The 219,765-nt window shown below is 44.3% G+C and overlaps 4 protein-coding genes across 4 annotated transcripts; 1 reads left to right on the top strand and 3 right to left on the bottom strand.

Annotated features, from left to right (window-relative positions):
• The first annotated feature begins 9,319 nt into the window (after positions 1 to 9,319).
• BSX (brain specific homeobox) lies at positions 9,320 to 11,123 on the top strand. Its single transcript, XM_074162519.1, has 3 exons — positions 9,320 to 9,587; positions 10,549 to 10,745; positions 10,878 to 11,123. Exons 1-3 carry the CDS (start codon positions 9,320 to 9,322, stop codon positions 11,121 to 11,123), a joined length of 711 nt encoding a protein of 236 aa, XP_074018620.1.
• Positions 11,124 to 19,214: 8,091 nt separating this feature from the next.
• JHY (junctional cadherin complex regulator) lies at positions 19,215 to 37,764 on the bottom strand. Its single transcript, XM_074162499.1, has 8 exons — positions 37,370 to 37,764; positions 34,183 to 34,681; positions 30,147 to 30,257; positions 26,949 to 27,571; positions 25,838 to 26,123; positions 23,846 to 23,926; positions 22,474 to 22,599; positions 19,215 to 20,139 (listed from the first exon to the last, which is right to left on the bottom strand). The coding sequence occupies exons 1-8, from the start codon at positions 37,762 to 37,764 to the stop codon at positions 19,936 to 19,938; spliced, it is 2,325 nt and encodes a 774-aa protein (XP_074018600.1). The 3' UTR covers positions 19,215 to 19,935.
• A 2,285-nt stretch (positions 37,765 to 40,049) lies between these two features.
• CRTAM (cytotoxic and regulatory T cell molecule) lies at positions 40,050 to 55,073 on the bottom strand. The gene is made up of 13 exons (XM_074162495.1): positions 55,025 to 55,073; positions 51,627 to 51,773; positions 48,897 to 49,049; positions 48,552 to 48,683; positions 44,406 to 44,576; positions 43,801 to 43,866; positions 43,556 to 43,621; positions 43,220 to 43,327; positions 42,174 to 42,245; positions 41,810 to 41,917; positions 41,257 to 41,403; positions 40,789 to 40,872; positions 40,050 to 40,180 (listed from the first exon to the last, which is right to left on the bottom strand). The coding sequence occupies exons 1-13, from the start codon at positions 55,071 to 55,073 to the stop codon at positions 40,050 to 40,052; spliced, it is 1,434 nt and encodes a 477-aa protein (XP_074018596.1).
• A 1,946-nt stretch (positions 55,074 to 57,019) lies between these two features.
• On the bottom strand, positions 57,020 to 131,715 carry UBASH3B (ubiquitin associated and SH3 domain containing B). The gene is made up of 14 exons (XM_074162350.1): positions 131,555 to 131,715; positions 83,902 to 83,955; positions 83,132 to 83,318; positions 82,449 to 82,647; positions 80,056 to 80,225; positions 77,648 to 77,856; positions 70,984 to 71,119; positions 70,457 to 70,577; positions 69,821 to 69,943; positions 68,009 to 68,101; positions 67,164 to 67,308; positions 64,123 to 64,229; positions 63,085 to 63,194; positions 57,020 to 62,194 (listed from the first exon to the last, which is right to left on the bottom strand). The coding sequence occupies exons 1-14, from the start codon at positions 131,713 to 131,715 to the stop codon at positions 62,057 to 62,059; spliced, it is 1,953 nt and encodes a 650-aa protein (XP_074018451.1). The 3' UTR covers positions 57,020 to 62,056.
• Positions 131,716 to 219,765: the final 88,050 nt, after the last annotated feature.

Below are 219,765 nucleotides of genomic sequence, written 5' to 3'. Positions count from 1 at the left end.
TGGATAGCAATAACCTTACAACGATGACAGCTAAATTAGAGAAGATGGCTTTCCATAATTTCTCCAAACAATCACTTAATGGGAGCGGTATAATTCCATGAAATAGGTGAATGGAGTACTGATCCATTTTATGGAACCATCAATAAACTAAACCTTGCCTGCTTTTAAGATTAAACTGGGGAAAAAAAAAAAAAAAGAAAAAAAAAAGCCTACTGCCGGGGAAGGGAGAAAAAAAGAGTATTTATCTTTACACATAAAATTTGTGTGCTAGTAAAGTGCAGGCAGTGACAGGAATTTCAATTATTTAATCAAAAAGAAAATGAAAGTGGCTTTAAGTGTTGTGATTTGAGCCAGTGAAATCTAATGTGGGCTCACATTGAATATGAGGAAAATGGGAAGAAAATTAAAGCTGCTCCTACTTAAATCATGTGGTTACAAATGGTAAATTAGTTTCTCGATGTTTTCATTTAAGTGTTTAAGTGGAAGGTTTTATTCTTAATGTAGTGTTGTGACACAGAATAAAAACCTTATCTGTCTCTATAGCTTTTTTTCTTCCCCTCTCCGTGCTGCTGCCTTAGAAGGCAAAAGGGGAAAAAGCTGCAGCAATATTAGACTGCTTTTGTTAAAATTGGGAGGCAATATGCTTTCACCACAAGCTCATTAAGGTAATAGATGAATAATGTCTATTAAAAATGCACTAGGCTAAATGAATTTAATGTGTGTTGGGAGGGAAATTGCATTTGCCAGAGGATACAAACTGGAAAATTCTCCTTTTTGTACTTATTTTGAGGCTCAAGTACTGATCTCAGTTGGACAGAAATGCACAGAGAAGCAGACACACCAGCATGCACACACACATCTCTTATTTGAGACCCTGTTAGAAAGAAGCACAAGCTTATAATATTCTAAAATACCCCCTTAGCTTTGAGGACGTTTTGTATGATATGTTGTTTCCCATAATTGTGCTGCTGTTTTGCTCCATTCAAGCTTATGGCTCTTGACCTGTTGGACGTCTAGGTTTAATTTTCCATGTGTAATAACAAATGGCAAACTAATTTGCAAAGACGGCTGTGGGCTGTTGAATGCCAAGTCTTGATCCACCACCCCACACACCCCCCCCCCGAAGTCAAAAGGAAACAAAAGCAGATTTTGGCAGAGAACAAACACTTTCTTTGCATTGGTGAGCCTGGTGATTGCATTGCATTGATTGTTTCTAACATTAGCTTTGAAGAGAACATATTTATGAAATAGGAAACCCCAAAACTCATTATTAAAAATACTAGCTGAGCAGAAGCTAAATCAAGACCAAAAAAATCAAATTTGAGCATCCCATAAGTAAGAAATCACAGTGTGTTTCTAAGCCTGTGCAGTTTTCCATCACATTTCTCCTGTTCTAAAAAAACATACCAAACACCGTATCTAATGATTTTTCTTCAAAATGGGGAAATCTTGAAAAACTTTTAACGGGTAAACCTTTTTGTTGTCTAGAATGCCCACACACAAAATGCTTTAGCACGGACACAAGATGCAAAACCCATCCCGTAGTCCAGTGGCATTTGTCAGAAAGTTACTGTTCCCCTTGGGAGCACCTATAGACTTTAATGAAAAATTACAGATGATGCCATAGTGCTGTCCTATTGGCGGAATAGCCCTGTCTTCTGGCACTGTCTGGTACCGAAGGTGCTGCCTTCTGCTCAGCCACTTACTTAGGAAACATTCGGGGAAAGTGTATGTTTGAGACTCCTAATTGTCCCACTAATTTGATTGAAATTGGCTGCTCTGTTAAAATCTTACCATAGCAAGGGGAAAGAGGAGAGTTAGAGAGGGATGTACAAGCTTCATTTTATTTTTGCAGGAAATCATATTAAAATAAAATACCAGAAAGAGCGAGGGATAGCTAGACTGAATCAAATATTGCTGAAATAAATAAATTGAGTTTATTTTTGAAGCGTGGAAAAACCATGAGAAATATTATCTTACTAATTTATTATGAGGCATCCGCCTGCATCGTTACTTGTTTCAGATGAGCATTTTAATATTTCCATTAAAAAATAATATTGACAAATGTGAGAAAGTGTTTTTTGATGTTAGACAATATTATATTACCCTGCCTGGCCATTTGAATACCTCATCCTTGAAAATGCACAAAATACCATTTCAAAATGTAATTTCCAGTTTTAAAGCATTATTTGAAGATGCATTTGCGAGATGCTGACTAGATTCTATCTTTTTTCCCCCAGACCTGTCATCCACTTCTGGAGTGCTTAAAATAAAGTGCACAGATACAGAGTAAGCTGAAACAGTCAAGAAGCAATATAATACAAAAATGTTTTGAGTAAAGTGTGTTACTCAGATCTTTCTAAAGTACATTTCTTCCTTTATTCTGAAGGCCACAGCACAGACAACTCTGACTAATGCAAGTAATGGAACCAATCTCTTCCTTTGATCATCAAAAAGGTTATCTTTTTTGTAAACTAGGTCCAACTAGTTTTGCAATCTGTTTGGAGCAAACATGAAAGAAAAAAAGGTTTAATTATCTTTCAATAAAGAATGATTCCTTTTCTTTTAACAGAATGATCGGCCAAGACAGCATGGGTTTGTGACCGTCACCGTGCATGTGACACTCTCGGTGCGAAAGAGGTACGTAATATATGACATTTGTTTACCGTTTTTATCTCCGTGTAAGCTGATACAACGATTTGTGTATTTAAAGTGGGAGGAAGAACTAAGCCGGTATGTTGAGGCTTGTCGTGATTTATAAAATCTACTCTCTAGTAGAGATTGACCTTTTAACTGAAGGCTGAATCACATTTACAAAAGCTTGGTGGAGAGTTTGTAAATAATCACAGATTTTCAACGGATCCAGTCAAAATATAAATACAGAGGAATGGAGAGGCTTGCTAGAGAGCTGGAGATAAGAGAAAGCTGCTCCTTCACCCTGTTTATAAACAGGTATTGCCTATGTATACATTGTGGTGGATCAAACATAATTTAAAGAGTTAGAAAACTGGTATTCTTATTCCACAGGATGTTTTTTCTGAGTTTGATACAGGAGTTACTGGATGAAACTCTGGCTTGTGTGATTCAGAAGGTCAGGCTGGGTGGTCATAAAAGCTTCCTCTGACCTTGGAGTGCATCATTTGTGTGCTTTTTATTTTTAAGGCTTCAAAATGAGACACTTTAAAGTTGGAAAGTAAAGAGTGGAATTGAAAAAAAAAAAAATCAAAGTATTTGCGTCATTTAGATTTATGTGCTCTATTGGTTTTTATATAAGTTACTCCTGACTTACGCCAGCCTGAAATCAGACTCGGGTACTATATATTCAAAGTATTCCTCTAAGTAGAAAAGGCATATGAGGTTTTCATGAGGAACCTGGAGCTACAGAAAGAGCATGACAAATGATTAGAGGAAAAACACAAAGAACAGTAGGAAAACAATGGGAATAAACTAAAGGTTGGGTGGATGAGAAAGGGAAAAGGAGGATTATCCTGCCCCAAAGGTTAAAAGCAAGGACGTACAATGTTCATACGTCCCATGAAATTAGGGAAAGGTGGGAGGTTCTGAGTCATTAGTGCAAAGAAAGCGAATCAAAATGTTGAGTTGTGCAGATGATTGTTACACAGCTGGAATGAAAGAAAACGAATAAGCATTAATGTGCTAAAGGCGACAGCAAAGCAGTGGCTACGGCAGCAAGAATGGCTTTTTTGAGAGCAAAGGATTAGCCGAGATCCCAAAGTACAGATGGTCTTGGGTGAAATAATCACCTTCCCCTCGAGGGAGTAAGCAATGCCCATGGGTTGGTCACACGAGGAGGAGGAATTGATATGTAACCAAATGAAGAGAAGACTAATCGAAAGCAGGTCCCAGGGAAACTTCTAAGCCTCCCTCCCAATTTCTGATTCATTCCAAAAACAAAAGCAAAAACAAAAACAAAAAAGGAAAGAAAGAAGGAATAATCTTGCTGTGTTTCAGAGCAGTACAGAAAACCCTGCTGTTGTTGAAAACAAATATGAGATAATTAAAAAGCTCCTAGGTCTTAGTTACTAAAAGTCACTATTTTAGGGGAAGTATTTAGACAAAACCTGTCAATGTTAATACTTTCATTCTCTTTTTGTAAACACCCTACCTTCAGAAAATGCTCAGGATTATCAGCTAATGAGGCAAATTTTCAGTACAGAGATAAAATTCTGGATTTAGGAATGAGATCCCTGAGCCCATAGTTGGGTTTGGGAGCCGTGTGAGGAAGCTACAGTCTGAGTTATTGCTCTTTAAATATTATTTTGCCTGTCATTGATGCTATATCTCTTTTTATCCCCCAAGCTCTTGCAGTTATCGGTAGCGATACAAGCCTCAGAAGTACCTTCCTGGCTCAATCACTTCTTTATGTGGTCCCCTCACATCAGCAACAGTTCCACCTCCCCTGTGCTTTTTACCTAGAACTGTAGCCTTGAAATTACCGTGATGTTTGTGGGTAGATTCAATGATTCTGTCAGAATAACACAGACCCAGCTTTTAACCTGAGTGTTTATTGTCTGGGAACAAAATCAACGGGCTGATTACTTCTCTGTTTCTCATTCTGCCTTCTTTTCATCTCAGCTACAAATGAAGGAGAGTGCCCATCCGTGGGCTGTGGGATGACGTACTTTTGAGGCAGCAAAAGCCAAGTCGTGGCAGAGCTATGAACCTTGGAAGACCTGGCTGGATCTTCTCCTGGTGCTGCCGTCAACCCTGGTTTAGGAGGTAAACTCTTCTGTGATACCTTTTTTCCCCTCCCACCCTCTACTTCCCCTGTTGTTTGCACTATCCATCCTGAGACAACCTGCTAGGCCCTGTTGGATTAGGCAGAGCTTAACCTCAAAGCCCATCCACTGAGCCCTCCTCAAGCTTGAGCTGGTGTCAAGGCACACTAGAGGGTTGTCAACGTTAAAATATTGTCTCTGGACACATTGAAATGCCACTAAAACTCCCTAGTGTGGACCTAACTTAGTACTGGAGGGGCTTCCCACCACTGCCTTTAGCTGCACCCTTATGTCACATCACTTAAGATGAATTTAAAAAGACCTCTCTTGTCATGAAAATGGTATCGCTGGGCTCCTGGGAGCCAGGATTGTCCCCAGTGAGTTTGCAGGGCGGTAGGAGGCAGGGTTGGGCGCCAGGTGAGCTGGGCTTCGGAGACCTGCAGAGAAACGATGTGGTGGGCAACGGCAGAGAGGGGTGTAGATGGGGAAAGCGGCTGCAGTGATGGACAGGAGTGTTTTTCCCTCGCCAGCAGCACCCAGTGAGCCTCTGGGCAGAGGCACCCCACTCCTTCGGGGTGGGGAGCGGTTTTGCCTGAAGCATCATGCATGGAACATTCTCCATTAAGCCATGCTTTGTGTTCAAAAGACCTCTCTCTATGTTACGTGTGTGGCTACTCAAACTGAGCTCTTCAGACCTCTTTCCTGCAGCCAGGCTCCCATTTTGATCATATCAAGGCTGTCTATTTTTAATTTAACCCTTCCTTTTTGAGTGGATTTGTCTTGAAAGGCATGAAAAGGCTGGGCTCCCAAGCTACCTTACCTCTTCAAGAGCCATGGGAAGGTAAGTGCATGTATTTTCAAACCGCACCAAATTTATCCCTAATGCATCACACTGAAACAAAGCTGCTAACATCAATATAGCTGCACTGACCTTTTAAATGACCCCCCAGGTTTTAAGTCAAATCAATTTCTGTTTTCCTGGGCAAAATTTCCCCATAATAACTTCAAATGATCTTAAGTGTGCAAGTAATGACAACTGGTGTTTATGTAAGCAAAGAACATTGTGTATTATGTGTGTTATTAAATCATTAAAGGAGTGTGTATACAGGGAGGGATACACGTGCATCGCTACCGGCAAAGTTTATAAAGCTCTTTGAGCCTGTAGAAATAATTTTAACTTATTGAAGAAACACTGAACAAACTCCACAACGGCGTGGCTACCCAGGCACAGAGACGCGTGCCTTTGGAGGAAGGTCTGAATCGTTTGGGGTTGCAGGCTGAGACGTTACGCTGTCCCACGAGGTGGGACAAAATGAGGATGCAAGGGACAAGGGGAGGATGCAAGAGCACAGTGTCGAGGGGCAATTCTGGTCCCCCCCATGGGAAGGAAAGCACGCAGTGAGTAACCCAGCCAAACTTGCTGCTTCTCCTTACCTTGCACGGACCCCAATCCCTCTCGTTTCCTCTCCTAGATGTGTCCCTCAGCCCAGCAAGACCTTTGCCTAGGTTTGGGGCAGTTTCTGCCAAAACTGGGCAAAAACTGTGGGACCACTTCAACAGGGGACCCTGCTCCTTTGAGAGGAGGCCACAGAGGGTCTCTTTGGAGACCCAACTCACCCATGAATCTGGCAGCAGATGGAATTGTGTATCTGTGTCAAAATACATAGGCGTATCTGCTTGTGTGCGTCATGTCTGGTCAGCTGGAAAAAAAGGACTAGTCTGTGATCTGGGGGCTGGTCCTTGAGGAGGGCTTGGGAGTGTTTGGGGGTCCTGGGGTGAGATCCATGCTGCTGGGTCCCCATCACCGTGGGGACCTGCAGAAGAGGGCCAAAAGGGGAAAAATCGGTTAAAAGGCTTGTAGGGTGAAGAGGCCACCCTGCCAACGCTGCCTGCCGACGGTGGGAAGCACCTGGCACTCCCTTCCTGTCACAAATAGCCATGAAATGTTAGATTAAAAAAAAATCCCTGGGTGCGAGGACTGCAGCGGAGAGGTCCCCCATTTCCTGGGGGTTACCTTCTTTCCAGGGGGCTTCTCCACAGACCGTATGGGGGGAGGGTATCACCTCTGCTTATTGCCCTTGAATTAGCATCAGGGAGAGGCTGTGGTGTCTGAAGCGCCACTGCCCGGTTTGCAAATGGGTTTTGCTGCTGTAGCTGCAAGGTAACACCAAGAGAGCGGCCCCATTTCCCCCTCTCCCCAGCGGTACCCTAAATAGAGAGGGCCCCCAAAAAGCAGCGCCTCTCAATGTGCCCGTCAGGCAAGCTCTTGCCTGAATCCTAAAGCTGTGATCCAATCTGGCTGAAGTAACACATCTTTAATCTTTCAGATCTGCTTTAAATATATCTATCTATCTCCCCCAGTGCTGAGTAAAGCTCCAGCCCTCCCGGAGAAGCAATCTCAGCTGATGAAATGGCCAGTCAAGCGGCTTACACGCCCCTGGCTGGGCTCCCTCCATTAACAAGTCGGGCATTAGACCCGTTTCATCACTGTTAGTTCATTTGCTTACTCATTTGCTCCTCAGAGAAAGTTGTTAGCCTGTTGTATTTTTAAACCCCCGGCCAAAATCCGGGGCTGATGCCGAAATGGGCGTTTCAGGAGGGGACGCTGCAACAGATTTCTCTATTTTTTTTTTTTTTCCCTTCCCCTGGAGAAAAAGAGGGAGTTTTGCCTGCAGCACCGGGAGAGGTATTTTTCCCCCAGCCCTGCGCCTCCCGAAGCGCTCCTCCCTCGGTGCAGCGCTGCACCCGCATCCGTACTGTGCGGGCATGGATGTATATGGAGAGATATATATATATAATGTAAATATATACATGTCGCTTAAGTGCGTGATGAGCACAGTGGTGCCTGCCCGCGCCTGGGCACTACACGTGTAAAACGAAGTGTGTGCGTGACTGCAACACGCACTGCCTGTACATCCAGAGAAAAATCCTCCCGTGGGTTTTCCCGGTGAGACGGGGAGCTCTCCGGTCTCGTTTCCCCCCCCCCCCCCTCCCCGCCCCGAGTTTTGGCTCCGTGGAACTGACGAAGGAGCCACATCTGTATTTAAAAAGCTACCTCGCGTTATAACCGGATGCTCTTAACACCCCCCACCCAGCGGGCGCGACCCCCTGGGCTGCCCGTGCCCTCGCCCACGCGTGGCTGTGCCCGGCGGCGGCGGGGAAGAGACGGCACCGCTGGAAAACTCGGGCGCTCCGAGTTCCAGGTTCATTAAAACCCGCCGATTGCCGTTTCTATTCTTTTAAAGGTTGTTTGTTTGGTTTTGGTTGTGGGTTTTTGTTTTTGGTGGTTTTTTTTTGGTTTTGTTTTGTTTTTCCCCCTCATCTATTTACCATTTACCAGCTCATCCATATGGAAGGCATGGCTTACACTTCCCTGAGAACTGTACTTTTAGGACTAATTGATTCTGGTAATTAATTTGTTCTACCTGCTGGATCAGATGGAAATGCTGTCCGTGTGCCCAAGGATTAGCACTTGCCTTTCTAACATCTTTCTTAATTATCTAATAGCATGGGTTGCGCGAATTCTGGCTCTATTAGAACACTTTTACTATTAACGGTAGTGATTGGAATTGTGATGACAACTCGATTTCAACAAATTAGAGCTTAAAACCAGGAGATGAAGGAGAAGTGCCTTCTTTTAATTTCCCTGAGTTTAACATCAATAATTAGAGCAATTTTCTGAGATGCGAACCGAAATTATCTCGGCTATGATGTGGTATATCACCCTCATTTTAGCAAATTGACTCCGGGGAAATGAATGGTACAGATTAGGGAGGGGGAGGGGGGGGGGGGGGGGGGGGGGAGAAAAAAAAAAAAAAGACAAACAGAGGAAAGACCAAAAAAAAAAAAGAAAAAGGAAAAAAAAAAAAAAGAAGTGTTAGCACAACATTGAGCGGGGAATGGATGGGAACAAAACCCCCACGGGGTAATAACCTGAGCGGAGCGTGGGACAGGTCGGGAAAGCGCCGCTCGTTTCTTTTTTCCTCCAAGTTTTTGCCTTTTTTTTTTTTTTTTTTTTTAAATTAAAAAAAAAAAAAAAGGAGAAAACACTCGTGTTTGGGAAAACGCCCCAAACCCACCGCTCGGACCGGGGCTGAGGGCTGTCGCGCTGCGTTGCGTTGCGCTGCGCGGGCAAGGCTGCGAGGCAACGGACCGGCTCCGCGTCCGCTCCGCGCCCCCTCCGCGCCGCGGCGGTGGTTTAGGTGGCCCGGCGGGCCCGTCCTCCCCCCGTCCCCCCCGCCCGCCCGATCGCCATTGGCTCGCTGGAGACCCCCCTTCCCACCGCGCCTCAAAGGCGCGCATCTCCCTGCGCAGCCCAAACCCACCCGCCTCGCATCCCCCGGCTCTTTCAGTTTATTTCTGGCTGGGGGAATATATATATAATTTTTAAATTATTATTATTTAGTTTTGCTCCGTTTCTTTTTTTTTTTTTCTTTCTAAATTGTTATTTATTTGTTAGCATTATTTTTATTTATTATCTTCCGCCCCGGGGGGCGCAGCCGGCTGCCCCTTCTCCTCCGGCAGCCAGAGCTCAGCCCGGCTCGCTGCCTTCCCCGCTGCCCGAGGAGGGGACAACCGAAATGAACCTCAACTTCACCTCGCCCGTGCACCCCGTCTCCGCGCCCAGGCCCACCTCCTTCTTCATCGAGGATATTCTGCTGCACAAGCCCAAACCCTTGCGGGAGGTGCCCCCCGAGCACTTCCCCGGCTCCTTGGCCTCCCGCGTCCCCCTCTTGGACTATGGGTACCCCCTGATGCCAACCCCGACCCTCCTGGCGCCTCACCCGCACCCTGCCCTTCACAAGCCGGAGCATCATCACCACCACCCCTACTTTCTCACCACCTCGGGTAAGTGCAGCCCTTGGCAGGAGGAACCCGCCGAGTTTGGTGGCCAGGTCGAGGTGGCGTCGAGGTGGGGACACGGGTGGGGACAAGAGTCGGCAGCCCCGGAGGGGGCACGCTCCAGCAGTGGAAGAGAAGTCGCTCCGGGGCGGCGGGGCACCTTTCAGCATCCTTCACCCAAATCGCGGCTGCATCCCCCCGGGGGCAGGAGCCGCCCGCCGTCCCCGGAGCGCCGGCTTCGTTACGGGGGAAAGGAGCCGCCCGCGCTGCAGCCTGTCATTCCCTCCATTGCCCGAGGTCTTGAGGGTTTCCTTCGCTTTGCCTTCAATTTTAATTTTTTTATTATTATTATTATTGGACCGATAACACTTCTTTTTCCTTGCCTTGTTCCTCCAGACGGTGTCCAGGCTTCGCTTTTTCCCCTCCAGCAGCACTGCCCGGACTGTGCCCACTCCCATCCCCGGGGCTGGCAGAGGCTCCCCCCGCCCGGCCGGAGCCCTTCCCCGGGCCCGTTCCTTGCTCTGGAAGGAAACCCTCCTCCAAAGTTTCTCACCGGGCAACCCAAGTTTTGCACCGGGGCGGCCTCTCTCCTCCCTCCCCCTCTTTTCCCAGCCTTTTCCAGGGCTTCCCTGAATTTTCCGCCTTCATTTCGTTGTGGTTTAATTGCCGGGAGGGTGCGGGTTTCCCTTCCAGCCGGGCTGGTCCCTCCCGCCCGGGCTTTGCTTTGCTGGGGTGGGTTCAGCAGAAGCGAAGCGCTTTGCAAAGCTCCGTGTTTTCAGAGCAACAAGACCCCCCCCGGCAAACCCAAACCAAGGAAACGACCTCGATAAACGAAATAAACGAAAAAAAAAAAAAAAAAAAGAATAAAAATAAAAGAGGTAGGGAGAGAGCCCACCCGGGGGCTGCAGAGGGCAGAGCTCCGTCCCCGGCTCCCTGTCCGAGTCTCTGCCGTGTGTCCCCCCCCCAGGAGTGCCGGTGCCAGCCCTCTTCCAGCACCACGCTCACGCCGAGCTGCCGGGGAAGCACTGTCGCCGCCGCAAAGCCCGCACCGTTTTCTCCGACTCGCAGCTCTCCGGCCTGGAGAAGAGGTTTGAGATCCAGCGCTACCTCTCCACGCCCGAGCGGGTGGAATTGGCCACGGCCCTCAGCCTCTCCGAGACCCAGGTACCTGGACCTTATCCCCTTACCCCATGCAGCATCCTCCACTTCATTTTTTAATTTTTCTTTTTTTTTTTCTCCCTTCTTCTTCTTCTTATTTTTTTCCTTTTTTTTCCTCCCTCCTCCTGCTCTCCTCAGGTGAAAACCTGGTTCCAGAACCGGCGGATGAAGCACAAAAAGCAGCTGCGGAAAACCCAGGACGACCCCAAGCATCCGGGGGGCGAGGAGAGCCGGGAGCAGAGCTCCCCCGAGCCCGAGCTGCCCGAGGCCGCCGGCGCCGAGCCCCGCAAGGGCCCCCCCGGCTCCTTCCTCCTCCAGGACCCCGAGGACGAGGTGGACATCCTGGAGGAGGGGGACCTCTGCGCCGGTCCCCACCGTCTCTAGGACCTGCCTCTGCGGGGCGGCTTTGCTCCAGTCCCGACCCCGCAAGTCGCCCCTGCCTCCAGTAGTGTCGGAGCCCGGAGGGAAGGGGGTGTTGATGCGGGGGGAGCCCGGGGCGAAGCGTTGGGGCCCCGCGGTACCCGCCGGCTTCCCCCCAGCATCACCCCGAGCCTGAGCTTCTGCAAATCCGATGGGGGAAGAGCAAAACAAGGCGAGTTTCCTTTAAGTTTCCCCCCTTTCCCTGCGAAATACCGGACTTTTCTCCGTTCCCCGAACTTTCCTCGATTTTCAAATAAATGTGTCCCCGTGCCAGCATGTTGTCGTTACTGGGGGCGGCAGGCAGGGCATGCCTCGCCCCGACACCCCGAAAATCTGGCCGCTCTTTCCGAGCCGGGCTGGGGCTCGCAGCCTCCTCCCCAGTGCGGTAGGTCGGGTCTGATCCCGGGCAGAGCTCCCAGGACACGCATGTGCTCAAAAGAATTGTAGAAACACCCTCCACAGAAACAGGTAAGACCAAAAGGACCGTTTATTTAAGGCCGGTGTGGGGAAGGGAAGGGGGGAGCATCACGAATGACTCGATCCTGCCAGGGCTGCTCGGAGCAACCGCAATCTCAGCGAGAGAAAGGGATTTTCCACACCTTGGAGAACCACCTGCATCGGCGGCTCGATTCCTTCACGGCTTCCAGGTGTGAATCACCTTCCGGATACTTTCCTTTTCCTCCCAAAGAGCCCCAGAGCTGGTCCCGCGTTTGGCTCTTGTGTCGTCCCCCCCCTCCACTTCGCCTGTATCTGTCCCAACGCCCCTCTGAGCTCCGTGTTGCAATCACATAGCGCAGTCACCGTCCGTGCTCGCTTTGCCTTTATCTTCCTGCCAGGGAAACGGGTTTAATTTGCAGGTAAATTAAGATTTATACATTTTTTTTTATTTTATTTTTTTTTTTCTCTGGGGTGAGCTGCTGGCTGGTAAATGCACTGGGAGGGCGGCAGAGGCTCCGCGTCTCCAGGGAAGGGCTGGGGTTTTCCTCGGTAAAATCCTGGAGGAGAAGCTGTGCTCGCAGCCCGGTGCCATGTTGGTGTCTCATTAAGTTATTTAATTTTTTTTTTTTTTTCTTTAACGAGAAGTTAATTTGATTGTTCGGCATCATTAGCACTTTCAGGGCATTTTGGATTACAGGACATGCGGTTTTGTGAGGGGAAAATGCGTCCCCGTTTAACATATAAAATACAGATGATTGAAATGTGTATGTTTGCTGCTTTTTCGTGGGTTTCTCTTTATGGTTTTTACACATAAAATAATAAAGATCACATGTTGGGCGGGGGAGAATATCCAATACCCAACCATCTGTCCAGAAAATGGTTAGTTGTTTTTTACATAGTGTTTACAAATACTTCTAGGACAATCATTTTCATCAACAAATTTTGCTAAAATGACACCCGCCTCCCTAAAAATGATAATTCAGAAAGCAAAAGAACCCAGCAGGCCATTTCCCGCTGCTGGCTGGAAACGCTTCTCCCAGCTCCGTGGCTCTTCCCAACACCTACCCGGTGGTGGGCAGGGACGTGACGGAAACTCTCGAAAACCTTTTAATTCACCGCCGCCGTTTGTCTGTGTCCGTACTCAGTCGCCCACCAAGTATTTTGTTCATTTTGCTCTGTGCTGATCGTCAGCCTCCCCCCGAGCGCACGTTTCATTAGGAACTGTTACAAGCGCTAGAAAAGAGACGGATGCTCTGCGGTGATATTTACATGAGGATATTTTTCTGACCACGTCCACCGTTGCCGGGGCCGGGCGCTGTGCACCGCAGCTTGCGGTGCGGATGCCCATCTCGGAGCCGGCCTGGCCAGTCGCACTCCCCTGCGATGGTCAGTGGCTTCACACTCAGGTGGACCTGCCTTTGGTGATAGGATTGGGCAGCAAAATATTTAGTGAGAGAGAATATTAGGAGTATAAAGATGTAATAATTTAAAAAAAAAAACACACCCAAACCCTGCACCTGAATGAAAAGGGATATTAAAAATCCTGTTCCTTTACGCTTGTGTGTGATTCCTTTTACTTATGCAAAGAATTGTTTGTTCCCTCCTGTTACTGAGGACAAAGCTGTGTAAAAATACTCTGAGCTGGAAAGAACACAAAGAAAAAAGGCAGGAGAAAGTAAAAGCAGAAGATTAAGACGCACAAGTGATAGAAGCTTTTTGGGCGCAGACGTGCAAAAGCATCATTGTCCCCCTCTGCGCGTTCAGACCTCTCTTTCCCAAGGCATCCAGGGGATGTCCAGAAAAGGGTTGTGTCAGGCAGTGGGCAGTGCCAGGCTCTGCCCTCCCATCGCAGACGGAGGAGTGTGAGCAGATGCTGCGTAACCGAGCACCTTCCCACTGTACCAAACACCCCAGAAGTTAGTGTGTGTCTCTGTTGCGGTAGCGGGGCTGGGGGCGCTTGCACAGCCGTGGGTTGGCGATGTTTATAGTCTGACCCACAGGTATCCTCACCTCAGGGTCATGTTCCTTCAGCAGCCAGAGGCACCATGGTTTCTCTGGGGCACAGAGGTGTGACAAAGAGCCCGTCCCCCTTTCTGCCACCAGCATTATCACGCTGGGGATGTGCCAGGTCTATGAGGAAGGGTCACCAAATAACACTCCAGCCTCTGCTGACTCCTCTCTGCCACAGCAGGAACTTCCTTCTTCCCAAAGTATTTATGCTGATCAATAAAATAAAATCAAATCCACCAGCACCCCCCTATCTTCACCTCTCTGTGATTCTAGGCACCTTGGCTAACATTTAAAATTACAATCAAGTTTAAAACTGAAGCCACTCATCACCAGCAACCTCAGTGACAAATACACGCAGAAGGTGAACACCCAGCCCCAGGGAAGTCCCCATCCCAGTGGTGCACATTGAGCCCTGCGGGTAACAGGAGGTGGCTTTGGGATCAGGCTGCTTGTCCCAGAACATTTGGTGCAAACAAGGTGCAAAACCCCTGAGACTGAGACTGAGGAAGGAAATAATTGCTACCTGAGACATTCCCTCCTTACCCAGCCAGCTTCTTCCAGGCTGGGAAGCCACAGGCTGGTGACAGGAGGCTGCAGTTTCTGGACAGCCTGGGCAAGCTTTTGGGGAGAGGTTATTGTATGTCTGGAGAGTGGAGAGGGCCCTGGGAAGAAGGAAGGGCTCAGAAGGCCTTTTTGTGTGTTTAGTTCTCTTAGAATAAGTGAAATGAGGTTTTCTTCCCGGGTGTTGCCGTGTTCAGTGGCAACTGCTGACTTTTTCCTACTCACCCCAAAAGCTCGAGGAGTAGGGGAGAGATTGTTTAGAGCTGGTGCTCTCTTTCTTTTTTTTTTTTTTTTTAAATATTTATGTGTGTGTTTGGGAAATGCTGGGGTCGAAATGGCTTGCAGGAAATAATTGATGGAAGTAGGAAATCTGGGTGGATTTCCTCTTTTTTAAGGAACCCACTGAAGTCTTGATCTTCATTAAAATTCTTCTGTGAGTTTTTTTTGAAATGAAGTTGTTTCCTGTTGATTTATTTTAACACCTAAGTGGTTAATGCTTGTTGTTGTTTCCATTAAAGAAGATTAAAAAACAGTCTATAAAATCCTTCTGTGAACCTTTGCTTTCTGTTTTGATCGTGAGCATTTTCTTGTTCCTTAACATTTTTAACTTTTACGGGACTGGACAGCAGCTCTAACCCAGGATTTTTCCTTCTATGACCAGAGCTGTGTAGAAGAGGGCCAGATATGCAGACTGTACAGGCAGTAATAGAGTGAATAATTTCTAAAGTCTTGCTTTTAAACACGTGTGTAGTGTCAGCCCTGATAGTACCATGGGCTATGGCTTGGTGAAGGTGTAAATAACCTTCGGCCAGACCCGGGCATTTTGTGCACCATATAAAATTCTCTCTACGGCTTCCTCTCACCGTTTCTCTCTGCTGGCTGATGGACTGAGCGTCTTTCTTCCCTTGGGTTTTCCAAAGTGATGTTTCTTGCAGGCTGAGGAGCAGAGGAGGAGGAGGTGAACGTTGATGGGGTGCTGACTGCAGCGTGTCGTGGTTTGGGCACACAGCGCTGTGAACTCCTGGGTGTTGTTGCCTCTTAACTGGATGACTTAGTTCTTCATTTCTTCTAGTCACAATAACAAACAGCATCACCTTAATTAACTGCAAACTCCTGCTCGGATGGTCTTACTCGGCTTAAAAAGTGGCTTATTTCTGTCTCAGATTTATCATGTTTCTACAACTTAATAAGCTTAGATGAAACACTTGTAGCTCTGCTGCTGGAAGCACCTTGGGGTGGCTACAGCTGCTAACGGAGTCAGTGTTCAGGCAGCAGGAGCAACAGGTTGCACTTGGTGATGAAGGCGGGCGAGTGTAAAGCCTATGCTTCAGAGCAGAAAGGGTGATCCCGCAGTGAACCGCGGTGCCTTTCCTGCCTGTCAGGCTGCAGACAGTCTTTCAAGGAGGAGGCTGGTTTTAACTCACGATAATGAGGTAACTAACCTGTAAACTAACAGGTTGCTGAAATGCTGGGGGCAAAGTCAAGCTGACAGAATTCTGTGACTCTCTTTGCTCAGCTATAGCTGAGACCACTCAACTTGCTTTCCTAAAGTAGAATATTTTCTCTGGCGTTGTGTGTCTTGTTGGCTTTGCTGTGATCACCGGGACAAACCCTTAAGTGCTCCTGTGACACACAGGAAACTAGCCCTGTGGTATTACCTGCAGCTGCCCGCTCTGCGCTCACCATTATGCAAAGCTCTCGCTGAGCTGCTGGATGCTTCTTTAGCATCTGCTCTATCCAGGTTTTTGGCTCAGTATCACTTCTATTCGAAGGGGGCTCTTCTGTCTGGCAGAAGAGCTTTAACTCACCCTTGCCAGCTGTCACCAGTGGGGATCCACTCCCTTTACCTACCACTGTGGTTTTGTGCATCTCACGCCATGGAGGTGGTCACCAGAGTCAGTCCTTTCTTCCCATGCCGGCTTATTCTCACACAGAGAGGTTTGGACAACATGCAAAATACAATTAAAAAAAAAAAGAGGCATATTCTTTGTGCTGTTATAATTTACTGTAGAAGTGATCCCTAACAGGAGATGACAACGATCAAATGCTTGGCTTGTGGGCTGCTTGGACACTGGCTTGTTCATGCCTATTTGAGGTATTCATTGACTGCAGGAGTTAGACATAACGTCATCTGGTCTACAATCCTCATCTCTGACAGCTTGTCTTTAGAGACCTAATGATCACAGAATGATATGGGGTTGGAAGGGACCCCTGGAGATCATCTAGTCTAACCCCCTGCCAAAGCAGGTCCCACACAGGAACGTGTCCAGGCGGGTTTTGAATGTCTCCAGAGACAGAGACTCCATCACCCCTCTGGGCAGCCTGTTCCAGGGCTCTGCCACCCTCAAAGTGAAGAAGTTCCTCCTCATGTTTAGATGGAACTTCTTATGTTCAAGTTTGTGCCCGTTACCTCTTACCCTGCCACTGGGCACCACTGAAAAAAGACTGGCCTCATCCTCTTGACACCCACCCTTTCAGTATTTATAGGTGTTGATCAGATCCCCCCTCAGTCTTCTCTTCTCCAGACTAAAAAGACCCAAGTCCCTCAGCCTTTCCTCAAAGAGAGATGTTCCGGTCCCTCATCATCCTCACAGCCTCCCGCTGTACCCTCTCCAGCAGTTCCCTGTCCTTCTTGAACCGGGGAGCCCAGAACTGATCCCAGTGCTCCAGATGGGGACACAGTACTCCAGATGGAACAGGGCTTTTAGGCTCTGCCTTAACTGATAAAGCAGTATGTTTTTGCCAGAGTCAGCAGCCAGCTTGTTCATACCTTGTGTGAGATGGTGGTGGGGAAGCCCACCTCAGTCATCTTTGAGAGGAATGTGATGGTGATGTTATTGCAGCAGCATTGCTCCCGGGTAGAACTGACCCCGGATATTTTCCCACTGAAGGTGGTCTCAGCTTCTGCACTTCCTGAAAATATTAAGGAATGGTGGGACTAGAAAGGGCCCACCAAGGAAACGTTGAGAAGTTCTGTTGGGTGGTGCACACAGCCACATTCCTGCCCCAGTGAAGGCAGCCTGTGCTCAGGGTGAGTGACACTGCACTCTGTGATAGCTGTGCTGGAGCCACGGCACTGTGGCAGGCAGGTTCCACTCCAGCTCCATCTCTCCCTGAATACTTAATGCAAAACTCAAGGCCCGTTTCGTATTTAAATTTCTTGCCTTCCTATTTGAAAGACATTAAGTTTTGGCCTTTGCTTTTAAGCAGATGGATGCTCATCATTTACTTGTATGGTCCCTTTTTGTGCCACCACATCCGTTACGTGCAGGAAAAATTTGCATTAGTATTGAGGCAGATCAAAAGATTTTCTTTCTACATACATGGCAAATAATGTCTTTTTCTGGGAGAAAAAAAACCCCAACAACCCAGTCCTTTCCAAATGGTTTGTGAGATGATCTTGTTCAGTGTTTTTTTTTTAAAAATCTGTCCACCCCCCCGATGCAGCATCATCTAAGTATCCATGGCTTTCAGTTTAGCGTGGGTTTAATATGTGAATGTTTCCTAAAAGTTGTTTTATTAAAAAAACCAACCAAATGAAACACACCACCCACCCAGAAAGATCACCCTAATTTATGGGAGCTCTAAAAGGTATCCGGATGACAGATAGGGAGGAAGGTGATCAATTAAGACATTAAGCATTTTGCACCACATGGACGCATCTGCATGTCAGCCAAATAATAAGGCCATCAGCTCATTTTCAGGGGGCTGTTGCCTACTTCAACTCAATCCTCAGATCAAAGAGAAAATGTCTGCTTGCATTTTCTAATCAGAAAAGGGATGCTAATTTAGGTTCCTTAATGTGTGGTGGTAAGAGACTTCTTCAATTAACTGAATTCTATAGCTCAGAAAATAAAAAAGGGGGATACAAAGGGAGTCAGGCTGGAAAGGCAGAAGTTCTCATTAAATCAAAGGTCCAATATTCATTACCTCCAGCATCTGGGGCTAAACACTAAACATGGAGATCATCAAAGGGGGTTTAATGGGTTAAATTGAGAATATAATCTAATTAAAATATTAGATACGAGTAAATAGCTCTTTGATATTCATCTGAAGGTTTCATTAAAATAGGTACTTGAGGTTTCTATTAAGGGGGGATTATCACTTTTAAGCAGAAACAACAAGTTGAGGTTCCCTAATCAGAAATGCTTCAAAGTGTTACCATTTGGTTTAAAAATAAAAGTAGAAAAGCAGCAACTGGCAGAGCATGGAAACGTTTACCCAGCCCAGTTTGATGGATCATATCACAGACACATATCTTCTACAAAGAGGGGCCAAACGCAGTGTGGTGGGAAGGAAACGACAGGGTGGAGGGTCTGTCCCTCAGGTGAGTCAGGAGGGCTTTAAAGAAAGGAACGTGTCCTTTTTCCATGATGGAGAGATGCAGTACGGTGGTCAATTCTTTCCATATTAGGTTGGGAATATACACTGCAGGGTATATTTTGGCATCAGTCAACTTTCAGGAGGATTGAGGCATCCTGAGGACTGCAGGATCTAGGTCAAACTCATCCAGGCTTCTATAAAATGGAAGTTATCGGACTTTCCAGCAATGTATCTTGCACCTCCGATGCCTTGACATCACTGTCAAAACATCTTTCCTGTGAGACATCTAGCCAAGAAAATGTTAACCCAGAAAGGTGTTAAGTCTTACACAGTTCTATCTTTACCTTTAACAAAAGGTGCATCTAGAAGAAGAGAAAGCCCTTTCAAAGATAGTCACTCTTTTATTCTCCACCTTTCCTTTCCATTGTTAGCCTCCTTCAAGGAGACTTGAACCCTTTTTTTTGGCCCAAAGACTAATTTTCTCTCTCCTCCCATACAAAAGGGGATGTAATAAATTGGATAAAGCAATTACATGTAATCACAAGGTTGTTGTGGGTTTTTTTTCTTTTAACTAGCCTATTTTCTAAGAGATTTTAGTGTGTTTTTTTCAAAATTCCCTTGCTGTGTGTTTTAATCACATTTCATACGTTGACTTAATTCATAATTTACTAAGTTAAAGAAACAGAACCATTGTAAGAAACCCATCTGTTTGTTGTCATTTTTATATATTTAATCTGTTAAAAGCCGTTTCCTCTCAAATATGTAGCTCTCAATTATCCTTAGTTACCAATATATTTTCCAACTGCTTCTGGCTAATAACAGATTGTCTGCATGATCAGCCAGTACTTGTTTTGAATTTTCTTGTCGCAGATGAAGCTTCAAAATTTAGGTCTTGATCTGACAACTATTCACTAACAGATAACAGAGTAACATCTGAATAATTAGTGTTGTATCATTACCAACTGCTCTGTTTGGTGCACATTTTTGTTCACTTTCTTCCCAGCAATGGATTAATTTTTGGCTTTATTTCTGGATAGTCTGCCAAAGTCTCCTCTGCCCTTCAAAACGAGAAACATTGTTGGTATTGAGATTACAAAATAAAACGGATGTTTTATTTTTATCGTTTTGTGGATATGCCCACATATCTGACATGTCCAAAAACGATCCAGCTGTGACAAACCAAGAGCTGATTAGCCCAAAAGATGCAACTGCTCCATCAGTTGATTTCAAAGAAAAATAGCAGCAGTGGTGACCACATTAAAATGCACTGTTTACATTTTTAAAAACTAGGTAGAGTAGAAGTGATGCTAAAATTTAACAATGATTGAACTTAAGCCATTTTACATTTCAATGGAATGGTGAATCAATATGTGATGGTCATAGCTCATAATTAAACAGTTCAGATCTTTTTGTCTTGAAGATAGCCCTAATAACTTCCAAATACTTATAGGATATGAAGGGTTCTGAAAGCAGCTACAACCTGTTTCTCCTTCTCGTGTCGATTTTGCAAAGTTTCCAAGGATGCAATTTGAGGTAAACTGTCCCCGTTTAAAGTCTGCGGCAGAACCCTTTCCTCTTTCGCCTCGTCATCTGATTGTCTTGCCGTGAAAGTCTTGGGTTTAGGAATCTTCTTAGCATATTCCAGCGCCTAAAAACATGAAAATTGGGGGAACTGATTAAGAGAAAACCTGACCAATATTTCCCCAAAAAATTAGGTGTTTCTGTGTTGAGTCAAATTAATAGTTCTCCTAATTTCTGATCTTGTTTCTGGCAGTGTTGAATACTAGACGCTTCAGTGATGACTGCAAGGAACCTTTGCATTGGGCGAAATAACCCACCTCAAGCAGATTTCCTTTCTGACACTTAACACTCGAGGCCACCTTAAATACTGAGCAGTGTTTTCTCTTTAAAAAAGGAAAAGCAACACAAGTCTATTAAGTTTATAAACATTTGTTTTTTCTTTTCAGCCTCATTAAGATCTTGTCCTCAGTCATACCTTATAGCAGGGAGTTCTGCAGGTTAATATGACAAGGATGGAAACCGAGTGCTCCTATGACAAATTCTAAAAAGCTGATGTATTGAATGGTCTAAAATGTTCTAACAAGTTTGAAATGAAGTCTAGGTAATCGTTTTAAATTCTCCGGGATCTGATTTAATATAATCCCTTGCCAAATTCCTTTTCGGTTAATTTCAAAGCTAACACAGTTCTGAAGAAGAAAAGCTTCCTGCACAAGTGAGGATGGTATTAGACGTACCAACCTTTTACTGTTTCAGAGTAAAACAAAGAACTGCCTCTCCCAGAGATCACAGGGTTCTTTTATAACCATGCATATTCTGTTGTGACTGGAAATTTCTTTACCAGTAACACCCAGTCTGCTCAGCACCCACATGTACTCTACTGAGAATAGCATGAAATAAACCACCACTCCAATTCTTTTCTACTTCAGACACTCCAAATGTGCATATGCTGAATAAGTACACCATTAAGCAGAGGGAAAGGCAGGCAGTAATGGAATACTGTCAGGGACAGCATGTCTTGGAGAACTGTACTTCCCACACCGGCCAAGTGTGTCCTTTTACCACGTGCTTTTCCAAATATGTTTTTCTGTAGCAGTATGTAGGTAAACTTGCGTGTGTGAATGTGAGAAGTAGGCAAGTTCTGATTAACTGGGCTTAGGTTCTACTGCAGGATAGGCTTAACTATCAAAATTAATATGAGTACTCAAGCTGTTGTTCTAGACCTGACATGTCTCACTGAAGCTGAGCAGGGCCATGCTGAAAGAAGAATACAAAGCAGATACCTTAAGAGCGTCAAATATTCTGGAATGATGTATGGAACCTGGAAGGCTGCCTTGCAGAGGGGATGGAAACAGCATTACAGAAACCCTGAAACTGAGAGAGCCCTGGTTTAACCTGGCACATTAGTTGGTGTCTGTGTTTCAGTCACATGTATCTGGAAACACCTGTTAGGGCTCAGGTGGAAGTTGCATTATCTCACGTTCTTGGTGAAAGAGTGTCCAGGAAGTCTTCTGAAGGAATCCAAAACCCTTTTGACATCCAAAGAACGCAGCTTCATCTCTCTGTGGTTTGTGTGAGGTTTGGAAATAAATGCAAGTAACTGAGGGATTCAATTGTATTAAACTCCAAAATTTTTTTTCCTGAAGCATTCAGTTCTCATTCGTCATCTTGGAGAAATATCTGTTAGGGTGCTTTCGGCCCCAGGCAGGTGAGCTCCTGCAGAACTGACGGCATAAAATATATGCTATTTCCAGAGCTTTATTACCTCTTGCGATGGGGAAAAGGTGCTCCCTTTCTTTGTTTATGTATGCCACTGTCATGTAGTCAGTCATTGCTCATTTGGGCTATTTTTGAAGGCCAGTGAAGGCTAAAGTGATGTTGTATGGGCTTGAAAAATAAGACCAATTACTGTAGCTACGCAACTGAAGTGAAAAGAGTTTGTGAGTGAGACTGACAGGCAGGTGGATAATAGACTAACAAGAGGATATCTGTGGTCCATTAGAAGAGTGCACTCTACAGTAGTGTGGCCTCTGTTGCTGATGTGAAGCAGAACATATGCTGCACTGGGTATGTTCCTCGAGGGCTCCTACTCTCCTTTATTCCCACCCTTTCCCCAGGTAAACATCACGAGCTGGTTAAGCCAAGCTGAGTGTTGGTAGCTTGGACGGAGCGCTGCTCCCTTTCCACTTGGTACACTCTTAGGAAGAGCAAGGCAGGTGTGTGGACTGAAGACTGCTGTTGACACAGAAATCAGCAACTCCTGGCACACATCTACAGCCATAACAGAACAGATGCACAGATGAGCACTTGCCCCTGAGAGTAGAAATCCTCAGAGTTATTAAAAGGAAAATCAAAATGTAGAAACTATTTTAGCCTATCGTAAGTTAAATTTATGCTTTCCTTTTTCTTTGTGCAAAGTCCAGAATCTCTCCCTGCACGCCTGTTAAAGGGACTCTGTTCTTACCTTTTGTCTTGACACTAATGATATGACCTGGGGTTTTGTAGGCAACCTCTGAACCGAAGTAATGTTTTTCATATTGTGTTCCTTAATTTGCTTTGCATATTCCTTTTGTTGCTTTAACTTCTCTTTCTGACAAAAGGAAAAAAGGGTATGGTTAATTAAATGACTTGGTGCATCCATCAATGAAACACTTTTTCCACTGGAGTCTTCCATTTACACCTCTGTTGCTGTTTAACCTGGCTATGCTATTGATCATTCCTCAGCAGAACACAACAGGAAATCCTGATAAATGGCACAGTTTTTTTTAGTCACTCTTTGTTTTTAAGAGCTTTCTCTTGGGCCATACTGGGGATAGAGCTCAACAGAAATGCCACAGATGCATCCTTATTCTGAATGTTTCAATGTATCTGTTCAGTTCTAAAATGGCTATGTTAATTTCTGTCAGCTTTTGCAATGACTTTTCAAACCTCTGTATTTACTTTGAAGGCCCCGAATGACTTGCTTCATTTACTTAACTGATACTCTGTGTCTTTATATTTCCAGCAACTCATTATGCCCAAATTCAGCAGTATGCTCTACTTGCCCCTGCTATCAACCAATGTCAATTACTTCCTCTCAATGCAATGATACCCCAGTGGCACGCCAGGTTCCAGAAGCATTATGATGGTGTTAAAAACACAGAGTCCTGGGTTATGCACCACTCTGTCCGTTCCAATTTCAGATCTCTAATCTGTTTCATTTATGGCAAGGAGGAAGAAAATACAGGGGCTTCTCAATGACTCCAAAGGGATGACCACTTCATCACTTTTGCTCCTACCGTGTTTCTATAAAGAATGCCATATAAAGCACCCATTGTCAGATTAACAGGGTCTCAGAGCATGCAGGATGGTGTTTGTAGCACCTCAGATATAGCTGCTACCAGACCCTCACTATTAGCAGAGAACAGGTCAATGAATTGTTCTGAACAATTCATCTCCATTTCAGCAGGGTAATGTGCATCCAGCTATTTTCTTCCTGTGTTTACACGACTTCTTCTTTTACTTCCACTTTGAAGGTTAGGCAAACTACACTGGGAGTGACAATGCAACTCAGTCACATAAGTGTATAATCTACTGATGTGCAATTAGCCCTCTTGAAGTCTGTGAACTACTCGTTTCTGGAACTACAAAATTAGAGGGTTAAAACCACCTACAATACAGTTGCCTTTCCTTCTATTTGAATCTTCCCTTAGATTCTCAAGCTAGACCTAGAGCCAAGAACATAAAGTATCAGACAAACATGAGTTGCTTCTCAGCAGTGATTTCTTTGCCATTCTGCCCTGCCTAAATTCTCTTTGCACAACTGAAAAGCAGATCATGTAGTAGGGACTACCTACTTTCTCTTTGATTGCTTCATAGTCAGGTCCAAGGCCTCCAAGCTTCACATTCAGATTTATGTAGGCTTTTGAGCTACATGGCTGGAAAAGAAACAGCAGTGATAGATTTTCCTTTATATGACTTCACGGAGAGCATAATTAAAGCAGTCTTGTAGTGGACACCAAGATAAGAGCAGGATTCAACTTGCAGTCTCTGTCTTACCTCTGGCACGTCTCATTTCAAGGACTGTAAGTGACCAAAAAGATTGAGTTAATTGCACAAGTCAAATTACACCGTATTTCCTTTGAATCTAGGCAGCTAATTGCCAATCATCCAAATCACAAAGCAGTACTTTCTCAGTCAAAAATTATCTTTTGTGAGCTTTATTTTTAAACAGCTTAAAGTGACCCATTTGACTGTTAATAGAATGAAACTCCAAAGAAACTGTTACAAAAGAAGCAGATAAAAGTACCTGATTTTGGTGGTAAAAAATTAGGCAAATGTTATTAGTAATTGTAACCCTTCTTTGTTCTCAAAACTGCAATGGACAGTTGTTCACAGACAGTTGAAAAAGATATGCCTTGCAGCACAGCAAAAGCTTTACAAGTGCATAGGAAGACAGAAGATGAGTGATGGGTGATGCCATTTCAATATTTCATGACATTACTACAAAGACCCTAATACTTCCAGAATCTTTTAAATCTCTTTCAAGAACACTAGATTAATTTTTACAAGTGGACTACATTTTAAAAACTTGTCAGTGGAAACTCATTATGAGCAGCTCTGCAGTAACTTTAATCTCAGGGTAATGCAGAAACACCAAGAAATTTCTATCTGTAAATAAAACGTGCATTTCTTCACAGAACATGTTCAAGTTAAACTCAACTGCCAAGAAACTAAGTTTTCCACTTGATATTTCTTTGTGTTAGTTATCCCTATTCTTTTGTGAAATATCTGCACCTAACTTTTAATTTAAGGTACTCTGAAGAGTTAATAATGTATGTCTACAATGAAATCAGGGTTTTCTCACTTCATGCAATGAGTATGACTGCATATGTTTACTAGGAAAAGCTGGATTTTTCTGTGAGACATAAGCAGTCTTATTCTCTGTGGCATTCCTCACATATGAAGTGTGAGAAAGCTACTGAAAATACAGGACAGAAACAACAGTTTGAACTCAGAGGAACAGAAAGGGAAAAGGAAATCTGCCCTTCAGTTACTATCATAATCCAGCTAATTCTTCTTAGAGGCATTCAAGCAGCAATACACAAACTGCCTCCTAGATGAAACACATGGGTAATTATTCCAGCTTAGTTTGTCTGCCCTGAGACTTGGAGCTAACTTCTTAAACATTTAATTTGTCAGGGACACACAGGGATATCTCTATGCTGTTCCACCGCATCTGTGTTAACCGGTTACAGTATGAAACTGGACACACAGAAAAGACAAAAAGAACCAAGTTTTAATAAGGACCAAAACGGGATCATCAGGAGACTTGTAATAATGTTTATGCCGTTAGCTTTACAAATCCTCTAAGTTTGTTGTTGTTCAGTTTGATTGCCTTGGAAACCAAGAGATTTGAGTGGGATAGCAAATGAGCATGACTAGGATAATGGTTTGCTCAGATCTGAGGCCTGGCTACCTGCTGCTTTATACAAATAGCTTTATTCTAAATCATTTTATCACTGGGTAACTTAAAAGACAAACACTGCTCTGTGTGTTTTTAGAGCTAATCAAGACCGAAAGTGACACAGGGAGAGGAGGTGGTGATTTGACTTGCTCTTTAGACCAAAATTATTTTAGTGTCTGTTTTCAGCTTTGTTCCTTGGTTTTTAATGTTCTGGGCAAGTCAGTGTGTGTCAGTGTGCTTTCTGTAACAATGAAATATTCCTCAGTCCCCATTCCTTTTTATTTTTTTTTTTGTGTGTGAAGATCTTTGGATTGTTAAGAAAAAAAAAATTAATCGGAGAAACAGAAATGTAAACCCACCCAATTCACATTGATTGGCTTACCTTCTTGCTGACTTTAGGCTGGTTTTGCTTTTCCATTTGCATGAGATATCCTTCGGAGTTGCTTCGGCATATTTTCACTCGATTTCCTTCACCACTCTCTGGATCTACCTCTAAACCACTTTCTACCTGTGGGATTACAGGTGGAAGTAGGCTGAACAAGTGCCTCTCAGCTAAGTGAGCTTCTGTCAAACGAGTGATTTCCTGGTGATGTCGCTCCATTGCTTGTGTAAACTGGGAGGTTGTACAAGGGGCTGCTGGTGAACTGCGAACAGAAGATTGAGAAGGCCTCAAAAAAGAAAGAGGAGGAAAAAGAAAAGAATCTTTATTTATATATAGCACATAGCTCAACAAGCACTCTGACCCTGCTCACAGAATATAGTGGGAACACAAAGATGGAAAGATGGGCATTTAACAATGACTGACTTTGCTCGCACCCAAGTGTATGGAAACTGTTTAAATAAATGGAAAAATATAGACGGGGAAACTTTCAGCCTGACGGAAAGCTAGCTTAAGACAAAAGAAACATGCCTTTAAAGCCTCCTTAAACCAAATGAAAAGGGGTTTTGGATCAGGCCTGCGGACCTTTTTTTCACAAAGTGAAAGAATTAATTGCCTATGTGAAATAAAACCTTGCTTTTTATTGAGGCAGGTGAAATTCTATATAACTAAGGATTTTCATGCCCTTCTCCACGTGTAGTGAGCCAGAATTGGTACTGGTTTGACTCTGGATATTCACCCTGCAAGGCAAGTTTTGATCTAACTCTACGGAGCAGCAGCAGTCTTACACACAGCGCTCTTTGCTATCTATTTTTTAAACTTCACCTTTTAGCCTTTCAGAAGGAAACTTTCAATTGTGGAAAATTCGATGTGCGAGACAGTCTGGAGTACGGAACTGTCCTTTTCCAATACCATATTTAAAAATCAATAGTTATAATGAATCTTAAGTTAGTAGTAATCGATAGTGGCGGGTTTGTAGCAAAAGAATTTTATGCTTTAAACTTTAAAACATTTTCTTGTTCATTTCTATTTTTTCCAGGCATCACAGTGTTATGTAATCCTGTTTCAACACTTACATCCTTATCACAAACTGCTGATAGGATAGTTCTGATACCTTTTATCCGCATAAATGTGTCTTTTGCAATCCTGAAGTGATACTTGATTCTTCACCAATTCTTGAAAATTGGCATTAAAAGTAGATGAAATAGTCCTCTGATTTGGATGTGCTTGACCATCAGTACTGTCATCTCTTGCAAAAGGCTGCACAGTGGCATGGTTGTACAAATGTTGCTGGTCACGTGGAAGTCCATTTGGAGAATCACGCTGGTATTTCTTGTTCTCCTTGATGGTATATGCCGGAGATATATCCTCTGCTGGGTTAAATTTATGTAACATTGGATGAAAAGAATACGTAGATGTGGTAAAATCCTGATTAACAAAATGTCTTGAATTTGGGAAATTATTTAAGCAAGTATCTGAATTTGCTGCTGTATCGGTGTCGGGGTCAACAGAAGGACTTTGACACAGGCGTTCGTGCTGTGCGCTGCTGTTGTGTTGCTCCACTGCCTGCATGGGAGCAGGCTGAAATGTTGGTATTTGGTGGTGCCTGTGGTGCCAAGACATTGCTTCTGCTGGTCTACCTGGTGGCTGTTGGCTATCAGTCTTTGTAAAAGCTCTCCCTTTGATACTCTGGTTGGATTTCATTTTATTTCTCTGGGAGGACTTATTTTGGTGATCCTAAAACAAGTTACCAAAAGTGGGGTGAATTTCAGCGGTTGCTATTTTATATGCTCATTAAGATAACAATATACAAATGTGCCTGTCACAATGCCTTTCATGTCATTCTGTCATTCTGTCACATGCCTATCATGTATTCTCCGAATTAACTGATTAACTGACGTTTTGACTAGATGACACCACGTTCTTTGATTCTAATTCAGGAAAACATTCTTATTTTTAGCCCTGAAATAGCTGTGCAAGTTAAAGTGAAGCTGAGTTCTGAACATGTACTGAACTTTGAACATGTGTTGATGTGGTCCCTTGAACAGGAGCTGAGCAGGTTGGAACCGATAATCATTCGTCTATCTAAAAATCAGGGAAGTACAGAGCCAGACACCCCTGTTTAATGTACATTCACAACCAGAAAAGGGTTACAGCAATGTTTTAGGTGGCTGAATGAGTATTGTGATGGAAATTAGTTTAAAAAGTGAGTTCTTAGCAGACAGTGAAGTGTAAAAGGAAAAGCATCTGTGTCCTGAAGTCTAGTATGTTATGGAGAACAATCTTTGTGGCATTTGTAAGGCTTTGGGTTTGGGGTACTTGAATTAACAAAACATGTCCTGATAGAAGGACCCTTAAAGAGACCTAGGTATGATATTGGTCCTTCATGACTATGATAACAGTTCTTTAACGTACTGATAATGAGTTAGGACAGTTTGCACAAGTTTGATTAGACCCATCAAAATCACTCCGTGCCACTTGTATCTAACCCTGACTCCATAAATTATGCTCGTGGCTAGACCAGGTGATGGTCTGGCCAGACTTAATCCAAAATTAAAATATGTAGGAACCCCCAGTCAAGAACAGAAGCACAGATGCTATTCAGGTGCTGCACAGACAATGCACAATACTGCATCAAAGCTTTGCTTAATGGCCAGAGACAACTTCTGAAGCAGAACACTATAAAAATGGTTCCTTACAGATGCAGACCATATCTAAGAAATGCTGCTGTGGCAAATATGGAATTTTATCTGAATGAGGTGCAAAAATAGGTGCCCTTAAATGCACAGAATGTCTTGTTTTAATCCTGCAGACAAGTGGTAGCTCATTGTCAACCATCTGGGGAAAATGTTTCAAAAATCAAATCAGTTCTTGGTTTTTATCCTCTAATGAAAATAAACTGTACTAAATTTCATGAAAAGATGGCTATGTACATACACACTATTAGACTGGTCTACAGTAGAAACAGACTGATGTCAATGATTTAAATGATTTCATTTCTAAATCAAGCACTCCTCCCTGCCCTGTATCCTGTGAAATGTTATCCAAATGATAAGAAACAATTTAAGAATTTAAGCACACCAGGACTGGTGTCTTGAGCTACACTAACATACTCTAAATCTGGAGCTTATTTAAGATTTATCACTTTCCAATTACAGCATCAGGTGTTGCCTATTTTGAGGAAAAACACGGCTTTCCTTCTAGGGAATATACAAATCCATTCTCAGTTCATTTAATCTTTGTCAGCGCTAAAATCCTCTATTTCATCCTCCTGTCTCTCTAGGGTTCTTTTGTTAGCCACACTTGCAATCACTACATAGCATATGCACTCAGAATAACTACTTAATGGTAGGTATTAAATCCACATATAGAGCAGAATGTTTTGGCAAAAGCTTTAGCACTGGGGAATCCCGACTCCTGGTGCCAAGATGATGATTTGTTAGCTCGACCTCTGCTATAACGATTAATGTTCTGGCATACTGTGCCACTGGTGGAAAGCATGAACTGCTGCCAAACTGGGGCCAGGCCAACGTTTCCCCATTTAAACAGAATGAGCAGCCCTGTAAAATACCTCCTTCATTCTGAAATTCCATATATAAAGCACATCTCTCACAACAAACAGCAGCATAAAATCTTGTTTGTCCTTTACAGAAGTGCAGCTCCCAGTCTGAAGTGGACAGCGGGGAATTTAAACAGTCTGCCTGAATGACTTCAAATACTTGTAATACATTTGCCAATAATAATTCCAGTTGGCCTGAAGTTCTGGTTCTCAAGTTCTTGCTTTTTCATCAGTGATGATAACCTGGTCTCTTTTATTGCTCCAAAGACTCTGCTTCGGTTTGAAAAGCCAGCATAAACCAGATCTATAGACTTACGTGCATGGAGGAGGTCAGTGCAGCTTTTTCTACTTGTAACATTTTCTGTTTTATGGTAACCCCTTGATGTTCATGGGGATTTTATGGCACAAGTAATGCAAAAGTAGTTAAGTTCTAGCTCAGAATCGTCATGAACTATCAAACACGATTATGTACTAGTTTGCACTTTTACATTATTACCAACTGAATAATGTCCTAAATAGGTAAGATTCTTTGAGCTCAGAATTTCTTGGAATTTGGGATCTATTTTGACTTAAAATAATTCAGTATATAACACAGCATATGCATTAAATTTTGGTGATTATCTACTGATATATATCTAGGCACTTATTGTCAGTAATTGGTACTTTAAAAGTAATGAGACTACAGCTTTAAATATTCAAACTTCAATGCTTTTACATATATATTTCAATTATCATGTTCTATTGAAAAGCAACCTTGAGCTGCTGTGATTTCAGGTACCATTTGTCTTCAGGCTCCATTTTCAGAGTCTGGAGTGGTAGGACACTCTGAACTGGTTCCTCATCAACAGTTTTAGGATCTGCAGCCTAAAAAACAAGAATGTTTATGGCCCCAGCTCAACCAGATGAAAGGATCTAAAAGTCTTGGGGAAAGAATGAGAAAAAATTTGCCTCGTAGTAAAGTTAAAATGCTATGGTTAGGCAGTATATAATAGATAACAATAAAATGAATGGCTAAAATAGAAAATGAAAAAGGAAACAAACCCCCAATTAACAGTGCTGTGGTAGTAGGGAATCTTCCTTCTACTTTTAAAAAAAAGAGAGGAAAAGAAAATTGCAGGACATATGCAGCACAGAAACCTACTTATAACTCTCAAATGCCAGGGTTTCTCCATTTATATAAGAGCCAGTAGACGTACCTAATAACAGAAAAGCAACTAGACAACCATCATTGTCCAAGCAATCAGCCAGTGTACCAAGATATTGATGGATGACACACATCATAGCAAAGTCTTGAACAAGAGAGTTGAGGGGAAAAAGAGATGGCAAAACACAGTAGAATTGCTAGAAAAGTAGCTGCAGAAATAAAAGATCTAATCCCCATAGCCTGGCAACAATATCAAACAACTTGTGCGAAATAGCAAGCCCACAAACAAGCACAACATCTTCACATAGCCACAGTCAAGTGGTAGCACGATGGCTGGAAATCACAGTTGAGCAATTTTTTTGAGGGTGGCTGCTGGCATTACAGATTTTGAAGCCAAGAGACACTCTTGTAAATATGGCAATAATGAACTTTTTTCTTGAAAGCGTCAAACTTTTTTCCCCAATCTATAAAACTTCATGAAAAACACTGTTGTTTTTTTATTTATACTTGTATTGTCCCGACTTATCCTGCTAAGTACTATAGCAGATGTGACCTCAATTAAGTGTGCAGTTAGGCAGTCTCACTGTAAAAAGACTACAGCTAACTATGTGTCGGGCTCATGCTTGTGGTAGAAGTACCTACACACACTGCCTAACACAGGAGAACTTGCACTGAGAAGATACTTGTGACCAAGAGAATTATTCACTGAAAATCATAATGGTGAAATCGGTGTGAAGGAAGTGTTAAATCCTACTGGGGAGCTGAGCCTCTCATCTTCGGGGGTGAGAGATTAGAACAACTAGGAAAACGTAGGTAGGGTCTATTGCTGAGTTTTCAGGTGATGTCATTGCTCCAAATGGCGACGCAGATCCTATTAGTTGTGACTAGAAAAGTTCACAAATTAAAAGTTACCACACAGGTTTCCTGAACTGCGGATAGATACAGCTTTGCAGCCAGTAAGATGTTTTTGGTGGAACCAACTGACTCACTGTATTGATAGTTTACTGGGCAGGTAAAGCATACTTCTACATTATCTCTTTGAAAGAGGAACAGGACACAACCTCTGCCAGCATTTTTTGTGAACTATTCTATTAATACCAATCAAATTGAGAAAATGATCAAATGAAATTGCATTTTGAGCATCATAAGCTGTGTAATGCCTATTCTGTTAAATTGAGGCCCATAATTGCTTCTCTACTGAAAAGATACAACAAAGACAGCAATCATGGCATGTCATTATCCCAGACTAGAAAACCGGCCTTTGCAGTGAGGACTTCAAAGGCTTGTGGTTCTCGAATTGCATTTGGCTGCTATTGTTGAAGCGCAGGCAATCTTGATTAGGTGTTTACACTGAGGCAAGGCGCAGTGCACAGAGAGTCTGAGTGCCTTGGTCTAGAGCCATTAAAAAATTGTACATTATGTTCCTTGCTTTGAAGTAAGGGGCTTGTAGGTAGGAAAGCAACTCATATTGAGTACAGCTGAGCTAGATTGGGCCACTACTTCTCTCTCTTTCTCTCGCTCTCTCTCAAAGAAACTCATCATCAGGTTCTTAAAGAATCAGGCAACACTGCAAAGAACTTGATGCTTTATAAAATGCTATATAAATTAGTAAATATACAGATCAACACATTTATGGTATGTTTTGGTACATACAGCCTGCTGGCTGTATGCACAGAGATAACAGCTGTAAATCTTGCAAAAATTAGGCTGCAAATATTTTACCTATTGTTATGTCAGTTGAAAAAAGCTGTAAGTACTTATTTCAATGTAAACACTATTTCACTACCACAGTACCTGACAGCCAACAGTGACTGTATCAATAAAACCAGCTTCAACATCCTGCACAGCTCAAATTAATCCAGTTAATTCAAATTAATCCAGTATTCAGAACATGTTTGATCACTCCAGCAGAAGACATATGGCTTGTTTCTTTGCATACTTGGTGTTTTTGCACTTTCGCTACAGTTTTCCAGGTGAGGTGACCAAAGTTGGCTCATGGGCCGGATCTGGGCAACAAGATGTTTCCGTCAGGCCTTCTTTCACCCCCTCCATCAAGATGGAGCAACGGATGTCTCAATTAAGAACAAGAGAGGTAAGGACTTCTTCCTATGCCAACCCGTATCAAACACAAAGTTAGCTGACAGTAGGTGGTGATGCTGTTGCGGCTGCATCAACTTGCCAAGGAAAAACCCACACCTTTCTACACATGTGCTGTCTGGTTCCTGCTATGTCACAGCTCTGCTGTCCCCACGGCTACTTCAGCAAGGTAATCTTAGAACATCGCCCTGATTTTAACAGGGTTTTTTTTTCTATTCCATATCTTCGAATAGTGTCTACACAATGAAGTCCTGATCCCTGGCTCCGATACTTACATATGAAACATTTTCAGAATTCCCCAAATAGTAAACATAATCATATCAACACAGCTTTAATTAGCATCAATCTACGCTAATTATTTTTATCATCAACCAAATTATAACTGAAAAAACCAAGTGCTCTTAATAGCTCTGCTAGAAAAAAGCTTGTCCACCGTTACACTCATTGTAATGTAGTCAGCAGATGCCCTCTAGTGTTGTGTCAACTGTTCATTAGCCTTGGAAAATGTGTCACTTAAAGCAGAAAGTCTCTGTAGTTTTGCAAGTTAAGAATTTTCTATGCTACAACTCATGGCGTGATCAATGACTCCCACTTCCCACATAATAAGCAGCAAGTAAAAGCAACAAACTCATGTATAATGGTTCATTAGGAACTGTAATTACATTTCCACTTAATCCTTAATACAAGTTGGCTGACATTTCGCAGTCAATCAAAAGAACGCTAGGCCCTTCAAATCCAAATACTGTACATGACTAGTATCTGCTGACTGATTTCAAATATAAGGTTTGGTCTGGCTGAGAAAGCAAGCAGGGGGAAAGGGTTGTCTGACCCCCCAAATCTGCATGTTTCATCTGCATGACCTCCCAACATCTACATGTTTCTCGGATGTTCCGACATGTGTGGCCCTAAATGACAGTGGTAAGCAAAAGTGTGCATGGCTCTTGAAAGCAGCGTGACCACAATGTGTTTTCTGGTTCTCAAAGTCAATTGTAACTTCACATATACCTTTTTTTTTTTTTTTTTATCATCAATGCAGGTGGAAAAACAGCATTTTAAGCTGAAGGTGATATCGAGGTTTCCTACTTCAGTTAAAAAATTGTTAGTGTTCTTGCTATTAGAAGCATTGCTGCATTGAGCAAAACTCACATTGGCCAAGCAGAGAAAAATCAGAGGCAGCAAAAAAAGAACCACTGATTAAGGTGCAATGTAGATCCCATAGGAGAGAAGTTAGTGTTTCTTTACCATCAAGACTAAAAACTAGTGAGATATCACCTCTGTGACCATGCAGACATGCTTCATGGCCAAGAATATATGTAGCTTAACTAGGCTTGGAACAAGGCCATCCCCGGGGTTGTGAGTACCTGAGGACTGGACAATAATTCCATAAAGGGTGAACAAGATTCACCTATTAGAGGAAATAATAATTTATCAGTTGCATGAGGGATTGTAAATCTACTTAGCTCCTCTGCAGACCTCAGGCAGCTATTCCATTTTAATACTAGACAGTTCTCAGTTTATACCATTAGAAAACCTGTGTAAGTTACCTACCTGCTCTTGAAGAATTTCTTGTTTTTTACTGTGTAATTGAAGATAGGAGTTTATCTTCTCTGAACGTAATCCTAAGGTCCGTTTATTTTTTTCCACAAAGTCTTTTTTTGCTCTTTGTGGTCGATCTTTTTGAATCTGAAGGGAAAAAGCACTGCCATATGGACCGGGACTATCTTTGAAATGACAGCCACCTGCAGATTCCTCCCCTTTGGTATTGAGCCTAAAAGGTTCATTGCTGACCACGGCATTTGGCTCATGAAAACTTAGTAATTCTGTACCAAACTCTGAGAATGAATCTTGTGACTTTGCCTCCTGTTGATGCTTTTCTTCCAGGGAGCCATTAGAATGGAGGTAAAATGAATCTTCTGAGAAGTCCACATTGCTTCCTCCAGCAACTTGACATGCTTTTTCTGCCTCAGAAAATTCTGCTACCTCTTTTAAGTTTTTCCAATTAGGATTGTATCTTAGGTTGAAATATTTGTCCACAGGCTGTTGTTTCCTATTTAAAAAAAGAAACACAAAATTATTTATTTATAAATTGTTTAAATTCTGTATTTTTGCAGTGTGCAATTTGAGCCAACAAATGTCCTACAGATATGGTCAACTGAATTATCTGAGTGCATACAACAGCATGTCCATTTGTGGGATCGGGATCAGAACAGTTTTACCAAATATTTTTTAGTAGAAAATTAAGGCAGGGCCTCCTCTTCATTTTTAATTTTCATTTTCAGTGAATGATAAATTGGCCTAACGTTCAGATCACAGTAGAATACAATCTTTATCCTAAATTTAGCATAGAAATCATAAGTACTAGTAAGTACTAGTAAAAGTAAAAGAGGAAAAGAGGAAAATATTATTCAAGTAAAAGAGGAAAATATTATAACATACTGCTGCTGTTGTTTCCTTTAGAGTGATGTAGCCTACAAAGGACAGTATGTGTTGCTCATTCTTCAGAGACTCTGCTGTGCGAAAGAAAAGTGATATTCCTGGTAAAATCCCTCTCTCAGATGTCAGTAGAACTGCCTGTCAAAGCAAGACCAGCCTACAGCTCTGTATTTTTATTCTCTCTTCTCGTTCCTATGAAACATCATGATGTTTCAATAAAAAACTCTCTGTAAAGGACTCTTAATAAAAAAGCAGGCTGTAATTGAGATAAGTGTAGAAAAAATAAAATGTTTATGGGTTTAGCTTTTTTTTTATTAAACAAGTGTCCAGAGCATTGCTCTGAACTACATTTGTCATAACGCAAACAAACATGGTCTGCCTTAACAATACCACAATTGTTTCTGTTTATGATTTACAGCCTGATCCAACAGGAGGAAAACCAACTGCAGGAGCCAAATACATACGAATTGGCTTCCAGGAGACATGCGGGCAGTGGCAGGAGTAGGGAGCATGGGAGAAAAAAGCTTTTAACATTGTTTTTTCTTAGCTGGACCTGCAGTATAGTTCTGGTTTCTTGGACACTGAGGTGAGCCTTTCAAAGTGACATTTATAGGCACTGAAACCTGGTTGACTCTCCTGCCCCAATTAAAAGGAATGTAGTGATCTGCTGATCTCCAAACTGTGGCATAGTTAATTATATTAACATTTCCAGAAATCATTTATTCATCCTTTCTAAATTAGTTACATGCTTACGTCTATATTTGAAGTGGCTCCTAATTATAAAATAACCTGTTTGTCCAGCAATGCTTTTCACTTCAGGTAAGTATTGGCGCTGTGGTATCCTGTATACTAGAGATTAGATGATTTAAATCAGTGAAAACATTATTATTCCTAGTTGTCATACACCACAGGTAAACAAAAATAGGTGATCATATTTTGAAACGAGTACGGAAATATGTGATATAATTGCAATGATTCAAATAACAGAGTATACTGCCAAAGAGTTCTATTGTGCTGAAATGTGTGCACAGCAGCTCAATTGTATTTTGCAGGGCCAGGTCACCGCACGGGAACAAAATGAGTGTGAAGAGCTCCTTCATCTCTAATCATCTGCAGACAAAAAGTGCACCTTTTATTCCTCCCCCCCAACTTGATATAAAGGTTAGATGGACTCTGTACTCATCAACAAAAGTGTTGTATGTAGACAACAGATGCAGCATTTCCTCTTCAAATTCCGAGGTTAGTAATGGATGTAGAGAGGGGGTTTCATATGTATATGCTGTGATATTTGCTCCGGTTAATGGACTGTATTTGAGTACTTACTAGGCTAAGTTCAAACAAAATAAAATCAAATTTCCATTTAATGAAGAGCCTCACATTCAGCATAGTATTCAGTCAAAAAAATTACTAAAAATTAGAGCATGTTTCTAGTACAATTAACATCATTTGCACTCACAATAAAATATTCAATAACTGGCCATTTTGCCTGTTGAGGAGGTGAATAAAAGCATGCTATTAATCATTTAGCCTTCATTTGTTTGCCATTTTATTTTAAGTAGACAATTAAATTGAAACTGCACATTATTATTACTTCAGGTTTAAATTAATCCCTTTAAACTTGAGAATTATTCCCAATTTATACAGTGTTAAACCTTTTATGCATATGACAGCAAATTAAATTTTATTTTATGTACCAAGTTAACGCTTTCTAAAGAATGTTGAAAGGTGACGGTAACCCTGGGAATTTTAATTTTAGATTTATGCAGCTATAAGGACAAAACTGCATTTATTCAACCCAGCAATTTGTGCCTGGAAGTTTTCTTGCATTAAGTGATGTGGTTGGCTCAGCACAGGTCTTTCAATAAGGAACGAAAAAAGGATGTGTTGGTACTGGTCTTTGTTTTCTCTCTGGTCCTTTTCTACAGCCCAGCTCCAGAAAATGTCTAGCTCTCGATCTTGGAGCTGCTGCACCTTCTGAAGGTCTGACAGATAGAGAGAGCCAGTGTGTGGGGAGCCGATACAAATGTGTGAGGGATGCTTTCTTTTCCATCTTACCCCTCCTGCACTGGTGTTTCAGCCAACGTAATAAACAGTTGAGGCTACATTGGAGAAAGGGGTATAATAATTATGACTGTGGGTAAGGTGAAACCGTCCACCTCTGTGTGTAACTAAATCTGTAGGTGCTCCTAATATCACTTGGGCAATGTAAATTGGTCTTGAATATGTAACGTATATTCTGAGGAGCATAAGGTTTTAAAGTGTCAGAACTATTCTACTCATCTACTAAAATCCTATGCCTTACCTTCCATTACCATCATCCTTCTGTATTCCTTTTGCGTATCGATTTGTGTCGTACTCAGCTCCTTCTTGTTCTTTTAAACTCCCCTCCTCCAAGCTGTCTTCTTCTAAGCTGTCATTCTCCAACTCATCAGAATACAGTCCTACCAGCTCTTCGTTTTCACGAATCCGCTGCTGGAGTTCTAACTGGTACTGCCTCTCCCGAACGAGGCTTTCAGAATCAGACTCTTGGGAGTCATGTGGACTTGAGGCAAAGCCCCCTTTGTTTACAGATGGCCTTTTCCAGTTTGCAGGATGAAAATCAGGTTGCATGGGTAGGCTTTGGGGAAAACGTTTTTTACTCATGTTGCAAGTGCGTGGAGAAGAAACCGAAATGTACTTCGTACCTGAAGAATTCATTCCATGTTTTGCACTGATAGTATACATCAGTCCTGTATTTGGAAAACACGAGAGTAAACATAAAAAGGTTGTTTACTCTACGATCATGATTATATTTGTTAAAAGCTGGAATTGTGGGTAGTATCATTGGCTTGGACTCAGAGTTTGATCTTCTATAGTTAAAGCAATTCTTTACTCTCATCAGTTACACTGATTTTCCTGTAAGCAGATATCAAAGTCCCTATACAGCCAACTGCATGACTTACCTACCTTAAACTATTAGTAGTGACAAAGCTAATTGTGTGTAAACAGCTTATGAAAATGAAGCTACGACAAAGCAGCAAAATCTTAACTGACAAATCTGAGAGGTAAAAGAAATTTTGTATGTTCTCTTTATTCAACTTTATTCCACCTTGACATGTAAGGTATCAGGAAGAAAGTGTGTGTGACAGAGAAGAACACAGTGAAAAGAACCAGAACACGTCTTAGAGTAGAAAGACAGTTTCTTTTCACTCGATTGCATTTAAATGTTCCTACGTCATTTTCACCACAGATACTTACAAGGTAAAGTGTTTGGGAGGCAGTGTTTTGTGAAGAAATGTCAGTTCCAGTGCACACAGTGCGACCAATCTGTTTAAAGGAACATGGTGAGTTGCCCTTTAGTACACGGGTGACTTGTTAAGATACGGAAATTCTAAATATCATTTCTAATTTTTCAGGGTTAGCAGTGCTTGTGCACACACACAAGTTTACCCTCCGGGAGGCCTTTCACCCCTGGGCGGATGCCTGTATCCGATCGCTGATGGGAGACGGCGCACACCCTGCAGCCGGGAGAGGAAAGCCTGGCACCGGCAAGGAAGCTTTCGCTGGAAAGTGTCTCTCCGTGAGGCAGCGAGGGAGGCGAGGCCTTGCCTGTAACCGCCGGCCAGGAGCCTCTCCCCGGCCTGAAGGCAGGCCTTCAGCCCCCCTCAGAAGCGGCCCCCCAAAGGCTTCGCCCCCAGATCCCTTCACCCCAAGTCTCCTCCCCCCCAGATCCCTTCACCCCAAATCCCTCACTCCGAGTCCCCCTCACACCGAATCCTCTCGGCCCCCCCCGTCCCCTCACCCTCGCAGGTCTCGGCTCTGCCCCAAGGCCTGGTCCCCAGCCCCTCCGCCCGACCCGTCGCCATGGCTGCACGGGCGGACGCCGCGCGGCACCTACCAACGCCGGGGCGGGGGGGGGGGGGAGGAGGAAGCGCGTCTCCTCCCCCCCTCCCGCGGGGAGGGTGGTAGCGCCCGGTCTGGCGAGGGGCTGCGGGAAAACCCCTTTTCCACCTAAAAATGAGCTTATTCCTAGAGGTCGTTTGACGGGCAGTTCTTTATTTCCGATTCCAAACCAGTTTTCAGCATTTTCCTCGCTTCTAGTGAGAAATAACAATCTCTAACGAGAAAAATAAATGCCGGTTTCTGTTGTATTTCTGTAAATTTCCTTTATTTTAGGAATTCAGGCTTATCTTTCCTCAACAGAAAAGGCTCCCGGTGGTGGCACGGCAGGGATCTGCAGATGTAGCATCTCAGTGATTCTCCTAGCTTGCCCATTCGCAGTTTGTCCCTGGATTTGGGGAGTCCCACCATGCTCCATCTTTGCCTTTGCTGAACCCTTCTTTGAAGACTTCCATACCCTCAGTAACACCCCTGGCAGATGAGGTGACGTGGGAGACTGTAGCACCCACATGTTTTGGTGTCAGAGGCCCCCCAGAGACTGGTGCTGATGCACAGCAGAGCGCGATGTTACCGTTGTGCAGGTGAGGAACTGAGGCAAAGTCCTAGCCAGGGGCAACAACCTTCTTTTTTAAAACATTTTGGACATCCGGGTGCTGTCCTGCTTGGTTGAATCCAGCTGGATGTCCAGGTTTGGGGTAAGAACGAGATAATGCAAGTCCCAGCTGGTTTGCAGCTCCCACGCTTGCAGAGGAGGTGGCCAAAGCATCACATGAATATCTTCGTATCCTGTGGGCCTCGGGGCTAATTGCATGTTCCCTTGCAAGGACCCTAATTGCTGATGGGACCTGAGATGGGATCGATGAGGTCTATTTCTGGCAGTGGTTAATTAACTCCCCTGAGAATTACAGGTAAATCAGTGTGTCCATTGCTAATAGGTTTCTAGGAGCACCGGTCCCATCTACCTGCCCCACAGTTTAAGGAAAAGCAGTCCCAATTGGTTTTTGGATTGAGGGTTGCTGTTCGTACGTCTGCTCCTTGAAATCATTCTGATATCTGAACGCTGGATGATCAGTATCGGGGAACAGTGGTGTTTCTGCCCGTTGCTATACGTTCGTTTCCTTCCCACATCCGAACAGCTTCTCACTGAATGCAATGTTTTTGTCTCTTGGATCCTTCTGCGCTGTTTCCACATATTCTTCTGTTACATACTGCACGTTGGACTTCTGATTGGCAACTGAAAGATAAACACACATTTGTTACTGATTTTTTTAAAGGGGTTGTGTCTGCCTGATTGAAATACGTATTAATTAGACTGTTACAGAATGATAAAAGATGACATGCATCCCTAGGGATTGTTAGGGCATCCATGGCAGCAAAGACTGAGATGCATGATGTGATCTAATGCAAGTTGCACAGTACTCAAGGCACTAGTTTGTACAAGAAGTGGTTTAAATATTTCGTATTTCAAAATATTCGAAAAAGAAGGAAAGTTTTGAAAATACTTTGACAATAATTATGCGTCCCCTTATCTTTTAATACCGTTTAGGAGCTGCAAGAAACTCGTGTTGAAAGATGGTGGCAAAGTTCTCTCATTCTTTTCATCTGGGCTTATTCACCTGCTGAAAATGATTTTCATTTTGTACAGTTCCGCATCACTCTTGCTGAAGCTATAGTATCTGTGGTGGACCTCCAGGTATGAAAGGTTTGGGTTTAGAATATTCAGGTTTAAAATGTGCAATTTGTAAATATCTCTGTATAGCAAGACCGACTGCAATCTGCTCTGGCTGTGATCAGTAGCAACGCTCTAAAAGGAATTAGTTTATGCTAGTTAAAGCTTTTTACCTTGTCCATTCTTCTCGTGGCCTGGACTGTCTTCATTAGATTTGGATTTATAACTCTCCAGTGTCTGCTCTGAAGCATCATTTTCTGTGCAGAAAACAAATGTAATTAAGACGATGAGGGATTTTTCCATGACTCTTCCTCACTCTCTGCCTTGAGCATAAAAATCCCAGGAGACCAGTTATGGAATGGGGGTTCAATCATCCCAATCATCTAAGAGACATGCCTCAGCCAACAATTTAGTTGGCTTTTGTGGCACTTCGTGTCAGCTGAAGTGTGGCCCAAGGCTGTCAGTTACAGGGACTCTTATGCAGTTGTTTGCAACAAGTCACAGTCACTGTCTATGGGAGAAGGACACTTAAATGGTGGCTGGAGGAGTCCTGTCTTGTCTCTGTTTAAGAGACTGCTCAGCTCTCCAGCCCCTCTTGATAAAGGAGCATCAGCAGTTGCTCGGACAGGGCCATCACCCACCTCTTTTCCACACTCCATGAGCTTTTTTCAGCTTTCTTATAAAAAGCAGGACAATGACAAGCAGCACGAAAATCAGAGCAGCCACCAAGATTGGCAGCAGGAGATTATTCTGTTTCTTTTTGATGCCTTCAGACTTCAGATCTTGCTCTGTAAAAGAGGCAGGTGTATGTTTGTGTTGTTAAATAGCTTCCTATGAGTCTCTGGCAATTAAGACAAGAATGATAGATCCTGGACCAGGCCAGATGAACATGGTAGGACAGCAGAAGTCACCTTATTTGACTTAATTTTAGGATGTGAGGTCAAATTTTTTCTTGTATGAACAAGAAGAATGTATTGAAATCAGTGGACTTGTTCTCTGGCACAACAAACAGTAAAATTTAGCTTTTGCTAGATGATAAAAATGTGTTTCTGTGGTCTCTCCCCAAGACTGCAAGCCAGCATTACCCTCCTGTACTGAAAAAAGGTTTGGAGGTAGATACGTGGTCAGAGAGAACCAGCCCAGTGTAAGAAAAGCCCGTGGCATGTTTGGAAGCTGTTACTAAAGAGTTCGTACCGAAGGTGACGATGGAAATCATAGTTGCATTTTCACTTGGTAGTGGGGCTTCTGTGCTGGAAAGTTCCTCTTCTGTGATGTTGCCACTGACTAATGCTGCTTCGGTCCCTGGAGGAATGGAAAGGGGAACAGTATTTCTCTGAAGGGAAAAGGAATGCTTAAGAAATGCATATTTTCCTTTTTGCTTGCAAAAATGGGAACGAGCATGGATCCTTTTCCTTAAGGGAGATTTTTTTTTTTTTATTTATTCATATCCTTGACTACTATTATACTGTCTTCATAGCTCACAGTGGTGCAGTCACCCAGTGTGAGAATCCCCGTCCTTTGCCACCACCACGCCGTGTCTGATGATGTGAGGTCGTACCATTGGGGACATGGTAACTCGATGAACCAGTCAATTCTTCCTCTCCTGCTGCAACTGATGTTACTTCGGACCCTGTGCAAACAGACAGGCGAGTTCTGACTTTCTGATGCATACGGACAATATATCATTATCATTAACATTGATTTGTAAAACTAAAACGATAAAGCGTGCTGTGCCTACCAAAATTTTACATTCATAAGAGAACTAAAAGAGGGAAGATTTACACTAGGTATAAGGAAGAAATGTTTTACAATGAAGGTGGTGAGACACTGGCCCAGGTTGCCCAGAGAGGTTGCACCTGGAAACTTTCAAGTTCAGGTTGGACGGGGCTCTGAGCAACCTGATGTAGCTGAAGATGTCCCTGCTTATGACAGGGCGGTCGGACTAGATGGTCTTTAAAAGTCCCTTCCAACCCAAACTATTCTACGATTCTATGTAAACACACCTAGTGAAAGTCCTGTTGAAAGATTCAAGCTTTCAATCTACGTTTATCAACGTATGTACAAATTGTTTATCAGGATGTAGCCATTCTGCGATGTTTGTAGTCACTGGTGTAGCACGTTTAAACATAGATAAACAAAGAGTTAATGTATTTCTACAACAGCCGATTGATTTTTCACTGCAGGGCCGGTCACACTAAGCAGGCACCTTGGCACCTTTGCACCTTTGGTGGGTTTTGGCCAACCCATTTGGGCAGCGGGGCTCATCATTCTGCTGGGAACAACTCCTCAGTCCAGCAACTGGGACCTGCAGGCTGCTCTGTGCAGAGAGAACCGTTGTTGTACAGTGCCACCTAGTGCAACCGTCCAAGGAGAGCCCAGCCTGGGCTGACACCGTCCTGTGACAGCGACTGGTCTGGCTGCTGATGTTCTGCATCTACGGGGAGAGACTTCGGCTTTCGTGGCTGTAAAACTGAGGGCTCCCCCCACAAGCAAGAAACGCCGTGTTTGATGTTACGCACTTGTTTGTAACGTGGAGTGTAACTCTGTTCTCAGTAGCATTTCTGCCCTGGTTTGGTAAATTCATGTAACTCAGACCAAACTTACAAGTAGATGTGACATGGGGTTGGAGGATTTGCCGGGTTGGTGTTGACACTGAGTTGGTAACTGCTGGATCCTCTGGTACTGCAGAAGGGACGGTTGGTTGTTCAGATCCTAAAGGAAACCCCCCGCCCCAAAACACAAGACAAAAGTCAGAAGAGACATTTTCCCATTGAACTGATTCATGAAAAAAGGAACCTGCTCTGGTGTGCTTCATGCTCCGGACTGTTTGGGTGCTCTGTCGGATCTGTGGTTAGACTTACAGTCCTACCCTCCCACCTTTGGCTCTGAACATATTTGATGCTATCATATGAGGGGAAAAAAAGAAAGTGAAACCCTTACCAGTATGTTGTGGGTAGCTTGGAGCGGAGGCCGTGCTGCTGTTCAGATCTGACTGTGCTGCGGTCACTGGGGGAAAAAACAAAGCGGTTCTGAAGGCCAAGCAAAATATCCTCCAGCACTGATGGCAACTGCTCTTTTGCAGCCCTAGCTCTAGGTAAAGGCACTGTACGATATTTTCTGTGACAGATACTGTATTTATCTGACCTGTGCATTAATTTAAAAAAGGGCGGGCAGCAAATGCCTACCTGTAGATTGCTCGTTCTCAGAGACACGTGTATCCACCTCTAGCATTGCTGGTGCAGGATTTGTCACTGAAAAAACCCAACAACAGTACAACTTTTAGAGCATAACCATTTGTTGAATCATGCAATCTCAGGAAGAGCAAGGTAAGAATAATTAGATCTGTCCTAAGGATGAGGAGATGGGCAGAAGGCAAACTCAAGAATTATTAGACAAGCAGCTTCAGTGTTAATTTACAATTAATTTACGCCCTGCTTGCTTTCCAGGTGGATGTGTCTAATATGCAGAAGACAGGGGAAGCTCACAGCTTCTTGAGGAGATAAACTTTGAACTACGTTTAAAGCTTTAGGACAAACATCACCTGAATTCTAGCAGCAGAACTGGGGAACTGACCTGCTTGGGCGACTGTGGCTTAATGTTTAATGAATTTTAAGGTAGTTAAGAAGCAGGAAAAAAGCCCCCAGATCTTAGTTTGGAGTTCTTTTGCCCCAGGTAGCCCTCTCACTTCAAAATATATTTATGGGCTTCAGCTTTGCATGTGTATCTGCATAACTTTCACCACCTTGGAGGGGTAAAATGGGATAGCCACTGCTGAAGGAGCCTGCAGTACCCAGCCTAGGGAGGTCCTCAAACCGGAAAGATGCCATCAGCTTCTCTTCTCCTAGTGCTTGGTGGCGGGCGATGCAGCTGGCTGTCGAATTGGGCCCATAGGCGAGGACCGTCAGCGTGCTGGTTGTGGTCCATTTCTTCCCATCAGCTTCTAACTTGTGCTTAGTGTCACCTATACACCCATTGGAGGAAAACATTTAAGTGTTTTCTAGTCAAGAGCAATTTAATGAAAAACCTTCCAGGCGCAATCTGCATTACTTTGCTGTGCTAAAGCGGCACACGATTACTGTGCACAAGTGGTTCATTGTGTAAATGGATTACATGGGAGCCCAAAGGCAGCAAGGTCATGTTTTCTTCCTCGGCAGTTGTTTAAGTGCAGACCTCGCTGCACCTCCTGCACTCAACCCAAAGCCTCAGCTCCCTGACATGACACACGTGGGGAAATTCCCCTGCGGGACTGCGGCAAAACGTCCAAACACCCACCGGTTCTTTTGGTCCTTGCTGAACAGAGTAAATTGCTTTGCTGCGTGCCACAGCCACGCACGGCCCGCAGCGGGGAGCCTCAGGGCAAGGACCCGCTGTTTTGCGGCGCGCTCGAGGTCTAGAAAAGTTCTGCTTCTGCTATGTGAGATCCAAGGGCATTGCATTTGTGTCTTAGTAGCTGCGGATTTGTTACCCTAAGCATAAAAAGTAGTTGTGCAGTATTTGTGCATATTGATCAATATCAGCAATAAATATTGATGTGCCATATTTACATTTGTAATAAATAAACATTTATATAACTGTGAAATCCTGTGCAAGTCCTCCATCATCCCTACAATGCAGGTTTGACCCTTTTCCTTTTGTAGCTGGGGGAAGTTAAATGCAAAGATTAATAGCTTTGCTATAAGGAATTAGAGAGAGCCACATAACGTGTCTGATGCAGTTCTTAGTCCTGGAGGTAACACCGACTTCTACTCATTTGTATGAAATGGAAAAATAAAGGTGTGTTTCCTGTGACTCAGAGCTTGAACAGGAGGTTTTTTTCAGAAGTTTACTTTTAATGACTATGGTGGCACAATCATTTCTACTGTCTGTTCATAATGTAAGAGGTTCTCTGGAAACAAACCAATGTGGTCTCTTGATCCGTTACCCTTGGTAACACCCTTAAGTGAAAAAAAATTCCTTGTTTTCCAAATTAGCCTTTACAGATAACTTGCTGTATCACACAGACCAGTACTCCTCAACTCTCTTTTCCCCAGCAGGGTCACGTAAGAGCTGAAAATGATTTCAAAGTGGTTTTGCTAGGAAGAAAATAATCTTTGTCAGCAAGGGCTCAGTAATTACAGCTGGTTTGCCCCTGCTGAGCCCTGGTGGAACTGAGGTGCTGCCAGTAATTAAGATGTATTAGCTATTTTCTGATTAGTATAAATATTTGCAGCAAGTGATTAACGCTGAGAACGGAAGGGGGAGAAAGGGGTGTTACTCGGTCACAGTCAAAAAAAAAAAAAAAAAAAAAGGAAAGGCGCGGGCAGAAAGCTTGAATTTTAATGTTCCCATTGGCATCTGCCACCAGCAGGCCTCAGGCAGGCTGAGGCACCTCTTCATGCAAATATTCCTTCCCCCGAAAAGCAGCCGCAGATGAAGGCGGCCAAGGTCCTGCTTGATTGCCCTCCCAGGTGGTGGGTGGGCGAGGTCAAAAGCCCCCCCCCCCGGTGGCCAGGGCTGGCTCTGGTGGCTGACAGGGCTACTGCTACAAAGGCCAGCAGGAGACAAAGGTAAGCACAGGTTGTTTTTTTTTTTTGTTTTTTTTTGTTTTTTGTTTTTTTTTTTGTTGTTGTTTTTTTTTTTTTTTTTTTTTTTTGTTAAAATATGCGGAGAAGTGCCGGAGAAGTGCCGGTTAAAATATGCTTTGTGCGTTGTGGGAGGGTGTTTAGCATCCCCGTTGCGTGTTCTGATGTTATGAATGATATATTTTGTCAGGCCAGAACTGAGGTGGTTTCAACTTTAAGGAAACCTCTCTTTGTGGAACACTGGGGGGAAAAATGCATCCGTCCATAACTTCCCAGCCGGTGTTCTCCCAAGCCCTTACAGTCCCCCACAGCCTAGATCTTCCCACAGACATACAGCATTTTAGAACCTGCTTTTCCAATTTTTCCAAGGCCTGAGCACCTTTCCCCCTGCAATGGCAGATGGTTCTCTGCCCTGCCTTTCCTGGGGCTCCCTTGCCAGCTATGCTGCTTTCCTGGAGTGCAATTCCTTTAAGAATAGGGCTTTTTTTTTTTTTTTTTTTTTTTTAAGGACTGTTTTCTTTTGTATTGCGAAAGGAAGATACTCAGTGCGTCTGACTTATCAATGATCCAAAAGCTTTGCAAACTCTAGTCCTTGTGGGTGTTATATCATGCATCTTACTGAAGGATAATCGTGGGATGTTGAAACTGTGGTTTGAATCCTCAGGTGATTTAAGACAGGTATTGTTTTATTCACTTGGTTTAGAGTCTACTCCTATAGATAGCAGTGGATCCGATTTTTCCCTAACCTTACTAAATTGCTGTGTCAGTTCAGCAAAACTTTATGCATCGAAAAGGGCTAGAGCCATTAAAAGATGGAGATGTTTAAAACTGGATATGGGCAGAATGAAGTGTCTCAGTTCAAAATTGTTTGCATAGAAAGAGAGTGTTTGTGGCTGTAGAGAACTGGGATAAATGAAGGAATTCTCGCCTACCTCTACAGTGTAAAATGCTGAGAACATACCTATATAGGTCAAGAATAGAGATAACTGATGGAGAGTTTAAATGGGGAATGGGGTTTTTGGAAGCCTGGATGTCAAAGGAGCCCAGGGTGGGCTGCAATGGCCCTGTTTCCCACACTGATTAGCTGTCAGTGGCTCAAGCACCGAGGTTTTTTAGATCCCATTTGCCTCTAATGGTTCGCATGCATTATACTGAGAGCACAGAGCTTGGGATCCTGGATTCCACAGGAAAGAGTTCCTAATACGTAAACGTGTGAGTCATTTAAACATGCTAAAGAACACTCATCCCGCTTGCTCTTGTAACTGAGTAAATAGCAGCAAGAGTTACTCATGACGTTTTCTGTACAGAAATATTGGCAGTACTTGCAGGAAATATTAGTGGGCTGGTTTGATGCAGGTGACAATACAGCATTTTAGAACCTGTTTTTCCAATTTTTCCAAGGCCTGAGCACCTTTCCCCCTGCAATGGCAGACGGTTCTCTGCCCTGCCTTTCCTGTGGCTCCCTTGCCAGCTGTGCTGCTTCCCTGGAGTGCAATTCCTTTAAGCATAGGGCTTTTTTTTCCTTTAGTCTTGATTTCTAGCTGTATTCAGGCCAGCACACTTCTCTCGTTTTCTAGAGCTCTGAGTTAAAAAAGCCATCTTGGGGGCCTGACGGGGTGTGTGTGTGAGAGGAATATTACAGGCTAAGCTTTGTATATGTCGCTTGATGATGCAAAATACAAATAAGAGCTTGTTAATACGTGAAGGAAAATACATTTGCACCTATGGGTGTTTTACTCGCACTTTGACACAGACGTGCATTTCCTCTCCTCTGTGCTATGCTTAACAACTAATAAGGTGGTTATTATTAGAGCATGGCCTTCCAAGCAGCTATTTATATAGTACACGAGTTCTATTGAGCTTTGTGGTGGCTGTGTTCCTCCTCACGTGTGTCCACCCAGACCCACGGAGACATCTCCCTGGTGAGAGCCTCACAGGGTGCCGTGGGCTGTGGTTCCTGAGCTCTCCTCTTGCTTCTGCTCGAGAGCTGCCTGGCTACCAGTTACAACATGGAAATAGCTATGATGGATTTGTTAACTGACTTTATATTGGGGCTTTGAAAATTGTGCCTTCAGAGTTTCGGTTTCATTTTATTTCAGTGGAATTTCACTCCAGATTCTCTAGGGGTTTTGGTGCCAAGTGGTGGTGTTCTACACTGAATGTGAGCAAAGCAGATGGGCCCTCCCCCCTGCACAAACACTGGAATTTAGGGCTGACTTTCCTCCAAACCTGCACCATGGGGACCAAGTTTTACTAAACGAATGGTAGTCCCAGCTGATGTGTTGCAGAAGGTGTTTCACCCGCCAGTATTTTTAAACATGGCCAAGACTGATAAGAAATTGTTGGTGGTCAATCCCTGGTTCTTTAACACTTACCAGGGAGCTCTATCCCGTTGTCCAGCAGCCAGGTAATCTGGGGCTGTGGTTTACATCCTTGGGTATAGCAGTACAGTGTAGTGCTTCCTTCTGTGTCTCGGGATACTTCCAGTACTGGATTAGAAGGAGCAGCTGCAGCAAGAAGATTTAGAATCAGTTAGAGCACACCTTTCTACTTGGTTTTATGAACAGATCATACGCAGCATTATTTGGGGGGACTGAGCTAAGACTGGGATTATATTGTGTTAAGCACCATATAATTGCACGCAGAAATGCAGGTCTAGGGGTTGAGGAGCTGCCTTTGTTGTTCTGCTCCTCTGGAGCAAAACAGGTGAAGGAACTTACCTAATACCTCAACGGTCTTGTTCTCGCTTTGGAATGGAGTGCCGTAGTAGAAGCATTTATATACGCCTTCATCGTGCACTGTTATATTAGACAATTGGATGGATAATTCATCCTCTGAATAATGGATAAGTTTGTACCTCTCATCTCTTAAAGCTGTAAGGAAAATAAAACCCAGCATGCTATGTGTGTTGGTACATAAGAGGAAGACAGATAATCACAGCAGTAATGAATGAGGATAGTTTTCTTTATTTAATTTTTTTTTTAATTCATCCACACAACGTAAGGGAGCGGTTCTAGCACAGAGCATTCCTCGCTGGTGCTGCACTAGTGCAGTAAGCTGAAGAAGGAGGGGGTGTGCTGCCAGCTGGAAAAATGACATGTTTTTTCTCACTTTTATTTTCAGGGAATCCTATTCCCGTGTTCCCAGGTATTATAGCAATTTGGGTTATTTAAGTGTCTAGATGGATAAACATAAACAAACATTGGGGTGTGAGGACATGATATGTGGTCAGAAAAGTAATAGAACCTTTGAATATAGAGCATGGAGGCATGAACTGAGGACCTTCTCCTTTCCCAAGCATTTATTTGGCCTTGAAAAAATCACTTCCCCTCTTTGGGTGTATTTTGTGATATATGAATGAACACTATGGTTAGCACACACCTCTTTATTAACTGCTTATTAGTTGGCTTGTCTAATTACCTTGATTTTAATGAGACCATCTCCTAGGATATCTGTACTTTGCTATACAGTCCCCTTTCTCTCATGACTTTCTAGTCTCTGCTTTGTTCCTCCTGCTGGATGACCCATGGGAGTCCTCGGGGTCAGGCCAGCAAGTCACATGGACTTTTCTGACAATTGCAGCACAGAAAGTGTAACTTTCTGCCCTTAAATTGAAATGAAACTGGGGAAGTGTACCAGTCATTAGGGAAACACCTCAAAACCTATGGTTTTTTTTTCCTTTTTTTTTTTTTTCTTTAGCTGAGGTCTTGTAAAAATACAGATTTGGGAGAAAATCACAGCAGTACTATAATTTATGGAAGTGATTAAATATTAAAGGATTTTGAAATCACCATGGTGTAAGACTTGTAGTTAGCTTGTCATTTTTTTAGCTACAGTGAAACTGGAGGGAACTGATTTACGAAGTGGTTTATTGGAGAAGCAATGTGACAGATTCACAGTGGTGATTCTCTAAATGAGGACTGTTTTCTTTTGTATTGCGAAAGGAAGATACTCAGTGCGTCTGACTTATCAATGATCCAAAAGCTTTGCAAACTCTAGTCCTTGTGGGTGTTATATCATGCATCTTACAGAAGGATAATCGTGGGATGTTGAAACTATGGTTTGAATCCTCAGGTGATTTAAGACAGGTATTGTTTTATTCACTTGGTTTAGAGTCTACTCCTATAGATAGCAGTGGATCCGATTTTTCCCTAACCTTACTAAATTGCTGTGTCAGTTCAGCAAAACTTTATGCATCGAAAAGGGCTAGAGCCATTAAAAGATGGAGATGTTTAAAACTGGATATGGGCAGAATGAAGTGTCTCAGTTCAAAATTGTTTGCATAGAAAGAGAGTGTTTGTGGCTGTAGAGAACTGGCATAAATGAAGGAATTCTCGCCTACCTCTACAGTGTAAAATGCTGAGAACATACCTATATAGGTCAAGAATAGAGATAACCGATGGAGAGTTTAAATGGGGAATGGGGTTTTTGGAAGCCTGGATGTCAAAGGAGCCCAGGGTGGGCTGCAATGGCCCTGTTTCCCACACTGATTAGCTGTCAGTGGCTCAAGCACCGAGGTTTTTTAGATCCCATTTGCCTCTAATGGTTCGCATGCATTATACTGAGAGCACAGAGCTTGGGATCCTGGATTCCACAGGAAAGAGTTCCTAATACGTAAACGTGTGAGTCATTTAAACATGCTAAAGAACACTCATCCCGCTTGCTCTTGTAACTGAGTAAATAGCAGCAGGAGTTACTCATGACGTTTTCTGTACAGAAATATTGGCAGTACTTGCAGGAAATATTAGTGGGCTGGTTTGATGCAGGTGACAAGACCCGGTGGCTGGGATTGCCAGAGCAGCCAAAGAGGACCCTTGGTTACTGGGCAGTTTCAGTGGGAGTTGGGTACCCAGTGTTATTTGGATAAATCCCAGCCATTATTATCATTAAAACCTAAAGGCTCTAACAAGCAGGGATGCTGACTCGGCACTGTACAAACGGGGAGGACCAAGGTGGTCCTCATCTTGCAGAGCTGTTGAATTTGGACCAACAGGAGGAGAGAGAAGGACAGAGACATGAGGTGTAGGGGGTGGAAGGGAACACAACAATTGTAACTTTGGCTTTGTCAGCACGTATTAGAAATCACTGCTTGTTTTAAAAAAAAGTCCTCTTGATGCACTACATCGAATTCCCTGGTGAGCAGAAATGTGCCCAGGGCTTTCAGGCATGTCCACTCCTGTCTCTCTTGTAAGGCAAGAGTGACTTTTTGTGCTAATCTCTTGATGCTGGTGGTAACTACAGTTCATGGCTAAAAGCTCTGGTGCCTGACCACTCTTGTGGGGGTTTCCATTTCATCAGCTTCCTGCCAGAAAGGGGCTGAGTGTAAAACCATCTCGAGTGGTCGGGTAGCAGGTGAGTCAGCCTGGCCACGGGTGGGAGCTCGGAAAGCCCACTTTGGAGTGACCCTCCAGCCCCAAGTGGAAAGTGCTGCATTTGGTTTTCACACTTACCCCGCTGGGTGTTTAGAAAAATGGCAAACCCACGAGGGTTTAACCACTGCCGGGCAGAACCCTCGTCACCGCTGAGGGTGCAGCGCAGATTGAGGTCCTCTCCTTCCTTTAGAGTTACGGTTTCACTGCCAGCTCCTGGAAAATGCCCTGCCAGAGATGAGAGGAAAAAACAAGTGTTAAAATGTGACGTGAATTAAAGCAACAGCGTTTCGACAGAGTTAAGATGTCGAGTTTCCTTTTTTCAAGGGTGTAAAGGAATGTTAGGAAACTTGCCAATATGATTGTACTGATATAAATAAATCACAGTGATTAGACAGGTCATCGCAGTGACTGGGTAAAACATTTGCCAAGGGTCTGTGATCTTCATCTGCTAACACAACCAGATTTAGTTATTAAATGTTATTCCGTGTGAGTCAATGAAGAATTGATAGCAGACCCATTTAACGCACGTTCTCCCTGTATGTTAACACAAACACTAATTTTCATTATTCCGCATTCCCTTCTGGAGCTGCTGAACGTGATTTGCCAGTGTGTGTGACTGAGCAGTGAATGATCAATACCCTGAAAAATGAAGCTGTTTTATTCAGAAATTGTAACGCTGCAACTCCTTTGAACCAGCTTTGAAACTTCTTTGGAGATAAGATCCACAAAGCTGGCCTGGTGTAGGTTACTAAAATGAAATTTCATTCTCTCGCCCGCAGTTCATTTTACAGATGGGCAATAAAGTGTGTTTTTTCTCTCCAGACATTCTAAGATAAATAATACACTTTGTGAAAATATTTGATGACCTGGAATGAATTGCCTTCTCCAGAAAACAGCATGCCCTGGAGAAATTACTAAGAGCAGTGCCTGGGTCAGAGTTAAGTAAATAGGCAGTAGGAGGGTTTTATTTTTCATTCCTGTTCCGTGTGTTTTGATGTTATTTTTCAGCTGGCTGTCTGCTGCAAGTTCCTACTGCATACACGAGCACCGCAGTTTGGGGAAATGAATCTCTCTGGGCTTCAGGAAAGTTTTTCATTTTCTTAAAAACATTTTAAAATATGCCAGAAATGAAGCTACTGTAGGGCATTCTTGCTGGACCTAATCCTTTACCACTCACATCAGAAGAAGGACTTGTGTCCCTGTAAGACAGTGGTTTCCCGTGGGGATCCCACACCTCACCCTTGAGTTGGGCACACCTGACATTGCCTGGGCCAGAGGTGGCACAGAAAAATGGTCAGTGGTGCAGCTTGGGTCTCCACAAATACACCACGGACCTTTTATCTTTTCTCACTATCTAAGCTTTGGAGTCTATAAGCTTGTAGAAGAGATTTCCTTGTAATACCTCAGTATTTTTACTTCCGAATTTATAAGTATGCTGCTTTAGCTCAGGAGAAGCTGTGTGATACAGGTCTGATGTCTGTCCTTACTGCACGGTGCCAGGAGACACCACAGGTTGGGTTCGATGGAATTGCTGTGCACCGGGGAAGCCCTGTTGAACTTAAGAGTGGCTGTAACTGATTTACTGTCACATATGGGACATCAGTGCCTTTGGCTTATATTTCCTCTTGATTCCACCTCCATTTCCTAGAATTAGTGCCTCAGGTGGTTTCTCAGGGCTTGTGCCACGTGGGGGTAGTTCACAGCGGAGCGATAGCAAAAGGAAAAGCTCCTTGCATGGGTTCCACTTGTGAAGACCTGTGTCAGGAGGTTCATGATGTTAAGGCAGCCGAGAGGGCCTTGTCTGCGGTTTTCCACGGGGCCCTTCTGCATTTTTTTCGTAGTGACGGTTTCCTGTCACTAACAGCCGTGTGGGGTCTTTCAAATCGCACCTTTTGAGGTGAGAACAGCAAGACTGAACAAGAAAGTGTTGCTTGCTTATCTAAAACAGAGAAAAGCAGCCTCCAGAACAGACCATATTTGTAATTTCCATGAGAGACCATGGCTTCATTCAGACCATGACTCAGAGGTCAAATTTCCCTCCTCGTATAGGGGGGCACTTTGACGTGGCTGTGGTCTTCAAGCCACTGTAGCCCACCACAGTACAGTCACTGGGGTGTGGGAGATGCTCCAGTGGTTCTTGTACCATGTAGGTCCCAGGTGCCCTGGCTACCTGCAAAAATTAGCCTGGCATCAAGTACAGTGATATATCCACCTTCTTGGCAAGAAAGGGCAACATTCTTGCTAGAAATTGCAGGGTGCAAGTCAGCAGGATGGTCCATGCCCCCGGTCGCTATTATTTTAGCCAGCGGAAAGTGCACAGAGAATTTGTTGTGGTGATGCGCACTCAATGCATCGTTTCAGAGTTATCTTTAAAACTGTAGCCTATAGAGACATCCTGTTTAATGAGTTATTTTTGACCTCTGGCTGCAGACCTGCATGTGGGAGCCTGAACTAATTCTGATGGCCGAGAGCAGCTAGCGGTTGTGAGCAGGTATGAATTCATCCATGCAGGAGTCTGTGGCAGTACCGGGGGAAGAGAGGTTGTACACTGAAACGGAATGAAAGCTGCGGATTTGGAACAAGTCTAAAGGGCGCCGCAGGTTCTTGTTCAGCTGGGACAGAGTGACAGCTCTTTAAGGCCTGGCTTCTGTTAAACGCAATCAATGGTAATAAAATACCCTAAGCGTACGGTATTACAGAATGCTTTGTCGCTGTTTAGACCCTGAAATTTGATGTGGCCTCTGTTAACAAGATGTTGGTGTGTGAAAGCATTAGCAAAGCGTCAGCAGTAGCGCTGCTGCGGTTCCTGCTCCAGCGTTTGTTAAGAAGGGAGAGGGACCATTGCTCGGGCCAGCACCAGGATGGAGTGTGCATTCCCCTGCGAAGGTCAGGAGTGAAGCCTGCAAGGATCCTGAGCTGTAGATCGCTGTCTTGCTGCTTTCCTTACTTAAAATTAAGCCTTTCCCTATTTGACGTGGTCAAATACGAACCTTACACACTCTCCTGTATATGAAAGAGAGGAGATTAGCAAAGCAGGGATAAGCTGCATCCTCTAGTAGGAGTAAGGAGATTGAGCATTTAAAGTGCTTTTCATTTCCAAAGTACTTTGCAAGAGCTTTCTAAATTACTCTGACTTCTTATATCAGCCTCTTTTTACACAATATGTGAAGAAAGGCATAAGCAGATATCCAAGCCATGGAAAGTAAGCGGTGATCTGCTATTCAAATTTAAGGGAAAATCTTTTGATTTCACCATCACGAGCATGCCACCAGTTGCTAGGATGGGAATTGGTCTCACCGATACTGGGCTTAGGAGTCAGCTGGAATTGAGCACCAGAATGCTTGGGAGATCGGGTAACAAAAGAGCGTTGTCAATAAGAACACGACAACAGCAAAGCTGCGCAAGGTGTGCCGGAGCTCTGGAAATCGAGTTCTCTCGCCAAGGGGAGATGGTGTAAAAGCAGGCGTATCGCTTACCTTGCATCAGGAGCAGAGCCGTGACTTGCAGCACCCCGGTGAAAGTCATGTTGTGGTGTGGGCGCAGGAGGTCGGTCTGTGCTGGCTTCCTCTCATGTGCAGCCCGTCCCTTTTCAGCACGGGGGGGGGGAGCGGATTTACCATGACTTCATCGCTGCCGGGGTCTCTGCCTCCTCTCCTTCCCGCTGCTGTTCCACTCTCTTCTCCCCCGTCTCACCTTTCCCACGTGTTGGCGACTGCTGAGAAATCGGTGACCTCACAGTCCCTAAAATGGAACTGGTGGGCGACAGGACTAGGGGAACTTCACCTTGCACCCCCTCCAGCTCTGTCTCGCTCAGCGTCCCTGTGGGGGAGATGTATATGGAAGCAGGTAAAGAGAAACGTGGGCCCTGGGGACCCGGGCTAACCCCACCAGGGACCCCAGCTGCAGTGATGTGCGCTGCGCAGGATTTAATTCCCCAAGGTGGGGAGGCACCCAGGAAGGCAGAGCTTATTTGGTGGACACCGCCATAGTGCAGTCATTGGCAAGATTGCTTGAAAACCCGGCTGTGTGGTTTAAATCCCTGGAAAAATAGTCTTGCGTCGCTCTGCATCTTGTACTGCCGCGTGCATGGGAGGTTTGCATTGCTCTGCTCGCAGGGATCCCGGCAAAATAAATAACAAGAGGAAGGTGATGTGCTGTGTGTGGTTTGTGGCTCTCTGGGGAGTGAAGGGTGTTGGTGAGGTGATTGTGAAAGGTTCGCTGAGCACCAGAGCGTGGCCTCGAGGGATGACTACATCAAGGAGGTCCCGGAGGGCTGGTGGCAGAATCTGGGTTTCCTGTGTCCCCTTGCAGGGATGATTTCAGGAGCAGTCTGGGGCATAGTGAAGCTTTTTGTGTCTCCTGGGTGTGTGATGCCCAGTGACACCATAAGATTTATCCAAGCCTGTTGTAGGCAGAGCCTCTTTTCATCATGTAGCCATGTGTGCTGATTTCCAAAAAAGGCTTTGGCAGATCCTCTTCTGGCACTTCTCTGCAACTGCCCAACGTTTAGCACAAATGACTAACGTTGTCAAAATAAGCTGACTTTAAGATAACAAATGTGGTTTAAAAACTGTGTGCATTTGCAGCACATGGTTTTGAGTGAACTGGACAAAATGGTTAATTATAAATACATTATGCGTTTCACTTCTAAGTTATTAGGACCTGTTTCCATTACACTTTCAGGTGCATGGGATTGTGTCACTCTATTAGTGTATACTTGATTGATAAAAGCTATGGCTTTTAGGTTAATCATAATATAATAAGTTTTCCGGGAAAACAGAGCTGTAGACCAGAAAGTTTAATGTAGTTGATGTGAGAGAGTCTCACTGGCTGGTAGATTAAAAAATTCAGATCAAGAAAGAAGATATGTGTTGTAAAGGTAAGCGTTGCTCTGGTTTAAAAGTTTTGTTTCCAGTTCCACATATCTAAACCTGACAGTAAAATAATTCAGGGAAAAAGCCATCAAGCAGCAGAGACACTGAAGCCACCTGCCTCCAGCCCAGAGGGAAACCAGACTTGAGATGGTTTTGTGCCATCTGCTGTCAAATAAATGAACTTCATCTTTAGTGGAGGGAAGAAAAACGTAACACAAATTGCCTTTTCTCTTTGGTGCTTCTGAGGGTTACATGCCATCCATGTGGGCATCCCAAATGGGATGTGGTGAGGGCAGCACTTGCAATCCCACCTGAGAAATGGCCCCGATCCCTTTTTGTTTCAAGGTCCCAATACGCCTATTCTCTAGGCACGTGCCCAGTACAAGTGGTTTTTTCCTACCTACGCCTTGCTGGAGCCATTGAAAATACTGCTCGGTGTTCCCCCCACCTCTGAAGGGGCACTTCATTGAAGGTCCGTGTCAGAATATTCACTCCGGCAAAGTCCAACACACTCGAGGGGAAAATTTAAATAGGAGGGGCAAGGTGTGGGTGCGTGGCATCTTCGTTAAATCATCTACGAGACATTCTTGTCCGACTTCCGAGAAATCCATTTAATGTAATAAGCAAATAAAAATGCAGTGGTTGTTTTAACAGTTGTTAGCACTTGAAACTGAGATTAAAAACAACCAACCAACCCCCCCCAAAATAAAAAAATACAGATGTCACAGGTAATTACAGCTATTTTTGGCAATACAATTATTGGTTTTTTTTAAACAGCAAACATTTTCCTCAAATAAATACAATCTGCTCACACTAAAAAACATAATAAACAGAATGATACAACATGTTTAAAATGGAAAAAAAAAAAGTATCCATTGATAACATCAAGTTTTAAGAGATGTCCACAGAGAGAAACTTCAGAAAATACATTTTAATGGGAAGTAATAGAAAGGAACTGGCTGTGTATTTTCTGTTATGTAGCATGTATGGTTCATGAATATTCCCCAGGGAACAAGTATTTGAGGAAGTGGTGAGAAGTAAGTAGCGATTTAGAGTGTATGCAACCAATCACACTTACTGCTTCATTTTTAAAAAATTCATTCACCATTTAAAGCGTGTCTGCTACCACCATCATTTCACATGTATTTTTCAAGTTCAAATAATATCCCCTATGATTAGGCTTTTTTTTTTTTTTTTAAATTAAAACTCACAAACCAAACCTACTAAGGCGCTCTCTCTCTAAGTGATAGTTTTCGTATGGAATTTCAATACTTTTAAGTTGTGAAGCATCGCAAACTAATTTCCAGCTCTGGGTTTAAATGAGCTGGAGTTAGTTGACTACAGCTTAACTCAGCTATCTAGCGTCCCGCTTTTGGAAATGAACACGGATACAGTCAGACACTACATCTCGCTTTACTTCTGCACGCATTTCTTAAATCAGGACTGGAAGGGCTCAACCCTGCACAGATACAAATCCTCCAAATTCTTCATTATTCAGTGGTGGATGGAGAGGAGCAGCCGGTGGTAGGACCAGGCTTTGCGTGGCCTCATCCCAAGCCTGAGGAAATCAGGAGAAATCTTCCTCTCTGTTTCCCTGGGCTCTGGATCAGGCCTTTGTAAAGACCCAGAGGGAAGAGTTTACATCCCCTCCTGCCCAGTGCAGGAGCCAAGCAGAGAGGCTGAGTTTGTCACCCCCTCCCCATCCTCTCAACTTTGTTCCCCAAGAGCTGCAGTTAGTGCACAGTGAAAGGTGACAGTACCTGCGCCCCTGAGATATTGCTACCCGGGGGGCTTAGGGCTGCGGACACAAAATAATACGCTGGGAAATAGTGCTCTAGCACCCTCTTTGTTTTGCAGAATTGCCACTTGCCTTCACTAATGATAATTCCTGCAGAATTGTGGTGAAAAACCACTTATTTCGTGATGTAAATTGCCACTTTCATAATGAGGGTGACACTAGAAGCTAACACCAGGGGAGAGAAGGAGGCTCCTACCATCAGCTGACCTTTCTGAAACTGTTCAGACTGAGTGAAAAGGGAAATATGTGGGGTTTTTTTTCTGAAGGTATGGCCTGGATCCTCCGTTTGCCTAAAGAAGCAAAGATCTGTTGATTTGAGTATTTATACTCACGGAGAACCTGGCTCTGTGCTCAGAGGATTTAAGTACTTGGCTGTAGCTGCCACTGCACTAAATGTAAGGAAAATGCATCGAAGTTTAGACCTGGCACCTACATTAACCTTGACAGGCTCCCCCAGGCAGAGCTCAGGGGTTGGGGCACACTGCAGCCCCCTCGCACGCGCTGAGTGTATCTCGGAGTGTATCTGAGATACAGAGCCCAGTGATAAGGTCAAAATCTCATGATTGAACCTGATCTTTTTCAAATACCCTGGTTTTGACCTTCTGGTGCCCGAGTGTCATCCCATCAGCTGCTGCTGTGCTGGAATTTGACTCTGCACTTTGATTCTTGGTATTTTTCTAGCTCAACCCTTAAGTTGCAGTTTATGAAAATACTGGATGAACAACTTATTCTTTATTCCTTAACTAGGAAGAGAGGGGAAAAATCTAGGAACTGCCATTTGCCTCCTATACCCTAATTAAACTGTCGGGATCTGATGCAGCTCACAGTAAAGGCAAGGAAGAGACTTTCAAGCACTTTAGATAGATCAAGTCTAATGTTCTTCTGGGACAAAACATGTTAAATACACACTCATGAGCAGCAATGGAGTGAAAGTGAAGCAGCAATTGCTTTATATTCTTAACATCTCAATTAAAATTTAAAAGGAACATCTTTTTTTTTTTTTTTTTCCCCCCAATAAGCCTTATCAACATGAGGGTACTTAACACAAAACCCCTATGAGAAATCAAAATGCTAGAAGAAAATAAGATTTTTCTTTCTGAGGTTCTTGACACCTGAAAAATCTAATTTGAGATAAGACTACAATTGTCAAAATACTTTCCCAAACTTCCAAAAATATACTTTTTTTAAAGAAGAGAGCATTTTAACATCTACCTTCTCAAACAGAACACTCTTTTCTATATTGCTTACTATATGCAAAGATCAGCTAGTACAATATTAAAATTGTGCATTCAGGTTTTGTTCCCTCTCTGTTTCATGCTTCTGTCTAAATGAACTCTTTGCAATGTCACTTAACTGCAATAGGACCTGAGCAGCCTCCACTGTTTTGTACAGGCAATATTCATTGCCTCAAATTATATCTTGCTGGCCCATAGTGTGAAACGAAAAGCAGTCCAGAGAATTACACATGCATCAATAACCAAATTAGTTCTGGTGTGATTGTCATCTATTTAGTTTTAAAATCTCTGCAAATTTGCGGTGAGTAAGCATAGAGGAAAACAAGCCAGAAATGCTCTTCAGAATGTCTGTACACAGCCAAAAATAGTTTAAATTAGTTAAAAACTAAAGTGACAGCAGTAGAACTGCACGGGAGCAGTTTCTTCTGTCATCTCGTAAGTTATCTCCCTGACTTTTCAGTATACATCCCTGGTATAATAATGCACTTATGAATGGCCTACTGTGTTATTACATAGTCATAAATGTATAAATAATGGACTATCGCTGTGGATGGTGACAATGTACATATTGCACAGGATGAGCTCTCTGCTGACTCAGAATCTGTACGGAATCTGGTGTACTCTCCCTGGCAAGCTCAACAAAACCCAGAGACAAAGCCAAGCTAAAACCCCTTAACATTTGTTAAATCACAACTGCTGAGTGTTTTGCCTCCTTCAGGAAGAAGGGATTGCAGTTTATCACTCCTTGTTTGTTGGGACTCCTGAAAGTGCAGCTCCAGTCCTCAGCTGAAGGTGAGACCAGTCCTGCCGAAGGCTTGAGAGGTTAAAAGAAACCAACGCAAAATCAAAGCTTGATCTTGCTATGAAGAAGCAGCCTTCGTCAAAGCTGGCCAGCGTAAACTTCTGTGCCATACACACATTTCAAATGAGGACGCTCACACTTTCTTCAGAGGGAAAGCTGGACAGAAGAGGGGTACCTAGGACGCTAGAATTTCTCTCCTGGTATTTCTGAACTTGCTTTCGATGGTATTTATGGGAATACTCAATCTTACAGCCCAAACCAAGAAAGGAGTATGCCTAAATCTCTTTCATCCAATTTAAGCACATTTTTAAGTACCTTCTCAAAGTCAGCCTACGCTGATAAGACCTGTACAAATGTCTCCAGGAACTCTTTGACCCAAGGCTGATGACTTAAGATAATATTAATCTAAAGGAAACCTGCTCTGGAGCCAGTTTATACATAAACTATCCACTGCGGTGTGTTTTGCGTTCTCCTGTGAAGCAGCTGGTATTGGCATCTTGCAGGCTGTTGCACTAAGAGGACACTTCTTGTGATTTCAAGGATACTAGCTTTGGATGGAAACCCTTCTCTTCCCCTTCTCCCCAAAACATAACCCTTCCCCTACCAGATATAGGATTTTAATAGGCCAAAGCATGTTGCTCTTAGATTTAAGTGTACTGTTTTTTCAGCTCCGCTTTGTCTTTATGACAGATGGCACTTAGGAATTAAGAAAAAGGAAGCAAAGCATGCAGCGGCGGCTGAATTTCAGCGGCTTTTTGATTTCATCAGTAGCTCCTGAAGACGGCTGCTCACTGTAGAACCTCACCAGGGCTGACGGAAAAGTTCACAAGGGACAGAAAGCCACCACTGTGTAAATGACCAGCACAAAACCCCAGTATAAAAGGGGAAACCCTTTTTCAAACTCCTCTGAAGGGAATCTAAGTGACACAAACACTTTAGGCTGGGTCTCTGCACAAGGGTGGATTTCAGTAACCTAAATAAAGGAATAAAAAACCCTCCAACTTTCTAAATCCCTCAGGTTTGGTTGGAAAAAGCTTATTTCATCTCCCCTTAAAAGAAGCTGCTCCTAGTCTTTGTTCACAATGGTGCTGTCTTTTGAGGTGCAAACTTCCTCTGTAACCGAGGTGAAATTCAGGATTTTCTCCTGACGCAGATGAGCGTCAATCAGTCTTTGCACCACGGTATGCCCAACACAACCCCTACCACAGTGCTCAAATAGAGGAGATGAATAATCTGACGCTGCCCGCAGAGGCAAGGCTGGACTCTCATTTCCACTGGTAGCCATACACTTTATGGGAGGTGCTGAGAATCTGGGGGTGATGAGCGGCGGGGGGGTGTGTGTGTCAATACATGGTCCTGAACAAGCCTGCTAATGCTTTGTAAAAATAGTAGTGAAAAAAAAAACAACCCAGCATCCTGAACGCTCGACTTTTACACAGTGCTAGTTGTTTCTAACGCGGTGCAGAAGGCAGTGAAAGGTACTGGTGTTATCAGAGCTCCATTCAAGGTGAGAAAATCTACCCGAGCTACTGACTAAACAGAGATTCCCTGCGATGCAAGAGCTTCAGTCTGTATTTTAATATTTTTTTTCCCTCAAATCACTCTCTTTTGTATTTACCTAGTTGTATATGAGAATCTTTGCATGACTGTGGCTGTGTGAGAGATATGCTAGAACAGCTGTTGGTGTGATCCACTGAACATATTATGACTATTTTTCCACTGTCAATAAACACAAGAAAGAAGAGACATTCTCCAACGCTTAGAAAGGCCATGGGGTTTCCTTGCTCGTGTAGCTCTGCCTATTCTTGTAGTAAGGTTTCTCTCCAGTTAAAGCCTCCAGTTGGTCCGTGTGTGAGAGGGAGGATGGGGGGGTCCGTAAGTTGCCAAACACCTGTATCTCCCAGTTCTTCGCACGAGCAAAACCCCAAGTACGGAATCTGTGTGAGGAGAGATGGAAATAAAGGCAATGAGCAGGGACCAAGCTGTGTGAGGAGGGAGCTCCCCTAAGGGCTGAAGTCCTGCTGTGCTAACAAAGCATTTCACTGTCTCCTCTCTCTTTCCCTCTCCCCAAAGTCCATTTTCAAGGGATGATTGTAGGACTTAGTGTGTGACAGCCAGACCTTGTGCACCGTTGTACATGCAAAACACTGGGAAAGACTGATTATATACCCTTGTAACCTAGTTTAAATATGGGCCAGTTCAAACCAAAGATGTCCTGCTGGCTGACATGGTCCTGAACCCTGAGGGCCAGCACAGCTATGGAGGAGAAATATGGATTCTAGTCTGGCTCAGGTGTCCTCAGATCAAGTATCAGCTATGAATATCCCAGAGAGTGGCTGCAAGGTTGGCAGTGGGCAATGCCGGCAGTGGGCAATGCCACCTCCTTACCAGGGCTGGAGTAAAGGAATAAAGGCAGAAGACCCCATTATAATTTTCAGTCCTTTTCTCTGATGGTTAAGAGCTCTTTGGAGGGAAATGAGAAGGGGAAGTGTAGGGCAGAAGTGCCCTGTTCGCTGTGGTGAGGGTGTTTTCAGCACTGGAGGGCACTGTGGGAGTCTCTGTACAGCCCCAGGCATAAAGCAGAGTCACTGCAAGCCCATTTGTAGGTGGGCATCTGATCCCATGCTGTCTCTTACAGAAACGACACGTTAAGATAAGCCTTTTAAACCAATCTGCCTTATTCTCCTGACTTCTGAAATGGGTGGAACTCTGTAATAGGTGGAATGATCAAAGGAGAGGAACAAACTGTCCTCTGCCTGGTTAAGCAGATTGCACATTTCTTTTCTCTTTGGAAAGCCAGCGAGCTTTACTCCTTGGCAGTAATTACCTTTCGGACCATCTGTACAAAGTCCTTGGAGTTCTGCGGTGAGAGCCCTTGGAGCTGGCAGGTACAAGCCTCCAGGGAGGACGCGTGTGCCACGATCAGGATGTTATTTCCTGGAATAGAGTGAGAAATGCAGGCTGAGGAGGGAGAAGAAGGCAGCTTTAGGGACTGGTGCCCCAGATCAAGCAGGCTATTTCAAATGTTCAAAACGGGTTCAGTTTATCATATAGCAACACATTAAACTATATGTATTAGGAGGGGAAAAAACATGGTTTATGAACATATTTAGAGCATTTCTCAATTTTCAGGGTTAATTCTGTGCTACTTAGTTTTAAAATGGCTTTCTGAAGAAAAAAGAATGCCAGTGAGACTTCAGCTGTCTTGTGAAGCAAATGCTTTTCTCTTACCCCAAAATTAATTCTGATTAAAACAAGCACCTTAATTTCAGTTGCTGGTTTTCTGCAGTGATAGCTCTGGATTTCCATTTCCAAGATCCTTTACAACCAATGCCACACAGCTTTGTGTGCAAACTATTAAAATAAAACCTTACAATGTAGAGAATGGTCAGTGAAATGAAATTAATGAAATCACCAGAACTTAAGAACATCCTATTTTTATATTGTGAATGAAAAATAAAAGCTAGAGGTTTTGTTTTTTATTTCAATATTGTGTTTGGAGAAATGTTCTACAGTCTTTATGGGTAACATATTTCTGAAGAGTAGCTCAGATGGGGGATTGGAGATGCCCCATCTGATGCTGGTAACAGACAGCAGAGTGCAAACGGCTTATTTATTCCCTTGAGAAACAGCTTGCATTAGGTAGGGACCCCTAAAATACTTCTGCTACTTAAGTTTTCTTGTAAGCTGAGAGTATCTGAACTCATAGTTCCGACACATCCAGGAGTTTCCAGTGTCTCTGGGAGAGGGGATGAGGGATTCAGGTATGGGGGTTCACTCCTTGCAGGGGGAAAGACTGGTCAGGAATACCGGCATTCACACCCCAGAGAGCCTGTCTGTTTTTCACCCCCTCTGTAGTGCTTACCTTTGCCTTTACATTCGCTGATGATTTCTTTTGTGACTTGGTAGCTTCTGCTTATGTATGTATCATAAGATTCGGAAACCACTAACTTGCTGACAGGAATATGAGGTCTGTGAGTAGAAAAACAAGTACAGTGAATTTGAAGAAGTGATAAAGTTTTAAGTGCAAGTTATGATTCATCTGCAAGGATCTGTTTCTTTAACTGTTCTAATTCCCCAAATCCCCAGAACTGCATCTTGTGTCAGGACCACTATGGTGATTTTTAAAGTTTGAAACTGAGATTTTTACTATTCCTGCATGAAGATATTTCAGTTAGCTGGGAAAAATGGTAAATGCTTCCTCTAATGTGGACCAGTTGGTGGAGGCAGCATCCGACACACTGATTATACTCGTATGACTTTTGCAATGGCACGCAGCGATACTGATGGCACTTTGTGTTTATAGTTCTGTGCCCTTTGATGGGCAGATTCCAGGGCTCACCCACCCACGTAAAGTTAGTGAGCGGCAGGAGAACAAGATCTGTACCCCGCAGGAGTGGGTGAGCAGGAGGGGACAGCGGGACAAGGACGGTGTCGACGCAACTGCCTGCAGACAGACGGTCCCAGCAGGTGACAGGGTGACAAGCCATTGCCCGAGCTGTCTTTGCCAGACTGAGATCTGCACTGTGCTACCACGGCTTCCAGCTCAGAGGCTGGGCTGACAACATCTCTGTCTGTCCGAGGAGACCGGGCAGGTCCAAGGAGAGACGTGGAGTGTGGGGAAGGCAGATGCTGGCTCTCTCCAGTGCTCAAGGCTTTGATGGTGAAGGGCAGAGGCAAACTGCTGCTTTGGCCATCTGTGAAGCCGCGCTGCTGGGAAATGCCTGGAATTAGCCAGCCTCCTCCAGGGCCAGGCCATTTCAGTGAATTGCCTGGTGGGACTCAGGCCAATGGTATCAGCTGGAGTAGGTGGATGTGCACAGGGAAGCGAGGGATAGAAGCAGAAGGCTGTGTTCTCCTGCTGTGGTGCAAGGAAAAGACCTAACTTTTCCCTCCATCCAGTGATCTTGATCTATCTACAGGAATTACCCTTGTGAGAGGAGACAGAGAGCACCAGGAGGGCTGTCTCCCAGTCCCCTAACACTTGACCACACGAGAGCAGGCTCTTTTCTCGTGCTGAGAATATTCATTATGGCCTTCCCAGAAGGCATGTGTTTTCTGAAGCAGAGGCTCTCCTGTGGTCCAGCTGCTCTGCTGAGTGTTAGCCATGTGATACCCTTTCAGGGATAAATACAGTGTAAGGACTTCTATTTAGATACCCACAGAGTGTTGGAATTTTAGCTGCAGACTGGAAGGATTCAATACAAATGCGTTCTGGTATAATTAGGTATGAAAAAAATGAGGTTTTTTTTCCTTTACGTTTTTCTTCTTTTTTTTTTTTTTTCATTGTTTCAACTGCTTCTTCCACTTGAGGGTTCTTAAACACACGGGTGCACTGAGACACCAGGAAATGCTAGTGTTTCTCGTGATACCATAAACCACAAAAGCCCAGCCATAAAGTATTTGTCACCAAGCCCATGTAGGTGGAACTCCTGTGTATGCATACGATGTGTGTATTATAAATGTTTTGTTTTTATCTGGGATTGCTCAGCTGGTGATCAGGCTCACAGTGAGACAGAAAGTGCTAGTCTCTACAACAAGTCATAGCGATACAGGTATTTCAGCAGTGGAACACTGGAACTGTGTGACCTTTCTGGAGTTTCCTTCTTTCTGGGAGCTCTTTGGGTCTGGCTTGTATAAATGAATCATAAATTTGAGAGTAGGAAGCCCGCACAGATCATCTTGTCTATTCTTTGCCACATGACTATTTCTCCTGGGTTTTATTTAGCTTTTCTCTCGGCAGCTTACAGTAAAAAGCCTTTGTGGGTTAGGCTGGAGGGCACCACGGCTGTGATGTTTCGCTGGGGAGTGAGAGGAGTCTTGAGTTTCCTTCCAGACCCCAGCTCCAGGTTGTCCCCAGCAGCCTCTCGGTGTGTGCTGGCAAAGATGCTGGGAACACAGAGGCAGGGCCATGTGGCTGGATAAAAGGAAAGCAGCAGAGGCTGGGAGCAGGGACGTGAGTTCGGGATGCGGAGCCTAAGCAGGCACCAGGAGAGGTCTGTGCAGCTGCAGGGGCGGCTGGCAAAAATGCCGAGCTCTGGGAAGGTCAGCTCCGGGCTTTCAGAGCGGCTGTCAGGGCTCCTGAAAGCCCAGTGAATTATCTTTGTTTCCCTTTTCTGCAAAGTGGGAGGAAAGATCAGTGGTGCTTATCCATTTGCCATTCAAATGCTCTTTAACCAGGCTTTACTTTGCTTGCTTTCACCAGCTGTTTTTGGGTTGAATACCATGAAAATGTGAGTCAGAAACCTGCAATTTTTTCCACTAAAAACTTTTCAGATGTAATTGCTGAGAAGTGATAAAAGGTTTGGGTTTAGCTCTGATAGAAAACCTCTGAATTTTGATGTCACAGGAGACCCTGAATTCCTGACAGATGTAAACATGTTCCCCAGCGTGATGCAAAACTTAACAATTAAGATCCATCACCATGTTAATCAAAATAGAGAGACGGACAAGCTTTTTCCTCTGGGGAAGGGAAGGGTGGGTGCGAATGAGCCCAGGATCCGGTTCAGTCTATGAGCATGATGGTCAGGGAACTGAGTCAGCAAAACAAGTTCTGTTAGCTGAGCCCAAATTCCTAAGTTTTAGGAAAAGGGTTAAAACAAACAAAAATACTTTGAGGGTTTCCTGGACACCTGAGAGATGCCCAGGATGGAAGGAGTACTGGATAGAGGACCTCCGTGATCAGCAATATAGCTGGATCTTGCCAGTGATCTGGGAAATTTGGTTTATAATAAGCCATTTTTAGGTCATGTTCAATGCAGCCGCCTCGAGCCCGCTCTAACTTTATTCTGGGAGCCTCAGCAGCTCTTCCAGTCACTGCTTAAATTGAAAAACTCAGCAGAGTGTTACTCTTCAAAAACAAAGACAAAAAGCAATGCAAGACCCTCTCACCCCCCTTTCTGCTACCTGTAGGTTGTATCAACGCTTAGAGTAGCTGCAGCTAAATCCACGGGGGGTATCCAGGCAGGTAGTGTGTTCCCAGAGACCCACTTGGTCCATTCAAACAAGCCCGGCTCTATTCGAATTTTCAGGTTGTTCTCTTGTTGCATACCTGGAACAGGGAGAAAGACCAGATGTGACGGGAAGTAGCTGGGGAGGAAAGCAGCCAGACTCTGCAGCTTTAAGTCTGACTGTAAATTATATTTTTTTTCTCTCTAAGTTGTCAATTGATTAATAGTAGGTATGAAAGATGAAGTATTTGATATATCTACTTGGCATATGATATGCCAAGGAACGTAAACCTGTGGCCGGCAGCTAGATGCAGTGTACTGAACTGTGGCGTGACTGTATTTTGGAGCTTTTTCCCGACTCTTTCCAATGCCAGGGCATCCCATTCCTCTATCGCTATTTCACTCCCAGTTTCTGGAGTGAATTACTCTTACAGAGGGTAGCAAGTTTCTTGCTGGTAGCAATTGCGGTGGGAGCACGAAGCAATGAGCAGCTGCGGGAGCGCAGGGGATGCTGAGCTGGAGATGACCACCTGCCTCAAACCCACATCTGGCTTCTGCAGGGGAGGCAATAACCTCCACCCTGACCGACAGCTGGTGTTGGGGCCAGCATTTGCCTAAGCAGTCATCACACCATGCAATTAGAGAAGGGCTCTAATGAGAAGTATACTCCCATGGATATAATCCTCAACCTGAATCACCATTTACGTGGGTCTCCCATGCCAGGCTGCCTTTTATCTGGCTGGCCTTGTTTTTCCCAGAAAGTGAGGAGAATGCAGCCTTTCCTGCTCGTTGGGTTCTCACCTTTCAGGATGTTGTGTGCTGTCTGTACACACCGCAGGGATGGGGAGCTGTAGACGTAGTCTACGATGGTATTCGTTTCTAGCAAGGCTTCACCTAGAAGCAAGTTTCAACACCCGTGAATAAAACCAGGCAAATGGCATCGTAACGGCACCAGCAGCGTGCAGGGGATCTGCCACCCAGCAAGGAGCTAAAGCAGCTTCCCAGCTGCAATGTTTGTGTTTGGGGAAATATGTGTACCCGTCGTATTTGACTTCAGCAGTGTGTTGGGCGTTGTGATGCGCACAGCTGTGGAGCCGGGATACATTTTTCTCTGTGTGTTGCCCCATGTGTGCCTAGGTACTTAACCCGTATGCAAAGAAATCACAGCAGCTTTTGCTCAGTTTTTGCTTCTCTTAGATTTAGCCAAAAAAGCAAACAGCGTGCTGAGAAAAATTGTAGAGAGCTTGAATTTAATTTCATTTCATTTATAAGCCATAAATCAGAATGATTCAACTTAACTCAAACCCAACTTAATTCAATTGGCTTGATTCTTTGCTAGTATAAATTACCATTTCATTACACAGGTGGAAGATCACTGAAAACGAGATAAGAATCAGCTCCACTATTAGGGTTATTAATATTCTTGCAATGCCCAAGGGAACCAAACGAGAACAGGAATCTGCGCAGCACTGCACAGACTTGTAGTAAGAAAGAGTTATATTGTCGTTATATTTGAAGAGGCAGGACAAAGAAGAGGGAGCAAGAAGGGGTTATTAACCTTGACTTCATATGTTTAATGATGGCTGTAACCATGTCGAACCGATCTATAAATCTCTTGAGGGAAGTGGGGTAATTTAGAAGGAGCGGCACATCTAACAGCCCTCCGTCACGGGGATGCTTTATTCGTCAGAGGAATTACGGCTCCGGCAATCGTCAAGGTCGAGCCCGTGGGGCTGCGGCTGCAGATGGCTGGAATGCAGCAGCCGCGCCGGCAGGTTGGTGGCGTCTGGGTCACGTATGCAGTTACGTACGCGGACTCATTTAACGATACCAGCAAAGTGTGCTGTGATTGCTCCCAGATTCGCCTTCTGTTACGTGCATATTGCGAACCCCGATGCCATGTGGCCGGGAGTCTGAGCATCCTGCTGTTGTACAGTGATTTATTTTTGTTTAAAAAGCAAGTATAATTTTAGCTGCCCTAGTTTGAGTGCGACCAACACGAAGTAGTCTAAAGGATTTGAATTTGAGAAAGTGCTCTCAGTACTGCTCTCTGAAGCTCATGTCTTTAAGGGGCTGGGCTCCTCTAATCACAGTGCTCAATCTGTACTCTTTGACTACGGAATATTTTTCTGTCTATACACAAACCAAAAGGCTCAGAAATCAGAGAAAAGAACGGGGAGTGGGAGAACACTGGAAATAGTTTGGACTGTGCTTTTGCCAAATAAACATAAAGCCAGACAGGCTGATAAAAGCATATTGGTGTAGCAAACTGCAAATCAAAATTTAAGATTGTCAAATCAAGGAAAATGCATATTTGGCATGAGGTGACCATCACACTGCTGCGTTTCTCACCAACGCTGGTAATAACAGTGTCTTCCAGTGTGGCATGTTTACAGTGCAGTAGGGAATGCTGATGGCTCTGATTTCATACCACATCCTACATTTTGTGCTTGGTCTTTTCTTCAGCGGCAGCAGCTGAAGGAGACAAGTTTTCCTTTGAAAGAGGGGGCTTGCCAGGGAAGGTGAAGGGACTTTGCAAAGGATCTTGAAACGTCTATATCCTGTTAGTTCAGGGCTTCCCGGGCAAGCTGTCCTCTGCTGAGGGCCACTTACCAACAAGCCTTGCCTGCGTACAGCCCAGCACGGTGATTGGCGCGTCTTTTTCATAATCCCTGAAACCGCCGCTTCTTTGAGGTAAGCTGTGAGGCATATTCAGGTTACTACGCATATACCTTCCTGCGAGGGAAAGGTTAGAAGCAGTTGCTGGAGTTATTCGAGAGGCAGAGAGCATCACCCCTGTTTCTATCCTCTTTCACCCTAATGGCTGCACCTTGCAGGCGCTGCCTAGACCTGGCTGTCAAGCAGTTTTTTCCCTCTGAGAAAATAAGCGGAGAACATTGCTAATGTTTTTAAAGTTATCTTTAGGACAGATTTAACGCCCCAAAGGAAAGTAATTTCCATCCTACAACAAATGAAACTTCGAATGTGACACTTCTACAGGAGGCTAAAATGTCAGAGCTCTTAAAAAGTAATTTAGAAAGAAGGTACTTGTAAAATCATCCTTTTTTTCCCAGTGATTTTAGCTACAAGATATTGGCATTTATTTTAACTGAAAAAAAGGCTTTTGATATATTCCTGATCAGCTCTAATGCCAACAGTGCCTGAAGTTAGAGTCTGTTAACTAAGCATTGCTGCTCTCCTTCCTTCATCTAAACCTAGAGCCCGAGGGACCCGCGGGACCCGACTCACCTTTGGCATCAAAACATTGCGACAACCAGTACTTCCCAAAAACGACATCCATTCTTTCCCCGTGTCTGCAGACAAACAGGCAGCGTTTCTGAGGCCCTGGCTGGCTGGTTATTCTCAGGGGCTGGAAGAAAAATTACAGGATGTTTGGCCTTCATCAAAGTGCAAGGGTTTTTCTCAGAGCTGATTTACTAATGGGAGTCAGGACCAGGTCCCTCTTGCTTTACCCTTGTGTAAATGTGGGTACAGGAAGCTCTTCTGAAGTTGGTAAATTTATGCTGGTATAAAGCTGCTAAACTGAGCAGAGGATGGGGCCCTGCCGCCCCATGCTAAGAGCAGGTTTGGGGACAGCGATGTCTTCTGTGCCTGTGGTTAATTGTGTCATTCAAAAGGTTGTAGAGAACTTCAACTTGTAACTTCTGATGCAGGCAGGGAAAGGAGACCAGAGGATAAGTTGTTGGGGAAAACCCAGTTGCTGGAAAGCTACCATTAGAACTGTGTGTGATTTATACGTGTGTGTGGGTCCCTACCTGCACATTCTGGCAGATGATAGTGAGTGGCCCTGCTTCCCCTGGTCCTTGGTCTTCCTGCTGTCTTCTTTCCAGAGCTCCGTCAGTGAAGGCTTGGAGGGACGGGGAAGAAGACGTATTCAGAATTGAGTAGGACCTGCCAAAAATAGAAAGATGTTGGCTTTGGGAATGCTTTGGACTTCGTGTGCTCAGGCTACAGTAAAGACATTTCTGTAGTTTTCAGGAACTGATGATAATTACTGTTGTCATGTTATTACATTATTATTTGTATTTTAGTGCTGCCTAGAGAGCACCTTGCTAGGTGATGTATACACATGAAGAGGCAAATCCCATCTCAACAGGCTTTCTGTTTCCTTAGAAACAGTTTCACAGAACAACAGTTCCCAAACTTTGGTCTGCAAGGTTCTGTCAGCCCTCAAATATTCTCATGGTGAATGCCAAGACCTTCCTCACAGCCACAGGATGCTCACTAACATCATCTGGGAACCAGCTGCACATTACTTACTATGGTTTTGTGGACCAAAGTTGGGAAACTAATGGCTCCAGGGAGTTTTCACTCACCTTTGTAGCATAAGCTATTGCTTCAGTAGAAAGTTGGAGCACAGCCCTGCCTCTCATGCTGAGCAGTTTTTAGGGTCCCTGCACACAAAATAGCTTGTATCCCCTGGTAGGGACATGGCATATTCAGTCTGGGTTGTTGTTTCTACATTTTTCAGTGCTGTCTACTCCGTTTCCCATCTGCAGCGGGAATTTATTCTCACCAGTGCTTCCTGTTAAGAGTAGCCAAAGAGATATAATAGATCCCATTCTCCCTCAAGGGGCTTATCTAATGATGGTCCCTCTGAATAAAGCTCTCATGCCCAGATGTTCAAGGACTTTGACCAAGACCCCCTGGGAATAAACTCTGACAGGCAATTACAGAAGCTGCAGTGACTCTCTGCTGATTGTATAGGTTACGTTTGCTTAGTCATTAAAAAAAAACATTGTCAGATGGTGTATATGGTCATTTACTTTGACAGAAATAGTTGCTATTGCTTGCACTTTTCAGTGCCTTAAGTATGTCAGAAGTTGCTTCCTGACTAGCACCTAGTTAGGATAAAATCTCAGAGGGGTTTCATAGCTGTTAAAATAACACCAAGTGCCTCTACCAATGGAACAAAAATAGGTCATCTGCATTTTTGTAAAGGACTGATATTCTGCGAGATCGTATGGTTTGCACCAGTTTAAAAAAGAGAAAAGTACCCCACTGTTGGTCCTGATGTTGGTCCCCTATCTGATGGAATTAGGGTGCAAGGGTGAGACCAAGCTGATGGCTTATTTGGTCAGGTGAAGATGCCACGCAGAGAAGCACTGGCAGGGAAGGGGAGCAGGAGGTGGGAACCCGCCATGCTGGGCACAGCACTTTTGATCCCCATCCAACAGCATCCAACAGCCACGGTGGGCACAGCCCCCTGGCAGCAGATAACCTCTCCAGCCTCCTGCTCTTACTCTTTCAGACCTGACCTTCTAGCATTACCGATTCTCATAACTATTTATTTTATTCACGGTGAGTTCCCAACAAGGGCTGGGCTTGCTCCAAGGAACTGTTCCCTCACTGCCCAAATGCAAGTAGAGCATCAGAGATCAGGGCAGGAAACATCTCTGAGTTAGGCAGGGTACGACTCTGAGGCACAACAGGGGTGGTGGATCTTAGAGGAGTTAAATGTAGGCAGGAGAGCTTTGTGGATAAGGTGAGGGAAGTATTACCAGGTGAGACATCATGTCTAACCCTCCTCAAAATATATGCATGCGATATACTGCAGGCAGAAGTACAGTCGCATCACACTTCCAGCTGGCAGGATGAGGCCAACTCTGATCCAAAAGCTGCCTGAGTGATTCACGTGTGCCAAGCCCAGGGTGACGAAACCCTGAGCAGGGAGCACCAACAGACATTTATCACTGTATTGTGTGGTCAGCTTGGAGTGTGGGTGCAGCTAGCACAGATACATCCTCACTGACCCCAAAACTTGAATATCGGTATCAGAAGAATCTGAATTTCTTATCTAGGACCCATCTCTGTTGCTGTACAAAGTGGATCTTCAGCCTGAGCTCTCTGCCTTTACTTCTGTGTTGCAGCTTCCAGGCCCTCGTCCTGTCTCAGCCCTTTCCTCCTTTGCCCATATGACAGTCTTTTAAGGACACTGGCCTGGAGAATACTAAGGATTCCTTTGGTTACTCCACTTCCCTTTGCCCCCAGGAGCTGCTGCACAATTTCTGAGACTTTCTTTCTCTCTAAGCCCTTATTAAAAGGCCATGAATGCTTTACTATCTATTTATAGATGCTAGGTTTCACTGCGAATGATGATGAGGCAAAGGCATACTATCTTGCTGTGTCTGGAGGAGAGCCACCAGTCTGACTTCAGTGGTATCTCCTTGATGTAGCTGGAAAACAGAAACCGCTGAAGCTATTTCAGCTTAGTCATCTTCTAAGCATAGGTCATTGTTTGGAAGCTTTTCCCAAAGGCTTGTGGTTCCTCTGCTTGGCAAACAGGGACTGAAGGCAGACAACAGCATCTACTGTCTTCTGGATGATGCCTTGCCTTCAGTGGTCTGTCAGTGATACTGTGTGGCCCTGGAGGCAATGTCCTCCCAGGCAGGAAAGGCCCCTTGAAGAACGGAGATGCCGCAGCAGAGGATGGAGAAAGGGTCTCTGTCATGGCCCAGCAGCGCTGGTCCTCAGCTCTGTGTAGGAAAAGACTCCTCTGCCACATCACTCATCGTTGTCTAGAGGAGAGGGATCCCTGGGGAAAGCGACCCAGCCATTGTTGCAGAATGGGAGGAAGACAGAGTGGAAAAAAAAAAAACCTCCTGAGGTCCAAATATAGCTTGAAAAATTAGGGCTGTTTTTCCTCCCCCTGGTACTTGCGCCAAGTCTGAATTCGCAGGCTTATTAAAGGGGCAAGGAATAGCTTTGGCATCTCACCGGGAGCTGAAATAGATGGCTGTGTAATATCCACAGTGCTTCTACCCATTTTGGGCCAGAGGAGGTGACTATTTCGGGCTCTGCTGGTAATGGAAAAGCAGTGCAGGGAACCATCACAAGTTTTAGCTTTTGGGTGGTGCTGGGTCCGCAGATACAAAGATAGCACGCTCACTGCTGCCATACGCCTTTACATGCCTATGCGGAGAGATCCGTGGTCTTGAATGCTGCTTTTTTGTGGCTTCTGTGGGGCAAGTAAATTCTTGTACCTTCACTGGGCTTCCCACCTCCTCTGGGTTCTGTGTGCTGAGGGTGGAGAGTTTCTTCTTTTGACTGGGTAGCCCACTAATTTTCAGGCATGAAAAGGCAACTTAGAAAATACCCTGCAAGGACTTTGCTGGGGAGCTTTTAAGGTGCATATACATATATGTATCTTTATTGCTGGCTCTGTAGTTGGGATTCATTACAAGTAGTTTCAGCTCACCAGTAGCTTCTACTGCTACCAGGAGAGGATTTCCACCCTGATACCATACAGGGGAAAAAGTATATTGTTTTTAACATACCTATGGCCAGGTCAGCTCCTAGGCTCAATGAGAACAGATCTGACACCGATACAAACACAACCAGTTCCTCCCCTAAGGAGAGTCCAGGCCTTGTTTCAGAAAGGGTATTTTTCACTCGCATACCCTTACTGAGGGGATGGCAAGAATGGGTTACACAGACTTAGGATCTGGGTTGTGTTGTGTGGGATGCTGAAGCAATTAATCTTCAATTATTTTCCAACCTATTGCACTGATCAGAGATCGAATGTTTCTCCTCACTGTTGCCAGTAGGTCCAGTCCTTGGCATAAGAAGAAAGCATGCAGGGATGTGCCACAGCCAGCAAAGAAGTGTAGTTTAGGTGTAGGGGAAATCCTTGGGGTTTGCAGAATAGAAGTGAAACCATTCCTATTTTTAGTAGGGAGTGAAAGGATTCAGACCTGAAGTCTCTCAAGACACAACCTGGTTTCATGGGCAGTAACTCTGCCCCAAAGGCAAAGCCTGTTCTCCCCTATTAAATAGATCATCAAGCTTTTCTTCTTAGTGATGGCAGCCTGTTGGTTTGCAGCTGAGGTACAGACTTTACTATAGGGCAAGGACATCTTTATGTTGTATGTTTGTACGGTGTTAGCCAGGAAGGTCTGTGTGCCGGGCAGGGCTTTTGAGGCACTAGTTGGATATTAGCCATAAAACCCACGTCCTGCAAGGGCCACAGTTCAGCTTCTGCCTCACTTGAGCAGTGCAACAGGGAAACATTTTTTCAGGTGAAATGTGGAGGAACTAGCAATCCAATTTTGCTGTATTAAAGATTTGATCAAATATCCCAAAATAGCATTTTGCCTGTCATACCTCTTGCGTGGTACAGCCAGGGTGCTGCAGCCCGGAGTGAGCTGTATTTTCATGATGATCTCAATAATGCGTGATTTTTCACTTGAAAAATGCAGTCTCCTGTGACTAGGAGGGAAAGCTCCATGGCCATTCTTTCTTTCTTTTTCATCCTCTGCAGGGATGAAACAGGACATGGCAGTGTACAAGCCAGACCCCAGGACCACAGCATCGCTTGCTGGCAGCATCCTCGGTCCGACACCCCGAGCTGGGTCCCATCTCCTGCACCGCTGCAATTCTCCTGCCCTCCCGGTGAGTACTGCCATGCTTATTTTCAGGTCTATGAAATGAAGGTACCCGTGCGCTGTTCTTCTCTCACCACAAGGATCCTACTGTGAATACCGTGGTCCAGACGGCAGTGGGGCACTTACTTTGTCCTTAGCTTGCTGTATTGTTTTGACCAAATGACATTCTGTAACATAATATTCCCTGCAGGAAGCCGTTGTGTAAAATGAGACTGTTTCCGGGTATGTAATAATGTTTTTGATAAATGCTCCATATTGCGTGCTCCAATTCATGATTTATAGTCTTTAGCAATAATCAGGGAAGGGGCATTTCCTTTCTTTGCTTGTCTGGAGGCAGAGGTGCTGGAGTTAAAAACATTTGGCTTTCCTTTCAGTTGCTGCTGCCATAGGAATTCTTTCCCATGCTGGTTCCTAGGCCTCAAAACCTTTCCAGGCCTAAGGAAAAAAAAAAGCAGAATCCACTGGAGCAGGCTGCTGCAGTCAGTGTATGTTGACCTGAAACCATTTTAGCTGGCAAATTTTAGAGGAAGAAAGGATGGTCTTGCTGGATTGGAGATTGGAGGGTCTGGATTAAGTCCTGTCTTCATGCAAACTCTCTGATTGACTTTGCCTGTGTGTCCTGATTTTCATTTCTTTAAGTCCTGGTCTTTTCTCTCCTTGTAATGAAAGGTGAGGTTTGATGGTGACAGACTCGGTAGAGATAGGTTTGCTCAGTTTGGTTGACGTATGGATGAAAGTCCTTTATTAGCGGTGTTCATTTCTCAGAGGGCAGGCAAAAAAAGAAGAGATGGCTGTGACAGGCGGGGTAAAGGAGTGATCTCTTGCTATGCTTTTCCCTGCCTGATGGACTTCTGGGCTGGGGAGGACCCAGGGCTCAGGCAGGGCTGGTTTACAGGACAGTCGTCGGTGGCAGTCACATCTGGAAGCCAGCCTGCAAGCCACGATTGCCCTGCGCCTGCTCTCCATCTGTCATTCACCACGTTGCATGTGTTAAGTCTGAAAAGTCACAGGCAAAGAAAAAGACCGCTTGCCCTTTTTGCTCTTTGTGTTTCCTGCATTTTCCTTGATTTGAGGAGTTATTGGATCCGTTCCTATTAAGTGCCGAGTTAGGTCAGTTCCTCTGGCTCTCCTGTGCTGACATGGGTTACCGAATGCTTTCCCTTTCTGCTCAGACTCTCTCCCTGCAGCTCATGTTTGCCTGCTGAAATCTGAAATACGAACTGTCTGTGTTTTGCTCTGTATTTCCATCCCTCCCCTTGGTAATTAACCTGCTCACTGGCGTGACGGTAGCCAAACCTCTGTACCCGCACGGTGATTAGCAGAGGGGCGGAAGCAGGAACGTGCCTCTCGCCTCTCCTTGTGCTCTTACATACAAACTACTCCCTATCTCCAGATTTGTCAAAGGTGTTTGAGTGCTTAGAGATGCAGACAGCCTTGCAGCAGTGCCCAGACCCACCCCTCAAGCACTAGTTTTTTATTGCTGTTTAACTAATTCCCATAAAAATCAAGACGCATAAGGCGTAACATTCATTATTCAGAAGGTGAGGTCTGCATTCCTACTGAAGCCAACGGCAGGCAGGCAAGTAAGTGCTTCTGAAAATCTTGCTAAGTATCTTAAGAAACACTGCTGATTCCCAAGTCCTTTTCCCCAGGGAATTATATACAGCAGATCTTGCTTCCCAAATTAATGCTCACATTTAAACCTTCCTGATCCTAGTCCCAGCACAGAGGTGTCTACACAGCAGTGGCTCTACAGCGGCCATCTGCTTCGCCTCCGTTCACCAGCAGTGGTGATTCTATGAGTAATAGTTGCTGTAACATTTTAGCTAAATAAATCACTTCGTCCTCTAATCCCGTGCACAGGGAGAGCATCTGCTCTTCCTTTGCTTACGAGATGGGGCTTTGTGTGCTAGTACTTTTCCCCCAAGTGACCTTCTCAGCAGCCCTGGGAGACTCTTCCATTACCCAGGTGAAACCCCAGCTGCTGAGCCCCCTTTTTACAGCGATGGAAACTGGACTGAGCAGCTTTACCTACCCATGAAACACCCAGGTCCCACATTCATCCGCCTTCGTGATGTAATTTTCAGGCAGTAGCCCAGAACAGCCAGTTGCAAGGGAAATGCCATAAATCCAGCCCTCACTTGTACTGGTTTGTTCCACTGGGGACATGAAAATAAAATCCCCTGGGACCAGCTCGAGTTCATCATCATTCTGGGGGGTGTAAGGATAGATCACTTGCAGAGTCTGGGGGAGAAAGAGAAGGACAAATGAATGAAAGGATTGTTAATGGAAGGGAACCTTGAGCAGAGCGCGGCAGGACCATACCGGACCTTTAGCCTTAGCAAGGTGTGAACAGATCTCCTTGTAATGCATCACTTTGTGCTTTTTCCAGGAAAGCTTTACGTTCAGGGAATTCCTGCCACTTCCCACTCTTTGCCATTGCAAAGCTTTTCTAGGTATTTACTCCTTCTTCCCTCTTTGGGACAGCAATTCCGTTTGTGTCTTTGATAACCAGGAGGGAAAGGGGGGATGATGTTTTAGAGCGAGCAAAAATACGACTATGTGCTTAAATCTAAGTGCCCTGTTAAAAATGGAACTGAATTTTTATTGGGACCTGGAATTTACACATCTGTACTGGTCAGTGACCATTTTTGGTTAACCTACTCGTGCTTGATCTGAAAGAGCAGTTCTCCTTGTTGCTGTTGCTTTTGAAGGCAAGGCAGAGACACTCTTGGGGTGGGGTAACAGGTTTGACTCTGTGACACCACGCTCTCAAAACTGTTCATGAGAACGCACAGGAAAAAACACAGGTGGTGAGAAATACTGGGATTTGGCCACATTGCTTTCTTTGTATTTCCTAACATGAACAGGATTAAGTTAAAAGGTGGAGGACAGATCAGTGAGTGTAATTGTATAATCTTCTCTTCACTGGAGCATGAGGAATCCACACGTATTAAATATCTATCAGTAACTTTCCTCAGAAATGGCTACAGCAGTCCTCCGTTTAAAAGGAGAACAAACATGTTATTATCCCTGGCCAGGCCTAACTTCTGCAATGGCGTCAGGCAAAGAAAAACCATAATCTGTTGAGCAGCTCTGATCTCCTGATGGTGTCGGCCCGTTTGCTCATTAATCCTCCTAGACTATTTGTGGTATCTTCAAAACTAGTCACTGTCACCTGATAGCACAAGGCCAAAACTTTCACACATGGCTGCCTGAAGTTCGATATGCAAAGATGTGAGCTGGTTTTCATCAGCAACTCGCTTTGCAATCAGCGGTAGCGTTGACGACTTGCAGCTTCTAAAGGACAAGATGACTCTTTGGATAGGGAAGGAGGCTGTCACGCATGGGAAGCATGGCCTGGGCTGGGTCAGAGCGCTGTGCACGAGAGACTTCAGCTCTCCAGAGGCTTTGGTGTTTGTTTACTCTGAGGTGTATTGTGTGCTGGACTAAAATCACTTTTTCCCACTCCGCCACAGGTTTTGGGTATCTGATTCTGGACAATGCATGTTGGTAGGATTAATCACCTCAGCCTCAGGAGTCTAGTTTGCTGCCTGAGCAGGCACCTTTTGGAGATTCCCTCCTCCAGAAGTTGATTCATCTGGTCCTGAGATAGACATCTTAGATGGGTCAGATGACTCACTCTCTGGAGGTGCCTGTTTCTTGCAGACCGGCTGAGACTTAGAGGTCTAACTTGGGGATATTTACAGGGAGGCGAGATGAATCTTCATGCATGGTTTCTCTATGCCCAAGACACCAATCTACAAAATAGAATCTCTTTATTTTTTCTGTATATTGTGTTGGAAAACAACATTATTAAGAGAACTGTGTTAAAACATTTAGATACTGGAGTTATAGAATCCATAAGAGTAACTGAAGTATATAGGCCATGAGGGTAAACGTTTCTTACGTGACTAAAGTAAATGCTGTGGTTAATAATAATGTCTGTACTGAAGATATAAGATATAAGAAGATACAGAAGATAAGCCTGTACAGAAGAAATAGATGGCAGTCAGGTTATGATACTGGCCTGGTTCCTGAGAGATCAGACCAGCTTACGTTGAGCTAATGAGAAGAGTCATTGTTAGAATTAATTAATCCAGCAGGACGTTGTTCCCGCAAGAAGCAAGAAATGAGGTGGGTGAAATAGCAAGTCTGAGTAAAAAGCAAAAAAAATGCAAGATGGTCTGTTGGTTAAGATGCCTGGTGGGATGGGGGAGATCTATGTTCTGGGTGTCCTTGTGGGACCTGAGGCAAATTCCTTAATGTCTGTATAGTCTGTGCTGTGTATCCATACAATTTTCAGCAGGGGATGTGGGTGTCCTCACTCAGCTCGCTGCTTGTGAGCACTCGTGAGCCACAAATGCATCTAAACCAGCCTGCGACTCTGCTAGGTCCTCTTTTTAAAAAAATTTTGGACTGAAACAAGCTCCAAAAATTTACCTCATGATTAACGAAGCGTATGTCTCGGGAGAATATCGCGGCGACCCAGTCGCAGCCCAGCTTGACATCTATGTTCTGCGCTAACTTCTCCAGCGTGGGCAGGTGGCTGGTCTGGAAGTGATAGGCCAGTGTCACGTGGAGCTGCTTCTTGTGGGGCTCCACGTGAACATCTGCAACGAGAAGATGTCCGTTAACAACAAGCGACTGTTGAGATTAGCAGCTTTTTGAAGGTGTAAGAGTGTCTATCGCCTCTGAACAGGAGCTGGGAGCAGACCTTTCAAAGATAGCTTAAGTGGAACAAATTGTAGGCCAGTTTTCGAAAAGGCTTAGGGGAAGTCAAACATGAGTTCCCTCTGTATGTTGCACCTTAGATCAAATTATTAATGATTTGTGGTCTGATTCAGTCCTGAGTCACAGCAGGGTGGTAGGCAAGGCGTCCTTGCCAAACTGCCAAAACTCATTTACATTCAGAAAACAATGGGTTTCTGGATGGTGTGATAACCCACTGGGTCTTCTGCCAAAAAAGACACTTTTCTAGGAAAGGGGTGGCCTTTCTATCATCAGCAGATGAAGATCTCTCCAAAATTAGCAAGTTAAAAATCATAACTTTTACTTTCCCTCCTCTGTTCCTTCTCCTACAGTAGCAATTACAAATCCATGGAATATACAGGTTCATGCAAGTTGATTAAATCTTTTCCCTGGACATTAGTTGGATCACCAGTTTGCCCACTGTTGGAATTAATTAATCCAGCAGGATTGGAGGGTGAGGTATTTCAAAATTGTGACAACAGGCATTCATATGATAATGATTCGAAATGACCCTGCAGAAAAAGAACCTGTACAGGGAAAAGCAGGAAGCAGAAAGGTGAAAGTATGTGCAATATTGGGACTCTTCCAGTAGATGTGGAAATCATAGGATACATTGTTTGCATATAATTTATTCTTGCTTATTCAACCAAAAATTGCAATTAAATTTGACTGATTATTCAGTCAAAATTGCAGCTATTCAGAGAGTTGGCTCCAAGTGCCAGCCAGGGGTAGCTTTGCAAGCTCATCCATCTTTTTTTTTTGATCAGCAAGAAAAAATATGCTCTGGATCTCTGAAAAAGCCCCAGAGGCTTTAATGTGATAACCTGACCAAACTGTGGACTGCAATGCAGCAATTGGAATTGGCTTCCCCTAAGAAATAAGCAGTTTGGTCTGAACTGGAGCAGTCACAGGAGCAGAAGCTTGCTGGAAACCACTGATGCTTCCTTCTTCTGTTTTTGGGGTAACATCTGCCCCTTCTGAGAGTGTTGGTTTGGAGGGTACGTCTATGCTGTGCAGGAGAACACTTGTACCATTCTCACACGGCTGCAGCAGTCCTTGGACCCGCCGAACACCTCTGTGCGTGTTGCTGCCTTCCAGAATGTGCTTTTGTAAAGATAACAACCATTTCCTCCCTCTTCTAAAGGGAGGAGAAGTTGTAGGTCATTGTCAGGTGAAAGCAACGCATCTCAGAGGTGTGATGAACCCACGTCACGTCTGTATCTCTTCCTCTGAACCAGGGGCAGAGACTTGTAGCTGTTCTACATGGCGTTATGGGGTGCCCATCAAGCTCAGGAACACCCCGGGGACTCAGAAGCTGATATATGTTGATGCACTTAAACTCCAGGATAAGCCTGTGATAATGAAGGACTAAACTGGTTGTGTTGTGACTAGTCCGGGCTGAGCGCTGCTGCGATGGAGGGCGGGAGGATTAGTCAGGGAGCTATTATAGTGCTCTGATGCTGTTCTGACTTCCAAGTTTGGAGGTAATCGGAGGATACCCAGCGAACCCGATCAGTAGCAGAGACCCTCGGAGCTCAGGATGCTCTGGTTATTTCCCCCTCCCAGCTCCTGATAGGTTCCCTCCTCCAGAAGCAGCAGAGGACCAGGCGACAGAGCCCACCCTGCCGGTACAGAGACAGGGCTATTTGAAACGGTACCCTCCTAGGTTGCCACCTAGGCCCTGTTTGCATCTCAGAAATGCAGTGAAAAATCAAACACAGCCTTTACACAGCTGAGGAAAGTTTTGTGACAGTGGCTTGAGGCAGCGAGTGGAGCAGGAAATGCTCAGCCTTGCAGACAGAGCGTCTATCTGAAAGGTTAAGGAACCACCAAATGTCAACTTCCCTTTCAGGAGATAACACTTGAGACTAAGTGTGAGGTGATCTTTCAACTGAAAAAGCACTGAAACCCAAAGCACCTGATGGGGCGTTCCTCCCAGGCTCTTAGCCCTCAGGCTGCTTTTAAAAATCAGGTATTGGTTTCATGAGCTTCATTTCTTCATGCTGTCAAAACTTTGGTTCCTGAAAATGCCCAAGCCTTGACCGAGTCGTGAGCTCTTTGAGGCTACCAGTGTAGTCACTCACCTGCTTTAGAAGCAGCCTCTGCAGCAAAGTCTGCAGCAAACTTCTTGAGGACCTCAGCACTTTCTTCCTTGACAAAAAGCCCAATGAAGTTGGAGGACGTGTAGAGCTCCAAAGGCAGAGGGGCAGGGAATTTGCATTTCCACCGCATCACGGTGGCCTGCAGAGCTTCAGTGAGAGCATCGACCTTGCTGTCCTCGCACTGCCAAAGGAAACGGGACAAGCATTTCTCAGGTGGAGAAGCGTTCCTTATGTCTTCTCCAGTGTAGAGAAAGGAAAAGCTTGGGTGGGTGGGCGAGTAATGCAGTGAGAAAAAGCACAGGGTCATAGAAAAAGGGATGTTTAGAAATCATCTGCCCCTCCCTTGTCCTCAAAGCAGGATCAGCTATCCCCAAGTAACCTTCTTAACCTCACCTCCCATCTATTCTCGTGTTAACGATCACTTGAGATGATGAGAATTTAGTCTTCTGCTGCTGCTCTTCCCTGAAAACAACCCGCTTAAAAACCAATTACCTCCTCAGCAAGCCCAGGCATCAGGCGGTTCTGGTAATAACCCCCCCGCAACTCCTGAGCACAACCCCTTCTGCAGCGACTGAGCGAAGCGTGTAACGTCTCCAGTCTGGAGCTGGCAAGGACTGCTCATGAATGCATGCATAAAGGCAACGGAAAGAGGAGCTCTGGTTTACCATAAAGAACTGGCAAAGGGTGATATGTGGGAAAATGTTGTGAGCTTTGTTCTTCCCACAGATCTGCTTCGACTGCTGCCAGAACTCAGACAGCTTCTGAGCCAGGGGGCCGGTGGGGCGCAGGTAGAGGACGTACTCCCGGGGCAGGGTGTCATCAAGGAACGGGTCACCCACGTGGGAGAACAGCCTGAGAGGGAGAAACAACCGTTAGATGGACAGATAAAGACATATATTTTTTTTCAGCAATATAAGCTTCCCCTGTCCTCACTCCCTTTCGCTCTCCCTTTATGGGAACAATCAGCTCTGGCAGGTCGGGCAGAGAGGGGCAGTGTCTCAGTGTCTTGCAGCCCATTACCACTACTAAGTAATAGAGAAAATTGGTTTTTAGTTTCAGACTGAGGCTCTGAAGATCTAAGCTGGGTCACTGCTTCTGCCTTTCTGTGTACAAAACACAGGGAGGAGAGCACTAGAAATAGCTCAACATCTTTGAAAAGGCAGCTCTCAGTTTTCTGTTTAGGTGCTACGGTGGAGAGAGTAGTGGTTCCTTTCTGTCACCTTTTTTTGCTATTATTTGAGATCACAAACTCTCTCAGACAAGGCTTGTTTCTGGATTGCTTATTTACAGCATTTAAATGATCTGTCTCTAATTTTACTAGATAGTTTCAGATAACGCCCCTGTTTAAACATCCCACATTCTAATGGCTAAAATTGCAGACATTAAATTCACTAATTGCTTTTACTCTTTTTAACATTTATTACTTCATACCAACCAGTCGCATGCTGCTTGAACGCTTCTTCCACCTGTTGATGCCAGTGCTTTTTGTCTGAAGAGAGAAGAAAATAAAAAGAGCATTTCAGTGCTGCTGGAGTATATGGCTATAGTCGCATCTATTGCTTGAACCGTGGGTCCTTGCTGGGGAAGGGCTGTAACAGTGTGTTTAGAAACCTGCGGGATACGCTTTCCACGCTGATTCCCTCAGCCCTGGGGCTTTCTTTCGGACGTGTCGCCTTGTCAAATTGTTTGAGGGGCAAAGTCATGCAGCCTGTTCAAAGCATGAGATAGGGACCTCTGGGTTTTCCCCGCTCGGCCTGGTGCTTTTCTGGCAAGTGAAGCACCAGCTGTTGGCATTTAATGACCTTTTTGCTGGTCATTTGCTCAGCTTGAAAATCGAAAGGTGTCTAGAAGTGCAGAAATTGCAGTAACACCGAGGACAAGACAAATTCAACTGCCACCAGGGGGCACAAACCGGAGATTTTTCAGGTTACAATAACCTGCCAAAATTTGCTAGCTCCCTTCAGTCCTTGCTACATTGAAAGTGCTCTTTTGCTTATTTCTCTTCAGGATGCCTATAAATCCCTTTTCACTCCAGCTAGGCAGACCTAAGTCTTCCGTTTAGCACATTTTCCAGTTGCAGAACAAACCCAGCCCAGCGCTGTTTAACTTGTGGACATGTAAGTTGTATTTTCCAAATGCTGGATATCAGCATTGAAATGCAGCTGTGGATCAGCTCAGCTTTGCAACACTAGAGACTGCCAACATGAGGAATTCACCCAGAATCCAAGTGGCTTAAATATCTAGCAAATATTATAAATGAAGGAGGCAGAAAAAGATAGAAACGTTAGGGTCGTGGGGCGGAAGTCAGGCCCTCAGTTGTCAGGAGGCAAATTCCCCATGAATAGGTGATTTCAGAGCTTCCAAATTAAGGGAAGAAGGGCAGTGTTGCTCTCAAACAAGTGCTATGGGTCTGGTAGGAAGGTAGCCAAAATGAACGGGATGGTGGTCTGATCTAATTAACCAGCACACACTCGTGCAAAATGGTGTGGGTGGAGGAAGGTCTGAAGAGCAAGAAGATGAAAGTGGGGTCTCCAGGGAACTAAAGCCAGGGAAGGGGAAGGGATCCTACAGATGAGCAGTGACAGAAAAGGATCCACATCCTACAGACCCTGCTGGCAGAGAGATGTCTCTCCCAGCGTTAGACAGCAGGGAATGCACTCTGGCATCAGCGCAGCTCCCACCGAAGGCAAAGCCCCGCTGTGTGAAGCACGAGCAGGGGTACAGCCCAGGGGCTGGGAAAGGCGACAGTCAGTTGTGTTCTCCTGTTGTTAATTTGGCCGAAGCAGCTGCCTCCCTTTTCCTCTGTGGGTTGTCACTCTGTCTCTTGCTGCGGGCTGTCAGCGACAGAAAATCTGACTGAGGACAGGAAAACTTCTAGTTTACGCCGGCCGGCCTCAAGCTGTAACCTAATCTGACTCAATATGGTATGTTACAGCTTGATAATAGTGCAAAAGACTTGGTGATATCTTTAAGCTAAGAGGGAATGTGTCTGACCAAAGGGACAAGATCAATGTACACTCTGTGTTATCTGCTGTGAGAAGGTGCTGCTGGTTGGTTATAGCAAGCGGGTCCAAGTGAGGGAGAAAGGCCAAGACTCCAGGGCTCGAGGATTAGGGCAGCTGGGACCTTCCAACATTTCTTGTTTTCTGTCCATAGTGCTGTGTAGGATGTTTACTGCGCTTCTGTTGCCCTTTCTGTCTGCAGCGATGACTTTCGAAAGCGCTCCGATAACCATGTGGGAATATGCAACGTTACCCACCAGCTCGTAGACATGTGTTGTTGACTCAGCTGTGTTTCAGCTCTGCCCTTGGCTTCCCCACCCCTTGAATATACATATTTTTGTTCATTTTGAGAGTAAGAGGAAGGCAGAAAGATAATGCTGCAAAAAAGGGCTGTGTTGCAAATGTGTGATTATGAAAATACTTCCTCCTGAAGCATTTTGCTGCCCTTATCTGCCAGCATTCATTTGAGATCAGCAGAGTGCTGGTCCAAGCACCTGCCTTCTGGAAGGATGTATCTTGCACGTTCATCCTCGTAGTTTAGTCTGTTCTGTCTTGCTGACCTTTCCCTAGTCTGGCTCAGGTGCACTATGCAAAACAGCCACTGCTTTGCTTTGAAAAGTAGTTCAGACAAGAGCAAAAAAGCAAAAAGCTGTCCCCTTGCACAGGCTGGAAACCTTTCAGGGAGGCTGCTCCTTGAGCAGAGCGATGCCCGGCCGTGGATTTTCCCGACCTTGGTTTCATCGTCCATTTTTGTTACGTTGCCTTTGCTCTGTTCACCTCCCCTCTTGTCTGGGTTGTTTACGCTCTTTAAAACACAACTAAAACGCGACTCTCTTAACCATACATCTTGCCACTGAAGTGTGTCTGTCTGTGGTGCATCCGTGGCAGTGAATTAAAACCGCCCTCCCAGTAAAGCTCTGGCTTTGAAATGAGCAGTTTCTCCTGTTGCAAAGGGAGGGCAGACAAACTGGCTCTTGCTCGGTATTTACTCCCTCCAGACCCCGGAGCAGATCTCTGAAGGAGTCATGCACAGTCTAGCAGGACAGAGGGTTCTGCCACCCACCCTTGTTGACTTGTTCCCTTAATGAATTGATGTTTCCTTGGAACAAATCGCACAATAGAGCTCTGCTGGAATTGACTGCAGCTCCTTCTCCGCTGCCTTTGTGCGCCCGGGACCCCAAAGGGCATTAGAAAACATTAGGCTGGGCCCCACACGCTTTTGTTCAGGAGTGATTTCAAAAGGTGCCTATCTCTTCCATGGGGACAATAAACTCTCTTTTCAATTTAATTTTCAGTGTGAGAAGGAAGTACTCCATAAAACAAACAAAAGCCTAGGTATATTTTTATCACGGGACCTGAAGCCGAGAGGCCTTTTCTTTTTTTTCTTTTTTTAATTTAGTGCTGGGAATGATGATGATGACTGATAGACTCTGGCTAGTCACAAACCAGGGCATGCACTGCATCCCTCCAAAATACCCTCCTCTGTAGCCACCAGCCAGAACCTGGAGAGGACCTCTCCTCCGGGTGCTCCAGCTCCCCCAGGCCCTGGCAAGATCAACTTTTTAAAAGTTGAGTACTCAAAACTAGTCACAGCTATGTTTGGCCACTTTCAGAAGTGGCCTGATTTTCACAACTGCTGAGTGCAGTGGGAGCTGGAAGTCATGTTCTGCTCCTGAGAAAATCAGGTCACTTAATTAGGTGACTAGCTATGGCTTAGGTGCTCAGATCTACTCATGCTGTGTAGCAAGTGTTGGCTGTAGTATTGTAGCTAGTGGTAAGAAGTGGTTTTGTGACGCAGATGCACCAGAAAAGAGAAAAAAAGCCAGAAAGTTAACTTATTTTTCTGAACCGACCAAACTGACGTAGCTCAGTAACCATTTCTGGTCATGCAAAAATTGCAGCTGGATTCAGATGGGAGATGAAAAGCTTCATGCAGCGTTACTAGTCCCTCAAGCCACCCAGTTCCTCCATCTCTTAAATTCTGCTGCCTCTGAGACGAAGTACAGGGAGTTGATTCAACAACACACAGAAACGCGTAATAGCAATTTTGAACAGGGAGCAAGGGAGATGCTGTGTCCAACGGCAGGTCTGGAGCTGGAGAGTTTAGGGAAGGGGAAAGAAGATCCTAATAGCAGTGTCTTCCAAAAGCATTGCAGGTATTTAACCCGCCACAAAGACTCAGATTTTTTTTGATTCTTCAACCTTAAAGGCTTCCCTGTGACGCTTTTCAATGTCAGATCACAAGGAAAGTCTTCCTCCACTCAATCACTGGTTAAACAGTATCAAAATATTGCTAGGAAGCGGCCCAGCTCAACAGTTGACCTCTTAGCCTGAAACATTACAGCAGAACCCAGTGTTGCTGCCCTGGAATACATATTAATGTGTAAATGGTGCCCAGTTTAACCCCAGCCCACTTAATGGGAGAGCACGCAGCTCTGCATGCTACAGAAATTAACTCCTTACAGTTGTAGGATTTTTGGCTTCCTGCAATTTCAGGGTCGGGAGAAAAAAAAAAAAAAAAGGCAACAGGGCAATGTCAATTCAGCTAGGAAATATATATCAATAAACATAAAGTATAATGGCAAAATCCCATTTGCTTCAGAGGAAATGACTGTAATGGAGAATGATGCATTAACCATAAAGACAACCTTCAGTCTCGGAAGCACCACACAGAAATCCTTCCTCTGTAAGTGCTCAGCTTTCTTATTCTAGTCCAGTTTAACGGAGGAGGGTGTTTGTGGCCACCAGTGGGGCTGTAGTGCGTGGGGCAATGTGGGAAAGTCAATGCACAAGAGCAAGAGACGGGGGGGGGGGGGGGACGGGACTATTTTGAGATATTTCTTTATCTGCACCTGCATTATATTTTATCACTCAAAAGGTATGCAAACTTTGGGGTGCTGATACCCAGAGCGGAGACCAGCCGACGTGCAAGGCACTGTGCTGGGGCGGAGGTGGTGAGTGCCTTTGTGCACCATGGTCCCCAATCTCCATCGCGGGCAGCCTGGGCTGCAGGGGCTGGGACCTTCAAGCCCTCTATGCTGGCACGTACAGCACAGAGACCGCTGCCTGCAACATCCTCTCCCCCTCACACCTTCAAATACAGCCCGGCTGAGTCTGAACCCTCGGGCCCAGAGAGCCTGTTCAGTAGAATCATAGAACCACAGAATGATTTGGGTTGGAAGGGACATTAAAGATTATCTCCTTCCAAACCCACCATGGGCAGGGACACCTCCCACTAGACCAGGCTGCTCAAAGCCCCGTCCAACCTGACCTTGGTGCATTTTTTTATGCATCCGTTATGCTGTATTTGTAGTAAACCCTTTCACATACATGCTATGAGAGCGCACACACTCACATACATATATTTACCACCTATCCATTCATCTATGCTTTTATCAACATATCAACACTGTCTAACTGAGTATTTCTTTCTATATAAGATGTATGTTTCTAATATCAGATTTAGGCAGACAGAAAAGGATATGCTGTACTAACAGAGTGTAGATTGAACATTATTTCGTGGTGAGAAGACTGTTTTTTTTTCCCCATAACTTCTTAATTGTCCTCTTTAATACCCTACTGTAGCTCCATATATCTATCCATCTATCTATATGCGTGGTTGAGAGAGAAGGACTGTTCTCCAGAAGCAATGTCTAATTCATAGAAAGTTGGTCCCTCTGGCTGCTTAGGACTGAATTTCCCTGTTTCCATCCGCTCTCCCTTTGCTGTAGAGTAAGCAGAGATTCAAACCCTGCTGTCGGCAGGGCTGACCTCTCTGTGTTTTAAGAGGGAGCTTGCTCTGCTGCGTGTTGCTGTAGAAAATGCGAGCAGCAGCCTCTACCTCAGATCCACCTACGAGCTGTCTGCCTACGGAGGCACCCAGGGATTTGTGAATGAGCAATGGAAGGATGGGGGCAGCCTGAAAAAGAAAGGGAATGACTAAATCTTCCCTTTCATGATGTGCCTCAAGCCTAGACAAACTTCTTATCCGTGAACAAAACCCCTCAGAGGGATTAATTCATCAGTTCAAGTAGCCCTGAATCTTTGCCCCATAAAATATTTAGCTGTGTAAATAAAGATTTTTTTTTTTTTTTGGAAACAGCATTAAACATGATGGAAGTACTTGGGTCTCCTCATCATTAAGTTCAGTTCGAAGGACTGCCTGATATGATAAGATAGGAATTATGGATCATAATTAATGCCAAATGAGTCTGAAAGAAGACTGCTGTCAAATAGAACATTTTTCTTAGGATTACAAAATAGGCACCTTTATTTTTGCTTGTGTGTGTGTATAAAATATGTATTTATGTAAACATACATTCAAATAGGTAGATGTATCTATTTAAAGCTTGACTTTTTCAGTCTGTGTTAGTTTATGGTAAAAGAATAGAAAATGAAACGCTCTCTGGCTCCAGGGAATGACAAAAAATAGGTCTTTTCTAGATGTGGCTGCAGTTGCTGTTTGGATTACGCCTGTCAGTGCAGGTACAGGGCAGAAGCCTAATAATTAACTTCCCCCTTAGCTTATACGTGAAACTCAGCCCTGGTGCGGGAGGTCCTGAAGCCAAACCCAGCTGTACAGCAACATGTATGGGGAAGCAGTCAGAAATTCTTTGCAAACAGTAAAAATCTCAGCTTTTTTTTTTTTTTTTTGGGGGTGCGTGTGTGTTTGTTTCCAAATTGCCCATCAAGTGACTTTACAGATTCCTTAATTTTTGCAGTTTTCATCATTTCTACCATTAACAGTACAATAGGGGAAATGTGTCTGTTTTAGGCTTTCAGTAAACAATTGCACATTGAAGAACAGTTTTGCAAGCAAAAATTCTTCCCATCTAAAGACTTGATTATTTGCTATAGGGAAAGATAAGCAAATTCCAAATAACTGTGTGTGTGTCAGGAATTGCTTAGTTGTTCTGCATACAAAAATGGCCACAGTGAGGTGTTCTTTCCAAATGGTTTCTGATGTGGGTTATTCAAATGGGTTCCTTGGAATTCTCAATACACAGAATTCAGTTGGTCACCAAAAATCATATGATACCGTTTCTGTTCTTATTTGGGTGACCTTACTTCTATAAATAGGGACAGGACAGGAAGGTATCACTAGGGATCAAGTTCCTGTTTAGGGTAGGGGGTTGGGTAGGTTCCTTTTCTGCAGTTTGTTAAGAGAAAAAAAAAAACAAAAACCTGGGTGTTTTTGCAAGACATGAGTGCATGGCAGAAGAATTACTTTTTTTTTCCCTTTCACTGAGCTTTGGCTCAATCCTTCAAGCATTACCTTAGCTTATCCTTCTGTTGCTTTCCGCACATGATGGAGGACATAAAGTCCTCCTCACGTTTATTGAGTGACTCTAATTGCAGCCACATCCTCCACGAAACATGAGTTCTTTGCTATAGGCGAGATCCCCGTAGGAACACGCTGTTCGGTACAACATCCCCAATTTAGGTCAGCGAATGCTATAAGCAGATCGCAGCTATGTAAAGACTCAGGTCTTGCTTGAAATACAGGAACTTTCAGAGGAGTACCGGGAACTGCCTGACTGCACAGTGGCTACCGAGGCTGCAAGATTTCAAACTGTGCTATATCCTGTAGGTCACATAAATATTTATAGAAGGTGCCTGACAGCATGATAGGGTTCGGTAGTTCTCTTCCTCCTCCTTCCCGAGGGGTGGCTGCTTGCTCCCAGCTATTGGATACCAAGCTCTGGTCGTAGGAAAGAGAGAGAAATGGGAAACGCCATCAGAAATAAGTTTGGGAAAGTCACTGTTATGTATTTCTAGTTTCCATAATTTAAAATGTTCATTTTTTCAGAGGACAGTCCAGCTGGCAAACTGCAGTCTGGCCACATGATGATGATGATGATTATTTTTAAGTGCAAAGAGTGAGGGCTTGGGCGTGTGTCTCTGTTTTATATGTTTATTTTTTTAAGTTATGTAAGATTTTGAAGGCGGATTTTTCCCCCTTCTTTAGCACATGTGCACTAAGTCATTCCCCTAATCCTCTGCTTAGCCGGCTTGTTAAAGCAGAAGAAGAGGGAAGTACAGACTCATAAAAAGTGTCCGGGATAAAGGCAGGAATGTAGCAGCCATTTAACATTTTTAAAGAGATACACAGTTTAAAAAGGAAACAGGATATTATTTTCTTTAGAACAATAACAGTACAGCTTTTTACAAGGCTCGGGCTTAGATGTCAAAGTCCTGACCTCGCAGTCGCCAGCCGCTCCACCGGGTGCCTGCGTGACGGAGGAGAAATGAGGTGCAGGTATTTTGGCTGATTTGAATTGGTCCCACACCATCAAAATTTCTCTATCCTTTTATTCCATGCTTCAGGTGCAAAAACTTGCTAGTTTTCCTTACCATCATGATATTGTTTTTGTTTTTAGTTTTTGTTTTGGATTACATTGTTGCTTAAGCTTTTCTCCCTACAAAGAGCAGCAGTGTCTGAAAATAACGGGAGTCCTGAAGCTGGAGATTTAAGAAAATGATGTCTCGCAACTCCCTAATAAAACCCTCAAGAGTTGGCAGCACCTCAGCTGGCCAATTCGGAAAGGTTCAAAATTTTTTTGCAGAGCAATCACTGGGAAATGGTGAGAGGGTTAAGGAAGACAAGTAATAACCACTGCTGGTAAAGGGTTTGCAGAATTCTGAATATTAGCAAAATAGTGAAATATAGATAATACAAGTAAATTCACACAGAAGGTGGTTATAACTGGAGCACATTCAGCTCATCCCCTTCAAAGCCCAATTTTAATACTAGCCAGAATGCAGTAGAATGACCAAGATTTCATTATTCAAATAGTGCAGTGCAGGAGAGCAGGAGCTTTCATCCCAGTACTATTAATACATTTTTAGCTAACCAGGAAGACAATGTCTTTGCAAGGAGCCAAGTTAGAGGTTCATGTATGCTCAAATGTACCATCTGGAGTTTCAGTGATAGCCAGAAAAGGAAGCAGTTGTCATGCTGATTGGAAATAAATAAGTTCCCTTGCAGTGTTCAAGGCAAACACGATGCTTTCTTCTTTCTAATTGCTCTTCTTCCTATACAGAAATGAGCTGGGATGGAACAGAGATTTGCCATATCTCTGCTTTCTGTATCAAGGTCCTCTTATTGCTAGAGCCTTTTTTTTTTTCCCATGGAGGGTGGGTTTTGGGCAGACCGTGGCTCTGCCACACGACTTCCCAGCGCGGGAAGCGGGGCCAGGTGGCTGTTGATGGCACACAGTGCCCGGTGAGCGCTGCTCGACACGTGAATCGCAATCGTCTCGCTGCCACTTCATCAGCACCAGCCTCTCCATCTGTCACCTCCCAGTGGCACAGCTCGCCTTTGGCAACCGCCGTTTCGGTGGGGTGTGTGGTGCCCAGCACAGCTCCGGCTGGAAGCACCGGGACCCGCTGCCCAAAAACCTACCGACGGAGCACACCCTAATTCGGAGAGGGCGAGATGGGAGGTGGAGAGACAGTAATGTCACACGGGTCATGGAAGAGGGGCTGGTTTTGCTATGGATGCTCTGACATGCCTTATTCTGCCTGGCCTGGGGCTCCCTGGAGAGACACACGCAACCTTTTCTGCCCCCGGTTCCTTTAGGCAGCCCCGCTTTACTCCTTTGTATGTAGAATTTTTTAGTATCATGTAGATCTTTAGGAAGAAGAAGAAAAAAAAAAAAAAAAGCCACGACTAGCACTTTAAAGTGCCGGTGTTAACATTTTCCAGCTTCTTGGGGTTTCAAAACAGGAAGTTTGGGGGCGGTGCAGTTGCACAATTTGCCAAAAAGCTGCTGTTCTGTGAAGTTGGTGACACTGGGCTGTACCAGGAACCGGAGCCCTGCAGGCCACCAAGGCCCTCATTTTCTGGGACTAATTCTCGGTGCGATGCGAGGAGGTTTTGACGTGCTGCTCCTATTAGTAGGAGCCGTGTGGCTTGAGCTCATCTTGACTGCCAGTGGAGAATTGCCTTGTTCTCCAGAGACAGAGTAAAACCCAGCGCTAAGGGGAAGTTTTCCCAGCCCGGCAGAGAGGAAGCGGGTAGAGATAACATAGACCAACGTCAACATGGTATAGCTAAAGACTGAAAACAAAGCATCGAGCTGCTCGGTTTGGATCTTGTGATGAAACTTGTGATGCAAACTTCCTTCTAGGTCAGAGTCCAGGTCTTTGTATCATGCACATCCTCAGAGGGAGAATTTGGATGTTTGTCTGAACTTGCTCTGACTCGACAAGTGATGAGATTTGGACTGTACCGTCCACTTACGTGCAGACAACAAGGACCCCCAAAGTTTTGTTCAAAGACGGTGAAAAATTAAGTTGGGGCCTGCACAGCCAAATGCATTCCCTCTTTCAGTTCCTTTCTGTCCAGTAGAGGGAAGGGAATATATCACAACTAAATCCCACTGTAGACTCCACAGTAAGGCTTCCCGGGCCTATCTGGAATTTAATGGTAAAGTTGGTCAGTGCATGAGATGGAATAACTTTCTACCAAGAGGAAATGCAATGATTAATATCAAAGCAGTGGTATTTTGTGGTTAGTCTGAGTATCTGTTTGCCAGAGATGGAAGAGTTAAGACACCCATGTCCTAAGAGCAGGACTCGGCAAGCTTAATTTGATACTCTTTGCCCTAGTCAGTTTTTGCGTTATTTCCTGCATTTGGAAGAGCCTAACTGTGTTCATTCTGACACCTTATTTTCTTCTCAAGTGGTTATTTTCTTTTCTTTATGGGCATTGTCGTGGGGCATGTGTTTATCATGAGGAATCTTACACATTATATGTACTAATGGACTCACAACTTTGCTGAAAAGGCAAACCTTAGAGAAAGAAAATGGGAAGTAGATGCCTAGCGAGAAGCTAACCATGATCTCACACCTAAAATAGACTCACGCAAAGCAACAAGAAGGAAGTCTAAGAAATTAAGGAAGGTGGAAGGAAGAAGGGTGGGGTCCTGAGATAGTTGGGTTAAAGGCAAAAAGAGATACTCAAAATAACCTCCTGCTCTAGACAGCTCTATTCAGGAAATTTTTTAAGCCTTGCTGTTTTCAATAATGCAAATATTTCAAAATATTTCAAATATTATTCCTCGCTTACTCTTTCTTGCCATCTAGATAGGACCAAGTTATGTCAATATTCAAATGGGAGACCTGGGCAAGAACCCCGAAGTGCTGTAGGAAATGGGGGAAAGGAGGGTTAATGCAGCAGATGATGAGACACACTTGCCACTGACTTAAGGCTAAAGCACCCGCCCCGAACAGCGCTGGGGCTGAGAGTCCCATGGTACTAGAAGTCCCATCTTGGGGTGAGAAATCGCACAGAGGTCTCAGCCTCTTGCCTCCGAGATTCTGAAGTGTGTGGTTAAACCAGTAAGCTAAAGCTAATGTCAAAGTTTCCATTACGGGGAAAAAAAAAAAGGTTAGTTAGTGAGCTCTGGTCTGAATTTCAATTTGGGTAACTGTATTTGGTCTCCTTCAGATCGCTTCGTAGTCCTCACCCGATATGAGCCTTTGCTAATTGTGGTGGACTCTCTAAAGTAATCCTGCAAACCAGGACATCAGGAAAACTCCAGTCAAATGAAGCTGTAACAAAAACTTCGGTGGAGATGTTTAAGTTAGCTTAGCTTTGGCTTGTCTCTTCTACTTCTTGTTGCAAAAGGTGCAAATTTAGGCAAATGTGGATGCTTTTGAGAATCCTGGATACTAAAGTAAGGTGAGATATCCAAATTGGAATGAAGTATTGCTGTGTTGTATCTGTCCTTTACCAGCCTCAAGTGGCAGAAGCTGTAAAAGTGCACAGTACAATTATTTTGCTGTTATAACATCAATAGCAATGACAAATGATAAACTCTTGGCCAGAGTTTAAACTCTAATACCAGATTTTGCATTAAAAATGTCCTTGTAGTGTCCAGTTAAGTTATCTGAAATTTCTACATGAGGTCTAGCCAAAATTCTCTGAAAGGTTTAAATAGTAACTATGGAAGGGTTAAAAAAAGCCACATTAAAAATATATATGTTTGAAGTCTAAAAGGGAACAGGAAATGAAGAATTGTGATAAACTGAGAAACAATGAGATAAAGAAGGATCTGAGAACGTAATGAGAAAACTTTACCACAGACTGGGAATATTTCCCTGCGTCCTTTCCTGCTTATGGCCTGTCAGTTCTAACTGTACAGTCTTTATTCCTGTATCTGATCATATTCTTGCGGAATAAATAGGTGAATTGCAAAAAAGAAAATAGGAAGACCTTAATGAGACTTGGATTTAGTAATTATCCCTACACCAAAGAGTGCTTATGCATATATTTAACTTCAAGCACGTACTTATAAGACTTCAGCGAGGCATATGCACACGCCAACTGCTCTTCTGCAAAGCATGTGCTGAAAGGTTATTGCAAATCAAGGCTTTGGGTCTATTCTTTCTTCCAGCAGAATTTTAAACCAAGTGTTTGCCATGATAAAAGTAACTTTTTTTTTTCAGTTTGCTGAAAACCTGGGGATTTGATGCTAGCAAGTAGCAAAAGGATGTGTATTTGCTGGAGCTGGACTGTACTTAACACCCCCACCCCAACCCAAAAAAGCCCCAAAGCAGCATATCTGACCGAAGGTCTGTGCAACCTTCAGCACAGCACGTCACCCACACAGCCCCGCTCCGTCCCCTCACCACGGGACTCTCCTTGACCCAGTTCGTAGCCTTCAATTAAGGGCTCCCAAATCTAGCGATGCCTGTTTAACACTGTGAAATGCTCTCTGCAGCCACAGCACTTTCCAGTGCCTGGCACAGTGGGGCTCAGAGACCTCAGTAGGGCACAAACACAGTATAGATGATGAAAGATCAGCTCAGTGGGTCTCCCCCACAATCATCTCTGTCTCTTCTGAGCCATCTGAGTAAACGCAAGCAGCATTAGGTCTTAAAAAGTGCTCAGCACAGTTTTGTCCGACCGCAAGGGATGGGAATTCCCAGGGCCTAAGCACTGCCTAAACCCTGCGAACTTCACGGCGCCGACCATAAAGATGCTCAACTCCTGCTCTATGCACATCAAGAATCAATATGCAGGTCCCACAGTCTAGTTATGTCTCCTTCCTTCTCCTCTCAGCATTGTCATTTTAATTTCGGACACCCAGGAAGTTATGTACTGGGAGCAATGGACTTGGGAATAGGTAAGGAGATAGTCCTCGCTCCTTTTGCCTGAGAAAAGGTGGTTCTGTTTTTGTATGAGGATCAAGATATATGCTTGGCCGATATGTCTGCTGATGTTTTGTGATCGCTTGGGTACCTAAATGGTGAGAGGTGTGGGGCTTCCCTTTAGTGAAGAGTTTTAACCATAAGGATTCTCAGATGAGATGTGTTGTCTGAGCACAAAGTGTTTTTTTCTCATGATTTTCCCTTTGCCAGTCACCAAAAGACAGCTAGCACTTCGCCTTAGCACTTCACCAGAAGCATCTCCCATGTGGAGGCACACTTCATCCTATTGCCAGGGTTGTGTAGGAGGCCAAGTCTTGGATGCTCGCCTTGAAGACCTTGTTACTCAGATTGATCTTTTCAGGCAGGTATTGTTAGACAGACAGACACACATACACACTCGCATCACCTCATTTCCATAGCGTAGCTCTCCCCCGCGCCCGAGTGTAACTACTGCTGTGGGGGTGTATTTCTAAAATTATTCACGATGCAAATCTTTTACAACTGATCCCCATCTTATCTACTTTGTGTGTGTGTCTGATATCTTGAAAGCATACTGAGAAGGGCAATTTATTATTTTTTTTTTTTCCTTAAACGCAGAAGGAATGGTAATAATATTGCAGCCTTTCTTTCCATCGTGCTGATGAGGCAGCCTGTCCTGTGCTGGATGTTGCTGATCTGCTTCAGCTCTTGCTCGCCAGGCAGTTGCCACTAACAGCAGCATTAGCAAGTGTGGCACGTCAGCGGCGGTACCCCGGCAGAGCACCTTGCAGCATCCCTACTGCAAAATATTAGCTGTGCTTAACAGCAAAACCCCCTCTCTCTGCCCTGTCCGAGTGGGCTCTTGGGAGATGAAATAAGAAAGAGCTATATATTAAATGAATGGCAGGTGCTTTTTGTGGATAAGGATTGGTTATAAAGTCCCCTTGGGTTCGAAAGAGTACTTTGTTATGCAGGCTGGTGTGATTATGGTAGAGGATCTAGACAGACAGAGCTTCTTTTGCTAAATATTTAAGAGCTGCCTTGTTAAACGTAGGCAAGAAAGGAGAATACTAGGTATCAGTTGAGAATAATTCTTTCAATAAATTTCAGAGGCTAATAGCAAAGCATGTGCGTGTAAGTGTGCTGTAAGAAGTGGGAAAGCCCAGGATCCCATTCTTCCAAGAGACAAACTCATTCCAGTGGGTTTCACAGGAACAGAAAGCTGCAGCCCAGCTTTTATCCCTGCCCAGCTTTACTTTCTGAATGCAAACACATTCAGGGAGCATCTGCCCTGCAGTCTGCAGCCCAGGTCAGCCGCAGGCTCGCCATCATCAAAACAGGACACAGGCTTAGAGATCCTCAGATTAAGGCAAAAAATGAAAATGCAAAATTTTAAGTCGAAGGAATCAAAAAAATGGAACCCAGTCCTCAAAACTGTCAAAAAGGAAGACATTGTGATTTCTTCTTGCATTTTTATAGGTTTTAAAATTTGAGGATACCCTGGGAACACATTTCAAGCTTTTCTCGGTAGTGAGGCCTTTCTTTAGTCTAGTTCTCAAAGGAGCTGAGGCTTATAGGACCAGGCTGTGTCCATGTGTGTGTCTGTGAGTCTTTCCAACTTCCTATGGTAACTTCTGAACCTGCTAGTGTATTTAAACCTCGTGTGACACAGACGTAGGGTTATCAAGGCTACTTCATGTCTTGCAGCTTCTGTAAATACATGCTCCTGGATAGCCATAAGTAACCTTAGGAATGTACCAGCTGGAAAAGATTGTGAGGTGGGGTTACTTGAGAGGATCCTCACAGAAGCAAGCCCTAAGAAATGCTGCAGTCATAAGAAAAGCATCAACCATCAGAAAGACATGTGCACAAAACAAGGCTTTGTGAGTTCTGGCATTCCTGGAGCTGGTTGTTCAAAGACAGTGAAGGTTCAAGGGCAGCTACGGCATGCTCTACACATTTTTCTGCCGTAGATTCACCAGGGTAGGCAGGGCTTTTGTGCCGTCAGTGAAAGCCCAAGTGAGATCAGGCCTGGACAAGAGTTCAGATCTGAAAGTGCATGAGCTATACCAACACGAGCACTTTTATACTGCCACAGTTGCAGATATATTGAGAAAGTTTTGCAGAAATTACTATCCTGGGAAAGCCGAAAGAGCAGAACGTGTGTTTCAACAAGACATACTTGTCTGGTGGATCCCACAGCTACGGGAGCTGAGGGCTTAGAGAAAGTCACCAAATATTGCAGGATAATGGCCTCCCAGCTGCAGATCTGCAGGCTCCTGCGCTCCCAGTGCTGGTGGCTGCTGTTCCGTGTGTGTATGGGCACATGAGATAACCTAAACTTTCCTCAGTCCTTCCCCTTTCTCTGAACAGACCTGCTTCTGCTAGCCTCTTACCACTCCTACCTCTCTCAACAATTTCACTGAACACCCTCGGGAAGGGCAGATAAGGAGGTTCCATGAAATATGAATTATTGTGTGCAGGCAGGGATTTTTCTCTCTCTCTCCCCTTCACGTGTAGCAATACATGATTTCAGGCTGCAGCTGAACACAGACCTTCCTCAGTGCATTCCTCTTTGCCCCTTCTACAGTTTAACATTTAACACTTTATCTCTGCAAAGCATATTGGTAGACATGTTTCTATACAGGGAGAAAATAAATGGCATGGAGTGAGGCTAAAGTGAACATCAGGGCAAATTCTGTTGGTAGGAGACAGACCTCGGTACCGTTTTCTGCTGCTCAACGCTTACTCTTTCCTGCGTTAAGGTTTTGGGATGTTTGTGGATGCTAAGCCGAGTTCTGCATGGATTCCTGTGTGGACAGACTGGACTGCATAGAAATTACTCCATCCTGCAAGACAGATAACCATGCAGTGTACTAGATTGCATCAAGACCACGAGGCTTTCAGAAGAGCTCAGCATTAGCCTAATTTTGCTCCCAGTGGTATTGAATGAGGCAGAATTAGGCTAGAGCTGAGCTTCTGAAAGCTGTACCCTATCTTCCTCTTGCTGTAGCTCTCTAAAAATAAGGAGTCCAATTAAATCAACAGCAGTGCAAAGTATGAGGGAATGTATAATTAATTAAAAAAATCAAAAGCTGTCTTACAGCACTGATCAGCATTTAGCAATCCTGCCACCAGCTCTTACTCTTTTCATTCTTCCTTTTTAATCAGTGATTATTGTTGTATCTCCTTATATTACGGTCACATATTCTGGTAGTATTTCAATGTGACTGTGTTCCCTGGGAGCAGTAATCCTAGTCACAGGAGGGAAACAACAAACTCCATTAAACGAGGAAGGGAAAAATCTGTTACCAGCTCCAGCCCTGGTCCTGACACCTAACTGTGTTGTCCACTGGAGTACTGATATTGGTGACGGATAAAAATTTGCTCACTGTCATAGTCAAGGCCTTCATTTGCAACACGGCACTGACGAGAAACTTAAGCCTGAGAGATAAGAAACTGCGTGTCCAAAGTCATGTCTCAGAGCTATTGCTCTCCCTATCGCTATGGTTCTGTGTCCTGCAGTCACAAATGAAAAATAAAGGGGGTTTTTTTTGCCTACTAAGAAAGCGTAAGGCGGGCCACCTGTGAGCACAGGGCTTTGTCACCTCCCAAACAAGTGTTTCACACTTTTACTCTTGCAGTGCGGTGTGAAGGGAGCTGGAGAGGATGTGTTCTTCTCGGCTATCCTGGCAGGAATCCCCAGAAGCTGTGCTGGATTCACAGCAAATCTGGAGTGACTCCATCTGGGTCGCTGGGAGCAGAATCTGGCTTATATTTTGAGTGCCAGCTGTTAGTGGGAAACAGTGAGACAACATGGAAGGAAAATCTGTATCATCCCCTTCTGGTGACTCCTCATCATCTTATGCCTGGATTTCTCCACCTTTCCTTTGTCTGGCTGAATTTCAGGTTGAATCTGTTTCTTTGTGGCAGTAAATGTGGACAGTTAAAAAGGGCAGGAGGGTAAGGATGGACTTTTGCCTCAAGGAAAGACTGAGGGGGATTCGCTCCATCAAACCAAGAGCAGTGGCACCAATTGCTCACTTTGTGGGTAGTTTCAGGGAAGTGAATGAACCTTGTGGTGGCATCCTTCCTTCCTTTTAAATATAGTTATTCATACTGTAGGTACCTGCATCTAGACGCATCTTTACAGTCAGTGGAGGCACTTGTAGGGCATGTTTACTTTTGGCGAGGGCAGGCATTTGAAATAGGTCAGATGACTCATGTTCTGCAAGTGCCCGTTTCTCCCCCCTGCCTGGAAAAAGAGTGAGACAAATGGTCCAGACATGGCATCGCCTACTGACATGTAAGGTTATGTGAAAATACTCCTGCCCTCTGGTTTTCTGCGCCTATTCTCCGTCTCCTGTCGGTGCGCTCTGTTCTCTCCTCCTGTATATTTAGATCACGAATCCCCCTCGGCGCTGTAAACTCCTGGAACGCCCGACGTCAGCGCGAGGGTATCTCGGGATCTTTCAGCAGCACCGTCACAAAAATAACAGTACAATACTTTCCAATTAGTACAAACAGACAGGAAAAAAAAAAAATCGGTTGTGAGAGACAAACTCTGCATAGTGTGGTCTCTGCGCTATCAAAAGAGCTGAGGGGGAAGTTCTTTTACCTCAAGCCATGCAAGCAGCTTTTAGCTGTGACTCACAGTTTCTTTATCCTCTACTAAATACCCCTTGTGAGAGGCCGGATAGAAATTATTAGTAAAAGAGCACCCATCTCTAGGTTTCAGTGAAGTTTAGTTAGCAAGTCACATCGCTGCTGTAGATGGGTGAAGAACAGCTCAAGGAGGACTGGAAGGCATCATGTTCTTGCAGAGCTCCCTGAGATTTCAAAGCGACGGTTTTAGGACTCGTATTTGTACGAACGTCTGCCCTGGGCTGTATCACAGCGGTGTGTCTGTTAAACAGAAGGGACTCTTCTTTTGGGTTTGAAATATAATTTCAGATAGTTCCTGCGTTGTTGAGTCGCGTTTGAAGGAAAGGTTCGGTACTGCAAACCCAGCTGCCCCGCACGCGAGCCTCCCTTGTCCGGTTTGGATAGTGTATTTCTGAAGGATCACCCCCTCAGATAAGTCCTTCGAATAGATTCCGGATTCCAGGATACAGCCCTGCTGCTGCCAGATTTAAAAATAAAGATCTCTACCAGGTTTTCTTATGTAGGGAAGAGCCATTTTTACGCCTCTGCTGCCTTTGCTGACTGGGCACTCGTTTCCAGCTATAGGCTGCTGCTCTGCACTGCGCATTTGAAGTTATTTTTGAAATGCATTATTACCCTCAAGTTGCATCTCTCCCTTTTTGATGCATAATTTAGATTTTAGCCTCTTATGAATTACATGCCTAAGGAACTGCTGATGCTTCTGGGAAAAAACAACAATAATAAAGCTGTACAAAGTATCCTTTGTAGAGGCTGTTCTGGATATAAACACATTTATACTTCTCTGAGTTTTTCCCTATTTTTGTCTCTGGGGCGTTTACATGAATACAGAACCTCTGTTGTTTGGAAATTCACCAATACAGATGAGAACTCATGAATTCCCACTGCACATCACCTGCCTGATGAAATCACAGTTCTTTGTGGTACCCTGAGGGATGGATGGATAGATGGATGGATGGACGGACTATGGGTGGAAAAGAAATTAGAAGTAGCTTTTTTAATAATGGAGGAGCTTCTTCATTACAGAAAAGAAAGGCCAAGCAAAACTCAAGGAGAAACATGACTATTAAAGTTGGGAGGGGGCTTGAGTAGCTTGACTGAGTGCTGGATGTGGTTCTCTTTTGCTGGTTGATGTTGACAAATCTATTAATTTCTGGGTGCATTTTATGCTGTGCTCAAAATAGATGTAGTAAGGCCTCTGGCTGCTGCTTTAGGTTACCACAGATTTCTTCCAAAATCTGGTGAAGCCCACAGAAGAAAATCCCAGTGGCTTACAAAAGCCTTTGGGACATCTATATAGATTGGTCTGACTCCTTCAGGATGGGCTAAAGGACTGTTTTACATGTGTGCTCCAGTTCAACACAGCTACACGGAGGGAGGGAGCTGGTTCTCTGCGTTTGGTTTCAGCGTCCGTAAGATGGAGGAGGGTTTTAGAAGCCGTGGGCTGTACAAGGCACTGTGAATTTTGATTATTTGGGCTAAACATGTTAAATGTCAGTCACTGAGGTCAGGCATCTCAAATAGGAACCTAAACAAAATTGCCTTGCTACTCAAATATGTTATTAAAATCTGTAGCTCTGAGGATCAGCAATCACCCAGTGTTTTTGTCAAATTGGGTTGATTTTATTTTGCTTTTTATGGATGTTGCTGCTTAACTTAACAAACCCAAGCCTAAATGTCTTTGGCTTTAATATTTCTAATTAAAGGTGTAGGCATTTTGGATAAGATCCCACAGTATATGAAATACCACTGCTCCCTACTGAACCTGGCTTAAAATTAGTAATACCATGACCAAAGTTAATTAAAATCACAGAAAATAAACCTTCTGTTGAAAAAGGAGGACTGAAGATTTAAGATGGCTCTGAATTGAAATTATAGCTAATTGTAACAGAGTTCAGCTGTGCTGCTCCTGAGGTTAAAATAAATAGAAAAATTGCCTGAAAGTATCTATCGAAGAAGAATTGAGATACAGTGGGGGATGGAAAAAAAGTTTTAAATGGGATTTTTTTCTAAGTATTAGAGGCAACATCAGCAGGTTTTTAAGTATGTAATTCACAGGGGAAGTGACTCAAATGAAATTATGCACTTTAAAAAATCAGCAAAGCGTTGAGGGCATAATAACCTTTGAAGAATTTTAAAAGCCCTTTCGTATTTCATTATTAGAGTTCCTCTATCCTGTAATTTTACTTCCTTTTTTTTTTTTTTTAATGGCACAGCTCCTAATATCAAGTGATTATTTCAGAATCAATGAGTTTCATTAGGAAAAGCAAAGTCAATCCATATCCTTCCTGGCTGGGGAAAACAACTTACATGTATTCTAAACCCTTACAGACCACGATGAAAAAAAGCTTCAAGTTTTAGTCTTCTGGTTATTAAATCTTACTGTCTTTAAGCCAAACTCATGAGCTTCTGTCCTTAGTCATAAGCCCTAAGTTTTGCATTCGTCTGTTGGAGTCGGTGCAAGGTGGAGAGAAAAAGGGGTCAGAAACTCCAGTTCTTCCATCCCTAAACTTTGTGACAGTTTCCCACAGGAATTAAAAATATATGGCAGTTTATGGTGAGGACGTGGCTAATTTCTCTGTATCCCTCCATCCTATTAACAGGGAGACCTGCAAGAGCGTTTTTGGGGGCAGTCCACTACCTTTTAAAAATCTTCTCACTGTATTAAAGTCCCCATCATTTTCCTCCTCTCTTCTCTCAAATCAAGGTGGCTTGAATAAATTCAGACATTATATAGAAAAGCCAAAAAAAGTCTGTACTTGCTGAAAAAAAACCCCTCTGTGAGCATTCTAATCCCCTGTTGAGTTTTTTTTTGTTGCAATATTTGACACTTGATCTTTGTGATGCTTGAGAAGTGTTATATTAGATGGGATAAAAGGCCCATACAGACCATTGTTTTTTCTCATTCTGTGGCCAGCAGTGAGTGCATAAAACCAGTATAAGAGCAGGGAGTCAGAAGTTGTCTTCCTCTGCCCGTACCTTTGCGCCTTCCCAGCATTCAGCAACTGGCAGTTTAAATATTTCTTGAGCCAAAAAGTGCATCTGAAGGACTGTGATAGCTGATCTCTGCACCCACTGTCGCCTTCGCCCTTTACAACACCCGGCCTCTACGACTTCCCCACTGTAGTTATTCGCTGCGTGAAAAAAAGTTCTTCCTTGAGCTTCTTTTAAGCCTTTTGCCTCCTGCAGCAGCTGCAGGACCCAGGCAGCCTCTTACGTGGCTTGTGGCCAAAGCAATATGTAAAATGGTAACTGAGACCCTCAGTATAATTCACTGGGGAGCTGCAGATCAAGCGATGGGGGACCTTTACTAAGGCCAGAACTCACGAACCTGGGTAAAAGCCAAATAAGCGACAGCCTCACACCTTGTCCGCTCCCATGAGGAGTAAGCATTTTACGTAGTTTCAAAATCAACTTATTTTTCCTGCTCGAGAGCTATAAGTTTGCCAACAAAACATGCATTTGTTGTTGTTGAAAAGTGCTGAAAGCCTTCTGCTTTCAACTTCGGATTTATTTTTAGGGAGTGGGTTTTCTGATGCAAATAGGAAATTCTGATAAACCCTTCTTCTGAGCATTTCAGCCTTTCCTTTGCCTTTGTAATAGAAATTATGGTTTGCTAGGGGTTTCTGAAGGGTCACCTGGAGGCAGGTTGGTTTTGTTATCCTCCAGACTATCTCTGGTGGAAGAAAGGTAACACCACTGAATAAACTCCCTTCTGCCTTTGACCCAAAGCTTGCCAACACCCTTCACAAAGGGGCTGGAATTTGCTTCAAAAGGAGTCAAACAATAACCTTTCAATGGATTCCATCACTTCCGTAATAAACAAAACATGATTCCCTTTCAAGCTTATCTGTGTGCCAAGTTCTGTGGTTACAATACAATAGCTGTATTGTTCTTATATGCTGCAGGCTAAAATGTATTTTGGTAACTGCTGCTCTTTATAACACAATTGTCTGATGACAGTTATTCTAGCAAACCATTAACTCCTTCAGCCCGAGAGGAACCTCTTCCAAGCAGGCTGGATAAGCCTCAAGAAGTCGGATTTCTCCCACTGAGCATTGAACAGAACAGAAAGTAACATAAACTTGGGACTCTCAATGTTAGATAACATGTAAATTATGGTGACTCATACTGGAAAATCATAGATAAAAATTACACAAAGACTTATTTAACCACCATCTTATGATTTTTTCCCTGTACACGATTGTGTGAGATATACTCATACGTACTTTGGGATAATGCTACTATTTGTCCATCCCCCTGCCCCGCAGCTGTCTTGGAAAATATGAGATAGAAAATAAAAATGTATGTACATATTCATATTCAGCTCACGTTCCCCACTGAGGCATGAATGAACCCTGAAACAGTTTTAATCACTGGTACATTTGTGACAAATAGGCTAATTCCCAGAGTTACACTCTCATGAAAAAGCTTGCTGTTGTTTTTGCTAGAGGGCCTGGGTTACTAATGGGATATTCCCATTTTATAGTGCAGAAAACAGGCAGAGAGGAAACCCAAGAAGTCAGAGGATTATCCTAAGCAGTGAGAAGGATGGAGATAGATTCAAGGTGATGGTTTCCCAGGCTTCTCTCCTTGAACTAAAACTAGAAGAACCACACAAGCCTACAAGAGCTGCTTGGAAAGAAGGCCAGAATGGGCAGAATATCTGTCTTTTCATGGCAGGAACATTGAGAACAAGGGTTTTTTCAGCGTGTGCGTGTGATATTTTTGCAATTCAAGATCAAGTCATGGGCAATCTCTGAAAACAAACCAAAAAGAAGAGCCAATTATGTTAACATGAGTGAGAGACCAATTCCAGCAGTGACTGAGAATTTAAGGACAGGAGCTATTTATTTCTCCTGTATCAGTAAAGCCCATGCTACCATCCTAAACTATGCTAATAAAATGTGCCAGTGAAGAGGGAAAACAGCTTGGCAAAAAGAACAACAGAAAGGTTTTAATTTCTGAAGGACACAGGTTCGTAAAAGTACCAGAAACTGTGGCTGGATTTCTAGAGAAGGGCTGAAAAAGTGCATTATATTGTAGAGGAGTTTCCACATTACTCATCCTGCCCATCTCCCAGACAGCACAGAATTCTTCCCGGTAGTATCGTCTCATTTGCTTTCTTCAGCTCAGTGTTCAGAGGCTGAAGGAATGAGGCCAGCCGACCTTACAATTGGAAATGTTCTTCCTAATATTCCACCGTAATTTGTCTTTGCTCATTTTCATGCATTAGCCTTTATGAACTTCACGAGGCAACCTTAATTGCATTCCCTTCTGGCTGCTTCAGGAAGGACCTTTTTTTTGCATGGATTGAAGGCAGGGTTTGAAGCCAGGTCCTCGGAGCCAGGGCTTTGGCAGTGACATCCAGGGAGCGTCTCCACTATCTGGTAACAGCACTGGGCTGTTAGTCCTTCCTACCCACCGCTTCCCCAGTGCATGATGCTCCAGCAAGGGCATGAGATTCACATCCCTCTCACTCAGCCAACGTAGGTTTTACTCCTCCAATTCATTCATTGTAGCTTTTCTCTGAATTTGTGTGCTTTATCGATAGCTCTCTGCTGTAGGTACTTCAGCAGAACAAAGTCTTTCATGTTTTTTTTTCTTCCTGTTCATTCTGGAGCACCTGAGCTGGGATTTTTACAGGCGCCCTGAAGTGTGAGCTTCCCAAAACAACTTTGGTTTTAAAAATCACCTTGTTTTGCAAAGGTCTAAATTGCTTAACTTCTTTAGGCTCTTCTGAAAGCCCCATCCATGAAAGACTTTGTGAGTTAGAGCTCATCTGTAATGTCCATGCTGTGCGTGCTGAAATGCAGCTCAGTGTGGGGCCAGGAACTCGCAGAGGGAAATGAATCGCGTTACATGTACGTGGTACGTTACAAGGGCTAATGTTTCTGTCTTTCTAGGAAGTCCTGCACTCCTGTTTGTTGTGCAAAGCCCATCTCCGTACAGGAGGATGAAGCAGGCAGTTCTATGCTACTGTCCCCACCTTTCCTTGCATTTTCCCTGTCTGTATTTACCTCTCCTGTTACTTAGGTGGAGCTTTTTGTAGTAAAGGGCATCAATATGCAGTGTACGAACAGTGCTCACCAGCTTGTAACCTTGATGTCAGAAGGAGGCTTTTTGGTTCTACTGGCATCTGCATTATTAATGCAAATATCATAACAACTAGCTGTGAGGAACCAGAATTTTCTTCTTCCCTTGTATTATGGTCTATAAAGGTCTGTGAGGATAGATCAAGCAGCTTCATTTGCTGTGTCTAAGCTAGAGCTCCTTAAAACCCTGGCATTTTCAAAACTTCAATAGATTTTCTTATTAACTTGAGAAATTGCTTTTAAAATGGTGAGCATTTTCTTATGTCCTGTCAACAAAATCTGATTGTGATCGTGCTGGGGACTACAAGATTGTGGAGAAAGACATAAAATGTATGCCAGGCTTATTTTAGGTTTGAGGGAGGCAACTCATAAACAAAAACATTTTTTTTAGAGCCATTTACAGGAATGATATATTCAGCTTTCAAGGTGCCAGTGTATGTGTCTGTCCTCGGTGCGTGAGTCTCTCTAGTTCCTTCTCAGTCCAGATCTCAGTCAGCTGCAACTGTATTTTTCGATCCTGTAGGAACCTTTCTGATCAGTTTTTTTTCAGCGAGTCATTGCTTTTCATCTTCTTAGAATTTCTATTTGCCTATTCATACTAAATTCAGTGGCAAAACTAAAATTTTTTTTTTTTTTTGCTTGCTTGTTTGTTTAAGAGAAAAAGGCTAAATTGTCTGCTAAGAGTTTTTCCTGGTGTTTCTAATCCCAACAATTTTTATAAGAGGAAATAGAAGGTAAAGAAATGTGGCAAAATGGAGAAGTCAGTATTGAGGCTTGTATGATTTACTCCGTCGCCTGCAGCGGGGACGTTCGTACCTGGGTACTGCAGTGATTAAACGTGTGATAGATGGGGAGAGAAATTGGCATTGAAATTTGGGTTCATTAACGAACATTCAGAGGGCTGTAACTCAGGCTTAGGAACGGCTTTGGAGTTTTGGTTGCAGACAGATGAAGTTTCATGAAAAAAGCCACTAGGATCCCATGGAAATGGTATGTTTTAATTTGTATATAAAAAGTATAGAAGCCAAGAGTCTGACGAGACTCTTCTAAAACACGAGGAGTCCTTCCTGGCTTCTCATCGTGTCACCGAGGGGACAGCTGCTTTTGTGTTGTTGCAAAGTGACATTTTCAAGATGCATAAACAGGCCTGAGCAAACTCCAAAATGAGAATAATCTCTCGCAACCCCCCAGAAAGGTTGCTGAAAGCCAGCTCAATTGTCTGTATCAAACAGAGGAGTTAAAAAAACAACAACAAAAAATACTTGTGCAAAAGCGGGGAGAAATGCAAAGGCCAGAGGCTGCTCTAACCACTACGTATCAACTTCATCGCCCACCCACCTCCCACACACAACTAGAAATAACTTTAAATAATTTATTTAAGTGTGTCTGTATTGCAGTTACATATTTAATGACTTAAAGCAACAGTGTTTCGCTTAAGAATAAACGTGAATTTTCTATAACTTGAAGGTAAGCGTTGCTCCTGCACCCTCTTTTCTGAGAATTTCAGAACGCTTTACAGCGCTCAGTGGATTAAACTCTACGCTGCCGTCTCAGGTAGTCATTACCCTTATTAACAGAGAGAAAACCACGGTGCGAATGCGTCTAGTAACTAAACTTGGAACACGGTAATTCAGTGAGAGAACAAAGAACGAGCTAATTCCCCTGTCCCGCTCACTGAAAATTAGAAGAATAAAAATATCTCTCATCTTTCTTCTGCTCCTATTGTTTGTTGCCTCAAGAGTTGTCTTTTCATAGATAATAATATATTCAGGGACTTAAGGGCAAAAGGTTAAGCAGGAATGTTAGTGGCAGAATGATGGAGACATTTATACAGTAAAAATTTCATGTTGGCATTATCTAAGCTCATTAGAGATGAAAACATCTGACTGACTCATGAGTTTTATTCATAATGGTGAATAGTTCACGTCTCCAGAATTGTCTGTCCTTTTCTGTAAAGACCATCGCCTTGATAATGGTCACGGTTTGGTCCAGCTGCTTCCAGGAAATTCTGATTTCCATGTGTTGAGCATATCAGTCCATTTGTAGAAATTCATGTGGGTTTTATCAGCATAGAAATAATCCTGAATGTCGGGGGTTTTATGGGCTCCCAGTCATTTTGACCGTGCAAATAGGCAGGAGAGCTGACGAAACCAAGATCTGGCGTGCTTGTTTTCTTTACCACGCCATGTAGAAGAGAGAAAAAGAACCTAAAAACCGAACAAGCTTGTTTGGTCATTTCTGTGCTTGCAGCTTGCTAGGGACAGTACACCCCCAGAAAAGGGAGAAGATTTAAATTTATACTTCTGGCATCATTTTCCCCATCCCCCTGAAAGAGCTCAGTGCCCTCGTGGTGGGATGCTGCATTCCAGCGCCATGAGGCACCGCAGAGGTATCACAGCACAGGTAACATCCCGGTGCAGTGCCACAGATGTGTCCTGCAGTCTCCAGCTGTGGCTGGAGTCTGGAAACCCTCTATGGAAATACCGAAAAGCATCACAGTCTAAACGCACAGCTACTTATAAATTCATGCAAAGTTCCCTGAGTCCCGTGAAATTCCTCTCTCCTTTATCTAAACGCTGCCCCTGCTCACACCAGTCCCTTTGCACACCTTTCCCAAAGCACACCTTTCCCAAAGCACCTCGTCTTTCTGCCAGCAGTGAATCCATCTGACTTGTATAGTAACACCTGGTTCTTGCTCCCTTCTTCTGCCTCCATGCTCAGACTAAGATCATTATGGAATGTGGGCATCACCACACGAATATAATTCCCCTTGGCCTTTTGGTCTGGACCAAAGTGTGACATTTGGGGACTCTTGCCTTGGTGAGCTCGTCCTTCTTGTAGTTGTCTAGGAAGTACTCAGAGAACCACTTCCTGTGATATTGATGGGGTGAGATGAACAGTACTGCTAGTTTTGCCTTCATCCCAGCCCCAAAAGACTCGGCAAAGAGCAAACAGCATGTGATACAACCATTTTGTTAACAGAGGGAAAATCATGATCTTTAAAGCATCGTTTTCCCCTGTATAAATACATGGTACAGCAAAGCTAATTATAGCCCCAAGGCTGACAATTACCGATGACAAACACAAAACCTCAAACAAGCCCAACTCGTTTTCAAGAAGTTATAGAAATGCTCTTTTAATGGCACACCACCTGAACGTGTCAGCTTTCTTTTCTGCTGATGCTTACCTAGAACGAATCACTGCTTAGAGGGAAAGCAGAAGGCAAGGAGGCAGTCAAGCCCTGGCAGCTGTCTGAATCTCGGGCATCTTGCTTTAATTTCCCTTTCTTGGCGGCAGATGGTAGCTTTGCAGGGGTGTTAAATCTGCTCATAACTAATAGGGTGGTGTTTCTTCGAATGCTCCATCTATTTCCACAGGAACGAACCATCAATATGTTGCTATAACATAGCACAACCAAGTAGTTTCAAGAAACCATGATTTGACTGGGAAAAAAAAACCCCACATCACACCACCTACATCCCCCAAACCCCCATCAAATAAAGAGTAATAACCCAGTGTTGTTTACTATACTTTCTCGTGTATTCTGTTAGTTTAAGAGCTGAACCCGGTATGCCATTCCCCAGAGCTTTCCCAGCCAGGCTCCTCAGGCACGCTAAAATATGCAGGCTGAGAGATGCTTTAACTTCCTTCAGGCCCGGAGGTGCTGTTTGTTCAAAGGATAAAGCGCAATCTCCGCCCTGAAGGACTCGAAGCTTAAACAGAGAGGACAGAGGATGGAATAAACAGTATATTATCCTTGGGACCTCCTAGCATCAAAGCGGGAGCAGGTCAGACGTGTCGCATAGGTCTCAGCCCTCCTACTAAGCTTCCCTTTCACAAAGCAGTGTAATTTCTGCACTGGCACTATAATTTCAATTATTCCCCTTCCACATAAACTAGCACAGCCCTTGGCTGTATCTGGGAGTGTTCAGCTGCCTGACAAGCCACTGAGTAGGTAAATCCGTAATGGCTGAAATTGCTGCAAGGAATTGAAAGCAAAGGTTGAACAAGGAGCTCGCAGCACTGTTACAGCCAGATGGGGGGGCTTGGCATCCTGGGAAGCAGGGTTGACACAGGACATCCCGTTCTGCACGCACAGGGTGGCCCCCCGAGACCCCTGGTCAAGCAGTACTGTAAAATGCTCTGAGGATCTTGCATAAATAAGACTACTGTGTCGGTGGAATCACTCTTAACAATAGGTAGAGGGACTTTATATGGCAAATATTGCCATGTATCATCCCTCAGCACAAACATCCAAGAAAGTGGGCTATGTGATGGTCTAATCTATAGCTTTTATAGACTCTGGCACCCCCCTCCCCAGTGTACGCCGTGTGCAGGATGTGTGATTGTGGCGGGGGGAGGCAGTGGTCATAAAACTACCCAGTACTTGGTCATTCACATGACTGTCAGCTTTGCCACCAAACTGAAAAGTGCCCAGTTTGTGGGAAGCTTTTTCCATACCGTCAGCAGCTGAATCTCCTGTCAGCTACAACCCCTGCACCTGCTTAAGAGCAGAACCACCAGAGATCACCGCAAGGTAGCTCTCAAACGCTGCTGAGCTTTGAAGTGGCCCATGTTTCGATTTTATTCTGCCTTCCTAGGACCGTAGGGAAAGTTTCAGTTTTAATCCCAGCATCTGGTGTGCATTTGGTTGCAGAATAAAGGTTCATTCATACTAAACATGCAGATTTCAGTCTTCGCTGTCAAAGTGCTTCCGCCCAAACTCTTCTGGGTAGGGTCCTTGTCCCGGTAGCCCTGCAACTGTCCCTCAACCTTTTGGCCTCTCTTGTTTTGCCAAGGATCATCTTTTTCTTGCAAACTACGCTTAGGGAAAGTCCTCTTGCAATCGAAGTGACCTGTTCTGAAGAAAGAGGGGTAAGAGTGCTGCTAGCCTGAAGTCACTGGGGGTCACAGCATGATTTCATGGCCTCCCTTGCGCTCACCTGCAGAGCCAGCTGAGGGTCCGGACACTGCCCGCTGCTCAGGGGACAAGCTCTGTTATGGAACGTCTGGGACGAATGAATAGACCAGAGAGACACCAAAAAGAAGTAAGGAGTTTTCCCACCCACGTAGCAGATACAATGACACCTTCTTCTGCTACCAAAAGATAGCCCAGCTGTTTATTAGTCTCAGTCACTTTTAAAATGGAGGGGCTGTGACCTTCCCATGCAGGTTGAAGGAAACTGAATGGCAGGGATCCCAGTGATTTCACAATTTGGCTCGTGTTCAGATTGTAGTCTATGTTAACTGCAGGACAAATCCCGAGGTCCTTCCAGTTTCTCGGCTGTGCAGATGTAAGCCCACATGGGGGTATTTTCTCCTGGATAAACTGCACAGACCAAAGGAGTAGACTTTGCTTCCTGCTATTCCTGTATTGTTTCCCCCCCGCCCCATTCAATTCACCTTTATCATCCATCCAATAAGCTCAGCTAAGAATGAAAGGAATCAGGCACTGGGATTTGCTTGTATCACACTTCTACGTGATTGTGTAAACCGGTTTATAATTCTGTTTGTCCCAGAGCTGGCTCAGAGGAGAAACACATGACTGTTTTGCCTGATAACAGCTCGTTCCTGCTCTTGCTGATGAATTTCTGGGGTGTTCAACCTAGGCTGAGTTGGGAATACTTTAATAGTGAAGTATTGCACAGCCCTCGGTGCAGCCTGGAGAATAGGGGAATACCGAGCAGCAGGCAGGAGACAAGATTCTCACGCTGGAACTTTAAGCTCGTTTCTTTTATCTAAAAGGGAGAAGGGGGATTTCCCACTTCTACTGGATGCTTCCCATTAAAAGAGAATGCAGCTAAGTAATAATAGTCACCAATCTCTGTCAGGACTTTTGCAGTAACTTGCATCCTCGGTTCTCTCCATTTCCTTCAAAAATCAGTAAGATTGGAATCTTCTAAACTATATTCACTATGACTTGATTAGAAGTCAGAGCAGTGCTCCCATTAATTTTCATGTGGCTTTGCAGTATTGTCTTTGAAATCTCTCTCTGATACGCTCATGGCCTCAGCGTAGTACTTGATGGAGTTACAGCGAGCAGATGCCCAGCCCAGATGATCTATGGATTTGTTAATGCACATTGAAGGCCAGGATTAAAATATATGTGACCCAATGCTTTCTGTGCTGTCAAAACTTATACTAAGATTAATAACTAAGTTTTGTCAAATGCACTTAAAAGAACTAAGGGCATGCCATGTCCATGTTTTTTTTCCCAGGTCTATCAATTTTAAAAACATACAAGCAGCACCCACACGAGTGGCTGAGGAATAAAGGGCTTAGATATCTCTGGGGAGAATCTTGTTTGCTAAACTCGGGGTTGGATGCTTGTCACATAACTAGGTGTGTTTAACTGAGCCGCCTAAAATAAAAGCTTAGGAGCCTTGGGCATCCTCTGGAGTTGATTTCGATGGTTATTCAGGCAAGCCGAGATCTCCACTTAAAAGAGTGAAGGTCTTTTGTGCTTAAAATCATAAGCAAACAAACTCAAGTGCTTTTAAGATAATGTGTTAGTGAGTGGTGGAAATTACTGGCACATAGTGTTGCGGAGGTTAAAGTATAAATGCATTAAGGAAAGGAAATATAAATTAGGACTGGCTTAATGGTGGCTTTCAGGCATTTTGGGCCAAATGCATAGTTTGGCTCAGGAAATTTCCAAGTTGTGGATTGGCACAGACAAAGAACAGAAGAACTGCTTAGTGGCATATTAAGCTAAATGAACCTTTCATCTAACGGGCTGTGCAAGTCTTATATTTTTACGTGTGCACATTAGAGGAAGGGCAAGCCGTTATTCTTTGTAGCACAGACGAACGATTTCTGACATCCCTGGTATCGTAGCAGGCCAGGACTGATGGCTGAGTTGGGTGTGATAATCGCGGTAGAGCCCCACTGGCAGCAGGGGATTTGGACTGCTCATTTATCACTGTGCAAACGTGATCAGAATTAAGCCCATTCATTTCCTGAAACCACTGGCTCACATCCTGTACGTGTTCAGCCATGCAGTGGGGTGCATCTCTTAGATGAAACCACAGAAAACGAGGCCTCGCAAGACAATATAGACACCACCACTCTCCCCAAAGCACTGGTCATCTCAATAAGGGTCTGAGGGTGCTTTGCTGAGTGTCCTGTTCTTTTTAAGCCCTGTCCCATACGTTCGTTTGACAATAGCCCGCTGTTAATCCAGGCCACAACTTGCAAAGCATGGGGGAAATAGCAACGTAACGTGTTGTGCGAACGCCAAGATTTTATTCATCAGGCATCAAGCTCCTACGAGTGTGGTCAGGAAAACATACTTTATCAGAACAAATATGTTGTAGGACAGGTTTGTGTTCCTAGTGCCAGCCCTTGCGCACACTTTGCCTGTGGTCTGAATCGCTGGTTAACGCTGCAGACCCCCCGCCGTACCTGGCTGGTCAAGATGGTGTCGCTCAGCTTTTGTAAGTGGTGTTTGCCGTCGGTCGCCAGGTTCCTTTCCGAACCAACAAGCTCTCCTGGCTTCTACTGCTAACTCTGATGGTTTGGTTTGTATTGTAGAGAGAGGGAAAAAAAAAAAAAAAAAAAAAAGAAAGAAAACCACACATTGGCCACAAATTGCTGCCTAACGTCAACTGTACATACCCTGCATTCTTCGTTGTATATATTGTAGGAACATATGCTTGTGTGTGGGAATATAAATGTGTGCATATGCCTGTATATATATAGCAAGGAGGTATATTGCTGTGTATTTTCACAGCTACTGACCCTAAGTAATCTAGGGGATTTTCAGCATTATAGATATGTTGTATTTGAATAGATATGCTATTGCCTTAAGATGTTTTGGGTGAGCTTGATAGCTGCAGAAGAGTTGCAGAGATGGAAGAAGCCCTTTCCTTCCCAGATTCAGAAATACCCAGGAGGCAAACCGCTCCCGTGCTGTGTCAAGCCAAGTTCGCCGGGGTGGTAGGGGAGTCAGAGCAGGGACCAAACCCGAGTACTAGTGTTTGGGTGGAGGAAGGGGCCTCCACTATCTTCTAGATACTCTGTGCTCCTGTTATGGCTTGTAAAGATTATGGAAATGGGTAAAAGTCAGAAGTGCTCCAGGGCTGTACTGGCTGGGCAAAAAACCAGAATATGACTTATAAAAAGTCATAGCAGTTTGAAAACTAGCAGAGTGTGGGGGAGGGGGGAGAGAGAACTATTGTTTCTCTCCTTTGAACGCGTCAAAGATTCAAGGAAGGACACGTCAAAGGAAGACACAAAAATCCTGTATTTCAACATTTCTTTTCACCTGAAAAGATTTCACAGCGAAATCACCTGTCACCAGAGCCTATTTCTGTAACCAGAGCTAAACCCAGAAATGGCCACGGGTGGCAGATTTACAGCTCCATATTTCTGACCTTTGTTTCCTGCCCCGAGCAAGGACAGTTGCGTGCTGCGCTCTCTCTGACGCGCTCCTGGGAGAGGGAAGGGATGGAAAGGAAACCAGGGACTGTGTTTCTGGGACGCGTTCAGTGCTGCTCTGCTGTGAGCTGTCACATCCCAAGAACGGGAGATACTCGGCAAAAGGGAAAAAAATAGGCACAGTGGCCCCAGCAAAAGCTGTAGCTGGAGCACGCCTGGAAAGCGTTAGCACAATGGGGAGGAAAGGTTTGCCACGTGTTTATACTAATGCTGAACGACCTCTGCGGAGAGGGAAGGAGGTGAGGGACAGGCTCTGCAGCTGGACGGGAGGTCACGATGGCTGTGGCCCTCTCCACATCTGCGCTTCTTGTTTCCCCAAACGTTGCTTGCAGACACACAGCTCTGCAAACATATCAGCTGGCAATGAAAGCCCCAGGGGGGGCGAACATGGCACAGAGCTGGATGCTCACCCTGACTCAAAAACCTCCTAGAAGTCAAACCCGCCAGTTACTGCTGTGCTCTCTGAAAACTTTAGCCAGTATCAGTAGAGCACACGGCTCTCTGAAACCCAGAGGGTTGGGTTTCCTACTGCCATTTGCTTAACGCAGCCCTTTTGAACCCGTGCAAAGTGGGGGAACGAGTCCCACTCTGCCAGGGCTCCCCGCTGTGCTAAGCTTGCAGAGGCAGGGAGAGAGCAAAGTATTTCTCTCCCTCAGTCCATCCCATTCACTGAAATCAATGGGATGTCAACATGTGTTTAGGGCTCTCTTGAACGGGAACCTAAATGTCCTTCTCTGCACGTCTTAATAGATCCCATTCAGCCATCAGCATAGAAGGTTCATTGTCACCAATTATTGCAAACATTTACACGTTCTCTTCTCAGCCTGGTCTTCTGACCAGCTGAAGCCATGCCAATCTCGCTGGCCAAGCTAATCTCATTTCCTGGCTGAAGCTGGTTTATAGATGACTTGGATATCACTAGCACACAAGCGAGGGAGGAAAATCAATGCTTACAACCTGATTCAAAGGCTGCTGAATCCAAGGGAATGATTCCTCTTCAAGGCAGCGTGCTCTGAATGAGGCTAGACAAAAGAAAGCTTTGATAGCGATTGATTTCTGAGGGAAAGGAGCTGCGTCTTTTGCTAGGTTTGAAAATGAGTTGTTTAAAAGTAAAGGCAAAATCCATGCTGGCTTGGGGAAGGTGATTGTGGCTGTGCAGAGGTTGCGATGATGAGAGGCAGGCAGGCTCCAGTCTCTAATGAAGAGAATTGAGAGGGGCAGCGCTGGATATACAGAAGTACTCTATTGTGAGAAACGAGACAGTGAGAACTGTAATGAGAATGAAGAACTTCCTTTGATTATTGCGTCTCATTTCCTATAATGCAATCTACATCTTTAAAGAAAGCTCTTCTGTGAGATGTTAGATCCTCTTGCCTCCTCCGTGTGGTTAGAAGATCTTAGGCACTAGTATTGAAAAAGAAAGGTTAACCTTAATAAGGTCGAATATAAGCCTCTTTTTTTTTTCCGACTTACACTTCGCATTAATGCAATGTAACGCGGCAGGTATGAGTGGAGCCATTTCCGACATACAGCAAAATCTGGCAGGCAGGAAAGTGCAGAACGGTGCATGGTAGCAGCCAAGACGGTGCCGAGAGAATTGCTGAGAACAAACAGGAGGTGATGGCTGAACCCATCCCAGCTTGGTCCTGGGTTTCACAGGGGGAACAGGGGCAGGATTATACCTGCAGTTTCTTTTAAAAAAGATAGCTGGAAACAAGACAGAATTGATGCGTGTCTAGATGTCTAAATATTTTTGAAAATCTAGCCCCAAATCGCTTTTAAAAATAGCTATTGTATTCGTGGATTATGTTAGACATGTCATACTAGGTTGTATAAGCAAATTGGACTGGTAGTTTGGCTTTAGACAAATTACATAGACTCTGTTTGTCAAAAGCAGGTGGTGGTTTTTCAAGCTTCCATTTCAGTTGTGCAAGGATTTTCAAAGACGGTGAGGGTGATGCGTCTGGGATTGGATGTGTGAGCGCTCACACATGCCCGTTTTTACATGTTGCAAACTGAAAAATTGAAAGCCGGTTTTGAAAACAGAAGCTTAATCCTTCTGTACTTGCAGTTTCCATATCTGTGAAATGGGGATGGCGATAACCCTTATCGCCCTGCTGATGGCAGAGCAAGCTGCCGGAAATTTCTCCGCCTTCCTTACATTGCAGTGGGCGGCTGAACATTCACGGTTACTCCGGGGCAATGTCTCTACTTGAAACCTTCTTCCTTTAGAAGCAGCAGATCGGGGACACGGGCAACATCATGGGCAGCGGGTACAGCAGTTAATTAGAGCCAAATAGTGGAATTGCACATTTCAGAACAAACAGGATGCACATAGACACATAGGAGAAAAAAACTTCTTGATTAACACCCAAGAGGAAATGAAATTAGAGAGACACTAATCCAGATAACCAAATCGAGCTGTTCTAATGTGGGATGGCAGTTAGCTCATGGTAACAACAACAGCAAAGGATTACCAGCGAAACTCCACCCTGCACCACAGTATTTAAAAACAAAATTGTTTCAAAGGCCACAAGCGAGCCCTGCATTTAAGCGCCTGAGTAATCTCAATTATAACCAATGGAATTATTCATGTGTTTGAACTTGAGCAACGTGTTTGAATCCTTTGCCAGATCGGCACCTGAATTCATCCCGGTTTCATCTCTGAACCTGTGGAAACCTGCGTTCAAAGGATGACATTCCCTCTGCCCAGCGTGCTGCTGCAGAGCTCAGGTCTGCCTCAAACCTCGAAAGCCGCAGGGGTGTTCGTACACCGGGCATGCCTTAAACTACTCCTCAGCGGCGAAAACAAGGGTGAAGACGGGATGCTTCTAGGATCAGCCACTTGTTTTCGCACCCACCACCGACAACAATAACAAAAAAGCCATAGTTTTCAGGAGTTTTCATTCCAACTGCAAACTCGTCTCTGCTTTGACACGTACCTTGAAGCAAAGGGACAATTATCTAGTCACAACATTCAATCCCATTTGCATAATCCCATCTAAATCGTTCAACTGCTTCAAATACTTTTGTGATTAGAAAGATACTCCACAAATAAACTGACTGCATGTTCCTGACACTCAAAACTAACGTGTTGCAAGTAAGGCAAAGATAAAGCGGCACGGAAAAAGGATTCCTTCCTTACCATTACACCCAACCTAAGAAACCACAAAATTTCATGTCTATTACTGAAATGAAAGTCACATCAAAGGTCCTGTAAGACTTGGGGATATGCTGCAGCAAAATTGAAATAATTTAGTAGGTGGAAAGTTGAGCTAGGCGCCTGAAACAGTATCTAATTGCCACATAAGAGTACATTTGGGTGTTACTTATGGCCTGATGGCAAATCCAAATTACCGAGATCTAAACCCAGTAGTGCAAGAGGCTCTCTTTGTGTCCTCAGGCAAATACCTTATAATGCTTTCATGCTTGTTGCGAGGTGTTTAGTTTGCAGAGACACTGAGCATCGGTTAGCCAAGATTTTTCAAAGTGGTTGCTGACTTCGGATAATCCATTTTGGACCTCTGAAAAGGGCTTGGTTTCCAGACACAGCAAAGCACTCAGGCTTCATAGTTAGTTTCTTCTGGTGATTCAACTTTCGTTTGCAAGGGAAAAAATCCCAAAACCCAACAATACAGCTTTGTCCCATGTACTGCTAAGTAGTGGCTTTCTGGGGTTTTTTTGGGGGCTTTTGGTGATCAGGGGGGACCATGCCCTGGTCCATATACAGCCTCTTTACCCCATCACTATCATAGCTTGCACCTTTATAGTCTCAATCTTTAATGTATTTATGCTCAGAAGTCAGGAAGGACTGAAATGAGGTCTCTGCCATCCTTCTCCCCTAGAACAAGCTGGTGACAGCACGTATGTAAAATCCTTAAGCTGTCGTCCAGGGAAATCCTGTGACACCTCAGCAAGCTCCCAGTCCTGTGGTTGGAAAGAGGCAGTGGCAGCAACAACAGCGAGAATGGAGAATTTTATCTCCATTTGTCGTGCAGACTGGTGGAGCAGAAGTGGGGGGCGAATTGAGGGAGGAAGGACCATTAAAACATGGCAATCCTGTTCCCAGGCTAAGGGATTTCTAAGCCCGAAGGATCCCAGTACCTACTTCCAGACGTAGTTCTGCCAATCTGGCCCCAGGCTCTTTGCAACCCGTTTCTGCATCATCCTAAAAGATCTATTCATTTTTTCCTGCCTGTTGTCACATTTTAGCTGGGCGGCCTTGGCTCTACCCTTTTTAAAAGTTCACTTTGCAGCAGATGGGCCTGTCTAAACACCGAGCGCAAGCAAAGAAATCAGCAGCTGGTCACAGGAGTTTCCTAGGAGAACATGAAAAGGATCGCAGCAGGCTGCCCAGCGCCCTTGGTGAGCCTGACTCACACAAGAAGCCTGGCGAGACACGTTTCTTGGGCGCTCGAGTCGCTAAGACACAGCCGGGGCTGAAATCACAGCGGCGATGCCCCGGGCAGAAGTTTCTCTCCCTGAGATGGACTTTCAGAGGAGTTCAGGGTTGTGCAAATGACGGCTGTCAAATAGGCATATGAGAATCAAACAAAACCCCAGTCACGCCATGCACTTCTAACACGCCATTCTCCCCCTTAGAATTCCCAAGTCCTTTGATCCCGATGAGGATCAGCAGCTTTGGGGCAGGAACTGGTGGAAGTTGGAAAGATACATTGACCCCCCCCAAAGTCAGGGTCTTCATAGGGAGTTAATTCCTCTCTCAGAGGTGGCATCTGATGAGCTGCTTTGGGAAGCTGGATGATGAGATGGAGAATTCTTACAAAGGCTGACCTTCCCATTTGCAAATAGAAAATTTTACCTTGGGGAGAAAAGAGGAAATACCACGGGGGAGTGGGTTAGTGAGACTTAAAATACCCCCATTGCTCATGGAGCAGCGAACCCATAATCACTGTTGATTGGAAGGAATTGGAATTGGAAGGAAAGAGGCTCAGCTGTCCTGTGCCATCCCAGCATGATTCGGGAAGCGCCCACCATTCGGGTCTCAGTGGACCCATCCTGACTCATCCCCTCCTGTGCCTGGGTGACATGTTTCAGACCCAAATAACCGGGATAACCTGGGGAGCCGGCAGCACCCGTGCTGCCCAGGAAAACACGGTTACGTGCACCCGCTCTGGAAAGCCCCGTGAGCCCCAGTGCTCCCCTGCTCCTTCTCACAGCAGCGAGTCGCTGGTTGTAAAAGACTCTGCGGCTCCAACAGATAAACGCACCGTGAATAGGCAAGAAACACCCGAGGATTATATTTTTCTCCCAGAGGCTTTGGTACTGATCTTATTTACACCCGGGCTCTTTGCATTACCTGAATGGGGTAAAAAAACCCAAAACCCTATGTCTCTAAAGGAAGCTTTTGTGGCAATGAAAGTCGGGTTATTTCTGGGTAAGATCCTCAGCTGGTGTGTATTAGTGTCGCCCCAACAAAGTAAATGGTGCTGGGCTGATTTACACTACCGGAGGCTTTGCCCTTTAGAACATGAATGCATTTATGATACAGCTACACATTGGGAGAGGGTCAAAGAGACTGTAAAGGGAATATAAATGTGTCTTGTAAGGTGCAGCTGTGAGTTACATTTATTCCAAGGCTTGTTTCCGTGGCCCATAGAATAGTGTGAATAGGAACCAGATCCAATTCTTGTTTAGTTTGGGATTTCTTTGAACAGCGCCTGGGAGATGTGACTACAGCTTACCCATGGGTAATATATTGTGATTTGACACTTGCTAGGACTTGGCAGCTACTCTCAGAAAGAAATATTGATTGTGAAGAATAAATTCAATATAATCGTGGAACAAGGGAGCAGGACATCATTGACACCATTTACAGCCTGCAATTCTGGAGCGCCCTTTGTCTCGAGTGGATGGCAAATGTTAATTAAAGTGCCCTCTCTGGCATCAAGCGACTTGATGTATTGTCTCATTTTAAATTTTTCTGCCTGTAAAATGGGAATGATACTTATTTCAAAGTCGCTGTTCATAACAGTGCCATTCTCATGCAGCTGTGAATTTCACCCATCAATCTAACTCGCTGTAACTACGGGTAACGACTGGGAGTACAGGATTTTTTGGAGGCAGTGCTGGGATCTCTGCCTCTCAGCAGGAGATGATAGTGTCTGCTTCCTCGTGTGCCCTCTCCCCATCCTCCTCTCTGCAGACACTTGCTCTCTCTGGCTCCTATTTAGATTGCTGGCTCTTGGAGAAGGGATGATGTTTTCCTTTTCTGTTTGCACAGCCCCCAGCACAACAGGATTGTGGTGCATAAAAATCAGGCTTCTACTCACTGGTGCCCTACAAGGGAAAAATGATCCTAGTGCTTCACGTCGGCACAAACTCGGGGCTGGAAATTTGCGTCACAAAACTGATTCAATCGCTCTCAATAAAATCAGGAACAGCTTAGAAGAAAAACATTGCCACTTTGGCTATTTCAGGTATTTCCAATGCCATCTGACGCATCCTCCCCTCGTGCTGGGTAGAAAAGTATCGAACATCTTGATCCCAGCCCTTCAAGAGCAGCACGTGCCCGAGGGCTTTGCTGAATCAGGCCATTAATGAGATTTGCATCGTGTAAGAACTTGCTGTATTTCATGAGGTAGAGGAGAAAAGAAAGTAGTCGTTTTTACAAATCAGGAGATGAGAAATCTCTCTGAAACACACCCGCCTCTACACTGGCAATTATTTCGCAGTCACCAGCCACGAATGATTAATCCTGCACTATCATGAACTGCAGAGCCTGGCTAATACTGCACGAAAAGGAAAAAAGCGGCACTTGCCTTGCGTTTGATATTAGCAGGAGGGTGCTGGGCGTGAGAGAAATACAGTTAAAACCTCTTTCCATGTCAGGCTATGGAAGGCCAGGGTGTTACCAGTTACCTATCTTTGGGTAAGCCTCTGCATTTCTAGCATGGACGACAAATATCCCAACGTTTACCCAGGGCTGCTGTTTGCTCAGCCACGTGCTTAACCTTTCGGTGGCGTTTTCATGTTCATCTCTTGCCGACAGGGACAGGCCACCAAAGTATTTGTGCTGGCAGTGACAGGAGACTTCAGTCCCAAGGACTTGAGTCTGGTGACTGGGGAAAGCAGAGACATCCAACACATCTCCCATCGCTCATCCCAGGTTCCAGTTTATAATTGCTAGCTTTCTGTTTAAATTTTACGCTGCTGCTTGGTGGATGACAGAAACCACTCGGGTCCTGACAGTACCTGTCAGGATATTGTCATATCTGCAGATGCCACTCTGCTTTCTGTGCCTATTTTTAGTCTTTTGGGAGTCCTTGTAAGAAAAAAAGGGAAGGCTGAGGCTTCCCGGGGAATGGAGGAGCGACGGCTCCTGCTCCCGAGGTGTGCGAGGTCGACATCATACTGTGAGCTGAGGGAATACCTTAAAAAGCGCCTTTCGCTGCTGGGACTTGTCAAGGCTTCAGGAGAAATATTGGGAGAGTGGATTTCAAAGGGCAGCACCTGTGTCTTATGAACACAGACAGGAGTTTACAGGATGTCTAAACCCCTGTTTATGGAGGCTGTCAGCCGCTTCGTTGCGGTGACTTTAGCAATTCCCTCAACCCATCCTATTATTTCTTGCCGCTGGTTTTTTTTTTTTTCCCAACTCCACTTTAAGCTGGTCTCTAGATTCAGTCTTTGTGCACAGCCGGGCAGCGTAGGATACGGTGGGGAGAGGATAATGCCAAGCAAACCCCAGGCCTATTCTTTTCAGGTCTGTTTATAGAGGGGGGTGAGTAAGACACAGGCGCGGCGGCGCACACCATTGTAATGCACAAAGCCTGCAAGCCAGTCTTGGTGATGGAATCCAAAACCCTGTCAGCTGCTAAACTACAGCGCTTTTGATGACTCTGCTTGTTGAGGATAATTGGACTGGTGCAGTACAGACACACACACGGATGTCTCTATTCTTTTTGCAATTGCAGAGCACATGCTGTGAATCCACTATGAGCGCCAGTGAAAACCTAGGGCAACGTTTTCTAGCTTGGGAGTCTAAGATTCACTTTCAAAGGTGACTTAAAAACGCAAGTCTCATCAGGAGCCAGCGGGGTTAGCATTTGACATTTAAAACCACCACGTTTTTTTTTTTTTTTTTAAACTTTTGCTCATGAACTTTCAAAAGAGCAGGATTCCCCCCCGCCCCCGACTTCTGTCAGCGTATTTACTCAGGAGGTCCCCAGGGCTGTCACCACCCTTCCAGCACGGGCTCTTGCACAGCAAAGTGGCAGCGGTAATCTAGGGGTAAACTCCCAGACCGCTTTCTAAGGAAGTGCTGCAGAATTCTGCAGAAACGGGCCCCCCAAGCCTCCGAGGGGGAAGAACAATCAGCATTTTATGCAAACAAGGCGCCATTCAAATAGTCCATGCTGGATAGCTGAAATCATGAGTTTCTCCAGCGAGTCTTTGTCTTGAGAATCTCGTCAGTAAATTTAGACTGGCTCCTGACAATAGTATCAGGTCTGTCAAGCGAGAGGGAAAAAGGGACAGAAAAGGAAAAGATAACACTGGTATCAAAACTGATATGTCGGTTGAAAGGGAATTGCAAACTAAGGATCAAATTATTAACTCTATAGGTTTTTGACAAGGCACAAAGTAAATTTTTTGGGCTCTGCCAGTGACATGTGGGGTCTGGGTCGCACTTTCCGAAGCTCCTCTCCTTCCCAGTGTCTAGGGCAGGATCAAATTTAGGACCTTTGCTCCAAGACAAAACAATTATCAAAGAGACAGAAGCACAAGCAAACTTTCTTGTCACCATGTCATTTTAATACCAAAAATGAGCTAAGCACCTGGGGACCAGGAAACTTTCTGACATCACTTAGAGTGTTTGCCAAAGTTAGATGGCCCTGAAAAACACATCTCAGAAATGGGGTTGCCGTCCTCTGGCTGACTTGCCACTGAGACAAGAACTCAACGCTACTGGTGATGCTACTTGGATATTTAAACATAAGATGCCATTGAAGCGCAGTGCGTGAAGGCACTATAAAGGTATCAGTTTTGGTTTTTTTCTCCCCCGAACATGTGCAAACTTGCTTTCCGGGCAGCTAGCACTTATGCAGCAAGTATCACAGTGACCCACTGAGCCTGGCCCTACTGTCAGCCATCTTTGTATAGGGATGCTCGGTTTAGATTAGACGATTTTCTCCATTTTTATGGCAGGAGCATTTCCTTTGTCGATATCAGACCTGAATATCTGATTGTTCCACTTCTCCCAAATATCAGATATGACTAATGGCAGTTCTGCATAAAGTATCCTGAATCACTGAGGTAATACGGAGTTTTACTGCTGCCATTATCATTTGAGAGTGTGATCTTATCACAGGAATGACTTCTTCAGCCTCTGCTAAGAGAAGGTCTCTCTCCATTTGAAAACTTTATACAATGTCATGGAAACAGATATTCCACTTAGACCAGATATCTAAGTCTTGTGATTAAGCTACTAGACTGAAACTCTACAGATTTAGGTGCCAGTGCCAGTCTAACTACAGATTTGATGCATATATTTAAGCAGCTCTGTGCCTCAGTTTCCAGACTATACAGTGGAAATTAAAAGCCCACGATATTTTATCACTTTAGATCTTTAAAGTAAGGAACTGTCTGATAGAGATCTCCCCCACACCAAACAATGGAGCCGCTGGCACGTAAGAGTCCGAATACTGCAGTAATCTGCTCTCAGTCCCACAGCAGAAATCGGCAATAAAGCCAATGTAAAAAAAAATTATAATCCATAAGCAGAGCAGCCACGGGACTGAGTCCCAAATGTGTGTTTGCTCAAGCCTTTCTCCAGTGCACCTTCCCGGCAGCTGCTAACGCAATTGCAGTATCCGTGTTCCACGGCACAACGCAGACCTGTTGGAGCCCTTCCAGCACAGATGTACCAAATTGTTCAGAGGCCTCAGTGCTGAACCTAGGAATTGCGATAGGCGAAGTAGACCGGTTAATTGCTCAAACCGTTGCTCAAGTTACAGTGGGGAATCTCATCCGTTGAACCCTGCCGTGGGCAGAGCTGCCTGCCCCACCACTTTCCACAGGCACATAGAAAGGGAGGGTCACGGTAGGGGAAACGGGTCTTGTCCAAGTCATCTGCCAAAGGCTGCACCTCCAGCAAGTTCTTCCTCTTGCGCTATTTCAGAGTGTAAACAGGTCACAAACACTTCCTACAAAGCTCCTACTTAAAAATGTCCATTGGTCTGATGGCTGATATGCAGTACTGGAAATGGCACTGTTTTGGTTAGATGGTTTCTCTATTGCATGGTCCAGTGGCTCTTTCCAAGCCCAAAACCCATTGTCTCCAATCACGGGCACAGACGGGTCATTCGGGGAAGCTTTTGCTAAGCTCTTGTGGCTATACCACCTGGAATTCTATTTGGTATCTGAAGATTTCCTCCAGTGCTGTTAACAAACTTGGAAATCCACTTTCAATGTAGCCCTCTGAACTGTTGCTCCTAGAAACATTTCCACCCATCAGCTTCCTCACTTGGGATGGGGTTTTCCTCCCCACCCCGGGCCAACACGAGTCACTGTGAATCATGAAAACCCTTCTAAAGCTTGGGCTTAAGTGGGACTTAGAGGATGCCTACGCTTTGGGCTGGTTCTTTGTAGTAGGATGAATTTCAGCCAAGAGTATTTGCAGAAAACTAATACCCTGAAGGCAAGGCCGTGAAGGAACAGAAACCACTTCAAAATCAACAGATTATCTGCAGCGCTTTTTTTCCAGGCAGTATTTTCCCAAATCCAGCTCAAACCCTAGAGGAATGAGAGACTTTGCAGCCTTTCTGTGCTGAAATACTGCTATGTTGCTAAGTCTGTTACTAGGCAAAACATATTTTAGCAGCCTCAGAAACATTTTCAAAACACAAGAGAAGATTTTACTGTTTGTAAACTGGATCTGAGCTTCTTTTCTTTGAGAATAATGAAACTCTTAATACTCCTAAATTCTCATAGTTACTGAGCAAGCAAATCAAAATCAGACTGGCTCGGTTCTATTCAGGACCAGGGGAAATATGGTACAGCTTTGTGAATTAACTCCTCTTCATGCCCATGAACACAGAGTTAAACCCAGGTGGTCTTTTGTGGGAGAGAGGAAGGAGGAAATGTGTAGCATAGGGGAAGCAGTGAAGTTGATTCATGGTAAACTGTATAATATTCCTGTCTATCCCATTTTTATGAGGGGGAAGTATCTGTAATCATATCAAGCATCAGCAGATTCACCCAGGAGCACAACGTTACGGACTGAACCAACGTTATGGACCTGTCTGTAGAAGATGGTCCCCCTTTTTCAGGCTGAGATGATGGGAAGGAACATCCATTTAGGTTTGGAAAGCTTTGCCACCTGAGTCAAGAAAAGCGCTCATCTCTCAGGCTTACCAGACACAGCACGGCATCCAAAAACGCACAATGCCTCTAATGTAAGTGTTCTGTTTATGGACAGTGATTTACCCAGTTTGAGTAATGACAGAGGCCAGAGAATTATCTTCATTTTTCTATGTCTGGATCTCTTCTGAAACAGTACCTCAGGGCTGTGACTCTAATTCAGAATTGTATACAGAAACTGAAGTAACATTTTAAATGTTTATATATTTATATACTCATGCACATATATGCACTCAGAATTAAAACAAGGAAAGCAGGATTTTTTTTCTCAAAGTAGAATTTTAACTTTCTGTTTTTGAGGGTGTTTTGGAGGATTTTAAATTCCGGCATGAAATTTTTCAAACTGAATCCCTGAACTCGCAGTTCTGGAGTTACTCTGATTTGTGCCCCATGCAGGCTAGAGGATTTCAACTGCTTATCCCTATATTAGTTCCAATAATTTTAATTTGGTCAAAGGCCTTCTTCCATCCTGAAAAAAACAGCAGTCCATCACTAAATTTTCCTACGTTTAGCGTTTAACAGAGATACATGTTAGCCATAGATTTTTTAAATTGCTTTTACATGCATAATAGTTTTAAGTGATCCCCTGTGGTTTCAATGGCCTGTGAACTACATTGTGCTTCCCCTTCCATTTACTCTCAGGAAGACTATCAACAACTTTATAGGGATTATCACACAAGAATGAGAGGTGCTGGCAGTCAGAGTAGATCTGTGGGTGCAACCCTTGACAGTAGATCCATAACGAGATGAGGTACAATATTTTGGGGCAACTGGGAAGTAATAATTGTGTGAAATCTCTTTCTAGAGGAAGCCTGTTCTTGTCTTTAGGTTTTTGAGACGCTGGGGATCTGGTTAGACTTTTGTGTGACCCTGGGTAAAATGTTTGTCTCGGTGCCTAAATTGCAAAATGGCAATTCTAACATCGCCTTTGCCTTCTTTCCTTCCTTGTTTAAATCAGAAACTACTTGGGATAAGGACAGCCTCCTCCTGCATGACTAGACAGTACGTAATGTAATGGGCTAATTGCAAAATAAAAAAATAATGATTGCATGCTGACAAAAAAACCCCAAAATAGAACAGCTCTTCACGGTCATAGTCAAAAGCGATGACATACTACAGTGGTTTCAGCAATTGCCATCCACAGGTAAAAGCATCCAAAGGTGGTTTGCACGTCGCTGCATTACCATGTAATTTAGAGTAGCCCAGCTGAACTGAAGCTGTCACTGGGAAGGAGGAAGAGAGGCAGACAGACGTCTGTCCGGGAGCACAGAGAGCTGCTCTTCTACCAGTGCCAACAAGGACTTCAGTGGGGAGTGGGGAAACCCTCCAGGGTTTCAGGCTGTGTGGTGGGACGCTGATGTCAGTGGAGCTCTGTTAATTTCAATACCTGCTCTCAGTTTGTCTTAGTTTGGAAAGGAAGGATATGTCCTTCTTTGATGGACCCTTTATCCCCAGTCCTCCGTAAGCTACATGCAGGATAGACAAATAGAGGCTTATTTAATAACACCTTGATTTGACCAAAAGATCCGTGGCAGTTTTGCACTTGATACCTGATGCGTAAATGCCTCTAATGACATCTTCTCTTGGCTTCAGCCTTGTTCGTACCATTTTCTACCCTTTGCTGAGCTAGTCTGAGCTAACCATCCAGTAATACTTAGAAATCGTATTTAGTCTTCCACCTCTGATTATTTGAGCATACGTAACCTGGAAGTGGCTTGCCCAAAGTAACACAAAGTGAGGAAAACAAAATGAATGCAGGAATCCTCAGTTCCTGTCAGCAGTGCAAGCCCAGCATCATCCTGGCCATCTGAGCTCTTATTGCTGTTATAAACTGTAAGCATGGAGAAGTATTATCAAGTAATTAATGTTTTGAAGAGACAAAAGCTGAGCTGTAGGGGTGTGAGGTGTGTGAAGTTACTGGAGCTGAATTAGAAGCTGGAAGTTAGGCAGCGTGAGTACTCCCTGGGATCTTGGTACTCTCTCAGTACCACATCTGAAAACAGCACTCTCGTCATCTCCAGGTAGCCTCTGTCCTCTCTGTCCCCTGCCCCAATCAACCCTCCCAGCTCTGACTGCCGGGAGGCCACTGATGCCAACAGCAATGGCATTTTGTGACATGCCTGACAGACTAGTCTGACAGCTCGGAGCTTTGTTTTGCATAAGCCACCCAAACAGATGGTCACCACTTTGAAGTTTCAGCCTGGCTTGTATTTGTAGGCAGGATCTACAGGCACAGATCTGAAATCCCCCGTTTCGCTCAATTCTCTGTTTCCTGTTGTAACAGTGGCTTTGGGGTAGAAAATAGGAGCGGGAGAGGTTTGGGAGAAGACTCAAAAGGGCTTTACTCTAAGGCTACTTCTCAATAATGTCTTTGGGAGACAGGGTCGTTTTACCTTCTTGGTAGCTCTGTGATCTCTGTCATTCACACTTGCAGAGTGATATGCCGTGAGTTGAAAAGCAGCTTCTGGGAAGCAGTGACCTTTAGGGAATGTCCTTTTGCCATGCGGTCCTATCTCTCAGGCTTCCGAACCTGTGTGCCGTTCCACAGTGTGCCCTGGATGGCGCAGTGCTTAGTGTTTGGGTTTATTTCTGTTTTGCTTCCTATCTGAATCTTAATGATGAATTATGTGTAGTATTTCCAGCAGGCTGGAATAGAGGCACTAATTGCTACTTCAGATCGGGAGAGGGGTCCCCCTCCCAGCAGACAGCTCAAGTGTCAAACAGCATTATATTATAGCACAGTATCTTGAATTTAGAACCAAGACAGTTTTACCTGTGTGGCTGGTTATATTTGCAATAAGTATTCTTTGCAGTTGGGGATATTTTACCTCTTTCTCTGGCCTGGTCTCTGTGTTTAACATTCCCTATCTTGTAAGATGAAGCTTTGGGTCTGTTTTTGTCAAATGTTAGCATTTTCTTGGGCAAGAATATGAACCGTAGACACAGTTCCTCGGCTAGCAGTTAGGTAAGACCGAGGCTGGCTGTCAGCCCTGATGTCACTGTTCTAGAGGTAATAACTAGTTTCATTCATAGTATCAAGCTGCTTTTTTCTCTAGCTACGGTGAAAGATGCTCCTCTGTTTTTCCAAACGGGCAGAGCATGAAGTCACCAGTCTCCTACTATCTCCGTCTGCAGGCGTTGTACATAAATGCTGCATGTTGGTTTCAACAGATAACTATAGAACACTGACAGACATAAGGAGCGTAAGTAGGACAATGGAAAAGACATTAGACTTTCTGTATGTGCTAGTGGATCCATGGCAATCTCATGAATCCACCGATGGCATATGTCCTTGAAACTGCATGTGTGCATCCCTACGCTTATAAAAAACTGCACAAAGACAGGCTGCAAAGCCACTGAGTTCTGATTGGTATCAAAAGCAAAAGGAAAACTTAAGCAGATCAAGGCATCATCCAAATCCCCACTGGTTTCATTTGCATCCTAAAGCGCACAGTCCCATTTCAGGAGTCACTATGTTTAAAACTGGGAGAGTCACTATTAAGTTATCATTAGGTAGCTGCCTAAGTAATTTAAAGCATAAGCACACGCAGGGAGATTACACCAGGGCATTGCTAATTTGGGCAAGAAAAACCTACCACTTTGGGCTACGGAAATTTTCTTGTATTGCTTTGTTCCTTTTTGGTTGACTTGTCCACGGATTAAAGAAAATCTCCCGGGTGGCAGCGTTAGCCAAAGCAATTGCGCCAAAGGGCTCCTTATTTTCAAAGCACAGGGCTTGGATTTCAGCTGGGGGTGCAAAAAAATTGCCTCCCGGCCGATCCCAAACTTTGCAGCGATGCTTGCCGGGCGGTGCAGGAGGGATGCTCCGCGGCCCTTCAGCACCGGCGGGCGGCGGGGAAGGGACCACGCTGCGCCCGGGGACGGCACCTGCCGCCCCCCTCTCCCCCCGCCTCCTCCCCGGGAGCCGGGGTGACAGCGCTCCTGCCTGGCTGCAGCGACCACCGGGGGATGCGACCCGAAGCATCCTTCGGCCCTTACAGCATCCCCGGGCCGCTTCGGGAGCGCATCCGCAGATCGCTCCGGGGAGAGCATCCCCCGCTGGCCGGGCCGCTCCGGGGAGAGCATCCCTCGCTGCCCCGCATCCCCCGCTGGCCCGGCCGCTCCGGGGAGAGCATCCCCCGCTGGCCCGCATCCCCCGCTGGCCGGGCCGCTCCGGGGAGAGCATCCCCCGCTGGCCGGCATCCCCTCCCGCAGCTCGGCGCCGCGCTGCCCGCCTGTGGCGGTCTGGAGCAGCGAAGCAGAAAAGCGCCCGTCGCTTCTCGCCGCCGTAAAACGAAAGAGGGGGTGGTATAGGAGGGGGTGGGGGGAGAAGAGCCGCGGGGAAAAAGGGGCCGTGCAGGCGACTTACGCCCGGGCTTTGGGGAAGCCCATTGACAGCAGGATCTCCAGCGACGAGCCATGTTTGATGGTCCCCGCGCGGTGCTGCCGGTTCCGCCGGGGGATGACTTTGCTGTAGAGCTCCTCTTTGGCAGCCATGGCGTGCGGTGCGGGCTGCCCGCGCTGGGCCATCCTCACGCAGCCATCGCCGCCCGCGCAGGGCCATGCACAACCCGCCGGGGGCCGGGGCAGGGCCCCCCCCCGCCGCCCCCGGGCCGCCCCGCCGCGCCCACCCGCGGCCCCGCCACACGTGCGCGCCCCGCGCAGCCCACGTCGCCACCGCCGCCGCCGCCACCGGCGACTTCGCTAAAGGCTCGGCGGGCGGGCGGCGAGGAGAAGCCGCGGCCCCGCAGCAGCCCGCCCCCGCTCTTAAAGCCGCCTCCGGGAGGGCGGGTGCAGCCCCGGCCGGCGGCCAAGCCCCACGGCGTCCACGGGGGATCGGGGCGTGGGATTTTTTTTTTTTGGGGGGGGGGGGGAGTGTAGGGGGTCTCCGGCGCCCAGCCGCCGCGGGAGCTGCTCTGGGGCAGACCCACAGCGGGGGGGATGCGCTGAGTAGGGCCATGGTCGGAACAGATAGGAGAAATGAAGGCTTACTTTAAAAAACAAAAGCACGTGCACAATTATTTGGGTTTTTTACTTAGTTCGGGTTGGTTTTTTTTTTGAGAAAAAGCTCTGCGCCATAGTGACCTGACTACACCGAGGAGAGAGCAGAGGGGAGGTAGGATGCTCTGCACCGTAACGCTGGGACTTCTTTACTCTGAGGGTGGTGAGACCCTGGCCCAGGTTGCCCAGAAAAGCTGTGGCTGCCCCATCCCTGGAGGGGTTCAAGGCCAGGTTGGAGGGGGCTTTGAGCACCCTGGTCTGGTGGGAGGTGTCCCTGCAGGGGGCAGGGGTGGAATGAGATGATCTTCAAGGTCCCTTCCAACCCTGACCATTCTATGATTCTGTGATGATTTAGTGGCTCCGTCCGCCGCTTTGATGTAGTAGCACTAGTGGTTAAAGTAGATGTAGTTAGAGGCAAAAGAGTTGCGCTCCAAAATTTCCACCTCAGTCTTGTGTTTCTGCATCCTTCTCGGCCCTCTCCAGGCTGTCACTTGGAATACGTGTCCCTCAGAGCCTGTTGGTTCCAGGGCAGGGACTGCCCTGCCCAGCATAAGGTCTGCTGTGGCACAGAGTTCCACGCCTGCTCCCCTTCCCTCACAAAAGCTGCATGTTCCTATGGGCTGGGTGGGACGGATATCGCTGCTTTCTTCCTAGTTGTGCTTCAGTTCAGACTTCAGTTTGGGGCGTAAACCAAGGGGTTTAGATGTGGCAAGAGGCCTCCTTCTCCTCTATCTTTTTTTCCGATGCCTCTTTCTCCCCTCCTTCACCACGCACCCCACAGCCTCCCTGCTTTTCCCTTCACTTTTGAAGACAAGCAGATACCACTAATGATGTCCCCAGAGCAGGCCCGGCTCGCGGGGCTTTGGAGAACAGCACGAAATGACAACCCTGCAAATAAATAAAAAAACATTAGGAGGCTTTTTTTTTTTTTTTTTTTACGTACAATAGTTTATGTTGGGGAAGGAAAGAAATCTTGGCAATGGCAAATCTATCACTACAGTTATTATTGTAAGCATGAGGGAAAACAAACAGCCCATTTCCATTTTGTTCTATCAATGAAGCCAGAGATGGGAAAAAAAAAATCCCCTCCCAACTATCTGCTCACTCCCCTCCCGTGATGGTTTATTTTCTGCCGTGATGAGAAGCGGCCACACGCTGCAGTCAGCGCTCCCCTGCCACACTGGGGGCTGTGTTCCCACAGGGACAACAGCCCGGCGAGTCATCCTCGCGCCGGCTGAACCAACAAGCGCCATGAAAATTCAAGCTCCAGAAAGACACTGCACAAAGCGCTGCTTGTTCGTTTCTTGAAGTCACTTTTAACTCCTTTGATGTTGCTGAGGCACTGATTTTGTCGTTTACCCCCACTATTAATTGGCAAGAACTTCATTAAAGTCAGTGGGTGAGACCAAGGAGCGTTTAGTCATGGATTTCAGCCGTGTTAGACATTTCGCAGCCGTGAAATCGGGATCAGGCACCCAATCTATTCCATTTTAACGGAGGAGGAGAGTTAAGGATTATTAATAACAATATTTGCACCGAAACATACATTGCCAGAGCCCCCAGAAGCGTTTGTCACCAACAAACTCACGCCCAGCCACACTGGGAGGACCACAAAGATAGAGCTAGTTCGGGATCTGTGAAAGGGGAAGGTGAAAATCCCAGATTAACGCTGACCCCAGCCTCCCACCTCCCAAACAAGCACAAGCGAGCTGTTCCCAGGAGAATCCGATCAATGTACAGGGGTTTGCAGCCAAGAGAGATCTGTGAGGGTTGTTGTGTTTCGACTTAACTCGATATGCTTCACTCGTGCCCGGGTTTTGGTTTTTTTTTTTTTTTGCTCCAGCTGTATTACTCAATCAGGAAATAACAATAAAAATGTAATTTGCTATGGAAGTAGCTTCCAGGGACTTTGCCCAGATGAGAATCTCTTTCCTCTGGCTGTGACAGATTCACATCATCAATTAAAAAAAAAAAAAAAATCCGCATTATAGAAGTTAGAATATTGAAGTTTTTGTTGGTTGGGTGAATTGCTACAACTAACTCCACAGGAGGCATCCAAGGTGTGACAACAGACAAGAAGGAACAGAAATAGGATGTTTTCACATCCAGTTTCACATTAGCTGAGGGTCTAATTTGTAGTCCGTCAGTGAAACTGGACGTGTACTGGCTTGAAATGATTTTTCAAGCCTGCTAAGAAAACCGCCTCATGCCCTTCTAACCTCAGTCAGTGCCTCTGCATTTCATCTGGCTGTGTTTTTTTACCTTAAAATCCTTTCACTGGGAAGCAGTCCTTTTTTTTCCTTTTATTTTTTCCCCAACAATTAAATATGTGCCTTCAATTAATGCTTGCTCCCACCTTGTTTTTGGTTGAAAGCCGAAAATGGAAGCTGTCTTCCTGATCAAACAGGAAAAAGGAAAGAAAACAAAAGTAGAAAGCAAATTTCAAGACAAACACACCCCCCGAATATTGTGTTTCAGTCCTTCAAATTACAATCATTTTAGTGAAAAAATTGAAATACACAAAAAGATTGTGCCTGTATGAAGCCTGTGATATCACAGTTTATTTTAAAATGCTGTCAGATTTTCACATAAAACCTTTCTTATATTTTTTTTCACGTGGCCATCCCTCTGCTGGCCTGATCCTAGAAATTTATTCATGTGCTTAACTTACTCCTGCTAATAATTTTCAGTGTAGCGGCCTCCGGGTGCCAGGCAAGCGTGCGAGTTCCTGCAGCAACAGGCTTGTGTGTGTTCTGTGTGCTCTTCCACTTATCCTGAGCGAAACTCAAATATTATCCCTTTACCTACAGGAAAACGCATTCTTGGGGGATTATTTATATCACTTCCTTCAATGCAACACAGAATTAATCGAGGGGGGTGCGCGCGTGTGTGTTTAAAAATGCCGCACTGGACAGCGAGTGGGAGTGTTGCTATATATTCAATAGGAAGAGGTCAGGCTCCTAAGGAATTGGAGCCAAATTTAGCTGTCTTTCCAGCCTGATGCTACCTCCTCGCGTTCACATGCAAAGGGTTTGCTCTCTAACAATGGAAATACTCTGAAATAAACAGCACAACAGCAGGAAACGGAGCAGGGGTTTTGCTTTCCTAACTTCCCTCCCTTAAAAACGGGGTCAGATGCTTTCAAAAAGTCCTTGTTCAAGACTCTGGTTTTGAATTATTACCAATTGAATTGCGTTGTTGCCCCAGGGGGGAGGGAGGGACAGGGACAGGATGTGGAGCTCCTCCTTGGCCAGCACCTCCTTTGTAGGAGCAGCAAGGGAAGGACCATCCCTTCTCCCTCCCAACCCCAGAGAAGAGAAAGAGAGAAGTCTGCCATGAGGCAAACACTGGGTAAAAACTGAACAATGAAGGCACACAGCAAGATCGCCGTTTCCTGGACTTTGAGCCGAATCTTGCATGGATTTCCATGCTTCTGCCATTTTACGTACCCAGGTACTCCTCATGGCAACTTCAGGCCCGTCGGCAGCTGGGGAAAGGAGGGCTACAGCCTTCCCCCTCACCTTGCTTTGGCAAGTCCGTCCTTCCATTATTTGCCTGCATGTGGAAGTGGTGTCAACACGCCTGAGCATCTGAATGCGCTAAATAATTAAAAATACATTTGAGTCCACCCTCAGCACTTTTCCTCTCCTCTTTTTTTTTTGTCTCCCGAGTTTCCAAATGTCAAGAAACGGTGATTTATCACTGAGAAAAATGAACAGCTGCCTCACACTTGATTCAAAAACAGCATGCAAATTGAGTCAAAAGTTATTAAGACCAAAGAAACTTCAGCAAACTTCAGCCCGTTTCCTATGTGGTGGGTGACTGCTCTGTGGGCAGCGTTTGGCGACCGCTCGGGCTTTGTGTTATAACACCCATCTGAGTTTCTAACAACTGCTGAGCCCTGGTGAAAGTGGAAGAGCAGCATTCCTGAGAGCAGCTTAGTCTTAAAGGCTAAAACACCTTTGTCCAGATATTTTACCTGTTTGGGCTTCGATAATTGAGCTGGAATGAGCATTTATTTGTGGCTCTGTTCCGCAGGGATAGTTTCCTTCCTTTGCCAAGCATCCATCTGCCTAGGTACTTACACGAACCTCCTCTTCTCTCATCACCGCAATATTTGAGTCCCTCCAGAGTATTTAAAAATAGAAAGAGCAGCTGGTTTATAGGAGAATGGGATTCTGTATTTTATCCAGAAGGCCGTGAAAGGACTTTCTCACCCTTCACCGTATCCACCTCACCTCAAATCCCTGCCAGGAGATTTGGGCTCTGGGAGGATTCATTAGGGCCGCAGAGCACTCCCTAAAGAGCAGGGATATTTTATCCATCTCCAGGTTTTATTGCCCTGGGGCTGTAAGTCCAGGCCCTGCCTCGGCCCTAGAGCGTGGGGGTGGATGGGGGCCTTATGCTGGTCCCAGCCATGTTGGCTCCATTAGAGAGCAGCTGGGCCTTGGATCCAAGCTGGCCACAGGCAGGGGAGAATGCGCTTCTCTAGCTTGGATTTCCTTCAAATTTGGAGTGTATTTTTCCTCATTACGAACGAAATCCACTTTGATTTTCATCATAATCCCTTCGTGTGTGCTGTGGGGTCAAGCAGGACCGTCAGGTATGAGCCAAGAGGCAAACTGTCCTTCATGTATTTCCCTCTGAGAGCAGAGGGCAGGAGATGACATCTAGTGCAGCTCGCCTAACTTTCAAGCCCAGTTCTTAGTGAAAAGAAAAAAATAAAATAAAATAAGAAAAATAAAATAACATCTGTATGTTGAAAAGCTTTGAGCTATTTTTGGTTAGAAGGCAACAGGGGATTCTGTGTGAGGAAGGACTCCTGGCTTGCTCGCTGGATGTGCCTAGGAAATGATTTACTGAGCCAATTCTTCTCCTCTGGAGGCCCGTTCTCTCGGTTTGGTGGCCCCATGGAGTGAGGGTGCTCAGGGTACGTGAGAGCGACGTTCGCCTGCCGGGAGGGATGGCAGCTTCATTTGGCAGTCTTAACAGAATGGCCTTTCACGGGTCATTAAAAAATGAAGAAACCAGGGAGGTAGGAGTAGTGAGTAGCTGAGGCTTTGCAAAGACAGACTTCACCCTCTCCTAACCTGTGCAGTACTGAATTCTTTCATATATATGACAAATAGTTGCAGGCAGCAAATCTTCCTTTTAATTTCTCCTTGCACGCTTGCTTGCCGCAGATGACCGGGGAAGTGCGTGTGTGGTGTGCTGTGAAAAACGCCGTCAGTCCCTGCTCGGTGACATAGGTGGGATCGTCAAAGGGAACTAAAGCCACCGGTGAATTAGCGTATCGGTATGAAATCCAATTAATCTGGGCTCGAGTTAGCCAGTTCCTGCCGTGGTCTGCCCTCTGTAATCCCGGTCTTCGTGAGCGCAAGAACAGTTGAGCAAACGAAAGATTAATAGGCTCCCAACTTCCAGCCCATGTGCAAGAAACATCTTGAGCATTGGCTATCTTATCTGTTGGATTTCATGTCTGTTTCTGCTACACTTGTATGAACCTAGTTCATTAGGATGATTATTTATTTGCTTGGGAATGAGCCAAGAAATAACGCCATACAATAGAAAGCTGCTGGGATTTCCCCAACTCCCACACAGTAAAATATGCTGATCTGCAGGAGGTTGTACAAAGTCTGCAGCATTTCTGCAAAGGCCTTTCTTTTTGACTTTTGCTTTTCCTGTAATTATTATTTTGTTGTTGTGATTTGTTTAGCTGCATTCCTATATCATTAATGGGAGCCCTTGTCAGATTGCTTAAAGAAAAATGCATTTGCTTGATGTAATATTGAGAAGGAAGGGAAGGGGGTGTTCACGGTCACTGGAAATCTTCCTAATTCTTTTGTAGAATTGTTTGAAAAGATATGAAGATTGGTGATTTGGTTTAGTCTCAAAGACAGGCAGTAACAGACTAAAAGCAGTTGAGTGACACTAAGGATTGCTTTGGTTCCTTTTCTTTTTCTTTAGCTATTTTTGCTTTTTAACTTTAATCTCTCTGGATACGGCAATAGCCTTTGAATTGAGAAGAGAGTGAAAGTGCTTACAAGCAAAAGTGAAAATGATTAATCAAGTTTCACGACGTTCATTGAAATAGAAATAATAAAAGAGCGATAAAGCAGGAATGGTAGAGATAAACAAAATTTGAAAAAGTGTTTCTAATGTAGTCATCAAACACGCTTAGGAGCACGAGAGGCCAATTTTTAATGTTTATGAAAAGAATTTTATCTGGAAAACAGCACTTTAATAATACACATTTTTGTTACAGAAGAGGATTGTTTTACATGTAAGTGTATGTCCATTATAGACACATTTATGTACTTGAGAGGAACTTAAAGATGTAATTTCAATATGAATGAGCATCATCCAACATCCTGCTTCAGCTGCAAGTGTTTGCAATTTATTTCATATTTAAATCTTCATTATATGAATGGCTAAAAGATAGAGGCTGTTCTCTGTAAATTAAATTCCACCGTATGTGGCTCCACGTGTAACTCTTTGCAATCATTTACTAAAATGTTACATTCATACTCAGAGCGTAAATTTCCATGGTGCTTTGATTTCAGCTGCTACTGTCTTTATACCACTGAATGATGCAGCAAATTAAATACTCTCAGTCAAAACTCTAATCTCTACTAATAATACTTAGCATAAACCTTGCTCTTGTCATCCGCAAAAAGAATAATTAAGATCTATTGGTTAAGGCCACAGGCCTATAAGTGTCCACATATGTTTATCTTTACTGCTCAGCGTAGCCTCATTGTAGTCCCAGCAATGAAATTAAGTTCGTGCATCGGCGTCTGCTGGGCTGGGGCCCAAGGTAAGACTTGGTGCCTTGCTCTACACATCACATAAAAATAAATGTGTTGCTTTGTCAGTGCTTTGTAGTTTTGTTTATCCAGCTCTGCTAGTAAGGAGTAGCTTGCAGTCGTATTATCCTACTTGTGTTTCTTGTTAGGATTTTGAGGGGTAAACAAAACAAGGCGAGCAAAGGAGGAAAGAAAAGAGTTCCTGTTTGCAAATAATTTCCCATCTGTTTCTCATTCTGTTTGACTCCGGGGAACATTTCCACACTGTATACATCTCATTTTAAAGAACTCAAAGTCTGGATGAATGCTTTGAGCTTCCTACTTCTGAACTGGATTCCTGTTTCACTCAGATCTCTGCAAACGGCCCATGGCCCTGCAGGAATCATAGAATGGTTTGAGTTGGAAGGGACCTTGAAGATCATCTCGTTCCAACCCCTCCTCTGAGAAGGGGTCTTCGGAGAACTCCTGGAGTTCCTAGAGTACAGTTGTCCTTTGGGTTTTCTGGAAATGCAAAGGGATCCTGCCGAAATCCTCTTCGCAACCTAAAAAATGAAAAAAAAGAAAAAAAAAAAGAAAAAAAAAAGAAAAAAAAAAGGTTTGGTTTGACAAAGGGCTTTTGAATCATTCTGTAGCATCATTAAGATGGAGAATTGTTGTGGTTGTGTTCAAAGTACAGTCTGAAAGCTCATTATCTCCATTAAATCTGGTAGGATTTCCCGTATCAACCACTGAAATACTGAAGACAAAGTCCTAAGTGGCTGGATTCAGATTCCTGCTCTAGGGTCTTGTAACGTCTTTTTAGAGGCGTTCTGTCAAAGAGTAGCTGATGAAGTAGTTGAATTTAGACAAGAAATATATGGGTAATTACAAATGTAGCTTCATGCAGTCCAATTGAATTTAACCTTAGGCTTAAATGACAGAATTTGCTGAATTAGTGGGAGACTGCGGCTACAACACGTCTTGTGCTCAGCCTGAGCTTCCAATGTTGTCCACTAAAATGGCCTCCTTGAAGCCCTGTAAAGCAAATGAGATTCTTCCAGGGTCCAGGCATCAGTACAAGGGGAGAGGAGGAAAGGCTCTACCATGAAATGACCCCTCTTTTACGCCATCGTGCCCTGGTGTGTGAGCGCAAACCCCTCAGCCGAGGCTGAAAGCCTGTTGCTCTTTCCCCGCAGCGGGCTGGATTTTGGTGCTGCACTTCCCTCTTGTGTTTGCTGATAATAAATACTGCCTTTCCTCCCTCCTGCTTGCAAGGCAAGCACTCCTCAAAGGTGTCCCCCCAAATCCTGGTGAACGGCGAGCAGCTTTTGTGTACCCTTCCTTGATTTTCTTCTTTCCAAAGAGTTGCTGGAATAATTGAATTATTCCCCATGCCATTTTTGATTTTTTTTCCTGAGGCGGAGCCCTGGTTTTGTGCGCTGAATATAGCACGAGAGAATTCTGGCCAGCTTGTGTACCATATGGCTGAGGTCACAAGAAGAGGAGTTGCCCTGGGACAGTGACATTTTGACTTTTTTATGAAAGAAAAGTCCATTTAAGGGAACACTGATTTCTCCCAAGAGGGCAAGGTCCTGCCTGTCCTTTCACACTCCAGCCCATGGAGTTTAAACCAGCCTGTGAGCAATGGCAAAATCAGGATCTGGTCCCAGAGCTATTAAGTCTGAAGTATGATTATATACCCTGGATCATTTTTTTTTAGGCAGGAGATGGAGGGATGAGGTTTTCTCTGAGCCATTGTGTTCCATTTTTCTAATTCTTGCTTTAAAGAAAAATCATGTAGTAGTGAAACCCCCAGAACTACAGCGACTCCAGTAAATTATTTCTCACCAGGATGAATAAGGAGGTTGGAGCTACTCAATTACAGTGAGACAAAGAGTGGCTTTTTTCCTGGTTTTGCTGTTCCTAAGCTCTTTGCCAGAAGTGGTCTCAGACCACCAGTACTCCCACAGAGGTATTTCAAAGTGGGGAGCTGCCATGGCATATATGGAAATTCTTCTTTATTTCTGAAAGTTTTCACTGCATTCTGCACAATATTTGGGTACTTTTTTTGACAAATCAAATAACCCCAACAAATCCAGATGGGGCACACAAGATCAGCCATCCTTATAGTCTATACAGCCAGATGCCTGTCTCACTCCCTCAGCTCTGGATTTGACACCATAAGGCAGGCAGACGTATGAGTTGGGACCAGCTTCCTTTAGTTAACTGTGCTGAAAGGGACTTCTAACACTGAATATTGTATAGAAATATTTTCCAGTCATGTCGTCAAAAGACTGGGAGTTGCTCTGCTGAAATTTATCTGTCTCTCTGGTGAGATGCAGTTACCTGTTCGTCAGAAGTTCCCCTAGGGCACTTAAGTATGGACTTTCTTTCTATTCTTCCCATACAAAGTAGGTTTGCTCGATGCTATTTAGCGTGCACCGTGCTGCTCTCAGCTATTGATTTGGAGCAGGGCCGAAGAGGAAGTTTCCAGCAGGTCAGGTAAAAAGAGATGAGAGCACTTGATTTTAATGCAGGCCTCAAATGACTTGTTTCCATTTATCCTCCTCCTTGAAAGCCTGGCAATTATTTATTACAAAACAAGAAGGGGAAAAAAAAAATGAATCGAGGTACAGTATTCTGCAGGCCAAGTGTGTGATTGAAGATGAGGTTTTCAGACATGACGCGAGACCTTTAATGGGACTGCATTAGTATATTTAGCTAGAATGAGATGGTGAGCCACATGCTGCCTCTGAGAGCACTGCAAGGTGCTTTGGTAGCCGTGGAGAAAGGCTTGCGGCTTGTTAGCGATGAATTGCCATCCTTGGAGGCACACGAGAGCTTTCAGCATAGAAATAAGAAACCCAAGCCAGTCTGAGCCACAGGCAAACTAAATTAACTGGCTTCATTCATAGGTGCTCTGACGCAGTCCGGGAGTTAGCATCCAGCCCGTTTGTCAGTCCCGCTGACTCCAGACTGAAGATTTCTTATTCCCGGCCTTAAACTTACCCCTATTAAAATATTAGCATACTTCTGACCAGGAGCAGCTGCATTTCGATAGTGAGACCTACAGGATTACAGTGAGGCGACTGGTTCCGTTTCGGGGGCTGAATCAGGCTTTTCTGTGCAAACGGGTCGTTTTCAAGAAGTCTGTTGGAAGTGTCGAGTCCCTGCAGGAGCGGGGCGAAGGCACGAAGCACGAAGTTGAAGGAAGCAAAAAGTTAACTGTTGTGCCAGGTTTCGCACAGGTGTTCAGTATAACAAGAAACAGGCAATCAGGCACCCAGCAGGGACCAGAGCTGTGCTATAAATAAGAGCTACAAGGACACAGCAACTGCTTTGGTGAATCAGATCTTCCTGGCTTCGGAGAGTGGAAGTTCACAGTAACTCAGACCGAGGTTTTGTTTGTTTTGGTTCGTGGAGCTTCGCCAAGTTTTATTTCATTTCTTGTACCGTGGTCTCATTAAAGCGTCAAGAAGAAAAGACGCCTTGTGAGGTGGGAAAGTTTCATTAATCGGCTGGTAATTCTGGGCGTGGGTTTGATGGCCTTTCCATTGGAGAGGAGACCATGGTGATTAGAAAGCTCATTTGTGGTCATAGCGATTACTGTCATTATTTTGTTACGTACAGAGTGGGGTCTAATGCCCACTCCAGTTGTTGCAGGAATCGCAAGGAGGAGAGATAAAGGATGAGCGTGCTTGTAAAGCCTTGGTTTCTGGGAGCTGAACAAGTTGCTGGTCTGGGATGGTGGGGTTTGGAGCTGGTCTGGGATGGTGGGGTTTGGAGCTGGTCTGGGATGGTGGGGTTTGGAATTACAGTGCAATTAGTAATGGGATTTCAGGCTGCAAAACCTACTTGAGGTATCATGAACTTCAACCTCCACGTGTTTTCCAGGAAGGTTTTGGGAAAGGAGCCTCTCAGTGTGTCAGCAACCTTGAGTTTCTTTCTGGATGGCCCATGAGAGATCAGTGGGAGCTTTTACGTAATTCTTACTCATTTCTAATGAATGGGCTCTGGATCAGGATTCTGTGCTCTGTGTTCATGGCCTCACCGAGTCAATATGTCATTTGCTAACATTGCTGCGTGTGGATTCCTGTGCCCTAGAAGCATAAAAACTAGAGGAGGTTGCTTGCTTTGGGAGCTTGCTAGTGCAGTGTTAGTGAAAAACTTGGAATTTGTTCCTATTCTGTACCTGAAATGGCTCTGACTAGAATATTATGCTCATCCTGTGGCAGGCAAATTCTGGACATAGTTGTGATGCCGAAGGGAGAGAAATGCAGCTTTCAGAGCAGTTGTTTGTGAGGCAGATGTCCTGATCCCCCCCTGCAGGGTCAAGAGTTAAGGTCGTTTTCTTTCCTCTAGCTCCTTTCAGCTGCTTTGGAGCTGAGGCTTTGCCTGGGGTTCAGGGCACTTATAACGTGCTGAGCTGTCAGAGGGGCAGCTCTGTGTCATGGACACACACTTCTTCAAAGGATCATGCCCTTCCTTCCTCTGACACATCCCCTGCACATCAGCCTCGTCAGAGGATCCCTTTCCTAAGCGACGGCTTTGACGTGGATGGGTTATTTAATTCCCAGCTGTAGTAATTCAGGCCTGGCAGGTCACCGTTGTATGTCGGGAATATGGGAGCACAGCCAAGGCACTGGAGCAGTTTTAGATGTGAAAAAAGCAGTTTAGTGCCCAGAGCTCTTTCTGCCTTGTTCTTCCCCCTAGTCGTTTGGGCCAGGTGAAACTGTGGTGAAAGGAGCACCTGTTTTATTTTTTTAAACAGAATGTAGCTTTTTGCCCCATCTAGTGGGTACACTATGTATTGAACCTGGAGTTTGTTGTAGTATTTTAATTCCAGCATTCAACTTATCTAATGCAGCTCTCAGTCCCCGATTTTAGTTTTGCCTTCTGGCTGTTGGAGCAATACTTGCACGTGTTAAATACGCAGAGAGAGTTAGTTCTCACACAGAGAAATAGCTGAAGCATTAGAAAGGAAGTGGTGAGCAAATAGGGCACATTTTTTTTGGCAGACTGAGATTACAAAATTAACAGCTTGGAAAATGTCAAGATTATCTAGGTGAGGGTATGGGCTTGAGAGGAACTGGGAAAGAACAAAACAAAAAGATGCTTAGAGAATATAAAACATGTGCCTCTGCAACTCAATACGTTCTCTCGGGTAGGTTTGTTAATTAAGAATCTTGCAATGACAAATGCTTGGTGGCTCTGGCTGTAACCTTGCTTGGGTGGCAAAACTCTGGTGCGTACCACATTTGTATGTGTTCTGCTTTTGAAGAAATAAGGGTTTGCTGTACCTCGGAGCGAAAGGCCAGACAAGGCAGGGAAAACGGGGATTTATGGTAGACATGGTAAGTGTATGTTGTGTCTTTCCCTGCCTTCCTGCTTGCAGGGAAGATGAGAATTGGGACCATGAAGCCGAGACTCCTGTTTTTTGGCCAAGAGAGTGACTGTTTGACTGAGCAGGTTATTCTTGGCATTTATGAGAATAAATAAGAATAAAATAGTTTTCTTAATTGTTAAGCAAATTCACTTTGGATCCAGGGTAAAGTACTAAAGTGCTGGCACAAAATTAATCTTGCTTTCTCAGGGATGCCGTAAGTGTGCTTAATGTCTGAAATTCCCTATCTGACCTCAACGTTCTTTGGTATTTTGCAATAGCATTATGGAACTGATGTCCAAGACCTGAAGGCTCCTCCCCATCTTCCTCAGCCTCACTGACTCAGTCCAAACTTCTCTGTGAAGCTCATAATGGTCCTGTGCTCCAGAAACCCTCTGGCAGGGCCAGCCTGTAGCGGTGCCAAGATGGGAATTATGTGGCAGCTCTGCCATCTGCCAGGAGGGAGAAATAATTTTCAGACCTCAGCAGAGAGAAGGACATTTCTTGCAAGCAATTTTGGTAACACATTTAGCTCCTGGGCCAAAGAGGTTAGTTGCTACTAAAGGGCCATCTGGCTTGAGGGTTGGTAGAGGATTTGAGATGGAAGAAGCTGCGTAATGAGTGTGGTGCAAGGGTTGAGAGTAGTGGCTGTACGTTAGGAGTAGAGCTTCACTTCCAAAAGTGTGGTGTAAGGACCCCACTATCACTGGGAAGTGACGTGAACTGCAAGGTCTCGAGACACTTCTGAAAACAGAACTGAAGTTCCTCCTTCAGTTGTGTGCTTTCCAAAGCTGCTCTGCCCTGCTAATGACTCAGGAACACTTGCACATCGGGCATGTTTCCTACCCAGCAGAGTGCATAGAGGCGTTACGTGCAGTGGCTGGCTCCTTGTCTCTTGCACCAAGTGGGAATATTTCCTACCTTGTAGAGCTTGAGTCTTAATTTAATGCATGTAAAATATTATTACAGTTCTTGGATAAAAACTCAAAGCAGTAAGGGAACAATTATTATTTCATTTACTCTAATACACTAAAACAGATAGTCTTCTTTCAGGCATAGTTTTAATCTGGTTAAGTATTGGACACAATACAGCATAAGGGTAATAACAGTGTTTCAAGTAAGAAAGAGCTAGAGGAATGAGGACTTACCATTATGAAGTGCTGTAACTCTGAATTTGTTCTGGTTATGTTAATCTTTCTTGCTGCTTAAGTGACTTTCCTCATCTTCAGAAAGCAGTGATTTGCTGACAATGACCTGTGCTAAGGGTGGTATTTTCAATTGTTGCTTACAGGAATAGGGAACCGAAATAACAACATTAGGTCTTTAGAGGATGAGACAAATTTATACATAGATCCTGGACACGTCCTGCCTTTCCCTTCTCGGATCCTGTGCTCAATTTTCAGTTGCCCAAATGCTGACCATTGGGAAGGTGTGCTGAATATAGCGAGAATATAGCCAGAGTGTCCCCAGTCATTGCAAAAGTGACATAAAACTTGCACAGCATCCAGCTTTCCCGTCCATAGAGTGAGAGCAAGATCAGATGGGAGATGAGCAGCACAGAGAGAACATTGTGTTTTCCAAGGACCTGAGGAGCAGCCTGGCAATCCCATTCTCATGGATGCTGGAGGTTGGAGCATGCCCTGAGCTGCTCCAGCCTGGAGAGGGGGGACATAAACCTCCCGTTGTGCTACTGGTCGGCAGAGGAGTACAGGGGAACGGGGCTGCTCCCGTTTGACTGGGTATATGGTTTATTGCTTGGTGAGAGGGACTCTGTCAGATTCCCTCTGTGCTTACTTGTTACTGTGCCATGTGTTTTCCAAGCATCTCCAGGCATGTACAAAGTGCTTTGGTACCCACCTTGCAGGGGTCTGAGAGCAGTGATTAATAAGTGATTGCAAAGTGCTTTGAGATCTCTGGACGGAAGGAGCTATAGAAATGCAAACTATTATTATTTTCTAGGTCAGGGGAAGAAAGCAATTACTTGGAGACCAATAATTTTCTATTTTATCCTTGCAAATGAATGTGAATAGAGGACAGCAGCAATTACACTGATGGGATGGAAAAAGGCTTTCCAACTTCTCTTGGACTATCTGTTATTTTTATTTTGTATTCACTTTGAATTTCCTTTGAGGTGGCAAGTTTAGTTTTAGCCTGCTGTAACCTCTGTCTGAAAAAATCCCTAAAGTGACTGTGTCCAAGGCTGGAAAGACAGAGCATGGAAGGATCTTCCATGCAAAATTAACTATTTTCATGTTCTGGAAGTTTGAGGAGGGGCAGAAAATCTTGTCCTGTCTTAAGACTGGTTAGCAGTAGCTGCTGGTCTCTGTGTGTTAGGATGTGTTAATAAGCTGTTCACACATGGGTGAACTGCAAACCATCATCTATTGGAAAAGGTGATAAACATCTATGGTTGGCTAGAATTCAAAAGTGACAGGTTGCTTAAAAAAGCCTGAGTTTTTATCACTTTCTTCCATCCAGATGTGAGGTGAAGCCGTGTATTTTTAGAAAACTTTCATAGGGAAATGAGACTCCTTGAACAGGGCAGCCACTGGGCCAGTGGCCCACATTCTCACCTGGGATGTGGAAGGCTCCAGTCCAAGTCTGAGCCAGAAAACAGATCTGCACCTAAACATGGCATTTTCTGAATAACGGGCTCAATCGCAAGAGTATTTGGCTGGAGAGGGGTCAATGTCTCCCCGAGACTATGATTCGTCCTGTGGTTTAGTCCCAGCAGAAAATATCCCACTCAACATCCTTCACAACTTTTTTTTTTGTTCTGAAAAACTAGTATTTCTCAATGAAAGTTGTAATAAAGAATTCAGGCCAGCTGCGATAACTACTGCCAACCACTAATTGTGTTGCTAGGGTTTTTTGATAGGGACACAGCTGCTAACAGAAAATAAAATCCAGCAAGGGAAAAGAGGTTTGACTGTTGATTTGTATTTAGCTGGAGTCTGGAAGAGTCATTCTGGATTTGGACCAGTTCTTGTATGTTGGTGGACAATGGGATTCAGATCACTAGAGATATCATCTGTTGGGATTTATCAAGTATTTGGTGTATCTTTTTTGTCTTTTGGCATCCTTGTGAATCTGGGCCATTGCTTCCAGCAGTTGCAGGGGGCATGAAACCAGATAGTAAAGAAGGTTACGATAATAATAATAACAAAACCCTCTCCGTTTTGTGGTCTAATAAAACATACAAGACTCAAGGGATCTCCTTGGTCAAAGTTCAGTTCCTCACACTTAGAGTCAACTCTAGGACAGAGGTGTCGCTTAGAGGGCTCCACAGAACATCTGGGTCATTCCTCATCAGTCACAAAACATCCAGTAACAAACCAAAGAGCTGCAGTAAAGACGTGAAAAGTCACAATCGTAAAGCACTACACACAAAAAGTAAGGGAAAAAAAAAAAGAGGAGGAGATCAGTGCTATTGCTAGTGTCCTAAGGTCTTTCCATTGATCGTATATGCATGAAATAAAGTTCCCAGATTATCACAGGAACTGGAGCATGGTCTGAGATGGAGAGATGTCATTAACACATTAACATAGTAGTGGAATAGTGTACCTCTTGTCTGTACAAGCAGCTATATCGAGAGCCTGCAAACTTGAAGAAAACAACAGGAACGGTGGAAAGGAAATTAATTCTCTGCCTCAGAGCACAACAGATGGGTCACCTCTGTTGTAGGTCATTTCTCATATTTGTGGCCAGCATGAAGCAGACTTAAGAAATGTCAGTGTGAGGTAACTGTAAAACTGTTGCATCCAACCACCAATACTTTTGTCTCAAACGTTAGAGATTCTCATTCTGTCTGTCATCTGAGATTGGAGATCCATTGTAACAGGTTTTCTTGCAGTGTCTAACAAGAGATACTGTCTGTTCTTAGGAAGTTGAATATAAATAGCTCAGAGAGTGGTAGGCACAGCAGAAGCAATAGCCTTCCGTTACTGGTGGATAGATGAGGAACACAGAGGTGGCTAAGGGTTGCCACTTGAAAGATATAACTGTAGATACCTTTAAAGCATGGTCCTCTGGGATTTATTCAAGGTCATGCAAGGCGTTTGTAGCAGAGCCAGGGCCTGCATCCAGATCTGCCAACTCTCAGCGTGATGCCTTAAGAATAAAGGCTATCTTTCATCTAAATTAAACCCCCACAATTTTATAGAAGCTTCAGGGCCTCTGTCTAATCTGTGCACATCGCATTCATCACCATGGCATCTAGGTGCCACTCTCCTCATCTCTTAACCTTGCCAGAGTCTATCATGAATATTCTGAGCGTCCTGATGGGTTTCCAAATGAGTTGAACACGCTTTTCCACTCTTTGCCTCGACTTTCACTTTACACAGCCAGGCTGTATGTCTGATAAACAACCCCATCCGTTATAGAATAAAAAAAAAAAAAAGACAAAACACCGAGAGGATGTCCAATTAGCAAATATCGCACTTAGCCATATTTTGGAGCGTCTCTTCTCCGTTCCCCATTAGACGTTATGCACTATTACAACACGGCCTGTCACCGTGCAGCCCGCCAGCTGCATAGAATCAAGGCATCAGGCTTTTTTAATTGAATGCATAATGAGTTGACTGGCAGGTTTAATTAACAAAACTCATCCTGCGTATGCACCTGGAGGTGGAAATAAGTTTAATCAAGAGGAGTTGGCAAGTGCCAACAGCTCTGTCATGGTCCCCCCCTCCCCCTTATTTTGGTTTGTTTCAACCAGGCTTTGTATTTGCAAAAATGGCTCTGGGTGCTGATTAATTATCTTTTGCCCAAGATTGATGAGTTGTCGCAGCCTGCCTTGTAATGAGAACGACTGCTCCTGGAAAAGCTGCACTGAAAGCTTTAATAATCAGTCTGCCTTAGATAAACTACTTATGGCAAACATTCAAGGTGCCAGAACATGGTCCTATCACGGTAACCTCTGAGGACCTCATCCATGGGAGGAAAATGTGTTTTTAAGATGCACTGGCTGACATCACTAAGAGAAGGCAGATCCCTAGTGAAGACAGTGGTGTGTAGCTTTCTCAGAAGTTACAAGATTGAGGCAGGAACCGTGAGAAATCTAGTTACTTAGGTTGAATTACTGATGTTTTGAAATGGCAACTATAGCATCTTTGGTGGGACCTCTATGTTGGTTAACAGTTGTAGCTAGAAGGTAAGAAAATGCCTTCCCTCCTCCTGAAGACAAGGCTAGAGGCTCTAGCTGTTGTTCCTGTGCTGTCGTTCCCTCTGTCTACAGGACAGGACATTCACACTGTTTCAGACATCCGCTTTGGCTCTTCTGAATCCAAGCTATAAGTGCAAAGCTGGGTGGGTGGAGATGCAGAGATGCACCCCAGAGGTGACTATGGATGAAAACATCTCCCTGCCTACCAAAACAGGCCCCTGGACACCTGAGGCCTCTGGGACTGCCTGCAGCGGAGCTGCTGGAGTCCCTCGCTCCTCACCCGGCATGTGGAAGGTATCTACCAAGCCAAGTTCTAGCAAAGGTTGTGGGCGTTCTTACGGGGAGGTTAATGCATTCAAGCTGTCAAAATATTCTTCCTGCTATTCACCCAGTTAACATGCCCTCTCTTTCTTTTGCCTGAAAAGGCATTTGCTATGGTATTCTAATACATGGTCTGTGTTCAAGATGTTAGTGACAGCTGTTGTATGACTACAGGAAGGAAATTATGACTCCCTAATGATAACATGTCACGGCATGTCTCTTTGCTTTTCTTTTCCTTTAGACGTACATTTCTTCTGCCAATGTCTCCGTCATCGCACACATGCAGTTAATTGTGTATCAATGACATGTATACCATGTGTTGAGAACAGGGCTTTAAAAAAGAATCTTCTGAATGCTTCTACCTTGTCTTTAAATAATGTGGAGCTGGCAGAGGAGATGCCCCATGTGGTAACCTGATCTTTTGTACTTTAGGATGCTTCATATCCGAACATCAATACTGCCATCCGGCTTTCTTTAGGGATGATGGAGCTACAATATGCTCAGTCAAGGATCAAGCGTTCAGGGTAATGTCAGGTACTGTCAGTTTAATCTCTTACGTGACTTTTATGGCTTTACCCTGATAAATTTTGGAAGGGCTGATAGCTGTTGGAGAACGAGCCTGTTAAACACATGGAGGTGGCTGTTCGATGGGACACCGCAAGCCCCTCTGCTGTGTTTCAGCTGTGATCTAACACATCCAGCCTTTGCAGGGAATCTTGTCACAAAACTCTAATGAGAGGTGACCAAAAAAAGTCTTTTGCATCTGCTTTAAAGAACTTACTGGAGTGACAAGTATGTTTAACCTAGTTTTTAATTCCCTCGATATGGGAAAGTTTCTGTGCCCAGGCAGAAGGCCCAGAAGGGTTATGCATCATTTACAACCCAGTGTTCAAAATGAGGGGCAAGCTGGGGGCAATGGGAGTGAAAATGTAGGTTTATAATTCTCAGCTCAGCGGGAGCCACTGCTCTGCACCGGGGCAAAACCCAACTGATTAACAGCTTCTGGCAAGGGCAGCAGTTCTTGGTTCCCTCTTGCATCCTGCTGGCACGGCAGAAAAAGTGTCCTTTCACTGTGACAAGTTACTGCTATGAGCTCTGTACATCTTCCTAGCCAAATCTGCAGGTCCTTGTTGGGTTTTGGGGTCACCCAGAGCAACCCAACAGGTATAATTTCGCTCGTTGCATCTAGGAGGCAGCTGGTTGTATTCCAGTGGTGTGTTGCTGCTGTTCAGTATAAAAGTCTTCTAATGCCAGGCTGTTTTAAAGAGGATCCTAGAATATTTGAGACAAGACAGAGACATCAACAGCAAAAGGTGAAAGCTGGAGATAGTACACTCTGTAGATATTCAGACTGTGGTTCCTGGGAACATGTGTATGGCTCCTGTAAGCAGGGAGTCGGGCAATACAGGGCTGGGTGCTGCTGAGCATCCCAGAGGGTACCCGAGAGCGTGGCTGAGGCTAGTATCGCCTGCTTGTGCATGGCTCAGTTGTGTCACCAGCTTTACCATAGTCCTTACTGGAGAAATTCCCTGGGGGATCCCCTGTCATCGTCCTCCTGCAAAGCGATCCCAGAGCCCTCTTCATCTTGGGCTCTCGGAGAGTTGAGGCATGTGTTTCGGGAATGTCATATGGGGATATTAGTCTGCTGCTGAGAGGCTCTCCCCACTCCCAACGCGCTCTGTGGTGTTGCCAGCCAGAAAACAGAGCTTCTTCGGGAACAAGCTTGCTTGCGAAACTAAGGCAGGCAATGCCATGAATGCAGGCCAGACATTTTTTGAGTAGGACTTAGATTTTGAAAGTGACCTTTTAAAAGCACTTGAATTTGCTGTGGGATTCCTTGCTTCTGTGAGCTATCAGCTGTACGGCAGGTCAGCGTGATTTCTCAGGTGGAAACTCATGGACGATCTGCATTTGTCTCCCAGGAGGGATTTTCATATTGCCTGCGGTAAAAGAGCATAATCTTGCAGGAAGAGAAAACACACTGTGGAAGTTATTTCAACACCTGGTAGCTGTGACAACCATAAAAACCTGAACAAGCTGCCTTCCCACTCTATTGTTCAGAAGAGCGGTGTCTATGGGAATGACTGTACATCCTGGCTTCCCGAGACCCCCTCCTGACACAGGCAAAGTGCCGTTTCTGTTTCAATTTAGGCAGCCATGAGAAAAAAACGAAATCGCTTTAACGTTGCCACTGAACTGGATGCCACTGGGTGGAACTCATCTGTTTGTAGATGACTTCACAAGGGCCCTGAACAGTTGCGAGCCTGATTTTGTAGAAATCCATGTCTCTGTCCCTCTGCCAGGGACTCGTTTTGTCTCCTAAAGGTAGGTTTTCTTTTGGGACTGGTGCCAGGGGTTGAGTAAAGGCAAGCTTTCCTTCATCCCCTCTGTGGTGACAGACACATGGAAGAGGAAACAAGTAGAGGGGTGTGTGCAGAAGGAGGTTTTCAGCCCCTTTTGCCCAGACAGTCTAAATAAAGCGGTGGCCGGGGGAGAAGGGAAGAGCTGTGGGTCGTGGCTGAGGAGCGGCTGCCACAGGAGGTCAGTGTTGCACTGTGGATATGGCTGCAAAAAGGCAGCATGGCCTTGGAGGAAAAACTTGACCCAGAAGGGAGGGTTAATTCGTCTTGGGCACCTCTGGGTAGTTTGCCACCCTGGTTTACTTCTGTGTTGGGCAAAACCCGTTGTCGGTGAGAAATACGTTCCTGGAAGGAACGGGGATTTGTCACAAGCGTGAAAGGAAAACCGCCAAAGGAGTGTGGGTTGGGATGGGGGGCCTTGGCGGAGGCAGGGGGCTGGGAACCGACGCTAGATGGCTCAGGGCTGAGTTGGTCCTCCGAGCTGCAGGCTTTCACCTCCAAATCATTGCCTTGTTTTTGGCCCAAGCTTTTCCTTGCAGCCTCAGACAGCTGTTTGGTGGAGGTGGAGGAGTTTGGCAGACGCGGGCCAGCTGGAGCCGAGGGTGTCCAACACCCCGGCGTACGCGGCTGCCGCGCAGGTGGCCGGCTTGTCGGCAGCTTCGCTCCAGTTATCAAGGCTGAAAAGCCCTCTATGCCTGATCTCAATTCCTCTGCCGGCGATTCATCCTTCCAGGGTGGTCCAGGGGCAGGTTGGTGCAGGAGGCGCGAGGGATGCTTGCAGGGCTACTGTCTGGGTCGCGGCTGGTGGCTGAGAGAAGATTTGCATTCCAGGAGCGTCCAGCCACTGCCTCCCCCCAGGGCTCAGTGCTCGGAAACATGTTCTAAAGGCCATTCCTAGGGAGCCCTGGCAGCTATTTGATGTGGTCGCAGTGCTTTTGGAGAATGGCTGGGACAGTGACAGAAGTGAAACTCAAATATTCTCCAGTAGGCTCTGTGGTTCCTTCATTAAAAACAGACAGATAAACAAACAAATTACAGCCCATTATGAGCATGTCCTTCAATTCCTCTTCAAACAGCTTTTTGCTGTTTTAAAAAGCCTTAAATAAGGACATAGCCTCCCGAGTCTTGGCTGTAAACTCTTGGATTTAAGCTTTCCTTGTGCCTCTAGGTCTGCTGCCTTTGCTGTCTTCTAACTGTCTGATGTGAGCTTTTCATTCGTTTGGCTTTTCCTGGTGAGAGGCTTCAGAACAAGATTCCTTGTGTGCAGTCTTTGATGTTAGACCACAAAGAATCTCCCCTTTTTCCTAATGCTCTGCTGAACCCCACTAAAAAAAAAAAAGAAGAAGAAGTTTTATGTAACTAGGTTGAGAGGAAGTGGGGTGACCCATGCAAATAGTTTTTGTGTCACTTACAAAGGCTCAGATGCTATGGTGATGGGTTCAGCGAAAAGATCTGAACTCACTCAGGGCTGAGCCGAGATGTCTTTGGATTGCAGTGGCTGAAAGGCAGAGGAGACACAGCGAGGGATATAACGGGCTAATGCAGTCCATCCTTTCAAGAACAGTGTGCAGACCTGGCCAGTTTGCTGTCTCTCCTCTGCATACTCCTGGGTATGGTCTGGTAATGCCGATTTTAAGAAGGTAAAGAACCTGCAGCCCCCAGTCTTGAAAACATGAGGTGAAATACACTGTGGAAATTCAGCCAGAATTTTTCTTCCTTCAAAAGTAGATGAATAGCTGTTTTGCTTCATTTGGCACTTAGTGGCTTCTGCTTTATTGCTTTGTTGACATCAGGCTCCTGATATTAGGACTGTCCTTGTCCTCCGTGTCTTACATTTGCCTTTGCATTTGGGCATCTCAGGTTCTTCCCATGCACAGCACTCTGAAAGCTGAGGGAGAGGGACAGCTATTGTCTTCACGTAGATTAAAATAAAGCTTTTGATTTTTGTAGTCAGTGTCTTTGCAATCTGGATTGCTGGCTGAAGGCATGGAGCTCTGGGAGTATTTTGTTTGGGCCCCTGCTTGTAGTTTCAAAACAAAACAGGTGCCACTGGTGTAGCATGTGAATCTTCAGCTTCATGAAAAGGCTTTGTTAAAAGTGTGTTTTTGGAGAGGAGAAACCTATGCACTGACCCTTTTCAGTATCATCTGATGCATGCACCATGATTAGAAAGAGTAGGGGAAGTTAAAAATAACCTGTGGAGCAGGCATTCTAATGAGCAATTATCATTCCTTTCCATTGACTTTTGCAGCGAGACTCTCCATGTGTTTAGTCTTCTCGAAAGAACATGCCAGATGTTAGAGTGACTTGTTAAGTCCCTGAATACTATTCTCACTGGCGTACTGAACCATTGTCGGGTTTTTTTTCATAACTATTAAAATAATTGGGCCCTGAACATTCTGACCTGATAACGCAAAAGAATCTTGGCTGGCTTTCCTAGGGGTCACGTTTGTGAATAGAAAACTCGGGGAGTGTTTGCCAGAACAAAGAAATGTTTCTGCATGCAAAGATCTTCAATAACTTAATCTGAGGTGGAATCATCTGGCTTCAGAAATCATGCCTCCTGGCAAAATCTGACTTTTGCATTTCAACATCCTGAACTTTAGTCTTCAAGGAAGCTTTTGTGCTTGTGGGGCTCTGCTGTTCTCCCAAAAGAGAGTTCTTTAGAAATGATTGACGACGAGGCCAATTTCTACCTTTGCAAAATTTTAATATGGGGAAAGCAATGAGGAAAGCAGACGTCCCTTTGCAAAGTGACTGAAGCCCTTTGCCGTCCCCGCTCGCGCGCAGGAATCTTAATTGGATTAAAATACAAATCTGTGTATTGTGATTTTGCATGCTATGGATCCCACCCTCTTGTTTTTAGCCACATTGGCCAAACTCAATGAAGTGCACGGTCAATGTTTTAGCTTTGCCTTTGGTGTCCCTCGGTTGGAGCTCATTAAGCATTCGGGGAATAATAATTCTGGGACTTGAACTTTGATCTGAGGAATCTGGGAAAGAAAGGGCCGGAAATTGCAGCAGCCTGATTAGCTACCCCAAGTTGATCAACTTTTCTGCCAGATGCAGGCAGGGCTCCCAGAGGCTGAAAGACAATAGCGCGAGCGAGGGCGAGCTGCCTTCGCCGTGTTGTGTCTGTGCTCCCATCACATCCCATTACTGTCTCTAACGCAGATGGCAGTTTGAACCGCTTCGCACACACCCGCAGCCAACCAGAATCTTTGTCCAAAATATCTACTTGGCAGAAAAAGAATATATATATAGATATTTTTTTTTTATTTTTATTTTTAACCCTAAGTATTTGTTTGCTAATTTTCAGGCATTTGGGAGTTGTGTGGTTTCACATCTAGGACTGGAAACATCAAAATATCTTGAGAGAAGCTCAGCCAAAGCTCTGAGGGAGAGGGCATCTCGTGTCTGACTGAATATGTGGGAATTTCAGAGGGACAAGTTTGAATTACAGGGAGCCGAGACCAGGATAGGCTGTGTGTGCTGGAGTTTTACAAGATGAGCAGTACTTTTCTCCTCAGGAGGAAATTTAGATTGGGATGTAAAAGCTAAAATACTTATATTCAGAGCAAGGCAGCGCTTGTAATATATTTTCATTTTTCCAAAAAATATCATGAGAACTTCAACTCAAATTCAAATACATGTTGTGACAACCTAAATTCAATGACAAACCAGCTTTAGCACTTGGCTGCGTCTGACTGGAAATTTTCTGACATTGGTGATTGCAAAATCCCAGCTGTAATTGAGTGAAAAGTGAAATAAAGTTGTTTCCGGCAAAGGGAAGTTTGAGACTCTGACACCTTTCTTCTTGTAAAGTAGATGGAAGACGTACCTGCCACCACCACAATACCTTGAAAATACTGAAATACTGCACCCTCCATCCTTGGAAAGCTTTCCTTATCGTTGTCGCTTTTTCTTAAAACTTTTGACACTTTCGATTTCTGTCAAGAGGCACATCAAGCGTCTACCTCAATATCTAAGGGAAATAAATACCCCCAAGCAACTGCTGCCTAGTGCCATGTTTCTGAATGCTTGGCCAGCTGGCAAAGGAGGAACGGGACGTGGAGCTTTTCCAGAAGAGCTTCTGAGGAAGAATAATTTTTTTTTTTTTGTTCCTGCTAGAAATCAAACACCAAATATTGTAGTTGAAAACCCAAATGATTTACGTTCCAGCAATAAGACATCATGGTGTCTTATGAACTGTTATTGCAATGCTTCTTGGTCCCTCTTTACATGGGAGACACTTTGCTCCCTCTCCCACCATGATCCCCAGCCTCCCGTCTCAGGCATGGAGCGATGCAGTGGTCTATCAAATTGAAATGTGCTCGGGATGTTTTTCAGGAGGAGAATGTCTGTCACTGCAAATAATGTTGTTTGAAAGAAAGTTTCCTTTTCAAACAAAAAAATGTAATATAACTCTGGCAAACTCCCATCTGCCTTCCATTCCAGATACTCCGTATTACGGTTTTGTGTGTAGTATCAGAAACTATCTTTAATACGATTTTGGAAATTCTGTGTCAAGTGACTGGGTCTCAGTTTTCACGGTGGAGAAGTGTCTTCTTGTCAGAGCCAAACGTTCTTTCAAATGTAAAGCTTTCTGTCCCTATGTAAAGCTGAGTTTTAGTTTCAGGCAGGAGGCACAGAGACCAAGGAAGCTGACGCTATTCCAACATGTTGTTCATATCCTGAAGTCTTTTAATTTCCCCTAGCTGCTGTTGCAATAGCACCATTTCACTGAATAAATTAATCAGAACATAAGATTTGTTGAATATGAAGGCTCAAAAAACAGGTTACATTTGTGACTTTGATAAAGCTGCTATAGTTGGTGGTTAGTCATTATTTTTCCCTCTATGGGTGAAACGGTTACAAGAACCTCCACTATTGTTGCTAGAAAAAGTGGCTTCCTGTGATATAAAGTAATTTTTTTAAATAGGAAACATATGGCAGGTCCCTAACAACAAAGTAATATTCAGGTGCTGATGGCATATGCCTCCAGTCGTATTACAGGAAGCTATCTGGGAAATCTGGTGGCAGAGGCTTATACACTAATTTTCAGGAAGTGGGGTGGGGGGAAGGAATCTGAAACCGATCCTAGAAATACATTTACATTTTTAATTTCACTGGAAGTTCTTTGCTGTTCCCACTTTAAAAGTCTCTGATATTCATTCCCTGTTAGCTGTAACGAACAAATACTGTGCGAGGTCTGCATTGCTCCATTTAATACTCATCTGAGGAAACATCCCAGTAAATCCAGTAAGTCCTCTCAAGACTCGGTGTCACTCATGATTTCACCTGTCTGGATTTCACCTGTCTGTACACAAGTTTGCCACCTCTGCGGAATGGTGGAATTCAGAATTGCTTTGTCATAATCGTAAGGTTAGAGGGGACACTCGGCAGTCCATCCCCACTCACCAGGTGAGGATCACAAGGCTCAGATTGTCCCTTGGCAGATGTTTTCCCACTGAAGTTTTGTTGGAGGCTCTACTGAATCCCTTGGTGAGAAAATTTGTTGTGCCTTGTACTGAGAATAAGAAACCTCTTATTCTAAATGAACATTATCCTTTGTGTGCCAGCCTTCTAGGTGTTTGTAATTGTTGTCCCCTCCCATCCCATCACTAACCCTCAGCCCCCCTCTTTTAAAACAGTAAGTCATCCATCTTTCAGTCCAGCAGTAAGTCCTTCAGCCTTTTCTCATGTGTTGTAGCTTCAAGAGATATTCTCTTAATGCTCATATTGATTCTTTCCAAGAGATTCTGGGATTCTGCCTTAGAGATGTCTATTGTGGGCATTCAAACCACAAGTCGGGGTGCTGCTGTAGCATGAGCTCTTGTTTTGCATTTGCCTGTCTTTTTCATAGCTTGCTGACAGCTTGGAGGGCCATTGGTGGTTGCTAAGTGTGTGCTGAATTACAGTGCTCTTGTTGGGGTTCTTGCATTAATAGAGCCAGGCTTCAGGGAAGAAATTTGGGCTGGGGATTTTATTTTTATCCTCCTCTGCTGGCATTTTTGCCTACCTGCTTGTAATCATTGATAATATTTACCTTTGTTTCCTTAGCATTGAAACCTGAGCCAAACTACAAACTTTTTTTTTGCCCTGGGCTTTGGCTGAAAGCTTTAGGTGGGCTGTTCCATCACAGCCCCAATATTTGGGTCCCTTCTCAGCGAGCGGCTTGGGTTGGGCTCACAGCCCAAAGTAATGTGGGTCAGCAGAACCTGGTATGGATCTGGAGATTTGCCATATGTGTCCTTCCAAAGAGATGTGGTAAACAAATGAGGGATGTATGGGATCATCCTCAATGGCAACGTAACTCTCCTTGAGCTCAGTGGGAATTGCATGTGTTGGGTGTGAGGCGGAGTCAAAGCCATTAAACTTCATTGTGGTTTTATCTTCATTCACAGGATCTTGTGCTTGCAATTGCTCGGTCTACTGCAAAAACCCCTTTCCACCATCCCCTGTTCTTGCTTTCGTTATTGTTCAGTTATCCAATTAGTGCACTCATACCTGCAGTGTCGTCTTCGTCTACAAATATGCCATTGCTTTAACCCTTTGGAGGCCACAGCTGGAGAAATGTCAATATGTGCGAAACAGAGCTCTGGATTTGGAGTGACTTTTGCTTGAAGAAGAGACATAATTTGTTTTATCCCTATATTTGGGGCGTTGACGCCTAAGCAAAGTAGGGAGTGATTTTTGTTTGGCAATGAGCTCTTCTTAGGGGGCAAAGGGCACTAGGAAATGTCTTAACTTTCAGCATTCAGAAATGCATAGACAAGCAGGAGTCCCAAGGTTTTCTAGCAAAGACTCTGAATCATGTAGGAATCTTCTTTGGAGTTGCAGCAAGTTGCAAACAGACATAACAGCTCAGCAGGATTGATTAAGTGTCTACAACTATGCGTCTAAGATAGTGCTATAATAAAAGTGACAAATGAGGAAGAATAGTGTGTCTGCTAGAAACTTAGCATGACTGAATGAAAAAATGCACAGTGTAATTTATTGTCAATGAAGAACCATCAGCAGGAGAGAGTGAACCTAATTCATCCCGATTAATTAGGTATGGGACTTAAACCTTGGTCTTCCACAGCCCTAGCCACAGAGCCACTTGGTACCTCAGAGGACTTTGGACTCTGACTACAAAGTCTTAAAATGAATTTTAATTGATTGGTTCAAATGTCTACCAGAACAATAACAAAAAAAAAAAATCCCCTGTACGTTGTGTGGGAACATCACCATTATCAGTAGTTTCCAGAGGCTTCACCTGGGCATTTTTCTGCATGTTCAGAGCGATTTTAGCACTTTAAATAGGTTGTGCTGTTTAAAATAGCCATGTTTTTCCTTGGGGGAGGCAGGCGGGTCTGTGTGCCCTGAGGCAGCAAGCATTTGCCATGGGGCTCTTGTTGGCACTCTCCATGGAGGAGATGGCCAGCGAGGGGTGAAACAGCCTTCTCCAGCATGAGGCTGGGCAGAGCTTTGTGTCACACACCCCCCCCCGCCTCTGATTTGGCTGCCATCCACCCACACTTTCTGCAGCCCCCCCCCCAAAAACTGCAGGTAGTTTTAACAACCGTCCTCCCCTCCCCAACCCAATAAACAGAGCATCCTGCTGCTAACAAAGAAAACTGTAGTCATTCCCCAGGTAATTTTCCCTTCTCCCCAGCCTTAGGAAGCACTAAATCTGTGCGGGATGGGGAGGGGGCAAACAGCAGCACCTTTTGCATGTGTGGCCAGAAACGCCATTCTCAGGCATAAAGCACAAAAGAAGATGTTTTGAGGTGTGAGGCTGCTGCGCACTGGAGGGATCCCACCGTGCCACCACACGCTGATAAAAGGATAATTTTATGTGATGTAATTCCCAAAACGGTCTGCAACTCCGCCGAAGCTTCGGGCAAAATCAGTGTGGTCAGCTTGAGGTTGGAGTGGCTGGGGGAGAGCACGGAGGAGGAGGGCATCCCAGAACAGGAATGTTTTTACAAATAAAGGAACAAAAAATAATAATAATAATAAAAAAGAATCCACTAAAGCTCTTCCTCCCCTGACAGTTTGTCGGCGGTGCCTGGGTTATGTGTGCAATCTCCGCATGAGCCAGTGGCTTGTCCTACAAAAATGATTTGTTAGACAAGTATAGCCGGAGTTGAGAGCAGGGGGAGGTGGAAGGAGTCTGGGCGGAGGGGGAACCTTGGAATGGATTCAGGAATGACTGATGGGCTTGACTGCAAATTTTATCCGACTACTACCTTGGCGGGGGGGGGGGGGGGGGGGTCCGGGGGGGGAAAGCTGAGAAGTGGAAGGGGGGAGAAGTGAGAAAAGGCAAATGGAGAAAGGCTGGGCTGTCTGCTCTAGCATCATGATATTTTATTTTTCACTGCTAAATGCAAAATTGATTTTTTTTCAGATGCATAAAAAGGGGAGAAAAAAAAAAAAGGACCCTCTACCTTTCTCTTATAATTCCCAGACAAAGGAAGCTGAAGCAGACACCCCAGACAATGGATAGTCCTTTCTCCCTTAAGCATTTGCCTTTCTCAGCAGTTAAGGTTAAAAAAAAAAAGGAAAAAAGAAAAAAAAAAAACCAACAGAAAAACCCCATTGAAGGAATGAATTAAAAAGATGACCCCGGAAAATGTGCCAGCCTTTTTATTTGATGAGGAATCAAGTTCATAGAGTGTGTCGCCAGAGGTGCTGTGATTTGGTCTTTTATTTGTTTCCTGGCAATAAGAACATTCCTTTTTAGTCTGATATCACCCTCTCATCTTCTCCCTCCCTCTTTCTATCCTTCTCTTCCTCTTCTCGCATCCTTTTTCCTTCCTCCCTTTTTTCTCTCTCACACTCCTCGCCCTTTTTTCTCTTTGCTTGCCAGTTCAGGCATTCTCACATACATTACCCCTTCCTTTCATCTCCGGAATGACCTGAAATGACCTTTTGCCTGGCACTAGACGTGACTTAACTGATAATAGCAGATACTTGGGGGCCTCAAGCGGTGGCTTGTCTGAGCACGTAGAGGGAGGGGGGGGGAAAAAATCCCTTTTTTTTTTTTTCATACAGAAAGCATGGGTTTCTCTTTGTAGCAGCATTTCCTGCAAGGTAGCAATTAATGACACTTTGTGCTGCTTATTGCTCGTTAGATAAAAACCCTTCCAAAGCTTTCCTTATAGTGTCTATCCCAAAGCTGTTAGATGAGCGAGGGAGGGGAAGAGAAATCTGTCTGCAAGTGGTTAAAAACTCCACACCATAATTTTTATGCCACTGGCTACTAGTGCTCTGCATTGCGTCTTCTCTTTGTGCTCCCGTCTCAGCCAAATACTTGTTGGAACAGCACAAATGTCCTTCTGTCTTAAATAATCGCCACTTTTAGGTGACTAATCTGGGCAAAAGGTTATTATTTGGCTTCTTAACGTCCCTCGAAGCCATCACGGTAAAGATAAGATTGCAGTCAGACCCACTGGGTTTCTGATTTTTTAATTTTAACTATTTATTTGGATACTCGGTGCGGCTGGGTGAGTTACCACAGCAACGACTCTGAGTCTTGAACATGAAAGGGCTCTTATTGTGCCATGTGGTGCCTCAGAGATACAGAGAAAGAAGGAGGCGGGGAGGAGAATTCCTCTTTAAAGAAACAATAGCGAGACATTATGTGAACTTTTGGGGCTTTATAATAAAGTTTGAAGGAAAAAAAAAAAAGGGGCTACAACAGGCTGCGGTGAAAAAAATGTGCTGACTTACAGCACTTTGGAAAGAGAGGTGTATATGTTTATGGAAATATTAATTAACTGTTAAATAGAAGCTTAATATATATACATGTATTTAGTTCTTTTCTCTGACAGGTCACTTAGCTGGTCGGGCTGTTGGACTGCCCAAGCAGATCAGAGCTCAGGGTCAGAACCCCAGATATGTTTTTTATTTAATTTTATTTTTTGAACTTTGTTCTGCCTTTTCTTTCAAGAGAAAGAAAAAGGGGTGGGTGTTAAAATGTCAAGAAAGGTACCATAGTGCAGTCTGGTTTCCATTGTCCAAAATAATGGGGCAACTGAAACTCCAGACAATGGGAAAACGTGGATAATAGGGTTACTAAAGGATGCAGAGCAGAAATACGTGAATGGCTGCATGCGGCAGCAAGTTAGGTGCAGGGGAGCTGATTATTTCAGATTTTCCACTACCTTGATTGGATGCAGCCTGGGACTGAACGTGGTGCCACTGGAGTGCCCCTGTGTTGGGCTCCCTGTGTCTCAGGAGGGTTTCTTTGCACCAGACCTGGGCTGGTATGGGGCCAGCCCAAGGTGTCCCTGCTCTGTGGCACACTCGGATCACCACTCTGTATAAAACTGGGAGTGACTGTGTGCAAACATATCCCTAAATATTTAGGTATTAATTTAAGTTTTTGGGCCAAGGAGGAGTTTCTTGCAAAGACCCCCTGTTCTGTTAATGGATGGCTGTACCTAGAAATGGCTCCTGCTCAGAAGAGCTTGCCATCACCACACCTTTTGTCATTAAAGTGACCCGTCCCAGATGTGCTGCATATAGAAAATACATGTAATGATTTGTACTCTTCCATTACGGAATCCTTACAGCGGTAGATACTCCTTGTAGTTGGGAGATAATGCATTTCCTTTTCAAAGACCCGTTCGCAAGTCAATTCAGATTTTTTCTCTCAGGTATTCATTTCAGCTCCGGGTATTGTCAGTATTTGGGGTGAGGGCGGAGAGGTAGGAATCTGTAATAGGTCCATCTGTAATGATGGACCTGCTCAAGATAACATCTCAGCGGCTTCCTCTGCTGTTACAAGGCTTGTTTTGCGTAGGGTGGGTTGGCAGTGAAGCGTTGGCCATTGGTACTGGACAATCCCCAAAGCCCCGTGTGAAACTTGTCCGTTATCTCCCATGCTTTGATATAATTTATTTGGAGCGGTCACGCAGCTTGCCCTGAAATTCACGGGCTTTCCACTCTTCGGTCGTTACAACTGAACAAAGTTCTTGGAGTTCCCCTGAATTTTCAGAGAAGTATCACCTTTTGACAAAGGGAAAAAAAAAAAAAAAAGGAGTGGGGGACTTCACTGAAAGTTAACATTAGTCTGGCAATTTTATATCAACCGTGTGTCATTTCTACAATGCTCCCCCTTCCTCTTTGCCTTGTGATATGCAAATCTTAGTGTATTAATTTGTCAGGAACCTTAACATCAGACGTAAAGGTATAAAAATATGGCTGAATTAATACTGTGGGGGTAATCGTATCTTTGTGAAGTCTTTGACTCTGGAGTGCTTTTAATCTCATAATCTTGTTATCCATTTGTAGGTGTTTTGTGGGTGCATACAATGTTTGCTGTCCTGAAACATTTTTGTAACAAGATTGCCTTTCCCCCAGCATTGTGGTTTAGAAACTTTACATTTTGAATAATATCATATAACTATTTAGGATTGCTTTCCCTCTCCAGTACAAGTTCAAACTCTATTCTTAAGTAATTACCTGGGTTTCTAGCTCTTCTTTTTAGAGGACCGTTGCTAAATTGAGTGAAGTGGATTAAATTACTGTTGCAGGTGAAGGACAAGGCAAATCATGGTTTATTGCCTGAAAAGCATGACTGCCTGAAGTGATGATGATTGTGTATTCCTAAGGATGTTAAAGTGTCAGCTGTCTAAATGTCTCTGGTCATGGTATCATAAAAGATTTCTGGTTTCTTTCATATGTAGGATGCCTGGAAGTTAGGCTGAGATCTGTCAGGGTAATATTGGCACTAAACCTTCCTCTAATTCTCAAAAGACCTGTGAATGTGAGATTAAGAAAAAAAAAAAAAAGTTGGGTTAAATCTCTAATCTCTTTATTAATAAGAAAAAATGATGCAGTGAAGGGTCAGAGCCAGTGTCTCACCACTGCTCATTACAGACGTGGTGTTAGGTCCTGGTCCGATTGTTGGTCCGGGAGGGGTTCATGATTCCCAGGGTTCAGATGCAGCGTTTGACTGACCGTTCCCATTGCTAATTACACTTTGCTAAATGTGTTGTCATCGTCTTTGTCTTCCCTTTCCTTGTCCTTGCTCTCAGGCTAAAGGCCACATCTAGTCACCAAAGCCAGTGTCTTCTGTTGGCACAGGTCGCTGTGAACACCTGAAGCCAGCCAAGAGGTGACAATAAACAAAGTGGATATGAGGCTACGTGAATAGGACTGGTGGTCTTTGCTCCAAAAACTTCCAATCTGTTTTTAATTCTATGTTTGCAGGGTATCTCTCACAGTAGGGTAACAGACGCCGTGTAGCAGGAATAATAGCGGCATATAGTGTGTGTCAGAAATGGCTGTAAGCAACAAATGGACCTGCTAAACTCTTTACTACTTAATCTAGAAATGCTTATGTATTAATGACATACCAATCATGTATTAACTCTTCATTCAGGGAACTTTATAACCGGAGCTGTTCTCTAGCTGTAGAACATAAAGGGAAAGGAGCACGGTGTCCCAGCGAGCTGGGAAGAAACGATCCTCCCTGTCAACCCAAGCCACGGCCTCTCTGCGGAGACCACAAAAAACCTGCTGTCTCTTCTTTTCTGATACGGACAGGAACTCGCTCGATACTCTGAGACTTGGAAGCTCGTTTCATATCAGACACCAAACAGTTGTTTCCTCTTTAATCAATTGCTTAACTTCTGCCTGTTAACAAAACCAACAATAAGTGATTTAGATAAGCTTGGGTTATTAGGAAATCTTTTTAGAAACTGTGGAGCACATCAAGCATGTGGAAATGGCTGTTAAAAGCATTTGTATTACTTAGTAATTTGAAAATAGAGAAACATAAAAAGGAAATGATGTCCACAGTGAGTTGGATGGTATTTGCGCATCTCGGGAGACACGAGCTGGAAACTGGAGCGTTACTTAAGAGTTTTGACCCCTGAAACTCGCGTCTCCTTCCAACTGGCAAGCGAACAGTGCTAACCATATAACAGTGCTGGGTCTGTCTTGCCAAGTTCTCCAGCAGGACTCTGCTTTCTGTTGGGAAAGGAGAGGGGAAGCTTCACACCCCTCTGCCTCTTCCCTTCCTGCATGTCCTACCTTGGCTGTGTGTGATGCGGTGTGGAGTCTGTGGGCCTGACCGGTGGTAGAAGCTGGGACTCCTGATTTATGGTCTCCTCTCTTCCATTAATTCCAATGCATAACCTTGGGCACATAACTGCAAAATCTCATTTGTGAGTGGGAGTGGATGTCTTGAGGTGAAGGCTCCCAGCTGTCCCTGTATTCCCCTACCCCAGCTCTCCAGTACGCGTGAGCTCCCTGCTGAACCGCTTCGCTTCACAGCAAGGTGCTGAAAGGTGCTGGTGGCTGACTCAGAAAGGCCATGCTGGAAGAAGTGACATTTCAACACCTGATGCTCCACCAGCTCAGGTGAGGGGCAGGCAGCCAGTCTGAGCCTTGGAACACTCAGTCTACGCGTGCTTTAACTAGCCAACTGGAGATGGCAAGCGTTTAGGGAATGATTTCTTAACTGAGGCTTCTGGAGCAGGTACAAATTGCAGATCCGCAAATTGCAGGTACAACTTATGGGCAAAACTTGTGTTGTACCCGAGAGGTCTCCATCGCTCTGTGCTGCATGAAATACATGGGCACTGATTCTGTCGGGGCGTTCAGACTGAAGGAGGCTCCTTCAGGAGGCAATTCTTTTCCCCTGGAAGCTTCAAACAGAAGGAAAATAAGCCGCTAATAGAGAAGGAAGGCAGAGAGTTTTTTTCCTGAAATTCTTTTTCTTTTTTTTAGAAGTTATTTGCAATGAGAGCCTTTGGCGTGAGTTGACTCGGTGCTCTGCCTGCCTGCGGAAGGTGGTGTACTCTGCAGAAAAGATTTTAAAGGTCACTAATCCAGCGAGAGGAAATGTGACTCTCGAGCTGAGTGCTGTGACACTCCCCTGGTGATGGGGAATGAGGTGCCAGTCCCTGTTCCAAGCACTTTGACTTGGTTTTGTCCTGTGCCTGTTTAATGCAAAGGAAAAAGAAGTATTGTTGAATTAAACCTACTGCATTTTCAAATACATATACATGATAAATATCTGTCTTTAAAGGCACTGCGTTTAAAATGTACGCTCACTCTATATTGACAGTTGTGAATTCCTGCTGAAGTTCATAGAAGAAATCTGTTTTAAACCACACAGATGTGTAATACTGTGTACTTTGCAAGTTGCTCTTTCTTTCACATGGTTGCTATTTCTGAGGTAGCTTAAGAATTTTGACGGGTCAGTAGACAGGTAAACAAGAAAGTACACTATAGCATCTCCTTGTACCATGGCACAGGAACAGCAGAGCACCACCTATTGCTCTTGCTTTGTTATATTAAAACTGCATCTTAAGTAGTTGGGCTTTTTTTTCTGATGTATAGGTTATGTTCATAGGCGAGTTTCATTAACGATTATAATTTAATTGCATAAATTTCTTGCATGCTGATAGAAGAATAGGCCCCCTGCATAAGTATCTGAAGCATGCTGGAGTGTTTCGTCCTCTCCTGCTCCTAGTATTATGACTTGTTTCTCTAAACGTTGTTTTTATGTAATTATTTGTTTAAATGTCAAAAAAGCTACAAATCCTGCAAACACTTACCACTAGGTGTAGCACTCAATAGCAAGAGTTTTAGTCCTGCTGACTTTTTTACAATTATGTATTTATGACAGAAGTACATTTTAAAGTGGTTTCCAAGTAAACACGAGACAAAATTCTGCTTGTGTGAAAGCTTTACGGAGATGTGTATGTATTTATTGGATTTACCTCTGTAACAAATGAAAGGCTTTCACTTCCCTCGCAGTTACTTCAAGGTCTGTAGTGATACAGAGATACATGAATTCACCCAGACGAGTTAAAAACTACTAAATCACTAAAAGGGGCTGATCAAAAGAAAAACTACTATGTGCAGTGGTGTAGTGCATGGTTAAAGCGGTGATGATGGCCACATAAATAGGCAACAGCATTTGCAGGACAGGGTACTTTTAAATTCATGGGACATAAGACAAACATACCATGACACTCGCTTTGACCCTGCAAACTACTTAAACAGGATAAGCTAGGACAAGTTACCAACAGTCAAAGAAAGGAGGAGGGAGATATTAAGAAGAAAGGAGAGTTCTTGGAATAAATCAGCTATCAGGCAGTGGCCTGAAAGGGGAAGGAATGTGTATTTGGTGGGGAAAAAAAAACCCCAGCAGATATTTTCAGGTGAAAGTTAAAAATGAATTGGTGCAAGCTAAAGCTGTCAGGGAATTTCTGGATAAAGAAATTTGGAAGGTAAAGTGTCAATACATCCCAAATTGAAGTTTTCATAGTGTCAGTTTTAATGACATTTTCCATGAGGTCTTTCAGATGGGGATGATAAAGAATCATCGTGCTTTCTCTTTCTCAGTCTTGTCAAATAAAATACTGTTACATTATACCAAGGTTTCTCAAATTGAGGTGGTCACACTTGAAATACTCCACCTGGGACCACCTTGCTCTTGGGGATTCTGCATGGCAGCTACAAGACTTAGGGACCCCCTAAATCACAGATGCTCCTTGGGGGAAGTCTGTTGACTTTCACATTGTTCCTTGCCTTTGAAAAGTGCTTGGGGAGCCCTTAGCAAAGCAATGACATCCCCAGAGGCAAGCTGTTATAATCCCAGATATGTGAAAACTTCAGCAAAATCTCATAAAAAAAATCAAACATTGATACGTTTCTGTTATTGTAAATCTCAAAAATGAACTGAGAAAATTAAACTGTCACCTTTCTCCCCATCTCCGCCACAGACTGTTATGAGTTAAACATAATGTTACATAAAGAAACGCAATATAAAATCCAGAGGCAAAGCTTAGCAATTCTCTCAGTGCTGCAAAATTTGCTTTATAAATGACTTTCCACTCCTCTCACACCACTCTGATTCCAGAGCACTGCGCATGCTGGCAATGGAGACTTTTTTTGTTGGAGTGCCAAAGTTGAACTCACCAGCGACTTTAAGTGGAAAAAATGAAATGGATCCATTTGTTTCATGGGGATGATGCGTATCCTGTGAAAAGCACTTGGAGCTGAAATTTAAGGCAGACTGTACTGGCTTTTAGCTAAGGGAGATGATTAAGGAGATGGATATTATTGCCTTGTTTTTTAATGTCTTGGCTCTGTTACGCATATAGGCAGTTGTCATTTTTCGCTGAGATGTTTAGGGACTTGCTTTTGCTGCTGGCTCCTGGAAAGCGCCTGAGAAGTGCTAAGTCTGGAGGTTGGCATGTGGGAACTGCTAGACTGAGGTTCTAATTCTGGCTAGCCACATAGTAGGGTCTTAGTATATGTTGGAAGAGCCCATCAGAGGAACGTAGCAGTTGCCTTTCAAAGAAATCTTCCACCTTTGCTAAGGTTGTATGATCAAGGAGACCAGGAAAGCAAACCCCTGAACTTGTCTGGATTTTGTAGGAGCTGTAGTTAGATTTAGGGTCCAGCCTGATTCCTACACCACTGTGATGTCTGAATAGTCCTGCCTTTTGACCTGTCTCTTGCAATGCTCCTGGTGGTTGTTATCTGCTCTTAACTTCCTTATGTGCAGATGCTGATATTCACTGTACTATGTTCTGCTCAACTGAGAGATCTTTATCAGACTGGTGGCTTTGCCTGTCATTAGGTACCAGCAAACTCATTAATCCTGTAGGGATTGATAGATGGTGAGTCCTTTTATACTGGCAAAACCACATCCAACCCATTTAGTAAGATATAATGGCTTTTAGTTATACTTGACCAGAAGCGAAACTCTAAGTAATTTCTATCAGAAATTACTATCAAATGTTGACTTTTTTCCTAAGTATCATGTCTTATTGAAGTTCAGCGGTACTGAGATTAGAGACGTAGCACAAAAGATGTAGCTCAGCTCCTTCAGAAGCATTGCACTTCACCAACATCTATCTCTCTACAAGTATTTATCATATGTACCTATGCGCACAAAACGTTTAGCCTTGAGACCGCTCTCTCCTGTGAGAGGAGAAAAATTAAATTCCCTGAGCTCAACGCTGTTGCTCATGCAGTTTGTCTTTTCTCCTCCCTCGATCAACTTTATTTTGCCTGGAATAGAAAACTGTAGGTTGTCACAGGAAATGCTTGCTGTCATTTATTATCCTACAATAAGACTCTGAAAAATCAGAGTTAATCTAATTTGTGAGATTGAAAGGTATTATAGGTCAGGAGGAAAAAAACAGTCCAAATTTTTGAGAAATGCAAAAGAAAAGTCAGCGAGAAAAATTAACTCCTAATTCCTGTGCCAGAGGATGATGCTGGAGGGGCTGACCAAGGCTGGCTCAGCCAGAGCTGGTCACTTTGACCTTAGCAGGTCTGAGCCACATGGGTGGGGGGTCATTTCTGGCAGGTACCCTTCTGCTCTGCTGGGGGACAGTTCTCCCAAGGTGTCCCTACCCTCACCCGTAGCTTGACTCACTTGCTTGAAAATGGTTCTGCTGCAAAAAAAAAAAAAAGCCTGCAGCCAGTTCATTTGGGGTTTCAAAAGCAGCGGCTGAGTGGTATGACAGCACGCTTGCTTTGCTCCAGTTTCTTCTTTCTGATGTGTAATTGCTTTGCATATTTATGTAAAGTTGAGTTTGAATCCCCTGGAATTTTGTGGCTGTGGCTGGATCTTTCCTGCAAAAGTATTTGTAGCCTTTTGTCAGTGCTGTCTCAGATTTATCATAGCAATCTTTGCAATAATTCCATCCAGTTTATTTTGATTACTTTTAATCAGAGATGGGAAGTGTCTTGCCCAAAGTTGTGTGGAAGATCAGCGGGACAGACTTGGAAGTTGCTGTGCTTCACAATAACTGCTCTGGCCTCCTGTCCTAGCATAGCAAGTAATTTGCACCATCTTCAAAGTTAAACTTTCTTGTGGTTTAACTTTTAATATGTCTAGATTACCCGCTGCACTCTGGAAAACATGCCAGCTACTCATATTTAGTATTACATCAAAAAATGAATGCATTAACTCCTTCTATATTTTAATAGATCCTAAAGTTGTACGAGATATTTAGACAGTTTGGTCAATCTCTGTATACGATCGTATAGTTTCCCTCTTTCTTCCCACCGAGTCCAATTATTTGGGTTTGACCAAATCATATCTTCAGCAGGGTATGTAGTCTTCATAGTCTAATACTTTATCAACAGTAACAGGTATTGGTTAGCATTTTGTCCAGATTTGAATGAGTTTGTCCAATTTCTCCTTTCACTGTAGCTCTATGGATATCCCTTCTGTAACATGGATATTAAAAATTATGAGGCTGAGGGGAGACCTTATCAATGCTTATAAGTATCTGAAGGGTGGGCTGAAGGAGGAGGGAGCCAGACTCTTTTCAGTGGTTGCCAGTGAGAGGACGAGGGGCAACGGGCACAAGCTGGAACATGGGAGGTTCCACTCAAATATGAGAAGAAACTTCTTTCCGGTGAGGGTGGCAGAGCCCTGGAACAGGCTGCCCAGGGAGGGTGTGGAGTCCCCTTCTCTGGAGATTTTCAAGACCCGCCTGGATGCAGTCCTGAGTAACATGCTCTGACATGCTCTGGGCAATCCTGCTTCGGCAGGGGAGTTGGACTAGATATCTTTATGGTCCCTTCCAACTCTAAATTTAGTGAAATTCAGTGAAAATTATGGTGGCCACCCTGAGCAGAAAGAGAGGGCCAAAATGCTGTATTGTATCACCCTGCCTTCGAGACAGACTGCTTTGCCTCTGGTACCAGCTCTGAACCTTCAGCATCCATCGCTCCGTTATCTGGTACCTCTAGTCGGGTGACGTGATCTCCTGGAGACACCTCTCCTGGGGACGTTTGTGTACACACCGTTATCTAAAGCCAGGCTGAGCTCTTCCACCTGTGTGGGCTGCTCTCTTGCCGGCCGAGTGCCTGTCGGAATAAGGTCTCCTGGGTCACATTTTTCTCAGTGCAAGGTAGAAATAAGCTTTGCTGAAGTAAACAGGGAAGCAAAGGAAAAACACATTCTGGGAAACTCACATCTGCTCGTTCTGCCAACGGAGGTCTCTCTGGTTTGCTCTTTGGGAGATTTCCAGCGTGGCGGCATTATGTGATACATACTTGATGCAACTTGATGTTGCACGGTGCGATGGCTTGGGCCCACCGCCTTGTAGAGGACCTCTTCTCTGCAGAGCTTGATGCTCACAGGTGCCGGTCGGTGTCTCCTCCAGAGCTGGGTCCTGCAGGGTCTCCTTATAGGAAGCCTACGCTGGAGAAGGTTTATCCTGAAGGACTGTAGCCTCTGGGAACCCATGAGCTCTTCCATCTGATTTTCTCCCCCTGCTCCTCTCAGGAGGAGTGAGAGAGCAGCTGGGTGGGTGTCTAGCAGCTGGTCAAGGTCAGGCCCTCAAGATAGGCTCTAGGAGTCACCCGAGTTATACCCCTTCAGCCAGACCACCCCTGGATGCCCACAGCCTCTCTGGGGGCTGTTAAATGGGAAGCGGAAAGGACTGGATGTTTCTCCAGACACAGGCAGAACAGGCTTTTCTGCAGTTCCAGCAAGAACCTGGGAGCCCAACTCCTGCTGAAAACCAGTAGATTTGAGGCTTTTGAGTCACTTAAGTCCTTTTGAAAAGCTTCTCTAGAGCCAAAAGCTAACATTACAGTTAAGAGGACCAGAAACAGAGCCCCACCCTTTGCAGTCTTTCTTTCATTTGTCCTTTCCCACTAAGAATTGAAGGATGGATGCATCTGAAAACCAAGAACAATGAAGATGAGAGCCAGCAGACAGCATCCCCTGGGAAATCCAGTTATTTCTTACTGCAGTGCTTCGAGTTGCCACGAGGAAGCATCGACAGGTAGGGCTGAGCTCACCATGTAGTAGTGCTGGCACACGCAGCAGTGCCTGCTGCTTGCATATGGTGAAAAAATCATGATGCGTCTCCAATTCCTCCGGGCAAAGAAGATGCTGTAAATAGCATGGCCAAGTTTCAAGCTCTCACAGTACAGTGGGAAGCGATCCAGGCTTTTCTGGTGTCAGGAAGGAGAGCAAAAAATGCATTTTATGCATCCTAGGGGGAAAAGAGAAGCAAAGCTGCCCCAGCTGGAGTTGTTAGCTCTGGGAGGGGCAGCCATTTGGCTCCCATTAAAAGTGGCAGCATCTGAAGTAACAATAGTTCCCCACTGCATCTTGGTGAGTGTGCGTTGGTGGGCTCTGTCGTTCACACCAGGAAGGGCTGCCGCCACGCCAAAGTCTGTTTCAGGTCTGTGCCTTAGGGCACAGCTTACTGGTTAAACAGAGTATGTGGGCAGCATCCCAAAACCCAAGTAGCGTCTCTCTCCAAAGCTTGTCCCGTTCCCTGTAGGCTTTTCACTTACCCAGGCTTTCCCTGGTCCTTGTCCTGACTCATGGATGCCCGAAGGAGACTGTGTTCTCTCTCTGTTGCTGAATGGTCCATCTGGGAGTCATCTAATAGCTTCTAGGCATAGGATGCGTCTCTTTTTTCCTGCTCCTTTGCAATCCTGCCCAACTCTTTGCTCTTTAAAGGGCCTAATTGCAGAGCCTAAGGGGTGTTTAAACACCTCATTCCCACTTAAATTCAGTTTGGACTGTTAGGTGGTATGTCATCCTGCAGTCCCAGCTGGAAGGCAGCTGAATAGTTACAGGTAGGACTGATCCCAGTTTCCCTCAAAGAAACCAGGAATCCTGTGTTGGGACAGAATATATATATATACTGCTGTCTTGAGGTACAGGCACTGTAGCTTTGGCATACAGCGGTCCATATAGTTGTTGAATAATTCACAGGAAAGAATAGTTTTGTGGACTTGAATGCCCCGCATGGTTTTTCTTTCGAGAAGAAAACTGGAGGTAGAATGCTTTCCATTTGGACGCAGGACTCGTCTGAAAGCTAGGCCAGCGCTGTGCTAAATAAATCATCGTGCCAACGGCTTATGGGTAATTAGGCATGAAGGGAATCAGCAGTCTGCTCCCTCCGTTGTGACTCACAGACGGCGTTATTTGCAATGTGCCTTTAGCTTCCAGGGCTTCGGCGCTGTGGTACTCGCAAGGAAAGCGGATCCTGAGCGTACGGCAGCCTCGTCACTCAGCAGCTCTGTCACTGGTGTTACGGGGAGGGGATCTGCGGTGACAGTGCGTGCTTACAGCCTGAATATGTGAAGCAGTTCATGCAGCAGTAAGTGCTAGGGAGGGCTGAAACACTTGTTCATTTTGTGGACGAGTGTCTCTAGCGAGTTCCCTCCCCAGAGTCATGCCACAGTGTTGGTTTGGCTCCTACTTCTGGTGGCAATTCAAGGTCCTGGATGCCACGTCAGAGTTTGCACGTACCCTGTTCGTCCAGCTGGGCTGCAGAAATGGGAATGAAGAACTGAGGGAGACAAGGATGTCTAAAATCACTACAACTGTTTGCTAAGCGAATATGTGTTTAAGCCTTGGCTTCATCGGTTCAGAGCTTTAGGGTAATTCCCTTTAGTCATCAAAGAGATGCACTGTCCACCTGCTTTTCATGTCTCGGGCTCCATGAACACCTAATAGGTTTAATTCTTGGTACAGCCAAGAAAAGTGTCTGAGAGATGGTCCTGAAATGGTCCAGAGATAAGATTCCAATTTAGCTGCCTGTTAGGAAAGTCCCCTGCTAGGGACTTTCCTGACCAAAACAAAGCTTTGGGATATGAAGTGCAAATGCACCAAAGCAAAAAGTCTTTTGGTTAGTGCATTTGTGTTTAATTAGCCTAAGATGGCTGCTTTTCCAAACCTGCAGGAAACTTCTGCTGGGGATTTCCAAAATCTCTTCAAGTTCAGTACACTGGAAATACAGCATGGCTTGTTTTTGTCAAGCAGTTTTGGGACTATTTCCTTTTATGATTTTGGATGAAACCAGGAAGAGCAGGGCTATGTGGGCAATTAAACTATTTTTTTTTAAAAAAAAAGCCCGCTTGGTTGCATTTACGAGCAAAGGACTAGCAGTGGTTCTGAGACATATCCGTATGACTACAGTCCCGATGTGCACTATTAAAATTTGCAAGCTAAATTAAGTGTATATTCTAAAGGTCTGGGGCTATTTGGAATCTGGAGATTTAATCTCTGTCGTGGTCTGTCCTGTTCAAATCGGGACCTGTGGCCTTGTGAAGTCTGGAGTTACTCAGACACTGAGGTCATGATCGAGTTCTGTCCTATTTTAAAATGCAGAGCGATATTCATTATCTTGGAGGTCTTAGAGTGATAATGGTCCATCCAGTTGTAATTCTGATTAGAGCTCCTTACTCTGAAAATATTATGGCTTTTGTTATTCCATTAGAATTCTTAGGACACTGTGTTTTTATGAAGGCTGTGACACAGCAGTCGGGGCCAGCATGGACGTCGTTACTAAAAGGCTAAATTTCTAGTTCTGTTGTGGAGGAGAATTGAGATGGGAGAGCTACATGTAACCTCAAGGAAAAAAATGGAAAGCAACTTAAAAGCTGGAAATGTAATGAAAAGTTTTCAAAACAACACATGCAATTTTGTAGAATTGCTTTTCTTCAGCAACTCTTGTGAATTTTTTTTTTTTGGGGGGGGGAGGTGTAATTTCTGCTGCGCAGTGTTTGAACACTCAGACACAGCGATATTGGAAATTGCAGGCTGAAGTGCCAAAACCAGTCTGTCCTGTACAGGTCACTGGAGTAGACCCAGCTCTTGCCTGAAAGCATTTGTAATCTAAAACCCCAGCACTATTCCCATTGAAGGTAATGACAAAACTCCATGTGATTGCAAACGGAACAGGATTAGGCCCTACCTAAATAAAAGGCGCCCCCCCCCCTTCCCTACCCCCACCCCCCCTTCCCCACCCCCCACCCCCCGCTTTTTCTTTTTTGGTCACCAGATACTCCTTACCTATGACAAACTCAAATAACTTTTGTTCAGGAATCTAATGACCTAATTTTGTCTGAAAAACTTCTTTATGCGGCGTTTTTTCCTCGCTTTAAAGCGGGTTTGGAAAGGCAAGATTCGAAAGAGAATTCCCATCTGTTATTGGAGCATTTAATCATTCTTTAAAAGCCGGTGCAGTTTTATTTTCTCTGGGGAGCGAGTAGCATTAGCTGAAGCATAAAGCAAACTATACCAAGTGTAGAAAAAACTCACCCCGATGTCCTGTTTGACAAACTGACCTGCGGGTCACAACCTGAGTTTATTGATCTGTGGGGCCTTGTCTGGGTGTCGGGCATGTTTTCTGGACTTTGGTTTCAGCTGCATTCCTGACTTCTGAAAGAGTAGGGGGTGTGGATTTCTACTAGGAGTAACCACTGGGAAGGAAGTAATGTTCATTAAGTGTGCAGGCAGTGCAGGACTAAGCATGCTCAGTGAAAAAAAAAAAGCTTTTCTCCTTTGCCTGTCAAGCCCTATGTTTGAACTCATTCCAGAATGCCGGATTTACTTTTCACGAAGAAACAGTACCTGGCTGGACTGCATTTTTTCTTTCCCTCCTCAGTCAGCGGCAGACTGGAAACAATATTCTTTTGATGATGAGTGCGCTCGCAGTGACGCGATGTGCCTGCCCGCAAGTGTGACTCTTGCAGGGGAGAAGGAAGACAAACTTTGCTACCTGTGAAAATGAAGACTTCTTAGGTCAGTAAGGGGTGCAGAGAAACTAACTCCTCCAGCAGCTTTTGGCTATTTAACTCCTGCCTTTGTTTTCCGCTCTCCCGTGTCCCTTCCCATCCTCAGCAGAGCTGAACTTTTAGAAAAAGTTGAGCAGCTTTCTGATCGTTCAGCCTCTCTGATAAGGTAAACTTGTTTTAAGGGAAACCGGTGCGAGGTTTGTGGGAGCTGAGCTTACTTTTTGAAAACTTGAGTTGCTGGTAGCGTGGAGGTTTGTTTTCTTGACTTTTTTCTTTTCTTTCTTCTTTTTAGTGGTTCCTGTAAATGCAATCCTTTGCTTCCAGTGTGTGTCTTTTTTAAAAGACTGTTCCCCCTTCTCTCCCCGCCCTCTCCCTTAGAGCTGGAAATGAGACTCGTTCTTGAATAATAAACTCTGTATGTTATCAAGCAAATCTTGTGGCTTGTTCATGTGATCATTTCCAGCCTGAGCATAGATGTTTTGCCTTTTAATATGTTCGCAGTTCTTTCTGGAAAATGAATTGCAAAACTGTTAGCAGAGGGGTGAGAGAAAGCAATTTTACTTGATAACAACATGTTTTAATGTAATAGGCTATTGCGCTTTTAAATTTTAAAGTGCTCTCTACTTTTGGGGTTTAAAGGCATATTTAGAACTCCTATCTCTTGAGGTTTTGAAATATTCCCAACCTTAGAAAGGAGAATAATATTTTTGAGACTTTGTGCTGCCTAATGGAGATTTTTCTGAACATAGGCCAAACGGTCAAGAAACAAAATGACCACTGAATAAGAAGTGAAATGGACTCAAATAATTAGAAACTGACTGTAGTTAATGATTGTTTGAAGCAGGTCAGAAACATTTGGCAGTTTCTGGTGTTAAATGTTGTCCTCTGATGTTCTTCAGAATGGTTGTATTGCTTATCAAAAGTTAGCATTTAATTCTGTAAGTGTGAAGAGTATATGCAGCCTTCAGTATGTGAATTATGTGAATTTTATAAACTTGAGGCAATTGAAGAAATAACTATCTATGCAAATGTAAAATCCTGGTGTTTAACGGCTATGTATTTATTATTTGGTTATTTTAAAGTGGAAGTTGATTTCCCAGGCAGAGGATTTCACTAAGAAAGAGAAGCAGGTTAGTCCTGATGCATGCTCCTAGTCACAGGATTAGAAGTGCCTAATGTCTTTGCAAACTACAACAGGTTATGGGGGTGCTCCCCACTCTCAGCTGAGAACTCTGCATCTCTTCTGCAGAGCAAAAGGAGAAGCCACTGGGTTACACTGGGGTTCTCGGTTATTCCCACCGGGATTACCTGCCGCGTGCACAGGGAGGGACGGGGAGCAGCTATGCCAAGCAGAAGGAATCTGCAAATGACCAAAGCTGAACCTCTCTGATCTTTCCTCGTGCTTATCCCCTGAGATCCAAGGAAGTTTTTGATGAGAGAAGGCTGGGAAAATGTCTTGGCATTTTTCTTCTTCTTTGATTTAGCAACCTGCAGGGGATTAGGGAGGCGGACAGGGTTGTGCTGCAGATGGACATGGACGTGGTGTGGCCACAGCCTCCTCTCTCCCCTCTTTGCGTGCGATACCTCCATTTCCTTAACTGGGAAATGGGGTGTGTGTGGGTGTCTTTTGTAAGGTACTTTGCATATTTATAGAAGAAAAATGCCTTGTACTTGCAGAGAAGTGATGAGCCCAGGCTGCAAAACTGCACACCCTGATTTGAGTTTTGAACGCTCAACGTTTGGACCTCAGGTCTAAATATTTAGCTTAGATCCTTTTAGTGACAGTGGAAAGGCAAAATATTCTCCTTACCCAGACACAAACAACGTGGCCTCCCCCACGCTATTGTTCATTTTCAGGTATCCAAATCCAGCAGCTTTGTATGAATCCACTTCACGTGCAAAATATAATTAGGGACAGGAAATGTTTTTGGATTATTTCATTTCCCTTCCTAGGGCTGAGATTTTGCAATTTGTAGGCTTGCAGAAGTTATAACTGGAAAACAACTCTTAGGCCATGGAGCCTGGATTTTAGCAGCCCTACCTGTGATGTATAGTAGTAAAGTCCATTAAATGAGTATCGGCCAGATTTTGGCCAATAACCATTTAGCCTCTTGCCCGTTTTTATTTTCATCCTTCACCTTTCCAGGTATTCCCACGGCAAGTCTGTTATTGTTCATTAGTTGAATTTAAATCCTTCTTAATTTTGAAAACAAGGGAAGAGAATTCCATAGTTCCTGGAAAGGCCTAGGTCTTTCTAAGGTTTCATTTACTCCCAGAGCAGAGGGAGCCATTGCAAATGTGTGTAGCAGAGTTTTCTGTCTTTCATTTGTGTGCTGAATCCTGGCTTTCTGAGCAATTTAAATGGGGAAAAACTTAACAATGTCTCTGCTCTCTTGAGTTTTGTGTGTGATCTTGCTCTTTAGAATGGAGGCATGTCTTCTGAAACCAGCCCTAATCAATAGGCAGAGATGAAATCTGAACAGAGAAAGCAGGAGGTGCAGGGATGGGATTTATCCTGTCGCCTTGAGCTGTAGGTTACCTTTGCTGTGAGTCTGCTCCTGTCCCGGGACGTGCAGAGCAGAAGGACGATGGCCTCGGGTTTCTGGAGCAGTTAATTGTGGCAGCTTCCTTGTCTCAGTGCTTACATAGGGACGTCCTTCTCAGGCTTGTTTTGAAGATGGTGACTGCTCCGAGCGTTTTGAGTATCAGGATGTCAAGACCCGTCTGAAACACCCTGGCTAAGTCCCTCAGAAGAGCAAGCCAGCTGGTGTCCGGCACTGCTGTGGAAAAACAGACCCCAAATGGGTGTATCTCTAATGGGTCATTCTTGACCTACAGATGCTAAATGTGATCTGCTCAGATAATGTACCCTTGTGATTATCAGAACGTTCTCCAAAACTGGGCAGGACTTTCAGTATAGCTAAGCGCAGTGAAGTATAAAACAAATAGGGGATGATTTAGTTCAGAGGAGGCTGCACTAGATGACATTGCACCTCTTTTGAGGAAGCACAGAGTTTGCCCTACGTGTCGGAATGCGCAACTGTATTTTTTCATAGAAGCATAGAAGTGCAAGGCAAAAGCTGATAATGGTACCTCAGGCAGTATTTTAGGGTATCGCAGGCAGTAATGTGGATTATCGCCCTGTGCTTTTGTCCCTGAGAAGAACCAAGGAGCAGCAGGGCAAGTCGTTGCAGGCTGCTGTGGCTAATGTTTGTTTTGAAGCAGATGGTCTTGGTCATTCTTGGGAAGATCTTGAATGTGCCTTTCTTTCCCTGCCTCCCCACTGTCCCTGTCCCCAAGAGTAGTGTGTGAAAGTAGCTGCAGGGAATGAGCCGTGTAGGAACTGGAAGCCTAGAAAACACCTTTACAAGTTCATAGTAAAACTGATTCCCTCGCCTGTGATTTCTGGTGGAGGCTGCATGTCTACAAGTAACGCCTTTTCACCAGTGGAATTTTCACAGCTCCGCCACTCTGGAGGGACCACGTCTGAACCTGTCCCCTCAATCACCTCGGCTGAGCTTTGGTGCCTCCTCCTCTCCGTTGACCGAAGTGAAGCCATCTCTTTTTTTTCTCTGTGCACTGGTGGGTTCAAGGAGCCATCCAGAGATGCAAAGGCATCTTTGCCTCTTTTAGAGCAGAAACAGCAAAACATGGATGATTTCTGAGAAACGCTTCTCCTCAAGGGGTTGATTTTATTGTAATTTTTCCTAGAAGGCAGAAAGATGCTGCAGGTGTTGCCACATCGTTGCTACATGTTTGAGACATAGGACAGTGACTGTAAGCAAAAGACTTTAAAGCTTTAGTGAGCACTGGTATTAATGGTGAATTCCTCCATTTATTTTTACAGGTAGCAGTGGAAATGAAAACAGTTCTATTTACGATATTGTTCACAGACTCCACAAATGTAAGTACAAATACAGTTCAAAACTGCATTATATTTCACCATGGGTGGAAGTGTGAGTCTAATGATCAAAGAACAATACACACGTTAATGTTGTGTGTGTTTTAAAAAAAGGAAACAAACAAGGAGGCTAGGGGAAAGTTACGTATTTGACATTCTCTTGCTGGCTTTGCACAAAATCAGGGTTCATTTGGATTTAGATCCTGCTGTATTTGGGCCAAAGTTGTCTCTGGAGAAATCTGGGAGGGACAGAAGAGGAGAAAAGCTTTTAGCTCTGTCTATTGAGAAACCTCCCGGGTAGCAATTTCAAAAACTCCTACGGGACTGAGGAGTCTAAGTCCTATTTTTAGAAGTATTGTGGGAGCTTAAATCAGGCTTTAAAGCTTTCAGGAACCTGAAAACACAGGTAAGAACCCCGTGGGATCTATGAAGTGTCTGAACAGGTTATGTGCCTCGCTCGGAGAGTTAATACTTAACTCACCCCAGGGGCGTTAGTAAAAACCACTGGACTTGTGCATGAATCTTCATGTGTCCCATATCCTTATAAATTTTACACCACCTCATTTCAGAGGAACTGCGATTCATAAATGCTGAAGCCTGAGTTTAAGGTTCTCAATGGATGTAAGTGATTTTGAATATATTAACCGTGGCTTTAAAATCACGAGTGAAAATAATGCAGCACATGGTGTCTCTCAGTGCCCCCTGGGCTCAGTTCTGTGTTCACCAAAGTTCAGGCGACTTTTTTGCTTGAGGCTTCAGTTTCTGCCACTTGAGAGGCCAGAGAGTGCTGCAAAATTTCAGCTGAAGTTCAGTGCAGATTCCCGTCTCTGTGAAAGTTTGTGGGAGTTGCAACTTGGGGCAGAATTCAGCATCTGGATCTCCTTCCCGAGCAGAGATGCAAACAAGCAGAATTTTCAGCATCGATATGCAAATTCCCCCAAGAAATGGGTGCCTTTCTGAATTGCCTCTCTCTTGCTATTGGGGTTCAGGTGGTTGAAAAAAATGAGCTTTGTGTTCATAAGGCAGCACGGACTAGGGTTTCTCCAAAGTGCCTTTGTTTGGGTATATGTGGAGCTATCAATGCGTCATTCTTTCTGCTTCAGCTGTTAGAGACTCCCATCTTCTCTATTGATTTTACCCAGAATGCTTACTGCCCTTGAAGGTGTGACCTGTACCTCAGGCTAATTTATTTCTGTCATGGCTGCAGCATTTTTTAGAGGGCAGCGGGGGTAGGAGAGAGAACAATGAATTCAACATGGAATATAAATCCCAAGCCTGTAGCCTTCAGACATTCCAGTACATACCCCTCTCCATTCTCCCATTTGGCATTCGGCACGGTCTCGGATTAAAAGGAAAAAAAAAAAGGGCAAAAAAAAAAAGCAGGCATTTGTATAACTAATCAGGTGAGCCATTCTGGGGTAATCCCTTTGGTCACACATACTGGCATGTATATTAAAATTTTGCTAGGCTTCTAAAGCATTTACAATGACATCCCAGTTTATGAGCCTGAATGCAAAGTCTTACCTTGATGGCCTAGAAGCGTCTCGGATCTGAGCACTGTTGCTTTAATCTATTGAAATTTTTGTCGTGGAATGTTGATGGACAAAGACTTTGGTTTTCATGCTGAAAACTCTTTTTGGACCGTAGTGGTGGGGCTGTGATGGATTTTTTTCATTTTATTTTATTTTACACTGTATTGCATATTCTTTCCTGTTCAGTTTTTATAGAGTTTGTGGCTGCCCCATCCCTGGAGGGGTTCAAGGCCAGGCTGGATGGGGCTTTGAGCAACCTGCTCTAGTGGAGGTGTCCCTGCCCATGGCAGGGGGGTTGGAACTCGATGATCTTTAAGGTCCCTTCCAACTCTAACCGTTCTATGATTCTATGGTTTCCTGGACTGAGTAGTTGGACTCCGCAATTCAGACCAAAGTTTGGTGTTCAGGTTTGAGTTCATTGAGATCTCCAGCTTTAAGGAGTTATATCTAAATGAGAGCTTCACATAAAGCAAAGTTACTGCCTTCCTTGGAAATTTAGTGCTCGTGCTTCAGAACGGTTGACCCAGGAGTACCTGGACCGGGGTTAATGCTGTGGGTCAGGGTGGCGAGGCCAGCTGGGAAGGTCAAGCTTCAGAGGAATGCAAGGTTGTCTGAAGTTGAAGCGTATGAGATTTCCAGGTGATTTCCTGGGAGCTGCTGCTGCAGAAAGCACTAAATTAGCCCAGGATAACGGAATTTAGTAAAACTTCAACCTATCTGGCCTGAATTCAAAATTCAAAGTTAAACCTTGTTATTTGTCCTGTGATTTGGGTTCCAGGTGGGTCTGTGTCACACAGCCATAAATGTTTGGTTTTCCTCCCCCAAACATTTTCTGCAGTGAATCTCTCAGAAGCATTTCTGTAGGTGTAGAGAGGAGAAGTGGGACAGGAGATGTCAATTCAGAGGAGAAATGTGACTAAAGAGAAGGTTTATGATTTGTGCAAGGGGAAAAGGGATGCTCTGCCATAGGAAATGAAATGGTCCGTGGGTAGAAAGCGTATCTTTTCGCACCTCTGCATTGTGGCAAATGTATATATATGACCTCCGCTAACATATTGGTTATTACTCACGGAACAAAGCAGCCAGGGCTGGGCATTCAAGCACGTAGTCTCCTTGTATCTTGGCATCTTTGTGTTTATAGGTCTCACTCTTTTTACTTTGCCCCTAATAGCAATAAAGTAAAACAAGATCCGGTCTTTTCATAGCATTGCCACTCTCCTAAAACAGAGGGAGGGAGGAAAAGAAAAGGAAGTTCCGGCACAGAAAAGACCCTGTGCTCCTGTAAATGATTTCTTGGGCCTCCAAGGAAAACCTGAAAGAGAGAGGAAGAAATACTAATGCTTAACTGAAACATGGTAGCAGCCACCCTTGTGATTTAGCACAACGTCTTGGGGTCTAATTTATCTCTCGCTAGTACTAGATTCAGAGGCTAATTCTGGCTAGAACACACCTCATGGGGTTTTTTTTTTGGTAGCAAATCACTGGAGAAGAGTTGCTTAAAATGTTATTTCCCCAATTTTTCCACGAAGGTTGCATTTTTAATTGAAATAGGAAAATATTGGGTAGTTTACAGCTTGGAGGGAAACCTTAGGATTCCAATGTTTCTCCACTCTTGTGTTGCCACCATCAAAATGCTTTTGTGCTTCAGGTGTAAATCAATGTGCGGAGCTTGGTTACTATCGTGTGCCTGTCCCTCCATGAAACTCATGTCCTGGCAGAGGTCTTCCGATTTGTTGTGGGGTAAGGAGGAGGTTTCTGCTGTGGACAAGTTTGGCTTCTTCTGAGGCTCAGTTTCATCCCAGCATCAATACGGCCTTTTCATTTAATTTCATTTGTATTTCCTCCCTACCGTCTGGGGTGGCACCCACTGGACAGGTTTGGAAATTCAAAAGGAAAAATATAATAATTAGAATGCCTAATACCCTCAATTGAGTTTAACCCCTCATTGTATTAAGTGCTTGTACGATCTGAGTAGGAGTCCATGACCCTGAAGACATGGCAGTCAGGAGGTGGCAAAAGTGAAATATTATTGCCAGTTTGCAGACGAAGAGTTGCCCAGGGTGCCTGATCTGCATTGGTTTGTTGCCAATGGAGTGAGGAAGGCAAAATCGGCTCTTAGGTGGGAAGATGACAAGTTTTTTTGGTTCGCTATGAGCCTGTGATGGGCCACCATCATTTTGGAATCTGTCACCAGGCAGTGTCGCAGCTCTGCTTGCTGCTGTGAGTTCTCTATAGGAATGTGCTTGCTGTTCTTCTCCGAGTCGCTGGAGGTGGCAGTGCCTTCCCTTTGCAGCAGGGATTCTCCTCCTTTGGTTTTGGAAACCCTTCAGAGCCTTCAGCACTGAAAACACATCTTGAATCCAGTTCGCATTTGCTTCATCTCTGCTTGCTGTTCTAGAAGCCTTGTGATTTTTCATCCTTTACTGTCTGTCCTGGAAAGGTATTTGTGTGCCCAGTTTAACCCCAGAGGCAGCCTCGTGTCAGTGATGGGAGAAATGAGTCCCAGGGCTAATGGCAGAAACAGAGAGTACTAGCACGTCAAAGATATACTGCAGATAAGATGTATAAGGTGTAGTGGGAGATTTTAGGAGTGAAAAGCATTCCAGTAATGCACCTGGGTGGTTATTATTTAATATCTTATAAACCAAAAGCATCAGTCAAATTTTCCAGCGTGCAAACGAAGGAAAAATACCTAACGCTGGGTCTGAGAGAGATGCTTTGCAAAACATTTTTATATATGAGAAGGCCTCTCATATGCTTCCCAGATGTACAATCCCATATGTCTGTTCTGTTAGGCTGATTATGGAATACATGCATTTATAGCTCAGAGCAAAGGGAGAATCGATTTCTTTCTAGAGTGGTGTGGATATCGCTGTGTTCAAGATAATTAAACATTAGAACTGCAATCCACACGTACAGATCCACCCGGGTGTTTTGGTGCCAGAGACTGTGGATGGAACTTTAGGGTGTAAGCAGTGCGTATGTGAGAATGTGTTGCCTGTCATGGTAGAGGGTTTAAGGTTTTTTATTTATTGTACCCAGTGCTGCAGGTATGTGTGTGAGTAACTCCACTCGCAAGAGTAGTCCAAAGAGGCTACTTACGGCTTCCGCGCAGTAGCCGTATGCATCTGAACCCCAAGAGATTCCCAAAAGTGTAGCATCTCTTGTACCTTCAGTATAACTGCTCCAGAGAGCTCACTGACAAGACAAAGGGAGCGTTGTTACACGTTTAGATGTAAAAGCACTGTGGGCTCGTCTACACTGGAACAGTCACAAGTTAATTCATATTAAACGAATGATGCACATATAAAATGTATGAGTTAAACTGCACTGAACCTCTTTGTGGTCACTCTTGTTCATGGTGGAAGCGATTTCTTTTCCTTGATTCGCTTCCAAAGTGAATTTAGTGAAACTTTAATTAAAGCCACGTCGACTGTGAAGTAAAAAGTCTATACAGGGATTTAAATGGTGCTCAACTAACTCACCTCAAAAATTAATATGGTTTAATTTTTTTGGGTGCTCTGGTGTAGACGGACCATCTGGCACATAAACGTGATACGCTTTGTCCAAAGTCCGCTTTTGATTTTATCATTCGCTTCTTGTAGTATTTGGATTTTTTGCCTTTAAGACTGAGCTCCGGGATAATGGGCTAATTTCAGCTTTCATAAAATAAAAAAGGCATGATTTGTTGCAGAGAACATCTTTGAGAATATTAACCCCAAAGGTGTCAATATCTGAATTCAAGTAATTTTAGACTAATTTTAAAGGTGCACTTGCTTTGGAAAGTTCGGGTTTGTAAATGCTGAAGATTATTCAGTCCCCTGGAGGGAGTGATGGATATTGAATTCTAGTCAGTGTCATAACTGGAAATCTAATCTCTAAAATCGAGCTCTTGGCTTAGCGCTGAATTATTCCATATACGTAGAGAGAAAACAGCTTGGCTGAGCGATATCCCTGTGATGAAATTCAGTTAGGCGTGGGTTTGAGCCTGTCCCAGTCCAGTTGAGACTCCCAAATGTGAGCACGCACAGGGAACAGTGTCCAGAGCATTTGGAAGCTAAAAGTAAAAAAATGGAGCCTATTATGTGGCTTAATGTGTAAATAAACTCTACTCCGTGCAGTACGCAGGCTTTGGGCTACCAAAAGCAGGTGGGCTGTAGCCTCTTGCTGTTAACACATACCTTCAGAGGTCGCATGGAAGACTGAAGGCACACAGGACGTGGCGATGAGCATTCCTTGGCTGCAATTAAATTGTAGAAATGTCTTAAGTCTGTGTAATGGATACCTAGAGTTTTACTTTTACTACTGTATTTTAGAAATGCAGGTATTTGACAGACCTCTGATGGGTGGAGGTATAATAATTTATCTAGATTGGGACCAAGAAAAACAGAAATCGGTTGGGTTTCATTTCCACTTGTGTCGCTGGCTTCCTCTGTAAGCTTGAGGGGCAAGTAATTTAAGAGCTCTGTGTGTCTCAGTTTCTTCACCTGTCAGTTGGGGGGAATTACTTCACAGGGGGATTGGAAGTATCATTATAATGATACTTGCGATGTGCTTTCATATGCTGGGTAGAGGAGTGGGAGCGTTAACATGTACAAGAGAAGAAGAAAAAAGTAGGTTAGCTTGTCTGAGCTTGTCATGCTTCTACTGTGTCAGCAAACTCAGGGAGACAAGAGAAAGGAGAGAAAGAGAGATCAAAAGAATACATTAAATTAAAAAGTAAACAGAGAAAGTTAAACTTAAAGTGGCAAGGAAGGAGTTGCATAGGACCTATTCTGTGCTCAGCTGCATTAACCTTGCTTTCTCCATCATATGCCAAGATCTTTGCCATCAACAAGATGCCACCAAAAATCACAAGGCCATCCCCGTGTCTCCCATGTGCTCTGGGCTCCCGTCAGCTCTGGTGAGCCGGCCACGCTCTGGTTGCTCTGCACGTGAACAAAGGCCTTCGGGGGAGTTTTCCCTGGAGATGGAGGAAATGGAGATCCCTGGACTGGCGTGGGACCTGGTGCAGCTCAGATGCTTGGAGAGTTTCCCTTTGCTTTCAGTGGGACTATTCACATTCTTTACTTGTGGCACGTCCGGGTGTGATGTGCAGCTGCTCCGCATTGCGGTGGTGGTGGCAGCAGTAAGGTGAGGGGTGTTACACCAGGGCCTTGCCTTACACTGTCACCAGCAGTGGCGAGTGACACGAGTTTAAGGAAAGACTGTGCAAAAATGGGGCTTGTAAGTCCTCCCAGCTCTTAGGAAGCCGTACTTTAGGGGCTCCCTAAAGCACGAGCTGCGTCCGGTGTGATGTGTAAGGCTAATACTGAACTTTTTACTTCTGCCCCAGACATGAGAGAGTTAATTTACCTTTCTTTGCTTGCAGTGATATTTCTCTGAAAGCCCCTACAGTTACACAAAGCAGCAGAATTGGGAAACAGCTTTGGGAATCTGCATTTTTCCCCCTCTCTCTCTGTTGCGGCGGGAGCAGAAAGTCTCTGTGCAGGGTAGCTGCTTCCTCTGAGCTTTGTCAACGCCTTCACACTGGGTCGGGCTTCTGCACAAATGTTTCCCTCGGCTTCAAAGTCCATGTGTGAAGGAGGCAGCGCTGTAATGTGGTACTGCTGTTCCGCATGTTGCGGTAGCTCACGAAGCCGTGCTGTCTCCCGTCGGAGGACGGACCCGGCAGATTGGTTTGCTGCCTCCCCGTTCGTGTTCCTACAATACGGATTCATTCTGGGGAGTGGGGATTGTGTGTTGCAGTCCCTCAGAGCTGCTGCTGTTTGGCATCTTCCAACGAATGGGCCACAGAAGTGCTCTCTCAGCTGTTTGGACACGAGGAAGAGACAGGATCTTTCCTTTTTTTGTCCTTTCCTTACCCTGTTTGTTTGGAAGGCGCACTCTCTTGGGTAGTTAAGATGACCAGCCATAGATTTGAACTGCGGTTAACTCCTATTTAGTTTAATCCATTCTGTCTGATCATGAAATAGGCCAAGGAGTCTTTATATGCAGATCTATAATACGGCAGATTTTCCATATAAAGCGGACTGAGAAGAACAAAAAGCCTGTGGGGGAAAATTCTTGACAGTCAATATACGAAGGGTTAGTTTTATTTTTACAGAATTATAGGTCAAACACTAGGCTGCCGAAAGCAATCTTACCAGCTGTAATCTTCTTTAACTGTATCCAGTCAGAAAAGATGAAAAATTGTTTTTCTGCCTTTGAACGATGGAAATATCTTTTTCCATATCCACTTTGACCTGTTTTACTGTAACAGATTCTGGATCCACTCAGCTAAATCATCATAAGCAGAGTCTGATGGAAACAAATTGCACCGTAAAGCTTATCCTAAAACTCTGCCTTTTGCATCTTCAGCAGCTGGGTAGTTTTTGAAGCAAAGGTGCTCAATTTGCATCCTAAGCCTCCTCAGACTGCCTTATCTGTGGTAAAGCTGGACTACTTGGAACCATGGCCTGTGCGGTATAATCTTATTTTTCCACACGGTCAGACTGTTTTACTGTGTGTCATCTGAAAAGCACCCTTCCTTTTTGAAAACCACAAGTAACCACGAGCTTCCGCTAAAGTGCTGGCAAACCAGTAAGTTTTCAAACGGACCGATGAGTAAATAAGAGTGGCGGGAATGGAGCAGAAACCTCTTGGAAAACAAAAGGGAAGATGGCATCTGTCAGAGACCTTATTAACGTAAGTGCCTATTCCCCAGCCAACTGAATTAAAAAACACCTATGCTGGAATAACACAATCCAAAAGCAGGAAAACCGGCCATTTTAAGTGTGGAGGGCAGGACTGGAAGCACACAGTCTCAAAGACGTTAGGAACAGAGGGTGGAAAGTGCTATTTGCTTTGTGATCTGCAAAATCTTGCAGCGTGGGGGAGAGGAGGAGGCAGCAGAAACATCAGGCTGCCTTAGAGCAGTCTGTGTGTCAGTGGCAGGGAAATGGGGTGTGGAAAGGTAGGCAGCTCTCTGTATTTATATTTTAATGCAAATTGAGTCACTTGTATGCTTAGTAGCAAGAACATCTTGGACATATTTTAGCAGATGTTTGTAGTGGTGGTGTTGAGGACATAGATAAGGTCTGTAGAGAGATTTAGTGATGAAGTGATGGGGTCTCCTTCATCTTTCAAACCTTGCCATCTGCAAAAGGAGGTTATTTCACCCAAGAAAACTTGTTGGAAGGCACGGAGCTTCAGAGTCACCCAAGTGCCCGAGGATTTTGCATGCTGTTTCTCTACATTAGAGCCATGGGACCTGATCAAGGTGACCGTCATCACAGTCAGCATTGAAATTGGGAGATTAGCTTGTAGAAATGCTCTCTTGCTGAGATAACTTTGCATCTTCTTGCCCAGTACGACGGTCTTTCTGCTTCGTGAGATAGAGCAGGGTAAATCTTAACCGGCTATTTGTCAGAAGTTATGGAGACTGTGTTAAAATATTTCACCAGGGGCTGTTAGCAAGTATTAGAGCCAACTTTAATGAAAATCAGGTGTATTAGAAATCAGGTGTATGTCCACTAGGAAACATATTAGAAATTATGTCTGTCCAAGTAGCTCGATATTTTTTGATAGAAAACTGACTTGCACACAGTTTTAATTGCTGCCTTCATGGTGAGACCAAAGAGAGTAAGCTTGTAAGATTCTGGTGTATTTGCAGAGTAGAGTAACCCAGAACTAAGTTAGGATTCCTCAGCAGGGTAAGCAAAATTCAGTGTTGCCACCTCAAGGGTTTCCAGCTGCTCTAACTCTGAGGAAGGGGCAAAGCGTGAATGGGGAACTGGAAAAAGGTGTGGCGTGAGGCTACTTACTCTTGCTGCCCCAATTTTTCTGCGTAGTAATTCTGATAACTCCTGTAGGTTGTTTCTTAAGTAGTGATATAAGAATAATAGCTCTGTTTCAGTCTAGTGTGGGTATATTAATGGCGTTACTTAGCTGGAGAGTGATGGAGAACCAATACAGCTGTGCTCTTCTTGTCAGAGGCTGGTACTGTACAGACACGTGTTGTGTAACAGAGCTGGTGTTAGTCCCCTTTACTTTTGTCCCAGTCATCATAAACAAACCCAGTGGTTTTAGAAGGGGAACTTGAGAAAAAGGTTATCCTGAGGAAAGGGCTCTAGGGCGATAAAGGTGACATATCACTTGATGCAAAACAGATGATTAATGGGGAGGGTTGTAACTCCTACTTTGAAATGTTAGCATTTGAAGCAAATGTGAGCTCTATCAGAGAAGATAATAATTTGGCTTCTAATTCAGAACTGCATATGGCAAGTCAGTGGTGTCTACTGTATAAAGGAAAACTGGAGTTATTGAGACGTTCTCCCAGCCTCTTTATTTTATGAATGCACTCATTATAGTGTGCTTAGTTGGTTGGTTGTTAGTGATGCCATAAAATCGAGGCTATATCTGGTGTTTACAGACTTCTGCTTGTTTTCATGGTTCCCTGATTATGCTGTATATCTGCTTACTCTTCGTGCCATCTTGTGAGGATGTCAGACCATCATCAGTTGAACAGCCTGGTTCTTGTTCCTCTTAAAAGACGTTTTTCTCTACTGTGCTTTTGTGCACACCAAATAGCAGCCACTTTCCATTTTACTAGTGGTACCTAAACAGTAAGGAAGGCTGGCCACTAGCCAATTCATTTAAGTCTCTAGAATAATAGTTTGCTCTCTAATGAATAGTCTGGCTTTAAATCTCTCCATTCAATTGGGGTGGCACTCCTGAAGTTGACAGGTACTTAGAAGACACTGAGGAAAGGTCATTTATTGGGTGTTAGTTTCATTGATTTGTCCAGAGAACCTTCTAGTCATTCCTCTCCACTCTTTGAAGGCAATAAAAGGACAAAAAAAAACCAGGCAGAAAATTAATTAATTTTCTCATATTTGCATCTGAAGTCACATATAATCCATTCTAGATAAGCAGTTTCCTTCTTTTCTGCCACTAAGTCTGTGTCTGTCCAATATTACTTGTATCGGTGGCCCATTATGTGTATTGGTAGAGCAGCAGCTGAATTTGGGGCTCTGTCAGATCAGGTTTGCAAACATATCCAGAAAGAGTCACTTTCTGGCCCTAAGAACTTGTAACACCAGTGGCCCCGAGAGGAAAAAGAAAACAAGGAAGGATGGATTGTTTTTCTGTTGTACGGATGGGGAAAGCCTTGATGGTTTGCCCAGGCTCACACGGGGAGTCAGTGGCCGAGTCAGTAACAGAACAAAACACCTCCAGGGCTAAGACAGTGTCATAACCGCAGGACTGTCCTAATGCCTTGGCGCTGGTTCTTTTGCACGTATCCTAGAGACATACTTTATATAGAAGTGTGTTGCTTGATAGCACTGTCTCCATGGATTTGCTTGCGAGTACGTGATTTTATATTTTTATATCTCTGCCAAATATAACGGAATTCAGCTTCATAGCATCACAGAGTCATAGACTCATAGAATGGTTCGGGTTGGAAGGGACCTTAAAGATCATCAAGTTCCAAGCCCCCTGCCATGGGCAGGGACATCTCCCACTAGACCAGGTTGCTCAAAGCCCCATCCAGCGCAGGGAAACTGAGGCACAGAGCAAGGGGAGGACTTGCCCTGGGCATCAGCTATTTGTGCTAATCATGGACTTGAATCTGAGTGCTCCGTGGGACTGGCTTGCAGTGAGCTGGAGCAACGCCGCCGTTGCTAGATTTATTGCTTTCTTCATCCTTCTTCCCCTGTGCTAATAAATCAAACGTTACCATTTTCTTCCTGAAGCTGGAACTTAATGAACTTAAAAGCAATCTGAGGGAGGAGTCCTGTAGTATAAAACCTGGCTGTGCTAGTGTCCTGTTCCCTTTACAAAAGGCAACCAAGAGCAGTGGCAAAGTTATTTTTACTGTAACTTTTGTTCACTTTAGGCTACAGTTATGCCCAGGGGTTGCCAGTCATATATTTCAAGAACTGGCTTCGTGATGCCCAGAAGAATAAAGCCTAGAGTGACACTTGGGTGTTTCTTAAACTATGCTGGTAGGAAGTGGCTCCTGTCTGCTAGCAGTGGACGAGAGTGGGCTTAAAAGACACAATTTTGGACCCAGATCTGAATTTTTCTTTGCCTTTGTACAGGGCAAGGGGAGAAAGGAGACTAAAGCTGAGGAAATCAGAGAAAGCATGTTTTCGGTGGGCATTTCTAGCTAGCTGGCTTGTCTTTTGGAGTAAAAGGAGGATGGAAAGGAGCATGAAGCTCTGTGGATCAGCCTTTCCAAGGAGAGAATGGTGGTATGGCAGGGCAGGAGGACGGGACAGAGAGTTTAGATGTTGTAGGGTGAAAGCTAAGGCTATGTTAAGAGGCAGTAGGAAGCTGCCAGAATAAAGGTGTGCGTGGACCTGCAGGTGAGGCTGGGAAGTTTGTACCTGAAGAATAACGCAGGAGAAAGTCAGTGAAGCGAGGAGTGCTGTGGTCAGAACGGACCATGAAATGAATGGGAACGTTTCCCACCGTAGATAAGAGGAGAGCATGCCTGAGGTGAAGAGTTCTCAGCCCAGGGAAGTTATTAAGTGTCTGAATTCCTGGCGGCTGGCCTGAGGACATTGTTAAGAGAGGAATGAAGTCAACCGTGGACCCCCACTATGACTTGGCTGAATGATATTTAATATTTAAGCCTTTTAAAGTGGAGAGAATTGCGTAGGAGCACTTCTTAAAGAGGAAGGAACTCAATCCCTATTGATGAACTGTGTGCATTCTCCATCATTTCTGTTCAAAACCACACTAGCAAATTAGCTTAGTCTGAGAAGAAGCTTTGGAGAATTGACGCTTTCCAGTTGATTCACAAGTCCCAGTTACTTCTTCTCTCTCCCCTTTTTACCCAGTGTGTTGTTACTTTTTTGCTTTGGTTTGGTTGCAGCCAGGGATGGCAGAATGCGTGGCTCTCAGGTGGTGCACTTTGAAGCTGATCAAAAGCAAAATAATACCTGTTTTGGTTTTTTTTTTCCCCCATAGCAGCTTTACTTCCTTGAGGACAAAGCACTCTGTGTTTTCCCCATTTGATAGAGGGAAGTGAAGGGCTGGGCAAAGGAAGTGACTTGTCACCCAGCAAAATGATAGCGTAGACAAAAATGGAACCAAGGTCTCCTCTTGATGGAGAGAAATTGGTCAGACTTCAGCGATTTCTCCAGGGTACAGAATGGAAATTCTATTTTAGAAATCGGTGATTTTAGAAATCAGACTGTACCGGAAACTGGAGGTTATTTTGTAAGGAAACAAAGCCCGAGTCCAAAGATGACTGAAGTCACTGGAATTCTTTCCATTGCTTTCCATGGGAGCAAATCTTTATTTAACAGTGGCTGGTAACAGGCAAGATAACACTCGACGAGCTGTTTCCCATCTCAGTCCTCCGGCTCTGCAGTAAATATCGCTCTTCACTTAGAGCACGGTCAGCTGTTAGATTTCCATACAGAAAATGGTCCACTGACCCCTGTTTGAAGGAGGAGGGAAGAAGAAACGGAGGTGTGAGGGTAAATTGCAGCAACAGGCGGCACAGAAGTGAAAGAAAGAGGAAGCAGAGAGTATTTACTTCTCACCTGCTCCAAATTATCCCGCAGCACAATGGCAGCAGAAGGCGGTGAGGAGGAGGAGGAGGAGGAGCGGTGGGACAGGCGGCGGCGCAGCCGGCCTGCCGGGAACAAAAGGCTTTTCTGTCTGGAAACGCCGTGCGCCAAGGTGGAAGCCCCGCGCTCGGCTCTGTGTTTCCCAGGGCCTTGGTTTCCCCAGACAGACACACGCTATGGAAGGGTTCGGAGAGGCCGGCCCACGTGTCTGGGACATCTTTTGCTCCCTAATGACACTCAGGCTGTGTCCTGCTATTGCTGGTCAGCCTTTTCCTTGCAGGCTAATGTTACAGTTGTACCAGAACTCGTTCCATATTGGCGTTTGATCCTGGGAGAACGGGAAAAATCTGGTCAATACGGTTCTCATTAGCCAAAAAAGCTGTAACATGCTGGAGTCATTAGTAGTTTGTTGATTGAGTTAACCGTGCAAGGCGGGCTGCAATTGATCATCTGCATTCTCATTAAATATGCCGCAGTCGAGGAGAGTTTGTTATGAAACTATTTGGAGGACATGAGGAATCTTGGTTTCAGCCAAGAGCATCAGTTTCAAAATATCTTTTGGCTTAAAGCTCAAACTGTATAATTAATATCAGAGATGGGACTGAGGTGTAACATAAAAATAATCTTTCACAAAAGTGTTACTGCGCAGGGTCTTGTTTCAGCCCTACATGGGAAGGGAGATCGGGGCTGAAACTTGAATCCAAATCTAAACTTTCTTAGTGCTACGAGAGGCAAGAAGTGGTGAGGGTCTGTGGCTAGAGGATTTCCATTTGGAACTCTCTAGTAGGTATTTGAAGGAAGGAAGCATTGCTGTGCTTCATTTAAAGATAATGAGGTATAGTAAACCCTCACCAAAAGTCATATTCACTTCATCTTTGCATTGCTCATAAGATAGTCAATAAGTTAAAAAGATATATATAGAGAGAGGTGATAGAATTTCACTTTCAAGAGATGGGTGAACAGGAGTTGCTGAAGAGTGTTACCTTGAAAATATATCATGATCACTTTAAACCTTGTCTATGTCTTTCAGCTTTTGAAATGCTGAAGATCACATCTTGAGGGAATTTGTTAGAGCCTTTGAAGTATTTTTATGTTAGGCCCCTATGGCAGAAGATTGTACAGATCAAGAAAGTACCGGGTAGATTTATTCACAGAAAACGCATTTAAATTACCCAGCTATATGGGCACACATTCTTCATTTATAGCCTGGTGTCTGGTCTCTGAAATCCTCCCAAGAATTGAGGTCATAGAATTTGAAAATGAGCTTCTGTACACCATACTTCTGGCCTTTCAGATGTAATGTGGCCTGTACTGTGTGCTAAATTGGACGGAATTCAGGGAAGAGCAACACAAACGATTAAGGGAGTAGAGGAACTGACTTACATGGAAAGATTAAAGGCCTTACAAATTTGTGGCTTGGTGAAGCAAAGACTACTGCGAGTCATTGGAAGTTTCTGGAGACAGGAATGCAGCTTCAAAATCCCCGGTCTTGTCTAAACCTGTTTTTGTTTGTGTGTTTGTTTAAAGCAAAATCTTTTTAGAGCAATATCCTCATCTGGTGTAACTTACCACGGTTCCAGTGAAAACAATGGAGCTCGGGGAGCTGTGCCAAATTACACTGTCTAAAAATGCGGCCCTTGCGCTTTTTTAAAACTGGCAACAGCGGGAGTGGAAGCAGTAGCTTGGGGAGGCAACCGTTGTTTTAACTCCTGCAAGTTAATTCCTTGGTATATTCGGAATACAGAGTGGTTAAATGTAGAAGATACTCGGACATCTTCCTTCTGTAGGGCCTCTGCCTTTGCTGATGCCCGTTCTGGGGCAAGAGTGCTAACGAGCAGAGCCGGTACCAGGAAGCTTAAGGTTTTGTTTAATGTTTCAGCTGAGTATTGGCAAAAGGATGGACTGAAAGGACACTTCTGTTGCCGCCTTCTTCACCTGCTCTTGCAGAAATACAGGGAGCTTTTAAGCCAGTAGAGAAGAGTCTAACGTAGTCCATGAAAACCGAGGGACATTGCCATGAGAAGTCCTGAGAAGCTGCAGGTGTAATCCACTGCTGAACGTGTACGACATTGCCTCCTTCTGTGCAGCATTTGCACAGAGGAGCAGTCTGTAAATACCCCAATTAGTGAGTGTAGCTTGTTGGAACAGGGTATCGCAGCTCGTGTTTTCAGCCTTAGAAACCCTTAGTTCCGTCCGTGCTGAGTTGATCAAGGTGGTGGCCACTCTGCAGGCACAAGGAACGGATTGTTCCCCGTGATCCACGGGGACTGAATTACAGTGAGACTGAGCAATTAAAAACGTGGGCTGACTCTTAGGAAAATGAAGTGTGAAGCCCATTGTACTGCGAAACAGTCTCAGAAGGGAAGTGATGGAGGCCCTGTTGCTTGGGATGTGGTACCTTTCATAAGGATTGGAGTGTTAATTGAAGCATTATGGCCAAATTTTAACCGAGAAGTTAATTTCTGGCTCCCTTGCATGCTCCTTGTTCCAGTTGGGTATGGAGTTATCCTGTCCCAGGGCTGAAGCACACTGTGGCTTGGATGTGCGTGGAGTTCAGGAGCTGCCACCTTTCTTAAGTGATTGCTTTGATGAGATGGGCGAAGCTGCCGGAGAGCAGAAGGAGGAAGGAAATGGCAGTGCTGTAGCTTCTGGATGGTGGTTGCTACAGATACCAGTTTCCATTGTAATTCATGTGTGATCTTCACGGAGGGATGAAAGCAGCTAAACCTCTAAAACATAATTAGGACTAATTTTCAGTTGCACCAAAAAAGCAAAAACACTAAAAGGGCCTGTGGAGATTGTGCTGCCCTATTGATTTCCCTGGGTCAGGAGTGGGGCACAGCAACCTGCCAGATACCTCATCATCCCAGTGATACCCAGCTCAACGGGTGAACAGGAAAAAAGAAGAGAACATAGCCCTCCCGAAATGACTGTTTGGAAAATGGGGATTTTGAGCGTGTGAATGAGACGAACAGTCAGACAGGAATACCGAATGTGGACCGGAGATGCCAGGGGAATTGTTTCCATAGAAACACAACCATGGAGGCTCACATGGCTCCCCCATCTCAGACTTACAAATTCATATGATTATCTTAATGGTCAACATAATGGATTGAAAAGAGGTAGGTGATTAGTAAAATTTGATCCGAGTTTGTTGCAGATGTAGGGAGCATTGTGCTGGAGTCTCTGTCTGATTGCAACTTAGAATGGCTCATATGCTGAGCGCGTATCGCTCTGATTTGCTGCAGTAAATCAGGATTAACTCCTGAGCAGTGAATGGTATCCTACTGGTGTCAAACAAAGGGAATCAGACCTAGTTTCTTTTAATTAACTTGAAGAAAAAAGGTCTACATTTGTTTCTTGACGCATTGTTCTTCCACCTTTGTCAGCCAGTCCTTTTGCGTGGCTGCAGACATAATCTTTTGCATGTAAATCAATACCATTCAGAAATGCCTCAGGAAATATTGTTCTGAAATGTACTCAATGGAAGCACATGCCTTTCTGCGCCAGAATTTATGAGGGGCCCTGGGAGTCTGTTTTCTTCATTTGTTCATGGAAATATTTCTCCTTGGAAAATCCAAGATGTTTAGGACTAATTTATGTTGTTCCAGCCCCTTCAAAGAAGCTAACCACCTAAAAGTGGTGGTTTTCCATGGTATTGGTAGGCTTCTGAGTGTAATATGGATGGCGCCGTGTTTAAATGACTAAACTTTAGTAACTTTAACAAAGGGCATTTAAATTTGATTAAGTAATTATGGGGGGTTTCTCACCCAGTAACCAAAAGGTATCCTGATAGCTCCTATAAACCCTCAAATGCAACACCAACAGAGGGAACACCCACATCCACAGCGCAGGAATCACATTTCCTTTGGGAGAAGAGGCTAAACCATGTAGTCCAGGTCTGAGCAACCCCAAACGAAACCCTGAGGTTTCAAACTGTGATGCAGATGTGTGGCTTGGGCTCCTCTCTGCGAAAGCCGGTGGTGGCCTGGCCATCTCCTGTGATTCTGTAGTTCAAGCTGGGCTGAGATGACTTGGTCTGTCTGATTTTTAATGCAGCCAAAACGTCACAACCCGCAAGCTTCATCTTTAATGATAGTCATTTGTGCTCTTTTTAGAAGAGCCTCTGTCTGTGTGGAGGGGGAGAGAAGAGCAGGAAGTGGAGACAGGACAATTTTGTACACGATTTCCAGTAACTGATGTTTGTGAGGAACCATCGCATTATCCAAGACAGTAATGGCTCTACAGCCAGAAAAATATGTGGTGTTATCTTTCTGGGTGCATGTGGGGGGAAAGCAAAATAAAGGCTAAAATTATGGGGAAAATGGCTCCCTTCTTTCCTCCTGGTTTCCCCAACCTCTCAGAATTGTCAAAAAGTTGCTAAAGACCCTCAAAGCCTTGAGACTAGCCCAGCTCCAGGCTAGTCTCTTGATAAGCATACATAATACTCCTGCAGCTCCAAGAGGAAAACACCCGAGGTTTGGGAAGGGTCAGCCAGAAATGACATAGCTGCAAATATGAAAGGAAATCAAAGAACTGCAGGGTTCCGCCCAGGAGAGAGGAGAGCGCGAGAGGCAGCCGGGCCAGCCAGCCCCGAAACAAGATTAACAGGAAGAGACGCCCAGAGAGAAGGATTTTTCCTCTCAAACTTCATGTGTGTGAATTCAGTGCTAACCTTGACCCGTGCTTTCAGTTGCCTTGTTTTGAAATGCCCTCCCTTGAACTAATTAGTGAGACTGCTCTTCCAAGTGCTCCTGAGTTGCATGGTGAATTGAGTAATGTTTGATATTTTTCCCAAGGACCTGGATTGACGAGTGACAGGAGTGTGTCATTAGCCTTGAGGCTCCCTAATTTCAGCTGGAACTTCTGAATGATACTAAAATTAAAATAACCACACCATTTATAAACGAAAGTGGAAGTGTTTCTGCGTTTCCACGTGAAACCTGTAAAGTGTTGTCATGCAGACAACACGTTAATTCCTTGATGGCGTTCCTTCGATTTTGTAGACTTCTAGGACTCTCTTACTTTGCTGAGAGCAGGATAGCATTTACAAGAGCATGTAAAATGACTTGGACTCCCAAGTCCTATTTTAAACCAAAAATAGTGCTTAAGGGCCAGAATTTGAAAGGCATTCAGTTGATAATGACAGGGATGGGTTGAAAATGAGATAAAAGCAGACAACAAAGGAAAGACTTGGTGTCTAGTGTCTCTTGAAATAAACAGGAATTTAGTGTTTCAGTGCTGCAGAAGATTCTGTGAGGTTCCTAGCGCTATCTTTAGGACCCTAAATGCTTTTAAACTGCTGGTGACTTGTAAAGCTATGTTAGTAAAAACATCCTAGGTCAGGAGTGCTACTGCTGTGCTGTGGGCTGTGCAGGCAACACGATGGAAGAGGCCCCCCCGAGCTCCTGTTAGCCCCTGCTTGGCACAAGAATGCCCAGCAATCGGGGTCGGGGAGGGGAGTGTGTCCGTGTGTGGGTTGGGAGGTAGTGGGGACCACTGAGTAGCCACTCCTGATTTCCCAAAAGAAGGAGAGAAAAGGTGCAAACATCCACTCTATCATGAACGCTATTAGCAAGTAGAAAGTTGTTAGTTTACTGAAGGGTTTTTTTCCCCATCAATTAGTGAGGAGCGTAGCTTGGACCAACTTTGTCAAGCTTTTAATCTGAGGAGACTTTTTGTTGCTGAAGGGCCTCTGCATACGAAATGTAATTCGGCTCACACTTCCCTGACCCATTTCCAAAGCTATTTCATTTGATGGTGTTGGGTGATCTTTCTGAAATTATTTCTTGATTTTTATCTGAAATCCATTGATAATGGTTATTTAAGCTCTTGCTGTGCTATCTGGTTGTTTTAATTTCAGGGAGTACATTGAGGAGTTTAAGTATGTATTAGTTATCATATTGATGGATCAGCCAAGCACGGAACATTTGGAAATTCACATATTCCTTTTCATTGACCTATGATATTTGAAAGAGAAGCCTCTTGCATGCCATTAGCAGTTTGAACATCTATAAACATTTCTCAGTATGCTTAGATTTTGTTTTGGAATAGTTTGAGTATGTACATGTAGATTTTTTCCTTTAATCCATCCAAGAATATTAATTGCCCATTTGGTTTGCTGTTTGCCATTTATTTAATGCTTTTCCTTTAAAGTAGTATTGGTTTAGTTTGAGCTGAATCAAGGACACTGGTGAAAGCCAATAAGATGTAGTGCACTGAAAACTCACCTGAAAGCTGTGAACTGTTGTGGTCTGTGGCTGACACAGACGTGATTTATATCCTGGGTCAAATGATGCACCTCTGCATCTCACTTCACCCAACGGTAGGAGGGTAAAAGTAGCATCAGTGCGGTAAGATTTCGATAGCATTGGTACAATATGATGTTAAAATTGTAGTGTATCCTGGGACTGCACCACCTTTTGAATCCCCCGCGGCTCTGGGGCTGGATGACAAACCCTTTGGGCTCCAGTTAGGTAAGCGGGACCATCTGTTGAAAGCTGCTTGGACTCGTTTGCATCCCTCACACCCCCGCCAGGTCTTGCCTCGTTGAGTTTGGATTCATGGTCGAGCTTTAAGTATTTGTGGAGGACAGAAACGGGTTGAAGGGTTGTGCTCTGATGTGACAAGTGTTCAGCTAAAGTGTTCCTGTGCAGGTCCTGTATTCTGTTATCATACGGTGAATCGGCACATAAACCATCTCAGTTTTGGTTTGTGCAGTTCCTCTCGCTAAAGCTGAGGATGTGAATTGACGGACTAGACACCTCTCTGAGATACGACACACTGTCTTGTCTATATATCTCATGAAAATAAAATTCAGTTGGTAGGGCCTAGCGCTCTACCTCTGCTACAGCAACCCCGTTGATGCCAATTGTGCCAACTTTGGTGTGAAATAATACCCAGGGGAAGCGCAAACAGCATCAATACTTGGCTACTTGGGCTTGGTACAGTGTCTCAAAGCAGAGGAGGAAAAGGAAAAAAGTAACTGTGATAAGATTCACCAAAGCTAGGTGTGGGAAAACTTCAGTCACATGATATATCCCAATTTCAGGATACACAGGGTAGAATGGGCTTCCTAAACACTTGCCGCAGCAAACAGGATAGCACTGCTTTCTGCTGAAAATTGTCCCGTGTCTGTGACTGCCTGTCAGTCCTATCCCATACCCTTCTGGTTACACCCCTGGAGTCCCAGTTCAGTGTTGGGTTGGGCTGTTCTCCACACGGGCTGTGGTGACAGTGTTGGTTTGGGTAGCAAACGTGATAGAGAATTGCTGGAGCTGCTGATACATCTGTAAATGGAATGAATTGGGGTAAAGTCAATAAGGTCTGAAAAGTGTTGTTAGAAAGAAGTTTCCCATCAGTGTGTTATGTAGGTATATAGTGGCATGGCATTCGTTGCGTCGGGGCAAATGAGTTTTCCATAGGTACATCAGGAGGCAGTAGTTCATGCCTTTGCTTCTAAATTGCAGATCTATGCTCTACTGTTACCAAAATTTGCTTTTTGTGATCAGATGTACTCGTGTTTAGTGTCTGATGATCCTTTGACAGAGACTGCGCTTTCAGTACGTGTGATTTTTCCACTGCATCACCCCAACTTCTTTCAGAGGTTACTCTGTTAAAATCGGTTGAAACCGCTTAAAACTTGGTAACTTGATGATGCATGAAAATGCATGATCCGAGGAGATCTCTTCAACCTTTAACCGAAGTGATCCAGATGTGGAATCAATAGAATTACATTTATACCCTCACCGGGAGCGTTGTAAGGCTTCATTCACTGAAGTGTGCAAATAATTTTGGATAAAAAAATAAAATGCAAGAGCACAGAGCTGTAGGAGTGATAAAGAATAGCCTTCTCTTTAAAACTTTGCAGGCATGTAAGGTCTCTTCTGCTCTACCTCTCTAGATTCCCAGTATCTGTAGTAGGAGTGAGATCTGGTCCTTAGGCAGAGAATTCATCTGGATTCTTCTTACAAAACACATCTCTCAAGTGAAACTTTTGCCTATATTTTTCCCAGAAGATTCTTCTCTTTCAGTCCAGAATTTTATCAGCAATTCTTATGCTAACAGGGGTCAGGAGATGAGATGTTTCTCACGTTACACTTGAAGCTTCTCATGAATAATGGCCTGTATCACCTCTATTGTCTGTCCAAAACATAAGCAACCAGACATAAGGCCAGAGGAGAAATTTAAAGAGTGCTGAATAAGCCAGCAGGACAGACCCAGAACTAAGATAGTCGGAGAGTGAAACAAATACAAGGTAGAGCAGATGGTTATTTGGGGAAATATCTGAGCAGATTAACTACTGGGCAGCTAGAGAATGAGTCAGTCCCTAGTTAAAAAGTACCCTGAAATCTTTAGAGTGAGATTAACAGGAGCACAGATGAAGATCACTGTAGTCAAAATAAATTAGAGGTCATTATTCCCTAGTGAATTTTCTTGAGTGTTAAGTAGAGCACATCAGGCTTTTCACAGAAATCTGAGGGGGGTTGCCATACTTAAGACTATCACTTGCTCCTGTGTAAGGGCAATCTGTCCATTTTGAAGCAATTTTCCCCATCAGTATTGTCCTTCTCTTCTTTCTCAGATTCATTTATTTGCCTTTTTCTTTCTCATATATATATGTGTGCCTGTGTATTGTGTATGGAAGAAAAATAGCCACAGTTTGAGCAGGAAAATAATACCAAAATACATGGCATTGCAAATTGCCATCATGGAAATTTTAGTTCCCCCCCTAGCCCTCCAATCTTTTTGTTTTTCAGTAAGACTACAGCTGCCATCTGATTTGTATTTATATGTGCTCTTTATAGATATTAATGCAATAACAGATTAAACCTAAAGTAACTGTTATTACACAGAGAAATCTCGGGGTCTGATCTTGCAAACACTAATGCCTCTGAATAACTTTAATCTTGTGCATTGTATATTTGAATTTAATGGGGACTCTTACATGCCAAAGTTTCTCACATACGCGAATGTTTGCTGCAACTTCAGACTTTCCCCATATGTTGATGTCAATTTGTTTTTGCAACCTCAATACGGTTTAGAAACCTAAGTCTCCGATCACGGTTTGTGTATGTTTTTTTTTCCCAGTTCTGCAGGCTTCATTGTACCAGATTTTCAATGGAAAAAATGGGCCAAAACCTCACTGCTGTTGGTGAAACCACCTACTTGTACCAGGCTAGACCTGGCTTACAAGGGGTTCTTCGGGCATTTTCTTTGAGGTCTGAGCAAGCTCAGAGGTAACACGAGTTACAGAGGGGTAACACTGTTTTTACAGTAGCATCTTCTCACCAAACATTCCAAAGGTGAATTCCTACAAGGAAAACATGGAAAATGGTACAATAGCGCAGTTTTAGTGCTTGTATAAATAGCTGAAAGTGTCCAGGAAACAGGCAGTGGAGTTGTATCGAACTTCTCTAGTGTAGTTGGCCTCTGATCTCTGTCTAAGGGCTCAAACTAGACTGTAGAGTTCAGAATCATTGTATTTGTTCCGTAGGGTCATCTTTTCTGTGTAGGAGCTTAGATGCCAGAAACTGTTTGGAGGATATTAGTTTTATCAGATTTCCACTAGGATATAAAGTTTTGATAAATCCACTTCAGACCAGATATGGTTGGTCTCAGAATACTTTGGGGGGAACCAAAGATCCATCTCTCTCGAGCTCTAATACGCAGGTATTTAAACTCATGCCCATCCTCCAGGGAGCCAAAGCAGGATATAATCCTTATATTCTGCCTCTGAAGGTATGAATCATACTCACAGTTCATGGTCAGCCTGTTGTATTCTGCTGTAGGAGGCTGCTGAGTCGAAACACCAGTGGTTAGTTTTGAGTTCAATAATAATGGTAATTTTACAGGCTAATGTAAGGGTAATAAAGTCTTCCATCAGGCAACCACTGTGACCATCAGGAAAGTTTTATTTCTCCAGGTTCAACAGTTTACATGTGACTAATGTACTCTTGGAGAAGAGGTGACTTCCTTTTAAAATATGCAGCAGCTGACTTACAAGAACACTGATATGTCTGTGTTTGCAGTTAAGGCTCACTAACCATTGGCATAAATCTCGTAAGCATCTGATAGCACCTCAAATTATCACGTCTCAGCTTTTGAGGGAATAAGACTTATTTCTTAGCCCACAGAAATGTAAATAGATTTTTTTTTCTTTTCTGTATCCTAGCATTATTGAACATTAAGCTCCTTTTTGTAAGAGTTATCTGCACATCTGTCAAGACCAAATGTGTATGTATATGAGTGTAGTAGAGGTAGAAGAACACTAAGGAGGTGAGAACCAAGGTAACAGACACAAGAAAATGATTAAGCACTTGAGATTAAGAAGAGACTTGCTTAAGTAGCATAAATAACATTGTCCATGACCTCTTTCTCACAAGTTTTTCGCTCCTGAGATATGAGAGGAATTCATGGGGCACATCAGTCTGCATGTCAGAAAGTCGTGTGGGACAGTTGAGATACTAGCTAGGGCTTTTGAAATGTGTTATTTTCAAATGATCCAGAATAATCAAGAGTTTTATCAGTTTTATGCTGCTACATCCCTGTAGGAAATCCCAATGTTAGTCATACAAGGGAGAGGATTAACACACTTTGGAGATGGTTAATTTTGTGTCATTTTAAATGTCTAAAAATTAGTAGCTTAGAGCTATTATTTTTTTTTTTTCTTTTAAATAGAGCCCATTTATTGGATATTTCTGAAAAATCGTTATAGCATCTGTAGGCACTTACACAACTCTTGAAAGAAAAAAGAGGAAAAAAAAGCCAGCTTGTTCTTCTTAAAAAACAAGTTGGCATGACTGAATTAGTGGTGTTAATTAAATGACTGAGAAAACACCCCTGATGAGGGAAAAAGAGGTAATTTCTTCTGTCTGGGTGACGATGGACTATTGTCCGCTCCTTTCTGAGCTGGGTGGGACTGGTGAGTGTGTAGGGTGGTGGTTCTTATTGCTCTCTGCTAAGACCTGGTATGGGTTAGTCTTCCACCTTCTGTGCTACACCTCCAAGTTTATACCTCCAGGAGGCATGGTGGAAAAATAAATCCATTGGAGAGCTGTTCTCCCCAAGCGCCATGGCTTTGGGTAGAGATTCCAGCAGGGAGATGAAGAGAGGCCAATTCATAAACTCCTTTCTGTGCCTCCTCCCTCCACGTGTGGGGTTCTCCTGTTTCAGATGGGCCTGAGGACCGGAGCTTGTCCTCAGAACACCACCCGTAGTAGAAGCTGCATTTTTGTATAAATTGGGAACAGAACTGGCCACCAGAGATTGAAAATCTGGCAGGCAGAGCTGATTAGACATGCTCAGAAGAGCTTGCAGTTTCACTGCCGCATGCCCTTTGGGCTTGCAGGGAAAAACAAGGCTGAGAGCTGCCAATATTTGTGTATGTGAGTCTATTGTTTTATCTGCGGATGAGATCAGTCGGTGGAGAGAGCCCAGAACAAAACTAAAGTGCTCTTTTTGATTCCATGGCATCATGAGGGATGTGGGATCACCCCCCACCCTACCCCACCCCACCCTGATCTTCATGACTCCTCAACCAATGCTCCTCAAGCTTTTTTCATTCCAGTGGCAGCACAGTGTCCTTTCAGAAGGACCCTGTCCCTCTCTGTCTCAGGTGCCTGGGAAATGTAGAATTGTCCCAATATACGTCTCTGCCTCTTTTGGAAATCCCCACCCTTACTTGAGAACTGAAACCATGTCTGACCTCTTCCAGCCTTGCAATCCCATCCGCGTCCTCGGAATATTTTAGCACCTGGATGATCTTTAAGGGTCCCTTCCAACCCAAACCATCCTTTGATTCTATGATCTCACCTCCAGGTTTTCCTATCATTTTCTTATCTACCTTTTAATAATATTGTGTTGCCAGATAATTATTTGTAAAATGCAGGTGTGAAAGTATACCTACTTTTATTTTGATGGACAGGAGTGATTGCAGTGCTACAGTTTGAACGGGATTTGGAGAACGCTAAGGATAGGATTCCCAGACAAGGAGACACAGGGGAGTTTTTATGGGTGGTGCCTGACTAGCAGCATCCTTGTCGAATTGATTGTTTTAATGCTGAAATCTAATTGTAGTATTAATCACGTGCTAGAGCACCAGGAGCATTGTGAAGGTGTCTTTTTAGATACTATTTTTGGTAGAAAGAAGGAAATTGAATAATGACTATTTAAGTGTTGTGATCAGTAGGGACTGAACCAGGACCTCAGTAGCCGAGGCTCTGTGTCTCTGTAGCTACGTTTCCACCGCATGGGACTAGTTCCGACTCCCAAAGCTGAGATTTGGTCATGACTTTGAACAGTCCAGGTGGACTTTTTGTGTGCCTGTCTGTCCGGCAGCAAGACAGGTAGCTGACTTTTTCTGTTGACAGGGGCTTTTGTAGACAGATGCATTACCACAAGGCCAGATGCTGCCGTTGCCCCAGCCACCGAACAAGACAAACAATTATAGAAGCCTTCTCTTTATCGAATTCATTTGCAGTGGTCGCTCCCAAAGCTCCTTTGAGAGAGATGAGGAAAAGAACCCTGAGAATACCTGCTGAAAGCTTGTCCAAACCCATTTAAAAAAGAAAAAAGAAATAAAATATCAGCGTGTAAGTCTGTCTGCGGCTACAGCAGAGGGAAGCAGATGTAAGCAAGCCTGCCTGTGCCTTCTGAAGCTCTGTTAGCTCCTGGAAGGCAGCCAGCGCTGAAATAATGGCTGGAGGCGGCACCCCTTTCTCCCCTCTCCCTGACCTACCAGACAAGGCATTTGTACGTTATTAAGCTGTGGAGCACATACTGTGCTTTGCGACTGGGCAGTGCAGGGCGCTGTGCAGAGCTGTAAATCTCCAGCCATGTATTCGCCGTGAGAATCTTGTATAATGTCAGAAATATCTTCCCCCCCCGACCCCCCAACTCCCGCAACCTGCCCGGGTTTAAAGACACCTCCCTGTGTGTCGATGCTGACATGCACACAAAGCGTATTTGGGGTTGTTGTGGATGTATCGTGTCCTGTGAGTCGGGAGAGGGGATCTGGGCTGACTTCTAGCCCGAGTGGCTGGTTGTACCATGGAGGTCACCGAGGTGCGTGTGCTGTGAGTGTGCTCCGAAACCTGCTCGTCTAAAACATGGTGGGATCCTGAGACACCGATCGTTGTGCACATTTTCACGCTCTGTAGAGAAAGATACAGCGACGTGCAATATAAATATTTTGCATTTGGCTTCCTAGTCAAAGTCTCCTTTCAGTTTTACAGGTTTCTCATCCTGGATTTCTTTTTTCCTATTTCTTTAGCCCGCGTTCAACTCTCCTGTTCTATTTGTCAATGAATTGTCTTTGCTTCTACGCGATTTATTTATTTATTGTTCTTTGTCTGCCAGTGAGTGGGCATCGCTCGCTGTGCTTTAGTTGCAATTATTTTGCAAGTCAGCTTGTGGGGATTGTCCCATTTCACTTATTGCCACGGTGGTCTTGGTTCCCCTCCTTGGCCCTCAAGCTTCAGGCTGTGTCTGACTCCCCGTGTGGCACGGATGGGTACATTCAGATGCAGCATTGACAAGGCTTTTTTTTTCAAGGTGCTGCTGAAATTCAGAATTGCTGAAATTTGATCATAAAAGATGCTAAGAGGCAAAGCCAGAAATGATCCTTTAAAAGCACTCTGATATTTGAAAGGATTGATGAAGTGAACCTTAAAAATCTCCCTTGTTTTCTATTGTTCCGTTTCTTGTTTTCTCTCCTAAAGATTTCTTTTCCCTTTCGGAAGACTTCCCAAGTACACAACCTCACTGAAAGACCATTGCTCCCAAAAGCAGGTCGTCTTGTAGGTTTTGACCTGGGTCCATCTGCAATCACAGCTGTGGCTTCTTTACTTTGAGGTGAAGCCAAAGTTGCTGAAATAAGTCTCGGTGTTGGAGACTGAAGGCTTCATCTGATCCAGAGGAAGGGGTTAACGTTGGCCGGGGCAGTTCACGTCCAGTTGCTTGTCCAAGGCAACACAACGGCATCATTTCTGTAGACAAGATGTGTCTCTCTCATCGCCTGCGACCCACCCTTGTCTCTTGGGAGGTCCTTCAAATCACTCCTTCCTTCCAAGCTGCTCGGCAGCCACAAGGTGGTAAAGCCTTTTGGTTTGAGCTCTTATTTCCCTGCCTGACCCAGAATCGAGAGACTCTGTAGCTTTTTAGGAAATGCGCAGCTGCGTAATATTCAAAGAGAGGGTATTTTGTGAGTCAGGCATTCTAAGGCCAAAAAGCTACCTTTTAAAAGAAAAGACAATTCCGAATTAAATCCTTTTAATCAAGGCAGTGTTCTGGCTAATTGCAGTTTTCTCTTTCCTGTAGCGTTCGCCTTCTCCAAACAATACCCGCAACGTTTGCAGTAAGGGAATTGAAATGTGCTTGGCAGCTCCATTCTGCAAAGCCTCGATAATTTTTGTCATCGATCCAAAATCTTATGCCAGTTCACTGACGTGAGGTCACTCTAATTTCATCCCATGGTTGCTGGTAGACTTTTTTTTTTGTCCCGGCTGCCCTCACCCCCTGCCCAGCTCTCTCCCCCACCTCGTTTTGTTGGAGGTTAATCACTGCGTGAGGTAACTCCATCCTTGGCATGTTCTGTGAGCTGGAAATTTTGTCGCTAATTACTGCCTTCGCACTGGAGAACGAGTCTGCAGAGTCCTGCCCTGTGAGTGACTGCGCTCCTCCATGGCTCAGACTCGCCGAGGACGTTTCTGGCTAACGGGGGGCTACTGGGGGTTGACCAGTCTGAGCCTGGAAGAAAAATGGACTCCTCGTTATAAGTGAGAGCATCTTCTTAGAAAACACTTAGTGCTCCATGTGCTTAGCAGCAGAAGAGAAAATACCTGTCTGGAAGGGAGACTGTCCTGCTTTTAAACACACACAAAAAAAGCCTGTATGATTTTTGCTTTGAGCACTCAGTTCTTGGGGCGAGACAGGGATGTAGAACCGAGGCTTGTACAGAGTGGCTTAAACATCCCCAAAAATCTTGCTAGGAGGATGAAATTTTCTTTTCTTTTCCCTTTCTGGTCACGTTTTACCACTGGAGTTACTCAGCGAATTAATAGGTATAGAAATGCAAAGCTCTTTTCTTATTACACGCCATCGATCTGATTGCAGTGTCATTAATTGAAAGACTCGGGAAATGTGATGGATGGTTCAGTTCAGGATTCCACATTCGTTTTGGCATAGCCCTGCAGGAGAAAAGCTGCATGAAGCTGATTGAAGGGCTCTTTTTGTCTGACATGAATTATTCTTTCATTGTCAAACCTTGTAACAGCATTCAGACATAGGGAGATTTACAATGTGAAATCCTAAATGGGGTCTATTCTTAAAATAAAATTAGAAAAAAAAAAGAAGAGAGCTTTATCTTGCAACGTTGAAAATAGCTACGTTTAAAAAAACCCACAACTATTTCTACAAATTAAATCTCTTCTGCAAAACCCAAAGGGCTGATGTTTCTCACTTAATTTTAAATTATTCCAATGGTAAGGCCTTAAATGAGAAAAACAATTGCTTTAATCACATAACTGTTGTCAACATTTTTATTACATTCAAATATATTTGTTTGTATGAGGGGGTTTGTTTGTTCTTTCCACTGCTGTCATTTACCTAGCAGACCGATTTGTCCATTAATCTGTGAATCTTGCTTGTCCTGTAAAATAAGGCGAGGTTTTCTTTTTCTTTGGGGAAAACCTAGGCGGCCGTTGTTTAAACGCTTGTTTTTAAGGAAATGATTCCGCATTTTAGAAAAGATAAAAATGGATCAGGGTCGTGTGCTGACAAGATTTCATCTCTTTCCAGCTTGTGTCTCAGGGCAGGTCTTACCTAATAGCTCTGTGGGTTTCATATTTTGCTGTTGGTCTGGAGCCGTTCTGTTGGTAAATTCCTGTTGCTCTTTTCTGCGTTTAAAAAAATGTGTTCCATGCTCTGAGAATTGGCTGCAGCGTTATGAAATGCAACAATTAAAAAGGGGCAGGAAGGTGCAGATCAGCTTGGCTTTACACACGACGCCGTTTAATGGAGTTGCTGAGGAGTTTTGAATGCAAAGTAGCCACCCAACTTGCAGTCTCATTTAAAAATAAAATACTGAAATAACATTATACGAGATCTGAATCGATGTCATGCCTATTACAGATGCTGGAGCTGGTAGAATAGCTAGATTACACAGAGCAGACAGATTAGATGAAGAAGAGCGTTCGATTACATTACATCTGATTAGCGGTGTCTATTCATCTGTTGGGTTTTTGTTTGTTTGTTTGTTTTTTTAAGGAAAGCTGACTTATTTTATCAGAATGCGGAATGTTTGAAGGAGCGACAGTGTCGGGACTCGGACTGGGAGCTAGAAGAATTGGACATAAAATACAGTCGTAAAAATATCCAGCTCTGGGGTTTAACTGCCTTCCTCCCTTCGTCTGAGGGACCTGCGTGCCCCGGTGCAGTTAGCAGATAGATAGCCACGGGAATGATTACGGTCCTTACTATTCTATTTAACTACTTTTCAACCCCAGATAAGTATCAAGCGATTAGTTTCTGTTTGAACTCCTAAACAAATGCCCCTTTTCACCTGAGATGTACATTTGCAGGCAACGGGCTGGCCCGATAAAAAGAGACGAGTAATTCACATTAAAGTGGGAAACAGCCTTTTCAGGCACTAAGAAATAAAACGCATTGATGGGAAATGTTGTTCTCATCCCCCCGCCCCTCCCCCTGCCTATTCTGCATGTAATACCCCGGCGTACGTATATTTTAAGGTCTCATTGTTCGGCGAAGGGCGAGATTATTTTGTAGTTTTTGTGGTGCTTTTGTCTGCCTGGTGGGACCTCTGGCAAAGGGATGGTGAGCGGGGTCGTTCCTGGCGGAGTCGCAGAACCGGCCGCTGCTCTCCCTGTTGTGCTGGTCCCTCTATGCGGTGTCTTTTCTTTCCGAGAGCAAAGAGCCTGCGATAAACTCTGCGCTTGGCATATTGGAAATCTTCCGTCTCCATAGCGCCTGCAATTCCCAACAGCTAAGTTTTGAAATGAAACTGCATGGCGGGTCAGCACAACACCCATTTAGCGCCGTTTCTTTTAAAAGCCCGTTATTGCTTTCTTTTACGCTGTACAGTCAGCTCTGGGACGCTTGCACTCAGGGCTTCTCTGGGCAAAGACATTGTTTTACTGCAGCTTTTCTTTAATCTTGCTTCATTGTGAGCACCTTCTGTGTTGTTAGCAGTGGCCGGCTGTAATCTTCAAGCCACTAGCCTGTTCTCAAAAGGTGAGGGAGCTGGGGACTTATTTCTTTAAGGAGGTATTTCTGTTGTTTTGAATTTAAGATTATTATTTTTGTTGTCTTTATGCCGTCTGCAGCTAAATAAACTTGACAGTTTCTCGGAGCCCAAAATTGGGAAGAATGTTTTTCCTTCGGTGTCACTAATTAGCCTCCCATGGAAGCTGATATAAGTAGAAAGAGAGCTAACGATAGAGGGTTATGCAGCGTGCATCCTTGCAGGACTCTGTGAGCATATTGTACGTGAGGAAGGAAAAAAGGCTTACTTCTCAGCAACAAACTCTTTCTGTCAAACTGCTTAATTTTCGGAGTTCCCTGCATTTCGAAACGTGGGGGTATAATTTCTGCAAATTAAATCACAGTTTGGAGCCGTAGTCGCTCTTATCAAATCTGTGTAAATAACATTGTCCACAGACTGTGTTGTCACCTCTGAAATGCTCTCTGCTCATGGATAGCGACCTGGCTCTGTCTTTTCTTGTGGTGGAGTCAGGGTGGTGCTGGATTTTGGAGCTTTTTCATTTTGTTGTTTTTGATCTTGTTCAGGGCGTTATTATTTTTTTTTTTTTAAGTCCGTTTTGACTCTGACAGTTTTTTAAAGGTAAGGCTCATTTTTTGAGATTAAGAAGAAGGAGAGAGTAAAAGGTACCGTATCTTTCTTCTTAATTGTTTGGCTTAAGTCTAAGACATCTGAAAAAACACCCTTAAAATGATCTTAAAAGTAACAGTCGCTTAATTAAAAAAAATAGGAACAGATTTAGCTTACCCTCTTTATGGACTTAACTTCAGGAAATTAGGCATCCTCTCTGTCTCTTCTGGAATAATCAGTTTCTTATCTAATATATATGAAATGACCAAATACATCTACATCATTTGCATTTTTAACTCAGGAACAATTGATCAAAAAATGGAAGCACTGCTACAGATCAGAGAATCTTTTCGTTTAAAGCCTTTAAGTCACCATTTATTTCCATCTAGTTAAGCTTAATTTCCTTTTATTGCGTTGTTCAAATGAAAATATACAATGCCATGTCTAATTGTGTTACTATTCACATTAATAACCTGTAACTTTACATAACAATGAGCAAGAAGCATCGAAAAGGCAGAAACAGATGCAATTATTTGTTGCTAGCTAAGTTACTGTACGTGACCCAGGTGCTGTAGTACTATTTGCATGTGTTTCTCACCTTTGTTCACCCAGACACATGGGGATCTCAAGCTATTGCTGACTAATTGATAGTTGTAGTAACTGCTATAGGCTCCTTAGATTAGAAATGCATGCAGACGTGTGTCTTGATTCAAACATTAAGGAACACACACTCTCACTTACTTACATGGGCAGAAAGTCTTCATACTATTAGAGGTGTGTGATGGAGATAGCAGGACATAAAACAGAAGAGAGAGAGACACAGAGAGAGAGAGAGAGACAGAGACAGAGAGATGGCATGCAGCATATATACCCCTACAAATAGTTCTAAAATGCGTTTGCAAATGCAGAAGTCTTCAGAACCATCCAACAGTTCAGCACACCCTTTTTATCTCTTCTCTGCGGGACGTCTCCATCCAGATTACTCGAAAAAAGCGGAAAAGGTGAGAGCTCTGCCATCTTAGCTCTGAATTCATCTGATTTCCTTTTTTTTTTTTTTTTTTTTTATCCCCCCTCTCCCTTGTATTCCTCATGCCATTGTCCATTCTTATGATGGCAGCCGCCCTTGCTCTTGAATGCAAGTGTCACAGCGGGAGCAAAAAGGGTTCAGGGCTGCATTGTCAAAGCCATGGTTGCCTATTGTTTCTTAGCCTTTCACTGCTCTGCTTTTCCGAGCCTCTTTCCCTATCAGTGGCCCCTGTCAAGGGGAGGAGTAGGGAGAAAATTGCAAGAGTTAGTCGTCCTTTTTATTGCACACTGTTATGATAAACAGCCCAGCAATACATCCCACAAAATTAGGAATTATAACGACGGGACGGGGGAAAAAATTCTTTGTAGGTTTGCGTTTGTCGCTGCCCTTATGTCAAAAGCTTGGTTTCTTAGGAAAGACTTTTGTATTGGTGTTTTGCCCAGCAAAAAAATAGAGGCAGCTGCAAAGTGAACAGTGAGCTATTTAGCCACAAGGTAAAAATTTCCTGTTGCTATTTGGATACTGATGCTTTTCAATTTTAAGGGTGTGGGGGGGAGGAAGCATGACTGAAAGCATTTCTCTGGCTGTCCATTCATCCATCCATCCATCTATATTTTGTGTTTTTAAGCAATTGAAAATGATTTTTAAAAAGGCCAGAGAGACTGTTTGCAACTCGGTTTTATTTGAAAATATCTCAGTGTAGAATGAGGTTTGTGTTTCAGATGATTGAATCTTGTACTGGGAAATGAAGGGGGAATGACTGTCCTGCTCGTGCCAGAGAGTGCTGCTTTGTCAGGTCATCTAAAAGTAAAATCTTGTCACAATTTATTCCTTTCATGGGGGGAAAAATGTATACAGGACTTTACTTGGCATTTAAGTGTGTGTTTGATTGTCTTGTGTGAACAGGCCAGCTTTTCCCGTGTTCAAAACTTTAGGGAGGTTACAAAGTCATGGCCTCAAAAGTTTTTTTGTTTTACTGCCTTTGATATGAAATTGTGTAGAAAAAGAAATTATTTCTGAAATATGGCTTCCAAGAAGAGTACAAACGTATTTACGTATTCAAGTTGTAAATAATCTAGTAATTTCACTTTCAGGGATTTTTTTGTCTTAGAAATCCAACAAAGTAAAAGAGAAGCAAATGCAATTTGGTTTATGCTTTTAACTGGTTTTGTAAATACGAGCATCTTTTCAACCCTTCAATTTATACTTACTCTCCTAACTGTACAGTATATTTAACAGGTTTGGGATTTTATTTTTAAAAGGCTGTTATTACCTTCTTTTGGCTGAGCTATTATATTAGCAGAAATTATAAAAAGAAACCTCTACAAACCGTTCAAACATGTGCTTCTTGAGTCTGAATATCTGAGGCATTGCAAATATCTAGTGCTGTTTTATCATGTCTAATAATAACAGGCAGAGTGCTTTCACAGATGTAAATATGGGTTAAGTGTTAAAGAAGCTCGCAGAGAAATACTCCTTAAACTGCTGAATAGTTAGGCTCCTGGTTTGGTTATGTTTAAGAATATCTAGTTGTCGGAGTCTCCCAAATGATAGATGTTTGTTGTGAATTTCCTTTGAAAGAAACGGGAAAAGCTATTTCACCTGAATTCACTTTTAACTCTCAGAACACTGGAATATAAGTGATTTGATGAACAAAGTCTCTTAGCCCGTCCTACAGACAACTTGCTTCGCCTTTTATTCTCCACATTAGTCTTTTTTACACATATATATTGTCTTGCATCGCCAAGTTCTAGGTCAAGTATGTGTCTGTTTGGAATATCTTTAGAATTGAAACTTTTTGAAGAAATGATGAAAGAACTCCGGCCTTGTTTTAAATCAAACTCTGAATGCGGCCGAGGCCACCCTGGGAGCACAATGTTTAATTTCCATTCGACATCTGCCTTATATTTACCATTGCAGAGCAGTGTCTGTGTGGAAGGAGCACTTATCGTTGATAAAAGTTTGGTATCTCTTTTGTCAGAGGTTGTCATTTCTGTTCTCTCAATCTGGACTGTCATTTTGTAAAATCTTTTGTCGGCGGAGCTGAATGGAAAACCTGGAATGTGTAAGAGAGTAAAGAAATGGGGAAGAGGATTCAAATGTGTAGAGCAATTCTGGGCGCTTGACTCTGAGGCAGATGGTGCCTAATCCTGATTTTTCCTTACTCCAGTGGAAATACCGAGCTGTCCCACCGAAACCACCCCGGAATACTGATGCAGCATCAGAATCAGGCCTGGCTCATTTCTTTGCTTTTTGAGACTGAGGGCTTATCTGGCGGTGCTTTATGCATGCAAAGCTCTCATTTTACACTTCTGGTGATAGATGCCCACCGAGTGGCTTCACGCTGATTGCAAACACACGGGGGTAAATCCCGAGTTTCCGTCATTACTCCGGACTCACGCTTGTAGAAGTGAGATCAGGCCGACCTTCCAGAATCTAGGAATAAATATTTAAGTAACTTGATGTGTTTTCTTTAGGTAGGTCTGGGTAGGGAAATACTATCCTCTCCAAAGAACTGGGGTGGAATTTTGCATGTCTGGACATTTCACAGTGTCAGTGGGAGTGTGGTGGTGGTGGCTGAGATGTTAGGTCTACCTGGGTGGGAAAAGAAGTTTATTTGGAGCAAAGGCAGCAACATTTGGCCCCATACATGTATTTTGCTGTAAAAAAACGTGATCCAGGGGGATTGACTGGAGAACTGTTACAGCCTTGGGATTGAGAGCGAGCTGTTTCGGGTAGAGAAGGGAAAGCTTTGCTCTGTGATTAATTTTTCATATGAATTTTATCTCCTTATTTATCAGGACAACTTGTGTTCATGTTGCTTTTAATATTGAGGGGAAAAAAAGGCTTCCCCCCAACCAGATCCATTCTGTAATCTGTGGTGGGAGTGCTCTGTGTGAGCTCAAGACCCAGGCACCTGTTTTAACTTTTTCCAGTGGGGTTTCAGTGAAGCACAAACCTTGCAGTCCTGCTCTACACAGGAATAAATTTCTCTCTCTCTTTTTCTTTTTTTCCCCCTATAGGAGTAACTCGATGACTTCAGTGGGAATTGCTCATAAACAGGAAAGAGACAGGGTCGTCTGGATTCTTCTGAAGGCAAGAGTCAGGGCCTGAAGTCTCCATGAATGACCTACCCAAGACACAAGAAGAGGATCTCACCTACTGCCTCTTCTCCAGAGACTCCATCCTGCATTGAGCTTCAGGCAAGTATCATTTTCCCCTGGTTGGAGCTTCACTGTTGAGTCCTTAGAAGTTCTTGCTTCTCACCTATATAAATTTTGTCGGTAAAGTTTTATAATGAATCTGGGGGCTGTTTCTCGTACTCCAGTGTGTTCTTTCCCACCCTCCCTCCGGCCTATGTGGCATTACATGCCCATGAATATGGCAGATTTCTATAGTCCAAAATGTAAGAAGAGCTACCCATAGTGAGTCGTATCAGGAAAAGCTGAATATTGGGTTATTAACCTTTTACTAATTCCAAATCCATATCCTGTTCCCATCTGAGGCTCACATAGGTAGAGCAATATTGCTTTAAATTACTGATTGGGTAACCTGCTGCATTTACTGGCCTTTGGAGTTTTACAAACCACCAGAACCAAGACATTGCAATGGATTTTGTGTCCAGGTAGACTTTGCTTGTCATGGGCAGCGTCTTCCCCAGGGATTGTCACTGGTTTCCATGTGCTTGTTTATAGACTTGGGTATTATTCAGTAAGAGCAAAGCGATTTCAGCTTGACAGGTAGAAAATAGGATGGTTACAACCCTGTTAAAAAGGGGAAGCATCTGAAATAAGTCATGGAAGAACACACTACCTTCCGCTGGGAAAAGCCCGCTTGGAGGGACTCATTTAGCCAGGGGAAGCTGGGAGAGAAGTGTGGAGTGAAAGACTAGCCAGGCAATTATTCTACTAATGGGTAAGATTATGTTGGTTTTCAGTAAATCAGTGCAAATCTGTGGTTAACTATGTCTGTTGAAAAGATTCTGAATACAGAGAGTGTAAGGGGACAGACCCTTATCTGAGGAAAACTGCCACAGTGTTCACCATCAGTTGGGGATCTGCTTCAGCTGCGGGATGGGAGGCAGATGGAAGTTCTTGTGTGAAACTGTCAGGGGTTCTGTCCTGCTTGGTCTGGTCTTCCCTGAGGTTGAGACAGTTTAGTGCTGGCAGATTTCACTCTTCCTCATTCAAAACACGTGACATAGTTTAACAAAACCAGAACTTTGAAAGCCATTAGTATGTTAGCACAACAGAAAACTTTCATGTGATGATATTGGCAAGAAAGAGAAAAGAATTTTTATGTAATTTTTGCTTTCTTTCTAACTCAGGGCAGTTGCTAGATTTTGATACTCTGTCAGAAGTGCCTCATCTGCTCAAATATCGGCCTTAATTCAGATTTCAGAACCTCATTTCAGCCTTGCAGGATATCACTTTGCCACAAGGTGATTTCAGTAGGAAAATGATTTGTGGTATAACTTGAATTTTATATAAATAAAATGCTTGAGATCTACTCACCTGCTTGCTCCGGCCTGTGTGTGGGATTCCCACTTTTATTTCTGTGAATACATTTTTCTGAATCAGGGTAGTCAGAGTGGAAATGTGCATGTGCTGAAAATCATGGATATTATTTCTGTACATTGACTTTGACTATGATGAAAGACTTCTCCTGGGTGTGAGTTACGGGTTTGAAAAGGGCAATACACAGATTGTGCTTCCACCCACCACTTGGTCCTTTGTTTTTTCAATGTTTTTTGTCTGTGGTTTTAGAAGGGACTGAAGCCTAAGGGAAGGCACTTGTCACCTTGCAGGTCCTGGTCTATTTTTTTAGTTGCTACAGAACATGCACACATTTCTGTCAGGTTCAGAGGCCTGTTCAAGCTTTTATCAAAGCAAAAATCAAGCTCTGCACTGTTAATAGTTTTCCCGTCCTTCATAAGTTTTCATTGTCTCGTCCAGCTTCATCCTGTGGTACTTGACAAAGCGATAAGGGAATGAACTTAAGAGACTACATAATATGCTGTGTAGAGAGAAGGTGTAATTAGCTGAGAGGGCACTGAACGCTGGCGGGATCTGGCCCCGAGTGCCTAAGGAATGTGCCACTGTTAGGTTTAAGTGCTGAGAGAGCAATAAACCAGTTGCAAGCCGTGTTCTTTCTACAGAATTCACCTCGGACTTTGTTTCTGGTTATATCGCCCTCCATTCTGCTGGTGATGCCTACCTTGACATCCAGCTCTGGTTCATATTCCCACCTCAGCTTAAAAAATCCTTCCAGTCCTTGCCAAGTCACAGCCTCTCCACACGCAAGCCCTTCCTAAAACCTCACTTCTTCCCTATTGGCCACAAGAAATGATTTATTCTTCTAATATATCCGCATATTTGTCAAGGCTGTAGCTAGATTAGCTAGACAGCAGGCAGGTATCTAAATGAACTGTGTGATATTTTCACTGTAGCCATGGTTCTTCTTCCCTCATTTATTTAACTTTCTCGTTTTGCTTGTTTTGTTGTGAAATAAGCTGATAAACTGCTTGAGTTAGGACATCATGTCAAGTGATTTCATTTATTCTCGTTAAACATTTTGAATTCTGTATAAATAATAGGTAAGTGGTAAAAAAAAAAATAAAATTAGTTCAGATACAAGATGCAGCTCAGAAAAATGCCTGGTTGGCATTAAGATTCAGCAACACACAGTGGGCAATGGAAATCAAGCAGGGGTGGCGATTACCAGTGGAGGATTATGGATATGTCTTGCTGGAAATATGGATATGTCTTGCTCAAAGCAACAGGGTGGACGAAGAACTGTATAAAGTCCCCAGTAACTTGGTTTGGTCTCTGAGATGGCTCTGCGTTGAGCCTGAGGTTGGACTAGAGACCCTCCTGAGGTCCTTTCCAAGCTGAGTTATCCTATGGTTTGGTGGATGTAGGTGGCCTGATGCTGGGAAATTTTGACCATCCAAACCCATTAACTCAGGCCAGTGGGAGGAGCAGGTTTCTGAAACGTGGCCTGTTGAAGGCACAGATGGTTTTTACCTCTGGGCTCTGAACTTGTACGTAGTGCCACCTTTTCGTTATCGCTGTGCATGATGGTAGGCAAATCCATTCAAAGCAGCCTCTGGTATGAGACAGTGACTCAGACTAATGCTCACCAAGCGCCGGAGTGTGTTGGCGTGGGATCTGGGTAGAGAATGACTCTCCGACTGCACTGGCTGAGGTGAGGCTAAATTGTCGTGGAGGCCTACTGCTCGTTAGGCTCCTGGACATGGTAGATGGGCGACCATCTATCGTGGGCTTTGTTGTGGGAGGCTGGCTGGGGAAGGGCTGTGGAGATATCATAGTTTGAGGCCAAGCCAAGAAGGGGTCAGAACCTTGGGTGGAGTAACATATCTGATTAATTTAATTTCTTTTTTCTCTTTGGACAGTATTCTCATATGTAAAGGTCCTGAAATCTGCCTTGTGTACAAATGTCACGCTGCCCCTATCTGCTTATTTGATAAATATACATTTTTCTATTTGCATATTTTATCTTTTGTTGGGATAATGCATCACATAGCATATACCCTCTTCCTTGAGTGCTGGTGAATAAGTGTTCTTTAATATTTATGTTCCATATATCGGCCTGGTAGTTTCAGACATTAAGACAATATTTCGTTTCTGAGGACACAGATCCCAGTTTTGGAAGCCTCCGTCCAGAAGGTGATAGAGAAATCTGAGCCTTGGTAAATGCTCTTTTGGGCCATCTGCTTCTGACTTGTTTAGAAAGCTGCATTCAGAAGAGTAGATCAGACAAGGGACTCGGTGACAAACCTTCATTGTTCTGAGGTTTAAAATAAACATGTTGTGGCTAAAGATGACAGTGTTGGTTTCCCAGGATGCGTGTTGTCGTTTCAGTGCAGTGTGCTTTATCAACCAAGCTGTGATTAATTGCAGCAGGGCTGCTTACAATTTGAAACAGACATCAAATGCTAATCTTTCCCTTAATGTACAGATCATATGGGGGCCAACAACTAGTCCGTAATCCTGCAGATATTTCGGTGCTGGTGTGAATGGTCCGCTTGAAGCCATTGAAACTACACGTGAGTCCAGTTCTGTACACACATGTTTGTGTAACCCACCGGTATGTGCCTGACGGACGTCCCGTTTTACTGGCAGCTTAATAAGTGCTGCTGACCTGCGTCTTGCCCTTTCGCGCACTTAATACTAGTTTGTCTGGCCTGTTGATCAGCCAGCCTCCCCAGGGATCAGATTTTCTGCCTCGTGAACTGGATCTGGCCCCTGAACTTGCCAGCTGGGCTATTCCGCTCGGTGGGTGTCTGTAACGTATAGAGAACAAACTGCAGAGCGGGCAGTTCGGGTGCTCAGAGCAGGACCAGTGTGGCTGATGCAGAGGCTAATTATGGCAGGTTAACGTGGCATTATATTTTTGAGGTCCTGAGCTGATCTCTCTCCCTGGAGTGGTGATCTCTAGGCATAACAGGTCTTTTGGACTTGGTTCAGGTATGTGACACAGTGCTGCTGATGGAGACCTGCTTGAAGTCCCCCAACTCTAGGTCAAGCTGTTGTTTCTTGTGTCTTCAGGCCAAGGCTGTAGTCATCAACAGAGGTGCCCCAGGCCAGTCTCTACTGTTCAGAGAGGGCATAGTCTGTCGGTCAGTGTGTGTTGTGTGTCCCTTGAGTGCCCAGATCTCAGGGGAAGTGGGTCTTATCTGGGCTCTTAGACTTTGACCCTGCAGCTCAGGCTGGAAAGAATTGTCGGTTTAACTTTGGAGGTCCTGGGTGCAGTGCCAGGATAGCTGGACAAGGTAGCTATGACAAACTAGCAAAGCCCTAGGCTGCACATTTGTAGATAAAAAGCATATGAACTATTAATATGATTTTGTTTCTGTGACATTACAGGCTGACTATAAGAAGAGGTGACTTTAGATGTCTTCATGAACTAATCCACTATAAAGATGGGCATAGAGTATGATGCTAACTGGTTTTATTACGAGAGAAGTAGAAACAGTAAACCTAATTCTCATCTCTCACTGCTTTGTTTCTCATTGTAACATCATTTCAATTCAGTGGGATCCTCCACCACAGGCTGTAAAACAAGGACATTAGAGTGGTTGCAAAGGAATGCATGATTTTATGGAAAGTGGATCACAGTGACACACAACCCCCCCT

Source organism: Numenius arquata, chromosome 22 (assembly GCF_964106895.1).
Source record: "Numenius arquata chromosome 22, bNumArq3.hap1.1, whole genome shotgun sequence".
NCBI lineage: Eukaryota > Metazoa > Chordata > Aves > Charadriiformes > Scolopacidae > Numenius > Numenius arquata.
This window is presented reverse-complemented; position numbering and strand designations above follow the sequence as displayed.

Bases quoted from the DNA above. Each gene is read 5' to 3' on its own strand.
- CRTAM (XM_074162495.1), bottom strand. From the start codon at position 55,073: ATGACTTTCACCGGGGTGCTGCAAGTCACGGCTCTGCTCCTGATGCAA. The intron at 41,918-42,173 runs GTACGACCTCAC...CCATTCCTCCAG, and splicing joins GAGTTACCATGTCCCCAATG to GGACCGAAGCAGCATTAGTC. The intron at 41,404-41,809 runs GTACGAACTCTT...CCTCTTTTACAG, and splicing joins GATTTCCATCGTCACCTTCG to AGCAAGATCTGAAGTCTGAA.
- JHY (XM_074162499.1), bottom strand. From the start codon at position 37,764: ATGAATTCTTCAGGTACGAAGTACATTTCGGTTTCTTCTCCACGCACT. The intron at 34,682-37,369 runs GTAAGGCATAGG...TTTTTTAAATAG, and splicing joins AAGGATGATGGTAATGGAAG to GAAACAACAGCCTGTGGACA. The intron at 20,140-22,473 runs GTAAGAACAGAG...TCATGTTTTTAG, and splicing joins CATTAGTGTCAAGACAAAAG to GCGCTGGAATATGCTAAGAA.
- UBASH3B (XM_074162350.1), bottom strand. From the start codon at position 131,715: ATGGCCCAGCGCGGGCAGCCCGCACCGCACGCCATGGCTGCCAAAGAG. The intron at 69,944-70,456 runs GTGAGTCGGGTC...TTTCCCTCGCAG, and splicing joins GCAATGTTTTGATGCCAAAG to GAAGGTATATGCGTAGTAAC. The intron at 63,195-64,122 runs GTAAGCACTACA...ACTCTATTCCAG, and splicing joins CAGCGAATGTAAAGGCAAAG to GAAATAACATCCTGATCGTG.
- BSX (XM_074162519.1), top strand. From the start codon at position 9,320: ATGAACCTCAACTTCACCTCGCCCGTGCACCCCGTCTCCGCGCCCAGG. The intron at 9,588-10,548 runs GTAAGTGCAGCC...TCCCCCCCCCAG, and splicing joins CTACTTTCTCACCACCTCGG to GAGTGCCGGTGCCAGCCCTC. The intron at 10,746-10,877 runs GTACCTGGACCT...TGCTCTCCTCAG, and splicing joins TCAGCCTCTCCGAGACCCAG to GTGAAAACCTGGTTCCAGAA.